Below are 259,752 nucleotides of genomic sequence, written 5' to 3'. Positions count from 1 at the left end.
CACCAGGGACTGTGACCCAACCCCCCCATCCTGCCCCTCAGAACTGTGCCCCAAGCCCCCCAAGCTGCCCCTTAAGGGTGGTGGCACAAACCCACCCTATCCTGCCCCTAGGGACTGTACTTTAAACCCTAACCTGCCCTCTCAGACCTGAACCTACTACAGGCCCCTAATGTCAGAGAAACCAGAGAGCAGCTCCCAGGTCACATTGCCATCTCCCCAGGCTGTGAAGGCCTCAGTGCATTATGGGGCATGAAAGTCGGTGTGCCCAGGGGTTTGCAGTGAGTATGGGATCCAATGGCCACGCATTGTAAGAACAGCTCAGCGAGCTAGGCTCTTGCCTGGTCCCCCTTCAGCTGTCGGAAAAGGTGCAGCTGTCGCAGCCCACCATGCTCTGCATGTGGCCAGTACAGCTTTGGGGGGATGGGATAGCTCAATGGTTTGAGCATTGGCCTACTAAACCCAGGGTTGTGAGTTCAATCCTTGAGGGGGCCACTTAGGGATCTGGGGCAAAATCAGTACTTGGTCCTGCTAGTGAAGGCAGGGGGCTGGACTTGATGACCTTTCAAGGTCCCTTCCAGTTCTAGGAGATAGGATATCTCTATTAATTTAATCAAACCCAGTCTTCTGTTCAGGAGAGCAAACGGCCTGGGCACTGAAGTGGGGGTGTTTTGCCATCGCCTCATCAAAATTAGAATTTTTTAAGGGCCTTTTCCCAACCTTGCCACAACTCAGAACCAATCAAAGAATAATACACAACAACACACACAATGCACCTTGGGCACAACCACAACTGATAGCTGCATCCCCTAAAGTGTATGGAAACAGGGCTAGGATGGAGGTTGCTCCAGTTGCACCAGCAGCCCCTGCTCCAATAACCCTGCATGGCCAGATGCAGTAACACGCCTCAGCGTTGTTACCCATGAGGAGGGAGGGGAGGAAATCCCCATCAATCCAGGAGGCAGGAGAGGTGACTGGGGCAGGGTAAACATGGGCCAAAGCAAGGTCCGGGTGGCCTTTCTAAGCTGGTGTCAGAGGTTAGGGCTGGCCGTGGCCTCTGAGTAGTGCTGGCTTGTCATTGGCTGGCATTAGAATTTTTGGACCTGTTTAATACATTTACAATGCTAGTAGTCCTGAGCGTCAGTGCTAGATGGGGCAGGGAGGAGTGGGGGCTGGGGAGGAGTGGGGGCATGGGGAAGTGCTGGGAGGAGAGGAGTGGAGATATGGGGAAGAGTGGAGGGTGGGGAAGTGCTGGGGGCAGAGTAGGGGGAGGGAAGGTGCTAGAAGGAATGATGAGTGGGAGTGGGAAGTGCTGGTGGGAGGAGTGGGGAGGTGCTGGGGTTAGGAGTGGGGAGGTGTGGAAGGGGTGGGAGGAACGCGGGGTTGGGAGGTGCTGGAAGGGGCCAGGAGGAACGGGGGTGGGGAGGTGCTGGGCGGGATGGGAGGAGAGGGGATGGGAGGTGCTGGGGGGAGGAGCAGGGGGAGGTGCTGGGTGGGGGTAGGAGGAGTGGTGGGTGGGAGGTGCTGGGGGGAAGGAGCGGGAGGAGTGAGAACATCCCCATGGGGTCAGGGTCTCTCGTTGCCGTGTGCTGATTTCGCGCTGCGAGCCGACTCCCTGAGCTCTCCAGAGTGCCGCCAGGGGGACGGGTTCTCAGTGGATGCTGCTAAGGAGGCTCCCAGGCTGGGCAGGTGTCGCAGTTGGTGTGGTGACACACTGGCTGGCCGACTGGAGAGACGGCGGGTGGTTCTCAGACTGGCCGGCACGTGCTATGACTGGGGAGTGTCAATGGCAGGAGGCTGCCGCCCCCTCAGGCCAGTGTTTATCGGAGGGTCACTGAAAAGCCGGGCGGCAGAGGGTGGGAGGAAGGAAGCTTCACCAACCTGGCTGCTGCCACCCCCAGCTTCCCAGGGGACCCACCATGGCAGCAGCAGGCCTTGATTGCCCTGTCCCTGAGAGATCTTCTACCCATGACCTCCACACCTCCAGCTGAGCCCTCTGCAGCCCCTGGGCTGAGAGTCCAGGTCCCAGCTGTCCCCCCACTCTCATGGCTCATTTTTCTCCCCCACCTTATTTCTCCTCCATTCGTCTCTCCTTTCGCCTCTAAGGGGAGTCTGGCTTCCTCCCCAGGACGGCTCCCCCTTGTCCCAGCGCTGGGAGCAGAGGCAGCTTTGGCAACGCTGTAACCAGCCGGGCCATGAGTGCAGCTTGCCGGGCTCGAGGTGGCTGATCAGAGCAGGTGCTGGGCAGGGGGTTCAGCGCAGCTGCCAGCGAGAGCCAGCACCAGGGACTCAACAAGCCGCTTTCCCTCTGGTCTTCCTCCCTCTGGGCATGCTTGTCTTGTTTCGTCTTAGAGGAAATAGGATCGGACACTGACAAGGCAACAGCAACAGCTCCAGCCCATCTCCAGACAGGACAGTCAATCCCAACACAAAGGCCCAGCAAACAGAGGGTGCCCCTAACTGCTTAATGCTGGGTCAGCGAACAGGAGCTTTATCACCATCTCCTCCTGTGCTGGGCTGGACACACGCCTTATCTAGATAGCACAGGCAAGAGGAAGGGAGGAGGAGGGGAGGGGGCTGCAGGCCCTGCGGAACAAGAGGGCAGCATTGCACCGTCTATTCCACGGACCCCCGTGCACAGCCCACTCCTGCTCCTAGCGACCAGCCTGCAGCTCAGCACGGAGACCATTTTAGGCAGAAAGGTACCAGTTAGAGTTGCCAATTTTGGTTGAACGTATTCCTGGAGGTTTCATCACATGACATTAAATATTAATCTTTAATTCCTGGCGACTCCAGGCCAATCCTGGCAACCCTAGTACCAGTGAGTGTCCTTGCAGGTATCTGAGCTCCCCTGCATTCACAAGGAGCATGGCCTACTGGTTAAAGCAGTGGACTGGGAACCAGAGCTGTGATCAAGCCCTGGCTTTACTGTGTCACTGGCCCACTCCGCTGTGGGTCACGCTCTCTGTGGGCTGGTGCTCACTGGCGGATGAGGTGGTCTTAGTTCTCCCTTGTTTGGAAGCCGCTCCGAGATCCTGGAATGGAAGTCGCTCTAGAGTTATGATTCGATATGATTATTTTCAAACCTGCTGGAGCCCTGGACTGGCTCTGAATCATGCTCCCGATTCCCCATAGAAATGGGTTGGGTATCCAATGGAGAACTGCAAACTCAAAGAGATTCTGGGAGCCCCAGTGACATCTAGTGGCTAGTTATGCTAATCACATGTGTGTATGAGGCCATGTCTACACTGCAGCCTATGGTGGCAAAACTTCTGTTGCTCAGGGGTGTGAATATTCCACCCCTCTGAGCAAAGTAAGTTACATGTGCACAGCGCTAGGTGGGCAGGAGAGTTTCTCCCGCCGACATGGCTTATGCTGCTCACCGAGGTGGTTTTATTATGCCAATGGAAGCGCTCTCTCCAGTCACCAGACGCGCTACAGTGCCTCAGCTGTACTGGTACAGATGGGCCGCTGCAGCACTGTACGTGTAGACATGGCCTTAGAAGGAACCCTCTCGTAGGCAGAACCGATGAAGCAGTAGCAGAAATTACCTGCAAGTATTTGTTTGCATTTGAAAGCACATTTTGATTAGACTGTGGTTGTGATAGAAATAGTTTGCATTATTTTTAAGTACTAGGCCCCCCCACCCTGAATTTTTGTATGGAATTGTGAAGTTTTTACACTTAGTTTTATTTAAAAAAAAATTCAAAATCTGCCAGTTTAAAATTTTTTTTTTTTTGCCTGGAATGTCCAAATTTGGTCACCAGAGGGAGTTTGCAAGAAATGAGCAATTTTTAAAATAAACAATTTTTCCTTCAAAACAAAGCAGAAATATATCCATTATTTTCACAAATAATTTAAGAATTAATTGTTGAAGTTTTATGGAAATATTTTGTTAAATTCATATTGTAGAAGATTGGAGCCTGGTCTACCCTAGGGTGACCAGATGACAGAGGTCAAATATTGGGACGTGGGGGGGGGGGGGGGGGAAGGGAGGGGCAGAGCAAAAAAACAAAAACAAAAACAAGCAGGCGGCGGAGCAAAACAAAAAACCAAAAACAACTGCCGGAGCACAGGAAAAACTGAGAAATCACCGGCAGCTCCACGCCCCCAGCTTGCCTCTGCTCCGTCTCCACCTCCCCCCTCGAGGAGGGAGGGGGGCAACACGCAGAGCCCCCCCCCACCAGAGGGACCTGCCAGGGGGCCAGGTGAGTCCCAGGCAGTGCTAGCCTTACCTGGAGCGGCTCCCAGGAAGCATCCAGCAGGCAGGTCCCGTCCCTCTGACTCCTAAGGTCATGTTGGGTCGGGTCGAGGGGGTGAGGGCAGGGGCGGGGGGTGGGGCTTGCTGCCGGCGCCTACAAGCCCCGCCCCTGCAGCACACAGTGGAGACCTACTCGCTGTTTCTGTGCGAGCCTGGGGAGGCCGGCGGGCAGGCAGGCGCTGGGAGTTCAGCTGCGCTGCCCCAGGCCCAGGAAGAAGAGGTGAGCGGTGCCGGCAGCACCGGCTTGTGTCCTCCACCAGATGGTCCCCCGATATCGGGACAAAGTGCGTCCCGACCGATGTAAGGTCGGGATGCGGGACAAGTCCCCTAAAATCGGGACTGTCCCAATAAAATTGGGATGTCTGGTCACCCTAGTCTACCCTTAAAAATTACATCCACTTAGCTACATTGCTCAGGGCTGTGAAAAATTTCACACCCTGAGCACCATTGTCAGGTCGAGCTAACCCCAGCTGGAGACACAGCTAGGGTGATGGATGAATTCTTTCAGTGTAGACATATCCCAGCGTTTCCCTTGTAAACACCCTTTCCAGGCATTCCCACAATGTGTCCCCAGGAGCGAGCTACAAAGCAGGCTTTTAATTGCTTTATGGAAATAACTCCTTTGAACATCATTACTGCAAGGAGGTTAAACACTCCAAGTCCAGCATAGTGGGTTGAACTTGAGGGTAAAAAAAGATTAAAAACATCATGGTTTGTGTCAAATCCAGAAAGCCGAGGTTAAAAATTAAATAAACCCAACATTTTATTTGATGTTTTAAAGTAAACTAGATTAAAAATAAAAGTCAGAATCAAACCCTAACATTGCTCCACTCCTAACACTAGCACTAGCCCTAACCCTGCCCCAAGTCGTCACATTCTTGTGCATTCCAGGGAACACACGGTTATGTTTTGCACCTGGAAGAAACAAGCAAAACTCTAATATTTCCTTCTATATTGTGATTAGTGCCCTGTCAGACCCTAACATCCATGACTGCAATGAAGCTAATGTCATGGACTTAACATATGCAGTGTGTCAGTCCCAGTATCCCAGGATACACATCGTGGGGGAGGTAATAGCTTTTATCAGATCAACTTCTGTCAGTCAGAGAGACAAGCTTTCGAGACACACAGAGCTCTTCTTCTGGTCTGGGAAAGGTACTCCAAGCGTCACAGCTTTCCCCCCAGCTCATCATTAGCGGTCATGGTAGAGCTTACACCTATAACACTGCTCTACAGCCAAAATGCTTCTGAAATAAATGTAAAAACTTAACTATCTTAGAAACAGTAGCCAGTTGTTTTAATTGCCATATTTGAATTCAGCACATCAAAAAACATAATAAATAGCACATTTTATCTCTGAAGCAGACAACTTCTCAAAAACTGTAGACCAGTGTAACCGGACAGATGAAAAACATCACCAGCACGACCAGACCCTTCTGCTTCCTTCCATATTGCAACGAATGCCCTTCGAGCGCTCACATCCCCACATATCCCAGTGGGAGGAATCTTATGTCCTCAACATGCCCTGGCAAAACATGCCTCACTGCTCAGAGTCCCTATTGTGGCCTCTCTCCATCATGCCCTTGGAGATTTTTTCCAAAGTTTTTGCATTTTGTCTTTTAGAACGAAGTTCTGCAAGCACTGAATCCTCTCCCCATACAGCGATCAGATCCAGTACCTCCCTCACGGTCCATGCTGGTGCTCTTTTTCGATTATCAGCCTGCATGGTTACCTGTGCTGATGAGCTATCTGTGGTTACCTGTGCTCTCCACGCTGGGCAAACAGGAAATGAAATTCAAATGTTCGCGGGGCTTTTCCTGTCTACCTGGCCAGTGCATCCGAGTTTAGATTGCTGTCCAGAGCGGTCACAATGATGCACTGTGGGATAGCTCCCGGAGGCCAATACCATCGAATTGCGGCCACACTATCCCTAATTCGAAATGTTAAAATCGATTTTGGCGCTACTCCGCTCGTCGGGGTGGAGTACAGAAATCGATTTAAAGGGCCCTTTACATCGAAATAAATAGCGTCGTTGTGAGGACGGTTACAGGGTAAATTCGAATTAAAGCTGATAAATCCGAATTAAAGTCGTAGTGTAGACCAGGCCTGAGAGTGAGAGACTCAAGGAGATCAGTCTATTTAGCTTAACTAAGAGAAGGTTAAGGGGTGACTTGATTACAGTCTATAAATACCTACATGGGGAACAAATATTTAATAATGGGCTCTTCAGTCTAGCAGAGAAAGGTTTAATGTGATCCAGTGGCTGGTAGTTGAAGCTAGACAAACAGACTAGAAATAACGTGTACATTTTTGGCAGTGAGGGTGTTGGGAGGTGGCTGTGTGCTCTGGGCTGGCAGTACTGCCTAATGGGGATACTCGGGGGCGAAATGCCTAAGTGTGAGAGTCCAAGGGTCCCTTTACATAAGAACGGTCAGACTGGGTCAGACCAAAGGTCCATCTAGCCCCGTATCCTGTCTTCTGATAGTGCCAATGCCAGATGCCCCAGAGGGAATGAACAGAACAATTAATCATCAAGTGATCCATCCCCTGTCAACCATTCCCAGCGTCTGGCAATTTCAGTTCAGGGTAGTGTCATCCGCTGGCGAGAGTCCAAAGGCCGCTTTGCCTAGCAGCAATAGTTTGGGGTGTGTCCCCTGCTGACGAGAGTGGGGAGATAGAACAACCTGGGTCCATCCTATTCCACTGGGTTTTGAAACAGTGCACAAGGCTCAGGTCCTGAGACCCTTAAGTCAGTGGTCCTCAAACTTTTGAGGGTCACCCCGCCATTGCCCCTGTCTGCACGCTCCCAGCCCCCTCTGTAAAGGGGGCCGGGAGTGCGGCTGTGGATACGGGGGGGCATGGACAGGGGTAAGGACGCATAGGCTGGGGCCAGAGCTGGGGGTGGGGGCAGGAGTGTGGAGCCGCACTGAGGGGAGCCAGGGATGCAGCTGGTGATGGGACCAGAGCAGAGCTGGGGGTGGGGAGGGCCTGGGTGGCGCTCCCTCCCTGTCCCCCGAGAGATCTGGCCCAGGCCCCACTGCGCACCCCCAGACGTTACTCTTCGCCCCCATCTCTCCTTGTTGACCAGCGCCGACCCCTCGGTTGGCTGCTGTTCCCTCCTCCCCCGCTCAGTGAAGGACCATCCCCCTCGCCACCTCCAGAAGGAGCAGGGCCTTGTGCTTGGCCAACCTCTAGGGCACATCTACACGTCTAGCCAGGGGTGTGATTTCCATGAGCTATACCCATAGTAGCTAGCACACTGAAAACAGCAGCGTAGCCACAGCACTGTAGTTGCTAGAAGGACCGAGTACATACCCATCTGAAACCCGGGGTTCATACTCCGGCCGCTAGTCCCTCCTACCACTTGCGCCACACTGGCTCCTCTCTATTGTAGCACGCTAGCTCAATCAGAGGCAGTGTGGCGATGTCTCCTTGGGCTTGACATCACACGTCCGGCCGCCCTTCATTTCCTGTCTCTTCGAACAAAGCCAGCCGTGGAGCTACAGAGAAGCGCCATCCCCGCTCTTTGATCTCCACTTACTCCGTGGATACAATGGCACCTTGCCTTTCCAGATGCTCCAGGTATCTGGCACGGGAGCGAATCCTGGAGGACAAGGGCCCTCGCTCCTCTGGAGAGAGAATTGTGCATGAATCTCTCCCCATCTCCCTGGGCTGCTCAGCCACACCTTGCTGATGGTGCCACACCAGGGAAGAATCTATTATTGATGGCCTGAGAATCCATAACATTTAAGGAAACAATAATGAAGGCAAGACAAATAGGTGAGAAGCGGATTTAGTGCTGGAGGAGATGACAGTTTGGAAGGGAGGGAAGGTACTTCATGCATATTTCATAGGCTGGTGCTCAGCAGAGGGACTTTTTGACACAGCAAAAACAACAGATGGCAACAAGTTATGGCAAAGACTCACGGCACCTGGGAGGGAAATTTATGAGGTGAAAATTTCGCCTTCTGCATTTTAGTAAAAATGTCAAGCAGGCCTCACAGGTGATTTCCCTGCAAACGGCTCTGGTGCAGCGTATACTAATGGACTCCCTGTCTGAGCCAGCCACGGGTGCCTTAGCAATGGGCTGTGGGTGGTGAGGGCTTCGCACTGGGGCATGGCCTGAGGGCGAGCACTCTGCTGCCTGAGGCCTTTCCACTGACCCCGCAGTGGGATTTTCAGCCTGCATATTTCTGCCGGACCACATAGAGCGAGGTTTCGGTGCAGGCTGTGCATATTGGCTTGTCCATGCCCCTCAGAGCCAGAGAGCACACAGCCAGCCGAGCATCTGCCCTGATCCAGGCAGAGAAAGCTGGAGGAGGACGACGGGTGTGGTGCTGAAGGAGAGGGCATGTGCGCAACTGGACAGGCGGGGGTGGGGGGAGCCAGAAGCTGCTGTGCTGGGATTTGGGGCAGCTTTTCCCCCTTGCCCCCGAGGCCTGGGCCAGAGGGCTGCTCTGCAGACCAATAACAAACCATAACAGCAAACAATAGCCCCCATCTTCCCCCGTCCTCTGCAGAGTTATGAAGCCTCCCAGACAGTCCCAGTGGGCATCATGCCCACCAGCAATCCGGCACCAAGGGACCCTCAGAGAACGCATCCCCACTTGGCTGCAGGGGCAGCTGGAAGGCAAGCGGGGGTCTGCTGTCTCCATGCACAGCAGCCTGACAGCTGGGGGCCAGCCAGTGCCTGGGGGCACGCCATGTTTCTGCGGTCAGTGGCCATCATGGTGCCCTGTGTCCCATGTGAGGAGGCCGAGTAGCCAACTCCTGGAATGCTCTCCCAGTCCGTGCATTCTGCACCATGCACCGGAGAGCGGCAGGCCAAGGCAGGTGGGCGAGTTGCTGAAGCCAGGTTTTAGCCAGAGGCGGAGGTCTCAGTGCATTGCCAACAGGCCCTGGGGTGGAGGAGCTGGAGGTCTCCCCAGCTGGAGGTCGTACTGCCAGGGGGCCTGTCTCATTCACTCCTAGAAGCATTGGGATGTCTCACGTTGGGCACGTGTCTCTTCCCTCGCTGTTGTGCGGATGTTAAAGCAGCTGGAGGCAGGGCATAAGCTGCCAGTATTCCGGGCCTTTCTCCAGGACAGTCGAACAAACTCCCTGCTTCCCTAAGATTTCGACACTCCGAGGCCAGCTGCCAGCCCCAGTCCTGCCCGGTAAGGCCATTGCCCCTCTTCCAAGAGTCTTTCAGCATCCCATGTTCGCCACATTAACCTCCTCTCCAGCAGCGTTGGGAGGCCTAGGCTGGGCCAGACAGGAGGAATGACCATTGTAGCAGGGGTGGGAGGGTCTCACTCTATGGATACGCTCTGCCGTCCCTCACCCCACTGCTCCTCTCCTCTACCCCCCGGAGTAGTCTCGTGCCCCCAGGGAGGGCCTTCCCCCCTGGTTGGGAAGCACTGTACTAGCCCTTGAATATGCTGGCCCATGATCTGTTGCACTGGGACTCTGTGTAAGTCCAGCTGGCTGCATGCTTTCCCTGAGAATCAATTGCTTGCACTCTGTCTGGCCTGCATACCCAGAGCTTTGCCAGGCATTCCCCAGGGAAGAGCGCTGGATCAGAACGCTAGCAGCAATCTGCTACCCTCCCGCCCCCTCCCCCCAGTCAGTGCACTCATTCAGTACATGACACGAGAAACGCCGTCTTGCCAGATTTCCTGTCCAGAGACTTGTGGTATCAGGAGAGACATATTCATTGATACAGTTACAGCCAGTGCTGCTCATGTGACTAACTGGATAGAAACCCTTAACCCCTCCAAATTCCTAGCAGATAGCGTTCCCCGGACATTAGGGATGCCTCAGCACACTTCTCTTGCCCCTGGCATCTCTTCTGCAGGGCTACTACCCAGGTCCTGATTCCAGGCTACCCTGACAAAAAGACACTTATGCAGCCTGTGAAAACTGGCAATCCAGTGCTAACGCCGTGGTGAAAATGGAGATGCTAGAGATGGAGACAAAATACACCGGAGGGAGAAATGTGCTAGGTATAAACAAATGGAAAACAGCCCAAGGACATGGGAAGCTGAGGAAACCCTGGTTCACATACAATGATGGCATTTAAAATCAACCCACACTCTGCCTGCTGAATCTGCTAGTGACAAACCCTGAACATACTCCGCTTGCTGCTAGAGAAAATCGAGGTGCAGAGTCTCCCTCAGGGCCCATCAGTACAGAGAGGGCCGCCGCCGTGGGCTAGCCAGAGTCCAGCAACCTTCTGGATTTCCACTGAATGACACTTGGAAGGGACACAGGAAAGTTTGTTGCCCAAATGCTGCTGCTAGAGCCGATGTCGTGGTTGCCAGTCATCTACATTTGCAATGTGGTTGGGGTTTCAAGTCCCCAGCTTGCCCAATTGCAGAGGAGTGGGTTAGAACCTGCAGAGCTGAGCAGGAGATGGGCAAAGGTGCTGCCCCTGAGCTCATCTGTAGGGCATGGAGTGTTGTATGTGTTCTTCCTATCCAGGCACAAGGAGCTGGCGTTAGCAGGCACATTATTTTGATTTAAACGTGCCATAACCCCACAACAGGAGCCAGCTGCGAGCTGCAACCAGCCACAGAGCTGCCCTTCCCCCCAGCATGCAGGGTGCCCTTTGGTGTGCCACTCAGAACGGGGAGTGTGGCCAACTAGCCACCAATGCCAGGAGCCTGAGGCCCCAGGGCTTGCATAGATGCTAATGGGCCGGAATGGCTGTTCAAGGACTGTTAATAAAAATAATCACCTGACCGTCCATCAGAAAAGTAGCTTCTCTTTGTGGAACATTCCAGTTTCCTGCCCGGATGATCTCCAGAACTACCCAGAGGAGACCCCAGTGTCACCTGCTCTGGCAGACCCATGCAGATCAACACTGCTGGAACACCACCCAGCAGATCCCGCCCTGGAAGAAGTTGCTGATGATAGTACTGAGTACAGAACAATAACCAGACCTGCAGGAGAATCCATTCCAGGTAAGCTCCTTTGCTGTAAGCTGGGGGAGGAGTGGCCAAGCCAGAGGAACTGCAAGAAGAGCTGACATATCAGAGCTACTGGCAAGGGTTTGGTTTTGAGAAATGCATTTCTTCAGTTTCATATTTGTATCGCGGGAGTGCTGAGAGCTGTTCCCCGATTTCAGGGCACCAGAGTGCTGCACACAGGGAGACAGACTCTGCCATGAAGACTTCTAGACGAGACATACACAGGGTGCGTCACGGGGCGGGACTCACCCCTGCAGCGCCGCCTGCTGGTGGTCTCAGGGAATTAGCGTTTCCAGCCTCCGGAACGCCCTCTGCAGGCCAGTGTCCCACTGCCCGTCCCGTGTCCCTCCCAGGACCCAGTGCCCCTTGTCTTTGGGATGCTGCCCCCTGGCAATACCCCCACAGTCTCAGGGTCTCCCCACCCAGGGGAACCCCCCCCAACTTTTTATCCCCACCTTGCCTCAGTCGTGGGCTACTGCCAGTCACCATCTAGCCCCCGCTCACTGGGGCAGACTGCAGTGTAAAAGCCACTCATCACAGGCAAGGGGGGTTTGGACCTGCTGCTTCTGCCTACCTGTGGGCTGCCCCCTGCAACCCCAGTACCTAATTGGCCTTCAACTAAGCCGCAGCCTGGAGGGTTTCCAGGCCGGAGCTCCCCGGCTCCCTTGGCCTTCCCCCAGCCCTGCTCCACTCCAGGTACCTTCTCTCAGCTCCCTACAGCCCAGTCCCTCCCTCTACAGCTAGAGAGAGTCTGTCTCTGGCTTCTGGCCACAGCCCTCTTATAAGGGCCAGCTGGGCCCTCATTAAGCCAGCCTTGGTCGGATTGGGGCATGGCTTCTGGCTGAGGCTTTCTCCAATCAGCCCCGCTTTTCCTTCCCTGCCACAGCCCTCTCCCCAGGCTGTTTTAAGCCTTTTAAGGCAGGAGCGGGTGACCACCCCGCTACAGGGTAGAAGAAAGGAAGGATTATTTTCCCATCGTACTGGTGGGCAACTGAGCCACACAGAAGTGAAATGACTTGCCTGAGGTCACACAAACAGCCCTGGGCCAGTGTCTTAACCGCTAACCCATCCTTCCGCTCACTGGACATTGCTGTTGATTTTTTTCATTTGCAGATATCAGAGAAGCTGAAGTCTGTCCATAATCTGCCAATCACAGACTCCCACGGATACTGCAAACAACTACCAGCTAGCTATTGAAGTTCTCGGGTGGAAATCTCCCTGGAGACTGTGACTGTCTTGCTAATCTTCACTGCTTTATACTGTTCTAATTCCATGGACTTCAGAGGACTAACTCCTGATTTACTCTAGTGTAGACAAGACCCGTATCTGGCCGTGGGACTGCTCCAAATTCCCCTGCATTTTCTAATGGATTAAAACAGACATTCAGTGATTTACTTTCAGTGCAAGAACTAAAACGGAGTCAGACTCTTCCTGAGACTTGCTGCAGGTCTAATATTGCTGAGCAGCCAACAGGAAATACCTTGGTGAATTCCCATCTCCAGAAAGGTCAAACCTCTGTAAAAAGGAGGTTGCATCTTAAAGGGCATCTGGGAAATATTTCAGAGCAAGGAAGTGAACATCAGATTTTCCCAGGTTGTTTTTATTGCAAGGGGCCCCTGTGGTATTCCATCAATTCTGAGAATCTGTCAGGCGGAGCTCTGAACTGGGGCATCCTGGGTAAAAAGCAGGAGGCCTGTGCTGGCTGTGGGAAAAGGGAAGGTCAGCGAGTGCCTGCAAGAATTCCGAAGCAGTGAGAGCCTAGACAAGAACAAGTGTGAAGGTTTCTACAGGAGCAAGGCTGGGATGATATCTGAGGAATAGATGTAAAAAGTCATTTTCCAGGCTGGTTCCCTGGGCTGGTAGGTTGTTTACAGAGTCTGGATTTCAAAATGCCTGGAAGAGAATCAGTTCTATTTCAGACCCACGCAAATGATTTCAATGCCTCATGCTAAAGACAATTCCCCGGAAAGCAGAGGGAAAAAATCAAAGGAGGAAAAGTCTCAAGTATGGTGCTTAGAGTCCCCAGCACAGGGAATCTCGCAGAGCACCTGAGGGACTGAGACAGAGGAAGCAAACTGCAGGAATCCACCTGAACGCCCCCAGCAGCTGGGCAGGGCTGTCTGAGCCATGGGGGGCAGGGGCAGAGGCTGTTGAAGGCAAGGGGACAAGTGGAATGAAGGAGGGAGGAAGTGATTTGAGCCACAGGGGGAAGTGGGGTGTGTGTGTGTGTGTGAGTTGGGGACAATTCCTAGGTGTGGGGAGAAGTTGGCTCAGCCACAGTAGATGGAGTGTGCAACTTAAGACAGGCTGGCTTCTGCAGCTGGTGATCGCTCTGAGTCAGAGAGTCTGACAGAGCTCTGCTTCACTGGGGGTACATCTACATTTGAGCTGGGAGGTGGGATTGCCAGCTCACGCAGACATACCCGCACGAGAGCTGCAGGAGCTAGCACCTAAAATGGCAGCGTGGCCTTGGTGGCATGGGCTCGGGCTACCTGCCCTGACTACAATCCCTTCCAACCCCTGGATATGTACTCAGGTGCCTCGCCTGAGCAGCCTCCCACGCCGCCCAGAATACACAGCTATTTGTAGGTGCTTCTGGGTCTGTCTGCGCGAGCTGGGAATCCCACCCCCCTGCACAAATGTAGACTGATCAGCTGGGTTTGGCTCTGATTCATCAGCATTGCCTAACGTGAGTCTCTGCAACTGCTCTCAAGTAGCTCTTGCCACAGTCTCTGAAGGGTACAGTTTCCCACACGGAGCACACACTGATAGAGACTAATAAACGGACAGCTCCTCACCCCCTGCTACCACCCAGGCTCCGTGCCACTCCCATTCTTCGTCTCCTGCCCCCACCTCCCTTCCTGTTTCCCCATCATCCAGTTCTGCCTCTCCCTCCTTTGTCTAGCTCCGCTTCCCTTCCTGTTCCCTCTTGCCCAGCTTCTCCTCTCCTCCCATCCCCATGTTGCTCGTTTTAAGAACACGTTCGCTGCAGATGACAAAACGCAAAGAGGATACCATTGTGAGATTTCTAAAGATAGCTACAGCACTCAACCCAAGGTTTAAGAATCTGAAGTGCCTTCCAAAATCTGAGAGGTCCGAGGTGTGGAGCATGCTTTCAGAAGTCTTTAAAGAGCAACACTCCAATGCAGAAACTACAGAACCCGAACCACCAAAAAAGAAAACCAACCTTCTGCTGGTGGCATCTGACTCAGATTATAAAAATGAACATGCGTTGGTCTGCACTACTTTGGATTGCTATCGAGCAGAACCTGTCATCAGCCTGGACGCATGTCCTCTGGAATGGTGGATTAAGTATGAAGAGCCATATGACTCTTTGGTGCATCTGGCATGTAAATATCTTGCGATGCCGGCTGCAACAGTGCCATGTGAACACCTGTTCTCACTTTCAGGTGACATTGTAAACAAGAAGCAGGCAGCATTATCTCCTGCAAATGAAAACAAACTTGTTTGTCTGAGCGATTGGTTGAACAAGAAACAGGACTGAGTGGACTTGTAAGCTCCAAAGTTTTACAGTGTTTTATTTTTGAGTGCAGTTATTTTTTGTACCCAATTCTACATTTTTAAGTTCAACTTTCATGACGAGGAGATTGCATTACAGTACTTGTATTAGGTGAATTGAAAAATACTATTTCTTTTGTTTTTTACAGTGCAAATATTTGTAAAAAAATAAATATAAAGTGAGCATTGTGCACTTTGTATTCTGTGCTGTAATTGAAATCAATATATTTGAAAATCAGTATATATCAATATAGTAGAAAACATCAAAAATATTTAAATAAATGACATTCTATTATTGTTTAACAGTGCGATTAATCACGCAATTAATCACGATTCATTTTTTAATTGCGCGATTAATCGCGATTACTTTTTTTAATAGTTTGACAGCCCTACTAGTGTTAGATTTTCTTCCAGATGAGTGATAAAAATACTGAATAGTGTAAAGCCAAAACCAGATCCCTTTGAAACCCCACTAGAAACACCCCCCATTGGCAGACGATTCCCCATGAACAATTACTTTTTGAGATTTGTCAGGTAGCTGGGTCCTAATCCAGTTTTTAATATGAATGACATTGATTTTGTACTGTGATGTTTTTATTAGAATATCATGTGGGACTTAGTCAAATGCCTTTCAGAAGTCCAAATCTGTTATCTCAACACCTCTTTATCAGGCAAACTTGCGATTTTTTCAAAAAACAATATCAAGTTTTTGGACAAAAAACAAAACCAAAAAACCCATTAACAAAACAACAACAACAACAACACCCCGATCATGTCGATTATTTAATCTGCCATCCTTCTTTTTTACTGCTTGTGTCCAGCATCAGCCTTTCCTTGATTGTCCTTGCGATCAATGTCAAAGAATGCAGCTTATAGGCACCTGGATCACCCCATGTAACCTTTTAAAATATTAGCACAACTCTAGCTTTTCTTACACTCCTCTGGGCCTTCCCCAGTATTCCAAGAGTTGTTCAATATTAACATAAATGGTTCAGAAAGCTTCTCGTCCAATTCTCTTCAAACTCTTGGCTGCAAGTTATCAGTCCTGCAGATTTAAAAATATTTAACTTTTAGCAGTTGCAGAGATTTATTCTTTGCTGTTAGGCCACCCCTAGTATTCGAACACAGAACCCTTGGTACATAAGAAAAGGCTATACCACAAAGCCACTCTTAATCAGTCTTCTTATTTTGTAATCCCGCAGGTTTGAAGAATTCAATGGATTCTTTTGTCAGGACAGATGTCTCCAGATAGCTCAGTGCTCCTTTTTTAAATGGCCATATACACACCCAGAATCCTTTGCCAGTTACTGAGGGAACCTCTTTGATACACTGATATACTGACAAGCACTCCAGGATGTGTTTTGGTCTGAATCTGGTAGAGGAACTGCAAACAGTGAATCCAAAGAAGAAGGAATATAGAGTAAAAAAGCTAGTCTGGTTGTGACCGGCCTGCTGCCTGGCTCCATTTAACAGAGCAGGGGCATGCACTAAAATCCAATGAACTCTGCTGGAGGGGAGAGCTGGAAAGCAAAAGGCAGCTACGAACAGGTCCCAGCGGGGCAGGGAGATGGAAAACCAAATGCTGGATGCCTGGCTACAGAAAAATAGCAAATTCGATGGCCCCAGAATGGCAGCATCCACAAGGTTCTGCTGGAGATGAATGGGCCAATTCATCCCCTTTAGAGCTATTGTTTCAGGCTCTTTGCAGATTCAGGCAGCATCAGTTAAACACATTTCCTGTTCACGAGGTTATCTCAATGACCATAAGGGCTGGGAACAATTCTTTTTACATAACTGGGTAAGAAAGGGAGAAAAGGGAGGGTGCTGGCAACCCTCTCAAAAACTGTTTGTGAGGATATGATCAGGGCCAGCAGGGCTCAAGACAGCAAAACCCAAGCTGCCTGGTGGAGGGAGAGCTACCTCCCTTTCCCCATGATCCTTTTCTTCTGTTGGATTGGAGGGCACTGCTCCCCCATGGACAGCTCCCACCTCAGGCTCTGTGGTGAGACCTGAGGGGAGAGAAAAGCCCCCAGACACTCCTGCTGGTCTCGGTAACAATGCTCCTTTCCCCAAATGAAAAGCCTTTATAGCAACCCTGGCATGGCTGTTTCCATCCCTTCCCTCACTTCATCCAGCATCCAGGGACTCTTGTAAAAAACTAAACAGGGTACAAGTGAGCATAAAAGCCAGCATGCTCAAATCCCAGTCTCCGAGAAGCCGGGCCAGCTCCTCCTTTCTTCCACCATTGCTGTCCCCAGGCGGCCACGCCGTTTGTTTTCAAAGGGAGAAGCTGGCTTCCAGGGGCCCTCTATAGTTCAGTACCAATGAGCTGGATCGGGGCAGTGGTTCTCCAGACGCTGCTTGGGTGTTTAAAGGCCTCTCATTGCATTGAGGAGGAACGTACGCCCTGTTAGAGCTTCCTGCTGGAATAACGGGGAAGGGACCCGTGCGGGCGGCGTGTAACGCTCTGACATGGCAAGTCAGATGGGCGCTGCCAGAGCGGACACGCAGCATTGTATGACTCTGTGCATTGTTATAAATCCTGGGCCAGGCCTGGGGCAGCCAGGAGTCGGTGCAGCGTTAGTCAGTTAGCGATTGCAAGGCAGAGGTCGATTCACTGAAAGCCGGCTTTACCCTTGAGAACTCGGCTATTACGTATTGATCACTGTAGCGTCGGATGCATCTAAAAATATACTCTTAATTACCGAGCCTCAGGAAGACGAGACGGCTCCCCGTGCAACCCCATCGATTCCTCAGCCTGCCGCAGACGCAGTAAAGCCCCTTTTGTTACAGAGCAGCTTTGAGGTCCGGTTCAGAGCCAGCTCCTTTCACAGCAGCTGGACCCCTGCCTTACAGGTTGAAGGGAGTCGATGTAGGGTTTGGCAGGCCATGGCTGGCAGCGGATCTGCAGCACTTTCTCAGGTCGAAGTCTCACTTTCACTTTCTTCCTATTTACCGGAGAGAAAGTAACAGCGAGGAACCCCGCAACATTTTCCCAATGGCAAACAAATGAAAAAGTCAGAGAAAGTACTTTCCTCTCCTTCTCTTTTTAAAATTATCACCCCTTTTTCCACTGGAAGGAAGGGGGGAGTGAAAACCTGTTGTTTTCTCCCCACGTTGTCTCACTTTTTTACTCCTCTCCCCCCAGTGGAAAAATGAAAAGGCCCAAGAAAGGGGGCTTGTCCCTACGAAGACGAAAGGAGTTTGAACTCTGGCCTGTTGTACAGAAGGGCCCTGCTGGCTTTACAATCTAAGGCTCTTTGAATCGTTTCCAAACGAAAACCAATCAGCTCGATATTTTCGTGCCCAACAGAACTTTTTGCAAATCCTTGTAAATGACGCCACGCTCTTTTCATGTGTCCCCAGGTTCGTGGAAAAGACGAGCCGTTTTGCCCAGCTGATGGAGCAGGAGCTGGGGTCAGCCGGGTCACACCGAGCTGGCCAAACCAAAGGGATGTGATGGGCCATTCTTCTTCCATACCCAGAGCCCTTTTCTGTGAAATGCCGCAGGAACTCGTCCTCCTTGATCTCCGCATATGTGCAGCCAGCAATGAGGCCAACCCTCGCGGTTCTGTTGCAACTTTATGATGTGTGTGTGTGTGAGGGGGTATTTCTGGTCTCCTGAAAACATGATGGAAGGTGCCAACTCACAAATTCTCCCTTATAAAATGGTTGCCGGCTCCCGTTCCTGTCAATGGGGCTGAGTTAACAAGACACTGCCTTTCCCCTATAGTCCGCTGGCCGGGGGAAGGGAGGCTGCCCTTAATAAAGTTGACTGCCACCTCCCACTGTTTTCAGTGAGATTGAAGCCAGGCCTAGAGACAATGTGGCTGCCAGTTTATGGGTCAGGGGCTGGGCAGGACACAGGGACTGGGAGGGCAGCAGAGATAGAAGATGAAGGGGAGCAGGCACCGGTAGGAGCAGGAGGAAGATTTAGGGGCTGCTGCGGAATGGGTGCAGGGGGCTGTGGGAACAGGGGGGAAGCTGAGGGGGGCAGGAGCATGTGGGTCAGGGGAAGACTGAGGGGGTGCAGGAGGATGTGGGGGCAGGAAGGTGGCTGTGGGGTGCAGGAGGGAGGCTGTGGGGTGCAGAGGACACTGATGGGGCAGGAGATGGCAGGACGGTTGGCAGCTCCCCCAGCCGGGTGGCAATGGTGGGGAAGGGGAGCCCCCTCCGAGCATCCAGGGGAAGGCCATGTGGCCATGTTGCCAGCTCTCATGAGCTGATAGTGAGTCATGGGACGTTGGCGCCTGCAGGAGGCGCTGTCACAATGCTGCAGGTAGGTCCTCCAATCCCGTGATTGTCAGGGCTGGGTGCATGGGCAAAGCTGTGTGTAATGGACACAGGGCTGAGGGCACAGACCTGCCCTGCCACTGAGCCCTGCCTTCAAGTATGGCCCTGCAGCAGAGAGAGGGTCCGCAGGCAGCGGGAGGCCGGGGAGGGGCGAGCTGGGAAAGGGGTGTTGTTGGGACCAGGAAGAAGAGAAGCCCTGTGTAGGGGGTGGTGCTGTCGGGTGCCAGGGGGAGAATCCCAGGGCAGAAGGAGGCAGGGACATGGTTGCCTTGGGGTCAGGACAGATCCAGGAAGCGGAAGGCAGTTCCCTTGCCTTGGGTGACGGGGTACATGGAGTCTCCATCCAAGCAGCCAAGAAGAGCGTGGGCATGTCCGTGCATATTAAAGGTTGACTTTTCAACCTGACATTCTCACTCACACACTGGCGGAGGCTAGAGGGGAGTTAACAAGTCAAAAGACCGACAAAAGCCTGATTTGATTTCTTTAAAAATCTCATGATATTTTGGGCCAATCTCACGATTGGGGAGGGTCTGACACGTGATTTTTGATCTCTTAAGGTTGGCAAAACTGAGTCTCCATCTCATCACAGGCATGAAGTGTTATCCCCCAGGTGGCTGCCCAAGACGCAGCAGCACCTGCCTGGAAAGCTGCTAGTTGAAAGAAATCCCAGGTAAGTCCGAGGGGATGTTGGTAGGGAGGGGGAGCCCTTAGAATGACTTTCCATCACAGCTATATCACCCTCTGGCGAGGGCTTCTGCCCACAGAGCCTCCTGTCTGCCCACTGGCTTGGGGGTCCTCCCATATTCCTCACCGATGCCGGACACCCAAAAGTTTGCAGCTAGAGAAAGGCTTTACCTGGGTAGCAGACTTAGCCCCACCCTGTTGGACTCAGACCTCGCCATAGTAGTCCAGAGACCACGTAGGTGTTGTAATATCTTTTATTGGACCCACTTTTGTTGGCGAAAGAGACAAGCTTTCTAGCTTCCACAGAGCTCTTCTTTAGGTGTAATCTCCTGGGACCAACATGGCTACAGCCACACAGCAAACAACATCGTAATCGATGCATTCATGACTTCCTGACCTGACTGGTGAGACACGATGCAGCTGGGGATGAAATTGCCAACCTTAAAATGGCTCCAGTCGTTCACAACGCTGCGGCCTGCCTACTTAGCAACCATCGCTGCTGTGCACACAACACATTGGTGCTTTGCTTCCTGCACTGGCTTCCAAGTGAATACGGAGCCAAGTTCAAGCCTCATCTGGTTGTCAAAGCCCTCTGTGAAAACAGCCCAAGCTACCTATGGGATCACTGCACCCTCCATGACCTTGGCCATGGACAGTTGAGTACCACTGGAGCAATGGGATTGTGAGACACAAGGGTGAGGCCTGAGACGGGGGGTGGCAGAGGTCTCCCAGAAGCTTGGCTTGGAACTCACAACCGAGCGCGCATGAACCTCATGTCACATCAGCCTGCTTCAGCTTCCCCTTCCCACAATAACCTCACATTCAGACAAGGAAAGTATGATGGAGGGTAGGACAAATGTTGCCTCGGGTGGGTAAATGCCATAAAGAAACAGCGGCTTGAATGAAAAGTGACTGTGGCTGCTGGAAACCTATGGCAGCCTGAGAGGCTGCTGTGCCTGGCTTTGTTCCTAGCAAGTATTTCCAATAGCAGTGTGCAAGCCATCAATCATCTGACAGATGAGCCTGGCACGGTTTTCTATCTCCATCTGCCTCTGCCCATGCTCCATGTACTCTGTCTCCAGATCTCTTCTATCTGCAGCCCCGAGCTCTCATTTTTCTTCTGCAGTCCGTCGTATTATTATTGCATCCCAAAAACCCCACATTAAAGAAACATGAAGGTTGAAAAGACAAACAGTCAAAAGTTAGGAAATGTCAGAGCTCAGGTTGCCTGTGCAACCTTAATTCAGCTCCTTTGTGCATATGCATTATGGTACAATCTTTGATTACCTGAGCACGTGCTGTTTTTTCCACAGGACCCTGCCTCATTCAATGCACAGGAAGGACATTGCTCACTACGTGGGCAGCTATTCAAGATTTCATTTTATCCTTCACATGCAACGTGTGGCCCTGGACCTTATTTACTGCACATCATCCAGACTCAGCACGGAATATGGAATTGCTAATTGCTCGTGGGCATTTCATGGCATCTGAGCGCTTCACAGACATTAGAACATAGAACATAAGAACGGCCATACTGGGTCCATCTAACCCAGTGTCCTGTCTTCCGACAGTGACCAAGGCCAGATGCTTCAGAGGGAATGAACAGAACAGGGAACCATCAAGTGATCCATCCCCTGTCACCCATTCCCAGCTCCTGGCAAACAGAGGCTAGGGACACCATCCCTGCCCATCCTGGCTAATAGCCATTAACATTCATTAACTTATTTTCTCAACACCCCAGTGAGGGGAGGGGATGCCATTATCCCCATTTTACAGACGGGGAACTGAGACACACAGAAGATTAAGGCCAAAATGGTCAAATGTTTTCTAACTTTGGTTACCCAAATTGAGATGCCTAAAGCCTGATTTTGCATAGTACTTAGCATGTTTATAGCACTTTATATGAAAGCACAGCTCCCATTGACTTCAGTTGCGTGCTCAGTGTCAAGCTGTCCTGCAGTGACTCAAGAGAGTGAGTACCAACCTCAGGGCAGATCATTGAGAACCAGGTCACAAACCCCAAATTTGTTGTGAATTCTATACTTAAATTTCACTGACCAATTATCAAGTGTAAACTCCTCAGGTGATATAACAGCCTTAACATGGAGTCACAGACAGTCCTCCTTGGTTACTCTGATCTGACTTGCCACTCAGGTAAGCCTGCCTGTGTCATGGCTGGTCTATATATCATAAATCATAGCAAAATTCAGGTCACTTCCCCCACATTAATTGCACTTTAGCTCTCACACCAAAAACAACACTTGTAGCCAATCCTATAATAAACTATAGATTTATTAATAGGAAAAGGATATAAGGGAGTTATTTACAAGGTTAAAGCAGGTAAACATACATATAGAAATGAGTTACAATTTTAAGTTTGAAATGGTAATAGAAGCTTCCATAATAATCAAGCTCTATACATCTTTTAGGGCTAACCCAAGCTAAGCACTGGGGATCTTTTGCTTATGCTTAGTAATCTTTCCCCCCCAGAATCCAAGCAGCATAAAGATACAGTTCCTGCTTGTTAGGGCTTTTTATTCCATTCTCCCCTTGTGCTTTGGGCTGCAAACTCAGCTGATGGGAGGAATTCACTTGCAAGACTCATCTTCATGGTAGGGGGAAGAGCAAACAATGAAGTCTTTTGTCCTCTTTAATGTTCCTCTCTAGTCCATCTGGTGTTGATGGGCCTTCCTTGTTGGGCAGGACATAACAGGTAATTTTGGAGATCAGCACTTCACACTAATTAATGTCTCTTTCCTGTCTGGTGAGTTACACAGTTACGGAGGCTTACAATGCAAATGCTCAAATATTACCTTACAATATGGGATACAACTGTTATAAGTGAGATTAATGTGGCAGGATCTCACAAGAATTCAATAAAATCTAAACACTAAACACATTCTTATGATTCTACTACCTATTTGAACAGTACTAACACACAGGTGAGCCAGACTCATCCCAGCCATACATTTGTCAGTGTTCAGCTGAGACACGGGGACCTTGGTCTGGGCTGGCTCCTGGTCTGCCAGGGTCACACTCAGTTCTTTTGCAGACCCCAGATATCTCAAGTTGGGACCCCCAAAACGAGGAACACACAATTAGCGACCACCTGTGACGCAATACATTGGAACTCTGTGGAAGAGGCAAGGATAGAATCCAGTTTTCCAGGGCAACATTCAACTGCTTTAATCAAGACACCATCCTTTCTCCCCATGCAGTTCCCTGCCTCATTCACCACACACATTCCACCTGCTGCAACAAATGAGGCAGGGGTCCTACAAACAACAATGTCCTTCACTATAAAACCCGATTCTTTCCTTTTATTAACTTCTGAGTGCTTGGCTTTTAAATTTTAACTTTATTTTAATAAAGCTTCTTTAAAAATAATTTTCTATATTTTTAAAATGGCAATTGTGATGGGGTGGACTGGGCCCAGAAGTCCCCTGTTGGAGGCATCAGGATCCTGCTACACTCATCCCAGGAAAGGAGCAGTAGAATAGTCCTCCAAACAGCCTAGAGAGGCTGCATGGGATGCAGTCAATCAGGAGGAGGCTGCAAGGGGCTAGCCAATCAGGCTAATATAAAAGGAGCTGCAGTGCAGCACTGAGTTAGTTGCTGTTTGGAGCCTAAGGAGGGAACATGGTGCTCCTCACTGGCCAAGGGAACTGCAGCACCATGGACAGCTCAGTGCTGGCAGGGACTGGGGGAGACAGAAAGAGCTCCTCACTGGCTGCTGGGCCTGAATACAGGACAGCCTCCAGGGTGAAGCATTGTTGAAGGCTGGGGCTGAGGGGAAGTGTCCCAGGGAACTGAAAGCAGTTTGGTTAAAGGGACATGGTGGTGTGTGGCTGCAATGCTTAGGGTTCCTGGGCTGCGACTGGAAGTAGTGGGCTGGCCTGGGTCTTGTCCCCTCCCCACCCCCAATAAGCCACTGGGGAAATGGCCTACAACTGGACAGTGATAAACCCCCACAAAAGGATCGGAACTGTTAAGAGGCCCAGCTGCAGAACTAGGGCCAGAACAGACCAGGGTGGGCGAAGAGTCTCCAGGGAGGTAGCCCTGGGTGTACGCCCCTACCTGGGCCAGAAGTGCTTAAAGACTTTGTTGGACTAATACCCCGGAAGGATCTGTTTGAGTTGTGTTTTGCCTAGACTGTGTGTGACTTGGCCGGAGGTCTGTCACTACAAATTGCCAGAAAGTAGCCATCTAGCTGCACAGACTGAAAGAGGGGCAGACACACACCCGAACAAGACGGCGCTCCGTGAGAGCAATTTTAAACAACAGAAATCCCATTATGTGAACCATTTTGACCCCCACGTGGGATGTCAGCAACGTTAGAACCTTTAGATTTCAGCACAGACCTCTGCCACCTGAGCTAACTCATTTACTGCTAACAGTAGTAGGCTGTTATCCTCTATGTGGAACAGTTGTTAGAGGGGGAACAGACACACATTTTGCTACTGGGTCTCATAGCTATAGACAGCAGAGGAATATTGGGACTCAGGAAGCCTGGGTTTTATTCCTGGTTCTGGAGAGGAGTATTTTTAGTGGTTATAAACTCTTCTGCCCTTGCCCCCACTTTGATTCTATTCTCACTAGCCTCTTGTTCCTGTTTCCCTCTTCTCCATCCCTCAGCTCCTATTATTCCTAGTCTACCCTGCTCCTCACCCCTTTGTATCTGAGCTAGGTGGCTTCCTCCTTGCCCTCCACGCTGCCTGGGGTGGGAAGATTGAGACACAGGAGGGACAGTCTCCTTGCTGTCAGTTCGGGTATCAGGTGTCACAGCAGCCAGGAGAAGTGATTTCAAGGGAAGTCCCTCTCGGCCCCTTCAGCTCCAGGATGAAGCATGCTCAGTGGTTCTGTGGGGATGTGCAGTCCAGTCACACCTAAGAGCTGTGAGGGGATGGAGTGTGCTGAGTGCAGATGGACTCTTTGAGAATAATGCTTCCAGCCTCTAAAAGCTTCCACCAAGCATGTGAATTGAAATGTTTAGAGGCTTATAACTTGGCTAAACTTGTGCCGATTGCCTGGAGACAGCGTATCCCTGGCATCAAAGTCCACGTTCCTGCTCCACAGCATGGAGGTGCTAAAGCTTCTCAGTGAAATAGTTGTAATTTTTTTTTGAACGCGCGTGTGTGTGTGTGTGTGTGTGGGGGGGGAAAGTATTTTTCTCTACTCTTTCTCAGAAACAGCCCAACCTTTTTGTTGAAACTTTAAAAGAAAAAATGCAGCTGGGGCTTATCATAGGAAATTTGGGGCAACCTCAGCTGTAGGTAGTGCTACCTACCCTGCCTATAAATCACCATTTATGTTCATTAGACTCCCCTTTGTCTTAATCTTCTGGGCATCTCCCTCCAGGACCTGTATAATTCCTAAGCAGCAGCCGTACCCCTCTCCCTTCTCCTTCCCTTATGCTTTCACCATTCGGATCTGATCCACTCTGTTCCATTCAAGTTCTAGTGTCTAGTTTTCTTCTCCGTACACCTGCTGTCTCTGCAGCCTCACTGCATACTCCCCACTTTGCCTTCAGTGCTGCCTCCCTCATCAGCTCCTACCGCAGCGTCTGGAATGGCCTGGCTCTTGGCATCTTCCTATTCTTTCGCGGGTTGCTTAGGAGCTGGCACTTCCCTTCTTCTGACCATGAATATGTCACCGGAGCATGGGGTGAGATGGGCCAGCAGTGGGTGTTTTATGTATCTGCGACCATAGGCACCAACTTTTCCCAGCGCCAGTGGGTGCTCACGCCCCCCCCCCGGCCCCGCCCCGAGTCCACCCTTTCCCTGCCTCTGCCCTGCCCCCATCCCAACCCCTTCCACAAAGTCCCCGCCCCAACTCCGTCCCTGCCCTATTGGACCCCTTCCCCAAATCCCCGCCCCAGCCCTGCCTCTTCCTCGAGCACGCCGCATTCCCCCTCCTCCTCCTCCCTCCCAGCGCTTGCTGCACAAATCAGCTGTTTCGTGGTGCAAGCGCTGGGAACCAGGGGGGGAAAGCGGGCACGTGGTGCACCCTGGGAAGGAGGCAGAGAGGAGTTGGGACGGGGGGGCAGGGCGAGGAGCTGCTGGTGGGTGCTAAGCACCCACCAATTTTTCCCCATGGGTGCGCCAGCCCCAGAGTACCCACGGAGTCAGCGCCTACGTCTGGGACTTGCTCCATCAGGCAGAGAAAAAGCCAAGGTCAGAGTCTAGCCTGGCATCCTGTGAATGCTGCTGGTTTGGCATCCAATTTCTTCCTTGTTCACAATGATCTCAATAGCACCGAAGGGCCAATTTCTGCTACCCCTACTCATGCTGAACAGTGGTTTGCTCCACAAATGAGTCCAGCTGGTTAGTACTTGCACAGAGATGGAAAAGCCTGTGGTTTCCCACCAGCGATGTGGGATTTTTAAATATGGCGGGTTGTGCTGGAAAGACAGGTCAGCACACTTCGGTGTATTCAGTGTACAGTCGTACACAACCAGCTTGACAACAAAAGGCAGTGTTGCTCCTAAATCCTCCCCCCCAACCATCTCACCTGAGTGTGGTGGTGCTGGCGATCGAGGCTCGCTGGCCTGACTGGGGCTATCGGCTAAAGCCCAGGAGCCACTTTCATATGGGCCAGTAACCTGCCCAATTTGCAGTGAGGATGCAGGCCAATCACCTGAGTGCGGATAGTTCTTCAATGCTGTGACGCAGTAGGGAGCGGGGTGGATTGACCTGGGAATGTCGTCTAGTTTTACTGGACTGTCTGCATGGGGGATGGGAGAGCAGGGGATGACTTTAGGTGAGGGACGGTACCTGAGCCTGTAACCTGAGCCAGGAAGGGGGGTGGAGCGAGTCGACACCTTTTCACAGGAAACTGGACCAAGGGGGAGGGGGAGAGAAGGAGGGGGAGAGAGCCTGCAGGAGGGGTTTTTGGTTTTAGTTTGGGGCTGGCTGGGAAGAGGCAGGGAACCCCAAGTCTGGGGTCTAAGCTCCCTGCCCCCTAGAGGGACCTGGCTGAGGGGTCCTGGTTATACCTACAAGCCCTGCTTAGGACTGTGTTCCTGTCATCTAATAATTCTTCTGTTTTCCTGGCTGGCTGAGAGTCACGGTGAATCGCAGGAAGTGGGGGGGGGTGCGGGGCCCTGACTCCCCCACACTCCATGACAACTGCCTTCACACAATTCCCTGGGAAAGCATTGTAGAGCAGCTCAGTTTACTGCAGCTTAAGAACCATGGGCCGTGCCCCTAGAAGTCCTGGTTTCATACGCAGGGGCGTGCAGCACCAGTGAGGACACAGTAACGCTAGTGTGGCTTTGCCAAGTGGCTGCCCACACCTGGGCCAGGATAACCAGGGCTCGGACCTTGATACCGATCAGCCATGTTTACTCTGCAATGAAGCCCTCCCCCCCCCCCAAAAAAAGACTTCAGTGTCACAGAGGAGGAGGTTTGTGTTTGAGCACAGTTCTTATTCTGCTGTGATTTAGGTAAGGTGACCAGGCAGCAAGTGTGAAAAATCAGGACAGGGGGTTGGGGGTAATAGGAGCCTATATAAGAAAAAGACCCCCAAATCAGGACTGTCCCTATCAAATTGGGACATCTGGTCACCCTAGATTTAGGCGATGTTCTAGTTTAAATCAATGGAGCTTTGCTTGGGTAACAATCGAGTGAAGCCCCAGCTGATCATAAAGCACCTTCGTTATCATTTAAAACACAAAACAAGTGTTAATCTGCTTCTGAGCTTTAACCTTCCACTGATATATTTAATACCCTCTGAAGCACAGTTGGCAACTTTCACGCAGTAAATAAGCCCCCCGACTTTCACAATAAGCCAAAAATCAAGCGAATCCCATTTCAAAACAAGCCAATCCCTACGAACCCCAACACTCTGTGACTAGATCCCCCCAGCATGCAGTCTGGGAATGGGGTGGGCCCGCTGTGCACCCCTGACTCTCTTCCCTCCCCCCCTTGTCCCTGCTTTCCCCCGCCCCTGCTTGCCGGGAGCCGATCAAAAAAAAGAAGCGACAAGCAAAAAACTAGCCAACGCACAAGTCAATTAAGCCAAAACCAAGCGTTTTTTTCCCACGGGTTTGGCATGTTTGCTTGAAGGCATGGACCATGGGACTGGAAGGGAACTCCTTAGTCATCAAGTCCAGTCCCCTGCTATTGCAGGCAACTCTGACAATGAGTTTTAAAGGAGCCATTTAGAATCTAAATTAGTCAGTTTGTAGCACTGCTGTAACATGGAGATGTGGCAGGCTCCACCCCACAGCTAGGGGTGCAGCTGGCTAACCTCATAAAACTCCATTTTAGCCCCTCCTAACTTTGACTTGGAAAGTTTGGGAGATAAGCCTTAGCGTTGCTCTAGCATAACAAATATTTCCATAAGCTCAAGTTGCCATGTTACACTGTTGCAAGGACCAATGACGTCACCAGCTAGTTTATGCAGCCAAAGTCTGTGGGGGGGAGGGGGTTTCCTTGAGTGACGTAGAAGCATCCTTTGCCGTCTTGGCGTCATTGCACCCTCTTTTGACACTTCTGCCTTGGATGGTGCCTCCTCCTCTTTACCTGTAAAGAGAAACTCTGGGGAGGCATTTCTCCATCCTCCACTGCAAATATGGCATCCAGCTTCTCTTCTCTGCAGGGAATTGACAAGACTGGTATGACGTTCCCCCCTGGAGTTATCCGGACCGGTGATCTGCTAGGCCACTCCAATCCTTGACTGTGGTGGCCAGCCTCACCCTGCTCTGCTGTGAGAACCACCACTCCTGGGCTGTTCACACACAGCCTCTGGCAAGTAAGCTGCTCCTTGGATTGTGCAACCGAATGACACTAGCCAATATCTCCGGCCCCAGACACAACCCTGGGAACCTCCGTCTTGCAGTGTCCAGTTATGCCCACTGGATGCTGCAAGCTTATGAGTTCGTCAATTTAACAAAGAAATTGATATGTACCAGGCTTGTTCTCCCAAGGGGAGCCTCTGACATGCTTCAAGCCAAACGCACTGCTTCAGGTAGAATAAACAAACAGATTTATTAACTACAAAAGATAGATTTTAAGTGATTATAACTCAAAGCACAAGAAGTCAGATTTGGTCAAATGAAATAAAAGCAAAACACATTCTAAGCTGATCTTAACCCTTTCAATGCCCTTACAAACTTAGATGCTTCTCATCACAGGCTGGCTGGTTGCCCTTCAGCCAGGCTCTCCCCTTTGATCAGTGCTTCAGTCGCTTGGTGTGATGTCTGTAAATGGAGGTGGAAGAGAGAGGAAGAGCATGGCAAACGTCTTTCCCTTTTATCATGTTCTTTCTTCCCTCTTGGCTTTGCCCCTCCCCCCCACATTCAGAGTCAGGTGAGCATTACCTCATCGTAGTCCCAAACTGACGAAAGGAAGGGGGGTGACTCCCTTGAATAGAACCTTTTGTTGCTGCCTAGGTCAGCATCCTTTGTTCCTGTGAGGCTGGGCTGGGTTGTCCCATACATGCCCTGATGAGGTGTGAACTGCCTCTCTGCTCCTGGAGAGTTTTGCCTGGGCTCGTTTTAAGCCATGAGGATACATTTTCAGCCTCATAACTATATACATGAAATTATAACCTATAACCTTACTATAACATTACTGTAACAATTACTATCCCATCACTATAACAACAAAATGCTCAGTGCATGAGCCTTCCGAAGACACCCGACATGACAAACTTTGCATTGGATACCACACAATCATTTTAAAAGGCTGAACATGAGGGTGCTGGGTGTTCCCCTGAGGTACAGAGCATCATTCCTTTAGCCTGCATGCACTGCAATGTTCTATGTCCCCTCCACTCTCCAGCCTTGAATCAATGGTGGCAGCTGAATGGAGGAATGAGAACCCCGATATCGAGCGTCCAGATTTTGGTTCCAAGCATCTGCCAGATCACTGTAACCCTGGAGGAAGAAATTCAGTTCACTTCCTGCAGAATCCATGAATGAGGTCGATCGAAACATAAATTCAAGCTATATTATACAGAGCAAATGTAAGAGTAAGTCCAGGCCCAGGCTTTCTGAAGACGATGTGAGGCATGCTTGCAGGAATGAAGGTGCTGAGGAACTTAGGGCTGAATGGACAGGTTGGCACAGCAGAAACATTACACAGGATGCCCTAAAGCCGGGGGAGGGACCCAGGTTTGGTCAACTCTGTGCAGCGCATCAAGGAACTTGCAAAAGCAAACTGAAGATTGCTGTCCTTCACTGTCACCATAGTCCTAGAGTTTAAGGCCAGAAGGGACCAGCGGATCCTCAAATCCTGTACAGCACAGGCCAACACCACCACCCAGCACCCATAAACTAACCCCAACAACCAAAATGAGACCAACGTATTACAGCCCACACGTGACTAGACCCATGTTTTTCAACCTTTTTTCATTTGCAGACACCTAACAGATCTTGAATGGAGGTGTGGACCCCTTTAGAAAACTTAGACATAGTCTGTGGCTCCCATGGGTCTGTGGACCCCAGGCTGGAAACCATTGGACTAGACTGTTCTGTGCCACAAGCGCAGAGCAGGATGAACCAAAGTACACCCCACAATGGCAGGGCAATGATTACGTGAGCGAAACCCAGATAATGCTGGCAAGTGACCTGCACCCCCCACGCTGCAAAGGAAGGTAACCCCCTCAAGGTCACTGCCAATTTGACCCAGTGGGAAATACCTGCCCAAGCCACAGGCAGCGATCAGTTAGACCCTGTGCAAGAACCAGCCAGCCAAGCACCGGAGCATCGGTGCCACCTAAGAGCCCTGGCCCTTCGCATCCTATGTCCCTTCTCCAGCCATGGCAATCCCTGATGCTTCAGAGAAATGAAATAATAATAATAATAAAAAAATCCCAGAATATGTTGGGGAGAGGGGAGTGGGGGAGGATCTCTACCTGACCTCTGCAGATCGCCGGCTGAAACCCGGACGCATGAGCTTTAGGAACATTAGACACACACTGGAAGTGAGCCCCACGTGCTGAGCTGTGCCTCCCCACCACCCTAAGCAACCCCGTCATACAATCCCACTCATACATTTGTCCAGCTCTTGCTTAAACCAAATAAGTTGTTTGCCCCCACAACTCCTATTGGGGGCTGTTTCAGATCCTCACCCCTCTGATGATGAGAAACCTTCTTCTAATTTCCAGCCTGAATTTGTCTCTGGCCAGTTTATCCTCATTTGTTCTTGTGCCAACACTGTCCCTTAGCTTATACCGTGCTTCCCGTTCCCTGGTGTTTGCCCCGATATATTTATAGGGAGCAATCAGGTCACATCTCAGCCTGCTTTTCGTGAGACTAAACGAGCCCAGCTCATCCAGTCGCCTTTCATCAGCTAGAACCTGCATTGCCCGTATCAGTCTAGCAGATCTTCTCTGCCCCTGTTCCAGTTGGAATTCATCTCTCTCGGCGATGGGTGATCAGCATGGCAGATAGTGTTCCAGATGAGGTCTTACCAGTACCTTGTATAGTGGCATTGATACTTCAGTATCTCTGCTGGAAATGTCTCGCCTGATACAGCCTGGATTGCATTAGTCGCATCCCATTGGTGGCTCAGAGTCATCCTGTGATCGATCCGCACTCCCAGATCTCCTCCTCTGTCATTTCCAACTGATGAGCCCCCTGTGTGCAGCAGAAATTCTTGTTATTAGCCCCTCAGTGGATGACCTTGCACTTCGTGCTATTGAATTTCATCCTGTTTCTGTCACTTCAAGGCCATCCATGTCTTCCTGTATAACGTCCCCATCCACGGCGCAGACAAAGCTGCTGAGACTCCTTGAGTCCTTAGTGCGGGGACCATGCGATTCATGTGCCTGCCACTAGATGGCACCGCAGCACTGCACTTTGCTGGGCGCTGGTTTCCCAGGAGCAGGGCCCGGACCTTGGAGGGGATTTGATTGTAGTCACCTCTCAAAGAGGGAGAGGATCTTGCCTGGTGTGAACGGGCCATGCCCCAGCTCCCTCTGCTGCCGGACGGGTTAGACCTCCAGCCAGACGAAACCGGTGTGAAGGGCGGTCCCCAAAGTAAATAAAATCCCTTTCTCCTATTTCCCCATTCCCTGGGCCGAGCTCTCACCCCCTAGCTCTGGGTGAATCTTCCCCCGCTCACCCCTCAGGGTGCAGGGGTATGAACACCTCGCCGCTAGGTGGCAGCTCGCGGCCTCCCGCCGCCATGGACAGCAGCACACGGCCCTTCAGCCTAAAGGGTGTGGCTACACTGCCAAGAAAAACCCGCGACTCAAGCGAGCCTCAGATCCCGGGCAACTGACTTGGGCTCATGGGGCTTGGGCGGTGGGCCTAAAAATAACACTGCAGCACTGAATTCTGATTTTCCCCACTTCCACCCCCATGCAGGCAGGTGGGGCCCAGCAGCACTGAGATTCCCCCCAGGGGAGGCAGGACCACAGGCCACATAGGCTCCCTGACCCCCTCTGTCTGTCTCCTCTCCCCTCTGTTCCTCTCAGTTGCTCTCTCTCCTGCTCCATCTTTCCCTTCTCTGGCAGAGTGCTGTGTTCTGAGACACTCCTTATTCTAGTGTTCTCACACTCCAGGCCCAGCTGTCTCCCTCGCACTCCCCTCTGGAGCCTATGCTGAGCCGTCTTGCCTCGGCCGCTGAATTTCCCACTGCTGCCCCAGAAGCCCCTTTGGAGCCAGGCGCTACTTCCCCTGCAGAGCACAGGATGGCGCCGGACCCTGGAACATCCATCTGCCAGCTCTGCCCCTGCTGCCCAGGGAGCCAAGCGCTGGTCAGCATCACCTAGGCTATTCGGTGAAGGGTCTTTGTCACAAACAATTTTTTTTTATAAAGTGCCCCTCTCAGCCTCCTGGGGTGTCTACGTGCTAGGTCTTGGGCCTGCGGGGCTGAGGCCACCATGCAGGCAAAATTGCAGAGGGCAGCGAAGTATTGATCTGCCACCGCTGTTGGGGTGAGCGTGGACTGCAGGTGGTGAGCGTGGTTTATCCAGGGCAGCAGAACTGGAGCTGCAAATCCGCCTCTGAAACACAGCAGAGGGCCTGGAGAGAGCGAGCTGCGCCAGCCCTGCAGACCAGCATCCCCAGCCATTCCTGGAGACTCCAGCCGGCCACACCGTCCTCACTCCTTCTCGCAGCGGAGCGGGTGTGCGTTCTGTTTTGCACTTAATCAGATCGATCTCTTTGTTTGATATGAAACACACAGTGCACCTAGCCCTGATTTCCCCCCCACAATGTCTGAGCAAAGCTTGAATTTTTGGAGGTGTTTGAACAAAGTAGGTTGATTAGCTTCTGAGCAATAATCAATTAAAAATTGTCGTCCCCGCCCCCCATGCTACGTCTCATGATTTTTTTCAGGTCCCTCTAATTAAAAGCCACAAACCGTGGGCACTAAAAGCCTGCACATAGTGGGAGTGTGCGGGGATCTCTGGGCTCCTGTCACTATTTTAATTCACAAAAGGCAAACATTAATAGCGCTCTTTGTAGTAACTGGGTTTGGGTGTGACTCTTGGCCCATAGTTGTCCACATCGGCTACGTCCATTCTCCAGTGCGGTACATGGGAGCCTTTTAAATGGTTTAGGAGAGGGATTAAACCTGCCATTTTATATAAACACCCAGTGATGTCCGTGCATCCCAATTTGGGGGCTAGCAGGGTGTGTGGACAGGGCTGGTGCAATCATTAGGCAACCTAGGCGGTCGCCTAGGGTGCTACAATTTGGGGGGTGGCGACCGCGGTGGTATTTCGGCGGCGGGACCTTCCGCCGCCTCTGTAGGGGGCGGCATTTCGGGGCGGGACCTGCCACCGCCTAGGGCGGCAGAAAAGGTGGCGGTGCTCTTGTGTGTGGAGAAAGGGTTTAGCTAGCCAAGGGGAAGCTGGGCAGTGTCAGAAGATCTTCAACAAAATAGCAGGTACTTTGCAGAAGATCAGGACCTCTGTGAAGCTGCTCGGTCTATTCAGGAGAGAAGATCATTACCAGTGGTGCAAGTAGAAATCATTTCTTGCCCGTACTGCACTCACGGGAGGGACACAAGGGAGGGCACGTGACCTCCCCATGTGACCCTCCATGTGACTCCTCCCTGCCCCAAGCTAGGGCCCCCATGCTCTCCCCATCCCCTCCCACATCCCCCCTTACCTGTCTAAAATTTTACAACTGCATCTGTTAAACATCTGTTAAATGATGCTTTGGGCCCCTGGTGCCACCTGTACTTCCAGGTGTCATTGAGGCTCCAGCAGCACCCCAAATTGAAAACTTCTTACATGAAAGAAGGACAATCACCCCATTTCCCTTAACACACTATCAGTGCCTCCCTTATGTCCAAACTAAGCTTCTGCCAGCTTGCCTTTCTCTAAGTATTGCTCTCCGCCAGGCACCAGGAAAGCAAAGATGTGGCGCCATCCGGGTTTGATGGAAAAGAGGCAGAGAGCTGTGTGTGCCATGTACATCTTGATAGAACTACGGCCCATATTGCTTTATTATTTTCCTCAGCATGACATGGAGGAGGGACAATCAAAATCAGTCTGGCAGAACATGCCTGAGAACTGTCTCTGGACAGATAAGCGATTGATCAAAATCACATTCTCTGATCTCTTGGGGCCAAATCCTGTTCCCATTGAGCTCAAAAGGCGTTTTGCTATTGAGTTCAATGGGAACAGGCTTTGACATTTGGAGAGGAAAGAACAAAACCACTCAAGCAAGGGCTGTGTTGCTTATACCACAGGTATCAAAGGCTGCTGACTCATGTGAGAAAGTCAGCAGACATCTGCTCTTTTTCCATTGCAAGGGAGAAATCAGCAATCAATGAGGCTGGAACAGTCCCTGTACTATATCCAACTCATAAGTCCATCTGCAAATGATCAAGGAAATATGAAGGCTCCAGATTACCTTAAAGTCCTCAGTCCCTTGGTTAGAATGCCCCCATTAGTGTATGTTCATAGTCCAGAGGCCTTTTAGCTTCTGCCAAGTGCCCAGTAAAGGGAAATCTGTTCTCACTGTGAAAGATGGTGTTTGGAGTCACATGGGCAAGTCACATGTCCATCCCCCCCACCCATATTCTAGTTAGAATGTTCACAAACAGTCCATTCAGTGTAGACAGGAGTCTTCCAGGGTCCATTGTGAGCTAAGTGTTCCTTAAAGGGCCATTCAACTTGACTTGTCCCTTCATGTGCTGGCTGAATACCTTGTGGGCGTTACCACAGGAGCAAACACAGCTCCTATTCATAACTTCAGATACCAGGATGATACATGCATAGAAATAGCATAATCATAAATGTCAGCTATTTCACCTACATAACTATTCCCAAAAGAGATTCTGAAAAATCACACCACGTACCTGAGATCCTATATCTCCATCTCTGGAGATATTAATCTCCATCTCTGGAGATATTTACGAGTAGGTTAGATAAATGTCTATCAGGGATGGTCTAGACAGTATTTGGTCCTGCCATGCGGGCAGGGGACTGGACTCGATGACCTCTCGAGGTCCCTTCCAGTTCTAGAATCTATGAATCTATGAATCTACCCTGTTTCCCCGAAAATAAGACAGTGTCTTATATTAATTTTTGCTCCCAAAGATGCGCTAGGTCTTATTTTCAGGGGATGTCTTATTTTTCAGAAATGAAAAATGCCTTATTATCGGTGGATGCCTTATTATCGGGGAGGTCTTATTATCGGGGGGATGCCTTATATTACAACGAGAGGCAAAACTGTAAGTAGGCCTTATTTTCGGAGGATGTCTTATTTTCGGGGAAACAGGGTATGTGCCAGCACCATGCCCCACTGGAGTTTTATCTGTTATGTAACAATGGAGATGGAGCCAGTGACATGACAAGGTTAATTTTTAGCTGTTCAGGTGTGACTGCACCTTTAGTCATTGAGGGCACACTGGCTGGCACACATGGTCTTTTTTCCTGTCACTCAATGTTCTTCAGAGAATTCCACAGAGAACTGCCCTCTTTCACATGGCTACCAGCTTTTACTTGGTCTGTGGGACTGAGGATACAGGCTGGCCATTATTAAGACGCCCTTCTAAAAATGGCCACCACTTGTTCTCAATGAGACTGAGGTCTCTGGCTGCCGTTAGCAAAGATGGAAGCTGTCTAGAGCTGGTTGGAAAAATTCGGACACAACTTTTTTTTCCCATCAGAATTGGTCAATTTGGTGAAATCAAAATGCTTTCCAGTGATGGTTTGATTTTCTGACTAAGTTCCTCCAGGGCTTCCAGAATCCATGGCTCTGGGCAGCCCCCTCAGCAAACTGCCTGGATTTGGGGAGCCCAGGGCTTCCAGGCTCCACAGGTCTGAGACAGCTCTTCAGGCGGACTGGGGATCCCAGGCCTTGTCAGAAACCCCAGCACTTCCAGGGTCCCCTGCCTCAGGACAATTCACGTGGTGGGCTGTTCCAGAGCCACTGATCCTGAAAACCCAAGCTCCACTGGGTGGGCTGACGAGGAGCCAGGTGGGTTACCTGGCGGGAAACCAGGTGGCTTCCAGGCCTTCCACGGTCTGCAGCTCTGGCACTAGGGTTGCTACCTCTGAGCTACCAAAAAATGCGGACATCCAGGATGATCCTGAGCCCATAAAACTGGACAGCTGGCAGAACCTGTCCGGATTTCTCTGGGATATCTACCTCCAAAAAGGGATGATCCTGGGAAAACCCGTCTGGGGCAGCTCACCAGGCAGCCTGCCCTGCAGCCGGTGCTCCATTGCCTTTCCATATTGGAACAAGATCACATTGTGAAATGTTGAAATCCTCCATGAAACAGCAGGACCTTTCTAATCTCCACCCAGATCTTCTGCGGCCTCTAAGCACCCGTTCCTCTCTGCTTCCTAGCAGCACTGGGAGCTCCCACCTTCCCCGAGGGCAGCTTGGCCTCCCTCCCTTTCAGAACGATGGGGGCTGGCAGCCATTTGAACGAATTTCTCTGAAGAAGATTTTATTCTTTAGCTTCTTCTGAAGGGGAAACTACCAGTTCTCGTGGGAAATGACACTTCATTGTAAACATTTACTTTAAAATGCGACTTCTTCTACCAGAGCTATTGACTATGGAAGCAGGAGGGAGGAGGAAGTTCAGTGTGCGTGTGTGTGTGTAGGTGTGCAGGGGGATTTGGAGGACAGTGGGTGGGAATGGGGTGTATGTTCCAGCTGCTTTGGTGATACCAGTGGTGGCTCCAGGCTCCGGCGCTCCAAGCGCGTGCCTGGGGTGGCAAGCCGCGGGGGGCGCCCTGCCGGTCCCTGCAAGGGCGGAAGTCAGGCAGCCTTCGGCGGCTTGCCTGCAGGAGGTCCACCGGTCCTGCGGATTCGGCGGCAATTTGGTGGCAGGGACGCCGAAGCCGCGGGACCGGCGGACCTCCTGCAGGCATGCCGCCGAAGGCAGCCTCACTGCTGTGCTTGGGGTGGCAAAAAAGCTAGAGCCGCCCCTGGGTGATGCAAAGCTGCTGCAAACCCCACTTAACTCGCCAGTGCCCTCTGGCTTTGCCACGCTGCTCCCCTCCCACCCTGAGCGATACCCAGGAGTCTTCAGCGGGAATCAGGGCAGCGCTGGGGACAGGGCTGTCTGCCCCCAGAGAAGCACGCCCAGCCTGACGGCATCTCAGGAGTGGAGATTGGCAGGACGCTCCACAGATGCCTGCAGTGGGGCAGGACGCAGGGCTCCCTGGTGACACACACTTCTTGGAAACGCTGCAAGCCATCTCCGCGATAAGGGTTTTCACCTCCACAAGGCTCCAGGATGGCTTTTTCTGCTATTAACAGCCCTAGCACTGATCGGCAGATGTTACATTGCAGCTCTCTGGGGACAGTGAATGAAGCAGTCCCCAGCATCCCGGGAGGAGCTCCTGGCCCCATCCATCAGGCACAGGCGTAGCATTTCCCAGGCAATACATTTTCCCAGGGAGGAGGCTTGAAGTCACATTGGGTCTGAAAACCCACCCCAGCCATGACTGGGTCATGCTGCAGCTTAAAACACTCTGCTTGTACTCAGCACAGCTGGGCTTGTGTGAATACCTGTTGTGTTCAGGTGTGAGCCCGGGGCCGGCTCCTCCTGGCTGGCACTGCTGCCCTCTCCCCCGGCTGGCATACCTCGTACGGTGCTGCCCCCAAAGGGCTTGAGAACTAGCTGCAATTTGGCCAGGCCCTTTCCCACCATGCACGGACGGGGCAGAGTACTACCAGCTGGACTATAGCTGCCAAGTTTTGTGCAGTTCCACGGGTCTCACTTGATGCCAAAAACGTAACGATCTGATTTGCATATTTACAACAGGTTTTCACGCCTCTAGACTTTGTCTTTTAAAAATGGTCTGGCTGGGGAAAGGCGCCCGCAGATGAGCCCTGGCGAACAAAGCCCTGTGTGTTTCTATCTGCGGGGCACCACTGGGTGAGTTTCCCCTCTGTGCTCCCTGCCAGCTAGCCTCACCCAAACCTGGGAGGAGCTTTTCTGAGGCAACTCAGGCTCCATGACCCATGGAGGTTCTTCGCCCCACAGCTGCGTCTGCTATTGGGGAAAATATGTATGGCGTTCGTTTGTGATGTGGGAGTTCGAACATACACGGGATGCCCTGCCAGCGGGTACCGGCTCATTGGCCCCATCTCATGGGCAAAGTTGTTGACTCCCTTCATTCTATTGAGCAGCTCTCGAGCATGGGGGGTTTCTTACAGCCCCAGCTTCCCGAGACTAGTCATTAGGGGAGAATATTAGCTTCCCTTTTAAAGGAAAAGGATGTTTTTAGCCCCTGTTGGTTGCAGAAAAAAGCCTGAAAACTGGAAGAAGTGTCCCCTACAGGTGCCCACAACAGAAAACAAAGAAAAAGAAAACAAAAAAGAATGTCCAGGCCCCCACCCCTTTTATTGTTCATTTCCAAGAACTTTTCTGGAAGAGCTTCTCCAACACTGGAAAGTGACAGAGCAGCAAAAGTGTGTGTGTGTGTGTGGGGGGGGGGAACAGGCAGGAGGGGTGGAAAAGTGAAAAAACAACTTCCAAACCCTTCACTTCAATGCATTTAGTGTCAAAGTGGAAAACATCTGAAATTTGGAATTTTTTTTTCAGTGTTCAAAAACGGAAACAACGAAAAATTTTCATTCGACACAAAATGAGAAACTTTCATTTCAAAATCTGCCACTGACATGTAAAGAAACAAATAACTGACAACATCATTTGTGACACAATCTTATCATTTAGCAGGAAAAAAACCTCTGTTAAATGCTCACCCGCTCTACTACACAGCACAGCTCCACTGATCCAAGCAAACAAGGCGGCTGGCCTGGAGCATGTAACTTTTTTTTTTTCTCCAGTGGAAAATAAGGGGTGTTTTCCCACCCAAACAGATTTTCCCACAGAATATTTTTCTATTGGTTGTAAAAATGTTCAGGTTTTGGTAAAAGCAAAATTGGTTTTCAGTAATATTTTGTATCGAAGTTGGCTTTTGAAAACTGATGGGTTTTTTTTTTCAGTTTTTGTTTTATTTTTATTTTTTCATAGAGAAAGCAAAAAATTCACAGGAAATTAAAAAAAGTGAAAATGATTTGAATTTCCCCATTAAAACAATGAGAGACAAGGTGGCTGAGGTCATATCTTTTATTGGCCCAGCTTCTGTTGGGAGAGAGAGAAGCTTTTGCGCTACACAGACAGACAGAGCTCTTCTTCAGGCCTAGGCTCTGTGCAGCTAGAAAGCGTGTCTCTCTCACCAACAGAAGTTATGACCTCCCCCACCTCATCTCTCTCATAACCTGGGACCAACACTGTGATAAATGAAGGATAAATAAATGTAGCTTCCTTTTATGGACACCCAGCCAGCTAGCTATAAAACCCCTATTAGTAGCTGTTCTCTGCTTGCTTTACCTGTAAAGGTTAACAAGGCCACAGGTATAAGAAGAGGAGTGGGCACCTGACCAAAGGAGCCAGTGGGAAGGCTAGAACTTTTTAAAATTGTTCTGTGGTTGTTCTCTAGAGAGAGGGAACAGAGCAAAGTCAGGGCTATGACTATGGTGTAAAAAGCTTTTTGCCAGGTTTGGAAATAATCAGATTATACCTAGAACTACCCAAAAATGTAAGTGGATTAGGAAGTGTCTAGAAAGATGAATTTAGGTTTATTTCTTTTATTTTATGTAAGGCTTGTGGACTCCTCTGTGCTAACCCCAGACGCTTTTGTTTTGCTTGTAACCTTTAAGCTGAACCTCAAGAAAGCTATCTTGATGCTTAATTTTTGTAATTATTGGTTTTGTTTGAAGGACCGTGTGCTGGCAGTTGGAAGCTGTGAGCTTCAAAGGAAGGTTTGAAAGCTAGAAGCCTCTGTTAATTGGCTGAGCCTTAGTCAGTGGGCGGGGCTATCAAGCAGGCCAGGGCTTTATAAAGCAGTGCGCAAGCAACCAGCGGCTGCTAACAGGGAGTTTCACAAGGGGAGCGGGAAGGGGGCAAGGGCCCCTTGCCGTTATTGCTTTAAAACCTATAAACTAAGCTACAGTCAAAACTTCTTGCTTTAAATAACCCCTTCATTAACTAGGAGACCATGCAGGCAGAAGCCCAGCAGCAGAATGGGGGCTATCCAGTTTATTGCGCTGAGTGCAGCATGTATGATTACCTGCCCTGTGGGCAGGTGGCGTATGTGTACATTCGGTGCAAGGAGCTCCTGGCCCTCAGAGACCACGTACGGGCTTTGGAGGCCAGGGTGGCGGAACTGGAGGAGCTAAGGGAGGCAGAGAGGTATGTTGATGAGGCTTTCTGGGACACTGTAGAATTGTCCCACCTCCGGTCAGACAGCCCCTGCACTGTTGAGGAGGATGAAAGGCCCAGGGAAGCAGAGCAGTCTACGGGAGCAGAGGGAAACCTTCCATAGTTGGGACCCTCCTTCCAGATGGTGTTGGGGTTGCCTCTCGCACTGAGGTTACCTCTCCGGGGGAGGGAACTCCAGTTACTAGGAAAAGGCAGGTGTTAGTATTGGGAGATTCGATCATTAGAAACGTAGATAGCTGGGTTTGTGATGACCGGGAGAACCGTATGGTGACTTGCCTGCTTGGTGCGAAGGTTGCAGATCTCTCGAGGCATCTAGACAGACTTATGTGTAGTGCTGGGGAGGAGCTGGTGGTCGTGGTACATGTAGGTACCAATGACATAGGGAAGGGTAGGAGAGACGTCCTGGAGGCCAAATTTAGGCTTCCAGGAAAGAGACTGAAATCCAGGACCTCTATGGTGGCATTCTCAGAAATGCTCCCAGTTCCACGCACAGGGCCAGGTAGGCAGGCAGAGCTTCAGAGTCTCAATGTGTGGACACGATGATGTAGAGAGGAGGGGTTTAGATTCATTAGGAACTGGGGAAACTTTTGGGATTGGGGGGAGCCTATACAGGAGAGATGGGCTCCACCTAAACCAAAGTGGAACCAGACTGCTGGCACTTAAGATTAAAAAGGTTGTAGAGCAGTTTTTAAACTAAGCGATGGGAGAAAGCCGATTGCTTCAGAGGAGCACGTGGATCGGACAGAGACTTCTCTTAGAGGAAAGTCTATTGATAGAGATTCTCTAGGTTATAGTCAGGAGCAGAGGATGGAAGAGGATAATGTAAGGGCCAGATCAGACGAGAAACATTCACATAAAAAATCTGACACATCAGAAAAGGGCAGACAAATAAACAGTGACAAGTTTTTAAAGTGCTTGTACACAAAAGCTAGAAGTCTAAATAATAAGATGGGTGAACTAGAGTTCCTCGTGATAAAGGAGGATATTGATATAATAGGCATCACAGAAACCTGGTGGACTGAGGACAATCAATGGGACACAATCATTCCGGGGTACAAAATATATCGGAAGGACAGAACAGGTTGTGTGGGAGGGAGTGGCACTATATGTGAAAGAAAATGTAGAATCAAATGAAGTAAAAATCTTAAGTGAATCCACATGTTCCATAGAATCTCTATGGATAGTAATTTCATGCTCTAATAAGAATATAACATTAGGGATCTATTATCGACCACTTATTAACTAGGGTTTGTAACCTGTCCTTTAAATCGGCTTCTGTACCCAACGACTGGAAGATAGCTAATGTAATGCCAATATTTAAAAAGGACTCTAGAGGTGATCCCGGCAATTACAGACTGGTAAGTCTAACGTCGGTACTGGGCAAATTAGTCGAAACAATAGTAAAGAATAAAATTGTCAGACACATAGAAGATCATAAATTGTTGGGCAAAAGTCAACATGGTTTCTCTAAAGAGAAATCGTGTCTTACTAATCTATTAGAGTTCTTTGAAGGTGTCAACCAACATGTGGACAAGGGGGATCCAATGGACATAGTGTACTTAGATTTCCAGAAAGCCTTTGACAAGGTCCCTCACCAAAGGCTCTTAAGTAAATTAAGTTGTCATTGGATAAAAGGGAAGGTCCTTTCATGGATTGAGAACTGGTTAAAAGACAGGGAACAAAGGGTAGGAACTAATGGTAAATTCTCAGAATGGAGAGGGGTAACTAGTGGTGTTCCCCAAGGGTCAGTCCTAGGACCAATCCTATTCAACTTATTCATAAATGATCTGGAGAAAGGGGTAAAAAGTGAGGTGGCAAAGTTTGCAGATGATACTAAACTGCTCAAGATAGTTAAGACCAAAGCAGACTGTGAAGAACTTCAAAAAGATCTCACAAAACTAAGTGATTGGGCAACAAAATGGCAAATGAAATTTAATGTGGATAAATGTAAAGTAATGCACATTGGAAAAAATAACCCCAACTATACATACAATATGATGGGGGCTAATTTAGCTCCAACAAATCAGGAAAAAGATCTTGGAGTCATAGTGGATAGTTCTCTGAAGATGTCCACGCAGTGTGCAGAGGCAGTCAAAAAAGCAAACAGGATGTTAGGAATCATTAAAAAGGGGATAGAGAGAATAAGAGGGAGAATATATTATTGCCCTTATATAAATCAATGGTATGCCCACATCTTGAATACTGCGTACAGATGTGGTCTCCTCATCTCAAAAAAGATATACTGGCATTAGAAAAGGTTCAGAGAAGGGCAACTAAAATGATTAGGGGTTTGGAACGGGTCCCATATGAGGAGAGATTAAAGAGTCTAGGACTTTTCAGCTTGGAAAAGAGGAGACTAAGGGGGGATATGATAGAGGTATATAAAATTATGAGTGACGTGGAGAAAGTAGATAAGGAAAAGTTATTTACTTATTCCCGTAATACAAGAACTAGTGGTCACCAAATGAAATTAATAGGCAGCAGGTTTAAAACAAATACAAGGAAGTTCTTCTTCACACAGCGCACAGTCAACTTGTGGAACTCCTTACCTGAGGAGGTTGTGAAGGCTAGGACTATAACAGCGTTTAAAAGAGAACTGGATAAATTCATGGAGGTTAAGTCCATTAATGGCTATTAGCCACGATGGGTAAGGAATGGTGTCCCTAGTCTCTGTTTGTCAGAGGGTGGAGATGGATGGCAGGAGAGAGATCACTTGATCATTGCCTGTTAGGTTCACTCCCTCTGGGGCACCTGGCATTGGCCACTGTTGTAGACAGAATACTGGGCTAGATGGACCTTTGGTCTGACCAAGTATGGCCGTTCTTATGTTCTTATGATGTTCTTATAATTGTTTCTTTTAAGATCTAGCAAAAAGCCTAAGTTTCAGATTTTCTTTTTTTGTTTGTTTTTAATAAAATTTACCTTTTTGAAGAACAGGATTGGGTTTTTGGTGTCCTAAGAGGTTTGTGCACATGTTGTTTAATTAGCTGGTGGCAACAGCTGATTTCCTTTGTTTTCTTTCTCAGCTCTTCCCCCTGAGGGGGGTTGAAAGGGCCTGAGGGTACCCCACAGGGAGGAATTACCAAGTGCTCCTTCCTGGGTCCCAAGGGGCTTTTGCATTTGGGTGGTGGTAGCATCTACCCAGCCAAGGTCAGAGAAGCTGTAACCTGGGGAGTTTAATACCAGCCTGGAGTGGGCAGTATTAATTTTTAGAATCCTTGCAGGCCCCCACCTTCTGCACTAGAAGTGCCAGAGTGGGGAATTAGCCCTGACAAACACTTCTATGGCAACAATGCAAACATGAAAAATAATTGTCGTTTCTCGACCAGCCTGATGGCTTAGATCAGGAACCTTCCGTCCCAAGTATGGGAAGTTATTGCTAATATTTCAGGGGGCCGGACTCAAAGCTGAAGGGGGAGTTGGAGTGCTGCAGACGGAGGTGCTCACCCAGGGGTGAGCTCTCTGGGCACAACTTCAGTTGCACTAGTGGTGAAAGGAGATGGGTCAATGTCCATTTGCAGGAGCTGTAAAGCAGCTAATGGAGCAAGCTGACCCCAGCCCTACCTCTTCCAGAGACAGATAATCCTATGTCCCCTTAGCTAGGGGAGGAACACTTACAAAGCTGGGTACAAGCCATTATCCTGTAGGAAAGTTCCAGACAATATGTCTCCATTAAGACCAATGTGAGTTTTTAAGCATAATAACTGCAGCTCCTCTCTCAATGCACCATATAAGTGTGGTCGCAGGTATCTCAGGATTGTCCCATACGCTGATGAATCACAACCATTGCAGAAGGAGAGCAGCTGAGAAACCCTGGTGAGATTGTGCAGCACTAGCTGGTGGCAGGGCTGTGCCTTAAACAAAACATGCATTCTCCAGGCTCCAGAAGGGCTGCGGTGAGGACTCTGCATCCAGAGCCAGAATAAATCAAAGCTGCTAAGACAGCTCCATCTCCCATGAATGTCACAGAGCTGGAGTTGTTCTATAGAGCCCAGGGGTGTATTTTGCCCCCCCGTGGGCGTGCCGAGCCCAGGAACTCAGGTAGCTGCATCATATCTTCACCCTCTGCTATAAATAATGTTTGATTTTTGGTCTCTCAGATCAGTGGAGCTTACTGGTAGGCAGCACTTGGCAGAGTACCACCACCTTTTCTCCCTGGTACTAAGGTGCTCGGTGCTAACCTACTGTAATTAGGGTGACCAGATGTCCTGATTTGATAGGGACAGTCCTGATTTTTGGGTCTTTTTCTTATATAGGTTCCTATTACTTCCCCACCCACTGTCCTGATTTTTCACATTTGCTGTCTGGTCACCCTAACTGTAATACCTTTCTTCCCAGATTGCAAACTGTTGCTCTGGCTTGTATAGTTAAGGGTGTGCTGGAACTGGTGGCTTCATGGGGAAAAGCTTCCAGTGTGGCTGAAGAGCTGTTATAGACATGCCAATCAATGTCCATGCCTCTGTGATTCCTGGAGGAATCTACTCCTTTGCCATTCTGCCTCCCCATGTGGAGAGGGGGCAGCATCTGTCACTGTCACGCAGCCCCGAGAATGGAGTTGAATGGACACTAGGTTTTGTGTGTCAGACTGATGAAGGCTGGAAGGGCTGGTGGTTGCAGCTGGAGTGAAAAGACCATCACTTTGTCTAGACCTTACACGACTTTAGAGTGTGTGTCATGGGGTGGAAGGGTGTCATGCCTGTGGATACAGTGCTGGAAATTAATTCAACTTATAGTTGCCTATGAATGTCACAGCCCAGGGAAAACACACGGTAAAGCTGGTCCACTCCGTTATTAACCATGGCAAGGAACTTATACCACTGCCTCTTGCTGGGACACACCACCCTTGTGGTGGAGCAGCTACAGATCCTCCTGGGGAAGGACAGTTCCTACATGCTGCTAGGTGCTTCAGTTTGTTTTGCAAATTTTGGCCTGAAAATGTAAATTATGGGAAAAAATATGGAAGAAATTATGGATACAATTTTCAAAAGTAACTAAGTGATTTAGGAACCCAACTCCCATTTTTAGAAGTGATTTCGACACTTAGGACCCAAAAAAGTGTCATTGTAAGTCAGTGACACAGGCTCCTAAATCACTTTTGAAAATGGGTCCTAAGTCCCTTGTGCTTTTGAAAATTTCATCTTGCATCCCTTCTGTAATGGAATGCTAAACTGTATTATACTGGTTTCAGAGTAGCAGCCGTGTTAGTCTGTATCCGCAAAAAGAACAGGAGTCCTTGTGGTACCTTAGAGACTAACACATTTATTTGAGCATAAGCTTTCGTGGGCTGCAGCTCACTTCTTCGGATGCATATAGTGGAAAATACAGTAGGAAGCTATACATATACACACAGAGAACATGAAACAATGGGTGTTACCATGCACACTATAAGGAGACTGATCAGTTAAGGTGAGCTATAATCAGCAGGAGAGAAAAAAAAAACTGTTTGTAGTGGTAATGAAAATGGCCCATTTCCAACAATTGACAAGGAGATGTAAGGTGGTGGTGGTCATACCCCCAAGGCTTCCTCCCTGGAGGCAATGGTTTTGCCCTCTTAGGCCCTTCTGAGTCCTCAGTCCCCTTAGCTTCAACTCTCTCCTCAGGGAGCAGGCCACTCTGCCTGTGGCCGGTGTGGGGGGACCGGGACCTCCTACTACTCCAGGTCCCAGCCCAATGACCCTATGAATAGCAACCACATACCGCTGTGTCCCTTTCAACTGCTCACAATGCTGCTACGATTCCCTGGATCATTTCTGCATGGCCCCTGCACCTTCACCAATGTTTCACTCTTATCGTAGGGCTGAAGTCTTGTACTCTGTCCCAGCAGCAAGCCAGGAGTTCCTTCTTGCTCCCCCGTCCCTACCAACCACTGATCTGTCCACCATTTTGTAGCTCCCTCGTCCAGCCAGGAGCAACATCTTCGCTCCTCTGGCTTCAAGCAGCAACTGACTGTCTCTGGCCCTGCAGCTCCTTTTATATGGCGCTCCTGGGCACTGACTGGCTACTCCCTGCAGCCTCTCTGATTGGCTGCTTCCCCTGCAGCCACTCTAGGCAGCCTGGAGGACTCATCTCCACTGCTTCTTTCTGGGACGGAGTGTGGTAGGATGCTGCACCTGGTACACCCTGTCATACCTACCATTTATAATATCATGCTGTCTTTGACATTCATTACGGATCAGTCTGTTAAGTGTCTCTGAATCGGATTGGTTTTCTAATTACATGACCCAAACAAGTAACAACTTGGCCATCTGTCTGTCCATTAGTTGCATTGACTGGCTGTGGTCAGTTTGGAATCCTTGAGTCTTCTTCTTGTTCTGCGTCTGCCATCTGAAGACTCAAGAAGAAGACTCAAGGATTCCAAACTGACCACAGCCAGTCAATGCAACTAATGGACAGACAGATGGCCAAGTTGTTACATGTTTGGGTCGTGTAATTAGAAAACCAGTACGATTCAGAGCAGTGGAGATGAGTCCTCTAGGCTGCCTAGAGTGGCTGCAGGGGAAGCAGCCAATCAGAGAGGCTGCAGGGAGTAGCCAGTCAGTGCCCAGGAGCGCCATATAAAAGGAGCTGCAGGGCCAGAGACAGTCAGTTGCTGCTTGAAACCAGAGGAGCAAGGATGTTGCTCCTGGCTGGCTGAGGGAGCTACAAAACGGTGGACAGATCAGTGGTTGGTAGGGACGGGGGAGCAAGAAGGAACTCCTGGCTTGCTGCTGGGACAGAGTACAAGACTTCAGCCCTACGATAAGAGTGAAACATTGGTGAAGGTGCAGGGGCCATGCGGAAATGACCCAGGGAATCGTAGCAGCATTGTGAGCAGTTGAAAGGGACACAGCGGTATGTGGTTGCTATTCATAGGGTCATTGGGCTGGGACCTGGAGTAGTAGGAGGTCCCGGTCCCCTCACACCGGCCACAGGCAGCGTGGCCTGCTCCCTGAGGAGAGAGTTGAAGCTAAGGGGACTGAGGACTCAGAAGGGCCCAAGAGGGCAAAACCATTGCCTCGAGGGAGGAAGTCTTGGGGGTATGACCCTTTACCAGCCAGGGCAGTTTAAAGATTGCAGACTAAGACTTTACCGTTGAACTATTTAGCCACATTCTCTCCTCCCCGCTCCCCCCCCGACCGATAACAGGTGAGTGCACTAACCACTGGGACACAAACTCAGGCTCTAGTTTTTGCTCTCTCGCCCAATGATTTTTTACTTATTCATACACACTGGAGCAGCTTCGAAAGGCAGATTGAGAAAGCAGAGCAGGCAGAGAGGGATTTAAACAGGGGCCTCCCGCATCCCAAGGAGTGCTCTGACCACTCAGCTGTTGAGGTGTGTGGGGTTCACATTCTTGACTTTCCGGAGAAAGGGCTGACCTGGCTTTGGTGCCAAACTCCAGGAGAGGGTTCATGGCTGAAGCTCCAAGCCACTCAGCTTGCTGGCTTCTGTGAATCCCTTTCTTAGACACCCCTTCTCTACTGCAGGGGGACCCTGGGTGTTGTGAATTCCGCTGGGCAGCAGGGCCCCTAGGAGTTAGACCTTACAATACCTAAGTCCCCTTTGTGAATCCAGCCCCTGGTGCGAGAGGCCGAGAGCCAAGGCTACTGCTCTGTGACTTCTCCCACTGGTAACATTTAGCTTACAAGGCACTGCTCCCTCTCTCCCTTTTCAGTCCTCAAGGAAGACTGCAGGGTGACCTGGAATACAGCAAGACAGCCTGGTTCTCAGGGACACTCTGCCTGCTTTGCACAGCCTTCTTGTGGAGTCAGCTTAGACTCAGCATGGGGGGGGCTGAGGCAGTCACTGGGTTAGGTGGGATCTGTGTGTGAACAAGCTGGTTATGCATGGGGATTATTAGCTGGGAAGGGAACGTGGAATTGAATGTTGAACATGTCTCTACTGAAGCAATAGGTTGCGGTTCTAAATCTACAACGACTTCCGAATTACATGTAGTTGCGCCGCTGTTGACTGTCTCTTGACTTTCTTCTTGTTGCTAACATACCTGAAGAAACCCTTCTTGTTCCTCTTAACATCTCTTGCTAGCTGCAACTCCAAGTGTGATTTGGCCTTCCTGATTTCACGCCTGCATGCCTGAGCCCCCTTTAAGAGGGTGATTCCTGCTATTTGAATGGTTTGGTCTCAAAGAGACAAGTTCAGAATATCAAAAGCAATTGCTTAAAATCTCTCTTAGGCCAATTTGCTTGCACTTAGAGCATGGATATAGCATTAGTTAAAATCTAAAATATGGTTACCTGCGGTCTCACTAGAGAGTGTAGACTCAGCAAGCCACCTTTCAATTATATAGGGTAAAGAACAGACAGGGAAATGCAATTGTTGAAATAAAATTTTACCACTACTTCTTCTCCTGTTGATCCTGAGATAAGGGGGAGTTCTTTCCACATGGCTGGTCCACGAGTTGATTGCACTGTGGATTCTGCAGCTTATTAGAGGGAGAGGGGGGTTCAGCCAACTCCTTGCTGTCTTAGTCGGGTAACTTGGCCAAGGAGAGAGTCTTTCCCATGTGGGGGCTCAGTAAAGCTCTTTACAGTCCTACACAGTGACCTCGGTTTATACCGTCTTCAGGGCTCACTGGAGGGGGCCACCCTCTGATTCCTGTTGGCCATTGGCCAAATGGCTCTCGGCTTTCAGTTCTCTGCTGCTTCCATTGATGTCCAGTAGATGGCACTAACGTGTAACAAAGTTCTTCGCAGCTCCTGTTAGTCGGAGGGTTTAATTCATTTATGGATTGTGTTTCAGTGTTTGCCCCAACTATTAATTGGGATCCCCCCCCCCTTTAAGCAATTTCTCTTAATATTCAAAGTTATCCCCTGCTTGGATGCTGACACCATTTTTTTCCTTCGTGTGCCATATGTCCTATTGCTTCTGGAGTGCAGCAATCGTTTACAAAGATGACAAACAAAATCTCCTATAGTTTTCTAAATTTAGTAGACACAGTCCATATATTCTTTGATTATATCTAATGCCTTTCATTTCACATCCTTCAGGGCTTATCATAGGATATGAGACATTACATTGGATGAACAAGACAGATTATTCATCTGGAGAGATGCATATCTGATTCTTAAGGCAGAAAAATGCACAGTTTGGGGTGAAGGCTAAGTGGCTTAGATTTCTTGGGGTAACAGGCAGTTTTCCCTATTTGACCTTCATGTTTCTGGATCTCACAGCCAGTTATCTCTAGCTGGTGTAATGCCTATAATTTCAATATTCACCTCTGGCCTTGGTTCAACAGTGTGCTCTTGTTGCCAAGAAGGCTAACGGCATTTTGGGCTGTATAAGTAGGGGCATTGCCAGCAGATCGAGGAACGTGATCGTTCCCCTCTATTCGACATTGGTGAGGCCTCATCTGGAATACTGTGTCCAGTTTTGGTCCCCACACTACAAGAAGGATGTGGAAAAATTGGAAAGAGTCCAGCGGAGAGCAACAAAAATGATTAGGGGTCTGGAGCACATGACTTATGAGGAGAGGCTGAGGGAACTGGGATTGTTTAGTCTCCAGAAGAGAAGAATTAGGGGGGATTTGATAGCAGCCTTCAACTACCTGAAGGGGGGTTCCAAAGAGGATGGAGCTCGGCTGTTCTCTGTTCTGGCAGATGACAGAACAAGGAGCAATGGTCTCAAGTTGCAGTGCGGGAGGTCCAGGTTGGATATCAGGAAAAACTATTTCACTAGGAGGGTGGTGAAACACTGGAATGCGTTACCTAGGGAGGTGGTGGAGTCTCCTTCCTTGGAGGTTTTTAAGGCCCGGCTTGACAAAGCCCTGGCTGGGATGATTTAGCTGGGAATTGGTCCTGCTTTGAGCAGGGGGTTGGACTAGATGACCTCTTGAGGTCCCTTCCAACTCTGATATTCTATGATTCTATGACAATGGGGTGCACTGCACAGAAAAGGATCAGTTACGCTGGCGTGTCACCTGGCAGAGGTTCTCCTTAGCTAGATTCAGAGAAATGGAGGGCTTTTCCTTAAGTAAATTATGGGATCTTTGGTTTGAGAAACTAAAAAGAGTTGGAAGGTTCCTTATCAAGCATAGGAACTTTCCTTTCCTGTGTATTTAAACTTTAGCTTAATTAGTGCTCTCCACGCAAGATTTCCCATCTATTGGGATGGGCCTATTGAGTCTCATTGTCTTTAGTTCTGAGAGGAATCTAAGGATATGTCTAGACAGTGCACAGTAGCAAGCCGTAAAGCCCGGGTCAATAGACATGGGCTGGTGGGGCTCACGCTAATGTTCTAAAACTACCAGTGTAGACAGTGCTTTGTGGCTTGGGCTAGAGCTCAGACTCTGAAGCCTTTCCCCGCTCCTGAGGCTCCATGGTTCAGAGCTCAAGCCATGGGCTGCAGCAGAAGTGTCCTGGATACCCTCAGAGAACCTAGATCCCAGCCCAAAGAATGCTCCAAAGGAGTGGGGACACAGAGGCAGGAAAATGCCTGTAGGGTTTATGGTTTTTGTATGGATCTATATATTTCTTGTGCTATTAAGTAAAGAGCAATAATGGTTTAGAATCCTGTGCAAAGACTGTGTGTGCATGTGCGATGTGTCACACCTACTATATGCCCCTGTAGAGTTAACCTGTGGACCCCAAGCACCCACACCGCCTGAGTGCTGGGAGAGGGTGTGGTTAAGCTATAGGAGAGTCTGAGGGGTCAGTACTGGTCTCTGGTGCTGGACCATTGGACCAGTACATCTCCGCTCTCAGGAGGGGGTGCTAGAGAGAGGATCCACACTCTGAGTGTGCGCCTATGGCCCCCAACTAGGGGAAGAACCTGGACTTGGATCAGGCTTCAGAAGATCCAGTGGTCCGATCCCCTCACAGTCGTCTGGTGAGGCTCCAGGCTCAGCCAGGCCTCTATGACATGAGGATAGTGCAGAAATGTTCTGTTCTACACTGATGCTCCTGAGTGTGCTACAGGCAGAGCTAGCAGGTGCCAGTCTCTAAACTGTGGGGTACGTAACTCCCGGATTTCCTCTGGGCAGGGAGCGGGAAGTCTCCAGCGGATTGTCTCTGCTCCTGGTCTGTGAGGAAAGGCAGGCGCCTACGTGGAGGAAGGGTCAATTACTAACCATGTTGCACTATATGCTGCTGCTTTTCAGCCTTGGATGGCAAATAGGGTTGTCAAGCGTCCTGTTTTTGACCGGAACACCTAGTCGAAAAAGGACCCCGGTGGCTCCAGTCGGCACCGCTGACCAGGCCGATGACATTTCGGTCAGCAATGCACCGGGACTCGGGGCTAAGGCAGGCAGGGAGCCTGCCCTAGCTCTGTGTGGCTCCTGGAAGCGGCCGCTACATTCCTGCAGCCTCTAGACCCATGGGCGGCCAGGGAGGCTCTGCAGGCTGCCCTGGCCCCGAGGGCTGACTCTGCAGCTCCCATTGGCCAGGAACCGTGACCTTTGGGAGTTGCGGGGGCGTCCCCATGGGTGCAAGGACAGCACGCAGGGCTTCCCTGGCCGCCTATGCATCTAGGGGCTGCAGGGACCTGGTGGCTGCTTCCTGATTGCCACGGTGGGGGCATGGCTGGCAAGATTCAGCTCCGTCAGTGCAACAGAGGGGATTTCTCAACCCTGAGCCAGCAGGGGATTTTTCTGCAGCCACGACAGCCTCCTGGGTGGAGACTGGGGGGGTGGGGAGGGACGCAAAGCAGCAGCCCCTCCCTGCAGTGCCCACCTGTTGCTCCTGGCTGCCTTGGTGTTTGCTGGCACCGCCAGCAGGGGATCAGTGCCCTGCACCAGGCAGCCTCCTGGAGGCTCCAAGCAGCGCCTCTGCAGACACATGGGGCCAGTGTGTGTGCTCTGTGGGCTTCGGGCTTCAGCTCTGAGCTTCCGCCTGGGGCAGCAAGGGCTCGGGCTTGGAAAAATTGTCAAAGCGGCCACCAGCAAGGGTTGTCGGCCGCACTCCGAGGCCACCAACAAAAATAGTTCTGAGAGCCCCCGGCCTAGCCCGTGGCTGATGCTGGTGAGGCTGGCCTAGCCCCGCTGCGAAGGACACACACATCAGGCGTGTGACCTCAAAAGGAAGGCACTAAGCTGCTCGGCTTCTGGAGGCGCTTATTACTTAAAGCTGATTTCAACAGCTTTCCCCATAAGTTTTAAGACCCACCACTAATCAGCAGCTGGTTTATGACTGTTGTAAAAGATCAGGAAAAATAACGAAATCTCCTGAAGTTGAGGGGAAGCATTTCCCACCTCCTCCATCCATCCCGTGCAACTCTGACATTTATGAGCCTGGGGAGCCATAAATCCACGCGGGACAGACACTGGCCCAGGGCTCAGCGCTGAAGGGGAAGATTGTCTGGGTCTGTTTCCTGCCCTGGGAGAAACTTTATTGATGCCTAAAGCAGAGGAGCCAGATTTGTAAGGGCGCTGGGAGCTTTTATTCATCTTCAGGTTTGGTAGGATGCTCTTGATGTTTCCACATGGGAGGAGTTTGTTTGGAGTTGGCTTTTCTGCCCCCTCCAACATCAGCCCCCCCTTTGCACTGAACACCAAGGGATTTGCTACTGAGGGGAAGCCAGAGAGCCGCAGCTTCTGCTGTGGTTTCTATTAACCTGCTGCTTTCACACCATGTCACTGCCTTTTGAACAACAGCGAAGCTCATTGTGCTAGCCTGACCGAGACCCCACAGTGCATTCTGAGCCAGCATGGGTAACGCACGGCGGGCCCGGCCCGGGTAACGCACGGCCGGCCTGGACCAGCCCAGCCCAAATAACACACACTTTCCAAAGCTGCTTGGAGCCTCAGGTTTTGCTCTTCTACTGTTTTTCCCCAAATCAAAACCTCATCGTACCCTCTGGACCATCAAACCTGTGTTGTAGTTTCTGGTGGAACACCTCGGGCATACAACACAACCTAAATGACAGGCTGCAGAAACAGTGTCTCCCACTGGGGGTGTGAAATGTGCACACAGGTGAGCTCTGTTTTCTAAGGGCCCTTGCCAGAACCCCACTGACACACCAAGGGTAGAAAAGTATTTGGCGTTAGCCATATCCCCAAAATGATTCTGCTTGTAGGTAGGACATATTTATGTCATTCCTTTGGGTCTATACAGAAGAGAAGGGTTCCGTCTTTTTCTACAATGACCAATGAGTGTATTCGTCTGTTGGCTCGTCTACTCACTTGACGATTCCCAAAGCAATGAATCTATCCAGCTCTTCTTTCAGTTGCTGCTGTAAGTGCCACTTTCCTAGGGGTGTGAATTGGGGGTCAGGTGAGCCCTTCATTCTCTGTCTTGTACTCTGGTAACTGCTTCCCTATCCCCTGGAAGATGTCCTCAAACTCTTCCTCCAATGTTCTGGTCCCCTGCCCCTCCAGTGAGCTCACCCCCTTGACAAGATCCAGAGAATGACACCCTTCTAATACGCTAACGAGGGCTCTTTTCTCTGCTGTTAGTACAAATTGGAGCTTTTCACGTCTGTTATTTAGCCATACATGTAGTCCACACACTCCCTTAGTGGGGATCCGCTCACCATGGTAAGCCCTGAGTTTTACCCTCTTGTGCTCCACTACCTGTGGCTTTTCCCCCACTACTAATAACCATTGTTTTGGTGACATACTGGCTTGTGCACCGGTGTCCAACTTCAAACTAATACAGACCCCATTTGCTTTCAGGGCGACAGTCCGATCATCATCTGCTGCCCCTTGCTCTTGTGGAGAACTCCTCTGAGCGAGGGGTGCTGTTGTCACCCTTGCTGTGCATACTCTGCTGGGGCTTGCAAACTCTTGCACAGAGATGGAACCCATTGCGTTTGGGATATCTTTTCCCATATGCCGGGCATTGGCTTGGCTTGGGCTGGTTGCCGCAGTATGCCGCTCTGTGTGCTCGTTTTGTTGCACTCTGACTTTGAGCTCTGAATGCTTTTCTGCCTCAGGGCTGGTCTTGTCTTATTTTGGAGTCTCTGTCATGCCCACAGTGTCAGAACACTGTCCACCCTCCATAAGTTTCAGTCTGGACGGGGTGACTTCCACTGCTTAGAAAATGCTAATGTTTTCCACATTTACAGACCGTTTCAGCTCGGGTGGGGCTTTTAATGGCCCTTCTTGTCCACTCAGGGTATTTTCTTAGTTCCTCTTTACTCCTGGTACCAGGTGCTATTCTGCGATCGCTCACTGCTTATGGTGCTTGCAAGAGATCTCTTTATTCCTGTGTCTGTTTCCATCGGGCTGGGCATAATGACAAGATGCTCACAGCGTCTTGCGTTGACTCCCTGTCTGGGAAGAACAGCCCTGAAAGGCAAAGTCCCCAATAGAAAATAGACCAGCATGGGCTCCCCATGATGTCCACACCTCAGCCCAGCCTTACCTTTCATTTATCTTGAACTCTCCCATGGACACTTAGCTGGTGTGTGGGGGCACTGTGATGGGGTGTACTCACCCTGCACTGGACAGGAAGGGGTTAATTCTTCCTTGGTGGCTGAGGAAGCCACGCCCCCTGGCCCTACTGGGCATGCTCCAGGTGCAGTGGCTATATAAAGGCAGGCAGCCCAATTCAGTTGGGACTGACTGCTGGAGGGGAAAGACATAGTATACAAGCTCTTGCCAGGGAGCAGCTATCAACCCGCCCCGCGGAAGCCCAAAGCGCTGAGGCCCCAGCTGATGCCCAGGTGCCCGTTGATACCCAGGAGGGAGCAGAGATGTCGGGAACAGCCCCAGCCGAGCAACCTGAAGATGCCCCAACTACTGCCACCAGAACCACGGTAGGAAGCAGCCCATGGGGGCACTAGCAATAGTGCCGGATATAGGCAGCGTGTTGCGGTTGGTTCCCGGCTGATCTCAGTGGCAGAATTGTCTGCCACTAATAGGGCCCTGGGATGGGAACCGGTGGATTAGGGAGGCCCATCGGCCCACGGACGCCTCATGGACTTCAGCCACTAGGCCCGCTGGCCCACGGACGCAGGACAACCTTATCAGTGTAAGTCCATCGGGTGTCCTACCCCAAAGAAACGGGCACTTGAGGGACAGGCTGTACTCACCCCACACTGGACAGGGACCCCCACCCTGTGACAGGGACCCCCACCCTGTCACAGACACAATGTTCTAGTCTGGTCCCTCGTGCCAAACAGGCCCCATCAGCCAGAGGAGATCCAATACCTCACAGAAACGGGTCACCCTGCAAGGTCAGCCTAGAACAGCAATGGGGCTGACATGGCTGGAAACAAATTCCCAGTACGAATATTTCTCTGCTGGTGCTGGAAGGTGTCTAGCTTCAAGCCTGCATTAAAAACCTCCGAGGAGGGGATTAGTGTCAGCAGCACAGGTTCCTGGTGGTGTTGGTGGATAGTGTGGTCTTCGGGCGCTGGAGGGAGCAGGAGAAACTGGGTTGGAGGGGACCTGGGAAGGGCAGCAGGAGTGCAGGGGCCGTGCAAGTGCACAGGAGGGGTGGGTGAACAGGTGCTCACATGGGGCGCTGACGGGTGCCGCAGGACAGACCAGGCCTGGGGGGAAGACGAGTGGCAGTGCTGGCTCAGGAGAGTTGCGCACTCCAAATGCAGGTTCAGGGAGCTCAGGAAATCACAATCCACTATGAACACGTGAGGCTTTGCAGCAGCCTGGTAAGAGGCACCATGTAATTAGCTGATTCCACTGTAAGCTATAAATATGTAATTAGAGTCTCTCCCAACAAATTACTATGATGGGGCTGTGTGATCACTTCCCTGTCACAGCCACCTCTGCCAGAGGAGCGAGTCACATTCTTACAAACCTGCAGCATTTAACGCCCACTTAATATTCTGCTTGCAAAATTTTATGAAATGCCAATTTGAAATGTAATTGTATTCATTTTCCATTGATTGCATATATAATTTTAAATTAACTACCTTGCATCTCACTTCCTCTCCTGCATGTTGACTTAATCTCAACACGAGTCACATTTGCAAACATACAAGAGCGAACAACTGTCGGAGCGTTGCCCTTTGTGTTAGCTGGGTTTGCTGGTGCAGAGTATTCACCCTTTCGGACCAAGAGGCAGGCCAGGCTGTTTCTTAGAAGAATGTAACTTTCCTGAAGCTGCCAGTCAGACCATGACCTTGCCCCTGCATGTGTTTCTTCTCTGCTCATTGTTACCCTATCAGAGTGGCGATAATGACTCCCCTTAAACACACAGGACTCCTCAGCAATGGAGAGACTGCTCTGCAGGGGTCACTCCAGGGGAGCCAGCCGCTGCTGGGAAGGTTCTGCCTGCATCTCTAGTGGAGGGGACGCTCTAGTTTTAGGGACGGAAGCTGCAGCCTAGCAACTGAGGGGTGTCGATCATCATGGGGACATTCTCTGTCTCCGCCGATATCTGTTCTTCAGATTTCACATGTTCTTGGTCTGTCTGAACAGCCCACGCCTGCTTCTCCTCTCAGGGATGCTGCTCTAAGCCGGGGCAATGGGCAGTGTGAAACCCATGCCAGTGAGGGGAGAATGGGGGCCTGGTACCATTGCAGTGCCCCTTCCCCTCAAGGGTTGCTAGGGGCCAGTTTGGCCCCTGGAGCAGGCTAGGGCAGCTCACTTGTGCCCCTGCTGCCAGGCACGGAGAACTGCTGAGGCAGAGCGCCACCCTGGCCATGCCCCATCCTTCTGCTGACACACACCCTGCTACCAGCCTGCCTGGAACACCCGTGTGCCAGGCTGACACACAGCTGGCAGAGCCAGCTCTGCAGCTCCTGCCACTGGCCAGGGCCCTGGGGAGGGGATGCTGTGTGTAGTTTGGCTGGCATGAGGGGGTAGCACCGGGCTGAATTCCCTGAATGTCTAATGGATGCAATCATACCAGCCAGAGGGGCCAGCCCCTCGTTGCTTTTGAATTTGCATATATTCATCCAACTCTGAAATTGCCAAAACTCACCTGGACCCAAATTTGCCACCTGAATTCTGCAAGCTGTAATCATCAGGGCCACACACACTGCCTGCAGATACCACTGGACAAAGAGCCCAGGGTCATGGTAACAATTTGACTGGGCATGACTGTGGCAGGTGCTGTGATGTTGTACCCCTGCTCCTGGTGTGGCCTTACCCAAGGCCTGCAGCCTGGGGGTTTGCCAGGCTGGAGCTCCCCAGCTCCTCTTGCCTTTCCCCAGTCCTGCTCTACTCCCAGTACCCTGATCTCCCAGGCAGCCAGGTCCTCCCCTCTCCAGAGCAAGAGAGACTCCTGGCCTTCCAGCCCTCTTATCAGGACCAGCTGGGCCTTGATTGGGCTGGCCCCAGCTGTGGCTGCTTCCCCAATCCGCCGAGCTTTGCTGCTTTTAATCCCTGTTCTCCAGGAGTGGGGCAGGCACCCCATTACAGGGGCCATGTGAAAAAGGGCACGAACCCAGAGAGTCACTTTCTGCTAGCACTGAACAAGGAAAACAGTGTTATCCCTAAGGCCCCTCCGTCTGACCTCTACCTCCCTGTACAGCTGCTGCCCTGAAGCCTCCCCAGCCCCAGCCTGCTAGCTCCTGCAGATTTGAGAGGGTGCAAATCTCCTCACTCGAGCTCGCCCGACAGGTGGAGTTGCCGTTGTGTGGGAAATGCCAAAATTGTGAAAAACGATTTCATTCCGTTTTGGAACAAAAAGTGTAAAGTTCACAATGTCCCATGGAAGGGAAATCTGGAAAAAAAATCACTTTGAAATAATCAAAATGTCAAAAAACAAAACTGGCCCTGGGAGCTCAAGCTCTGCGGCTCCTGGCTCAGCCGCGGCGTCGAGGTTCCTAGCCCCGTCAGCCCTAGTGGACTGATGAGGAGCTCAGCACATGGACACTGGAGCTGCCAGTTCTGCTGCAGGGAGATTGGAAGCCCGGCGAGACCCTACGAGGTCTAGGCCCCTGGCTCTGTGGCTTGAGCCAGGGTTCTCAGGGCTTCCAGACTCCCTGCTTCAGAGCTAGGAGATGAGCTCCTGGAACTACAGAGTTGGGGGTCCCTGACTGGGGCAGATTGCAGGGTGCAACTGCCCTCGAGCTGCAGATCCCGGTGCCCTGAGGACCCGCCCCAATCTTCCCCTTTCCCTGAGTCCCCCCTTGCTCCGCCTCTTCCTGTCCCTCCCCTCCCCTGAGACCCTGCCCTCCCTCCACCTCTTCCTGTCCCAACTCCGCCCCCTCCCCTGAGGCTTCCTGCCTGCTGGCCACTTGCTGCTCTCCACCCTCCCACAAATGCTTCCTGCCAGCAATCGAATAGCTGATTGGTGGCCTCGCCGAACAGCTCTGGCTGGTGGGTGCTCAACACCCTACCTTTTTTCCGTGGGTGCTTGATCCCTGGAGTACCCATGGAGTCGGTGCCTATGCTGTAGGCCCTATAGTGGGGTTGTCCTGGAGCCAGGGTGCTTGGAAGTCTGAGCTCTCCAGCAGCTGGCAGGAAACGTCACTGGAAATTTATCCAAACCGACACATTTCCAGGAGACACGTTGGCTTTGACAAAGCACCATTTTCAGCTGAAAACCTGTTTAATTGGAATGTGCCCGACCATCTCCGCTCCTTATGCTGGGCAAGCGGATGGCGTGGGAGTTGTGCCAGTGCTTGTCAGGGTCTTGTGAGGCTTCTATTGTGCCAACCTGCCCCATGGCTGAGTGCTCTGCAGAGCTGCCGCAGGAGCTGCGTTAAAGGCCTTGCCACCGGTTGTGATGTCCTGGCTACTCCCTGCCCTACTCAGACTCACTGTGCTGAACTCGGAGATCTTTGCTTTTATGGGAACTGGACCAGCCCTTTGCTGTGTTAGAATGCCGGCTTCTTGCCATTTAATATCACTGAGTATAGATGCAGCTTGTGTTTTCTGAAGCCATAATGTCCTTTCCTATTCCTGCCTTACAATTAATTGGGCTATAAAGCTTTCAAACATATTGTTGATACCAATTCCACTGGTGGTGAAGAAAAATGTTTTTATTGTGCAATTACAATGCCTGTAACAACGCAAGCTGCCTCCTCCCAGCAGATATTGGGACTTCCACGGCAGCACCACTGAAACTCAGAAATGGGACGGAAACCACCATGTCTCCATGCTGCTGAGAAAAGCTGTCTGCTGTCATTTACATCTTAATACAGAATATCCAGGAGGGATACCAACGCTCATGCAAGTGAGGAGCAGAAAGCATTGGTGAGATGCAGCTAAGAGCTGTGCCAACTTCCAACGTATCTCAGTCCTGACCTGCAGCCCCCTGCTACTCCAGCTCTGACCCTTCCATTAGCTTTGTCATGCAACTGAACTCCATTGATAATACTTAGCAGGTTCTTAAGTGTTTTACATCCTGAAAGTACTCTACACACTTTCCCATACACTCGTAGGCCCTGGGAGGCAGGTCCCTGCTCCACGCCAGCCTGCCTCTGAACCCCTGATCCCTGGCTCTGACCACGGGCTTATCTCCTGAGCATGACTCCAGTTCTTTCATCTAATTCTGCTCCGACCAGTAGGTCGCACCACCTACACCTGGGTCTGTGACAGTTTGAGCAGCCCACTAGAAGATAACAAGGACTTTGTCCCACGGCATGGAGCTTCCCTCCAGAACATCCCCAGCAGGAGTTCATCCCATCTCCTCAGAATGCAGCCCTCCAGGCCCAGGTACAATACTAAGCAGCATCTTCTTTCCCCCCTCCTCCCAACTCTCACATCCACTTCTGTGAGCCCAAGCTGTCCTTACCCAGTAAGTGTGATGGGGATTATGCCAAGTTTCATCGGTTCCTTAACCACGTTGTCTCTAGTTCGTGTTGCAGTGCAGCTGCAGTTATACCCTCCTGATTGTACTAATCCCACTTAGGACCATAGACCGCTCATCGGAGTGGCCCTGAAGTGGGTGTCCCTGCTCCAGAAAGGCTCCAGTCCTCTTTTTTTTTTTTTTTTTTTTGAACACTTCAAGAGCTTTGTTTGGGCAATAGAAGGCATCTTTGACCCTAATTGAGAACGTACCACAGAAGCTGCTCTCCATTGCCCAATTGACCTTCAACTGGGAATTAAAGTCCTTTTCATAGAATCCTAGAATCTCAGGGTTGGAAGGGACCTCAGGAGGTCATCTAGTCCAACCCCCTGGTCAAAGCAGGACCAATTCCCAACTAAATCATCCCAGCCAGGGCTTTGTCAAGCCTGACCTTAAAAATCTCTAAGGAAGGAGATTCCACCACCTCCCTAGGGAACCCATTCCAGTGCTTCACCACCCTCTTAGTGAAAAAGTTTTTCCTAATATCCAACCTAAACCTCCCCAACTGCAACTTGAGACCATTGCTCCTTGTTCTGTCAACAGGTACCACTGAAAACCATCTAGATCCATCCTCTTTGGAACCCCCTTTCAGGTAGTTGAAAGCAGCTATCAAATCCCCCCTCATTCTTCTCTTCTGCAGACTAAACAATCTCAGTTCCCTCAGCCTCTTCTCATAAGTCATGTGCTACAGCCCCCTAATCAGTTTTGTTGCCCTCCGCTGGACTCTTTCCAATTTTTCCACATCTTTCTTGTAGTGTGGGGCCCAAAACTGGACACAGTACTCCAGATGAGGCCTCACCAATGTCGAATAGAGGGGAATGATCACGTCCCTCGATCTGCTGGCAATGCCCCTACTTATACAGCCCAAAATGCCGTTTGCATTCTTGGCAACAAGGGCACACTGACTCATATCCAGCTTCTCCTCCACTGTAACCCCTAGGTCTTTTTCTGCAGAACTGCTTCCTAGCCATTCGGTCCCTAGCCTGTAACAGTGCATGGGATTCTTCCATCCTAAGTGCAGGACTCTGCACTTGTCCTTGTTGAACCTCATCAGGTTTCTTTTGGCCCAATCCTCTAATTTGCCTAGGTCCCTCTGTATCCTGTCCCTACCCTCCAGTGTATCTACTACTCCCAGTTTAGTGTCATCTGCAAACTTGCTGAGAGTGCAGTCCACACCATCCTCCAGATAATTAATGAAGATATTGAACGAAACCAGTCCCAGGACCGACCCCTGGGACACTCCACTTGAAACTGGCTGCCAACTAGACATGGAGCCGTTGATCACTACCCATTGAGCCCGACGATCTAGCCAGCTTTCTATCCACCTTATAGTCCATTCATCCAGCCCATACTTCTTTAACTTGCTGGCAAGAATACTGTGGGAGACCATATCAAAAGCTTTGCTAAAGTCAAGGAATAACACATCCACTGCTTTCCCCTCATCCACAGACCGTTATCTCATCATAGAAGGCAATTAGGTTAGTCAGGCATGACTTGCCCTTGGAGAATCCATGCTGACTGTTCCTGATCACTTTCCTCTCCTCTAAGTGCTTCAGAATTGATTCCTTGAGGACTTGCTTCATGATTTTTCCAGGGACTGAGGTGAGGCTGACTGGCCTGTAGTTCCCTGGATCCTCCTCCTTCCCTTTTTTAAAGATGGGCACTACATTAGCCTTTTTCCAGTCATCCGGGACCTCCCCTGATCACCATGAGTTTTCAAAGATAATGGCCAATGGCTCTGCAGTCACATCCGCCAACTCCTTTAGCACCCTCGGCTGCAGCGCATCCGGCCCCATGGACTTGTGCTCATCCAGTTTTTTTAAATAGTCCCGAACCACTTCTTTCTCCACAGAGGGCAGGTCACCTTCTCCCCATACTGTGCTGCCCAGTATTTATACATGCATTTATACCTGATCTGAACCTGAGCTGCGTGCATCAGGGAGTATGTTGAGGAAAATCTGCAGAAGGGGTTCATCCATCACTTAGGTACTCCCTCTGGGAAAGTCATCTTCTCTGTGGCCAAGATGGATGGCTCCCTCAGCCCTTGGGTTGATTATTGAGCCATTAACAATATCACTGTCTGCAATCAATACTCCTTCCTCTCATAAACAGACTCCTGTAAAGACCTGCATGGAACATACAACTTACTTAGAATCTGGCAGGGGAAAGAAAGGAAGACAGTATTTTGAACCAGATATGGCCATTTTGAATATTTGGTCATGCCATTTGGTCTATGCAATGCTCCCACTACTTTCTAACATTATGAATGACGTTTTCAGAGACATCCTTGACTAATTCTTGATCATCTATTGAAATGACATTCTTCTTTTTTTCAGAGACTTAAGAACTCTGATTACCATGCATACACTCAAGTATCAGAGGGGTAGCCGTGTTAGTCTGGATCTGTAAAAAGCAACAGAATCCTGTGGCACCTTGAAGACTAACAGATGTATTGGAGTATGCTTTTGTGGATGCATGCATCTGACGAAGTGGGTATTGGCCCACGAAAGCTTATGCTCCAATACATCTGTTAGTCTTAAAGGTGCCACAGGACTCTCTGTTGCTCCATGCATACACTGTTATTGATTGGCTTTGCCAAAATCAACTTTACACAAAAACTGAGACGTACATTTGAAAAGGGTACTGTGGAGTTTCTGGGCTATGTCATGTCCTCGGTGGGACTTGCCATGGACCTCTGCAAGGTTTCAGCCATCACCAAGTGGAAGACGCCCTTCAGTATGGGTGGGGTGCAGCACCCGGGTTCACAAATATTTATCAGCAATTCATCTAAGGATTCTCTAACTTGGTAGCTCCCATTATGACCCTTCTCGAGAAGGGGGTTAAGTTGACTTGGTTCACTGACGGGCAGCTTTTCACTGCTTAAAAAGGAGTTTATTTCAGCTTCCATTTTGACCAATCTGGACCACAAAGTCTTCTGTAGTCAAGACCGATACTTCAGACTATGCAATAGGTGCAGTCTTCTCACAATTCACCAGCCCTTGCCAGTTGCTTCACACCTTCACCTTTTTTTCTCTTGGAAACTGACTCCCATTGAGAGAAATTATGATGTGTGGGACAAGAAACTCCACCTTCAAGAAATGGAGGCATCCCCTTGAGGAGGTCTGCACCCCTGTCCAAGTCTCGATTGATCACATGAATTTAGAGCATCTACAGACAATGTGACAACTGAATCAGTGTCAGATTTGCTGGGCTCTTTTCCTCTCCCAACTTCACTTCATAGTTACATATCCTCTAGGGACTAAAAACAGGAAGGCGGATGCCTTGTTGCGCTAGGACAGATACCATGGAGTGGAGCAAGATGCTTCATGTTATGACCACTCTCTGTTCCTTGCTTTCAAGGGAGCTGTTTGTGTCCCCAATCTGCCAAACTCTAAGCCACTGATGTTTCCCCAGACTCTGTTTCATTTATAATAAGATCTCCTTTATCATGGAGATTGTCTCTACATTCCCAAAGGCAGCTCCTAGCTTCAGATGCTAAGGTTGTGCCATGACTCACCCATGATCGGACATTGCAGCCAATTTAAAACCTGGACCCTGATTGCTAGGTATTTCCTGTGGCCAGCCCTATGAACTGAGGTTAAAACTATGTCAAGTCATGCGACCTCTGTGCCCATGTGAAGCCAAGCTTGTGGGCCTCCTTCAGTCCCTCTCCACACCTCCATGTCCTTGGTTCAGCCTTACAATGGACTTTATTGTTGAATTACCACATTTCCAAGGGCACTCATTTATCGTATCCAGCATAATGGACTCCTGACCAAGGTGGCCCATTTTATTCCCTGCTGCACTGTTCAGGCTGCCCACGAAACTGCACAAGTCTTCCCGAAGCATGTCTTTAGGTACCATGACATGCAGCCATGCATCAGTTTGGATCGAGGCCTCACCCTTACAGCTGCACCAGACCTGCTTCCTGTCCAGCCCTTGCCCCAGACCCTGCCTGCCTCTAAACTCCTGATTTCTAACTCCTGGTTCTGTCTACAACTATGGCTCTGCCCTTTGGTTTTGTTCTGGCTCCCGGCTCCTACCCTTGACTTGCTTCCTGAACACACCTCTGGTTCTGTTCTGACCACTAGGCCAGACGCCTGCTCTGACCACTAGGTTGCACTACTTACACCGGAAAGTGTGACAGGTTCAGTGAATCACTTAAGTCCCTCAGCAAGTTAGTGGAGGGACCTAGAATCTTATGGCTCATGGGTTCCCAGTGCCATGTGCTGGGACTGCATTCCCTCTGTCATGTCAGTGCTCACCTGCTGCACCCAGTGCCCTTCAGTCCTGGGAGTGTCTTGAGGAGAGAGACTAGAAAAAGTGCTGACTTTTGCATATTGGGCAGCAGGTTGGACATACCCACCTGGGGTCTGTTCTGGGTACAACAGAAAAGCAACCAAGGCAGCTAAAGCACGGCTCCTGTTTTACCCCAACCAGAGACCCTGGCTGATTTGGTTGCTTCCTCTGAATCTGTGTGTTTAACCCCTCAGCACTGGACAGGGCAGGAGTGCAACTGCATTTTGCTCTGTGGAGGGTGAGGAATCCTGCTTCCCTGGTGGGATATGTCAGGCTACAGCCTGTGCTGGGGAATTTCTGTCCTGAGTTCATCTAACTCCGGCCTTTCTAGTCAACAACTACTAAAGAGAAGTATCAGAGGGGTAGCCGTGTTAGTCTGAATCTGTAAAAAGCAACAGAGGGTCCTGTGGCACCTTTAAGACTAACAGAAGTATTGGGAGCATAAGCTTTCTGATGCATCTGAAGAAGTGAGGTTCTTACCCACAAAAGCTTATACTCCCAATACTTCTGTTTGTCTTAAAGGTGCCACAGGACCCTCTGTTGCTTTTTACTAAAGAGAAGGCTCTGGCACCAAGTGGAACAACATCTTCCTAGCGCTCCAGCATGGGCATGCAGTGGGAGAACTTATGAACGTTGGCCGGAGTGGCAGGAATCCATTGGTGCAGTCTCTGCACCCCTGCTACAAGAGTGCAGGCCAAGATATGCCACCCCACAGCTGCTGTTGGCATGTGTCTATATAGATGAACATAGAGTGCCCTCTGCTGGCACATAGGAATATGGAGAATTGTGTTTACTTAGGCTAGCAGGGGCAATAAAGATGAGTTGTGTTATGCACTGCAACATTCCCCGTTCATTCCCTCAGAAGATTGGCTGACTCCAGGAGACTGGCCTTGCGCTTCCAGCCCTTCCCAGGCAAGGTCCCTGTTCACACACAGCTTTTCATTTCCTGGGGCCACGGCAGGGCGTAAGTGCCGACCTAAGTGCTGGTGTAGGAGAATGGCTACCACCTCTTGCAGAGGTGGTTTTATTATGCCAATGGGAGAGCTCTCTTCTGTCGGCATAGAGCGTCTTCAGCAGATGGCATTTCTAGTTTTCCAAGCCTGGGGTTTTCTTGACAGTTTCAATGCCCAGGCTTTTCTTGCCTGGACTTGCCTGGGTACTTGAAGTGGATTTTGTGTAAACAATTGACTTGGGAAGTGTTCCTCACTTCATCACCTTTGTTGGGAGGTGATGCTGTAGTTCAGGGGTTCTCAAACTGAGGGTCGGGACCTCTCAGGGGCTCACGTGGTTATTACATGGGGGTCATGAGCTGTCAGCCTCCACCCCAAACCCCACTTTGCCTCCAGCATTTATAATGGCGTTAAATATATAAAAAAAACCATTTTAATTTATAAGTGGGGGTCGCACTCAGAGGCTTGCATGTGAAAAGGGTCACCGGAACAAAAGTTTGAGAACCACTGCTGTAGTTGCATCACAGTTACCATTACAATTATATATGCATCCATTCATAACCATAACCTGTATACATTTCTCCTCATGTCCATCAAGTTCAGAACATTACAAGCTTTCATAAAAGCCCTTACTTGACATATTTTTTTATACACTAGTTGTATACAACTAGTTGATTCAATTGCTTATTCTTTGGTGTTCAGACCCCCTATCCTTTTGTTGGGGCGTCTGGACCCAGATTGTCACACCTACTTACCCCATCTTGTAACATGGTCAAGGGGCATTTAATGGAACTGAAAGACAGGATGTTTAAAACTGAGAAAAAGAATGACATTATTGCATGACATGGACATGACGTTAGTCTGTGGAACTCATTGCCACAAGATTTCACAGCAGCCAAGGACTCAGTGGAGTCAAACAAGGGCTAGACACTTATATGGATAATAAGAATGTTCTTAGTTACATTACACAGGACTAAACATGTTAAGGAGGGCTACTGGGTGGCGCTATGATCCTCTTTGGTGTGAGGGGTCTGAGAAGGAAGGAGAGGGGCCGTCCAAATGCTGAGTTTGGGTAGTTCTGGATGTGGCTGTACTGTGGCCATTCAGCCTCTTAGACCCACGGTTTGGGGCTACTGGCTGGCACTTCCACCATTCACGGAAGAGGATTCCATTGATAGAGTTGACAATTACATTGTGGAAAAAGCACTAAGTAGTCAGATACCTGTCTTGTGACCACACGGATGAGTACAATTTGCAGAGGGGACAGAAGGGATTGTTTGTATATTCCCCTTTCCCCCCTCCCCTTTTGGAAATGAGGAAAATTTGTTAAGTCTTGAGAGAAAATGATTTTATTTCCCCTTTAATAGCAGATTTTGTTATCCCTGCTTATCCCTAATATGACTGCCGCTTCCACATTATTGCCTGCAAGAAATAGCTTCTCATTTGTAGATTTCTCTCTAGAGAGGCAGGTTGTATCCTTCATGAAGGTGAAAACTAATTAGAGAAGTAATTCAGGAATTGCCTGATGGGTCAGATATCAGAAATAAATACAACAGGTTGTCGCTTTATTATTATTACGGTTTTTGCTCTTTTATCTGGTCATGAACAGAACACATTATGCTCAGGAAAGATTAATTTCATCCCCCCCCAATGACGGTGCACAGTGTATGTTATTAAAAAGAACTAGGCGCTGATGTTTGAATGCTGCACATAAACCTTTCTTCTGTAGCTTTTGAGAATAACTTCAACCTCTTTGAGGGTGAGAGAAGCCTTTGTGTTGTATGTAGGATCCCCGGTAAAGCTGTATCTGTAAAAGTGTGTGTTGTGGGGGGACTGACACAGAAGGGGAAGCTGGTTCTCTCTTCACCAAACCTGCAACTTGTAATTTGTCCGAGACTTGGGTTAGCGACATATACTCAGAGCCAGGGAGTCGGGTGGGCTTGAGAGTCTGAATTTTTGCCCCAACCTCAATGTCCTCATGCTCCGCTGCAGTATAGACAGACCCATGCTAGCCCTTGACACGGGAGTGAATTTCACTCACAGCTCTTAAAATTTGAAGCAAGAAATATGGCCGCTGGGCAGCATTAGCTCTCCCGAGAGAGACCCCGTTCAGCGAGGTACTTAGGCACGTGCCCAACTTTAAGCATGTTAATAGTCCCATTGAAGTCAATGAGATTACTCGCAGGCTGTAAGTTAAGCATTCCCTAGGTAGCTTATCGAATCGGGGCCGGAAGGTATGGGAGAGAAAGTAACATAGACGGGACAGAGTGAAAACGGTGACAGAACTAGCTTGACAATCTGGGCACTGGATGGACCCACTACTGCTGGGAAACCGGGCCTTGGTGGGCGTCAGATTGGGTTGCACTGACCTCTGGCAACACCTTTGCACCCTGTCATGCCAATGGAGGTTATTGGAACTGAAACTGACTTGCATTATGGGAAGTGTGAAGCCAAGAAGGGGAGAAGGAGCTAAAGGGAGCAGGGAGGGACTGGGACAGGTGAAGCTGCAGGAAAGATGGGGGTCTGGCCAGGAAGATGGATGGACAGGAGGTGGGGAGTAGGGCGACAGCTGAGGCCAGAGACAGGGCGAGGGGAGACAGATCAGAGAGAGCACCATCTGGTAAAGATATGGCCCAGGGCGTGACCCAGAGTAAGCAGGGGAGACAGCTCAGGCTGGAGCTGAAAGCAGCAGGGTCAGGCTGGCCGCCTGCATGAGACGGATGGGGAAAGGCAGCAGTGGAGGGGCTGGGGGGGGTGGGCAACATCCCGGCCTGAGGATAGGGGGCTGGGTGGCATGGATTTCAAATGCTGTGAAGAAATGTGAGGGGGGGAAAGACCAGGGAGCTGAAGTGACAGCAAGGCGAGCGGCATCCTGTCACTAATACTATGGGCTCTGTGCAGGGCTGGGGGGAGAAGGATGGGGAGGGTTGGGGGGAAGGGCAATGGCAGAAAGGGATGGTCAGGTGCTGGTGGGGACTGGGTTGAAGGAGTGGAGTATCATGGAGGCCTTGAACCCAGGGAGTTTATCAATGGAGGAGAAATCCTGGAGGGGATCAGGGGGCTTCCGAGGTGGAGCCCAGAGGTGGAGGGCAAAGGGTGGCAGAGCCTGGTGGGACAGGGGTGGGAGTGCTGTGGCCAAAGGTGGGATGGTGAGCTGAAGGGAGGCGGCAGAGGGCAGGAGGGGGTGACGGAGGAGCTGGAGGAGGATGGGAGAAGCTGTAGCGGGAAGGTCATGGAGCTGTGGCTGGTGAGAAGCGTTTGCAGTTAGTGCAATGATAACGACGGTTGCAATATGGGGAGGGGAGCGTGGGGAAAGGGCAGTGGAGCAATCCGGGCAGCTGCTCTTTGGGTAGACCCGAGAAGGGAGGCTGTGGGGCAGGAGCTGTAACCCAGCACAGCGGCAACCAGCGCGTGTGCAGCCTCAGAGAGAGCAGGACAGGGAGCCCCGGCGGGTCCTAGGGCGATGCGCTACTCCATCACTGAGCAGTCGCTCAGCAGGACTTGGCAACAATGGCCCAGGAGGCCCAGCTAGTGTGTGCAGGCTCTTGGGTGGTGTCGCTCGGCCAGGGGGCATTGCAGAGCAGTGGCTGGGGCAGGACAGCAGAACGAGAGGGCACACACTTCACGAATCGGTTCCCGGGACCGAGGACACAGGGAGCACCTCACACTCCGGCTGAGTGGGTGGCCTAATGAACCGAGCAGCAGGCCTGGAGCCCAGCAGAGCAACGGTTGGGGTCAGGCTCCATTGCTCATCGGTCATGGTCACTCACTCACGGAAGCTGTGTCTGACCCTCTGCAAAGGCTGCAGTGTAATACACCCGCTTCCAGCCACAGCTGCCCCCGGGACAGCATCGGCCAGCGGGGGCAGGGCACTGTCAGTGGTGAAATCTAGGGTCTGGAGGCTCCTGGGAGGATTAGGAAGAAGCCCTGGAAGGGAGATAAAACCTGCTTCAGGGCTCAAGCGGATCTCTGACTATTAGAGACCAGGACGAGACCTTAATGGGAGGCCGATTACCCCATGTCTGCTACCGCAGGATCCCTGGGGCTTGCTACCTGGGGGAAAGCCTGCCGGGGCTGGTGCACAGTAGCTGCTCTGCATTAATGCCCCATGCTAAACCAGCCCCTGTTCTGAATTCATCCCCTAGTTCGCTGTGCGCTGCCTTCCCTGTAGAGCCGAGCTGTCTGCAGCATCTGGTGCCTGGAGCCTGGCTCCGACCCAGCCTGATCATTTCTCTGTTAGCCAGAGCTGTATCCCTTCCCAAAGGGCTGGTTCGGTCCCTGACTCCCCTCTCTTCCGGCTGTTTCTGCTGGAGAAGGGATTTGGAGAGCCCGGCTCCCGTGCATGCATCCAGCCCCATGGGCGGCAGCACGTCTTTTCACCATGGGAAGCGAGTTGAGTTTTGACCCCAGAAGCAGGGTCCCATTTCAGCAGCTGGAGCCTTTGCCCTGCCTGATGTTCTGCGAGCTCCCAGTGGGGACAGCATCTCTGCTCGCCCCGAAGAGCCAGGCGGGAGCCCAGATCCCGCTGTCTCTTGGAGGCATGGTTGTCTTCCAGCTGCGTAGCCCAGTAGCACTTGAACCCCAAGTTCTGGCCAGGTCACAAACACAAGAAAAAGAGCTGGTGTCTGGGCCAGGCCCCCGCAGTGTAGGCCTGCCAAGGCGAGTGAGGCAGGTGTATTGTCACCGCTTGTTAGTGCTGCCTTTCCTGGCATTTCTGAACTAGTGACAGTCAAGTGAACAGGAGCAGTGGCCCATCACGCACTGAGCCAATGGAAGGGCAGCAAAAGGCGGGAAGAAACTCAGTGTCCAGATCAAAGTTCCCTCTTCCAGCACCAGAGCCTCTAACTTGCCTGACTGATGTAAGCTCTTGAGGAGGGCCAAGCACCTGCTGCGTGGGCCCACCCATGGCTCAGACGGGAAGCTGCCAGGATCCCCCAGCCACTGTCAGCAGGATACAATTGTTCCAGGTTTAACACACATGGGGCCAGGCTAGACTAGCTGGTAGAGTCGCTCCTCACTGCAGAGCATGATGACTGGACCCTCTATTAACCTGATCTGTGGCTGTGAGAGGTGGCTGGACCCTGCTGTCTGGTATGACATGGTCATTTCGTTTGAGTTGATTTGTTTGTCACAGTACCAGAGCTCTTACCGCTGTGCTCCGGATTCACCAATCCGAAAGCATCATTAACAAGTCTACACGAACTCAGACCTGTGCCCTTCCCTGTGCCGGCAGCTGCGTGTGACTGGCACATGGAATCCTGCATGCATGGCAGCTCCTGGGCCAGAGTTAATTCACAGAGCACAATGCCTTTTTCTATGGAGAGCGAATCGAGTCCCAGCCTCGTTAATTCCAGTGTCAGAGCGTGCAGTGTGGCGGGAGCAGAGCAATATGAATCGTTTGTGCCGCATCTCTTTGTGCTTTTTTATAAAGGCAGGTTTGCAAGCGAGCTAGTAAGGGGTACTTCTCGGAGGCTTTCTCTGGAGCGGGGACACCTATGCGTGGTTGATAGAGAAGAATGCTATCTCTCCCACCCTTTGCATCAGTGGGTGAATGGACGGGGGGCAGTGTGGAAGGGTAAGGTACTGAGCGCTCCAATGCCATGGAGAGGAGTAAACACACCGCAGTATGGTGATGTAATTGTGGCCAAGGCATTCTGGCCCAGGCTGGCGTAGATCACGATGTCCTGGGCGCTGAACATAATTGAGTCTATCAGTTACCTCCATTGCTGCCCTATGGAATTATGACATACGTCCAGCAAGACAACCCCTGAATGACCACCAGGATGTGAACCGATGCTCCACTGGACACTGATTAAAAAGGGCAGGTCAAAAAACAAGAATTCCGTTTCATGAAAAATGTTGAGGATTTTGATGTTTGTTTTTTGTTCTGCTGTGGAATGAAAGCAAAACCTTCCAAACCTGTTTATGAAAAGCAAGAATGAGAAGAGGCAAGCTATAGATTAGCCCATAGCCCCCTGGTTAGAGCATGCAGCTGGTATGTAGGATACACAGCTTCAAGCCCCTGTTCCACCAAATCCCACCAGAGACTTCAACCTGGCTCTCCCATGCCACTGGCGAGGGACAGGACCACTTCGGTCTGGGTGGGGGATTGTCTCTCGCTCTCTGGTTTTGATCACAAATTATAGCCTGGACGTGAGGAACATTTGTGATGAAAAGTTCATGGAATTTTCCCAGAAAAAGCTTTAGATTCAATGAATGGGCATTTCCTGATGGAAAAAATGTTTCACCAAATTCCTAACCAGCACTGCATATCCCTTGGGCATGGGCTCCGGCTCTAGGTCTCTTCTTCCTGTGTTCTAGCAGGTGTCCATTCTGTAGGACCTTCTGTAGAAATAGGAGGGCAATAAATAACAACGGCAGGAAGAACAAGTTGTTGTTGTTTTGGAGATTTCAAGGCCAGAAGGGACTGGTCCAGAGATCTCGCCCGACTTTCTGTGCAGTGCAGCCTAAGAATGCCCCAGCTCAGGTTTCTGCAGCACTAGAGACAGTTGCTCATACCTGAAGTTTGGCTCTGAATCTGCAGGAGCTTCCCACACTTTCCCAAGGGTGGGCCAGATCTGGGTGCACCAGTTCAGATAGAGGCAGGTTCCCATCTACAAACTTTCACTCCTCAGACCAAACCAAATTTCAGCGAAGGCCCTTTCCAACTGGAGAGGGAGACGGTGCCCAGCACCCCTATCCCTCTAGGACTCCCCTAGTCCTTAGCTGCTGTACTGTCATCTCCTGGGTTGTGCAGCAGGCTCCCCCTTGTTCTGATATTTAAATGTAGTAGGGTACTTTGTAAAGCTTCGGGGAGTGTCCAGCTCCTATGAGTCCACAGAGTGATCGTACATGGTTGATCCGCCATGCTGGCCTGTCTGATTCTACGATAGCAGGTTGCTGTGTGAAATGGTGGGTAAATTGATTACAGAACACAAAGCTGGGATACAGTATGAGAACACAGGAACTGCCAGATGATTAATAGATTTCATGGGACCATCGTGATCATCTAGTCTGACCCTCTGTAAAAAAAAAAACAGGCCAGAGAACTGCCCACAATAATTCCTAGAGCAGAGCTTTTAGAATAACATCCAGTCTTGATTTAAACATTGCCAGTGATGGAGAATCCACCACGACTCTTGGTAAATTGTTCCAGTCGTTATTTACTGTCTCTGTTAAAAATGTACACCTTATTTCCAGTCTGAATTTGCCTAGCTTCAACTTCCAGCCATTGGATTGTTAGTCCTTTTGCTGCTGGACTGAAAAGCCCATTACTAAATATTTGTTTTCCATATAGACCTGTATAGACTATAATCACGTCACCCCTTAACCTGCTCTTTCGTTAAATTTAAGCTCTCCAGCTATTTAAGGTAAATAGCTAGACTTAAGTAGCTCAATCACCATAAACCATGTTTTCTAATCCTTTGATCCTTCTTATGGCTCTTCTCCGAACCCTCTCCAATTTATCAACCTCCTTTTTGGATCAGAGCTGGGGTCCATCTAGCCCAGAATCTTGTCTCCTACAGTGGCCAGTACCAGATGCTGCTGAGGAAGGTGTAAGAACCCCACAGTAGCAGATGTGGGGTAAACAACTCCCTGTTCCACATTAGGTGTCACCCTGGTTTCTAGTTAGACAGAGATTGGCTTAATCCCTAAAGCAGGAGGTTTAAAATCCCTGCCAAATTTGTTGTCTGTTGTTGTTGTTATTATTATTATTGTTGTTATCCATATAAATGTCCAATCCCTTTTTGAATGTTGCCAAGTTCTTGGCCTCAATGACTTCCAGTGACAGTGAGTTCCCTTTTCATACAAAGTGTAATTAGACTGTGGATTTCCTTTGGTCAGTTTTAAATTTCCCATCTTTCAATGTCATTCAACGTCCCCTTATTCTAATGTTTGAGATAGGGAGAACAGAAGGTCCTAATCTCCCTGATCTTGACCAATAATAATTTTATAGACACTTATCAAGTTCTCCCTTATCCATCTCTTTTCTAAGGTAACAAACCCAGTCATTTCAGTCTCTCTTCATAAGAGTTTTCCAGCCCTTGACAATTCTTGTTGATCTTCTCTGAATCACCTCTAGTTCTTCGATACTGTTTTTGAGATGCAATTACCAGTTCTGCACACAGGCTGCACCATTGATTTGTGTAAAGACATTATAATATTTTCTGTGTTCCTCACCATCCCTCTCCTTATGCATCCTAACATCTTGCTTGCCTTTTTGACCTCAGCTGCACATTTGGCAGAAGCCTTCATTGAGATGTCCATAATGTCCAATTGGATTATCAGTTGCTAGTTGTTAGCTGATACAGTTAGAACCCTGTGCAATCCAGGAGTAGTTGACATTTTCCCCTCCCATGTGCAGTACCTTGCCTTTATCAACATTAAACTTCATTTGCCAGCGAGTTGCCCATTCACCTGGCTTGTTCATTAATACATGACCAAGTACAGAACCTTGACGCCCTTCTATTCAGCTTTTCACAATATGAAAATTAATGTAACCTTCCTGTGTGTTCCTCCTACTCTGTGCTGGTTTTTGTTCCATGACAAGACATTGCCTTTTGCCCTATGGCTACTTAGCTTGTTTAGTAGGGTTTTCTGCAGGGCCACAATTGCTCTTCGAAGGGATGCTGCAGCATAAGTGATCTCTGTTTACTGTGGGAGAGGGGGATTTGGCCAACTGGGGGCCTGATGAAAGAGACAGAGATTTAATATCAATATTTTCTGAAACTGTTTAGTGAGTGTTTTTGATTCTCCTTGAACACAGACAGTAGAGCTGCCTTTCTCCTTCTGGGGAGATTGGTTTCCTGAAAGGTCATAGAGTCCAGCCCCCTGCCTTCACTAGCAGGACCAAGTACTGATTTTGCCTCAGATCCTTAAGTGGCCCCCTCAAGGATTGAACTCACAACCCTGAGTTTACCAGGCCAATGTTCAAACCACTGAGCTATCCCTCCCCCCTTATGAGATAGGTATATTGCTGGAGAAATTATACATTTGCTGCCTCAGGATGGTGTCATTCAGGAGTTGTTTTCTATATGCATCACCCCCTGAATTTCATGTTAATTTCAGTCCTGTTCCAAACCAGGAACAACCAGCCAGGCGGGAAAGGAACTTAGTGGGGAAGGAAAACATTGGACATCTTCTGAGATGATCTTGAGATGAGAGTGGGAGGCACATGCACCCAGGAGTTCTGGAAGGACCCGTGGAAATGTAGAGAGGATCTAGCCACTGGAGTCGATGGTGGAGAATCTCCAGCCTCTTGCCAACAAAGCTGAGAAGGACACTTGTATTGGGAGATGCGGGATGGGCTGTCCACCCGCAGCTTCTGTGTCGCAGCCTGTGTCACCGTGCATTTCACCCCCATACTGCAGTGCTTCGACGTGTGGGCTCCAGGCTGAAACATTCACATCCTTCAGGAAGGGCTCCGGCAGCGGGAAGGCTGGAGTCAAAATGGACGAGGGCTCCGATGCGTGACCACGAGAGTTGGGCTGAGGAGGGGACCAGAATACGCACAAGGGATGTGAATCATTCTCATGTTACCTGCTCCTGGATCCCTGCCCTGTGGCACCTGTCGCACCATCTGCTCCACTGCTCAGTGCTTTGACTGCTCTTCCTAATCCCCGCTTTATAGCGGCACGTTTCAGTGGTTGCTTGTCTCTCTTGCTGTAAGATGAGCTATTCTTGGGGGCAAGGAGGTCCTCCCCATGCCGTGACTGGAGGACTCGCTCAGGCTGGGCATGATAAGAAGTTAGAACTGTAGCCATTCCCTTCCTCAGCTTTTGGCCTCTGCCCCTTCCCTGACATTTGCCTGGCACTTTCACATCTGTCTTCCAATAGGCAGCCCGTGAACCCTGACCAGAGGAGGGCTCTCTGCTCACCTTCCTGGCTGGGCAATGCTCATGTGCATCCTGTGGGAGCAACCAAGCAGGCTAGAAATGGCCAGGGAGGAACTCTGGGGCTCCTCCCCTGCTGCAAAACGAGGGATGGCCTTTTCACAGGAACTCAATGTTATTCAATGGACTTCACCCTGGAGAACAGGTGGGACTTTAATTTCAAGACAAGGACTCTCTTGTTGGTAGCTATGTTAAACAACAAGTAGCTCAGCGCAGCTATAATTTGCTGGGCCGAATTCAATTTTTATTCTTTGGTCATTTCAATGGATAATTCTGATGTTTATTTTTAAGCCTTTTTAAATTTTTATCAATCTAAATTTTCCACTTGCAGGAAAAGGGGTGGGGTGGGAGGGAGAGGGGATCAGACAGTGGGAGGAATCCAACAATAATTACTTAATGACCGTAGACACTGAGATTCAAAAAGTTAAAGCTTTATGATTGTGAATACATTTGTCAACATCACATATCAAAATATACAAAGAAAATAGCCTTAAATCAAACTCTCATAATTTCTTAAGGAGCATTTTTCTTACGTTGCCTATCTGTACCTTTGTTAGTCTCTAAGGTGCCACAAGTACTCCTGTTCTTCTTTTTATCTGTACCTTTTGATTATTCTCAGTGGAAATATTTCCCCAGCACTTTGTGTGTGTACGGTGAAATCAACATGTATCGACATTTTCCAATAAAAATTGAATCCTGGCAAGCTTAGCTATGACCAAGCCACTGAATTTGTCAGCTATAGTTACTAGAGTACACTGAATTCAAACAGATCTCTGGTACAAAGCTGCCCCTTCCTCATAAGTTCTTGGCCAGTTGTTTCCTGTTAGTATCTTGTTCTGGATTGCACAGCTGCCCTCTGGCTATAGTTGTTAAACAAGAGCTCTCTGGATTGGCAAGGATCTGGAATTACACGAAAAGACGGCCTTCACAAGAAGCGGGATATGCTGAGCACCTCAAGGAGGTGCTGCTTTCCCAGTAATCACTGCCCTTTCCTAGAGATAACAATGCAATTGTTACACCAGGCAGCACTTGAGAGCCATCCCTTTAATGAAATGTCCTGTTAATGTATGTTACATACTGACCAGCCGCCAGCCCCCTGCTCACTCAACGTTTACAGACGGGGGAAAAAGAACAGGGTAAATTAAAATTAATAATTTATGAGTGACAGCAACAATTTACATCGTTCAGGGAAGCAAAGAAAACTGTTCCATAAACATTTTTCTTTTCAATTTCCTACCTGTTACTTGACATTTGATTTTCATCTAGTTTGTTTCATATAGACTCCCCAGTGTGATTTAAAAAGTGTCTCCAACAATTACCCAGCAGCTGAAAAAAAGAAACAGCAACAGGGCAGCTCATTTCTCCAGCTGGAAAGGAATTCAGGGGGTTTTAACTGGTGGAGAAACAATTATGAAGCACCAGAAATTGCTTTTAGGAAGCTCAGCTAATGAAGACCAAGCCATGCTGATCTGATGTGATGTTGCTTTGCCAGCTGCTGGAAGCCAGAGAGGCCACAACACATCTTGGAAGGCAAGTGAGAGAGAATCTAGGTGTAGGATCCACAAAGGGAAAGGAATCCATTGCAGCGAGAATCAGCTGTGTGCAGGAGATTATTCTCCCTGTCCTGAAGGGGTCATTAGATCTTCTAGTCTGACGTCCTGCACAAGACTGCCTCACCTGGAGCACCAGTTTGGGGGGAGGGATAGCTCAGTGGTTTGAGCATTGGCCTGCTAAACCCAGGGTTGTTAGTTCAATCCTTGAGGGGGCCATTTAGGGATCTGGGGCAAAAATCTGTCTGGGGATTGGTCCTGCTTTGAACAGGCAGTTGGACTAGATAACCTCCTGAGGTCCCTTCCACCCTTGATCTTCTATGAAGATATGCCAGATAAATTCTCCCAGTACCTGTAGTGGACCAAACTTAACAGGTGTTCTCTGCACTCCTGTCACTTCTAAATGCTGTTTGGAGTCGGGGTAATGACTCACCTATTTGAAATATGGAAAGGATTGGGGTTGGGAGCACTGTTGGAACATCTTCTCCACATCCCCTGCTCGGGTTGACTCCCTGGGACAGGTGAACAAACTCTCCCATCCCTTCCTGCTAAGACACTGATGCAGACCAGCCAAACAGTTTCCTATTTGATTTTTAAAAGAATCAGAAACTAGAGCTGGCCAGGCAACCGCATTTGAATTCCACGCAAATGTTCATCCTGAATCAGGATAGAAACCAAAAACTCAAATATTTTTGCAGAACTGAACTCCTGTGACATTTGATTTTTAGAAACACTGAAACATGTGTTTTCAAAAAGAATATGCTCCTGTGATGGGGTGTACCAAGCCCTAGGAAACCCCTGCTGGAAGCCTCAGGGTCCTACCGTTCCCCAAGAACTTAACAGTACTGCAGTCAGTCATTTTGTATGTCCAGCTGCTGCCAGGTGAAACCCAAACATCACAGAGCTAGGGAATATCCTAGCCCCTGAGTGGCACGGTTCCATGAAAATAGAAGGAATGTTTGGACAACAACCTTGGTTTTAGGTTTTGTTATGACTAGTAATGCTTTGCTGATAAGGAGAATAATGAATTGTTGTTGGCTGTTGGTAGGAGAATTGTTAGCCTGTTAGAAGCTATTATGAGTTATGTGCTTTGTTTGGAGAAAAATTATAAAAGTTTAGTGAGAGAGTGTGCTCTGGAGCAGTCCGAGGAAGTTTTCTTTGAGCAAGGATCTGACATCTAAGTTCTCCAGCAGCTAGATGGAAGGCAGAGCCCCCCAGAAGCCTGGCCGAGGATTCCTGGAAACCATTTATTAACTTTAGGTAAATTATAAATGGTTTGAAATGCTCTAAACCTATTGCAACAGCGTGTGTGCGCTTAAGATCTAATAAAAAGTAGTTTTAGGTAAAAGCACTCTTGCTTGTATTAATCATTTATCAGATGGATGAGCTGAGGCCCCACTGATTTATTCCTGACACCGCCTGGCAAGAAACAATTAAGTTACTACTGCTTTGGGTTCTGAAAATCCTGGGTAACACTACTACACCCCATCCCAGAAAGGAGCAATGGAAGTGAGTCCTCCAAGAGGCCTAGAGTGGCTGCATCCCACACAGCCTATCAGAGAAGGCTGCAGGGAGCAGCCCATCTGGGTCCAGTAGCTCCATATAAAAGGAGCCATAGTGCAGAGCAGAGCTCAGTTGCTGCCTGGAGACAGAGGAGTGAAGCTGGTGCTCCCGGCTGGCTGAAGGACCTGCAGGACCTCGGACAGCGCAGTTGTTGCAAGGGACTGGGGGAGCAAGAAGGAGCTCCTGGCTGGCTGCTGGGACTCAACCAGGACAAGGCCCTGAGGTAAGGGTGACAAATGTTCTGGGGCCGCAAGGAGGTGTCCCAGGGAAGCACAGCAGCAGGATAGTTTAGTGAAAGGGACACAGTGGCTGGCTTTCTATAGGGTCCCTGGGCTGGGACCCAGAGTAGTGGGCAGGCCCAGGTGAGTGCCCCACAATTAGCCACTGAGGGAGTGGCCTGGACTGTGATACACCCCCAGAAGGGGAACTGAACTGCTTTGTGGCCCAGCTGGAGAGCTGAGGCAGAAAGGCCCAGGGGGCGAAGAGTCTCTGGGCAGAGTCCTAGGGACCCAGCCCAACACCAGGGCTGGGACTGTTTGAAGATCAAGGGACCATCTCAGAGAGAGCCCAGAAGGGACTGAAAGACCATTTGAACCAGTAAATATTTTTATTTATTTATACTCCATTTATAATTGAGCCCAGGGATGGCTGCAGGTAAAAACACTGCCAACAAGGGTACTGGGATGGGGTCAGCCAATCGAACCCAGGGATGGGTCTACAGATCAAAAAGACTGTACTGAAGGCACTGAGATAGGCCCCTTGCTGGATTTGTACCCCAAAAAGGGATTATCTATTTGTGTCTGTTTCACATACAGTCTGTGTGTCACTCGTCCCGAGGGCTGAGTTGCTGCAGGAACTCACCGCAAGGCAGAGAGAGAGTACAGGCACATGCACTCAGACAGAGGCTGCTCACAGGAATGTAAGTTATCCCGAGTTGTGGTCTCTGAGCCTGAAATTGCCCTGTTCTTCTCAGCTGTCTTCATTCCTTATTACACGTTCCTTGTGTCTCCTTTCTGGGCTCCTCATTAGGGACGAGCATTAGCACAGCAGCAGGGCGTCTCCTCCATATCTAGAGTCCTTTGGCCTGTATCATACTGGGGTTTTGGGGGGAGGGAAGGAACTTACCCGGCCTCCCTGCAGTGCAGCAGGATTGGATGGCAAAGCTGGCCTGTGTGAGGTCCAGGTGTTCCTCTCTGCCATCAAGCAGCTAACAATTAGATCATAGAATCTCAGGGTTGGAAGGGACCTCAGGAGGTCATCTAGCCCAACCCCCTGCTCAAAGCAGGACCAATCCCCAGACAGATTTTTGCCCCAGATCCCTAAACGGCCCCCTCCCTCAAGGATTGAACTCACAACCCTGGGTTTAGTAGGCCAATGCTCAAACCACTGAGCTATCCCTCCCCCATTGCCTCAGCAAAGAGCCCTGCTCTGCAGATCTGCCACGCACAGCTCCTCACACCGATGTGAGTGGACACACAGGTCACATGGTACATTTCTCTTCCGTGATTGGATGAGAATCAGGCATGTATATGCTCCAGCCTGCGTTCTGAATGGCAGTTCCATGCAGATTCTCTCAGTGATGCCCTATGGGTTCGTTTCTGTCCCTTCTGGCACCAGCTCTTCCTGTACTTTGCAAAGCAAAGAAATCCCATCCATCCAGAGGAGCCCAGTCCCTTTGGTCCCAGACCGCACATTCTTGGGTTCTGTTCCTTCCTTGTCAGGGAGGGAAGGGACGCTCCTTTCACTCCTTAGCATTTCCAGGAGCCGAGTGTCCCAGGCCCTTCACCTCTCACTAGTGTGCAGACGAGGAGGAGGGAAGCTGTGTACGTGGGTACCTGGATCCCTGCCTCCAACAGAACCCAAAGCAGTTCTGAATCCCTAGGAGGATTCCTGGCAGTCATATGTTGCTGTTACAATTTGATTAGCACCGCAGCAGATGCTCAGGCAGTCTCGCTCCCAGCAGTTGGGACCTGCTACGGAGATTTGATTATTTATTTAGTGCCAAATGTTGTTTTCTTGTTTAGCAAGGGGAAGGAGAAGATGCCCTGTGAATTCAGACAGAGGGAAAAGCAGCGCAAAGCAGTGCTGTTCCCTCTTGGTGCGGATGCCAGGATGGTGGCACTATGGTGTCTAGAAACACACTTGACCCCACAGAAGACCCTGGTCTCCAGTGTTGCTGGGAACAGATTGGGACTAAAGGTGAACACCGGACATTGCCATGGAGAATGCTGACCAGATCTCCTTGCTCCCCAGCAGAGGTGGGAGCACATCCTGTTGTCCATACAGGGTGTGTCTGTGGTGTATTGTCTCCCCAAGGGGGAGGTCTCTCTCAGCAGAGCCCCAGCTCTCTCCTCCCACCACTAGCTCTTTCACATTATTTTGCCTCACAAACTTGCCCTGTTGGCAGGTTGAATCTCACTTTCTGATTTCATATGGCGATCTCTCCTTGCAGCTAGTCTCCTCTGAAAATGGCACCGTGTGCGCCTGATGCCCTGCCCTGCCCTTCCAAAGCAGCACTGAAGAAGCTAGACATGACTGGATGTAAAATCAGTTCCTGCGGGGCCTTACCAGGCCCCTCCCCCAACTCTAGGACTAGCGTAGCCCATTGTTTGTGCCATTACACCCTGCATGACAATGCTCCAGATCGGGTAAATATGGTAATAATGGCACACTGAGTAGGCTGCTGGCTAGCAGCATGCATTGTGAGGAGCTGGTGACATCATCTAAAAGGCTGAACTGGCCAATCAAAACATAGCTTGGGAGGGACAATAATTGTCCCCAGCCAGACTCTAGTTGGAGTGAATGTTGCAGTAAACGTTGTGAGACACTGTCAAACACTCTACTAAACTCAGCATTTGTGGGGCTTGAATCTGACCTCCCCCTGTTGTAAATCAGGAATAGCTGAAGTCAAAGGAGTCACCCCAGGGTGAGAGGAGAACCCAGCCCCCATGAGAAGAGATGGGGTCCTCTGACCAAGAAGGGGAAGAGCCTCTTTGGACTTCAACTTGCCAACCTAGTGAGGAGGGCTTTAAACTAGGTTCAACGGGGACAAGTGACAAAAGCCCACAGGTAAGTACAAAAAAAGATTACTTTAATGGGGTTAAATTTTGGGGGAGGACAAGGAAAATTAACAATAGGGTCAAAGAAGCAAGAAGATGGAAATCAGTGGGGGAATCCAATCAATATATCAGATGTCTGTACATAAATGCAAGGAGTATGGGGAGTAAACAGAAATAACTGGAAGTCTTAGGGTACATCTACACTACAGCGGGGAGTCGATTTAAGATACGCAAATTCAGCTACGTGAATAGTGTAGCTGAAATCGACGTATTGCAGCCGACTTACTCCGTTGTGAGGACGGCGGCAAAATCGACTTCTGCCGCTTTTTGTCGGCGGCGCTTACTACCACCTCCGCTGGTGGAGTTAGAGCGCCGATTCGGGGATCGATTGTCGCGTCCCGTCGGGACGCGATAAATCGATCCCCGAGAGGTCGATTTCTACCCGCCGATTCAGGCGGGTAGTATAGACCAGACCTTAGTATATAAGCAAAGTTATTATTTAATTGGCATCACAGAGACTTGTTGCAATACTGATAGAGAGAGGTATAGCTTCTAATACTGGTAGAGAGGGTTATAGGTTGTTCAGGAAGGACGGGCAGGGGAAAAGGGAAGAAGAGGTCTTGCGTTATACATAAAGGATATATACACTTGTTCTGAGGTCCAGAAGGATGTGAGAGGCAGACCACTTGAGAGTCTTTGGATAAAGATAAAAGGGTTAAAAATAGGGGTGATGTCATAGTGGGGGGGTCTCCAATATACCAACAAATCAAGAAGAGGAGGTGGATGAGGCATGTCTAAAACAACAGAAATATCCAAAACATAGGACCTGGTAGTAATGATGGACTTCAACTACCTAGAGATCTGTTGGGAAAGTACTACGGCAAAACTCAAAATTTCCAGTAAGTTATGGGAATGCATCAGGGATAACTTTTTGTTTCAGAAAGTGGAGGAAATAACTAGAGGGACAGACATTTTAGACGTGATTCTGACCAACAGGTAGGAATTGGAAGCCAATCTGAAGGTGAAAGGCAAATTTGGGTGACAGTGATCATGAAATGATAGATTTCATGAGTCTAAGGAAAGGAAGGAGTGAGAGCAGCGGAATAAGGATAATGGACTTCAAAAAAGCTGAGTTTAACAAACTCAGAGAAATGATAGCTGAGGTCCCAAGGGCAGAAAATCTAAGGGGAAAAGAGTTCAGGAGAGCTTGTCTGAAGGAGACAATATTAAAGGAACAACTGCAAACTATTCCAGTGCAAAGGAAAGATAGGAAGAATATTAAGAGGCCAATATGTTTCCATCAGGAATCCTTTAATGACATGAAAATCAAAATGAATCCTACAAAAAAATGGAAACATGGTCAAATTGATAAGGAGGAGCACAAAAGAACAGCACAATTATGTAGGGACAAAATCAGAAAGAAAGGCTAAAGCACAAAAGGAGTTAAATCTGACCAGGGACATAAAAGGCAATAAGAAGAGGCTCTTTAAACACATTAGGAGCAAAAGAAAGATGAAGGAAAGTTTAGGCCCTCTATTTAGCAGGGAAGGAGAGCTAATAACTGATGACATCTGTCAAGGCTGCTTCCCCACTCTGAACTTTAGGGTACAAATGTGGGGGCCTGCATGAAACTTCTAAGCTTAACTACCAGCTTAGATCTGGTCCGCTGCCACCACTCCCAATGTGCTAATTCCCTTCCCTGGGTAGCCTTGAGAGACTCTTCACCAATTCCCTGGTGACTACAGATCCAAACCCCTTGGCTCTTAAAACAAGGAGAAATTAACTATCCCCCTTCCTTTCTCCCACCAACTCCTGGTGGATCAAGATCCAACCCCCTTGGATCTAAAAACAAGGAAAAATCAATCAGTTCTTAAAAAGAAGGCTTTTAATTAAAGAAAATGGTAAAAATCATCTCTGTAAAATCAGGATGGGAAATAACTTTATAGGGTAATCAAATTCAAAGAGCCCAGAGGACCCCCCTCTAGCCTTGGTTCAAAGATACAGCAAACAGAGGTAAACACCCTAGCAAAAGGTACATTTACAAGTTGAGAAAACAAAGATAAAACTAACACGCCTTGCCTGGCTGTTTACTTACAAGTTTGAAATATGAGAGACTTGTTCAGAAAGATTTGGAGAGCACAGATTGATGTCTGGTCCCTCTTAGTCCCAAGAGCGAACTCCCCCAAAAACAAAGAGCACAAACAAAAAGCCTTCCCCCCTCAACCAAGATTTGAAAGTATCATGTCCCCTTATTGGTCCTTTGGGTCAGGTGTCAGCCAGGTTACCTGAGCTTCTTAACCCTTTACAGGTGAAAGGATTTTGGTGTCTCTGGCCAGGAGGGATTTTATAGTATTGTACACAGGAGGGCTGTTACCCTTCCCTTTATAGTTATGACATGCCCCCCAAATCACAGATAGTGTTGGACAGCTGGTTCCACACTGGCTGTGATTTCTTCCTGGAGCTCTAGGAGAAAACAGAGTTAATAAGACACATGCACCTTTAGACATACTACTGATTATATAAAAACTAACAATATGTTCCACATTCCAAGAACAATTTTTAACCAGTTGATTCTGGGAAACTTCCCCGGGAGAGTGCATCAGCCACTTTGTTAGAAGCTCCTGAAATATGTTGTATTTCAAAATCAAAATCTTTCAGAGCTAAACTCCACCGAAGAAGTTTTTTGTTATTTCCCTTGGTGGTATGAAGCTACTGTAGCGCAGCATGTCTGTTTGTAGTTGGAAACGCCGTCCCCAAACATATGGGCGTAGCTTTTCCAGCGCGTACACAATGGCGTAGCATTCCTTTTTGCTGATTGACCAGTGGCTTTCCCTCTCAGACAGTTTCTTGCTGAGAAACACAACAGGATGGAATTCTTGATCCGGTCCTTCCTGCATTAAAACTGCTCCCACGCCTCGCTCAGACGCATCTGTGGTTACTAGGAACGGTTTGTCAAAGTCTGGGGCCCTTAGCACAGGGTGAGACATGAGTGTCGTCTTAAGCTGGTTAAAGGCCTTTTGACTCTCATCAGTCCACTGAACTGCATTTGGCTGTTTCTTTCTGGTTAGGTCTGTCAGCAGGGCGGCGATTTGGCTGTAGTGTGGTACAAATCGCCTATAATATCCGGCCAAGCCTAAGAAGGATTGGACCTGTTTCTTTGACTTTGGAAGCGGCCACTTTTGGATAGCATCCACTTTGGCCTGTAGGGGATTTATAGTTCCTTGACCCACCTGGTGCCCCAGGTAAGTCACTCTGTTTTGGCCTATTTGACACTTTTTAGCCTTAACAGTTAGTCCTGCCTGCCTGATGCACTCGAAGACTTTTTCCAGGTGCTCCAGGTGTTCTGCCCATGAATCAGAAAAAATGGCCACATCATCGAGGTAGGCAACTACAGATTCTCCCAATCCTGCTAGGAGACCATCCACAAGTCTTTGGAAGGTGGCGGGTGCATTTCGCAGCCCGAAAGGGAGTACATTAAATTCATTCACCCCTGCCTGGGTGACGAAGGCTGACCTTTCTTTGGCGGGTTCATCTAGTGGTACTTGCCAGTACCCCTTGGTTAAGTCTAAGGTAGAGATGAATTGGGCATGTCCCAATTTCTCCAATAGCTCATCTGTGCATGGCACTGGATAGTTGTCAGGACGAGTTACATCATTTAGCTTACGGTAGTCCACGCAAAAGCGTATTTCCCCATCTGGTTTGGGAACTAGAACCACTGGAGATGCCCATCCCCTCTTAGAGGGGCGGATTATACCCATCTGTAGCATGTCCTGGATCTCCCTTTTTATAGCAGTTTGGGCATGAGGACTCCCGGTAGGGTGGGGTTCTAATTGGGTGAGCATTACCTGTGTCAATGGAGTGGTATGCCCGTTCGGTCCGTCCTGGAGTGGCTGAGAACATTGGTGCAAAGCTAGTGCACAGCTCCTTGATCTGCTGCCGCTGCAGACGTCCAAGGGTCACGGAGAGGTTCACCTCTTCCACGCCACCATTACTTTTTCCTTCATAGTAGACACGTTCAGGTCACTCCGCGTCATCTGTTTCCTGGGCTGTAAACTGGGAGACCTTTAATTCTCTGGAATAAAAGGGCTTAAGAGAATTAACACGGTATACCTTAGGCTTTATGTTGGAGGTGGGGGATGCTATGAGATAGTTAACAGCTCCTAAGCGCTCCTGGACCGTGAATGGTCCTTCCCATGACGCTTCCATTTTATGGGCCTGGAGCGCCTTTAAGACCATGACTTGGTCTCCTTCTTTGAAGGACCGTTCTTGGGAATGTTTATCAGGCCTTTTGCTCTTCCTGAGCATCCTTTAGGTTTTCTTTAGCAAGGGCTAAAGAGTGTCGGAGGGTGCTTTGTAGGTTGCTTACAAAGTCTAGAATGTTAGTTCCTGGAGAAGGCATAAACCCCTCCCATTGCTGCTTCACCAACTGTAATGGCCCCTTAACCTCACGGCCATACACAAGTTCAAATGGTGAAAACCCTAAACTGGGATGTGGTACAGCCCTGTAGGCAAAAAGCAACTGCTGCAACACTAGGTCCCAATCATTGGAGTGTTCATTTACGAATTTATGTATCATGGCCCCCAAAATTCCATTAAAACTCTCCACCAGGCCATTGGTTTGATGGTGGTAAGGGGTGGCAACCAAGTGATTCACCCCATGAGCTTCCCACAGGTTTTTCATGGTCCCTGCCAGGAAATTAGTTCCCGAATCTGTAAGGATGTCGGAGGGCCAAGCTACCCTGCAAAAATGTCTGATAATGTCTGGCACACACTTTTAGCCCTGGTGTTGCTTAAGGGTACTGCTTCCAGCCATCGGGTAGCAAAAGCCATGAAAGTCAGTATGTACTGCTTTCCTCTGGGTGTCGTCTTTGGGAAAGGACCCAGAATATCCACAGTTACTCGCTGAAATGGGACCTCAATTATGGGTAGTGGTTGGAGAGGGGCTTTGACCTGGTCTTGGTGCTTTCCCACTCATTGGCACACTTCACAAGACTGGACATAATTAGCAACGTCCTTGCCCATTCCCTCCCAGTGGAAGGACTTCCCCAACCGGTCTTTGGTTCTGTTCACCCCAGAATGGCCACTGGGATGATCATGGGATAAACTCAAGAGCTTTACCTGATACTTAGTGGGAACGACCAACTGTCTTTGAGGATGCCAGTCTTCCTGGTGTCCACCAGAAAGAGTCTCCTTGTATAAAAGTCCTTGTTCTACAACAAACCGGGATCGGTTAGAAGAGCTGAGAGGCGGTGGGGTGCTCCATGCCGCCGCCCAAGCTTTCTGAAGGCTGTCATCTGCTTCCTACTCGGCCTGGAACTGTTCCCTTGATGCTGGAGACCTCCGTTCCTCCTTGGACTGTGGACTTGGGCTTGGTCCCTCTGGAAGTGATGCAGGTGCTGGGGCTGTTTCCGTTGACTGTGAACCACTGTCCGCTGGTGCACTATGTTGTATTTCAGGCTCTGGCTGGGCCTCTTGGGTAGGGTTATCTGCTGCTTCCGCCAGTTCAGGCTCGCTGGTGTCCTCTGGCGTTGGAGTTGTAGACGGGTTTGCAAACGCTGTACTCAGTCCTGGCAATGGTTCTGGCGCTGGTTGTGTTGCCAGTTCCGGTTCTGGGACTGGCTTTGGCTGGGTCTCTGGGATTGGATCTACTACGGCTGTTGCAGTTGTTGGCGGGGGATCCCGTTCCACCACCTTTGTCTGGGTCTCTGGTAACACAGACGGGGCCCTGGTGGACGGCTCAGGAACAGGGATGGGGGTGAAAGCTTGCTTAGCCTGGCTGTGGGTGACTATTCCCACTCTCTTGGCTAGCTTCACATGGTTGGCCAAGTCTTCCCCCAGCAGCATGGGGATGGGATAATTGTCATAGACTGCAAAAGTCCACATTCCTGACCAGTCCTTGTACTGGACATGCAACTTGGCTGTAGGCAAGGTTACAGACTGTGACATGAAGGATTGAATTGTCACTGGAACCTCTGGGTTGATGAGTTTGGGGTCCACTAGGGATTGGTGGATAGTCGACACTTGTGCCCCAGTGTCCCTCCAAGCGATAACCTTCTTTCCGCCCTCTCTCAAGGTTTCCCTTCGCTCCGAGGGTATGAGAGAGGCATCTGGGCCTGGGGATCTTTGGTGTGATTGTGGTGTAATGAACTGTAATCGGTTGGGGTTCTTGGGTCAGTGGGCCTTTATGTCCCAGTTAATTACATTTAAAACATCGCCCTGCTAAGGTATCACCGGGGCGATGTTGGTTGGTGGAGACTGGTGTGGTGGGGTGAGAAGGCATCTGGGGTTTCCCTTGGGTTGTCCCTGGTGGTAAGGTTTTGTTTCGGGTTGCCCCTTCTGATATTCGCTCCAACTGCTACTAGTTTTTTTCTTTTCTGCCACCTCCACCCATTTGGCTCCAATCTCCCCTGCCTCGGTTACAGTTTTGGGCTTCCCATCTAGGATGTACCTTTCTATTTCCTCAGGAACACCCTCTAAAAACTGCTCCATTTGCATTAGGAAGGGCAACTCTTCTGCAGATTTAACATTTGCTCCTGATATCCAGGCATCCCAATTTTTCCCAATGTGGTAGGCATGTCGGGTAAATGACACATCGGGTTTCCACCTTAGGGCTCTGAACCGCTGACGGGCATGCTTGGGTCTTAGCCCCATTCTGATTCTGGCCTTGTTTTTAAAAAGTTCATAACTGTTCATGTGTTCCTTAGGCATTTCAGCCGCCACCTCTGCTAAAGGTCCACTGAACTGCGGCCTCAGCTCTACCATGTACTGGTCTGTAGTGATGCTGGCCCAAGGCAGGCCCTTCCAAAATTTTCTAAGAAGGCCTCAGTATCATCGCCTGCCTTGTAGGTAGGGAATTTTCTGGGATGGGAAGTGGTACCTGGAGAGGGGTTGCTAGGATTGGCTGGTATATCCGGCCTAGCCCGTGCTAATTCCAGTTCATGCTTCCTCTCTTTCTCTCTCCTCCATCTTTTTCTTTTTGCTCCATAGCTCTCTTGTGGGCCTCCTCTTTGGCTTTCTCTTCTCTTTCTCTCTCCTCTATAGCAGCTTCTTTCTCGAGGTTTTTTAATTGGAGCAGTCTCTGATGTTTCGTTTCTTTTCATTTTCTTCTGCTTCTAGTCTGGCCAGTTCTAATTTGTTAACTGCTTCACTGGTAGTCATTTTCCTGCTTTCTTGTGCTGGGTCACACCCCCTCTGCAGTTCACTGAAACTGGGATGCACTCAGCTCAGGGCTGCTTAGTTAAGACTCTCTAACTAGCTATCCCCGAGAGGTAGAAAGGAAAAAAACAATTCAGCTTGTAAATTCCTTTTGCCAGCTGTTTGCTCACTGCTTGAACCCTTCTCTTAACAAAGACCCTTGTTAAAAAAAACTTAACACTTCTGCCTTCAGGCAAGGAGAGATCAGATATGCATCTACCTTCAGCTCTGCTTTCCAAGCAGCTAGAAAGGAGGGGAAAAAAAATCTTACTGGCTTTTGGTTTAAAATGATCCCACCGTGCTGCCACCATGTCAAGGCTGCTTCCCCACTCTGAACTTTAGGGTACAAATGTGGGGGCCTGCATGAAACTTCTAAGCTTAACTACCAGCTTAGATCTGGTCTGCTGCCACCACTCCCAATGTGCTAATTCCCTTCCCTGGGTAGCCTTGAGAGACTCTTCACCAATTCCCTGGTGACTACAGATCCAAACCCCTTGGCTCTTAAAACAAGGAGAAATTAACTATCCCCCTTCCTTTCTCCCACCAACTCCTGGTGGATCAAGATCCAACCCCCTTGGATCTAAAAACAAGGAAAAATCAATCAGGTTCTTAAAAATCAGTTTGATTTAATCAAAATCAGTTTAAGTTTGATTACCCTGTAAAATCAGGATGGGAAATAACTTTACAGGGTAATCAAACTTAAAGAGCCCAGAGGACCCCCCTCTAGCCTTAGGTTCAAAGTTACAGCAAACAGAGGTAAACACCCTAGCAAAAGGTACATTTACAAGTTGAGAAAACAAAGATAAAACTAACACGCCTTGCCTGGCTGTTTACTTACAAGTTTGAAATATGAGAGACTTGTTCAGAAAGATTTGGAGAGCACAGATTGATGTCTGGTCCCTCTTAGTCCCAAGAGCGAACTCCCCCCAAAACAAAGAGCACAAACAAAAAGCCCCTCCCCCGCAAGATTTGAAAGTATCATGTCCCATTATTGGTCCTTTGGGTCAGGTGTCCGCCAGGTTACCTGAGCTTCTTAACCCTTTACAGGTAAAAGGATTTTGGAGTCTCTGGCCAGGAGGGATTTTATAGTATTGTACACAGGAGGGCTGTTACCCTTCCTTTTATAGTTATGACAACATCAAGAAAGCTGAGATACTTAATGCCTATTTTGGTTCAGTCTTCACTAAAAAGCTTAATGATGGCCAGATGCTCAACACAATTAATATTGACAACCAGGGGGGAAGGAATGCATGTCAAAATAGGGAAAGAACAGCTTAAAAGTATTTAGATAAAATTGATGTATTCAAGTCATCAGGCCCTGAGGAAACTCATCCTTGGGTACTTAAGGAACTAGCAGAAGCAATCTTGGAGCGGTTAGCAATTATTTTTGAGAACTCCTAGAGGACGGGAGAGGTCCAAGAAGACCGGAGAAGGGAAAACATGATGAGGCTTTCTTCGGACAATTAACTGAAGTTTCCAGAACACAGGCCCTGGTTCTAATGGGGGATTTCAATCACCCTGATATCTTCTGGAAGAGCAATGCAGCGGTGCACAGACAATCCAGGAAGTTTGGAGAGTGTTGGGGACAACTTCCTGGTGCAACTATGGAGGAACCAACCAGGGGCTGTTCTCCTCTTGACCTGCTGCTTACAAACAGGGAAGATTTGGTAGGGGAAGGAGAAGTGTGTGGCAACCTGGGCAGCAGTGACCATGAGATGGTTGAGTTCAGGATCCTCACAAAAGGAAGAAAGGAGAGTAGCAAAATATGGACCCTGGACTTCAGAAAAGCAGACTTTGACTCCCTTAGGGAACTGATGGGCAGGATCCCCCGGGAGGCTAATATGAGAGGGAAAGGAGTCCAGGAAAGATGTTTGTATTTTAAAGAAGCCTTATTGAGGGCACAGGAACAAAGCATCCCGATTTGCAGAAAGAATAGCAAATATGGCAGGTGACCAGCTTGGCTTAACAGTGAAATCTTCCGTGAGCTTAAACACAAAAAGGAAGTTTACAGGAAGTGGAAACTTGGACAGATGACTAGGGAGGAGTAAAAAATATTGCTCGAGCATGCAGGGGTGTAATCAGGAAGGCCAAAACACAACTAGAGTTGCAGCTAGCAAGGGATGTGAAGGGTAACAAGAAGGGTTTCTACAGGTATGTTAGCAACAAAACAAAAAAAGGTCGGGAAGTGTGGGACCCTTACTGAAAGGGGGAGCAACATAGTGACAGATGTGGAAAAAGGTGAAGTACTCAATGCTTTTTTTTTGTCTCAATCTTCACAGACAAGGTCAGCTCCCACACTGCTTTCCTGGGCAACACAGTATGGGGAGGAGGTGAGCAGTGGTGAAAGAACAGGTTAAGGACTATTTAGAAAAGTTGGACATGCACAAGTCCATGGGTCCAGATCTAATGCATGCAAGGGTGCTGAGGAAATTGACCGATGTGATTACAGAGCCATTGGCCATTATCTTTGAAAACTCGCGGCGATCGGGGGAGGTCCCGGAAGATTGGAAAAAGACAACTATAGTACCCATCTTTAAAAAAGAGAAGAAGGAGAACCCAGGGAACTACAGACTGGTCAGCCTCACCTCAGTCCCTGGATAAATCATGGAGTAGGTCCTCAAGGAAACCATTTTGAAGCACTTGGAGGAGAGGAAGGTGATCAGGAACAGTCAACATGGATTCACCAAGGGCAAGTCATGCCTGACCAACCTGATTGCCTTCTATGATGAGATAGCTGGCTCTGTGGATATGGGGAAAGCAGTGGATGTGATATATCTTGACTTTAGCAAAGCTTTTGATACGGTCTCCCACAGTATTCTTGCCAGCAAGTTAAAGAAGTATGGATTGGATGAATGGACTATAAGGTAGATAGAAAGCTGGCTAGATTGTCAGGCTCAGTGGGTAGTGATCAATGGCTCGATGTCTAATTGGCAGCCGGTATCAAGTGGAGTGCCCCAGGGGTCAGTCCTGGGGCCTGTCCTGTTCAACCTCTTTATTAATGATCTGGATGATGGGATGGATTGCATCCTCAGCAAGTTTGCAGATGACACTAAGCTGGGGGGAGAGGTAGATACGCTGGAGGGTAGGGATAGGGTCCAGAGTGACCTAGACAGATTGGAGGATTGGGCCAAAAGAAACCTGATGAAGTTCAACAAGGACAAGTGCAGAGTCCTGCACGTAGGACAGAAGAATCTCATGGACCGCTACAGGCTGGGGACAGACTGGCTAAGCAGCAGCTCTCCAGAAAAGGACCTGGGGATTACAGTGGACGAGAAGCTGGATATGAGTCAGCAGTGTGCCCTTGTTGTCAAGAAGGCTAACGGCATATTGGGCTGCATTAGTAGGAGCATTGCCAGCAGATCAGGAGAAGTGATTATTCCCCTTTATTTGGCATTGGTGAGGGCACATCTGGAGTATTGCATCCAGTTTTGGGCCCCCCTCTACAGAAGGGATATGGACAAATTGGAGAGAGTCCAGCAACAAATGGAGAGCAACAAAAATGATCAGGGGCTGGGGCACATGACTTACGAGGAGAGGCTGAGGGAACTGGACTTGTTTAGTCTGCAGAAGAGAAGAGTGAGGGGGGATTTGATAGCATCCTTCAACTACCTGAAGTGGGGTTCCAAAGAGGATGGAGCTCGGCTGTTCTCAGTGGTGGCAGATGACAGAACAAGGAGCAATGGTCTCAAGTTGCAGTGGGGGAGGTCTAGGTTGGATATTAGGAAACACTATTTCACTAGGAGGGTGGTGAAGCACTGGAATGGGTTCCCTAGGGAGGTGGTGGAATCTCCATCCTTAGAGGTTTTTAAGGCCTGGCTTGACAAAGCCCTGGCTGGGATGATTTAGTTGGGGTTGGTTCTGCTTTGAGCAGGGGGTTGGACTAGATACCTCTACCTCCTGAGGTCCCTTCCAACCCTAATCTTATGATTCTATGGGCCAGGGACTGGTGAATAGGAGACATGTGTCTACTTAATGTGGTATGTGCTTTGCAAAGCTGCAGAAGCTGTGCTAGAGTCCTGCTCCTCCTCACTTTGTGAACACTGACGAGATTGCAGCCTGAGGCAGTGTCTGTAGGAAAGGTTTGAGTATCCAGGCAAAGGGCACTGAAAAATGGGAATCAGCCATTGGGGATTATAGTATGTTGCCTGATCTATTGATTGTGTATTAATTATATTGATTACTTAAGAATTCCCAAGTAACACTCTGAGGTTTGGTGAGTTCTTGTCCCAAGATCAGGCCCAGTATTAGATTTACTGTTCAGTTGGGAATCTCGACACGCGTGGTTGCAACACTCATATTTAGGAAAAAACCTTCTGAATTTGCAATACTTTTATTAACACAAATCGTAAAGTCACAAACACTCCCTACCCAGCAAGGTAGAGAGAATACAGAAGGTGCATCTGAGCATCCATATACTCACACCACCCCTTGCAAAAGGGCCTGAAGTGTTAGTCATCATTTTCCTCCTCCTCATTCTTACCATCACCATCATCGCCAGTGGTTGCCAGCCTGGCATCTTCCAAGAGCTAGATCTTCCCAGGGACACAGGCCGGGATGCAGCTTTGATAGTGTTATACCGATGCCACTACACCTAATGCATATTCAGGAGGGGGCTCATCCCCTTTTCCTTATTTGTATTTCCTCCCCCTACTGATATTGGGGTGCCCTTCTTCCTTAGGTTACTAGTCTGTTTTTTCCGCAAGCTTTTAGCATATACGTCAATCAGTTACCATGGCATGCTTGTGGTCAGACATCTGCTGATGTTCCTAACTTTAAAATACCCCAAGCTGCTATAAACTAGCATGTTGTGGCAGTGGTGGATTAATGATTTTGCTGACCCTAGGCCCTGAAATAATTGCCGCCCTGCCCCAATTCCACCCCCTCCCTGCCCCTATTGGATCCCTTCCCCAAATCCCCGCCCCGGCCCCAGCTCTTTCCCCCAGTGCACAGTGTTCCCCTCCCTGCCCCATGAAACAGCTGTTTTGCGGCGCAAGCGCTGGGAGGAAGGAGAGAGAAACAGGACGCAGTGACACGCTCGCAGAGGAGGCAGAGGTGAGCTGGAGTAGGGGTGACGGGGCGGGGAGGGGAGCTTCTCCATGGGTGCTCAAATTTGCCGGCCTAGGCCTTGTCGGCCTAGGCAATAATACGCCACTATGTTGTGGTTACCTGTCAGCAGTTTAGTCCCTACAGCTCTCTGCCTTGTGCTGTCTTCTGAGCTAGGGGTTACTCCTTGTTAGTAAAAGTCATGGGACGGGACGTGGGTAATAAACAATAAATCATGGAAGCTGAAGCCCCGCCTCCCAGGGCTGACAGCCTGAGCCCTACTGCCCGGGGCTGAAGTTGTGGAGGTCACGTAAAATCATGGAATCCGTGACCTGCGTAACTGACTCAGCCTTCGTTATCAACCCTTCAACGCCATCCCCTGGGGAGATTTGCATATTCCAGTCCAAACTGGATGCTTTAGGGACTAACAGCCAAAGGAAGGATTTTTAGATAAATAGCCTGGTTTTAAACTGGCTCAGGACCTTCTTCGTGATCCAGCAACTGGACAGGACCCCTGGCCCATGGAGAGTTCCAATCCTAGGAGAGATTTGGAAAGACCGGACCTACTGAGGCCCCATGAGACTGGGCGCTTGTTCCAAGCTGAAGCTGTGATGGACTTGTGACCACAAGGGAACCCCTTGGGTGGGGATTTAAGGACTGCTCCTGCCAGAACCCACATTAGGGTGAACTCGGATAGGGTGAACTCGCAGGTTATTAGCCTGCGACTAGGTTCTTTTATTATTTTTAATATGTTTTCTCTGTAGTGCTTTCACCTTACAAATAAAGTAGGTGCATGATACCTTATAACTGTAGCAATTACGCCTGTGAACCGTCTCTGAAGAGAAAGCGAGCAGGGGTCCTTGGGCAGTTTTCTATGCTGCGAATAACACAGTGAAGGCAGGGAACTGTGCAGCCTGGAAACACCTTGATCAGAAGGGAAAGAGACACCTGAAAGGCAACGGCTGGGGTGCCGGAAGCTGGTGAGTGGGTGCCCTTGCTGGACCAGTGAGGGGAGATACAGGTGCAGGTGCCCTGACCTGTGACAGAGGTAAAGGGAAATATTGTCTTCTGCTTAAATACCACAGACTAAAAAAATTATCAAAATTGTTATCAAAGAAGCAAGTGATTTAAAAGCATGGAAGGCAAGTCATTAACGAACGTCCACAGCAGGTAATAAATCAATGAACTGCACGTCCTCTTGAAGCTAAAGCACAGGAACAATGGGACCGGTGACAGCACAAAACCCAAGCTGCTCACGCAGAAAGTGATGCCAAAGTTTTCCTCTCCTGCCAATAATTGCAGAAGGCACCGCTGAATAGCCTGCCGCACTCCAGGGACCTCATCCAAGCTTGAAAGGGTTTGCAGTGTCATCTCTCTGAGCATAATGGGGAATTACGTGAATAGGTTTGGCTGAGTTTTAAAAGTAATAGCTTTGTTACAAGCAGTTAGGATCAATGGCTACTCATCAGCGCTGGGAGGGTCTCTCGACAGTTGCTAACAAGGAATTGCCGTTTCATTCTCAAGGGGACCCAGGCAATCAACGCAATTATTTCCCTTCTACAATGAATGGAAAAAAAAACAAAAGTAGAAATTAAAACAATCCAGTGTGCCTGTTTGTATGAATTGTGCTCGTTGCCTAATGCTCCCAGACAGTGATGATCTTTGTGGGCTGGGAATGAGCTGTCCTCTCTTGATCTTTTGCATTGAAAGGTCACACACAATGGTGATAGGTGCTCGGCGTGCAAATTCATTACCTGGAGCACAGCTGCACAGGAGGGAGCATGGCGGACTGGAACTGCACGGCTTTGTGTGGCCAGGATTTGCTTCCTGCCTGCAGTGCTGGACAGACACCTTCTCAGAGTGGTGATTAGCTGCAGCCGGCAGGGAGCTGAAGCGGCCCTAAGAATAGCTTGAGTGGAAAATGTCAATAAAGCAACTCTGCTAAGAGATACTATCATTCTTGTTTGGGGCAAAATCCTGCCCTGACTTGCCTGGGTCTGCAGAGGGGAAAGACAGCCAGGAGCTACTTCTCACTCGAGAGCAGGGAAGGGCAGGTTCTCAGCGCTCTCCTGTGTTCTCAGCGCGGGGTTTGGGACCAGATTTTCAAAGGTCAAAGAGCAAGCAAGAATCCTAGAATCTCAGGGTTGGAAGGGACCTCAGGAGGTCATCTAGTCCCACCCCCTGCTCAAAGCAGGACCAATCCCCAATCAAAAATGATTCTTTAGCCCCGTGGTTAGGGTTCTCCCTGGGTTGTGGGAGAGTTCGGATCAAGTCCCTGTTCAAATAAGTGTTTACAAAATTGGATTAGGTCCAGCAGGAGAGATTGCGAGGCCCAGCCCAGAAAACCCCATAGCCTGGTGGTTAGGGCATTGATGAGAGAGGCCTAGGTAGTCTTTGCTCTAAATCAGAAAGCAGGGATGTGAAAACAACTCTCCCATATCCTGATGGGTGCCCCAAGCACTGGGCTATTGAGTATTCTGGAGACACACTTTGCTTCCCCCAGCTGGCTTTTATGCGAATTAAACATGCTCTGCACAGGCAAGATAGTAGTGGGACTGCCTAGGGTGAGAATTTCCCCAGGACTTAAGGGTGAGCCGGGGCTCTAAGCAGCCCATTAATTGTGGAGAGGCATCAGGACTTAGGTGCCTTTGCGCATGCCCATTGGGGGAAACTGAGGCACTTAGAGGACTTTAGGTGCCTCCAAGGTTAGGCACCAGCAGAACAGGGCTTTTGAGAATGTCATTGATGCCTCACTGTTGGACTTAGGAGGCAGCCGAAGTACATTTGTGAAATCGGCCCATTGAACTGAACGGGAGTTTGGTGCCTTGGTGTTTTGAAAATCCCATGACCTGCCTATCTGCATCTTTACATGCCTAAATATCTTTGAAAATCGGGCCCCTAGTGACCATGCCTAGCCAATGCCCCAAGGCGATGCGGCCAGCAGCCTTGAGGGTGTGGCCTGGACCACTGCCCCTCTGTGCAGGCTGCCGAGTGCAACATGAAAACGGGAATACGAACAGTAACATGAACTCAGCTGACAAGCACATTGCTCTGTGAACCTCCTCCCTCTGGGCAGGCAGGGCAGCTCAGGGGCCCTCCCCCGCAGTTCCTAGGGTGAAATCCTGGCCCCACTGGAGTCTTTTGAATGGGACCCAGATTTCCCCCTTAGTGTGCATGGCTATCATAAGGGCAGGAATTGCCCTGACTTTTCTGTTGATTCAATGATGGGGCGATACAGACTAGCGCATGCCAGTAAAGATGGAGATGCCAGGGGTAGGGTAGCACATGATGCACTTTAATGTTTGCAGTTCCTGACCTCTGAGTGATTAAACAGTACAGGCTCATGTAATTACAGACTGTATCATAATGCACACATGTACAGGGGCCCGAGTTAAGGTTGCCAGGGTAACCTTAAATCTGGCATTTCCTACTTTTCAGGGGATTGAATCTGCAACCTTAATAATTTTGACAGGTTTTTTTGGTCTACATAATATAAACTTCTCCAGAATTAAGATTCCAGGAAGATTCCATTCAAGCCCTATTTTTAACCTTACCCCCTAATTGGCTTGGCCTGAAGATTGCTGGTGTACTCTGGAGGCTAATTAGAATTTTCCTGCAAAGTCTGACTAAAACCGGTCAAATTGTTTTTGAGTTCTAGGTCAGAAAAAATTATCCCAATTTGAAATTGCCACTTCTCATGTTTCTTTGTGTCCCCCACACTGAAAAATGGCTTGTTACTAACCGTTCACATTTCCCCCAGAGCTAAATCCCTTTGACAGCCCATGCCTAGGCTGTATTTGCGGAAGAGAGGTGGTAATTACGCACACTTATTAATGATAATTTCGTCTAATTGGTATAGTGTGTGCATGAGAAGCTTCCCACTGGTGGCTGTTGGCAGCTTAGAGAAAATAACACTTATGAAAAGCTCCTAATCTGCTCATTGTCCCCATATTTTTTTAAGGAGATTAAGAAACAAAAATACTGTAAATTTTAAATTAAAATTGCTCCCATGGATGTACATCAAGGACCATTGGAGTTTAAAAAAATGTAAGCAAGGTCTGTAGATGGAGGGTAAGAGGCAAAGTGCTGGTGACTCAGGGTGATAATAGCTGTGCTATTTGTGAGTAGTGGAACAGGCAGGTCTAGGCCCCCCCAAGCTAGGGGCCCACCCTCTCAACCGAGGGGGAAGGAGCCATTTGACCCAGGCTGCGAGTGAGTACTGGGACAACGAATGGAAAAAGAGGGATGGAAGTGAAGGTTAAAGGTTAAAAGTCAGGGATCCAGAGGAGGACTGAGCAGCGTGTCTGAATTGAAAGCTGGTCTGTAGCTGGGTGTTCTGGCTGTAGGCGATGGGTGTTGGTGTTGTGTGACAGTTGGTGTCCCTGTTGGAAAAGGGGTTGATTCGGGGTGTGTGTGTGTGTAAGAGTTTCCAGTCTACCAGTTGTTAAGTTAGAGGTATGCATCTTAGCAGAGATTGCCCATGATCACTGCACCTTTTGACCCCTCTGTGGTCTTGCTCTGCAAACTCCCCCACAGTTGACAGGTCCTGTGCCTTCACCCCTCCCAGGGTGGAATCCTGTGATTCTCCAGCTCCTAGGTCATGTCCAGGCTGCAGCATCTTGGGTACCACCCGGGCTTACTCAGCAGGCCTGGCTGGGTTTGTCTCCTATCAGTTCTTCCTTCAGGAGCTGTGACCCAAATGGTTCCCTTTCCTGTGTACCTGCCACTAATCCCTGGCACTCACCTCTTGTTATCCTATAGCAAACCAACACAACGATCTAACAAACAAATGGACAGATACTAGTCACACATTACAAGCAACTCCCATGTCCTTCACACCAGTTATAAGGGGAGGGGGCCCATGGCCAGACTTTCCATCCATGCTCCCCATTGGGGTAGGCCCACAGCTGGGCCATCCAGCCACATTTACCGTGGGGCTAGGTTCATGTCTGGGCTCTCCAGCCATGCTCCCCATGGGGACAGCCCCAGATGTGGGCCATCCAGTCATGTTCCCCCTGTGGGGACAGGCCATACCCGGGCCCTCTAGTCGCACTCCCTGTGGGGATGGGGCTCAGTCTAGCCGCACTCTGCCGCGCATAAGAGAAAACTGAGGAAAGTCTTCCTGGATAGCAGTCTTCCTATCAGACATGCCTTGTTTTGTTCTGTATTTACCCGTTCATTGTGGCCAATGATAATGCTATGTACACACCTCCAGGGGCCTCCCACACATCTTCCCTTGTAGATTTTACCCTTCTGTATTAGCCTTGGTGTTCCAGGTACATGGTCATTAGACTACACTGCCTGGGCTTGTTTATCATTGTGACAGAGTGCTGGGATTCAGCACTCTGGTCACTGTTAGGGCCTAGGGAGACCTGGTTAAGGAGAGGAGTGCCTGACTACCAGCCCAGATGGGGGCTGCAGAGCTATGAGCCCATTAACTGGATAAAAGAGCACAAGAAGGAAGGGGAAGAAGCAGAAGGGAGAGAAAGGCTAGTAGGGCTGGCAAAAGGAGTTTTCTTTTCCCCCCCCTCCTTTGGAGAAGTGGTAGTAAAACTGGAGGCCATTGTCAATACTGTGACTGCACTAGTATGTAGAAGGTGGCGGAGTGAAGCCCTGTCAATAAACTGCATGGTGACCTCCATGAGAGAAGGTCTCTGAGCAGTCTGTGCAAAGCAAAGAGGAAGGGAGCTGGGGATGCCCCGTCACAATCACCAAAGCCATTCTGCTACCAGAGCACTGCGTTTTCACACAACGCACAATCAATCTGTGGAACTCCTTGCCAGAGGATATTGTGAAGGCCAAAACTATAACAGGGTTCAAAAAGAACTAGATAAATTCATGGAGGATAGGTCCACCAATGGCTATTAGCCAGGATGGGCAGGGATGGTGTCCTTAGCCTCTGTTTGCCAGAAGCTGGGAATGGGCGCCAGGGGATGGATCACTTGATTACCTGTTCTGTTCATTCCCTCTGGGGCACCTGGCATTGGCCACTGTTGGAAGACAGGATACTGGGCTAGATGGACCTTTGGTCTGACCCAGTATGACCGTTCTTATGTTCTGCTTTACTCCTAATGGTTCTGCTCTGGTGTATTGTGTAGGGACTGGTTTGACCCTGAGCAATCTGTGGTGTCAAGTTCCAAATCTTCCCACAGAGATGCTGGAGTGAAACATAATCTCATTTTAGAGCTGGAGATTCTTTTTGCAAAAGGTGCAGACCAGGTTTGCAGTGACACCCAGGGCTGCTTGGGTTTGGATAAAAATACTTTTGGCATTAGGATCTTTGCTTGTTTGCTGCATTTCTGGGTATCTGATAATAGGGGATGTCATTTCTGAGCAGCTAATTAATATGAATTCAATGGTCATGTGGAAATTCCCTATATTCATTTGTGGGATTTGGATTCAGGCTAAAAACAGGTTGGTTCCCAACTGCTAAGCTCAGTGCAGTCACTTCTGCTGTCCTTTGCCAGCTCTCTCCAGGCAGGGATACTGGGGTTTTCTTTTACTATTTTACAGAAAAAGATGGAGCCTTGAAAAATTTATGTGAAGCACTTGGAAGAAAAATACAAACTTCTTTTGTATTTTGATGACATGTGAGCCCTCTATTAGTGTTTGTAAACTCTTTTTGACACTAGCACTTCATGAAAACTTTGATTTCAGTGGTTGAACGAAGCTTGAATCTTTCTCTATCTGCTAGTTCTGTCTCCTTCTCTTACTTAAAAAAACCATTTTGGATTTGTCTTTGCTGGCACCTTTCAAATGTCAGCAGTTACGAGACTAACATGGAATGCAAAGCTTTGTGCAAACTGTCTTTTAAAGAGCTGGGGCACATAAATTTAAAGGTATGATATAATCTAGGAGGAATCCATCAGCCACGGGAGCCCCTTGCATGAAGTGTATTGAGAACTAAACACAATATGAGAAGAAGGAAAATTGCTTTTTCGTTTTTGAATTTTTACTCACTTACCAGCAATATTTACCAGTCGCAGGCAGAATCTATTTTTCATTTCCAGGAGAGATGGAAGAACACTGGGACCACTCATCTTGTCACCAAATGAAACGTTGAGTGCTGCCAGGTCATTCTGATATTAATGATACCCTTGTAATCCATTTCACTGGGGAGGGACGTGCACGGGGAAGTCGGACGCTATTGCGCATTGTAATAGAAGGGAAGTAGCACTTCCGAAATCCCAGGAAATTGCAGCTCCCTCAATCTGTCATTTACTCCTTTATGTTAACATCTCAGGGCTGCAATCAACTTCTGGCCTCGGCATGTTCAGGCGTTATTTGGCATGATGTAATTCGTGAATGGAAATACAGGGGCAAGCAGTGCATTTTCACACGGTCCTTCTTTTAATAAGAAAGGAAAAGCAAAGTGAGCAGCTGCCACAACGTCCCTCGGTCACACGTACTGCGGCCCTCGCCCGTGTCTTTGACGGGCTGGATATAAACAGCCCTGGCAGTCCTGGAACCTAGAGGATCCTCCCAACACCTGCACTGGGAATGAGCAGTGACCAGAGACAGGTGCCACCTGGCTGCAAAAAAGAAGCCCTATAAGATATTTTCTGGACCAACTAATAAACCTTCCCCCACAGCAAAACATCCCTGTAGCGGGGTGGCCACCCACAGCTGCCCTGAAGGGCTTGAAATCAGCCCTGGGAGAGGACTGAGGCTGGGAGAGGGCTGCTGCTAGGAAAAGGAGCAAGCCTTGGCTGATTGGGGAGCCAGCCACAGATGTGGCCACGCCCCAGTCAGGGCCCAGCTGGCCCTTATAAGAGGGCAGTGGCCCAGGAATAAACACTCTCTCTCTAGATGTGGAGAGGGATGGGCCTGGCTGCTAGGAGCTAAGCAGGGTACTAAGACTGGAGCAGGGCTGGGGGAAGGCCAGAGGAGCTGGGGAGATCTGGCATTGACCCCACCCCCCAGGCTGCAGACCTTGGTGAAGGCTAAAGAAAGGTACTGGGTTGCAGGGGGCAGCCCAAGGGTAGGCAGAGGTAGCAGGTCCAACCCCCCCTTGCCTATGATGAGTGGCATTTACACTGCAGTCTGCCCCAGTGAACAAGGGCTAGTTGATGACTGGCAGTGGCCATAGCCTGAGGTGAGGTGGGGATAGAAGGGATTGGGGGTTCCCTGGGGAAGGGAGACCCAGATCTGTGGGTACTGCCAGGGGACAGCACTCTGGCCTGAAAGGGGCACCAGGGTCCAGGAGGGACTTTGGCCCAGCGGCAAGTGGGACACCGGCCTGCAGAGGGCGCTCTGGAGGCTGGAAATGCTAATTCCATGGACAACCAGCAGGAGGCGCCACAGGGGTGAATTCTGCCCTGTTATAATCCCCCCAGTGGCAAAAAGGGAGCCAGCTCTCAGTGCAGAGAAATGGGGGCCAAATAGGGGCAAGGGATTTCCAGCAGGTGCAATTCCCCCTCTGCTTGTAAGCAGGGCCGGCTTTAGGCCAATTCCACCAATTCCCCCGAATCGGGCCCCGTGCCTAAGAGGGCCCTGCAGTGGCAGGGCTGCCGGGGTGGGGGCAAGTGGCCGAGAATCCCTTCTCTGGCTAGAGGCTCCTTTTTAATTTTTACTCAGCCGCCGGCACTCCGAGTCTTCAGTGGCACTTCAGCGGTGGGTCCTTCACTCGCTCCGGGTCTTCAGCAGCACTTCGGCAGCAGGTCCTTCAGTGCCGCCGAAGACCTGGAGCGAGTGAAGGACCCACCACCGAAGACTAGGAGCGCCACCCGGTGAGTACAAGCCCCACGTGGTTTTTTATGTGGTTTTTTTTTTTAGTCATCCCTGCCGGAGCCCCGTTGAAACTGTTCGAATCGGGCCCCGCACTTCCTAAAGCCGGCCCTGCTTGTAAGCCACTCCCACTCAGACTCAGCCCTTCCCGCTGTGAGTAGGAAGGCTTGTCTGGGAGCTGAGCTGGAGAAAGGGGTGAAACACTGCTCTTTTCTCCCCCCCCAACATGGTCATCACCCTGGCCTGCTATCTGAGTGACAGCACTTTGGAGCAAGACAGCCTGATGGAGAAATTAGTCCCGGCAACTTGGTGTCTGATGCTCTCACTTCCATGCTCCAGGGGAGCTGTCCCAGAGTGGAGTCGATTGCTCTCAATGGTGAAGAAAGGCCTACCAGGGAAAAAAGATGCGCTCGCAAATTAGTGCTGTTCCCAAATCTCGCGACGGCATTGTTGCAAGTTGGGGTCTTATCCGCAACGCCTCAGTTTTGCCACCTGTAAAGGGAGCAGTGGGCATCAGGTAGGAGATGCACCCTGTGCCCAAACAAGGGCCCAAGGCTGAGACAGAAAAGGTGTTGCATCCTGCCAGTCCCGCCAGGTGTAGCTTGACATCAGCGAGTGCGCAGCCTGTGATGGACAAGGGCAACTCCACAGGAGGCTGGGGAGGTGCCAGGGCTAGCAGAGGGGACTGAATGCTCTGGTGCGTGTCACAGCTGGCTTGTGTTCCAACACTGTGCATTCCCGAGGGGGCTGCACGTGGTCCCCGCGAGGCACCCACACGAGCACAGAACAGCCCTTGGCTTGTTGGGACAGAGCCACAGAGGGGCAGTAGCACTCACCCAGGGCCTGTTGTGCCCATGAAATATAGAGCATTACCTAGAGGCTGGTAAGACCCATGGAACAGGTACGGAGACGGGGAGATACTGTGGGGAACAAGAGCCCAGAGTAGGGGACATGATGGGTACTTGGGGCATACAGCACCCACTCACCCAGCTCCATGACTAGTCGCCATCTGTTCAGTGGGGCAGTCCCCTCCACAGTCCTCATCCTGATACGCTCACTAGGCCAGTAGTCGCTTCCTTCTTGCTTTCCTAGTTTTGCCTTGGGGCACTGCAGCCCACTGCATGGCTTCGGTTCCCAGTCATTTGGCCTGCGGAGACTCTGCACTCACCACTTCCCTTCTTGGTGTGTTCTGGAGAGAGCAAACATCCAATCTGAGTGCCGGTGTCCCCCACAGCTCCCAAGCTGGAGACCAGGGGGTTGGTTCAGACCCTGCCTAGGCAAGTGCCGATCTGCAAGGCAGCCAAGCGATCTTGGCCAATGATGGAATTAACTGGAATTGGGGCTAGAGTTGTTTGAAAGTCACAGGAGGGGCCGGATGGGAGCTGGCATTGCTGAGGGGCCTGTGCCGAGCAGGGTGCACTGGCTGGGTGCAGTGGGGTGCTCCGCGCTCAAGTATGGCTGGAGTTCCTCCTTCCCCACCAGTGAACCCTAGAGAGCCTGGCTGTGCCATTTGTTTTTAGTTGTGTGGCACAGCGTCTCCTGCTTGTGCGTTTCTCCTTGGTGTCACAAGCTGCCTTGAATTAGGCCCATCCTGGTTTCCTTGGGAGGCCTGGCTCTGATCTCACATAGCTTTTACACCAGTGTCACTCCACTGGCTTCAGGGATTAGTGAAATGGCCTGCGTTACATGGATGCGAGAGGAAAGCGAGGCTCCTGGGCTCTGCTTACTTGGCTCAGTGTGCATGGTGGATCTGGACTGCACTTTCTATCCATGGACTCAGTCGAGTGGGGGCACTAGGCTCTACAAACCAGTTTTGCTCCTGCTAGAATATCTGCAGGAACTGGTGCCATCCAGAGTAGCTGGTCCCCTAGGCCTGCCCCCCAGCCCATGCAGATTCCTGTCTGCACTGTGCACCACTAGAGAGGCTCCAATCCGGTTCCAGGCATGGTGCTGCAGAGACAGCACACCCCATTCTGTGCTGGCCAGCAGGACCCACCGCGCAGGCTCCTTGAGAATGTACATGAGGGGAGGCTCCAGTTCTCTTTCCTTACTAGCTAAATTCCCTATCATTTCAGCTGGCAACAGCATCCTCCTATTGCCCTAAACTGCCTGCAGCACTGCTGTGTGCTATTAAACACTTGCTCAGTTCCACACCAGAGGTGGCTGCATTACTGTGGTGGGGAAAGCAATTCCTGAAGCTACTTTGGACAGAGCCTTGACCATAGCTGCAGAACAATGCTTGCCTGGGCTCTTTGTCCCAGTTGCCCCCTGGGGGCAGCGTACAGCACAGCAGAGCCAGCCTCGGCCCTTGCCCCAGTGCTGTCTATGTCCCATGACATTCTGGTGCTCGTTTGTGTTATTATAAATTGCTGCTGTCAGCAGTTAGAAGTAATGGAGCCGCTAACTGAAGGGGCTTCCCTAAACTCAGCCTTCCTGTATTCACATGGTGAGGTGGTCTGGCCAAAAGCCAGTGAATCATGTTGGCACATCTGTGATGTAGGCAGGGTGAGAATGAGAAACGGAGACAGTGAGGACTCAGTAATGGATCTTGGGGCCTCAAGTTTTGGGTGCCCAACTTGAGACATCTTGATCCACTTTTCAGAGGTGCTGAGCACCCACAGGGGCTGTTGACTACTGCTGGAGTTATGGGTAGGGCCTTACCAAATTCACGGCCGTAAAAAATGCATCATAGACTGTGAAATCTGGTCTCCCCCATGAAATCTGGTCTTTTGTATACTTTTACCTTATACGATACGGTATTATGGGGTAAAAGTATACAAAAGTACACAATGTTTCTCAAACTGGGGGTCTCAACCCAAAAGGGGGTCGCAAGCCTATTGTAGGGGGGTTGCAGTATTACCATGCTAACTTCTGCACTGCCTTCAGAGCTGGGGGGCCGGAGAGCAGCGGCTGCTGGCCAGGCCCCCCAGATCTGAAGGCAGCGCTGCTGCTAGCAGCAGTGCAGAAGTAAGGGTGGCAATCGCCGCCCCCCGCCCCCAGAGAAATGCTGACTAAGGGTTTAACATGTGTATATTCTGAACTTTTAAACTACATATTCCTGCTTTGTTACAACACCAGGAACCGTAAAGTTAAATATCTGAAACTGAAATTCAAGATTCTTACATGACCATGAAATTTACCAAAATGGACCATACATTTGGTAAGGCCCTAGTTATGGGCATCAGCACCTCTGGAAATCACTGAAGTCACTGGGATTAATCACGTGAGTTAGTCAGCGAGCAATGGCTGGAAAGTTATGCCCTCAGCAAGGAACTCCACTTGGTCTATGCACGCCCCTCATGGTGTCTTACTGACATGAATAAAACACACATGCAGGTGCGCACACACAGCCACATGCACAAATACAGATGCACATATGCAAGCAACAGACCCCAGCATACACAACTACTCACAGACACATGCATATAGAAAGACAAGCGTAAACACACACACAGAGTATCGTGCAGTGTTTTGTGAACGAATCTCTCAGATATAAGATATTTTGGAGATAACCCAAAGTCTCCTAATCAAGCAACAGATGCTGCGGGTTTCAGAGGCCATAGTGTGATTCATCTGCTTAGCATTCTCCTAGCAGAGTTATTAGTGTGTATGAAGTGTGTGATTTATTGAATATGTGGGGTCTTAGCTGAGTCAAAACAGGAAATTCTGCCTCTTACAATCACAATTTTTCAAACGTGAATTTCATGTTGGTGGATAGTACCAGTAATTTACTGGCCTTCAACACCAGGTCCTTGTGCCCATAGCAGGGCCAGCAGGGCTGAGAGCTTCCCTGCCATTCTCTGGGAACATCCTCTGGGGACTTCAGAGCTCTGCGAAGCATGCCATGTTTTCCTAAAAGATCTGCTCTAGTTCAAACTGGAATCAACTTAGCGACATATTCTGGCCGATGTTAAACAGGAGGTCAGATTAGATGATCACAGTGGTCCCTGCTGACCTTGGAATCTATGGACTTGTGAACCTGTTCCCCATCCCCTACTAGGGTGATGGCCCAGGATAAGAACTCCGCAGAGTACAGGAGCCTGGGCATTGTATGTCCCCAGTGCCATTGCTTCCTGTGCTGGACGCTGGAAGACAAGGTAAATGCGGTGAATAATGTTATCAAATTCTCATTAACAGGTAAAGCTCAGCAAAGACCTCATCTAATGAGAAACAGCATCACCTGGAAACACAATCGCGGCTGGTGCCGTTTGCTCAGCTCCCCTCCAGGCCACGGTGAGCAGAGACTGCTCTGCTGATGCCCAGCACGGCGCCTCACCGTACTGTGTGGCTCAGACCCTGCCACTGCAGAAAGTAGCCATTCAACAGCCACATTGCTCAGACGAGTAAACCCGCGAGCTGGGACTGTCAGAACCCCATCGTTCACATGCATGCAACGCTAACTGCTTCTGGAAAGTAGGACTTTACTGCATCTGAAAGGCAAGAGTCGTTGGGGGAGCAGGCTGTGCCCTGCCTGATCCCGCCACAGGGCTCGGACAGCGGGGAGAAACCTTCTGCATGGCATGCTCTGTGGAGCACATCATACATTCTGTACTGTGCAGAGTGCCTCCCCCAGGACATGCTGCCCAATGTGCCTCCTACAGCACGTGCTGTGCAGCATATGTCCTACATGCCGTGATGCCTGGAGCGCCTCCGAAGAGTCATGCTTTGTGGTGAGCTTTCTACAAGGTAACGTCGGTGGTGCACTTCCGGAGCAGTGTGTGGCACAATGTACCAGCTGTGTGGATCATCTTTTACACAGGGCGCTGCCAAACCAAGTTATAGCACAAGAAATGGCACTGTACAGAGAATCTGCAAAAGAACTGCAGCCCCCCGAAGAGGGTGTGATATGCAGGGCTATGGGAGGAGTCGGAGCAAAGGTGCTACCTCGCAAAAGAAAGTTAGAGTCTCCAGACAGCTGACAGCTGCTGTGTTTCTCTGCATGCTCCCTGCTGGGAATGACTGGGCCTTTCTTCTGGTGAATGTCTGGCAGGAAATGTACTAACAAATGCAGTTCAGCGTTGTAGTGCATTTTCACTATCAATAGATGTCTACAGCCCCATGTGCTCAGTAAGTGACTAATCAAAACCCTGCAGACTAAACTTAGGGTGCTGTTGGCCAATCACACGTAGAAAGTGCGATTGGCTGGAATTGGCTAGCTCGGCTGCAACTAATACATGGGCAAATCTGAAGTCCTTTGCATGCGGGGCCGAGCATCTGTCCAGTGAGAAAATGCAGAGAGGACACAAAAGTTAAAGTGACCAACGGACTCCGTGATTGGGCGATGTTGGGATAGGTGAGCATGCAAAGAGTGTAGCAACGGTCTAGCAGCATGTGATGGGGGAGGGAGAGCTCAGTGGTTTGAGCATTGACCTGCTAAACCTAGTGTTGTGAGTTCAATCCTTGAGGGGGCCATTTAGGGATCTGGGGTAAAAATCTGTCTGGGGATTGGTCCTGCTCTGAGCAGGGGGTTGGACTAGATGACCTCCTGAGGTCCCTTCTAGCCCTGCTATTCTATGAAATGTGTATAGTGAGTGAAATGTATATGCCAGCTCCAGTTATGTATTATGTCATTCACAGAAAAGTGGAGCAATGCACGTAGTCATTTTGCATACTTGTGCAGGGTTTTGTGCATATTTGGAATTTGCACATTAGTATTTTTGACACCATGTCATGGTGCTATTTTTGGTTCACATGCATCGGTTTTCCATAGACAGTAATTCTGCACCTAAGAAACCATTAAAAGGAACCTAAGGCAGTTAGACACCCAACACCGACTGAATCCCAGAGGGTTTGGGCACCCCATTCTGCTAGGCTGCTTTGAAAATCCCAGCCTCAGAGGGATGTGCACCACTTAGTGATCAGTGCCAGCGTCACCCCCTGGTACAGCAAGGTGTCCCTGGAAGTGCCTTGATCATAGTTCAAGGTGCAACAGCAGAAGGCACACTCACATCTCTACCATGCAATGCAGGACCTTTCATTGGTCTCCACATGATGCAATTCTGGTTTTGCTGCTTCTCTGCCCAGCCTGTTCCTTGGATTTCTTTAGTTCCCTTTCCTAGGATATAAAGAAATAGAGAAATATAGGTGGAGTGTTTGCACTCTGTGTAGCCACTTACTGAGAAGCATACGCAGGTAATCTCAATCAGGCTTCTCCTAACTGAGTGCATTGTAGTAGAAATTGCTCCATTGATTTTCCTACATCCTATGAGCAATAGTTATTTTCACAATGCAAAATGCATATTGTCCTTGTACAACAGCAACACACATTACCTGACAATTCATCAGGTGGCTAAGCATTCCCAGGCAGGATACAGAGCCATTCGGCACTTGCCCATCTGGAAGGGGGAAACAAAGAACACTGCATCCAACTAAACTTGCAGGGAGAATTTAGGAAAACTGTTTAATGACCGGACCTGGAGTTTGATCAGGAACAGTTCTGCTTTTGTTAAATACAAACATATATTGGAACCTTTAATGACCATGCTGTAGGAAGGGGAGATTTTTGGTAGCCCAGAACCCAGTAACATGCCTAGACAACTGTCCACAGCTGGAATACCAACTGTTATGCTCATTGCTGAAAGCAACTAGAAAGACTGTTGCTGACAACTAACAGACCAGGAGGGAGGGGGAAGTGAGTGACCACGAGGAGTAAAGATGACCCTGTGCCCTCCTGCCATGATCGTTTTCCTGAAGCATGCTGTTGTAGAAGATGGAAAGTCTGGGAAGAAATACATCTAGTTAACTGATGAAAAATTCCCTGCCCGACAGACTGCACGACTCTACACTTAACTTCTGCTCAGCAGTTTTTTTGATGAACAAGCTAAGTAACAGTAACAAGTTGGGGATAAAAAGAGGAAGAGTTTAGAGCTCGGTGGACACTTGAATACTTGGGACACCTTAGACACCTCTCAAGTTACCCTGCAGACAGAAGGCTGGCCACTGGATGTCTACAGATACCCACTTGAGACCTCCTCAAGACTTTGGGTAAATATGAATCTGGGGTAAATCCGGAGTGCTCTACTAATCCGTTGACATGTGTAAGTGCTGGACACAACATAAAGTAGAAGCTTTGAGTAAAAGCTCGTTTGCCTGCTTGAATCAACTATATATCGACTGGATGTGATGTGTCCCCATTGATTTATTCCCTGCCACCGCTTCACAAAGAGTAAAGTTACCAAAAGCTTTGGTTCAGCCAAACCCCGGGTAACAATGCATGGTCAGGGCCTTAGTTTTATCTCTTGATTGCGAGTTGGGACCTTCTTTCCACTCAGAATGCTTAAATAAGTGGTGGTTGTAAAGCTAAGCTGGAGAGTAGGGATAGGGTCCAGAGTGACCTAGACAAATTGGAGGATTGGGCCAAGAGAAATCTGATGAGGTTCAACAAGGACAAGTGCAGAGTCCTGCACTTAGGACAGAAGAATCCCATGCACTGCGACAGGCTGGGGACCGACTGGCTAAGCAGCAGTTCTGCAGAAAAGGACCTGGGGATTACAGTGGACGAGAACTTGACATGAGTCAGCGGTTTGCCCTTGTTGCCAAGAAGGCCAATGGCATATTGGGCTGTATTAGTAGGAGCATTGCCAGCAGATCGAGGGAAGTGATTATTCCCCTCTATTCGACACTGGTGAGGGCACATCTGGAGTATTGCATCCAGTTTTGGTCTCCCCGCTACAGAAGGGATGTGGACAAATTGGAGAGAGTCCAGCGGAGGGCAATGAAAATGATTAGGGGGCTGGAGCACATGACTTACGAGGAGAGGCTGAGGGAACTGGAGTTATTTAGTCTGCAGAAGAGAAGAGTGAGGGGGGATTTGATTTGGGGTGGGCTCGGTGCTGGACTACAGCGTGGAGGAGGATCTGACACCAGAGGAGGCGGAGCGTAAGGAAATGGAGTAAGCGTTTGAGTGCTTCTAACTGCTAGTTTGCAGACTGCAGGCAATTAGAAGCAAAGCTTTGGGCAACCTGTGCTGATGGATATAAACAGGGCTGGTGCAAGGAAGTTTTGCGCCCTAGGCAAAACTTCCACCTTGTGCCCCCAACCCTGCGGCAGCTCCCGCCCCTGCCCTGCCCCGCGGCAGCTTCCCCCCCTCCGGGAGCCGTGCAGCAGCTCCCCACCCCAGCTCGCCTCTGCTCTGCCTCCTCCCCGAGCACGCCGCGCCTGCTCTAATTCTCCTCTCCCAGGCTTGTGGCGCCAAACAGCTGATTGGCGCCGCAAGCCTGGGAGGCGGGAGAAGTGGAGCGGCCCCTGCGCTGGGAGACGGAGTCTGAGCCGCATGTGTCAGCGCGCTGCTGGCAGCCCAGCCCAGGAACGCTGTAAAAAAAAAAATTGGGGGCACCGCTTTTTGGTGCCCCCAAAACTACCTGAAGGGGGGTTCCAAAGAAGATGGAGCTTGGCTGTTCTCAGTGGGGGCAGATGGCAGAACAAGGAATAATGGTCTCAAGTTGCAGTGAGGGAGGTCTAGGTTGGATATTAGGAAACACTATTTCACTAGGAGGATGGTGAAGCACTGGAATGGGTTACCTAGGGAAGTGGTGGAATCGCCTTCCTTAAGGTCAGGCTTGACAAAGCCCTGGCTGGGATGATTTAGGTGGGGATTGGTCCTGCTTTGAGCAGAGGGTTGGACTAGATGACCTCCTGAGGTCCCTTCCAACCCTGAGATTCTATGATGCTAAATCTCCATCCCAGTATTTTGCTTCAGCCACCTGCAATGCAGCACAGCTACTTCACATGGACAGTGTGAACGGCACAACTGAGTCACAGCCTTAGCAATGCCATATTTCCCAGATTAGTGGAGGGCAGCCATTTTGGTTGCCATTGCTCCCAGAAGCACTGCCCTGGAAATGTACCCAGGAATGACACCAACAGCCAATTGTGTTTGGGTGATGCTGGGGTGTGATCCCTAGTTTAGCTCTTGCAGTGACCTCAGGGTGTGATTTCAGGGCCCCCCTCCCCAAATCCTCCTGGAAGGAGAATCCTTCGTCGTGCACCAGTTACACAGTAGTTGGGAAAGCTCTCACTCGTAGCAGAGACGGCGCTGTGTGGCTCAGTGAGATAGCTGACTTCTCCCTCCAATCTTTCTCTGATCCACAGCCCTGTGGCCTTGCCCTGCCCCAGCGATCCCATGTGTGGGTCTCGCCCCTTCTCCGGAATTAGATGAGCAGATTTGTTGCCCAGCTTGGGAGATATTTCATTTCAAGAGTCTCCCCATGAACACTATGCTGAAAACAATCAATTCCTCACTATGGAAAAATCTCTAGACAGAGCCACTTCAGAGTCGGCGGAGCACAGCATTATCCTATGCAGTACAGCCAAATGCTGTAGACAAACCAGCAAACGCCATCAGCCCCACGTGTCTGATGCCTCTGTTTCCTGCCATAGGTGTTGACCTCACAACATTGCCTCTAGTGACAGCACCCACTATGGTCCTTTTTGAGCTCTGAATCTCCAAGAGCAGGGTTTCAGGTAGCCCAGCCCAGCTCCTGGGGAACGTGCGAACCCAATCCTGGGCTTCACTACTGGATACGGGCCCCTCTGTTCTCTCCCCCTCATCTCCATTGTCATGTGGCTATTACCTCAGGCCCACATCCGCCATGGTGCTAAACTCCTGCCTGATTGAGCAGGTCAGCCAGTCCATTGACGTCGGTGGGAATTTACTGGTCAGCCTTTCATGTTTTAAAACATCTGTTTTTCTCAGCAATCTGTCCAAGTCAGCACCGTGCAAGGTGTATCTGCAGAGGGGCTGACCCCTTATCTAGCTAAAATACCCTTGATAGCAGGCTGCACATTTGGTATCTCCACCCCTTTGGGTGAATTGTAGATGCACCTGGTCACAGCCCTCTCAAGAAGTAGATGGCCTGTGAGTGTAAATCTCACACAGCATCTATGTTAACCTCCTCTAGATTTCCATGCACTTTCTTTGGTTTTTCTTCATCCATTTTAAGCCCGGGGCTGAATGAGCTCTCCGCTGCCATCTAGTGATGAACTGGGGGGAAAGACTTCAGGAGCAGCCTGTATTTGCATAGACACACCTACTCTGCCTAGGCATTCAGCCTACAGAGCTGCCTTGCCAGAGTGATCAATTTTGCCTGTTTTGGGTTAAAGTTGAATTCAGGGGTAATGAAATGTTATTCTTATTGTCTGAGTGAAGAGCAGCAGAACTGTGCTTAGCCTGCCTTGGTCGGGGGTGGGGGGTGGGTGGGTGTCACAGTAATGTGAAGCTCGCTCACAGAAGAGGGGGTAGAGATGCCACAGCCAAGTGACAGGTTAGGAGAAGGGGTGGTAATGGAGTAGTGGTTCTTACCTGGTGGTGTGGACTGTATTTGATGAAGTCTCAAGGCTACTTGATTTCCCCCCCCCCCCCAGCATTTAAAGTTAGAGTTGCTATGATTTAATTGAGAGTTCTTGTTTCTATTCAGTAGTTAGTGGCATTGAACCTGTCGAGGGTCAGATTTGGGGGCTGAGATAGAGCCGGTGGGGAGGCTGTTCCGGTGAAAGCCAATACGGCGGCTGCAGTTCTACACTGCACTGTGAAATCACTGAGAACTGGGCTAAGGCGTGGAACCTCCGCTCACAGCATCACAGAGTGGGCAGTGAGCACAGAGGCGATGGCAGTGCTGAGTGATGGCCAGCGTGCCAGCAAACAGCAGAGATGCCAGCGGCAGTGGTGCGCAGTGGAAGTAGCAGAGGCATCGCTCAATGTTCCCTCATCTTTCAGGGGTGGGAGATGTGAATGCACTCCTGAATTCTGGGACCTCGCTGATCTCAGACAACCAATTGTGAGTGGGGTGCAGCAGAGGGAAAGGGGAGTGTTATGTTAAGGGGGCATTTGGCCATCGGACTTATACACTGCCAGGTGGGAAACTGAGGCAAAGGACAGTGCCCAATGTACTGTGGGGTGGGGGTTTACTTATGGTTTACCTGCTTTGGAATCATTATTGTGGTTGTGACGTTGCACCCCATAATGCTTTATAGAAATATGCTTATGAATGTAAATATGACATAACTGGAATATGTTTTATGCTAGATATGCCATGTAACATATCTTTGCAAAGGTTATGTTCTACTGCATATATTCATCCTATTCGTATGCATGTATCATTTTTATATCGGAAGTTATGAGCGTTGGCTCTATGCTTGTATTTAAAGTGTTTGCTGTAGAAAGCACCTACGGCAGATTTGAGCAACATAGTGTGAAGGGGTTATTCAAGTAATTGGAAGTACTTGGCAAACAATGGACCTGGATAGATGCCAATTCACATCTGAGCTTTCCTGGGAATGTCCCTGTGGAGAACTAAGTCATGCATCGACATGTGACTTGCTAATGTGACTCCAAGACTCCATCTTCTAGCTGGAATTCTACACAGGGGGAGGGAAGGATTTCCACCCATAAGAGAGAAACTATATAAAGTCCTGGGAGACCCCCTCCATTTTGTCTTCAGCTGGCTCAAGAAGTAGCCTCTCCACCCCTAAAGGATACCTGAAAGAAACTGGAACAAAGGGCAGTAATTACAGGGGTGTGAGTGATTGCTGGACCCAGACTTGAAGGAGGCTAGTCTGTAAAAGAAGCTTACTGGAACATCTCTGAGGGTGAGATTTCATCTGTAATCACTTTAGGAATAGATTTGCATGTTTTATTTTATTTTCCTTAGTAGTTCACTTTGTTCTGTCTGTTATTTCTTGGAACCACTTAAATCCTACTTTTTGTATTTAATAAAATCACTCTTTACTTATTAATTAACCCAGAGTATGTATTAATTCCTGGGGGGGGGGGCAAAGAGCTGTGCATATCTCTCTATCAGTGTTATAGAGGGCAAACAATGTATGACTTTACCCTGTATAAGCTTTATACAGGGTAAAACAGATTTATTTGGGGTTTGGACCCCATTGGGAGTTGGGCATCTGAGTGCTGGAGACAGGAGCACTTCTTAAGCTGTTTTCAGTTAAGCCTGCAGCTTTTGGGGGACGTGGTTCAGACTTGGATCTGGGTTTGCAGCAGGCTAGCGTGTCTGGCTCAAACAAGGCAAGACACTGAAGTCTCAAGCTGGCAGGGAAAACAGGCTCAGAGGTAGTCTAGGCACATCAGGTGGCAGTCCCGGGGGGGTTTCTGTGACCCAACCCATCACAGTGCCATAGTCAAGCAGGATCTGTGCACAGCTGATTGCTTTGAGTTACTGGTAGTGAGTTTTGGGTGTGGTGGCTGGAGAACAGACAAAATGATTACTGGTTTTCTATTTTCTATTTGCTTATTTCGGGTAAGGGAAATAGGGACAGAAAAGCAAGCAAAATAAGTAAGAGTGACGATCAGAAGGAGTTAGCAGGCTAGCGTGTCTGGCTCAAACGAGGCAGGGCACTGAAGTCCCAAGCTGGCAGGGAAAACCGGCTCAGAGGTAGTCTAAGCACATTGGGTGGCAGTCCCAAAGGGGTTTCTGTGATCCAACCAGTCAGAGTGGTGTTTTCTCAACTGAATGCTGGGTCCCCTTTCCCTTTTAATAGAAGGGTTTTTTGTTGCTGTTATACACACCGTGCATGCGCGAGGGGAAGTCGTGTCTCTTAGAGGCGCCCCAGGGTGGTCTTTAGTTAGTTGAGCTGGGGCTTGAGCCAGTTCTGTTTTGCAATGTTAGGAGGAACTCCTAGACATTAAACCCGGCCCAAGCTGCTGCCAACACCACTTAGTAGAAGGGTCACATGTTTGGAATGGGAAACCTGGGTTCCGCCTGTGATTGGCCCTTGGCAGCCCAAGGTCCTGATCTCTCTCAAACTCATTCTGTATCCTCAGCAGGCCCACACAGACTCTGCCCCACCAGGGGAATGTGGTTCTGTCAGGTTCGACCCACAGCAAAGAGTCTCATGCACAGCTGCTGGTGGGTAAAATATTCTCTGCCAGCAGCTGCCTTTCTACCCCCAGGCCTGCCCCCCGCCCCCACTCAGCTCTATTGCACCCTAAGGCCGGACTGCTGGGGTGCATGCTGAGGCAGGATGGGAGGGGATCCCTCAAAGCACAGAGGTGTAAGGACGCCAAATCAGGCTCCTCCCAGCCCCGGCACTCTGTTCTCCCACCACATGCTCCCTCACACCCCAATTCGCTTCCATCCCAGCCTCCTCAGTCTTTTCTCTCCATAGGCAACCCCCCCGGGCCTTTGTTTAGGGCCCAGCTGTGCTCACTTCTCTCTGGACAATTTGTCAATGAAAGCATTTCTCTGTCCCCTCAGAGAGTACAATCCAATGATAGTTTGTTAGCTTTGTTTATGGTGGTAGCCTTGCCAAAACCAGTAAATACAACCACAAATAAGCCTGCATGGAACAGGCTATATATCAAGAGATACCTGGCCAGATCTGCAGCTGGGTGACTTTAACGGAGCTATGCTGATTTACATCTGCTGAGGATCTGGCCCCTCATTTACAATTACAATCTGCAGACGTGTTAAAAAATCAACAGAAACAAAATACTAAACCCAGCTCCAGCTTCAAGCTTTATGTGGCCCATAAATAGGTTAGAAATAAATCACCTGTCCCTCCTGGGCTTCATAACTCAGATCACTCAGACTGCCAGAGAAGTCTGGTACAAAGATAATTATTCATCCCGCCTGCTTAAACATGGTGAGCTTTGAAATACTGTGGCATTATATTCCACACAAAAAAAACTACAGTCAAAGAACGTGGTTAAGGTTGCAAAGTCAAGTGCTCACCCATTAAGAAATGCCAGAATAAAGGTGGCACAAGCGACCTTCCTTCAGCCCCCCCCCCTTGTGTGTATGCTTTGTAATGCAGTTTTTAATTACAGGATCATGTATTTTACTTTCCCCACAGGATGCCTGCTTCTTTCAGTGTCCAGGATGAACGTGGACAAATACTGATTTTTTTTTCCCTCATAATTTTTGGGCGTATTCGTCTAGATTTTGGCTAAGTAGCAGCATTCCCCTGACAATTGACCTACGCTCCATGCCAATTTTTGAGGTCCTGCTTTGAATCTTTGAGGTGCTTCTGCTGTTCAAAAAAAGGGGCCAAAATAGGTAAATTATGACTTATTTCCACATATCTCATTCCCAAAAATGGGTGCACTGCTTTCAAAAGCAAATTCACTTCACGGCAGAGAGCAAGCATGGGAAATGTCAGTCCTATAATGATTAAAGTTAAAAGCCAGTGGAAACAGAAGGTTACAATGAAAAGTATCAGGCAGCCCCAAGCAGGTTTCACTATTGCTTGCCCTGAGCTCTGGGAAGATGCTGAAAGCTATTGGGGTGCAGTATATTCTTTGGTCAGCTGCTTCCGAGGCTTGTCCTCCTTCAAGCCTCAACCTTTGTACTGTATGTGAAGCTGGGCATGTACCATCTCACTGATGATAGGTGAGTTCGAGATCCCTTTTCCAGCTGGACTGAGTGGTTGGTTAGTGGTGGGTCACTGACGGTAGCTATATTTTGGAGGATTTTACATGTACTTATATTTAATGGTGCTCCAACTACAGCCTGAGACAGTGGGAACAGGTCAGCTAGAAACACTCCTGGGCTCTTATAGACTCATAGACTCATAGACTTTAAGGTCAGAAGGGACCATTATGATCATCTGGTCTGACCCCCTGCATGCTGCAGGCCATAAAACCGTCCCTACCCCTTCCCTGGACTCTGCTGTTGAAGTCCCCAATCCTGTTTTAAGTGACCTCAATCAGCAGAGACCCTCCTGCTAGAGATCCCTGCCCCATGCTGCGGAGGAAGGCGAAAAACCTCCAGAGGCTCAGCCAATCTGCCCTGGAGGAAAATTCCTTCCCGACCCCAAATATGGCGATCAGTAAGACCCCAAGCATATAGGCAAGAGTCTCCAGCCTGACCCCTGTCAGCCATTATACTATTTACCTACCATTGCTTGGTTTTCCTTGACTACTATGTTTTATCATTAAACCATTCCCTCCATAAACTTATCTAACTTAATCTTAAAACCAGACAGGTCCGTCGCCCCCACCGTTTCCCTCGGAAGGCCGTTCCAATATTTCACCCCTCTGACGGTCAGAAACCTTCGTCTAATTTCAAGCCTGAACTTCCCCACGGCCAGTTTATATCCATTCGTTCTTGTGTCCACATTAGTACTAAGCTGGAATAATTCTTCTCCCTCCCTTGTATTAATCCCTCTAATATATTTAAAGATAGCAATCATATCCCCCCTCAGCCTTCGCTTTGTCAGACTAAACAACCCAAGCTCCTCTAGTCTCTTTTCATACAACAGGGTTTCCATTCCTCTGATCATCCTAGTGGCCCTTCTCTGCACCCGTTCCAGTTTGAGTTCATCTTTTTTAAACATGGGAGACCAGAACTGCACACAGTACTCCAAATGAGGTCTCACCAGGCTCCTTGTACAACGGAAGCAGGACCTCCTTATCCCTACTAGATATACCTCGCCTAATGCATCCCAAGACAGCATTGGCTTTTTTCACCGCCACGTCGCATTGTCGACTCATAGTCATCCTGCGGTCTACAAGGACCCCTAGGTCCTTCTCCTCTTCCGTTACTTCTAACCAATGCGTCCCCATCTTGTAACTAAAATTGTTATTAGTCATCCCCAAATGCATCACCTTACACTTTTCACTATTAAATTTCATCCTATTTCTGATACTCCAATTCACAAGCTCATTCAAGTCTCCCTGCAGGATATCCCTATCCTCCTCCGAATTTACAACGCCTCCCACCTTCGTATCATCCGCAAACTTTATCAGCCCACTCCTGCAATCGGTTCCGAGGTCAGTTATAAATAGATTAAATAAAATGGGTCCCAAAACCGAACCCTGAGGCACTCCACTAGTAACCTCCCTCCACTAGTAACCTCCCTCCAACCTGACAGTTCACCCTTTAATACTACCCGCTGCATTCTCCCCATTAACCAATTCCTTATCCACCTCTGGATTGGGGAGAATGCAGCGGGTAGTATTAAAGGGTGAACTGTCAGGTTGGAGGGAGGTTACTAGTGCAAGAGCTCGAAGCAAGGCATTTATGGGGAGAGGACTGTTGGTCTGTCATGTCCCTGCTGGTCTATGACTGCGCTTCAGAGGTCCTGCTCCTTAGCCTAGCCGCAGGCACTCCCTGGAAGACTGAGTAGGGCTTGTGTAAATGGCTCTCCAGTCGACTCACAAGCTCTTTAATACTAAGGCCTAATGGGTGAAGTGACAGCTCCAACAGCCAATAGGAAAACTTCAGGGGCTGATGAGGGAATGTGTTTGCCACAGGGTGCTGCATTTATTGAGTAGATGGCCATGGCACTCAGCCACTGTTCCTGGAGCTGATTGGCCAGTTTGGTGGGTTTCATCTCAGGCCTTCTGGGATAAAAGGAAGAAAAAAGTATTGCAGACTTACACGCCAAGCCCAAACCCTGGGAGTTGTGGCTGCCTCCTGGGGGATTAGACCAGCTGGAAGGAGCAGAGCCTGTATTTTCTCTTTCTGGTGGCTGATCGCCATGTATCCTCTCGCTTTTTAGATTTTCCTGATAATGGTCTTCGGCTTCAAAAGCTGTGTGATAAATTGTAGGGTCGCTACACAGACCTTTGCACCAGCTTAAATTACTGTGCAGGTTTGACATTTCCTCCCAAAGTGCCTGATAGCATCAAGGAGCCTTCTTGTTACAGGGGATCACGTCTCTACTCCGACCTTATTTCAGCTCTCGAGTGAAGTACTGGGTCATTTAGTGGCACTGTGATTTCCAGCCTGTCCACTCTGTGTGGAGCTGGGGCAGGTGCCTCTGCTGCTTAGCAAAGCAGCACACCATGACACCTTCGCAGAAAGGAAGCATTGAGTGTCTGTGTTCATCTCTGTCACATCCTTTCAGCTCCGGAGACAAGCAGCATATTGGGATTCAGTGGCTGCAAAGTGTTCCCAGGAGGTGAGAGTCAGCAGCTGCCTAAGGGAGCAGCAGTTTGGAGCATCCTGTCCCCAGTACCATCAATCCAAAAGGATCCTGTGGCCCGGAGAGCAAAAGGTCTGAGGTGATTTCTCCCTTAGGGCAGCCAGCAGCCCCTCCGGCAGCCCAGACAGGTGACTGGCACGTGGCACAGAGCGCAGCGTGTGGCAAGTGAGGTGTCAGAGGAACATTTGTCCATCAGCCGTTCACACCAGCAGGTGGGGAATTAAAGGACACTGCCCATGACTGTGGGGGTGGGCGTTTCACTTACTGTCCGTATAAAAGTAGGGTGATTTATTGTTGTTCCCCCAAGGTAATGCTGGGTTTCTTTTCCCCTTAAGGAGGTGTCTTGTTTTACACAGAGACTCAGTACATGAACGAGGGAAAGTGTTGCTTGTGAAAGGTGCGCAGGGGAGGTATTTAGTTTTCCCCGGGTTTCTGGGAAGGGGCTTAGGCTGGTCTGGTTGTTAATATTAAGAGGATCCCCTAAGTATTTGAGCCTGTCTCCTTTTGCTGCTGACAACACCTGGCAGAAGGGTTATACCAGGAATGAGCCACTTCCCCATGATGCTTCTCAGCTTTGGCTAGCAGGGCTCTAATCACCACATACCTGGGCCGCTCTACCCCATGCAATGGACATTTTCATAGTACTAGAGAGGGCCTCTTTTCCACCACCACCATTACCTGGCATACTGCTCCGCCACACTGCGGGGGTGGGGAGGGTGTCTGGCACCTGAGACCTGAGTAGGGTGACCAGACAGCAAGTGTGAAAAATCAGGATGGGGTGGGGGGTAATAGGAGCCTATATATGAAAAAGACCCCAAAATCAGGACTGTCCCTATAAAATCGGGACACCTGGTCACCCTAGACCTGAGAGCCTGCCCTGACACTGCACTACCAGGAACCGATTGGCTTGCTGGGGGTGTGGGGTGTGGCTTACCATTTGCTTGTGTATTGTGGGGGCGGGCCCATTGCTGCACGCTGGGAGGTGGCTTGCTGCATGGTCCTTCTTTTAACATCTGCCATCTGTGCTTTTTTTTTTCATGCTGCCCCCCTACTCTGGGAATAACCCACTCTTCCAGCCCACCAAGCCTCCTCACTCACCTCCCGTCAAGTCCCATTCTAGATGCTACCTTATCCACTCCCACTCCTTTGGGTACCACACTCCTTTCCCAGGTAGGTGGTCTCATTGCCAGGCCTTTCATTAACTCGCCAGCATCCACCCCTCTCTGGCACTAGCTATTCCTTGGCCTGTCCTTATTGTCAGAATTTGCTTCAAGAGGAACTACAAGCGTCTGAGGAAACATAACCCATTCTCTTCCATTCTTGTTATTCCTGGTAGCAGACACCCCTTCCTCCCTCCTTTTCTCTCCTTTCATTGTTTGTGTTTGTCTCACAGAGACTGAGAGCTCCCCGGCACAGGGACCACATCTTTTTGTTTCTGCGAAGCATGCTGTAGACATATGGCTCTATAGAAGAGCTAGGCTTTATCACCATATCAGTATTCTACTATCAGGAAACCCAGGGCAGGAAGCAGATGGCTCATGGAACAAAGCATGCCAGGCACAGATGATCCCTTTTGTACTACATGTTTTGACAAGATCACAAAATCTACTTTGAGGTTTTGCAGCACCTATACTTCCACAAAATGGAAAACCAGGGGAGAAAAAGATATGACTTGATGGCCACACTGGATAATCAAAGCAGCAGATCTGACAATGATACTTATTGTATATTTGAAAATCTTATACCCGAGTCCCATCATTCCTAACCAATATATTTCATAAGCACTTTCCCCGAGATCACCGGGGAATTTCCTTGTATCCTGTCTATTATTCTATAATATGATGCCTCTTCTAAGGGAATGATGGCCTTCTGATGTCCCAGCATAACACTCCTCACCATCATTCTATCACTCATAGACATGTTGGAACTGACCTCAAGAGATGATTGAGTCCAGCCCCCCGCACTGAGGCAGAACCAGTTACACCTAGACCATCCCTGACAGGTGTGTGTCCAACCTGTTCTTAACAAGCTCCAATGACGGGCATTCCACAACCTCTGTAGGAAGCCAATTCCACAGCTTGACTACCTTTAGAGTTTGTAAAAGAGGCCTGTTGGAATCGGAGTGTTTACTAAATCTCCCTGATCTGTTTCAGTCGGAGGGGGTCCTGGCCAGATTCTTCCAGTTTCCGAAGATCCAACTTATCTAAGAGAGGTTCCGCCAATCGGATTTGGTATGTGGCCTTTAGCCCTACCACAATGACTGATGAGTAGTGCCCTGAAATGGTGAGGAATGGCAGCTAAAATAATGAAAAATGCTAACATGGAAAAAGAGAATCATTTTAAAATACTTTCGAAGAGACTTGTTAAGGAAAATGATGGAGAATCAACAACCTCCATAGGCAATGTATTCCAGTGCTTAACTATACTCACAGTTAGGAAATGTTTCCTAATGTCCAGCCTAAACTGCCCTTGCTGCAATTTAAGCCCATTGCTTCTTGTCCTATCCTCAGAGGTTAAAGAGAATAATTTTTTTTCTTTCCTCCTTGTAACAACCTTTTATGTACTTGAAAACTGTTATCATGTTCCCTCTGTCTTCTCTTCTCCAGACTAAACAAACCCAATGTTTTCAATCTTTCCTCATAGGTCATGTTTTCTAGACCTTGAATCATTTTTGTTGCTCTTCTTTGAACTTTCTCCAATTTGTCCATGTATTTCCTGAACGGTGACACCCAGAACTGGATACAATACTCCAGCTGAGGCCTAATCAGGATGGAGTACAGTGGAAGAATTACTTCTTGTGTCTTCCTTACAACACTCCTGCTAATACATCCCAGAATGATGTTTGCTTTTTTTTCTTTTTTCAACAGTGTTATGCTGTTGACTCATATTTAGCTTGTGATCCACTATCACCCCCAGGTCCCTTTCTGCAGTATTCCTTCCTAGGCAGTCATTTCCCATTTGTATGCGTGCAACAGATTGTTCCTTCCTAAGTGGAATACTTTGTATTTGTCCTTAATGAATTTCATCCTGCAGACCATTTTCTTCAGACCATTTCTCCGGTTTGTCCAGATAATTTTGCATGTTAATCCTATCCTCCAAAGCGCTTGCAACCCCTCCTAGCTTGGTATCGTCTGCAGACTTTACAAGTGTACTCTCTATGCCATTATCTAAATCACTGATGAAGATATTGAATAAAACTGGACCCAGAACTGATCCCTGCAGGACCCCACTCAATATGCCCTTTGAGCTTGACTGTGAATCACTGATAACTACTCTCTGGGAATGATTTTCCAACTAGTTATGCACCCACCTTATAGTAGCTCCATCTAGGTTGTATTTTCCCTAGTTTGTTTATGAGGTCATGCGGGACAGTATCAAAAGCCTTACTAAAGTCAAGATATATCACATCTACCACTTCCCCCTATCCACAAGGCTTGTTACCCTGTCAAAGAAAGCTATCAGGTTGGTTTGACATGATTTGTTCTTGACAAATCCATGCTGATTGTTACTCATCACCTTATTATCTTCTAGGTGTTTGCAAATTGATTGCTTAATTATTTGCTCCATTATCTTTCTGGGTACAGAAGTTAAACTGACTGGTCTGTAAGTCCTCGGGTTCTCCTTATTTCCCTTTTTATAGATGGGCACTAGATTTGCCCTTTTCCAGTCTTCTGGAATCTCTCCCGTCTTCCAGGACTTTTCAAAGATAATCACTAATGGCTCAGATATCTCCTCAGTCAGCTCCTTGAGTATTCTAGGATGCATTTCATCAGGCCCTGGTGATTTGAAGCCATCTAACTTGTCTAAGTAATTTTTGACTTATTCTTTCCCTATTTTAGACTCTGATCCTACCTCATTTTTACTGGCATTCACTATTTTAGACATCCCATCGCCACCAACCTTCTTGGTGAAAACCAAAACAAAGACGTCATTAAGCACCGCTGCCATTTCCACATTTTCTGTTATTGTCTTTCCCCCTCATTGAGTAATGGGCCTACTCTGTCCTTGCTCTTCCTCTTGCTTCTAATCATCTTCCCGTTCCCTTCATTTGGTTGTGTCTTTAGATTGCGAGTGCTTCAGGGCAGGCGTTGTCTCTCTTCTATATTTGTACAGAGCTCAGTACAATAGAGCCCTGATCCTAAATAGAGACTCTGGATGCCACAATAATATTTATTAATAATAGTAACAACCAAGAAGCCTATAGTTTGGGGGGGCATTTTAATAGACCAGAGCACTGAATGAAGGCTAGAATTGCATAATAGGTGTGTGCATTACTGGATATCTAAATCCAATATGTAAAAGGTTAATTATGCGCCATCCAATCCCATGTCAAGTTGACTCCCTCACAACTCCTCTTGCATGTTATGCTGGTAAATTAAACTAACCATGGCTAAAGCTGATCTCTCTCCCAAGCCTGCAGCCTTCTCCCCATTCTCAGTCATGGATTCCAACACCACCATCTCCTTTAGCCCAGATCTCTAGTCATTAATGACGTGGGACCTCTCTGTTACCCCTTGCATTAAGGCTGCATCCAGATCTTACCATTTTTCCTTTATAGCATCTGCAGGTAATAGTGTTGATGTAGTACACTTAGACTTCTGTAAGGCATTTGACTGGGTACCACATGTTATTTTGATGAAAGATGTATAATTAGCATGGCACATATTAAATGGATGAAAAACTGGCAAACTGATAGGTCTCAAAATTTAATTGTAAACAGGGAATCATCATTGAGTGGGTCTGTTACTAGTGGGGTCCCATTGAGGTTAGTTCTTGGCTCTACGCTATTTAACATTTTTATCAATGACCTGGAAGAAAACACACAATCATCACGGATAAAGTTTGCAGATGATACAAAGATAGAGGGAGTGGTAAATAATGAATACAGCACTGTAGTGGGGTGGTCACCTGCTCCTGCCCGGAAGGGCTTAAAACAGCCCTGGCAGAGGGCTGGGGCAAAGGGAAAAGCTACTAGGCTGATTGGGGAAGTAGCCACAGCTGGGCCACGCCCCAATCAGGCCACAGCTGGCCTGCATAAAAAGGCTGTGAGCCAGAGGCCACACAGTCTCTCTCTGCGTTTAGAGAGAGGGGCCTGGCTGCTGGGAAGCTCAAGGTGCCTAGAGTGAGGCAGGGCTGGGGAAAAGCCAGAGGGGCTGGGGAGCTCCAGGCTGGCAACTCCCTAGGCTGCAGGGCCTTGTCCAAGGCCCCAGAGAGGCACTGGGGTCCAGAAAGGGGGCAGCAGGTCCAGACCCAACCTTGCCTATGATGCGTGGCTTATACTGCAGTCTGCCCCAGGGAGCAGGGGCTAATTGGTGACTGGCAGTAGCCTATGACTGAGGCGAGGTGGGGACAGGGGGTGGGGGTTCCCTGATTAGGGGAGACCCTGAGACTGAGAGGTGTACTGCCAGGAGGCTGCACCTCAGACAACAGGGCACCGGGTCTGGGAGGGACATGGGGGCCAAGCAGTGGCAAGGTGGATCACCAGTCTGCAGAGGGCGCTCCAGGATGCTGGAAGAGCTAATTCCTGAGACGACCAGCAGGAGGCGCCGCTGGGGTGAGTCCCGCACTGCTACAAGCATGATCTGAATAGCTTGGTAAACTGGGCATTTTAATAGAGCTAAATGTAAATGTACACATCTGGGAACAGAGTGCAGGCCATGTTTACAGGATGAGGGACTATTCCTGGGAAGCAGTGACTCTGAAAAAGGTTTGGGGGTCATGATGGATAATCAACTGAACATGGTCCCTGTACGACGCTGTGACCAAAAGGGCTAATGCGCTCCTTGGGTGCATAAACATGGGAATCTTGAATAGGAGCAGAGAGGTTATTTTGCCTCTGTATTTGACATTGGTGTGACGGCTCCTGGAATCCTGTGTCCAGTTCCGGTGTGCACAATTCAAGACGGATGTTGATAAATTGGAGGGGGTGCAGCGAAGAGCCATGAGAATGATTAGAAAATGTCTTATTGTGATAAACTCAAGATGCTCAGTCTGTTTGGCTTAACAAAGAGAAGGTTAAGGGATGACTTGATCACCGTCTATAAGTATCTACATGGGGGAAAATATTTGATAATGGGCTTTTTAATCCACTAGACAAAGGTCTAACATGATCTAATGGCTGCAAGTTGAAGCTAGACAAATTCAGACTAGAAATAAGGTGTACATTTTTAACTGTGAGGGTAAAAATGTACACCTCCGGGAGGGTAATTAACCACTGGAACAATTTACAAAGGGTTGTGGTAGATTCTCCATTTCTGGCAATTTTTAAAATCAAGATAGGATGTCTTTCTAAAAGCTTATGCTGTAGTTTAAAAGCAATTATTTGGGGGAATTCTCTGGTCTGTGCTATACAGGAGATCAGACTAAGTGATCACAATGGTCTCTTCTGACATTAGAATATATGAATATTTTCTCTCTGCCCCAATTAGTAGAGCTCTGGTCAAGGCCCTCAGTCCCATGTCTTGACTACTGTAATCTCTCTCCAGCCTTTACCGCTGCAGCCTTGCCACCTCCGGTCGGTTCAGAACACTGCTGTCAAAATCATCTTTCCAGCCCCTGGTTTGATCATGTCACTCCCTCCATCAGTTCCTCTTTATGGCATTTCATGATTTAGCCTCACCCCACCTATCAGATCTGGTACCCTAGTGTGTTCTCAGCCCCAGCCCTGCCAGCATCCCCAGATTTCACTGTCTATTAGTCCACCTCTGCCAGAAGCACATCCTTTCCTCTTCCATGCAGCCTCTTATGTAAGGGAGAACCCCCCTGAGAAAATCCACACTGCCTTCAGATCTCTCTCTAACACTTCCTGCTGTGTGATGTCTGCAGAACTTGGCCAGCCAACAACAACTAAATGGGTGGGCAGTTCCGTTGTGTCCACAGTTAGTCTACGTGAACATGTGTTGGCACTACCGTTATCCGTCCTCCCTCTCCGCTAGCCTCACGTATGCATTTGTTTCACCCACTCTCTGCATCTTGTCATTGTTACAGGCGTGCTCTGTACATGAGAGGTCTGTACAGAAGTGAACAGTTGGTGGATAATGTGGTGATCAAGAATATGTAGCATAGTTCCTGGGGTTTGTAGAAACAATAAAACTCGTTGCACCGTGCAAATGATTTCCTGTGTACAGAACTTTATATGGCACTTTTAGCAATCATGAAACTAGACTGTAAACTTTTAGAGGAGGGGTTGTCTCTTTACTACATCTTTGTCCAGTACCTAGCACAATGACTGAGGGTACTAGGCCTTACTGTAATATAATGCTAATCATTTCTCACTTCACTGCACATAGATAGATTAGGACACTGGGTGTCTGGTGTGTTTTTATAGAGAAAAGGACACGTTGTGATGTTGCATGCACCTGTATCACAGTCTAAAGAGCACTGTGATTGCTGCTATAAGAAGATGCAGGCTTTTATGAGTTTTTCTGCTGTCACCCTTGGAATCTCTGTTCTATATATAATAAAAATGACTATTTTGTTAAGGAAAATCAAAGTGGGTGCTGTACAATTCTCCAGGGCCCGGGTTCGTCCTTGTGATATATTGCTGCAGTGCTTGTTTTTATGTTATCTTGTTTTTCTGATCTGAAGTTCAGATGTTGCTTTTTGAAATGTCTCTTCATCCGCTAGGCATTAAAAACTCCTGCTATGGCAGTAAAGAGCCTGTACCGTGGCACTGGGATACCACTGGGGCTTTGCGTGCAGTTTGCTGCTGCGCTGTGAATTCAGAATCCTGCCATCAGGAGAGCAGACAGCTTGGTACTTGCTGGGAGTGTTGGAAGCACTTGTGCTCCAAAGGCTCCCAGGCGTAGGAGCTGTTGTGAGTCTAATTACTGTGCACTGCAGACGATGTAACCCTGAAGTAATGCAATTGCTAACTGGCTTTGCCCTGCTTGGAGGGCCTGATCCTGATCTCACTTGAAATCTGCCATTGTCTTCAATGGGAGCAGGAGCAGCTCCTTCAATTGTGCCCCGAGCAGGACGGACCTGCTGGCAGGGATGTTGCTATATTATGATCAGCGGAGCTGGAGTCAGAAGGCCCATGTTCTCCAGAGGGGCTGTTATTGCCAGGGGGACAGGGAGTGTGGGGAGTTGGGCTGGAAGCATCCAGCCCCACGGACAGAGCAATGCACAGCATTTAGCAAAGCTCCACTTGTGCAACTCAACCTGCCTTTGGCATCGCGCTTTTCGAACGAAACGCGGTGGCAGTGTCTGAGCTGCGAGTTCTCTGACGGGCAGCGTAAGCCATGGAACTCAGTCTGAAGCTCCCCAGAGCCCTGGATTTTGCAGACACAAACCGATGGACCCCATGGAAGGTGGCGTTTGAGCCGCACGCAGACTTGGCCATGCAGGAGGACGACAACAGCAGGAAAGTAAAACTGTGATTTCACCTTATTGGGGATAATTGTAACTAATCCAGACAATAAGAGATGGTGCTAACTGAAGTACGTGGGGGTGGATGGTAAGCACCACAGACCCCTCGGGGGGGAATATGCCATACAAGCCATGGATGTGATAAAGGTGCAGGGTCAGAATTTCATAGCTGCCCATGCAAGAAGCAAAAGGGGAAGCCCCTAGATTATACCTCTGCATAGACCCAAAGCCACTGAACTGGGCATTGAAAAGATACTATTATCCAGAGCTCGCTGTTGACATCTTGCCAGGACTTTCCAAATGCAGCATCATTATGGTCTGCCATGTGAGGAATAGGTTTTGGCACGTCAGCCTGGATAAAGTGTCCAACAGGCTGACAACCTTGGCAACATCATTCGGTTGGAACAGATGGTTGTGCATGCCAATGGATATAAGCCCAGAACCTGTGGTGTTTCAGGGCAGACTCGCCCAAGAGCTCAAAGAATTGCCTGGTGTGAAAATAACTGCAGATGATCTCCTCGTTGTAGGTGAAGGGTGCAATGATACAGAAGCTGAATGAGACCATGACCGAAAATGACACTTTTTTTTCTACAGTGATGCAGGGACAAGAACATAAAACTAAGTCCAGAAAAATGTGACTGTAATAGCAAGAGGTGACGTATATTGCACAGCAAAGGGACAGAAAACAGTTCCCAACAAAATCGAGGCAGTCAGAGACATGCCAGCTCCAAAGGATGTGGAAGGGGTACACCGCTTCATAGGAATGAGACATGTTCTGTCCACATCTGGCTGCAGTAGTGGAGCCCATACATCCGCTAACAAGACAGGATGCTGAATGGGGACGGGGCAGGTGAGCATTTGACACGCTGAATCAATTATACCAGATGCTCTAGTCCTGAAGGGGACATCTACCAGCCAGAAGAGCTACTGACGCTCCAGTGTGATGGGTTGGAGAACGGATTGGGTGTCGCTCTTGAACAGGAGCAGACAGTCGCTTATGCTGGCAGAGACTGACCACGGGTACGCCCATGTAGAAACAGAGCTTCTGGCTGTGGTATTTGGAGTGGAGCGCTTCCATCTGTACACCTATGGCCACGCAGTAATTGTGCAACCAGCCCACCGCCCCCTAGAGACAGTCATCGCAAAGCCTTTCTTAGTGGTCCAAAGAGATTCCAGCGCATGTCAATGGTGGTTGCCCTTCTTAGGATGGTTGAAGAATCTCTGTTGGTAGCTGCTTGCTTCATACCACAAGGACACCCATCAGGTATCTCCCTGTAGCTTTCTCTTCTGTTCCTCCAGAGATCGATTCCTCAGTAGGTGACTTGCAGAGTATCTGTAATGATTCAGTACTTCTAGTACCTCCTGATTTCCCCTCTTGATCACAAATCACAAGCCCGCTTCTTCAGTTTCTACTCTCTCCAGTTCCCTCATCGCTGATCCTTCCCCCAGTAGTGTTGTAGGCAATGATCTCTGAATCTCGTTGGCCAAACAGCCTTTGTTTTCTCAGATTCTGTGGGAAGGGCTGGATTCTGGAGTCAATTCCATGACCACGGAACCCTGGCATCCTGACTACAGCTGCCACAGCGGTGGTGCGAGGCACAAAGGGATTGTCTGAGAGCCTGTGCGGCCATGGGAGTGTTTGTGTCTTTGTGTGTTGGTGTTGGCGTTTGTGTGTGTGTGGGAGTGTGGCAGGTGCAATGTTCAATGATCAAAGTGGGAAAGAGGAAAGCCTGAGTGAAGAGTAAAAAATGAGTGCCAGGTGCCCTAAGGAAAGTGAAAGGAGCCAGCACCAACTCTGCAGCCACCATCTGAGCGCTGGCCAGGCTGTCTGGGCTCAGGAGGGCTGCCTGCTGCACTGGGGAAGATGCTGGATTCCCCCAAAGGGAAGAGATGCCAGCGAAATCTGCTTGAATCCTGTGGGAATCAATCGTTTGCACACTCTAACCAGGGCATGTTTTCATTAGACTCCCCAGGCTGTGTGATAGGGGAGCCCTGTGCTGCAGAGTTTGTGCAATGACCTGGCTGTGGGCTCAGTGGAGAGGGGTGGAGGGGTGCTGCATTCTCTTCTCCCAGGGGAAATCTAACCGATGGGTGGGCTAGGCCGTAGGCTACCTGGGGCGCAGTGGTATTTTCTTTCCAGGAACTGTTCTGAGAACCCAGCTCAGGACAGTGAATTTGTTGGTACTTTGTGGCACCGGGTTTATCATTTGATTTTTTGCAAAAAGTTTCAGTTGTTGTTTAACATTGATTCTGGTGTTTAGCCCTGAAACCTCAGGATTAGTGTTGAGCGTGTTCTCATGGGCTCAGACAACTCCGCGGGAACACGCTCGGTGCAACTCTGCAGAACTGCCCACCTGGGATTCGTGTTATTACCAAAGTAAAAGAGATCCACCCCCCACAAAATGCCATATAGCCCAGGGGAAGGTGCAGTGAGGTGGGAGCCAGGAATTCTGGTGTTTGTATTTCTGTGCCTGGGTTGGGGCGTGAGGCCTTGGCTCATAAGGAGGGGTGTGACGTGCACAGAAATACAAACACCCCGTCTCTCCTCTTTCACAAAGTTACTTGAGGAAGTGCTGGGAGTGGAATCCAACATGACCGGCCCAAGGCGCATCTTTACAGAATGACTGTGCCAAATGTGTGTACTTTTGATTAGCTTATCGCTAACCACTGTTCTAACCACTCCACCACACTCTCCTCTCAGAGCAATGGGCAGAGCCCAGAATTCCTGATCTCCACCGTTCTTCTGGTGTCTAGCAAATAGTTGTGTAATGCACTGGCAAAGTGTATGTCCTGTCCCCCTTTAGTGGCTGATGCAGAGAGGACACAGCAATCACCCTTGTAGCTCAGGCTTTTGAAGTCTGTGATGGCACTTGGGGGGCAGGGCCTGCTGCAGGCTGGGGGTTGGCTACAGTTGTGTATGGAAGATTTTATTTTTCAAGTTTTCTTTAAAAAAAATCTGCTTTATTTAATTCAGAGTGAGAAAATGTCCTTTAACCCAGGGTTCCTAGGTAACAATCAGTCTAATCTGTCATATGTAATGCAGCGTACATCAAACGCACAGGTGTTCCTCACTTGAGCCACTTGTCCCATCTTTTGATGGCTGGTCTCACACACTGGCGGGTGCGAAGGCGGAGAGTTAACCCCAGGGGAGCTGTGCGTGAATCCAGCACACAGACTTGGCAGGCGTGTGTCTCCCCATGCCCTTGTGTCCCTGAGCCCCTCTTACAGCCCAGACCCTGTCACCCAATGACCCACCTCTAGCTGTGTCTGGGACCCTCTATCACAAGCCTGGTGCCCCAGCTCCGCCCCTAACAGATTCAGGGTTGCTAGTGTCCCTATTCCTTGGTGCTTTGGCTCAAAGGGTGGGCGAGGAAGGAGGCGGGGGAGTGCTTTTGTACAGCTCTTCCGTGCTGGCTGCACACTTACACATAGACACCAGGTCCCATCAACAGTGATGGACCACTCACAGCTCCCTCCTTCCCTGTCGTCTGGCTGAGCTCTCTATCTGCTCTGCAGCCGGGTTCCTAGGGCTGGTCCATCACTTTTATGCCTATTTCCGAGGTGCTGCATCATAACGTTTATAGACTGAGTCTCTCTCTCTCACGCTAATCTGTGCCCAGAATATCAGCCATTGAGACAATGGCGATCTGGGAGCTTTCCATTAAGACACTCTTGGCCATTCTCCTACCGCAGAGCTCCCTGCGTGAGGGCCAGCACTGCACCCAGGGCGAGGAGAGCAGACCAGGAACAGTTAACTGGGTCTTTATTCTGTGCATATCTTTTCTGTAACAGGCCCATTATTTCATAGCAACTTATTCCTTTCATTGAAACCTTCTCATAATTCCCCGCTATAATCAAACTTTTCATAGCCCTAAATCATTTTTATAACCACCTTGTTATACCTTGAAACTCAAAATGAAAAATTTCCCTTATAAATAATTGGGCTGTGCGGTGAATACTAACTGGATCCATGTATTTCATAGCAAAGGGTAATGGGAAAGCTATTGGCAGCTTGTCCTAGTAAAACACAGACAAGCCTGACCCTCTTATATCAATCTGATTTCATGGCTCTCTCCTAGAGTCTCAGTCTCACAAGTGTAGCAGGGAAGCGGTGCTCCGGAAAACCTCCATTACTTGGGGTCCCTGAGATGCTGCAGATCTTCTGGCCTCTCTCTCGAAATGGCCCCCAGGAGCCCTTTCCATTAGTGTGAAGATGCACAGAGCGTTTGTGTGAGTTTCCCTCCCCTGGGGAAGCACATGTGGATAGGCAGCCTTGTGCGAACGTGATCAGCTGGAGAGCACAGCGAGGAGCTGTGGCATCAGTAATGCTGGGTATAAATTCCTTCATGGGCCGTACTCACCCCACATCTCCTGGGATTCCTGACTTTGGACAGAACCAGCCCCTTGCCCCTTTCAGATACACTGTGGCATTGGGATGAGGGGAGCCTAGGCAAGGCTCTGGAGGCTTGATCCATGGGAAGAAAAGGAATCGAAGGGGGCTGGCAGCTCCTAAAAGATGTAATACTGGCAGTTCAACATCATGCAGAGGAAAGATAAAAAGAGCCACCGGAGGCCAATGTGGCTGCACCAGGAGCTTTTTAGGTATCTCAAAACCGAAAGGGATCCATGCAGGAAATGGAAGGAGAGGCATGTCACCAAGGAAGTATACGTGGAAATAGCGTGAGCATGTAGGGACAAAATCAGGAAAGCCAAGGCAAAGAATGAGTTACAGCTGGCAAGGAATGTTAGAGACAACAAGTAGAGGTTCTTCAGATAAGCCAGACCAAAAGGAAAGATCTGGGATGGTGCGGGTCTGCTGCTCAGTGGAGAAGGTGAGCTGGTAACAGAAGATGATAGGAAAGCAGAGCGGCTAGCGAAGTTACCACGGACAATAAAGGGGAAGGGTGACAAAGATGATCAAAGGGATGGAATGCAAGTCATATGAGCAAAGGCTGAAAGACCTGGATATGTTTAGTGTGGAAAAGAGGAGATTACTGCTGACATGATAGTGGTCTTCAAATGCTTGAAAGGCGGCCATAAAAATGATGGTGACAAGTTGTTCTCTCTTGCCACAGAGGACAGGACAAGAGGCAGTGGGTTCAAACTGCAGCACAGCAGATTTAGATTAAACTCAGGAAAAACCTCTTAACTGTAAGAATAGTGGGACAATGGAACAGACGCCTAGGGCGGTTGTGGAAGCTCCTTCACTGGAAGTTTTCAAGAGGAGGCTGGATAGTAGCCACCTGTCTTAGATGGTTTAAATACACCAAATCCTGCCTCTTTCAGGGGGTTAGTCTAGGTCAGTGGCTTTCAACCTTTTTGGGCTCAGGACCCATTTGTAAATGTTTATGGCCTGTTGCTACCTAGTAAAGTCTGGGGGTGGAGGCCCTGGAGTGGTTTTGGTTGGGTCCTGCCCCCCAGAGGGTTTGGGAGCTGCCTGGCACTCACCCCAGTGCAGTGCCTCTGCTGTGGGGCTGGCTGGGCTTGGCTCTCTGCTCTGGGCATTGCAACCTCCAGGTTTTGGCCCCGCCCCCCTGACTGCTCAAATGTGTGTGAGTGGAGTTGTGACCTGGCTCATGGGGTTGCAGAGCCTCCCTGGACTCCTGGCATTATGATGACTGGGCCAAATCTGGGTGGCTCTGGGACCCCAGAGGTTGCAGTGCTTGGAGCAGGGAGGCAAGCCCAGGCAGTCCTGTGGGACAGGTGTGTGGCCACTCTCACATTCCTGGAATATGGGAAATTTTGGTACTTCTGGGAACAGTGTGTTTCTCTCCATCTTCAGGCAGCTGGGTTTTGAGATGCACTCTGTCCCCCTCCAGTCTCTCTTGCTCTAGCTGTCAATCTGTCCATGATCCTTGCTGCAGTGGTGCATTCAGTCTGGATGGAGCATGGTTGTTGCCTCTGTCAGCCTGTTCCTGCTTCCTTCCAGGGAGTTGGGTCAAAGATTCCCCACCTGCTGGACCCACTGCCAGGGGGCTGGATGTTCTCTGACTGCGGACCATCGTTCCTTTTCCGGTCCTCCAAGTATAGCAGGTCGACCAGCTGGGCCTTTGTTGCTCCTGGGTTGACCTGCCTTTCTCTGCACATATCAACCGGCTCTGACTTTTTTAAGCTGTTCAGAACTCATTTTCCTGTCTCTCATTTCACTGTTCCTTTCCTGAAAAGACTATGAGACTTCTCTCAGTGCTTTTCCCATCTACAGTCCTTGCTTTTACTGCTGTTGGCCCTTTACTGGAATTCCCCACTGTTCTAGATCCCACCCATGCTGCCACCATATTATCACACTTTCAAGCTAACTGGACCTCTATCCCCCACTCTGTGGCCCATTCCAGGAATGCCTGGTCAGGTCTCCAGCCATCCCCTGTCTTGGGCGGGGACCCTCATCCCACTCCTTTCTGACAAGAGGTTTTAAAGCTGCATAGCTCCCTGACTTACACTGTGGTATCCCCAGCAAGCCAGTTTGCCTATCCGCCAGTGCCAGGACTTCGCTTTCTTTCTAAGGGCCAGCAGCTACAAGTTACCACACAGCGCTCTCTAAGCAAGTACATTTATTCTTAAGGTAAAAGCATTACAAAGAAAACATAACAAACACACTAAACAGCTTTAAACACACACTAAACATAGCAGGAGTCACCCATCAGTCTTATGGCCAAAGTATTTCCAACCCTTCTACAAGGGTTGGGGACCCCATTGGCCCATTAGCTGGATCAGAAAGAAGGCCCTGAATCAGTTTAAATGCAGCCCTTTTAAACCAAGAGCCATTTCTTTGTCTCCTAGTCCCTGGGAAAAGTCAACTTAAATGAGTATATGCAAACCATTCCAAGGGATGGTACCTCCCTGGAGTGGTTAGTTTCAGTGACTCACCTTAATCACCCCCCCTCCATTTTTAGTTCCTGGATGAACTGCAGGACCTCCTTCCCCCCACAGAGTGCAACACAATCATACCTAAACCATCAAAGTTAATACAGTGCCCCTCCAAGGTACTGCATGGCGTTGCAATATCTGTCACAGAAGTTACTTATGCACTGTAATCAGTCACCTCTCAGACTTTTCTTTTCTTAACTAAACAGATTGGGCTCATTATGTCTCTCACTGCATGGCATTTTCTTTATCCCTCAAATAATTTTTGTGGCTCTTTCCTACACCCTCTCCAATTTTTCAACATTCTTCATTTTCATGAGGGGGCCTACACAAATGCAATTATTTAACAGAGAATATTGTTAAACTGAGTATAAAATAACAGACTGGTCTTAAATTTGAGAGAATGGCCCATCTGTCTGTCATCCAAATAAACAATTATAGACCTGTAAACAAAGCACAGACAGTTCATTTATCTCTTTGCTGCCTAATCAGTCTTGGTTGGCAAGAGACTGGGAACAGTGCAAAGACCGGAGGAATGTACTGGATGAAATAACCATCCGTGCTCAGAGCTTTTGGGTTCTATGTTCCCGTGTTCTAGCTGATTTGTGTCTGGGCAATGGAAGTGTGTGTGTCGGAGAGGGGGAAGTTCAGAAATGTCATGCTCCCTTGGTGATTCCTCTGGTATAATATTCCTGGCAACAAACCACTGAACCATGCTCTGCCCTGGCTCAGACGCAGACTGAAATATGCAGTGTGTTTTATGTTTAAACGCTCTTATTTAGACTCTACTTTTCCATTGCTTGATGTATTATAGGGACTGTATTATATTGTCACAAAATAACTAAACAAAGATGTGATCTCAGTCAGATTTTTTCTGTGTATTAAATAAAACCATTTCAAGCAGCCAGCAAACTTGCCCAACCACCTATCCACGCGGGCGGGCCACAGGCCACTTCCACACACTCTGAGGCCAGACATCATTTTGGACCCTGTCGTGCCGTCCCTACACCTCACTCATGCATACTAGGCCTGGAGCCAGCGGGTGGAGCCACAGCTTCACTCACTCCTACCCTAGCCAATCCCTTGTGCGGGGCTGTGCACATTAACATTTGGATCCAAACGTCACCCAGGTTAACTCTGTGGGTGCTCGATTCCCAGCTCGTGGCTGGACCACAGAATGGTTTATGGCTACTGGCAGTGAGCTGCTGGCACTGGGTCTTTCCGCTCAGGCAGCAGCTGCTACTGGCTTTAGATCCTGAAGTCATAGGTTCAATCCCTGCTGCTGCTGATGTGCAAACGCTACAGGATAGAGTCCTGTCTCCTCAGACACATGGATCGGTCTGTCAAATGCTGAAGTCGGTGGAGTTTGGAGCTGGTTGAAAAGCTCCTAAGTAGGTTTGCTTTCATTCATGGGGTGGTTTTATCTGGGAGAAATCGCTGACAATGGTCACGAATTTCCAGCGTTTCACAGATCCAATACTTCCCCTGGAAATCTGCTGGGGGAACCACGTTGATTCTTATTCATTAGAGTCTTGTTGAAAGTGGTTCGGGCATCCTCCAATCAGGGAGCAGAAACAATGCCATGTAACTAGTGACCAACCACTGTAGCAGTCTGTTAACGTACCATAGGCTGAATCCAGCAATTCCTTATGAAGCGCCAAGCCAGAGCTTTTCCCACAGAATCTACTCCACAGGAAGGGGCGATTCCCATCACACTTGTCCCTGAGAATGAACAGTTCCACCAGCTCTGCAGGGCTTGGGCCATTCTGCGCCCATGCAGAAAGGGAGGGAGGGGCTATCGGAGGGGATTTGGTACTAGGCAGCATTTTAAGTCTCCAGCTCTACCATGATCACAGGGCAACCTGGGGAAAGGAACACTTACACGGGGAGCGCCCCACTGGCTCCAGGCCAATGTACATATCTGGCCAGGATGTTCCAGGTCTCCGCTCCCAAATGAGCTTGTGAAGTGACCCCCAAGGGGAGCTCCAATACAGACTGTGTCTTCAGGACGGCCCAGGGTCTGATGTACAAGGATGATGCACAGGCAGATGCAGCCCACTGCGGACTGGAGCAGAGGAGGCCTCACTGAAGCCATGCCCCACCCATTTGAGGGATGTGCACCAAGGCGCAGTCAGGGCAGAGACTGGGACTGGTATTTGCTTGGGCACCATGCAAAGAGCAGTGCCATTCTCTAGCTGGGGGATGCAGGGGAGGGTCCTGTGTCTGTGTGACTCATTGACCTCTGCTGTCTCCCGGATACCAGGGGCCAGGTTTCACTGAGATCACGCTGGAGAGAGAGTGACCCCACCCCTCTGTCAGAATCATCTTTGTTTTGTATTAGCAAAACCACAAGAGCAGAGAGCAAAGGCCCTGTTTGCAGGAGAGCGGGTGGTGTGAAGGTTTCAGAGTAGTGAGGGGAGCTTAATTCTCCCCTGAAAGGTGCAGTACACAGGAGACCATCACAAGAGATGATCTATTCCGGAGTCAGCCCAGAACAAGCAAGTTGCAGAGATGGTTTTTTCAGGCTGCTCTGAGTCCAGCTTTGAGAGAAGACTGGGTGGGCTGAACAGAGCATTTCAAACGTCCCTGGCAAACCGTAACCCTCCCTAAGCTTTACAAGGTACCAGCTCTCTAGTGCTCAACCCCCTCAATGCCCACCAATCTCTATAGTGCCACATAGTTCAGCAACATGTACTGACACATGACACACACATGCATCTCTTCTCAGTACTTCCAACAAACTCAGACTTAGCCCTTCTTACTGTCTAGAACCAGATATCACGTTCACCCTCTCAGCTCAGGGAAATAAATAGGTGCCCAACTCAGAGAAAACACCCGTTAACCCTAATACAACATCCCTGGGGAGAACAAATCTTAAGAAACTGTACCATCTACAGCACTTGTATGTTCCCAATCCTTCACAGGGAGGGGAATTAGCCTAGGATGAAGGAAAGATAGGAAGAATAGTAAGAGGCCAATATGTTGGGGGGAGGGATAGCTCAGTGGTTTCAGCATTGGTCTGCTAAACCCAGGGTTATGAGTTCAATCCTTGAGGGGGCAATTTGGGGCAAAAATCTGTCTGGAGATTGGTCCTGCTTTGAGCAGGGGATTGGACTAGATGACCTCCTGAGGTCTCTTCCCACCCTGATATTCCATGATTCTGTAGCTCCATCAGGTGCTCTTTAATGACCTGAAAATCAAAAAGAAATCCTACAGAAAGTGGAAACATGGATGAATGGCTAAGGAGAAGTACAAAAGACTACTGCAAGCATGTAGGGATAAAATCAGAAGGGCTAAAGTACAAAATGAGTTACAAGGGACATAAATGGCAAGAAGAAGAGGTTCTTTAAATACATTAAGAGAAAGCTGAAGGAAAGTGTAGGTCCTCTACTCAGAATGGAAGGAGAGCTAATAATAACTGAGGACATCAAGAAAGCTGAGGTGTTTAATGCCTATTTGCTTCAATCTTTACTAAAAATGTTAATGGTGTCCAGATACTCAACACAATTAATATTAACAACAAGGGGGAAAAGCCAAAATAGGGAAAGACCCTGCTAATGAATAGTTAGATAAGTTAGTTGTATACAATTTGGCAGGGCCTCATAAAATTAATTCTAAGGAACTTAAGGAATGCACGGAAGCAATCTGGAACCATTCTTTAAGAACTCCAGCAGATGACTGGAGAAAGGTAAACTCAAAATCTATCTTTAAACAGGGGAACGAAGAGGACCCAGTGAATTATAAAGCAGTCAGCCTAACTTCAGTACCTGGAAAGGTACCAGAACAAATGATTAAACAATGACGTCGAAAGCACCTAGAGGATAATAGGGTTATAAGGAGTAGCCAGCACGGATTTGTCAAGACAAATCATGCCAAACCAACCCAACTTCCTTCTTTGACAGGGTCACTGGCCTCGTGGATGGGGGGAAAGAGTGAACACGATATACCTTGATTTTAGAAGGCTTTTGGCAGAGTCCCACGTGATATTGTCATAAGCAAAATAGGGAAATGTGATCTAGATGAAATTACTATAAGGTGGGTGCACACTTGGTTGAAAGACCAAACTCAAAGAGTAGATATCAATGGTTGGCTGACAAACTGGGGTGGTGTCTCTAGTGGGGGTCTGCAGGGGTGATTCCTGGGTCCTGTACTAGTCGATATTTTCATTAATGACTTGGATAATGGAGTGGAGAATATACTTATAACAATTGCAGATGATACCAGGCTGGGTGCACTGAGGAGGACAGGATTAGAATTCAAAATGACCATGACCAATTAGAGAATTGGCCTGAAATCAGCCAGATGGAAATTCAATAAAATGAGTGCAAAGTTCTTCACTTAGGAAGGAAAAATCAAATGCACAGCTACAAAATGGGAAGTAACAAATGAAAAGGATCTAGAAGTTATAATGGATCACAAATTGAATAAACGCCAACAACATGCTGCAGTTGCAAAAAAGGCTCATATCATTCTGGGATGTATGAACAGGAGTGTTGTGTGCAAGACATAGGAGGTAATTGTTCCATGCTACTCAGCACTGGTGAGGCTACTACAGGAGTTCTTTGTCCAGTTCTGGGTGCCATACTTTGGGAAAGATGGGGTAAATTGGAGAGAATCAAGAGGAGAGCAACACAAATGATAAAAGGTTTAGAAAACCTGATTTATGAGTAGGGCCCTACCAAATTCACGGCCATGAAAAACACATCAGGGACCGTGATATCTGGTCTCCCCTTGTGAAATCTGGTCATTTGTGTGCTTTTACCCTCTACTATACAGATTTCACGGGGGAGACCAGCGTTTCTCAAATTAGGAGTCCTGACCCAAAAGGAAGTTGCAGGGGGGTCAGAAGGTTATTTTGGGGGGGTGGTGGTATTGCCACCGTTACTTTTGATAGTCTTCAGAGCTGGGTGGCCGGAGAGCACCCAACTCTGAAGGCAGCGCCCCACCATCAGCAATGCAGAATTACGGGTGGCAATACTATACTATGCCACCCTTACTTCTGCGCTCCTACCTTCAGAGCTGGCGGCTGGAGAATGGTAGTTGCTGACTGAGGGCCCAGCTCTGCAGGCAGCAGCACAGAAGTAAGATTGGCAATACCGTACCGTGCCATCCTTCTGCACAACTGCTGGCAACGCCTCTGCCTTCAGGGCTGGGCTTCCGACCAGCCGCCACCGCTCTCCAGCCGCTCAGTTCTGAAGGAAGCACCACTGTCAGCAGTAGCTCAGAAGAAAGGGTAGCAGTGCCGCAACCCCCTCCCCCGCAACTTCTCTATGGGTCAGGACCCCTCCAAGTACAACACCCTGAAATTTCAGATTTAAATAGCCGAAAGGATGAAATTGACGACTTTTAAAATCCTATGACTGTGAAATTGACCGAAATGGACGGTGAATTTGGTATGGCGCTACTTAGGAGGAAGGGTTAAATGTGTGAGCTCTCACAGACGGCCTCACCCCACAGACAGAAAGCTCCCGGACATCTTGGGGCACAGGCTGCTCTATTCCCTGGACCCAGCCCCTACGTCCCTGCAGTGTGGCTCTTGGAGTTGGCGGGGGAGGGGACTAAGCCGTGGGAAGTTGCAGGCAAAGTGTGTGCCCTTTCATAGCAGCGCCAATGGCCTCACTCAGTGTCTCTGCTCAGGAACGGGGCAGGGTGGTGGCTGGCAGGGACCTCGTTCATCGAGTCCTGACGTTACATACAAGATTGTGGCTGACAAAGTCTTCTTCATCAGGGTTTCGTTGATGCGCTGTTGAAAGCTTGGCTGGATTTTGCAGTCCCTGGCCACTGACACTGCGGTTCCTCGGTGCTCATTCTGTAGCATATATCTATCGGTAGTTGGTAGGTGAGGCATTGGTATAAGTTAAGGTGGTAATGCAATGAGCCTGCAAGCCTCAAGGCCTGTAAGGCAGTAGCTTAGCTAAACTAATCAAGGCCCAAGGCCTAAAAAGCCTTAACAGGAGTAGCTAACCAGGAGTAACCCTAGATCATAAGACAGCACAAGGCAGAGAGCGGTAGGGACTAAACTGCTGCAACCATGACATACTAGTTGATATGAGCTTGCGATATTTTAAGTCAGCAGATGTCTGACCACAAGAGAGCCATGGTAACTAGTGGATGTATACGCTAATGAACGTGAGGTAAAAGGATTAATAAGCTATGGGAGAAGGGCACCCCAACGTTAGTAGGGGGAGGAACTACAAAGAAGGAAAAGGGGCTGAAACCCCTCCAGAATATGCATTAGGCCGAGTGGTGTTGGTGTAACACATTAGAACAGCTGTATCCCGCGGGGCCTGTGTGCCTGGGGAGATGCCAGGATGATGACTACTGAGATTGGTGAGGGGAGAGATGAACTAACGCTTCGTGTTGTTCTGCAGGGGCTGTGGAGGTCTAGGGACGCTCAGCTCATTCTGGGCCATCTCTAGCTGCCTGGCTGGGTTGGACTGTTGGTGACTTTGCAAACTGGGTTATTAAAACTGTTACAATTACAAAAGGCTTTTTCTTGTGTGTGAGCTGTGTCGTTGCTGTGGACGTCGGGGCTCCCCCCCGAACAGGAATCCTGATAATCCTGGGCTTGATCTCGGGACAAGAACCTACCGCATTTCAGAGTGCTCACCGGGGAAACGAAATCAGTAATAGGTTTCTGAGTGATAGCCGTGTTAGTCTGTATCAGCAAAAAGAACGAGGAATCCTTGTGACACCTTAGAGACTGACAAATTTATTTGAGCATAAGCTTTCGTGGGCTAAAACCCACTTCCACTGCATGCATCTGATGAAGTGGGGTTTAGCCCACGAAAGCTGATGCTCAAATAAATTTGTCAGTCTCTAAGGTGCCACAAGGACTCCTCGTTCTTTTTAAATCAGTAATATAATCCATATACAATCAGTAGATCAGGCAACAGTTCCTCATTCAGCCCCCAGCCCTTTATCCCCCCCACACTGATCCCTCAGGCCTTCAGCTTCTCTACACTGTGTGACTCTCCCCGCCCCTCGGAGCCCCCAGAGAGGTCAGGGAGCCAGCGCCTGTGATGTTGTTCCCCCCCCCCCCCCCCCGGCTCAGAGCAGAGAGAGGAGCCAGTCAGCAAGGGGCACGCAGCTGAGTTGGGACCACCTGCTCTGCTGCGGATACGGCCCAGAGCGGCACCTGTTCCTGGTGGGAGGGGAGGGGAGTCTGTGCCCAACCTGGCCGCATCCTGGAGGCGCCACCAGTCATTCCCTCCCCTATTAGAATCTCCGTGACACTGCTTTTCTAACATCGGCATTAATGAGATGAGAGCCGAGACAGGAATCTGTCCCACGTCTCTCCAGCTCTATCAGTCAGTTATCAGTGATGTGCAGCTCCCGAGAGCCAGCGCTAATGGCTCCTAATGGCACAAGGAAAAGCCCCGGTTGTAATGAACTCTGCAGCAACAAGGATGATTTCCAGCAACATTATCGCTGTCTTCTCATTCAGCCGGCGTTTCTCGCTGTGATTTCTCCTCCCAGTTATTTGTTAGCAGGGTGCTGCTGGGGTATTTGTCATAACTTCACAGATCATGGCTGCAGTTGCTCTTTTCCATAATTACTCCTTGAAGACGTGACCCTTAAATCTGTTTCCTTATGAAATGTTTTACTTCTCCATTAAGCATTATTTAAGGGTGGCTGGCTGCACGGCCAGGTTTGATATTGTAGGGTTGTTCAGAAGCGCGGTGTCAGACAGCATTTATTCATTTACATTTGCTTTGCACTACACTGAAACACAGCTTCCATTGCAAGGTTTGGGGCCATGACCCACAGCCCAGGGCAGAAGAGTGTGTACAGGCCGGGAGGTGCAGGTGCCTGGTAGGACAGCCACGGCTAACATGAAAGGATGGCCTTTTGCTCCTTCTCTCTTTTTTTAAAACCTTGTCATTAAGGCACGGTGACAAGAAAATGTTATCACTCTTCACTGCTTATCGGGTTAATCTTCAAAATACCCAGCTAAAGATTCCGGCTCGTTGGCTGGAGCGCCCGCCTCCTCTGAGTAAGGGGGCCCACATTTCTAAATGCCTGTCCTCTTTTTGGCCCCTCTCCTCTGGACACACTTGTGTGAAAGCTTTTCCAGGAGGAGGCCAATCCATACTTTACTATACCCACAATTGCATAGGAAGAGGGAGGCGGGAGGGTCACGTTTTTCTAATAAAGTGCATCACAGAGCCCAGCTGCTAACGATAAAAAAAATAATTTGTAATTTGTTCTGTTTAAAATCAAGATCTTTTATTGGAACTGGGGAGCAGAAGCAGGTCTGGGGATCTCCAAGCCGTCAGCATTTTGTCATAAGATAAACCTCTTTAATAATTTCCTCTTCAAACTGTGCAATTCCTGGACACAGCACAGGTGCGAGTATTTTCCCCCCGTCCCTGAAACCCTTCCAACAGAGCACCTCCCTCGTAGCAAAAATATGATAGATCTTCACTGGACTCCAATCCCATCTACACTGTGCTTTATAAAAATGTCTTTATGAGCTATACAAATTGAAGCTGTATATCCCTTTCCCCATAGAGAGACCCATTCATCCAGATCAATTTCTTTGTCCAAATCCCTCTGCCATCTTTTCATCTGGGTTATTTTCTTATCAACGGCTCTTTCAGGCAGAGTTAAATAGATCTTAGACAATAACCCTTGTTGTTCCAGCTCGCTCCTGGGTCAAATCCTCAAATGCGGTCAGATTGGCAGCTCATTTTGCCAGCAGCGATGCCAGAGTATAAATCAAAGTAGTGATCCCCACGCTGTGGTCTGTGGTGACCTGAACAGCACCTGCTGATGGTCTGCCAAGAGCATGGGCATATGGAGATCAGTCCTGCCAGGTTCTGAGCACCTTCTGGAAGATATCCAGCCCCACCAATGGCCAAGAACTTGAGTGGGTGCTAAGAGGGCTAGGCACCTTGCAGGACCAGGACCAGGGTGCTGGATCTCCTCCTTCCACCAGACTCCAGACGGCTTCCTGCAGTAAAAGCAGCTGGAAAGAATGAAGGGGACCCAGCCCAGCTGTCTCAACTGTGGATTGATGCTGCAAAGGGGAAAACAGGAACTCCCCTAGGGACCTGACCCACCAGCGAAACCAGAGTTGCCAGCCGTTAATGGGAGAGAACGGTCCTAGGGAGTGAGGAGCCCCATGGCAGGGGGAGAGTGGGGGAGCATGAGCAGGAAGTGGAGAAGGAGACCAGGTGGCAGGGAGGCAGGAGCAATGGGAAACAGGTGCAGAGGAGACGGGAGGGGGAATGAAGTGGACAGCAAGGGAAGAGCAGGAGACTCATCGTTGTCCCACTCAGTTGCGTTTAGGAGAGACACACTCATCAGGATGTCTCCAGGGGGCTGCCACAAACAGGGATGTTCTGCCACCCTGAATGGGTGGGGAGGTGGGGCTAGGAGGGGAGTGGAGGCTGGGAGAAGGGGAGAGCTGGGACTGGCTGATAGGGAAGAGGAAAGGGAGGGGAGGAGGGCTGAGGGGAAGGGGAAGAGGAGACACAGTGGGTACAGGAGATGGGAGGGGACATGTACCTGAGACAAGCTCTATTAACCGTTGTCTCGTTAGCCCTTTGTAGTGCCTTTGCACCGTAGCTGTGACCATCCACTAGACAAGAGCTGCCTCGCTCTAGCTCATCTACACGGCTCCGGGCTGGGATCTGCTTGCACACCCTGGCCCCTCTGGGTCGGGAGGGCCTTGGTGGTAATTTTATTTTCCTGCGTTTTTCCTGCTCCGAGTTGTGAAACAGTCCTGGGAGTCACAGGCACGCCTGTTGCATTTGGGTGACCTCCCCTGCTCATCCATAGTGTCTCTAGGTAGGGTGAGTGTTAAACTGTTGGAGGAAGTGTTTTAACCCTTCTTGCCAGGTTTCTTCTCCCTTCTTGGGGTTGGAACTGGCCAGGGTAGTGCTGTCCTTTGTGTTTCACACACTAGGGCCCACTGGTGTGTAGGGAATAAATGGGGCCGTGGAGGGAGGTGATGGATGGCACATATTGGGGTATTGTAAAAGAGTTGGAATGAAGCAAATGCTGAGATTTATGCTGGGCGATCTACAGAATAAATAAAAGCCGGTGACATGTTCTAATTGGGATGTTGGGAACATCTCTGCAGTTTGGAGACAGAGCCGCAGTTTTCTGTAAATGGCTCATCAAGGCGGTAATGTATTCTAATTATTAATATCAGGGCTCCGGCTGCCGCGGAACGCTTTCTATTTTGTGGCATGTGACATTACGCTGGAAATGTCTGAATAGCAATTTTTCATTTAAATTACAGCGCGTGTGATCAGGTTTGTAGTATGATGGGGTTTATGTAAATAGTCCATAAGTATGTAAATAAGGGGTGACATTGGTGCATTAGGTAATTGCAGAGGAACCGGGGCTGGTGGTTTGGCTCAGATGGCTGTGTCAGGAAAGCACAATGGCTCAGCTCTCCCACCCAGCTACTGAGCAGCTGTGAACTTCCTCCCAAAGAGCCCCTGCTTCCCTCTGACACACCCACATTCCTGTGCTTCTGGGAGCTTGTCCTCCCTACATCCTGCTCAGAGCCGTCTGCAATACACAGCCCAACGCACTCACTAGCACCCAGAACCTCACTGCTGCATTGCTGTGGGCACTGGGAAATCCGCTGCCTGCTTTCACCTTCCTTCCGCTTACTGCTCCCAGGACAGGAATCGTCCTGGTGGGGTCTGTCCTCCATCCCCTTTTCACCCACACTGTCCTTCAGGTGTTGGAGGTTGGCATCTCCATGCCATATGCCCCTCTCTTCTTCTAACCTGCCCCAAACTCTTCTTCAGCCTCTGGTCTCCCATGATTTCCTCATAGGCTGGGCTGCAGGGTGACCAGATAGCAGGTTTGAAAAATCAGGACGGGGTCGGGGGTAATAGGCAACTATATAAGACAAAGTCCTGAATATCAGGACTGTCCCTTTAAAATTGGGATATCTGGTCACCCTCGCTACCAGCTGCCAAGCCCCACGGTCCTTACAAATGGCCTTTCAGATAGCAGCATGCTCTGTTTCCATGCCAGGGTCACCAGTCATAGAATCATAGACTATCAGAGTTGGAAGGGACCTCAAGAGGTCATCTAGTCCAACCCCCTGCTCAAAGCAGGACCAATTCCCAGCTAAATCATCCCAGCCAGGGCTTTGTCAAGCCAGGCCTTAAAAACCTCCAAGGAAGGAGACTCCACCACCTCCCTAGGTAACACATTCCAGTGTTTCACCACCCTCCTAGTGAAATAGTTTTTCCTGATATCCAACCTGGACCTCCCATAGAAACTCACAACCCTGGGTTTAGCAGTCCAATGCTCAAACCACTGAGCTATCCCTCCCCTCCTGGCCTCTCCAGCTTCCCTCCACAAGAAGACAAAGCAAAGCCCAACATTTTTCATCAGTGCAAATCAGCAGGACAATGGCTTGCCATGCACTAGTGATTTCCCGGATCACCTAGTTTGTGCAGGTGAATATTTTGTCATTGTTTATTATTTACCCCCAGTAAGGTTAGCCTGTTTCTTGCTCTGTCTCTTAACCAAACCGCACACCAATTTTCTTTTCATTTTTTACACTTTCACACACTTTTCTGGTCACCGGAGGCCCATCTGGGGCCCAGGGCACAAGGCCACATGATCAAATCCCAATCCCAGTGTCTAACAGGCAGGGCTCTCCCCTGCCCCGCATGATCAACCTCTCTGCCACCCCCATCAGGAAAATCCAGGAGAGCAACTGGGCTAGAAGGCCAAAACTTCAGGTTCTTGTAAATGTTTCAGGGAGCAAATCAAAGCGTCATCAATCCCCGCCTGGGAACTTGCAGCTGCCAGTGCCTTGTGGCTAAAGCAGGCTCCACTCTTCCCACCAAATAGCATTGTTATAAATGGAGTTACTGTCCCCACCGTTATTCTGGGGGAACCACACATATACCCCCTTTTCCTTTGGCTTACGAAACTGTACCCTGATATCAGAGGCCCTGGCAAAAGAAGGTTTAATTACACTCTCAGCAGGTATAGAATGGTTGTTGAATGTGCTTTTGGGAGATTCAAATCCTGTTGAAGATGTCTACAGACCCGTTTGGATGCCAGTGTCATCAATGCTGTCTGCATCACTGTGGCTTCCTGTGCTCTTCACACAGTGTGTGAAGCCAGAGGTCTGGTTCTATTCAATATCTTCATTAATGATTTGGAAAATGGTGTACAGAGTGCACTTATTAAGTTTGCAGACAACACCAAGCTGAGAGGAGTTACAAGTGCTTTGGAGGACAAGATTAGAATTCAAAATGATCTGGACAAACTGGAGAAATGGCCTGAAATAAATAGGATGAAATTCAATAAGGACAAATGTAAAGTACTGTATTGAGGAAGGAATAATCAATTTCACAAATACAAAATGGGAAATGACAGTCTAGGACGGAAAAGAATCTGCGGGTTATAGTGGATCACAAACTAAATATAAATCAATAATGTAATATTATTGCAAAACAAGGGATGGAGTCTTGTGTTCAGTTCTGGGCACCACACTTTGGGAAGGATGCAGACAAATTAGGGAAAATCTCGAGAAGAGCAACAAAAATGATTCAAGGTCTAGAAAACACGACCTATCAGGAAAAATTGAAAACCTTGTGTTTGTTTAGTCTGGAGAAGAGAAAACTGAGGGGAGACATGATAATAGCCTTCAAGTACGTAAAGGGTTGTTATAAAGAGGCAGATGATAAATTGTTCTTCTTAACCGATGAGGACAGGAAAAGAAGTAATGTATTTAAATTGCAGCACGGGAGATTCAGGTTAGATATTAAGAAAAACTTCCTAACTGCTAGGGTAGTTAAGCACTGGAACAAATTATCTAAAGAGGTTGTAGAAACTCCATCACTGGAGGTTTTTAAGAGCAGGTCAGACAAACACCTGCAGGGGCGGCTCTATGGTTTTTGCCGCCCCAAGCACGGCAGTCTGGCGGCTTTCGGTGGCAAGCCTGCGGGTGGTCTGCTGGTACCGCGCCTTCAGCGTCCCCGCCGCCGAATTACCTCCTAAGCCGCGGGACCGGCGGACCTCCCGCAGGCACACCGCCAAAGGCAGCCTGCCTGCTGCCCTCACAGCGACTGGCATGCCGCCCCCCGCGGCTTGCCACCCCAGGCACGCGCTTGCTGCGCTGGGCCCTGGACCCGCCCCTGAACACCTGTCAGGGAAGGTCTAGATAATACTAAGTCCTGCCTCAGTGCAGGAGACTGGACTAGATGACCTATTGAGATCCCTTCCGGCCCTACATTTCTATGATTCAGCTGTGGGGGAGGTGGGTAGGGGACACCAGGACATGCAATCTGCCATTAGCGGATACATGCTGCTATCCGGGGCTTGTCATAACTTTTGCGTTGGTTCACAGAATGGAAATCCCTTCCACTCCAGAAACTGACCAGGCTCCGGGGCAGCTTCTTCCTCCTCCATTTCTGCTGCCCGTTCCACAGCCGGCATCAAAAAACTCCTCTGTGTATGGCCCCCGGATGTGCTGGAGCTGCTCCTGCGGCAAAACCTCTTCTGAGACCAGTGTCACTTCGCTGGACTCATTTGGCACCTGCGGCTGGAGTCTGGGGTCAGCAGGTCACCAGGTCATTGTGCACCACCGTGGACGCCATGCTCAGTGCAGAGTCCAGCATCCAGTCAAATTCACCATAAAATGGGCACGTTGTCAACGGATTGCTCAGGGTGCAGTTCTGGTGCCTGGTTTTCCAGTACTCCGTCTTGAGCCACTTAAACTGCTCCTTGCATGGGTCCAGTACATTTCCTACGCTGCCCGTTTCTTTGCTCTTTGATGGTATGCATGGTCATTCCTGGGCCTCTACTACAATCCACTGCTTTGCTGGCCTCGCACCAGAGATTCACCAACAGCAGGCACTATAGCGGCAGAGCCGTGGCACTGTCACTATGCTGGCATAACGCTGTCGCGTAGATGCAGCCTAAACTGACGGAAGAATTTGTCGCTGATTGTAGGAACGCCGCCTTCCCAAATGATGGTAGATAGGTTGAGGGAGGCATTCTGCCATCGACCTAGCTGTGGCTACACTGTGGGATAGGTCAGCATAGGGGAGGGAGGAGGGTTATCTCAGTGGTTTGAGCATTGGCCCACTAAACCCAGGGTTATGAGTTCAATCTTTGAGGGGGCCATTTAGGGATCTGGGGCAAAAATCTGCCTGGGGACTGGCCCTGCTTTGAGCAGGGGGTTGGACTAGATGACCTCCTGAGGTCCCTTCTAACCCTGAGATTCTATGATAGCTACATCAGCTGGGGAGGTGGATTTTTCACACCCTTGACCAACATAGTTATGGCAACCTAAATTTTAAGTCTATACCAGGCCTAAGACAATACACCAGGCAACTGACTGGGCAAAGCAATGCCTCACACAAGCAACGAGGCCAGGACAATGGTAGGCAGGTTATTCTACTCTATTTGTCAGACTAGAGGATCACAATGGTCACCTCGGGCCTTGGAATCTATGAATCACTTCTAGTTTTTGCTTTTTTTTTAATCCGTTACAGTTGACATGTGAAAAGTGGGCAGGGAGATACCACCCAGATCTTACTCTATCAATACACATTATAGACTAGTTTCTATAGTCCTTTTTATATACAGCCCCCCCAGCCTGTCCATTGTCCATGGTCCCAGTCCTGGAAGGTGCCATGGAAGAAGGCGAGGGGGGAGGGGACTTTATGGACTGGTCAGGGAATGCTCCATGTGCAAAGGCAGCAGGGGGGAGGGTTGTGGCTGAGGTTGTTCCTTTGGCTCATTCTTGGCCATTTGTCACGGCCGATGGGGAAGCACCTGGCCCCGAAGACACTTTCTCATGGGAGTAAATGCACTTGTGTGAGCAGTTCCATTAGGCTCACTGCAGTTACTCGTGTGAGTAAAGTTCTTTGTGTGCACAAGGGTCTTCAAGGTCAGGCCTGAAATGGCAGCAGGGTGGTAAATGACTGCGTTCAGGGTCAGGGCTAGATTGGGCAGAGGGGCACAGGCCTGCACTGGGGGTGCTGTGGAGCTGCAGGACAGGGGGAGCACCTGAAGGCAGTCTGCATCAGAGACACAGGGCATCCTGGGAGCATCCTGCTGCATGGGTGAGAACCAAAAACCATGCCGCCGCTTTAAGGGACATACTCCCTGCCACATGGCCAGCCTGTTACATGGGCTGTGGGGCCATGTCTCCATGGATTTCCCAGTCCTTCTCGCACTGTGGGGATCCTCTCACAATCAGCCCTGCCTCAGGGGCAAAGACTGCAGCGCTGGCTGGTTCTATGCAGCTTACACAACGCTGAAGGACGCTTCTTATTCCCTCACCCCACACTGGGCAACCATGCAGTGAGGGAGGAGACCCAATCCTGCCTAAGCACAAAATAATGCCAAACAATTCCCTTCCTGAGTGCGGAGTGCATTGCTAGAGAGCGCTAGTGGTCACTGCCTGATGCGGCTGATTGCTCCTAAAAAATGAAATCCTTAATCGGAAGTACCTGTAAGTTGTCTCTGGGCGCAGATTATCTCTGTGCATGGGCTTGCCCAACAGCTGCAGCAACCCCCACTGTGTGAGTTATCACCTCTTACCCACCGAGTGCTGGGCTCTGCCTCATGCCACCATGTGGCGAGTTGGTTTGTAGTGGCTGGTGTTAGATGCTGACTGGTGATTTGCACACGCCGTGATCTAGTAGATTCAGAGATTCCAAGGCCAGAAGGGACCACTGTGATCATCTAGGCTGACCTGTGTAACACAGCCAAGAGAACTGCCCCCCAAAATATTCCAAGAGCAGAGCTTTTAGAAAAACATCCAGCCTTGATTTAAAAGTTGTCAGGGACGGAGAATCTGCCACGGCCCATAGCAAACTGTTCCAATGGCTAATTAGTCTCACTGTTTGAAATGTAGGCCTTATTTCCACTCTGAATTTGTCTAGCTTCAGTTCTGGCTGGCGGGAGGACATGCAGAGGAGATCTGAATGCACACAATGCTGGTGTAAAACCTCACCTGAATAACCAAAGAAGGGGCCACATAAAAAGTCAGTGGCTGGAAAAGCCAGAAAATGTACCCTAAGAGGAACAGGAGTGAGGTGGGACCAGAGGCCAAGCTTAAAGCTTTAGGATGGCTCAGTTAAAATGTGATTCCTCTGAGTGGGTAATATCCGAGAGCTCCAAGCCAGCAGGAGCATTTCAGAGCCCTTAGGACTGATGGGGACTCGAGTCAAGCTGTTGCCATACACACGCTGCCCATCACAAGAGATAGCAGGAAAAAGGGGCACGATGTCTTCGCTTTTGCAGACTCACATCCAGCTCATGTCCCGAGGCCCAGGGCAGGATTGTTCCTATAGGGCATTCTCTAGAGTTTGATCCAACCTACTTTTAAAAGTCCACAGCAACGCGGCTGCCACCCCACCCCCTACTCCAGAGAGACTGCCACCGGCTTCACACTTCTCACTGATGGAAGACTTTATTGATATTCTTTATAAATTCTCCTTTTCTTAATTTCATCCTTGTGATGGGGTCTACTAGGCCCTTTGAGGCTCTCTGCTGGATGCCTCAGGGTCCTACCACACCCTGGAGAGAAAGGAGCAGTAGAGAAGTCCTCCAGGCTGCCTACGGTGGCTGTGGGGGAAGCAGCCAATCAGAGAGGCCGCAAGGAGCATCCAATCAGGACCCAGCAGGGCCATATAAAAGGAGGTGCAGTACTAAAGACAGTCAGTTGCTGCCTGGAGCCAGAGGAATGAGGATGGTATTCCTGGCTGGCTGAAGGGACTGCAGTATCTCAGACAGAGCAGTTGTTGGCAGGGATTGGGGGAGCAGAGAAGAAGCTCTTGTCTGGCTGCTGGGATTGAGCCCAAGACTTCAGCCCTACGGTAAGGGTGAAGCATTCATGAAGGTGTTGGGGTTGTGCAGAAGTGGCCCAGGGAACGGTAGCATCAATGTTATGAGTAGTAAACGGATGCAGCAGGTGGCTGCTATTGGTAGGGTCCCTGGGCTGGGACTCTGAGGTGTGGGCAGGCCTAGTTTTCCCCCTCCCCTATTAGCCATTGGGGAAGTGATCTGAATACTGAACTGGGATATACCCCTGGAAGGGGAACTGAACTGTTCAGTGGCCCAGCTGGAAAGCTGGGCCCAGAAAGGCAAAGAGTCTCCAGGGATGAAGCCCTGGGGGCATGGTCTCATATCAGGGTCACGACTATCCCAGGAGGGGCTGAGGGACTAAGAACTTGAGCCCAGAGAGGGCTGCAGGCTGACACCAACCAAGGGGTACTGGGATAGGCCCCTGTTGGACTTGTTCCCCCGAAGTGGATTGTTTGCATTGTTTCACATACAGACTGTGAGAGACTTAGCCAGGGGGCTGAGTCGCTGAAGACCTACCACAAGCAGAGAGGGCAGGCACATGCACTCAGCCAGGGGGCGCTCACGACTGGAGGGTGCCACCCCATTATAATCCCATTGTTCCCTGTGTATCCCACTCGCTAAGTATCCCTTCTCTCTCCATGGTGTAAATGCCCCACAGGCGTTGTTAGCATCACTAAGCCAGACAGATTTAGCTTGAGAGGACGGACAAGAAAACCAACCATCAAACAAACCGCAGTGCTTGGAGCTCACCGTGCCGCATTGTGCCAGTAGGAGAATGGGGGGATAGCTCAGTGGTTTGAGCATTGGCCTGCTAAACCTAGAGGTGTGAGTTCAATCCTTGAGGGGGCCATTTAGGGATCTGGGGCAAAAATCTGTCTGGGGATTGGGCCTGCTTTGAGCAGGGGGTTGGACTAGATGACCTCCTGAGGTCCCTTCCAACCCTGATATTCTATGAGAGGGGGCTGAGTGAGGGTTTCATCCTGACACCTACCATGATCAGTGTCTGAGTTGAAACATGAGGTTTGATTAGCTTGATCGCCCCACACCTGCCTTTAGCGGCTGAGGTGCTCTCCCCTGCAGCAGGTTGGAAACACGATGGTCTGCGAATGCAGGTGTCCTCAGCCTTTCTGCTGCTGAACTGGTCCCTGAGTTGTTTCTGACCTGGTGAGCAGCTGTGATCCTTAGTTCATATGCAGCGGGGCACATTCAAGGAGGCGGGAAACTGTCAGAAGCTCCTAGAGATGGGGGAATTTCACTGGAGGCTTCCGTCCCCCTCCCTGCTCAGAGCGGGAAACCACCCCGGTGTGGTTGTGGGGGAGACGTGTTTTGGAAACAGGCTTTTCTTTCTCCGAAGTCCTTCAGGCGGTTGAGACAATTAAAACAGGAGCTGTGAACAGCGCATGTTTGCACCAGGGAGAGCTGAGCATGGTACTGCTTTCTTGTGAAAATAATTGTGACAGGAAATCACCTGCTCTGGACTAATCTCCCTGGCAGAGCTGGGGTCAGTGCCGGGGTGGGCAGAGAAGCATTGTGAGAGCAGTTCTAGCCAGAACATTAACAGCAGAGCAGTCCATCACAAGGGCTCAGCTGGGCTCCAGGCTGTGCCTACAGCTTTCTCTGTGACGAGTGGGAGAGAGTGCCCCAGAGGCTGTTTATTCCAAAATGGATCCATATAGAACCATCACTGAGAAGTGGGGCAGAACCACGCCTCCTGCAGGACCCTTGATAAAGGAGCAAGCATGTATTGTCAGTGTGGTGCTAGTTAGAACTGCTCGTTGGGGTGGCCACTAGCAGGCATAGAGCAAATGAAGATAATTTTGCATTCACCCCCTACCAGTGTCCTGGGTCTTTGCAATCTCTCCACGGGTTCAATAAAGACCCAACTCTCATGGGGAAAGGGGGAAGGTGAAACAGACAAACAAGCCGTCCAGAATAGCCAAAAAGCTGCACAGAGCCAGCAACAAAACGGGCAGACAAGAGCCTAAAAACAGAGGCCCCAGAGAGGACTGCTAAGGGGAGTCCAGGCTGCAACATGGCGTGAGGAAGAGACGTAAGGCACTTTGAAGCTAAGGCTAAATGCACAGCAACACCAGTTTGCTTCCTTAAAGGGCCACACCACCTTACTCCACAAAGAGAGAACAAAAGGGGAAAAAATGTCTGTGCTTCGGGGAATCTATCATCTGGTAGCTGAGAAGGATCTGGGAGTCATGGCGGATCACGACCTCAACGTGGGTCAACAATGCGCTACTGTTGCAAATAAAAGCAAATGCAATTTTGGGTTACATTAACAGAGGTATAGCATGCAAGTCATGGGAGGTGATAGTTCAACTATACTCCGTGCTGGCTAGGCCTCAGCTGGAGGAGTGTGTCCAACTTTGGTGACCAATCTCTAGAAAGGATATAGAGAAACTAGAAAGGATCCCGAGTGACAATGATGATCAAAGGGATGGAATGCAAGCCATACGAGCAAAGGTTGAAGGAACGGGGTCTGTTTAGTTTGGGAAACAGGAGATTAAGGGGGGACGTTATAGTAGTCTACAAATACTTGAAGGGCTGCCATAATAAAAGATGGAGAAAAGTTGTTTTCTCTTGCCACGGAGGGCAGGACAAGAGGCCCTGGTTTCAAACCACAGCATAGCAGATTTAGATTGACTCTCAGGGAAAAACTTCCTAACTCTAAGAGCAGTGGGACAATGGAACAGATGCCTCAGGCGGTTGTGGAAGCTCCTTCACTCGAGGTTTTCAAAAGGAGGCTGGAGCCGTCTGTCTGGGATGGCTTAGACACGACAAACCCTGCATCTTGGCAGGGGGTTAGACTAGATGACACTTGTGGTCCCATCTAACGCTAAGGTTCTATGATTCATGCTCTAGTGAGGGCTGCAGCATGTTGCCAATGGCTTTTGCTCATCTAGGGTTGGAACCTCATTGGCCTGTCCCATGTAGCAAAGATGAAGAAGCCACACAAAGGTGTTGGAGATGGTCCATTCAAACCAAGAATGTCCCAGTTTGGCCAAACTATCTTTCTATTGTTCTCGTTAACAAATGGATTTACATACAGAGTCATACGCAAGTGTTGGGCTCCCGTTTGTCAAGGAAATGCCAAGCAATGCCCTTGGCTTTGGGAGTGACTGTCGAGCTACACTGCGGTGAACAAGAGCCTTTCTCTAATTTTAGAAATCACATGATATGAACAGATTATCCTGACGGAGAAAGGATGCTCCAGTGGAAATTGTAGCAGAGTCATTTAACTGTGTGATGTCCACAGTTCAGTGCGGGAGGAGGAGTTGGTGGGGCAATGGACCCTTCGCCTCTACAGCCCTTTGTTCAACCTGATCTTGGTCACAAAAGAAGGGGAACTAACTGGTCTCACCCCATTAGAGTCACTAGTAAGTGCAGTGTATTTATAGGAAGTCATGCAGGTCAGGACAGAGGTCATGGGGCAGGTGTTTAAGACTGGGCATCAGAGGGTGCTCCGGGGCAGGGCTGAGGTGCACTGGCAGAGCTGTGCAGAGTGTGGTATGTCACCTGTTGTGCGTGGCCACTATTTTCAGTCCATCACTCAGGAGCGCACAAGGCTCCCTGGTAACATTCTATAAAAAAAGAAACAAAACAGATTATTTAGATTTGCATAATTCCTTCAAAGAGGATCAAAATATGCCCAGCGACCAGGGATGTGCAGAATGGATCTGTCAGCCAGCAGGTAGCGTCACCATGGCCCCCTCTGGCTTGAGAGGTGCCAGAAACCCAGCCCCTGGCCAGCCTTGAGACCCAGGATTCCAGCCGAGTTCGCATTCGGCACAAGTTCAGCCCTTTCCAGACGTCAGCACAGGCTCAGGATGGAGCTGTGCCACCATCAAAAGGCTTCTTTCAAACTGAGAGGGTAAGAATAGAGCAGCATAACATAGCTCTTCTTTGCCCAAGTTTTCCAATCACGCTCACAACCATTTAGAGATGTAATGGAGCCAAGGCAGGGAATTCCAGTCTATCAGCACAACCTTAAAAGAGAGAATATTTGATGAGGCTGAATTCTGTGAAGAGAGAACAAGGGCTGTTACCATAGCAGATATTTCAGCACAGATGCTGCAAAAGAAAGACGTCAAGCTTTGTAAAGAGCCTTTGTATTCTTTCCAGCCTCTCCAGTTTCATTGAACTGAAAATGAAGCTTAAAAAAAAAAAAAAAGATGAGGAGGAAGAAGACAGAAAGAGAGAGCAACTTTTTTTCCTTCTTGCTGAAAGCGGGTTGCTGGGCTTTTAGCTTTGCTTGGAGCTCAGATGCCAACTCAAGGCTCTTTGTGGGCTCTCCAGATTTCAGTACAGAATGTTTTCTGTACCAGACCCCAGTAAGCTATTTTCTTTCCCCAGATGTATCCTCCGTGCAAGCAGGAAGGGAAGGTTCTGTTCTCAGCCCTCTGGAAACAGCGGGAAGTGACTCCGGACAAACAATACGTTGAGTCATTGCGCACTCACTCTGAGTGAGGGCCCCAGAGCCAGGTGGGCCTCCTTCCAGCTGACCACTGCATTCTACAGGCTGGCTCCCTCCAGCTGTTAATTATTATGATTGATTCCTGACTCCGGAATCTCTGTTGTGGTAGTGGCTCTCTTAGGAGCTCAGGAATCTCCTGCATTGAGAATTTTTCCTAATTTGCCCCAGATGTTTCATTTCCCAATGTCAAGATCTTCCTCTCTGTTTTAGCAGCACATGAGAAGGAGGCATTCCCATCCCTCATTTATATTGCTATCTTTACATCAACATCAGACGCCTGTGGCGGAAAAGCAAGGCAACGCCATCCAGGTGTTGAAATCCGCACTGTTCGCTGCCCCCTCCCCCCCTCTCGAACCCTCCAAATGAGCTGCTGAGAACCTGGATCATCTGACTCATCCTAGTGGGTTTCTGCATGTGCCCCTTGGAGTCCCCCTGTCTCGCCATTCATCACCCAGACTCCTCTACTGTCTTTAGGGAGTGACAAATCTCTCCTGTGACAGCAAGGACAAGCTTTTTCCCGTTTGGTGCTGCACTAAGAAATACTCCAGATTGTGACACATGCCTTTGGACCATCTTGCTCCGATAGGACTGCGCAGTGACTCTCTGTTTAGCCGATAGTTCTCTGCACCCCACCCTCACCGTCATCAAACCTGCCCCACAAAAGTAGGCCCAGAATGTGCCCTGAGTTTGGCCTGGCAAGTAGTCAATGCTTGCTGCACCTGAAAGTCTCTGTGCCCACCCATGGTGGTGGGCATGTCCAGGGAAGGTGTCGGAAAGGGGACACTACTTACAGCTGCTTGAATAGTCAATTGATTTGCAAATAATTTGGGGAATCAAAGCACTAAGTTGGGCTCACTACAATTTGTGGAGGTCACTTATCGATGGATATTCAGGCAGCCGGAGATGGGTCTGTGGCAATGCTGGTGCGTCCTGCAGGTTCCAGACATTTGTCTTTTCGCCCCAAATGTTACACTGGAGATGCATTGGCCGCTGTTTTCTAGGCATTAGGCTCCTTTTGAGATGTTTCAGTCAAGCATGCAAGAAGCAGTAACAATGACTTGGGGGTCCAGTCATGCCACACCAGTAATGCTCAGCAGAGAGCCGATATGATCAACATGCTGTAACATAGGGGCTGACAATGACTCGGACCCAAGCTGTGTAAACTCTTTATAGATAATGGTTCTGTTGTCAGGAACCAGGGTGGCGCACGAATGACTCGAACTCTCACCTATTTTGTCCCTACAGAGAATATCCTGCTTCTCCGGAGTCAGCCGGGTAAGCCCATTCTCTGCCTTGCCTGTGTCTTGCCTCACCTCACCTTGTTCTCAGCCTACATGGATCTTCAGAGAGAGGTGGAGCCCAGGCCAGACTGAACACCCCCAGTGAGCCATATCTGAATCCATCACCTTTCCCTTCAACTTTTCTATATCAAAAATAATAGGTACATAAATTCCATTGTCCTGAAGACATGCAGGATGCAGATATGAATTGACAGGCAGGTAACCTCCTGGCTCACCAGCTCATCAGAAAAAGAGAAAAATAGATATCTTCTAGGCAACGAGAAAGAACAAAGTTACCAAAATCATTAGGAGCTTTGAAGTATATCCTTCCTCCTTTACATTACTGCAGCTCATCTCTGTGGAGCTTTGTTCCCAAAGCTACGTGTCAAGCACCTGGCCAAAAACAACAATAATGATGGACGGATGGCTATGACTCCATTTTTACCCTGTGCTGACCCCTATTTTCAGTTCCTGCCAACTTTTACAAAAACCTCCTTTGGAGCTGAAATTTCTTATGCTCAGTTTTCACCTAAGGAGATTTTTGGGAAAGTTTTACCAGAATCTGTCCAGCAATTTTTGGCTTATGCAACAATGAACCAACTGGCTTTTTCTGTTTTTCACAGTAGATTGTGACCTTCTGCTATGTCACATAACTCAAATCTTGCTCTGTTTCCAGACTTTAAACCTACACTTAGTCTTCAAACAGGATAAGAACCTTTGACAAGTTGGGAGAAAGTCATGTCATAAATAACAAAGTTATGACCTTTTGAAAATATTGCACTAAGCATGCTCAGCTGTGCACCAGTCTCCATAACACTTCTTTATCATTTTTATTGCAGTTCTCTTCATGGGTTAGAAGTTTAACAATAGGGCCATCAGGATGAAGGAATTGTCAGACAGCTACATTTAACCAGAAATTATAACAGCTCTTCCTAAAAGAGGTTTCTTGGGTGGAATGGTGAGAGGTTTGACGGGCTGATCGCTTATTACTGAGTCCTCCTCAGGAAGATTGATGGAGAGTAACCAATGATTTCAGTCAGATTCTTGTCACATTTGAACCTACTCGGTTACCATTGTGACTACTCAGGCTACATCAACACTACAGCCGGGATAGACGTTCTAAGATCAATCCACCGGCGGTTGATTTAGTGGGTCTAGTGAAGACCAGCCAAATTGACAGCAGATCGCTCTCCAGTTGACCCCTGTACTCTACCCCCGATGAGCAGAGTAAGGTAAGTAGACAGGAGAGTTTCTACCGTTGACTCCCCTCCCCCCCCAGCGGTAACTCGACCGAAGGTACGTTGAATCCAGCTACGTTGTTAACTTAACTGGACTTGCGTAGCATAGGTTGACTTATTGCAGTAGTGTAGACATAGCCTCAGACTCAAACACTCTTGCGCTTTCGTTATGTAATGTAGTTACACAACAGATACATACTTAGACTCCGACTTATCTTATTAGTGTAGACAAGGCCTAAATCTAAGTTACTCTAGTTAAGTTATGTAACTTAAGTCGATGTAGCTTAGATTCACTTAGCGCAGTGTAGACACAGCTGTATGTCAACGGGAGACCCTCTCCTGTCAACATAGCTTCCACCTCTTGTTGAGGCGTACTGAAGGCAATGGGAGAGCGCTTTCCCATCAACTTCACCAGGCCTGCTAAACTGATGATTCTGCATCAATTGCAGCGGTGCTGATTTAACCCGCAGTGAAGACAAGCCCTTGGATACACTGTTACACACACAAAACAATAGTAAAGGAATGTTAAGGTTGCAAAGTGAAACACTCAGAAGTTAGGAAAAGCTAGAATTAAGTTTTCCTGTGAAAGGTTTTTTCTTTTCTTCTCGTAGGATCCTGCCTCATTCACTTCACAGACTAGGCCTGCTCTGGGAATGTTGGGCATTTCCCAACTTTTGACTGCTTGACATTGCAACCTTAAGCTTGTTGTAATGTCGCTTTTATGCTGTAATTTTCTAGGTTATTAAAAAAGGAAACTGGAAAAAACCCCAAAACAGAAATTTTATCATGTGGAACCATACCATGGGTAATCAGCATTGTTGAAACCTTTAGATCCACTGCACAGACCTGTCACTTGAGCTAATGGAGTAACTGATTAGCAGTAGTAGGTTGTCATCCTCTGTGGAGCAACACTAGAGGGAGATTCAGCACATGTTTTTCAGTGGGTTTCACAGATAATTGCAGACAGCAGAGCAATGGTGAGACTCAGGCATCTGGAGTTCCCTTCCAGGCTCTGAGGGAAGTGTGCTCCAGTGAGCACAGACCCTTCTGCCCTTGTTCTCCCCGTCCACAGCCTAATTCTTTCAACCCTGTGCCCTCCAGCCCCTCCTCATCCCAGTACCAGTTTCTCTCCACCACCTCATCTTGTCCCATTCCCAGTTTCCCACCCATGCAAGCTCCCCATCCCCATGGGCTTGTAATCCTGGTCCCCTGTCTCCCTGTTCTAGACTTCCCTCTCACCACCCATTGCCCCTGCCCCCCGCATTACCGTCAGGCAGCTTTCTCCTTCTCAGCCGCATTCGGGCACCAGCCGAAGCACTGAGAGCATGGGGGAGACAGGCTCCATGTTCACAGCTCTGGTGCCCGGAGCAGCAGTTGCAGGGCAAGTCTTGCTCAGCTGCTGCAACCCTGGGCTGGAACATGCTGTCACTCTGGGGATGGCCCAGGGATTTCCCTACACTCCCCTCCCCCTCCCCCCAGTTTTGTGAACTAATTACGTGCAGTGTTGCCAATTGAGTGACTGTTTGGAAATTTGAATTGAAATTGAAACATTAATACACACTTTAAAAGCATATACAGTGTATGATCAAATACATGTATCTGAAAAAGTATCATAGATTTGAAAAGTATGAACACAGACTAGCTTCCTGATACAGCTGTTGTTTTTATGACAATGTCGGTGCATTCATTCCAGTGACGTTGGCCAACCGAATCATTTCAAATGATGATTTGTAAGCGAAGTCAAAATGAGCTCCCTGACAGCTAGTGATGCGCTGGGGCTGGGGGGAAAGGCTTCAGCACCAGACTGTATTTACATTCACACCTAATCTACCTAGGTATCCAGCAAACAGCTGTGCTGCCCAAGTGATAGATTTTGGCTGGGGTTGGGTTACAAATCACTTGACTGCGGGGGGCGGGGGGATGAAATGTTGTTGTTCTTATTGTGTGAGTAAAGGGCAGTAGAACTGTTCTTAGCCTGTGCTGATTGAGGGCATCAAGAGAGCGGGTGGGGACAGGTGTTTTGCTTGATGGTCTGCCTCAGTCACAAGTGCTATTTGACCTGCCCCTCTCCACTGTTTAAAGACAGAGCTGATTAGGCTCCAGAGAGAGTCTTTAGTTTTGTTAAGTGACCACTACAGCTGAACTCACTGATAATCAGGTCTAAGTGCTTAGACCTGCTGTGGGACAGTGTTCCTGTGGAAGAGACAGCCCAGTCCACACTAGCAGTGAGGTCCCCACACTGAGAGCTCAGCTGAAATCACTGAGAGCTGAGTGGAACCCCCAGAGACCAACTCGCAGAGGTCACAGTGGCAGGTGGCAGCAGAAGGTGACAGCACAGGGCCATTGGCAACAGAGCGATGGAGTGAACGGTGGCACAACGAACAGCAGTGGCCAGAGTGAACAGTGAGCAGCTGGAGGAACGAGCAAGGTGCCTTCTTGCCCCCCACCTGGGAGGTGAACTCATGTGAAAGCACCTCTGAACTCTGCGTCTCCACTGACCAAGGACAATATCAGTGAGTGTTAATGAGGCTGTTAAGAATGCTGGAGACACAACACAGTTCATGTGAACAAACATGGCTGTGGCATCCTACTTTCTATTTAAGCAAGACATACCACACACTACAAGAGATACCACACAGGCCAATGTTAAGTGCATTGTCACTTGTTCATCCTGAAGTCGAACACTGGTTCCAAACAAGACCAGCAAATGCTCTCTTTTTGCAAGAAACTGACTGACTAGAAGCGTGTGGTGCAACAATGAAAGACTCAACAGTTGAAAAAGTGAAGAACTCTCTCACCACATTCAAAAAATTTGCATACATGGCTGATGAATGCACCAATGCAAATGGGAATCAAGTATTAAGTCATTGTGTACGTTATCTTGATGTCAGTGATAGCCTAGTGGATGCATTTCTAGATGTTCAAGTTATAGAAGACACATCGGCTGCATCTGTGACAACCCACATCTTAGAGTTAAATGCTTATCAATTGGACCCCAAAGAGATGGCTGCTTGTGCATTTGATGGAGCTGCAAACTTCTCTGGAAGATATGGTGGAGTACAAGCTTTGTTCAGAGAAAAGTGTAACCCTAATTTCTCCTATACACGCTGCAGAGGCCATCTACTCCAACTAGCGCTAGTATAAAACCCACTGCGAATTTGCATGTACTTGTCTACTTAGAAATTTTATTATGTGCAATATTTACTACAGTAGCCACTTTTTCTTCTTGAGAGGATTATTTATGGCATATTATATTTTTATGCAGTTTGCTTTAGTAGTATATCTATTTACAAGAATAGCATTTTAAATTCTCTTCTTTTCACCATGATGCACAGTCACAAAGGGCACAGGACAAACTCCATCTTTTCCCACTGGCAGTTACAGTGATGTAACCAGTTTTCAATTATGATAGAACAAACTTTGTCAGCTTGGGGACAACAAAAGTAACAATAGAGTAGAATGCAGGCCTGGGGTGGGGAAGGGAGGGAGAGACAAAGGAAAAGAGCAAAGCACGGAGCAGGATGAGTAATATAAGAAAGTAGCAGTTGTTAATTCTCTATTCTTCTCCCCGCCCCCCTTCCCAGGTGCGAAATGAAAGCTCAGACCTGGGGATAGGGTGACCAGATGTCCCGATTTGATAGGGACAGTCCCGATTTTTGGGTCTTTATCTTATATAGGCTCCTATTACCCCTGTCCCGATTTTTCACACTTGCTGTCTGGTCACCTACCTGGGGCTGATGGATTTCTGTCACTTTGGCTGAAGTAATGTACAAAGACGTGCCAGTTGCCTGAGAACTTTGCCCGAAGTTGCCTGAGACAGTTCTATGCTGAAAAGCAATGATGTAGAAATAGCATCTTCACTCAAGAGATCTGTTCACTGGGGCCTTTCCATTGACTTCCATGGGCTCTGGATCAGGCCCTATGGGTAGGAGAGACAGATTTTTTACTTTAGTGACAAACAAAATGTTACTACCTTTTCCGCCTGTTAATCCTGCAGAAACAGCCCACTGAAATATACCCGAGAAAATCTAAGGGCCAGGAGTCTGGAGCATGTATGCAAATACACCTAATTTGCATGTGTGAATATGCATTTTCTTATTTACATAAATACTCTATGCTATATATATATCCATGCTTAGCGGTGCACACCTCCCTGCTCCCAAACCAGAAGCTGTGGGCTAACATCAGTTAAGCTCATCACTGGGCGTGGGGCTGCCCTGGTCACAGCCCTGTTCCAACAACCAGGATGGGGGTAGTGCGGAAAAGTCCATGCCACTGCTACACCCCCAAGGATCTCTGAGTAGGGTATACTCAAGGGTCTGATTAAACTAGTTTTATGGCTTCTTTGCCGTACCAGAGTAGCAGATCACAGGGTCTGACCCTATTCATCTGCAGTCGCCTCTCCGGCCCAGCATGTGGGATCTCCTGAGCAGAAGGAGGTTTGTGGTGTGTATTACATGGGTGCAAGAAATAAACCCCTGCAACGTGCTCCTCACGGTACAAAGTGCAGAGACGTGGCTCTTACGCAGGGCTGCACAGTCTTGGCCAAGAGCTGGTAAAAATGTCCTTTCCCCATCTCCACCTCTGGACTGTAAGAGTGAATTCTGGGGCACTGGCCAGTTTGCCTCATTGCCCAATGCCCTGAGTGCCGAATGGCAGCTACCTCGAAACCCAAGGTAGCCAAGGCCTTGCGCTCTGTGTAGAGAAGGGTAATGCAGTCCCTCCTGTACTGGCTGCAGTATATGAATATTCATTAGTGAGTTCTTCGCTGAATAGCGATCGTGTGTTTATGATGATGAAGTGAGACATGCAGATACATTTGTTAAACTGCTTCCACCGTAATGCCAGCAGGGCACAGGCCACAGTGAACGTTGCAGGCTGTTGTAAGGGAGATGGTAATTAAGCACTAATATGCAACTGGGGCTGTCAAAAGATTGAGACGGAAGCAAGGGCAGGCAGGTGCTGAGTGGAGAGGAGTCTGTGCAAAGGAGCGGGAATGGCTAATTTAGTGGTTTGGGCAGAACTGTTGATGATTGGGCAGACTAGTCAGTGTGTTTGTGTAATTAATGTCTTCAGTCCCCCCTCCTTTCCCGTGAAACCTCTGTGAAGAGGTAAAGGCTCGGTGGCTGGTGAAACTCCAGCAAGAGAGAAGGTGATTAGCATCTCACGGAGGAGACAGGAGTCCAGTCCTGATCTCAGAAAAACCAAGAGAGGCGAGGGCTGTGGATACGCATGCGGAGAAGGGCAGCCCTGCTCAAGCTCCATTACAAATACCGGTATGGGCCTGTGCAGACAGCCGGCAATGGGGGAAGCTCAGATTCCCCAGATCTGAATACAAAGATCATGGCGCAGGCCCATGTCTGCCGAGGAGGAGAGACAGTGGCAGGGTCTCAGCTCTAGAGGAATGAGAAGGGCGTTCTGGGGCTTTTGGTGTAGTTTCGCTGGTTTTGTCACGGTCTCTGTAAGAACAAGCATGCTCCCTTGGGTTTATTTGTCCCAGGTTTGAAATTCAATACAAAAAAATCCAAGGCCAAAATGTTCAAACTCGGGTGACTAATTTCAGGCTCCCCAACTGACAGTTTGGCTCCTAAATCATTGATTGAGGGGTAACATTTTTCAATGCATCTAAGTAGCTTCCATTTTCCAAAGAACATGGGCACTTAAGTCACTTAAACATGAGACTTAAGGCTCCTAAAATCATTTAGGTGCTTTTGAAAAGTTATTTTTACCCTCAGTGCCTGACATTAGCCAGCCATGGGGGGGGGGGGGGAGGGATCAGACAGTTGGGAGGTGAGACAAGTCTCTAATGAACGAAGACCTTGAGATTCAAAAAGTGAAAGCTTTAAACCATTCACACACACACTGTCAACATCCCACGCCAAAATATACAAAGTAAACTTACTTAAATCAATCTCTGTCATGAATGGGATGTGAGCGGTCTGACCTAGTGGTTAAAGCAGGGTCAGCTTACTAGGAGCTCAGAGTCTGAGAGAGGCCAGAAGGCAACCCGAGAATCAGGTAGGGTCAGGTTATTAGAAAAGCAGAAGCACGGAACAGCATCCCGGGGAGCAGGCGCAGGCAGTACAAGGCACACAAGTCAGAGCCAGTTGCATGGACAACTTCCTGTTCCTGTACTGTGTTTAAACAGGAGTTGTGGACCAATCAGGGCCTCCAGCATTTAGCCAATCAGCTTCTGATAAGAGTTAGCAGACCCCTGGGTGGCCGATTGGAATCTATTAGCTTCAAAGAGCCCTGGGCACCCCAGGACTAGAGATCCATGCTCCCCGAGAAACAAGTTCTCAAGCAGTGCTTTACTTTCTTTGCCGGTCTGTACATTTCAGTGATTAGAGATGGAAACGCTTTTCCATTGGCTTGTGTGTATAAGGTGAAACCGACATTTACTGACATTTACCAATAAAAATCGAACCCTTCCAATCCTAAACATGACTAACCAGGGAATTCATTATGCAAACTGCATCACATTCCTTAGTTCTCCTTCCTAGGCCATTTCAGTCATGCCTACACTACAAGCCAAGGTGGCAGTTCCCAGCTTATGTACGCATACTCATGCCAGCTCCATGAGCACTTGCGTGAGGGTAAGTACTAGTGTAGCTGCCGTTAGTACAGGCTGGAGCAGCAGCAGCTTGACTTAGCCTTGGTCTACACTACAGGGTTAAGTCGAATTCAGCTGCGTTGGGTAGATTTTATAAGCAATGAGTCTACCCAAGCAACCCCATTCCATCAACCTAAAGAGCTCTTAAAATCAACTTCTGTACTACTCCCCGGTGAGGGGAGTAGCGCTAAAATCTGGGGTAGTGTGGAAGCAAATCGATGGTATTGGCCTCCGGGAGCTATCCCAGAGTGCTCCATTGTGACCGCTCTGGACAGTACTTTGAACTCTGATGCACTAGCCAGGTACACAGGTAAAGCCCTGGGAACTTTGGAATTTCATTTCCTGTTTGGTCAGCATGGCGAACTCAGCAGCACAGGTGACCATGCAGTCCCCCCAGAATCGTAGAGCGTAGAATGTTTCTCCGCTCCTCCTATCATCTCCGTCCCTGAGGTTATCGCAGATTAGAAGGCAAAAAAAAAAACCACTCGCGATGACATGTTTTCCAAGCTCATGCAGTCCTCCCACACTAATAGGGCACAGCTTAATGCATGGAGGCATTCAGTGGCAGAGGCCAGGAAAGAATTAAGTGAGCACAAAGAGTGGACGCAGGATGCGATGCTGAGGCTAATGGGGGAGCAAACGGACATGATGAAGCATCTGTTGGGGGAGCAAACGGACACGATGAAGCGTCTGTTGGAGTTGCAGGAAAGCCAACAAGAGCACAGACCCCCGCTGCATCCACTGTACAACCGCCTACCCTCCTCCCCATGTTCCATAGCCTCCTCACCCAGACACCCAAGAATGTGGGGGGAGGCTCTGGGCACCCAGCCACTCCACTCCAGAGGATGGCCCAAGCAACAGAAGACTCTCATTCAAACAGTTTGACTTTTAGTGTGGCTACAATAAGCAATGTGGCCTTGTCCTTCCCTCCTCCTTCACCCCACCCGGGCTACCTTGTCTGTTATCTCATTTTTTTTAATTAATAAAGAAAGAATGCATGGTTTCAAAACAATAGTTACTTTATTTCAAAGTGGGGAGGGTGGTTGGCTTACAGGGAACTAAAATCAACAAAGTGGGTGGGTTTGCATCAAGGAGAAACTCACACAACTGTCACACGGAAGCCTGGCTAGTCATGAAACTGGTTTTCAAAACCTCTCTGATGCGCAGCGCGCCTTGCTGTGCTCTTCTAATCTCCCTGGTGTCTGGGTGCTCAAAACTGGACACCAGGCGATTTGTCTCAACCTCCCACCCCGCCATAAACATCTCCCCCTTACTCTCACAGCTATTATGGAGCACACAGCAAGCAGCAATAACAATGGGAATGTTGGTTGCGCTGAGGTCTGTCCAACAGTGCCAGCGAGCTTTTAAATGTCCAAAGGCACATTCTACCACCATTCTGCACTTGCTCATGCTTGCCGTGGTATGGCGTCTGCACGGGTAACCCAGGAAAAAAGTTGTGAAACGATTGTCTGCTGTTGCTTTCACGGAGGGCGGGGCAACAGACGACATGTACCCAAAACCACCTGTGACAATATTTTTGCCCCATCAGGCATTGGGAGCTTAACCCAGAATTCCAATGGGCGGCAGAGACTGCAGGAACTGTGGGATAGCTACCCACAGTGCACCGCTCCTTATGTTGATGCTACCCACGGTAGTGAGGACGCACTCCGCCGACTTAATGCGCTTAGTGTGGACATACGCAATCGACTATATAAAATTGATTTCTAAAAATCGACTTCAATAAAATCGACCTAATTTCTTAGTGTAGACATACCCTTAGTTTTGTGAACTATGTACTGAGGGATGCAGGCGGGTTTCTGGTGGCTACCCCACTGTTCCTGGGTGCGCAGGCTGGGACTCAGCCCTATCTTGTAGTATAGACGTAGCCTGAGCGGATCCTGCCACTTCAGTGTTGGTTGACACATCTGTGGATGTTTGTCCTTTCATGTGATAGATGTGAATAATTGTTCTCTTCCCCCCTCCATTCCACAGTACTTTTCCTATAATGCTCACCACATGCATTCTTGCATCACCTCCTCCTTCACCGCTTCTTCCCCCACCCCCCAGCATCTTCATTTCCCTTCTCGACTGGTCCCACCAACTCTATTGTCTTCACTCATCCTCTCAACCCTACTCCCCACCTTCACCAATGCCCACCCAACCTCTGCAATGTTTTGGTACTATGTAATGTTGGCTGCTTACGTGGGTAAAGGGTAGGTGGCAGCTAGATCTAATAAAATGATTCGGAGTCACAGAAGGTCTCGAGAGACATTCCAGCAGAACAGACTTTATTGTTGATAAATTCAGCTTCAAGAATGTCATCATTTCAGCTGGCACTTTTTCAAGTCCTATCTCTAAGATCCAAGACGTTTGGATAAACAAAACTGGCATGACCATCTGCAATTGCACCATCTGTAATTTCCAATCATGTTACTCTCCTTTTCCCCCTCTATATAAATGGAAACTTCTCAAAGGGACCATTAACAAAGAGTCAAAGGCCAATATTCTCATGCCTTGTGCTTGAAGTTAGGTACCTAAATCCACATGACCTGAGAAAACAATCTGTGTAAGGTGTCAGCATCCGGCATCTTTTTCTGGTCTGGGTTTAATAACAATATCATATTTCTACAGGTGCAACACTATTCCTTGCAGCATTGGTTCTGCAGTAACAAGAGGTTTTCCTAGCTGCCACGGTCGGGTGATGGTCAGGTTCCACTGTCCATTTCCTCCCATGGGCATACTGATGGAAGTGCTCACTGGCAAAGTCTACCCCAGACACTTCCCCTTCATCTGTGCATAGCTGAGTTCTGGAGCTGTTTGAGAGGGTGATGGATAAAGCATGGTCTTCCCTGCCTGCAGTCGCACAGGACAGGTCTCTGTTTGGAGGCATGCCCCTGCCCTGCTATCTGTGTATTCATAGCTCAGTGTGCTGCGGTGTATGCGCTGCTGCAGGCAGAATCCCAAACATCTGGTAGGTGTGATATAAACATGGCAGCTAAATCACTAGCCCAGGTATGTTTCCTAGTGCAACATGGTTTTCGGTGGCCTCACTTATAGATTAATACATAGTCCAAGACAAGGGCCTATTAGATCACTTAATCTGACCTGTATAGCACAGGCTATGGACTTTCATCCAGTTACCTCTGTACTGAGCCTGTGTTTGGCTAAAGCATCTTCCAGAAAGGTGTCCACTGCTGTCTACAGCAGGGGTCGGCAACCTTTCAGAAGTGGGGTGCTGAGTCTTCATTTATTTACTCTGATTTAAGGTTTCGTGTGCCAGTCATACATTTTAACGTTTTTAGAAGGTTTCTTTCTATAAGTCTATAATATATAACTAAACTATTGTTGTAGGTAAAACTAAATAAAGTTTTTAAAATGTTTAAGAAGCTTCATTTTAAATTAAAATGCAGATCACCCCAGACCGGTGGCCAGGACCCTGGGCGTGTGAGTGCCACTGAAAATTAGCTCGCGTGCCGCCTTTGGCACGCGTGCCATAGGTTGCCTATCCCTGGTATACAGAGATAAAATCCCCTCCCTGCTCCTGCTTCCCCATTTATACATCCGAGGATCGCATTAGTCCTTTTTGCCACAGCATCACACTGGGCGCTCATGTTCCGTTGCTTGTTCACTATGACCCCGAAATCTTTTTTCTTTTGGAGTCAGCGCTGTCCAGGATCCAGGCCCCCAGTCTGTAAGTGTGGCTGGCATTCTTGGTTCCTACGTGTATAACTTTGCATTTGGCCGTATTAAAATGCATTTGTTTGAATGGGCCCAACCTACCAAATGATCCAGTTGGCTCTGTCTGACTCCCTGTCCTCGTCATTGTTTACCACTTGGCCAATCTTTGTGCCATCCACCGATTTTATCGGCAGTGATTTTATATTTACTAATGAAAATGACGAACATCTAGCCCGGTCCCAGTCCCTGCAGAGCCTCATTAGAAACCCTCCCATTCAATTCTGATTCCCTGTTGAAAACGACCAGTACTTCTTGAGATCTGTCATTTAGCTAGTTCTTAATCTATTTAATGTGTCCTCTTTTGATATTGAACAGTAGTAATATTTTAATCAGAATGTCAGGCGGTACTAAATCAAATGCCTTACAAAAGTCTAAATCTGTTACATCAACACAGTTACCTTTATCCATCAAACTTGTAATCTCATCAAAGAATGAAATCAGCTTTGTTTGACAAGAGATTTTTTCCATAAAGTCATGTTGGCTTTCATTAATTATATTCCTATCCTTTAGTTAATTTTCAACTGTATCCCTCATAAGCGTTGCCATTATACATTGCTCGGGACTGATCAGTGTTGGGTTTGATACCATTATTTAAGAAAAAAAGGACCCTAATATTTTACTTTCATTGCTCTGGTGATGCATTTAACTTGGCTCTGTTTTCCCTGGATCTCTGCATTGTGGGACAGAGACTGGCATCATGTTCTTCCTTGGTAGCTCCAGTCTGACCCAAGCAAGCCTGGCATAGGCATCATCCTCTCATGACATACTTAATGGGTAGGGTGACCAGACAGCAAATGTGAAAAATCGGGACAGGGGATGGGGGGGTAATAGGAGCCTATATAAGAAAAAGACCCAAAAATCAGGACTGTCCCTATAAAATCGGGACATCTGGTCACGCTATTAATGGGCTGAATGAATACCAAAAGGGAAGCGGCTGGATCTGTCTTTCCCTGGTGGGGTATTACACGAGGTTAGCACTGAACTATGTTCGGTCAGTTTTATCCAACAGTAACTGGATAGGGTATCCAAGACACCGTTTACTTGTCTCATTGTCAACTGTAGGCATTCTCATTCCAGATTGCCTCCCAGGTCCCATGGGTCCAGCCCCCATCTCAGCTCTGCTGTATGGGGTTTCTCTACTCCACAGTGGAAGTTACACCCACTCCCTAGGATGATCAGCCTGGACAGTTACCTCAAGTTTTCCAATCTTAAAATCTCTGAGACTGATCAGTCTCATGGTGAAGCAAGGATTTTTTTTTTTTTTTTTTTTTTTTTAGGATCTATCGTGGTATCCATTGTAATATTATATTTCCTAGGCAGCTGCCTGGCCTGTGTAACCTCTTTGAATTGCAGTTGTCGTTGTCTTTTCCATCATTCTTGGCAGCATCCTAATGTCTCCCCTTTCTATTTTCCTGGCATCGTCCCCCAAGAGTGCTCAGGAAAGTGCACTGTAATTTGAAGCAAGGCCTGCTGGCGGCTAGTGAGTAATTCAAGAGGACTGTCTGCATCACGGCTCACCACCTAGAATAACACTGTGAACAGTCTTGGCAGGTTCTAGTCTTTAAATATTTCATGTTGTATGGGGAAAGCCCTGAATGTAAATTTCATGAGGGATCTTTTGGTCACCTTTGGCTGTGCTGAGAGCTTCCATTCACCCTCTAGACACAAGGTCCATGAATATTCATTCACATTCCTTCAGGGATCTTTTCGTTTGTAACGTTGCCAAGAATTACAAATGGGGAATGCAGGAGAAGCCGGGTCAGCTGAGAGGCTAGTGGGAAGTTCAAAGGGAGAAGGGGGAGTGTTCTGAGATGTGAAGACACCTGGGGGCATAAGGTGTTCATGGTTGAAGGGTGTGATACATCCAGGGGATGGTGGGGGGATGGGGTGCCTAGGTCTGCTCTAGGCAGTCTCCGTTGCACAGCTGTGGTGTAGCTTTTCCCCTTATAGAACCGGCCGGCCCTGTGCTGGTGCTGACTGCAGGAGGCCAGTTCGATTTTACAGCAACGTGTCAGATCTGGACATTTTTCTTTCGATATTGGCGCTAATTACCCCGCCACCCCCAAAAGCTAAACAAAAAACCCCTCCCCTCAACTGTAGATCATTTTTGGTGAAAATAGGTGTGTTTGAACAGAGCTGGCACTAGGCATAAGCAGACTAAGCGATTACTTGGGGGGGGGGGGCATATTCACTATTTATTATAAGAACTTGCCTGTTTCAGTACGGGGGGGGCATTAAAATATTCCTGCATAGGGCCCCCAATGGGCTAGAACTGACTCTGGAGCTGAATTTCCATTTTGGGATCGAAATGTGAGCTGAGCAGAAAGCAGGCCACTGGTCTGGCTGTGGAAAACCCAGGTTCAAGACTCTGCTATAAGGCCGGCATGTCTACTGGGGCAGAGTTAAGGCTGTGGTGCAGTTTTCATGGTGTGTGCGCTCTGTTCTAGCAGTGGTGGGTGTCTCTAGGTGGGGGCGGCAGAGGGTATTGTGAGCAGGCTTCCCTTTCCATTTCCTTGCTTTGTAGGATTTCTGTTAGGTATGTTATGCACAGAGCAACTTCTACGGACACACAGTGCACTGGTTGTGTGTGAATTATCTGAACATGTTGTGGAGGATAACAAAAATGATTAAGGGGCTGGAGCACATGACTTATGAGGAGAGGCTGAGGGAACTGGGATTGTTTAGTCTGCAGAAGAGAAGAATGAGAGGGGATTTGATAGCTGCTTTCAACTACCTGAAAGGGGGTTCAAAGAGGATGGATCTATACTGTTTTCAGTGGTACCAGATGACCAAACAAGGAGTAATGGTCTCAAGTTGCAGTGGGGGAGGTTGGGTTGGATATTAGGAAAAACTTTTTCACTAGGAGGGTAGTGAAGCACTGGAATGGGTTACCTAGGGAGGTGGTGGAATCTCCTTTCTTAGAGGTTTTTAAGGCCTGGCTTGACAAAGCCCTAGCTGGGATGATTTAGTTGGGGTTGGTCCTGCTTTGAGCAGGGGGTTGGACTAGATACCTCCTGAGGTCCTTTCCAACCCTGAGATTCTATGAACATTCAGTGAAGTACTTTGAGGCATTCCGATCCCAAATTCATATGCGACCCAGGGATTTGTGTGCTAAGAGGCTAACTCACTAGTCGTTATTCATCATTTGTTAGTTGTTGTTCTCCTGTTTTAAACGTCCCAGATATCCAATCAGGGAGGCAGGGAGTTCCATGTGATTTAAATGACCATTCATATGGTTTTCAGGTTAAAAAAATGGTTTTTCAGGTTTTCTGTTTTGTGGTGGAAAACTGGAAATTCTCAAGGAATTCCCACTTCCTACCAACCCATCTTGTCAAAATCCCAATTTTCCATCCCAGAGAGGACTGATCCGAAATGTTCTGTCAAAACGAACACATCCCAGCGTTATGCCTGTCCTAGCAGGGCTGCCAGCTGAGGTACAGAATGAACAGAGCAACCTTCACTGATACACCACATAGAAGGTGTGTGTGTGACTTCTTAAAACAGTGCAATGCCCACTAGCCTCAGAGCAGTCACCATTGTCACCCTTCTCATGTGGGTTCAGTAATTAGTCCAACACTGCCCCTACCCACCCTGGCACCTAGGCACTATCGTTTATCAGGTACTTGTGTGCGAAGCACGTCTCACGGACCAGTCAGGCAGCACTTGGACAGATAGATGAACATAAAAGGGAAGCAAAGGGGTTTATTATGCTCCTGACCCAGTGGGTGTCTGGAAACTCTTCAGCTGCCAGCATCTGCCAGCGTTTGGGAGAGCTGGTGCTGCAGCTGGAGATCCAGCCAGTGCTGGCGTGGGGCTTGGCTCAGATTAACACCTGCGGGTTCTGGCTGGTGCCGGTGTGCCTGTCTGTGACAAGTCTTTAGGGCTGTTGGGTCTCCTCTCCCTCAGGTGCTGGCTGGCTCACAGCAAGGTTCTCACCAAGTATGCTATTTCCTCAAAACTGATACACTTAATTTGGAGTTACAGGGGGCAGGTGCGGTTGGATTACCTGAGTGGGGTTGCAGAGGGGATCTCATTCAGTGGATTTACAGGGGGCAGGTGCGGTTGGATTCCCTGAGTGGGGTTGCAGAGGGGATCTCATGCAGGGGAGTTACTGGGGGTCAGGTGCGGTTGGATTCCCTGAGTGGGGTTGCAGAGGGGATCTCATGCAGTGGAGTTGCACTGAGGATCTCTCACAGCCTCTGGGCCGTGGGTGCTGCCTCTTCAAGGTGCATCTCTCCAGGGGAAGGTCATCTCAGCACAAGACCAGCTTGGGGAAGATCTTCCCGGCTCCTCTCAACACAGCTGTCAAGCACCTGCAGTGTCTGGAGGTGAGTGCTGTGAGGGGAGGGGTCATTGGGGGTGACCAGGAGCCATTAAAACAAGGATCACTTTGGCTGGCTACCAGGGGAGACTCGGTGACAGCATGATGTGCTGGACTGGGGATGAGTCTCGACACTTTCCTAGGCTCAACCCAGAGCTTTATGGGCTAGACAAGCCCTCTCCTGACACCTCTCTGTGATTCAGCTGGGCCTGGAGCCAATGCCTGGCAGGGCCTTCTGCCCATGCCTACTCACCTGCTTGGGGCAAAAGACAACACGCAGGGAAACTGGGCGGGTGATTGTGGTCCCACTGGGAATTAGAAGGGGAGCAATCCCCCTAAAAAGCCTGAAACTTGTGATAACTGCTGGGTCGGATGAGCCCACACGCCCCCCACATGCAGTGGAGGTCACACTGAGCTGCCTTGTAGGGTGTGAGTTGAAGATGAGCGCATCAGATGAAACAAGGGGGAAGGTGGCGGAGATTACATTCTCACTCCAGGTTAGGGTTGATTTATTATCCCCAGGAATCTTCAGCCCAGCAAAACTTTCACCTTCCCTGCAACAAGTGCTCTCCGCTTTACAGCTTTTATAAATCACTGTGGGGCGCAGGAACGTAAGAATAGAAAATGTTAGCATAAAATAAAGACTCATTAACCAGCACGACAAAAGAATCCCTATTCATAAGAGAAAGCGCCAGCGTAAAAAGAGCAGCGATAACAGCAATGCAGGGAAACAAATCAAATGCTAGAGCCTCCAAAAATCTTACTGGAGTACAACATATGTTGGAGAGGGAGCAAACATTGCAGCCTGTGGATGAAATGTGCCCGTGGGCCTGGGCTGGGGGGGCTGAACCTGCAGGACAGAGGAGTGATGAAAAGGGACCCAGAGAGCTAGGAATGGAGGCAGAAAATAACTAGATGAGGTTGAGCCTGGAAAGATACCTCTGGGGGGGAAGTATTCCATGGGATGGAGACAGCTGTGAAGCAAACAGACAGCTGGACACGGTAGCAGACCACATCCCAGATACAGGAGGAGCTGAGGTCACTCGGTGCTCAGGGTCTCATGGAACTGGGTGCAGAGGGCTTGATCCTGCAAGGTGCTGAGGGCCTTCAGCTCCCACAGAACCCAAAGAGACCGGGGCTGCACATCACATCACGGAATGGAGCCCTTTGTTAACATGCACAGAGATAGCACGTTCCATAGTAGGGAGTGAGGGTCCATCTACACTGCAAAAACCCCTCATGGCAGCAAGGCTCCGAGCCCAGGTCTGCAGACTCTGGCTAATGGGGCTCACGCTACGGCACTAAAATAGCCATGTGGACCTTCCTGCTAGCGCTGGAGCTCAAGCTGTGGGACCCAACTCCCTCGTCAGGTTTCAGAGCATAAGCTCCAACCTGAGAGGGAAGACCTCCATTTCTATTTATAGTGCTGTACTGCAAGCCCTGAAAGCCTGAGTCTGTGTACCTGGGCTCTGAGACTAGCTGCTGTGGGTGGGTTTTTTTTTTTTTTTTTTGCACTGTGGACATACTGTGCAAGGTTTTTGACAAGATGGATTGGAAGAAAGTGGCTGCTTTCCTTGAATTTCTAAAAGCAGCAAAGAGTCCTGTGGCACCTTATAGACTAACAGACGTATAGGAGCAGGAGCTTTCGTGGGTGAATACCCACTTCTTCGGATGCATGTCAGAAAACAGAAAACCCGAAAAAACATTTTTTAGCTGAAAACTATATGAATCCTCATTCAAATCACATGGAATTTTCTGCCTCCCTGATTAGATATCTGAGGCTTTTAAAACAGGAGAATAACAACTAATAAACGATGAATAGTGATTAGTGAGTTGACCTCCTAGCATACAAATCTCCTGGGCCTCATGTGAATTTGGGATTGGAATGCCTCAAATTCCTTCACTGAATGTTCAGATAATTAATGCACAAACCCACTGCACTGTGTGTCCCTAAAGGTTGCTCTGTACATAACACACCTAACAGAAACCCTACAAGGCCTCAGCTGGAGAACTGTGTCTAGATCTGGGCACCACACTTCAGGAAAGATGTGGATGAATTGGAGAAAGTCCAGAGGAGAGCAACAAAATGACTAAAGGTCTAGAAAACTTAACCTATGAGGAAAGATTGAAGAAACTGGGTTGTTTGGTCTGGAGACTGAGAAGACTGAGGGGGGACATGATAATAGTCTTCAAGTAAGTAAAAGGTTGTTATAAAGAGGACGGTGATAAATTGTTCTCCTTAGCCACTGAGGACAGGACAAGAAATAATGGGCTTAAATTACAGCAAGGGAGGTTTAGGTGGGACATTAGGAAAAAGCTTCCTAAATGCCAGGGTAGTTAAGCACTACCTGATTACCTAGGGAAGTTGTGGAATCTCCGTCACTGGAAGTTTTTAAGAACAGGTTAGACAAAAATCTGTCAGGGACAGTCTAGATCACTGGTTCTCAACCTTTTTTCATTGGCTGATCCCTAAAATATTTCAAATGGAGGCGTGGGCCCCTTTAGAAATCTGTTGACTATATGTATAGTTGAAGTCTGTTCAGTCAGTTTTCAATCTGTCTTTCGTGGACCCCTAAGACCAGTGGTCACCAACCAGGCGATCGCGAGCTCTGGCGGTGTACTGTGGCAGCTGCTAACGCAGACTCCCAATTCCAGCCCCACACCGCTCCCAGAAGCGGCTAGCACGGCCCCAGGGGCAGCGGGGGTGTGTGTGTCTCCCTCTGCGTGCTGCTCCTGCCTGCAAACACCGCCCCTGCAACTCTCATTGGCCAGGAGAGCTGCAGGGTGGTGCTTGCAGCGAGGGGCAGCACGTGGAGCCAGCAGCCCCCACCCCCTCTCAGGGGGCCGCAGCGGCACGTTGGCCCCTTCTGGGAGTGGTGTGGGGCCGAGCTAGGCAGGGAGCCTGCTTTAGCCTCACTATACCCACCACCAACTGGGAGACGCCAGAGATAAATGCTGCTCGGCGGGAGGCCGCACCCCATCCCTGAGCCCCCTCCCAGAGCTAGCACCCCAAACCTCCTGCACCCCAAACCCACTCCTGCACTCCAAGCCCCACCACTGACCCCCTCCCAGAGCCAGCACCCCAAACCTCCTCCTGCACCCCAACCCCCTGCCCCAGGCTCAGCCCAGAGCCCCCTCCCACACTGCAAACCTTTCAGCCCCAGCCCAGAGCCCGCACCCCCTCCCGAACCCCAACCCCCTGCCCCAACCCAGTGAAAGTGAGTGAGGGTGGGGGAGAATGAGTGATGGAGTGAGCGGGGTGGGGCTTTGGGGAAGGGGCAGGGTAGATCCTGGGTTGCCCTTAGATTCAAAAAGTGATCTTGGGCTTAAAAAGGTTGGAGACCACTGCCTTAGACATAGTAGAGATTTTCTCCCTGGATTTACTACCTGGGTATCCAGGATTAGCTATAACTCCAGTAAGACTCCATCATTTCATTTTCCCTGAATGAATGGCGAGCAGATGCCCTCAGAAGGGAGAAAGGGCTATATTTTGTGTCTAGCTCCTCAAAGGACACTGCTGCATCATTTCACTCTTGCCTGGGTTAATTTTGAGCCAGTTGCTCTTCACCCTGGTGTCGATCTCTTGCAGGCACCTAGGCACTGCCTACAGCCCTGGCCCTGGCTATGGGAAGGAGATGGAGACTTGGGGGCAGCAGTGTGTTATTGTTGGCAGTGGCTCCATCTGGCGGAAGGTAAATCCAGGTCCACACACAGGCCCAGGCTTATCACTGTGATTAGCACAGCTTCTGGAGCCTGCCAGCTGGTGCACTGAATGCCAGGCTGGGGCTCGCGAGTTACACCACTATGGTGGCCTTTAAGGGACATGCCATTAGCTCAATGTGCCATCTCTCCAGGGGTCTCATGGAGACACCAAAGAGGAGGGGAGACTGTACTGATCCCAGCGGAAGGCTGCTCTGGGGGCCTGGGGAGATAAGAGCTGATGCCACCCATCCGCTCTGGGTCCTGTCGGAGAGGGATGGTGGAAGCCAGCAGGGTCCTTCAGCAGGTGAACAGCAGCTGGGGGGGTGGGTGTCAGCGGGAGAGGCAGGAACGGAGCTCTCTGGGAGAGGGGTCAGGCCAGGCCCCGTCACATGATCGCGACTGATTTTCCATTGTTTTGCAAATGAATATTTGTGCTTGTCCGGCCGAAGCACGTCTGCCCCTGTGCCCAGGGGAATGGCATCACTAGGGAGCGGAGGACAAAGTGACGCAGGAGCTGAGTCCCTTGTTGCTCACCCTGATCCAGCCTAGTCTGGATGCTCCACGGCAAGGGCAGGGGCGGGAGCGGGGTTCCCTCTGAGGGGTGATGGCAGTGGTGCCATCGATGCAGGTGGCACTTCACAGATCCATATAGCACAGGCCCTTCCCTGAGCAGACACTCACCATCCTGCTGCGTGAAGTGTGCTGGCTCGGCCATGAGGCCGACCGTTCACGGGTGCCTGGGTTAAGTCTTTTAGGATGTCAAGACGATACACCCCATACCAAGAGTGGCAAGGCAGCAGCTTCTTCCCTGGCGTCTTTGCTATCATGCATGATGCTATCAGTTCCTCACTAGGGCCAGAGACTGCCTCCCTTCCTTGGGCCCTAAGGTACTACCTGGGGTGTGCTGGTTCCCTAAAGTACTGGTCCATGTGTGTGCTGGGGCCAGGATCAGACCCCAAGGAGGCCATAAAGGTATCTGCTGCCTGAAAAATGCAGTACTTAAAATGGCATCATTGTGAGCTACCTTGCAACCCTGTGTGGCCAGCTGTCCATCGGCAGCACTTAGCGTTCTCAAGCCAGTCTCACGGGGCTGGTACCATTTGTACACACCAGTCCCGTCTCCAAATGCAAGCACTGAGCCAGGGCTGTATTTAAGGCCACAGTGCCAACTATTTCACTGCTCATCAGTTTAGCAGAAGCATCTAGCTAACCTGCTTAGCCCATAATCCCAACCAGCTTTCGGGTGCCAAGAGTCCCAGCTGCCCCCGCCCCAGCTGCCAAAGCCCTTCTCCTTCCTGGGCCTCTGGACAGAATTCTACAACCCATCAAACCTTCCCCATGTAATTCACTTTGCACAGCCGCTGCACGTAATTCCAAATACAAGGGATGCTGCAATGGTTGTGATTCATTTTCCTATTTCATCAAAAAAAAACTTCCAATGTTGAATGTATCCAAAGCTGCTGCCTCTCCATTCTGCTGTAGCCCAGAGCCAGGGACCTTGGCCAGAATTGAGGCTGATTCTACAGCAGGGTATAGGAACTTGATTAAATTTTGCTAGTTACCAAGGGCTGAAACTTCTGGTGGTCTCTCAATTTCATGCCGGTTCTCCCCCTACCTCCCTGTGTATCTCTCCCCCAGACCAATTAAGGATTTTCCAGGGAAAGCTTGAACCTTGATCATTGCAATTAGTGGCTATAAATGCAGCATCAGCCTGTGTGACTGCCCCCTGGGATTTTAGAGAGCAGGCTCTTTGGTTTGAATTATGTGCACAGAGCTTCTCCTCATGCTTCACTCTGCCATTCCCAGTAGAGTGCTTCTGCCTACATGAATCAAATTGCATTAAACTCTTGTCATTCACTCTACTCCCTACTTTAGCGCTGGAGTTTAATCATGCCAGATAACGTTTCTATTCCTCGCAGCCTGGCCTTACTTCACTGACACTCCCAGGCTGAACAATTATTCTCCTCTCTGTGCCTCCTCTTTCTGCAGATAAGGGAAGGATTTGGTGTTACAGCTGCTAAGATTTATACAGCCTCACTTCTGATCTAGCTTTTTCGATCCCAGATCCAGACAAAGGGCCTGATAACAATATACAGCATTGTGGATGCTTTTGTTTATCGTGTTCCTAACACGTTTCTATCATTGGTTTTCCCTGGGGTTGGATTGTATTTGCCATTTAAAACTCACAATTCTCCGCACCAGATATAGCTGTAGTCACGGCTGTGTCTTTCTATATTTAGAATTCATACAGAAAACCGCATGCCATTTCATGCAACGGGCATCTCACAGTTGCAAAGTCATACACTCAGAAATTAGTAAATGACAAATATAAATTGTCCAGGTCATCTCTGCTCTGCCTCCATGAGCACATGTGTTACCATGTACTGTTTAATCTATATAACAGGATTCCAGGAATGTCATTCTGTGTGTCACTCTGAAACGCAGAATGTCTGCTGAGTCAGCGTGAAGCAACGAAAGCAGCTACTGGCAGGGTTGAGAGCTCTCTTTGTTCAGAATCTTCACTGGGATTCGTGGGCTGTTACTGTCCAATTTGTAAGTTTCCAGTCATTTTTGGCTCCTTTACTCACATGGCTTTATGAATTACATGCACACAACAGCGTGGGCTTTCAGGTAGTGACACTATAATTGACATGGTGGGTGCCAGCCAGGAGGCACTGTTACACGAGTCCCTAGAGTGGGACAAATGTTCATTCTAGGGAGATGTGCTGTTGTTGGTTTTGGGTCATGCAGGGCTCTGTGCAGAGGCAACTTCTGGAGAAGGTGCAGTGCTGTGAGCAGGAGAGTTTGCTCTCTGCCTTGGTCTCTGACCAGAGTCATTTCTGGAGGCAGAGTTACTCCCTAGGAGCTGGGCGTCTGGGCTGAGGTCCCTGGCAGAAGGCATTGCCTTGTATGTTACTTGAGCACCATTGTTCCAGTACTGTAGCTAAAACCAGTTATTCTAAGACTATACCCGGACTCTGGTTTCTCCTGCAACGTCCCAGAAATCTGCTACTGTTCAGCAGGGGGCAACTTTCTTCTTTATTTGTACTAGGGCAGTGTCTTGGGCCCTAGTCCCATTGTGCTAGGCACTGTACAAACATGTAACAGAGACAGTCTTGCTCTGCAGAGCTTACAACCTAAAGGCCATGACTGCATGGTAGTTTATTGCATGACCCCTGCCTCATTCGGTGCACAGCATGGACAATGAATGAGGCATGGCTGTGCTGTGAATTGGTCTGAGGTACAGAACACATCTGCCTCATTCACAGTAGAAGCTGGATGGTATGGTGGTGAATGAGGCAGGGATCCGCTGATGGAAAATGAACAGTCAAGGAGTTAGGGCTGGGACACAGGAGATCAGAGTTCCTGTATCTGCTACATATGTCCAATGTGATCTGGAGCAAATCACTTAGTGTTAGATCCACAGAGGGACTCAAGTTTGGCAACGCTGAGCAACACCATATCTAACTACTAGATTCCCTGCTACCTGGTGGAATTATATCATCTGTTTCTTCCCCAGATACAAAACAGAAATATTTATTGAACACTTTTGTCTTTCCTGCATTATTATTCATAATTCTATAATTTCCATCTAGTAATGGACCAGTACCATTGTCAGGATTCTTTTTGTTCCTAATATAGTTTAAAAACTGCTTCTTATTGTCATTAACTCTGCAGGTCATAGATGTCACCTTGTATCCCTTGGCTTCCCTTATCATTTTTCTACAATTCCTAACTTCTGATTTTATATTCATTACTATCAACTTTCCCTTTCCCTTTCTTCCATTTGTTGTCTTTTTTTTTACAGAGGTCTTCACCTCCCCTCTAAACCAGGTTGTTTTTTAACCAGGAACAATCTTCCTCAATTGTAGGATTGTGGCTTTTGGGGCCTTTAGCAAGGTGCTCTGTGATCATTTCCTCTTTATCAGTTAGGACAAAGTCTATTATAGATTTCCCCTGTGTAGGTTGCCACACTTTTGGAGTTAGGAAATTGTCATCTTAATGTTCAGAAAATCCAGTGATGTTTTAGTACTTGCAGCATGCGACTTCCAGCATATGTTGCTCAAACTGAAATCTCCCATGGGCACACCTTTCCCCCCCTGTACATTACAGATAGGTGCATAAAGAGATGGTCATCCTGTTCCCTAGTGTGATTTGGTGGCCTGTAGCAGCCACCAACTAATACCCCATCTTGTGCTTTATCTGTTAGGACATTGATCCATGAGTATTCAAGATCATTTTCTTCCGAGTTATCAGAATGTTATGTAGCGTATGTTAGCTGCTCATTTAGTGAGCCCCATCCATCCTGTGCACTGAATGAGGCAGAGGTCCTGTAGAAAAAATAGCACGTGATCATGCAACCGAAGACAGTATCATAATGCATACACTCAAGAGGCTGAATTAAGGTTACACAGGCAACCTTAATACAATATTCATTGATTCCAAGGCCAGAAGGGACCACTGTGATCACCTAGTCTGACCTCTGTATAGCACAGGCCACAGAACTTCCCTGAAATTTCTTTTTGAACTATAGCATGTCTTTTTTTTTTTTTTTTTAAATCCAGCATTTCCGAAGGAGGCAGAGGATTATTCCTTTTACCAGGCTACAGGGCTCCCTGCCCAGTTTGGATATGGCCCTGCTGTGCTTCAAGTAGATTACTCAGGCCCTGGTTACTTCCTGAGCTCTGTGTGACTGAAGCTCTGCACCCACGTGGAGCCATGGAGTTAGTTTTGCAGGCCAGTGCACCGCTGCTGTCCCTACACGCACACATTATGAGCTCAGCAAACATCAATGACTGCACATGCTCCAGGCGTGAGTCTCAAACATGGACAAATTGCAAAGGATAAATACAAAACCACAAGCCCGTAGGGACAGAATCAGAAAGCTAAAGCACAAAATTAGTTACACCTAGCAAGGGATATAAAAGGCAATAAGAAGAGTTTCTATAAAAAACAGTAGGAACAGGAGACGATCAAGGAAAGTGTTGGTCTTCTGCTAAGCGGAGAAGGAAAACTCATAACAGATGACATCAAGCTTATTTTGCTTCAGTCTTCACTAAAAAATCTTTGCTAATTTTGACCTGATACGTAACCCAATTAATATTAACAATAAGGGGGAAGAAAGGCAAACAAAAATAGGGAAAGAACAGGTTAATGAACATTTAGAGAAGTTGGATGTCTTCAAGTCATCAGGGCCTGATGAAATTCATCTTCAGGAACTAGCTGAAGTAATTGCAGAACCATTAGTGATTATTTTTGAGAACTCATGAAGGAGGGGTGATATCCCAGAGGACTAGAGAAGGACGTGATCATTCCCCTCTATTCGACATTGGTGAGGCCTCATCTGGAGTATTGTGTCCAGTTTTGGGTCCCACACTACAAGAAGGATGTGGAAAAATTTGAAAGAGTCCAGCGGAGGGCAACAAAAATGATTAGGGGTCTGGAGCACATGACTTATGAGGAGAGGCTGAGGGAGCTGGGATTGTTTAGTCTGCAGAAGAGAAGAATGAGGAGGAATTTGATAGCTGCTTTCAACTACTTGAAAGGGGGTTCCAAAGAGGATGGAGCTCGGCTGTTCTCAGTGGTAGCAATGTCAGAACAAGGAGTAATGGTCTCAAGTTGCAGTGGGGGAGGTTTAGGATGGATATTAGGAAACACTATTTTACTAAGAGGGTGGTGAAGCACTGGAATGGGTTACCTAGGAAGTTGGTGGAATCTCCATCCTTAGAGGTTTTCAAGGCCCAGCTTAACAAAGCCCTGGCTGGGATGATTTAGTTGGGGGTTGGTCCTGCTTTGAGCAGGGGGTTGGACTAGATGACCTCCTGGGTCCCTTCCAGCCCTGAGATTCTATGATTCTCTGAAAAGGAGAACAAAGAGGACACAGGGAATTATAGACCAAACTGTGGAAAGATACTGGAACAATCAGTTAGCCCCTAGAGGATAGGTAATGAGCAATAGCAATATGGATTTATCAACAACAAATTATGCCAAACCAACCCAATTTCCATCAGTGACTGGGTTACTGTCCTAGTGTTTGGGGAGGAAGAAGTAAATGTGATTTATCTTGGATTTAGTAAGGCTTTTGACACAGTCCCAAGTGACATTCTCATAAGCATGCTAAGGAACTGATGTCTAGATGAAATTACTATAAGATGGGTGCAAACCGGTAGAAAGGCCATACTCAAAGTGTATAAATGGTTCACTGTCAAACTGGGATGGGGGAATCTATTGGGATCCCACAGAGGTCAGTCCTGAGTCTGGTACTATTCAATATTTTTATTGATGGCTTGGACAATGGAGTGGAGAATATGCTTGTAAAATTTGCAAATGACTCCAAGCTGGATGGGGTTGCAAGCACTTTGGAGGACAGGTTTAGAATTTTAAATGACCTTGATAAATTGGAGAATTGTTCTGAAATCAGGTAGGTGAAAATCAATAAAGACGAGTGCAAAGTACTTAACTTAGGATGGAAAAATCAAATGCACGGCCACAAAATGGGGAACAACTGGCTAGGCGGTCGTACTGCTGAAAAGGATCTGGGGGTTATAGTGGATCACAAATTGAATGAGTAAGTGATGTGATGTGGTTGTGAAAAAGGCTAATATCACTGCTGGATGTAGTAACAGGAGTGTCTTATGTAAGACATGGGAGATAATCGTCCTGCTCTGCTTGGCACTTATGAGGCCTCAGCTGGAGTATTATCTCCAATTCTGGGTGCCAGACTTAATGAAAGATGTGGAGAAACTGGAGGAAGCCTGGAGGAGAGCAACAAAAATTATTAGTGTTTAGAAAACTTGTCCTTTGTGGTTAACTGGCTAAGCGGCAGTTCTGCAGAAAAGGACCTGGAAATTACAGTGGACGAGAAGCTGGATATGAGTCAGCAGTGTGCCCTTGTTGCCAAGAAACCTAACGGCATATTGGGCTACATTAGTAGGAGCATTGCCAGCAGATCGAGGGAAGTGATTATTCCCCTCTATTCGACACTGGTGAGGCCACACCTGGAGTACTGTGTCCAGTTTTGGACCTCCCACTACAGAAAGGATGTGGGCAAATTGCAGAGTCCAGCGGAGGGCAATGAAAATGATTAGGGGGCTGGGACACATGATTTATGAGGAGAAGCTGAGGGAACTGGGCTTGTTTAGTCCGCAGAAGAGAAGAATGAGGGGGGATTTGATAGCTGCTTTCAACTACCAGAAGGGGGGTTCCAAAGAGGATGGATCTAGACTGTTCTCAGTGGTGGCAGATGACAGAACAAGGAGTAATGGTCTCAAGTTGCAATGGGGGAGGTCTAGGTTGGATATTAGGAAACACTATTGTTAGAGGGCTTATTCCTTCACCCTCTCATTTCCCTAGTCCTTCTCACATGAACAGAGAGCAACAATACCTGAAGTCCGAAGGTGCAAACAATTGGATGTTTTATTGGGGTGGACTTCCAGCAAGCTTAAATCCAAGTTCCTTTTTCCTTACTTTCAAATCCCAACTTATTTCCTGTTTGCCCCTAATTTATATAGTAGTAATCTTAGCTATACCTTAACCAATCATTCTACTGATTAGCTAACCAATTATATCCCACCACCTTAATTAGTTTACACCCAGCAAAATTAATTATACAGCAGACAAAAACAATCACAGAACCAGACCGAGACCATGCAAATAAACAATAACCAAGTGGGAACTATACAGTAATGACAAAACAATACAGAAGTGAGGATTTCACATGACATCTATAAAGACATAAGGGTTTCCAAGCTATGTCTATTGCTAAGTGAGTTCTTACCAAACAGAAAACGATCAAACTAAATTTCCTTTTACATCTTCTAGGCTCTTCCCTTTCTCTGGAGGTGATAGACCGGATCACCTTTCTAATAGCCCCCGATGGCCTTATTTCAATGTGACTAGTTTGAAATGTGAGAATGTGACCATTCACTTCCCAGATTATGGCTGCCTCTGCCACTTAGCCAAAGGCCTTAGCTTAAGAACCGGGCCTCAGACTGTCACAGTAAAAAAAAGGCTCTTACACCGGCAGACAGTGATTTTCATTCTTTCTTTTATACTTCTATAACTAGCTAAATAACAAACATATACCTACATTCTCAAAGTATAGGCCTTTACAGACAGGCCTGAATATCTATATCCTAACAACTATTTCACTAGGAGGGTGGTGAAGCAGTGGAATGGGTTACCTCAGGAGGTGGTGGAATCTCCTTCCTTAGAGGTTTTTAAGGCCCGGCTTGACAAAGCCCTGGCTGGGATGATTTAGTTGGGGATTGGTCCTGCTTTGAGCAGGGGGTTGGACTAGATGACCTCCTGAGGTCTCGTCCAACCCTAAGCTTCTATGATTCTATGAAAAACTGGGCATGTTTAGTTTTGAGAAAAGAACACTGAGGGGGCTTTAAATATATTAAGGGCTGCTCAAAAAAGAGTACTGTGGTCAATTGTTCTCCACATCCTCTGAAATTAGGACAAGACATAATTGGCTTAATCTGCAGCAAAGAAAATGTTAGGAAAAGCTTTGTAACTATAAAGATAGTTAAACTCTGGAATAGGCTTCCCAGGGAGATTGTGGAATCCCTGTCATTGGAGGATTTTAAGACCAGGTTAGACAAACACCTGTCAGGGATGGTCTAGGTTTACGTGGTCCTGTCTCAGTGCAGGAAGCTGGGCTAGATGACCTCTCGAGGTCCCTTCCAGCCTTGACTTTCTATGATTCTGTGAAGAATGTCGTAAGATTGGAGCGAACTTTGCCATGACAATTCAGCAAACTAACTGCAAGAGCACATCGGCCTTCCTCACCAGACATCTTGGCTGCAAAGCTGGTCCAAAAAGATCACAAACAATTTTTTTTTTACTAGAGAAGTTGTCCTTTTTCACTCCCTCACGACCAGCTAAACCATTTTTTGCTAAAAACAACCCACTTTCAAGCTGAGATCAAGAATCAAAAGTTTCATCCCCAAACAGGAACATTTCAGAAAGGTTCAAGTGGCTGAGATCAGTGGATTGGGATGAACTCTGCAGTGCAGTCGTAACTGTGAAGAGCAGTCTGCTGGGAACACAGGGTGCAAAGCAGCAGAATCGTCCGGTTATATGAAGCAGCCACAAATCAACAAGATTAAATTTTAAAAGAACATTTGATGCTGTAGGTCCCTTGTGGAGGGAGGAGGCATCATCGCAGAGAGAGCGCAAGACCTGGGTATATTGCTTCTTGGGATAAGGTTGTTGCCCCTGCTAAAGAAACACACTTTTTTATACAGTTGAATTAGGGTTTATTTTGTGGCTGTTTTTACACAAGAATGAACGTTTGGATGGTTTCTGAGCTATGGAAATCCACACTAGCTAATGGGGCAGGTGGTAACCTTCCCTCCTGAAGTCTCCATGAAGTGCTGTCGTTCAATATAAAAGACAATGTGACATAAAATCAAGAAGAGGTTCTATAACTGCATTAGATGTAAGAGAAAGCTGAAGGAAAATGCAGGTCTCTTACTAGTCGGGGAAGGAGGGCAAATAGCAGATGACTGGAAGATTGAAGTGTTTAATTCCTTTTTGCTTCAGTGTTCGTTATGCTTAACACAATTATATTAAGACCCAGGGGGAAGGATCTTGGGCTAGAATAGGGAAAGAACAGGTTATTTAGACAAGTTAGATGTACTTAAGTCGGCAGAGCCTGATGGATTCACCCTAGAGTACTTGAGGAACTAGCCAAAGTAATCTCTGAACCATTAGTGATTATCTCAGAGAAGTCATCTGTGGCAGATTGACAATATCCTGTAATATTCTGGACAAACCTTAGGTAAACTTTACCCAATTAAGTGAAACCTTACAGAATTAGGGTTAACACCTTTTGGGGTCCATTGTATTAAAATACAATCGTGTAGGCGTTGTGGTGGCATTTCTTTGGTATCTGCTTTAGAATTCTCCCCCCAACCCCCGGAGAGGTGCCCATATACCAGGTCAAACTGGATTCTGTGGGGACCAACAGGCATAGGCAGGATTTTTGAAAAAAAAAAAGCAAATATTATTCTCAGGTGTATTAACAGTACTGTCAATATAAGTCATGGGAGGTAATTCTTCTGCTCCGCTTAGCATTGGTGTGGCCTCTGCTGGAGTATGGTGTACAGTTTTGAGCAGCACATTTTAAGAAAGATGTGGCCCAATTAGCGAGAGTCCAGAGGAGAGCAACAAAAATGATGAGAGGATTAGAAAACATGACCTAAGAGGAAAAGTTGAATGAATCAGGCAGGTTTCCTCTTGAGAAGAGAAGGGTGAGGGGGACCTGAAAACTATCTTCAAATACATAAAAGATTGTTACAACAAGGCCGGTGATCAGTTGCTCTCTGTGTCCACCACAGGTAGGAAAAGAAGGAATCTGCTTAGTTTGCAGCGTGGGAGATTTAGGTTAGATGTTAGGAAACAGGTAACCTACAGAGGCTGTCAAGTGTCGGAGAATAACAGTTCTCACTCTTTTGGTTGGGTACAGCAAAGTCAGATACTTTATTCTCTCAAGCAGCTGCGTAAAGAGAGAGAGTGCACTAGGACACAGGGTCTCCCCCTCCTAGGCAGGTCTCTCAACAGGTAAACAATTACAGCAAGCATTTATACCTGTATCAGAGGGGTAGCCGTGTTAGTCTGGATCTGTAAAAGCAGCAAATAGTCCTGTGGCACCTTATAGATTAACAGATGTATTGGAGCATGAGCTTTCATGGATGAATATTCACGTGGCCATTACATGCATCTGACGAAGTGGGTATTCACCCACGAAAGCTCATGCTCCAATACGTCTGTTAGTCTATAACAGGGGTCGGCAACCTTTCAGAAGCGGTGTGCCGAGTCTTCATTTATTCACTTTAATTTAAGGTTTCGCGTGCCAGTAATACATGTTAACATTTTTTAGAAGGTCTCTCTCTATAAGTCTATATTATATAACTAAACAATTGTTGTATGTAAAGTAAACAAGGTTTTCAAAATGTTTAAGAAGCTTCATTTAAAATTAAATTAAAATGCTGATCTTACGCCACCAGCCTGCTCAGCCCACTGCCAGCCTGTGGTTCTGTTCACCTAGGCCGGCAGTGGGCTGAGCGGGGCCTGTGGCCGGGACGCCAGCTGGCAAGGGGCCAGCAGCCAGGATTCCAGACCTGGGGGGGGGGGGTTCAGGAGTCAGGGCAGAGGGCTGGGTGTGTGTGTGTGGGGGGTACAGGGCAGAAGGCTGGGGGTGTGTGGGGGTTCAGGGGTGAGGGCAGAGGGATGGGGGCTGTGAGGGTGCAGGGCAGAAGGCTGGGTGTGTTGGGGGGGTCAGGGATCAGGGCAGAGGGCTGGGGGTGTGTGGGGGGTGCAGGGCAGAAGGCTGGGTGTGTGGGGGGCTCAGGAATGAGGACAGAGGGCAGTGAAGGTGTGGGGGGGTTCAGGGGTCTGGGCAGAGGGCTGGGGTGTGGTGGGGTATAGGACAGAAAGCTGGGTGTGGGCGGGGTTCAGGGGTCAGGGCAGAGGGCTGGGGGCGTGGGGGGTACAGGGCAGAAGGCTGAGTGTGTGTGGGGGGGTTCAGGGGTCAGGGCAGAGGGCTGGGGTGCTCAGCTCGTGGGGGTGCTCCCAGCCCCCTGCCATGAGCCGCTCATGGCAGGGGGCTGGAAGGGATATGCCCTGTTCCACCCCCTTCCCCAAGGCCCCGTCCCTACCTCTTCTCTGCCTCCTCTACAGAGCAGCGAGCACGCTGCCGCTCGGCTCTGCTCCACTCCCCCTCGCCCTTGCAAGGGCCATCAGCTGATCAGTGCAGGGAGAGGGAGGGGGAGGAGGAGGGGCAAGAAAGCACCACGCTGGGGGAAGAAGCGAGGGAGGGGGGAAGCTTGGCTGCCGCAGGACCAAGCTTCTGCCTCCTGCCCCCGCAAGGGCGAGCGGTGGGTGGGGGGGCTGAGTGGGGCTAGGGGACGGGACCGAGGTAGGCAGCTGCGTGCCTGTCAAAATTGTCTTGCGTGCTGTAGGTTGCTGACCCCTGGTCTATAAGGGGCCACCGGACTCTTTGCTGATTTTACAGAGGCTGTGGAACCCCTGTCACTGGAGGTGTTTAAGAACAGGTTGGACAAACATCTCTTAGGGATGGTGCAGGTTTATTGGGTCCTGCATCTGCACAGGGCAGATGCACCAGATGAGATCCCTTCCACCCCACATGACTATGATTGTATGTTTGCATATCCCTGTCATTCTGTACTTCTACTTTCCTGTACACAGACTAACATTACCAGAGTCTGTCCTATCTCGGGGACTCTCTTTCTGTCCCACCGTCCCCACGAACATGATACAGTTCTGCGGTGATCTGGAAGCCTACTTTCGTCATCTCCGACTCAAGGAATATTTTCAACGCACCACTGAACAGTGCACTGACCCACAGGAACCCTCCTACCAACACTACAAGAAGAAGAACTCTGCGTGGACTCCTCCTGATGGTCGAAATGACAGACTGGACCTCTACATAGAGTGTTTCCGCAGACGTGCACAGGCTGAAATTGTGGACAAACAACATCACTTGTCCCATAACCTCAGCCGTACAGAACGCAATGCCATCCACAGCCTCAGAAACAACTCTGACATTATCATCAAAGGGGCTGACAAAGGAGGTGCTGTAGTCATAATGAACAGGTCAGATTATGAACAGGAGGCTGCCAGGCAACTCTCCAAGACCACATTCTACAGGCCACTATCCTCTGATCCCACTGAGGAATACCAAAAGAAACTACACCATCTGCTCAAGAAACTCCCAGCTACAGTACGGGAACAAATCTACATGGACACACACCCAGAACCCCGACCAGGGGTATTCTATCTGTTACCCAAGATCCATAAACCCGGAAACCCTGGACGCCCCATCATCTCAGGCATTGGCACTCTGACAGCAGGATTATCTGGCTATTTGGACTCTCTCCTCAGGCCCTATGCTACCAGCACTCCCAGCTATCTTCGAGACACCACCGACTTCCTGAGGAAACTACAGTGCATTGATGTCCTTCCTGAAAACACCATCCTGGCCACCATGGATGTAGAAGCACTTTATACCAATATTCCACATGAGGATGGACTACAAGCTGTCAGGAACAGTATCCCTGATGAGGCCACAGCAAGCCTGGTGGCTGAGCTTTGTGACTTTGTCCTCACCCACAACCACTTCAGATTTGGGGACAGCTTATACCTTCAAGTTAGTGGCACTGCTATGGGTACCCGCATGGCCCCACAGTATGCCAACATTTTTATGGCTGACTTAGAACAACGCTTCCTCAGCTCTCGTCCCCTAGTGCCCCTCCTCTACTTGCGCTACATTGATGACATCTTCATCATATGGACCCACGGAAAGGAGGCCCTTGAAGAATTCCACCTGGACTTCAACAATTTCCACCCCACCATCAACCTCAGCCTGGACCAGTCCACACAAGAGATCCACTTCCTGGACACTACAGTACAAATAAGTGATGGTCACATAAACACCACCCTATACCGGATGCCCAAATAAATCTGTTAGTCTTTAAGGTGCCACCAGACTCCTTGTTATTACCAGAGAAGCGTACAAGGAATCAAGTGCACTGTGACTGTGACACTGTTGTAGCTGATTCGAGATGGCTCCTTTGCTGTTCAGTAAGATGGCAGCTCTCTCTGCTCTGTAGATGCTGAGTATGACTGGTGAATCACACGGAGTCTGGACGGCATGGAGTTGTGCCTTGGCAGCGAGGTTTGATTTTGGATGCATCCACCAATAGGCAGGGTTATAGGAGCACATTCATCTGCCATTGTTCCCCTGATGCATCTGCACCATGGGAGGGAGCCAGTGCTGGAGGAAATAGGGACTGACATCCAGATTTATTAGTGCTGGCAGTTTATTACTATTGCCACTATTTGGAATTATAGACTGTGACTCACCTGTGCATATATTTTACCTGCTTTTAACCTCTCAATAACTCTCTTTTCCTTTTCTTAGCTTATAAACCTTTAATTTGTTTACTATAGAATTGGCTACCAGTGTTGTCTTTGGTATGAGATCTAGAATGCAACTCGACCTGAGTGAGTGACTCATCTCTTGTGACTGGGAATATCCTGGAATATTTGTGATTTTTGGTCCAGTTTTGACTGGGTGGCAAGATAAACTGAAGAGTCTAAGGGAACGGTGTGTGGCTACATGGTGAGACTGTTATAGTGATCCAGGAATTCACATGTGTTATTGGCTTGGTGAAATCTAATTATTGAACGTACCACCAGCTTGGGGTGTCTGCCCCAAGGTAGACACTCCATGGTCATGAGCTACTCCAAACTGCGTGACAGTAGCATTCCCACGTTGGCCTCAACCAGAGTCTTATTTCGAACCTAAGAATTCTTTTCTCTGTCCTTTCTGTTTTTGTAACACAAGGTGGGTGAGGTAATATCTTTTATTGGACCAACTTTTGTTGGTGAGCGAGACAAGCTTTTGAGCCACACAGAGCTGTGTGTGTGTGTGTGTGTGTGTGTGAGGAAAAAATATAATTTATTCTTCCTTACATCTTGAGGAGGCTTTATCTGGATGAAGATTCATAATTTTAGGACTAGAAGGGACCATTATTATCTGGCCTCCTGTATAACATGGACCAGAGAAAACTCCCCAGAATAATTCCTGGAGCAGAACTTTCAGAAAAAGGAGCTTGATTTAAAAATTGTCAGTGATGGAAAATCCACCACGACCCTTGGGACATTGTTCCACTAGTTAATTACTCTCATTGTTCAAAAATGTACACCTTATTTCCAGTCTGAATTTGTCTAGCTTCATCTTCCAGCCATTGGATCATGTTCAATCTTTCTCTGCTAGACTGAAGATCCTATTATTAAATATTTGTTCCCCATGTAGGTACTCATAGATTGTCATCAAGTCACCCAGTAACCTTCTCTTTGTTAAATAAACAGATTGAGCTCCTTGTGTCTGTCACTAGAAGGCAGGTTTTCTAATCTTTTAATCATTCCCATGGCTCTTCTCTGAACCCTCTCCAATTTATCAACATCCTTTGGACACCAGAACTGGACACTATTCCCGCAGCGGTCACGGCAGTGCCAAATACAGAGGTAAAATAACATCTCTGCTCCTGCTTAAGTTTCCCCCGTTGATGCATGGCAGGACTGCATAAGCCTTTTTGTCCATAGCATCGCACTGGGAGCTCATGTTCAGTTGATTTTTCATCATGACCCCAACGTCTCTTTCAGAATCACTGCTTCCTAGGATAGAGTCCCCCATTCTGTAAGTAAGGCCTTCCTGCTTGTTCCCAGATGAATACGTTTACAGCTCGCCATATCAAAATGCCTATTGTTTGCTTGCACCCAGTTTGCCAAGTGATCCAGATCGCTCTGAATCAGTGACCTGCGAGAGAGGAACATTTAGCAGCCAGAGCGTGCTGCAAGCAGCCAGCAGGAGTGGGGTTTGCTCCAGAGGCATTCCACAATGTTGGACATGGGAAACAGGAACTGTTATTAGAGCTAATTGGCTCCAAGCTGCATGTAGTGGAGGGCTAGTATGCCCCTCAGCTCCTGTTAAGGCTCCTTCGCCTGTGTTAATTTGGTCTCCCTGTATTCTTCGTCTCAGCCAATGAAGTTACACTCAGCAAACCCTTGCACATCAGTTGCCAAAGCGGTTCTCTCCTAATGTCGGCAGAGCTGCTCCTAACGGCACAGTCCCCTTAATTGGCAGCCAGGGCTTTGCTTTCAAATTGAAAAAAAAAAATGAGCCTCAAATACAGTATAAAAAGCCTATCGCAGACACATGGCTGCAGCCAAGCCTGTCAAACTGCAGGCTACAGCCCCGTCTAATGGCCTCGCAAGGAGAGTAAGCAGCTCCAGGGGTCCTGGGCTCGCCATGCAGGGGGCTTTGTATCTATCTCTGGGCTGGCTGGGGTTGAGACCAGTCTCCAGCTGACACTGCCCCCAGTGGTCAAACCTTTGAATACCACTCCAGAATCCTGGGCCTCAGGCATCTCTCAAAGGCCACCAGGCGTGTTTATCACAGCTGACACAGCACGCGGGAGAGACAGGCCGAGAAGGGAGGAGAAGTTGCCCTGACTGAACGGGGAGCTGAAAGAAACAGAAATTCCATTTCATCAACTGCCTGCTTGGCTCTGTGTCGCTGCCTGAGGAAGCAAAGGCTCCAACTGCTTAGCCAGGAGGGCAGGAGAGGAACCGCACACGATGTCTGGAGCCATCCCTGGTCAGAGCAGAACGGAGGAATATGTGGGGAGTGATGGAGTGACCCAATGTGTTCCATCCATTCCTGGCAGCCGGGGCACAGGGCAGCGTTGGCTGCAATGGAGAGGCAGCCGTAGTACTGGATGCAACGTCTCAACCTCTTCCTTGTTGGCTCATCCAGTTTCTGGGCCTGTACCTGAAAACGATTCCTAAGCTTCCGCGGACATGGCATGTGGCTGCCTGTTTGTTAGGGGCCACTTCTAGCTCCCATCATGCCTCTGATCTGTGAATTGTGCTGGCTTCCATGGTGTTTACTGGTGTAGTTTGCCGTGAATGCACCAACTTATAAAGTCTTCTCTAGGCTGGATACCAGTTACCCAGAGACCTGTCTCTCCCTCAGTGCCTCTCGGGGGACAAGTGGAGGAGCTCCGGCTCTGCATTTAAATGGGAAAGGGCTGGAGGCAGGAAGTTCTCCAGCAGGGCGGGGAAGGGGGTTGGAGGCAGGAACTTTTCAGGAATGGGGCCCGAGGCAGGAAGTTCTCCAGGGGACTCTCCACTGTAGAATGCATTTCCCTTGCTGGTTTTCCAAGGACGGGAATGAATGGCCCTGTATGCAGGCCACCTGGCAAGGCCTGTGTGTTCTCCCACGTTTCTCTGGCTAAGCGGGGTAGGAGTGAGGGAGCGTTTGGCTATTGGCCCTGGCCGCTGTTTGTGTGAAGAGTGGAGGGAGCCCAGAGCTCCGACTGGGCAGGTTTTAAGGACCTGAAATAGTAACAAACACTCCAATGTGTGGGAGCTGCAGAGCCTTCTCCCCACTGAGACCAGCCAGGAGACGGCTCGTCCCGTAGGGTCGTTGTGTGCGAAGCCACAGGGTGATTTGGGGCACGTGTGTGCTGGAGCTGGCTACAGACCCGCGCTAGCTCTGATTGAGCAGCACGCTAAAACTAGAAGCGCCGCCGTGGCGATGCGAGCAGCGGGCGGGGCTGGCTGCCCCAAGGACGTGCCTAAGGTTTCAGATGGGATCACGCTTGGGCAGCAAGTTTCTCCTGTTGTCGCACCACTGTGGCTACACTTCTATTTCTAGAGTGCTCACTCGATCAGGGAGACCGTAAGTATGTTTCCTTGAGCTGCAAATTACTCCTCCGCCTCCGGTGCAGACCTACCCTCAGTGCGAGCCCGCGGCACTGGCACAGAATGGGTTTGGCTTTGGATTCGAGGCTTGGCTGGTTGGTTAACTGGCAGATCAGAAAGCGGAAGCTGCGTTCCATCGCCCCATGTAGTGCAGCTCTCCCTGCCTCTCCTCCATAGATGCTGTTTCTCAGGCTCTCAGGTCTCAGCTGTTTCAAGCGTCCATTGGCTTGGAAATTCTCAAGCAGGCTGTGAGCCCAGATCCCACTCTGCCTCCCCACAATGAGTCACGCTGAGCTAGGCCGCCATTCGTGTCCGTATTGTTTTCCGTATTACCCCCAGAGCGGTATTTTCACTCCTGACCGATATTGAGTACGTCAAGCCCCTCATTAAATCCACCTGGGAGAACAAAACTGAGACAAACACCAAGAGCCAGCCTTGGCTACAGCATTGCTCTGTTAAACTGGCGGCAAGCAGAGCTCTGCCCCTTGCAAAGTCGCTCAGGCATGCACTGCCCAAGAGATGCTGATGCTCTCAATGGCTTTGTGGTCATGCCTCGCTTCTGCTGGAGCAGAACTTGAGTCTCCTTCAACGGAGCAGTTTCTCGGCCCATTCCCAAAGGCCTGTTGCAGAGAGGGTGCCTGGCCATTCATCATTCTGCCTGATAAAGAGCGCGGACGGGGCAAGCCATTAGCCCTTTAGACTCCATGTCCTTTAGTGTCAAGAACCCCCCTATTTGCCCAGCTTTATCCCTTCCCTTTGTATTCTGGGGCTCCTGCAGGAATGCAGGATTACATACATTTTAAGGCTACAAGGGACAATGATGATCACCTCATCTGACCTCCTGAAGCACCCAGGCCACGAGAATCTCACCTAGCAATTCCAGCATCAAGCCCATATCCTGTGACCGAGCTAGAGAGGCTCTTTTTGAAAGATATCCAATCTCAATGTAAAGACTGCAAGTGATGGAGACTCACCAGTTCCTGGGTAACCTGCTCGAATGGTTAATTACTCTCACTGTTAAAAAGGTGTGACTTAATTCCAGACTGACTTCTCCTGACTTCTACTTCCAGCCATTAGATCTTGTTCTGCCTTTGTCTGCTAGATTAAAGCACCTTCGACTATCAGAAACCTTCTCACTGGGTGGGGATTTATCAACCGTCACCTCTTAACCTTCTCTTTGTTAAGCTAAATAGATTGAACTTCTTTAGTCTCTGTTTTCTAGACTTCTGAGATCATACTTAGCTCTTTTCTGAACCCTTTTCAATCTTTCAACATCCTTTTGAAAGTGTGGACATTGCAACTGGACACAGTATCCAGTAGTGGTCTCACTAGTGCAGAGTACTAGTTAATCTACTCAGTAAACACCTGCTCATACATCCAAAATTGCATTAGCCCTCTTAGCTACAGGATGGCACTGGAAGTTCAGTGTCAGTTGGTTATCACTGTCCCTACAAAATGCTTTTCAGAATCACTGGTTTCCAGGATCTAGTCCCCCATCCTGGATGGGTGACCTCATATTTAGCTTCCTTAAAATATGTTTTGGCTTCGAATGATTGGATTTTTATCGGTAGATGTTGATAAACATTGATTTCACCAAACACACACAAACCGACAAAAATAAAAAAACCCATCGGTAATAATAGCAATTTATTGATAGGCAAAGTAAGAAAAATGCTGCTTAAGAACTTCTTAGAGTTTAATGTAAGGCTATTTACTTTGTATATTTTGACATACGATGTTGCCAATTTGTGCTTTAATGGTTAAAGAGCTTTAACTTTTTCAATCTCAGCGTCTGCTGTCATTGTCTGCCCCTCCATTTTCTGAACCACCCCGATCATTTCCCACAACTGAAAATTTAAATCAATAGAAATAAACATTAAAACCCACAGTTTTGTGCAACTGTGAAAATTTAAATTCATAAACATAATAAAAAAGCTTTAAAATAAACATCATCTGTCAAAATTATAAAAAAAAAAAAATCAAATTCTGCCAAGTCTAAATATTTTGTCTGATTGTGCCATACATACTGTGTCATCCAGATCACTGTGCATCAGTGACTATCCTCATTTTATTTACCACTCTGTCAATCTTTGGTTTAGATGCAAACGTTTACAAGCAATGATTCTGTATTTATGTCCAGGTCTTTGATAAAGACATCGAATAGCATTGGGCTGAGAACAGATCCCTGCAGGACCCCACCAGAAACACCTCCATTGGCTGATGATTCCCCATTAACCATTATATTTTGAGGCTTGTCACCTAGTTTTTAATCCATTTCTCTCCCCTGGGTACTCCCACTAGGATGCCACACCATCAGGGGCTCATTCACCTGCACATCCACTAATGTCATATATGCCATCATGTGCCAGCAATGCCCCTCTGCCATGTACATTGGCCAAACCGGACAGTCCCTCCGCAAAAGAATAAATGGACACAAATCGGACATCAGGAATGGTAACATACACAAGCCAGTAAGTGAACACTTCAATCTTCCTGGTCATTCTATCACAGATTTAAAAGTCACTGTCATTGAACAAAAAAACTTCAGAAACAGACTTCAAAGAGAAACAGCAGAACTAAAATTCATTTGCAAATTCAACACCATTAATCTGGGCTTGAATAGGGATTGGGAGTGGCTGGCTCACTACAGAAGCAGCTTTTCCTCTCCTGGAATTGACACCTCCTCATCTATTATTGGGAGTGGACTACATCCACCCTGATTGAATTGGCCTTGTCAACACTGGTTCGCCACTTGTGAAGTAACTCCCTGCTCTCCATGTGTCTGTATATAATGCCTGCATCTGTAGCTTTCACTCTATGCATCCGAAGAAGTGAGGTTTTTACTCACGAAAGCTTATGCCCAAATAAATCTGTTAGTCTTTAAGGTGCCACCAGACTCTTTGTTGTTTTTGTAGATACAGACTAACACGGCTACCCCCTGATACTCTGTAGATGATGCTCCTTCCCCATCTCAGCTAATCTCTGTGATCTTGGTGACCACAGAGCCCGGCGCTGGGAAGGCCCTGTTAGACCATTCAGTCTGTCTCCTGGGGCTGATGTGGGGTTCTTCCCTACCACATGTTTCCTAGGGCTCTGACCTGCCTGGTTTTCAATGTCTCAAGAAAGGTCACTTCCCCCATTTCCCATTGGGGAGCTGCCCGCAATCTGCAAGGGAGGAGGCTTCCTGTTCCCAAGAGGCTGGGGCAAGGAGACAAGATGGCTGCTGCCTCTGAAGGAGGTGCAGCTGCAGGTGCCTCTAGGGGTCTGGCAGCTCTTCCTCCCACTGGATGCAGGAACTGCCAGACTGGGCTCCATTCCCAGGGCTGGTGTCCCAGCTCAGACCCTGGGCAGGCCCGGCTGCTCCATACGATGGGGCAGCATTTCCCAAAATGGCCCATTCTGGAATCACCTGCCATAGGGAGATTCTTCCTCTCTCCAGCTATAGAGGTTTCCCCCAGCAGTAGGGTCCACCCCCACCTAATTCTGTAACACGAGCTCTGAGACAGACAAGCCAGTGACTGACCCTGAGATCACTCGCTGGTCCACAGGACCCCAGCCACGGTTCATATTCAATTCTCTAGTCAAACTGAATGAAAATACTGGGGGGATGATTGTGACACGGATGGGAAAACCCATCTCTAGCTCAGCAGGGTAGTCAGTGGGGAGGGTAAATCCCGAGTCTGGGAATTTTCCTTTGATGGCATCTATTTTGAAGCATGTAACTGGATCAGAACACAGCTGGTCTCACTAGCCTCCCATTACTCCCAAAGAGGCCCCTCTGAACTCTTCTGTGATAAGGGAGGGCCAGTTATATTCAGTGTTTCCACGTAAGTAGCCTCCCGGGTTCCAAAGGGCCTGGGTTACTTAGGTGGGTTTCCATGAAGGAAGAGCATTTTTCAGTCTAGCTCCCATAATCTGCCCTGTATTTCCGACATGGAACGCAGGAGATGGGGTTGTCCATGTTCTGCCACAGTAGATAAACTATAAATATGAAGTGTCTATAGACTAGCGAGGGCCACAATCTGAAAGCCCTGAGCTCACACTGGGGAGATAAACAAGTAATCTAAATTTGAACTAAAGAAATGTCCCTTATCTCTATAATGGGCTGAACCAAAGTCCTGGATCCAAACATCCGCAAACGCTGAGCCTTGGGCCCATCTCTGCCATAAACAAATGCAAGGAGTATGGGAAATAAGCCAGAAGAATTAACGATGTTGCTGAAAGATGGAGTGGGCAGAACAGAACTCTGGTGGGATGAGTCTCGTCACCAGGATGTCCACACGCTGAAGATAGTTACAGGCTGTGTAGGAAGAAGAGGCAGAAAGGGAAGGTGAGCTGAGCAGATGCACCATATGGGTGTCAGAATGCTAGTGACGTACATTGTGACAGCGAAGCGTGGGGAGCATAAACTCTGGATAAATAAGGAATGACAATCATATAGGGAGGAAACCACCCTGGGTTTCTGCTGGACATCATGCAGACTTGTGGAAAGGGAGAAGAGAAGTCTCCTATGTTGGGACATTTCCTCTCTCGCACGCACTCTCTCAAGGCCTCCTTTACTATTGTCCAGGCTGATTCCCCACTCTGGCACTTCGAGTGCAGAAGGTGGGAGCCGGCTAGGATTCTAAAAATTAATACTGGCCACTCCAGGCTTGTATTAAACTCCCTTGGTTACAGCTTTTCTCTGACCTAGGGTGGGTAGATGCTGCCACCACCCAAGTGCAAAACCCCTTTGAGAACCCAGGAAGGCGCACTTGGGAATTCCTTCTTGTAGGGCACCCTCAAGCCCTTTCATGCACCCTCTGGGGAAGAGCTGAGAAAGAAAACAAAGGAAATGAGCTGTTGCCACCAGCTAATTAAACAATATGTGCACAAACCTCTTAGGACACAAAAATTCAATCCTTTCCAGGTAAAGTAAGTAGAGAACAGCTACTAAGAGGGATTTTATAGCTAACTGGCTGGCTGGGTGTCCATAAAAGGGAGCTCTCCCCTCCCCCCTTCATTTATCACAACTATAGTAACTGATTGCCTTACAAACTCTAATGGATTTATCCATACACTCCTGCATGGCAGGACAGTGCTGTTATCCCCTTTACAGATGGGAACTGTTGCATTAAAAAGAACAGTGACTCGTGCATCATCAGAGGTTCCGAAAAGCTACAAAGATGACAATATCATGGCCCAGAAACTGAGGACTTCCCCTCAAGAAAGAGGTCACCCAGGAGCCACCATACAGGGAAAAGCTAATGTTCGGATACTGAGGCAACTCAGTTTCAGCCTGCAGATGTCATTTCAGCCACTTGAATTCCACGAGCAAGGAGCAGGTTCATGGTACGCAGCGGTGCGAGGGTGCTCGTGCAGATCCAGAAGGCAGATCAGAAATGATGTGAACATGGTACAATGAAAGGGAGTAGTACACATCACCAGGACAGAGGGAGATGGGATGCTTTGAAGATGGGTAGAAGCGCGGTAGGCCAAACTCAGCCCTGGCACAGCTTCATGGAAGTCAGTGGATTTATACCAGGCCCAAAGGCAAAGCAGACTATAAACGCTCGGAGAAATAGGAACACAAGGCAAGAGAGTGAGGTAACCTAAGACAGAACAGTGCGAAAAGTCCTGGAAATTGAAAAGGGAGGAAAGGACTAAACTAGATGGTACATCCTCAGGTGAGGACTGTAGGGAAGGGATGAAGGTTGCCAAACCATAAAATACCTCCAGAAGGCACCCACCTCCAACCAAATAATAAACCCCAGAAAGAGTTAATACATAGAGGGGAATAAGCAGGGTTTTCACAAACATGTTGAGGGAAAAATACTAGGAAAAAAAGTAGGTTTTTTTTACAGACTGCGGGGCTGATGAAATTAATGATGACGCTAATGAGCTGAAATAGTGGCTGGTCTTTGAAATCTCTCCTTAACAAGAAAAACAAAGAAAATAAGTTTGGACAATTAGGAATTAATGCCAACCTTGCAAAAGCAGCTCTTTAGAACGGGCAGGTCTCGGGCGCCTGGGAAAGTGAGAGTAGTCAGAACTGAGTGGGTTTGCGGGGGAATTAATAGACGAACTAACTGACCCACCTGCAATTAATTTTGAAAAAAAACAAAAACACCACATTATTTCTGGGGAAAATTTATTCTTGACAAAAATTGACCTTGTAGTCTACAGGTGTAGGTAGGTGGTAGGTGAGGCATTGGTATAAGTTCAGGCAGTAACGCAATGACCCTGCAAACCTCAAGGCCTGTAAGATAATAGCTTACCTGCACTAATCGAAGCACATTGCCCAAAAAGCCTTCCCCTAAGTCGCTAACCAGGAGTAACCCTAGATCAGAAGACAGCACAAGGCAGAGAGCTGTAGGGACTAAACTGCTGACTGGTAACCATAAGATGCTACTTTATACCAGCTTGGGGTATTTTTATGGTTAGGAACATCAGCAGATGTCTGATCACAAACATGCCATGGTAACTGACTGATGCATATGCTAATAAGCTTGATATAAACAGACTAGTAACCTAGGGGAGAAAGGCACCCCAATATTAGTAGAGGGAGGAACTACAAATAAAGAAAAGGCCTGAAGCCCCTCCAGAATATGTATGAGGTGGACTGGTGTCAGGATAACACATTATAACAGCTGTGTCCTGGCCTGTGTGCTTTGGAGTTGTAGCTCTTGGGAGAGGCCAGGATGAAAACCATTGGTGATGGAGATGAGGAAGATGGGGATGAGGAGGAAGATTATGACTAACACTTCCCATCATTCTGTAAGGGATGGTGTGGGTATATGGGATGCTCAGATGCCCCTTCTGTTTTCTCTCTCTCCACCTTGCTGGGCTGGAGTGTTGGTGACGTTGCCAACCACATGAATAAAGCTGTTACAAACACCGGCGCTTTTGCCTAAGTGTGAATGTTGCAGCCATGCACAATTTAGGGTTCCCAACTGAACAGTAATTCTCATAATACTGGGCTTGAGCTTGGGACATGAAGCTATCCAACCTCAGCGTGTTAACTGGGAATTCTGTATGTAATCAATATAATTAATACCCAATCCATAAATCAGGCAACAACCTGAATAATGAAACCCCATTACCTTGGAGGTGACCCCTGTCACATGACCTGGAATGGGCTGTGGGATCTAAACACAGGGCAGGGGCAGACAGCTCTGGCGCATGTTGTAGGGTAGGTTCTAACGGCAGGGCCCAGAGATCAGAGCTAGAAAGGGTCTGGTCTCGTGTGACATGTTCACTGTTTGTTACACCTTCCCATCGCACCATCAGTGTGCACAGTGGGAGGTGCATGAAGCGTCTCAGCAAGGCTTCGTGCAAGGAAGGTGCTGAGTGCACTCAAGCTAGTGGGCCTAGCTGTGGCTACACACACAAGTTACACCAGGATAGTTAAAGTGGTATAATGCCCCTGTAGCAGGGTGGTTACCCTGCTCCTGCCCTGAAGGGCTTAAAACAGCCCTGGGGGAAGGTTGTGGCTGGGAGCTGCTAAGCTGGGCTGACTGGGGAAGCGGCTGCAGCTGGGCCACGCCCCAATCAGGCCCCAGCTGGCCTATATAAAAAGGCTGTGAGCCAGTGGCCCAGACAGTCTCTCTCTGTACTCAGAGGGAGAAGGACCTGGCTGCAGACAGCTAGACACAGGGTACCTGAGTGGAGCAGGGCTGGGGAAGGGCCAGAGGAGCTGGGAGCTCCTGCCTAGGAAAGCCCCAGGCTGCAGGCCTGGTAAGGCCTATTAGGTACTGGATTGCAGGGGGGCAGCCCATGGGTAGGCAGAGGCAGCAGGTGTGAACCCCTTTGCCTGTGATGAGTGGCTGATACTGCAGTCTGCCCTAGGGAATGGGGCTAGATGGAGACTGGGCAGTAGCCAAAACTGAGGCAATGTGGGGATAGTGGGTTGTGGGTTCCCCAGGGAGGGGAGACCCAGATTGGGGTACTGCCAGGGGGGCAGCACCCCAGTTAAAGGGGCACGGGGGTCCAGGGAGAGAGATGGGGCCAGAGGACAGGCAGATCACTGGCCTGCAAAGGGCGCTCCTGGCTGGGGAAAAAAGCTAATTCCCAGAAGTCACCAGCAGGAGGTGCTCCAGGGGTGAGTCTGCACGTTTACAGCCCCTAATGTAGATGCAGTTATATTGGGTTATTACCACATAGGAAAGGGAAAACTATACCAGTATAAGACACTTTTATACCAGTATAACTATCGGTAGAAAAATTATACCACTAACCGACCAACCAGTACAAAATCGGAGTGTAGAGCATGTCTAAGGAGCATAGGCCTGGGTCCACAGAGGGTCTTAGGCATTGCAATGTGGAGTGTCATGGCACCTAGAAAATCACAGGAACACACTGTGATCCACAAAGCCTGAGCAAGGTGCCTCGGCTCCCTGTAGCATGAATGTGGGGAGACAGACACCTTAGACTGTGATCCACAAAAGACAGTGCTGTAGGTGGGGTGCCAACTAAGCTAGCCAATGGGAGATGTTGACCAGAGAGGTGTGTGCTAAAACTAGAAAGGGAAGGGTAACAGCCCTCCTGTATACAATACTATAAAATCCCTCCTGGCCAGAGACACCAAAATCCTTTTACCTGTAAAGCGTTAAGAAGCTCAGGTAACCTGGCTGACACCTGATCCAAAGGACCAATAAGGGGACAAGATATTTTCAAATCTTGGGGGGTGGGTGGGAGGCTTTTGTTTGTGCTCTTTGTTTTGGGGGTTGTTTGCTCTTGGGACTAAGAGGGACCAGACGTCAATCCATGCTCTCCAAATCTTCTGAACAAGTCTCATATTTCAAACTTATAAAAGGCAAGGCGTGTTAGGTTTATCTTTGTTTTCTCAACTTGTAAATGTACCTTTTGCTAGAGGGTTTACCTCTGTTTGCTGTAACTTTGAACCTAAGGCTAGAGGGGGTTCCTCTGGGCTCTTTGAATTTGATTACCCTGTAAAGTTATTTTCCATCCTGATTTTACAGAGATGATTTTTACCTTTCTTTCTTTAATTAAAAGCCTTCTTTTTAAGAACCTGATTGATTTTTTTCCCCTTGTTTTAAGATCCAAGGGGATTGGTTGTGGACTCACCAGGAATTGGTGGGGGGGGAAGGGAAGGAGGGGGAATGATTAATTCCTCCTTGTTTTAAGATCCAAGGGGTTCACCAGGGAATTGGTGGAGTCTCTCAAGGCTACCCAGGGAAGGGAGTTAGCACTTGGGAGTGTTGGCAGCAAAACCAGATCTAAGCTGGTAGTTAAGCTTAGAAGTTTTCTTGCAGGGGCCACATCTGTACCCTAAAGTTCAGAGCGGGGAAGGAACCTTGACATAAGCCCTCTTCCTCTCACAGAGATAGGTGCTTAAGTCCAGGCTACAGGAAGCATCTACCTCTGCTTGGTGATCCAACAATGGGAACCCCTCTCCTAGAAGGTGGTGGTCTTGGTGCCTAAGATGTTTCTTTCAGCGATGAGTTAGGTGCCTGCCTCACTCCCCACAAAACAGCCTGAGGAAGTGGTGATGCCCACCTTCTGACTTTTAGCCCAGCGGTTAGAGCGTTCACTTCTGATGCCGGAGACGAGGGTTCAATTTTCCCCTCTCAGGCTGACTAAGGGGGAGAAGAGATTCAAACGGGGGTGTCCCACCTCTTAGGAGAGTGCTCTAACCACTGAACTATGGGACAGTGTGATAGGGGGCTGCCTCCGTCTCTCTTGTTGAAGCTGTTCCACTGCGGATCAATAATTTAAGGAGATTTGGAGCAGGGAGCCTGGACCCTGGGTCTCCCGTGTAGGTGTCCTAATCACTGGACTACAGAGTCATTCTCTCTCTCTCTCCCTGACCCAGTGGGGATAGCACCTATGTAACCTTTGTGACTCTGGACCACACTGGCTAAAGGAACAGCAGATACAACACAGCACATCAAGTACTGTGTCCAGTTTTGGGCCCCACACTACAAGAAGGATGTGGAAAAATTGGGAAGAGTCCAGGGGAGGGCAACAAAAATGATTAGGTGGCTGAAGCACATGACTTATGAGGAGAGGCTGAGGGAACTGGAGAAGAGAAGAGTGAGGGGGGATTTGATAGTTGCTTTTGAGTACCTGAAGGGGAGTTCCAAAGGGGATGGAGCTCGGCTGTTTTCAGTGGTGGCAGATGACAGAACAAGGAGCAATGGTCTCAAGTTGCAGTGGAGGAGGTCTAGGTTGGATATTAGGAAACACTATTTCACTAGGAGGGTGGTGAAGCACTGGAATGGGTTACCTAGGGAGGTGGTGGAATCTCCTTCCTTAGAGGTTTTTAAGGTCAGGCTTGACAAAGCCCTGTCTAGGATGCTTTAGTTGGGGTTGGGCCTGCTTTGAGCAGGGTGTTGGACTAGATGACCTCCTGAGGTCCCTTCCAACCCTGATATTCTATGATTTGATGATTCTATGATCGCTAGAGAAAACAAAGCCATGATGAAAAATGTAAAAGCAGCTAGAAATGAAGGCAGAAAATGAAATGAGTTTCATGTCAGAATAATGCAAGTTAATACACGGGGGAAAGTGAATTGAAACACAAATATCTCTGGGGAGAAGGGTAACATTGCTCAAGACAGTGGAGGTGATAAGGAACAAGAGAATGAGACAAGTGTTGGAAGCAGAGCCTCTAAAAGGTGAATTATCAGTGCAGACAGGATTAAAGAAAACATGTCAACATAAGCACACTTTACATTGTAGCTGAGAACCAAAGGAATGTCTGAGATATTGAAACAATTCATTACCGTCTTTCTTAGCCAAGGTAGAAAGCATCGCTCTGACGAGAACTGCCGATGGCTGAAGGTTTAGACTCAACATGAAGTTTTCAAAAAAAAAAGAGAAATTTGATGTGAAGTCCAGACGGCTAGGGCAAATATTGCCAAGGCTTTTGAGTGTAGTGCCATACCCCAGATAACCAGGCTCTGGGGCACAACCACTGTCCTGTTCATCTAATAGACTCTTGAAAATTCACACGTGAAGTGAGCCTGGTCTGATGATTAACCAAGGGAAGGAAGGTAGCAATGGAGCACAAAAAGGTGCCACACCCTTCGCTTCCTTGCTTTGAGCTGAGAACGGTTTGGGCAGACTGGGTGACTGTGGACACCCAGCCCTCCAGGATGGCACCAGGACCTGCTGGGAAACAGAGATACTCTGCTAGTGTCTGATCCCTCAGTCCGAGTGAAGACTGCAGCCTTGGTAACAACTGGAACGGAGCTGAATAGTCCACCTATTTCTTAAGATCCTAGGAAAACGAGAACTGACAACTGAGCTGGAGAATTCGCATCTAGCGTCATTTTAACTCAACAAGTATCAGAGTTCTTGTTGTGGACACATGGGATCTGGTCTGTGTCCCCAGCCTATGACCAGTCCCTTGGGAATGACCCCTTTAGTGTGCCAGGCCCCCAAGGACCCACCCGGGTCCATAGTGACAGGCCCTCGGCCTCCAGGACTCTGAGACTGGGCATTTGGTATGAGTGATCCCTGTTTCTTTCCGTGGCCCCCTGCAGTAAATCCATGTTATGCCATAGTCTATCCTGGCCAAGCCAGTGCCATCAGCCAATCTGTGATGGACTCCATCCCTGGCTCTGTCTTCCTGCTCCCTATGTCTGCCCAGGTCAGAGCTCCTGAGTCCTTCCAAAGGGTAGCCTTGTTCCTCGTCCCTTCACAGGCCCTGCCTGCCAGGGTTTCCTGTTGCTAGGTGCTGATTGTTTCCTCACTTGTGTGTGTGTGTGTGTGTGTGTGTGTGTGTGTGTGTCATTGTCTTTCTGGATCCTCTGTTGACCTGGGCTGGTTTCAGCCAGTTCCTTAAGGACCCAGTCATTCCATCCAGATAGTTAGGTGACACACACTGTGACCTGCACTGTTCCAGGAGCAGTGTTAATCCTTTTGCACCCAGTGGGTAGCCATACAACGCTCAGCGATGAACTGAGGTACGCCTGGGATTCATAAAAATATTACAGAAATTCCCACTTCGTCACACTTGTGTACAGGCAAGAGCCGGGCTGAAAGCTAAGGAGACCGTGCGTCTGCTGTAGCAAGTGCGCGTGACAGCCCCTGCCTCTGAATTGACTTGTGAATGAATCACAGGTTTCCCATGAGGCACGTACAGAATGAGAACTATTCCTCAGCAATTGTTAAGAGAGCTGAGACCTAGAAAATTATTGCATGCAAGGTGGTAAAAAGCTTGCTAGCTGTGTAAATGGGAAACTGTAGCCTACCCACCCAGTAAGAGGGGCATGATTTTCCAGGTAATGCCTCCTGCAAACCCTTCCTTCTGTGAGTAATCCTCTTTCATGCCAGTAGCACCACTGATGTCAAGTAAGTCCCACTATCCACAAGGCCTGCTCCCCTGCACAAGGGATTGCAGGATGTGGGAGAAGGGTGGAGTTAGTGGGTGGGGAGTGCATCCCACGCTGGGACCGATCCCTGTTGATATATTACTAATAACTCAGGGTACCTCTGAACAGAAGCACGGGTCGCAGCTCAGGCCGGTCGCCCGAGGACGTACCCAGAGGGCCAGGCTGGATTGCACTCAGGTGGCTAGCCCCAGTCTCTGGCTGTGATGCTGCAGGTACACTGCTGCTGTGTAGACATGCTTCTAGTGAAACTGGAACTTGCAGGCCCATCACACTGACAGCTATCCCAAAATGCAGGGAGGGTTTGTGCCTGAGACTCAGAAGGAGGTAGTTGGGTTGCAGCATATTCCTGATAGCCCAGAGTCAGAATATTAAAACCGGTTTCCCTACTGCATTGCTTGGAGTGGAGTTTCGCCGGGGCTGGATTTGCCCAATGTCCTAAAGTGATGCCGTGGGGCAGAAAAAGTGCCCAAGCTTAAATGGTGCTGAATTCATTAACAGGAGCACATTTCCTGGTGCACTGGCAGACCTAGCATTTCTAAGCCCAGTGTGGTGTGAAGCAGCGGGAAACAAGGATAAAAGGCTGCTGACACATTTCACGAAGGGCTGTGTTATTGAAGTCCAAGGATACCGCACTATCATCGGATAATCCCCGCCGAAGCGCTCATTTGGAGTCCAGCCTCCAGTTTTGTCACCCTCTGTGAAAAAATATAACAAAGCCGGAAAGTGTCGCGTATAAGGCAGCGTAACTCTTACCTATTACCTTACAATATGGGCTACAGCTGTTATAAGTGAGATTAATGCCTGCAGCAACTCACAAGCATTTAATAAAGTCTAAACACTAAGCACATTATTATAATTCTCATACCTATTTTAAGAAGACTAACATACAGGTGAGCCAACTGGATTCCAGTGATGTGGTCAAATGAGGCATGCGGACCTTGGCATAAGCTGGTGCCTGGTTTGCCAGCATCACAGAGGAACCCCCAGTTCTTTAGTTTTTCAAGTTTCTGGGTCAGGCAGCTGTAGCCCAATGGGTGGTTATACCCCCACATATACATAGCACCCTTTGGATTGGATTGTATGGTACTTTCTGGGCCATATACATGTTCTTCCAAGTAATTATTTTTGGCCTCCCCTCTAGAGCCCCACTGGGATTCCACAGGTCCCGCAGGACCCGCTGCGAGAGCAGGTGAAATGTACATACATTTGTCGCAGGTGGGATTGGTGGACAAAAACAAACCAACCAACCCCAGACTGCGGTAATTTGCAATATAACACGAACGCTATTTATACCAGTTTGTCATCACTAGAATTTCAGCAATGGAAAGCAAGCTTTTCTCTCTTTTTTTAAAAAACAATGGTTTTAATACTTATGTTTAAGTGAGGGATAGACAGAGATTTGATGTCTACTATAAGAGGAGTTAAAGTATTTTTACATGGTTTAAGCAAGACTGTTTTATTCTTTTCGTGGTAAAACTGTGTCGGAATTCTGTTTATTTATAGATAACATATTAACCGACTGTTTTTGTTTTGTTTTTCTGGTGGCGGGGGGAATCTGTCTCTCCTGCGGGATCTAAGGTTTTTGTGGGTGGATGCGGGATAAAAATGCAAGACGCAATGCAGGCGTGGGAGTGGGAGTTGCAGGGTGGAAGGGGAGCAGGATTAAAGAAATAGTCCCGGGCAGGGCTCTACCTCACTCCACAGACACAGGAGGGGCTGCCCCTCTCACCTCAGCCCACAAGCGGACTGTATACCCACTGTTTAGCTGTATGAAGGGAAATATTTCTAGGTGATATTTGGTTGTATGGCTTTGGAGATGAGCACTGGTTGCCATGTAGTAATGTGGCTGTTTATTTCTTTGTGGCTTTTTACCGGGCTGCCCTGGAAGATCGTCATCTGCTCCCAGTCACATGCCAGCACCCTGGCCCTGCCCTCCTTCCTGCTGTGCGGAACACACAGAGCTGGCAACACCCAGCACAGGGTGTTTCATGTCCCTAGGATACCAGTATATTGGGCAGAGTCAGCCCCCAGATTCTGCTGAGTTCAAGTCCCCTGTACCAGAAGACAACACATGGCCCATGCCCCGCTTCAGGGGTCACGCAGGCCTTGAGTGGTGCAGAGCCCTTATGATGCCACTAGCCAAGGGGAATTCCATCCACGCTGCAGGTGTCACTTCTCACGACAGCATGAAAATGCAGACACCCCAACTGTGCACGTGTGCTGAATCCCAGAGACGAAAGAGAGAGGAATTCAGGAGCCCCAGTAACTCCATCCAAAAATAGTGGCTGAGCTGAGTTGTTAGTCTCTGGGCCTCTCTCTTCCTCTGTCCAGATCACGTGATATCAGTCCCAACATTTATTAGGCCTTAGGGCCCTGATTCAGCAAAGCAGGGTGACTGGACTGCATTGAGTGTTTGTGAAATGACTGCGGGTGCAGAGAGCCCCAGAGGCTGCTGGGATGTGTAATGGTCCAGTACCAAAGCTACGCTGCCGATAAGCACTGATGAGGAGTTGTTCACCGCTGTTTGGCACAAGGAGCCACTGGCACCAAGGGTGCACACTGATGTTTACTATCGTAGCAGAGGTCAGAAGCTAGGCATGCCTGGATTTGGGAGACCTCCAGGGAACAGCCAGGCAAGGCAGCGAGTGCTGATGGGGAGTCCATGTACCTCTGGTGTTTCTGCCCTGAGCACTTGTGCTCATGGAGGTTCCGTGCGCCTTGCACCAGGGAAACAATGTGCATAGGACAGGTGGGTGGTTTTAATGCAGGTGCATGATCCAAAAGGCCTGCATGAGCTGGGGATTGTGCTGTGGGCTCCCAGATTCAGCTTCATCCACCCAGCCAGGCATACAGGAATGCTGGTTTCACTTGGCCAAGAACAGGAGAGAGCCCTGACCAGCCAGGTCACCCAGGGCTTGGCCCTGACACACCAGGTGGCCCCCTATTTGCATTTTACTTATGCTTTTCTCTGGTCTAGTTTTAAAAGTGAGCATCCTGTCACCCCGCGAGCCCTCCGCCGCTTCCCTTCAGGCAGAAGGAGGTTCTGCAAGGATGCAGTGCTGCACACGTCACCCCTAGAGGGTCTGTGGGCAGTTCTCTGTGTGTCACGGGGACATTGTCACCCAATCCCTGGAGGTCAATTATTTGGAATCTGCCAGGTCTATAACAGCGGAGGGCCCCAGCAGGGAATCTGGAATGGTAGATGTAATGAATAAATGCCATCAGCAGATGGCAGTGTTGCACAAAGCTGAGTGACAGTACATCGCACAATGGAAGGGGATGGTGTGAAAGAGTGGAATTTCCTGTCCACAAAGAAGCCACAATCTAGCTGACTAATCAGACGAAGGGAAGGCTGTTCCCATGGATTGCACCTGAGCTCCAGAATGACAGCAAGGACTCAAATCCGGCCCTCCTTTGCAAACTTGCAGAGCCGGGATCTGCCTTTGCCTTTCCAGGTACTCAAGCGTCGACAAGCTCACTGCCAAGGAGATGCTAGCTAAGCCGACAAGTGCATCACCTGCGTCTTCAGGTGTAGGGATTTGCTCCAGGATGAAATGTGACCGGCTCTCCCACAAGCACTGTGCTCGTTCTCGACTCAGAGCATGTCACACAGGAGCACAGGACTTGCCAGACTGGCTCAGACCCCAGGTCCATCTAGTACAGTAGCCTGCCAGCACCATATGCTTTGGAGGAGGGTACAAGAAACTCTGCAGTAGATGTAGAAGAATCTGCCCCCGGGAACGCCTCTTCCTGGTCTTTCATAGAGGTTGGCTTAAGCCAGGAAGCAGAAGGTTTAATGATAATACCTGTCTCTTACCTAGCACTTGCCAGCCTCCAGTGGATCTCGGTGCCCTTCACAAGCAGGTCAGTATCGCTGCCCCGCTTTACAGAGATCTCTCTCACCGTTCGTTAGCGGTAACAATTCTAAGTGGGTGCTTATGTTATCCCGTGAAGTGTCCAATCCCACTGTGGTCGCACACTCCAGTGGTCCACCTCCAGTTAAGGTGGACCACAAAATTCACTGCTCTAGTGTTGTGGGTAGCGTTGGGCTGGGCTACACGAGGAGCCAGAGAGGTTGGTGGCTGCTCTGCCACTACTCAGACACCGAACTTGGAAACGTGGCATCTCTGGGAAAGACTTTCCGGAAAGGCTTTGCTTGGGTGAATATGAAGACAATTTGAGTGTCAGCATCTGGAGAGAGCTGGCGTCTTTCCTGGGAGTTTGTACGGCTCAGGGCATGTTGCCGGATCCAACCATTTATACAACAGAAGCAAGCGGGAAGTTGGTAACGATCTGCTGAAGCTGCCTGAATGTTACCGCCCCAAAAGCTATCGTTAACGGAAACCCAGTTACTCCTCTGGACGGGATTCCTGGCATTCGGGATTTTCTTCACCAAAAGGGAAAGCCTTCTGCATACTCATGCCAATATTGAGGCTGCTGGAATCAGGGGCGATGGAAGCTCTCTAAAGGGGGGGGAGGGCACCAGCACCCGAACCATGGCTCCATCCCCCATGCCACCCCTTCCCCCGCGCCCTCAATCTGCCCCTTCCCCCCGAGATCCTGCCGTCACACTGCCCCTTCCCTCCAAGGCCCTGCCTTCGTGCTGCCCCTTCTCACTGAGACCCCACCCTCACCCCGCCCCTTCCCGCTGAGCCCCGCCCCCATCCTGCCCTTTCCCTTCAAGCCCCCACCTCCGCATCGCCTCTTCCCCCGAGCCCCTGCCCCTGCGCTGCCCCTTCTCCCTGAGCCCCCACCTTCACACTGCCTCTTCCCCCTCAGACCCTGCTCGCTCCTCTCCCCCCCTCCTCCCCTGTTGCTCGCCCTTACGGCCGGTAAAAAGGGATGGGGCCGTGGCCGGGGGGGACCCTCCCATTCCAGCGCCCCTGGTTGGAATTTTTCCAAATGTGGATTTTTTTATAAAAGTCATCACCAACATTTTGAATTTGTGGGGAAAAAGCAAAAAACAAAACAAACAGAAAAACCCACTAAGCATTTCACAATTTCCTGCTCCATTTTTGGAGATCTAGCAACATCTTTGCTGAAAGGTTGATGCTGGATTTGTTTGTGCGGCTAATTTGGAATCCCAGTAATTTCCCTCTCTCCCTTTGTCAAAGCCTCAGGAACAAGATCAAGGAACAAAAACCAATAAAGAGCAGCTCCAGCCAGTTCCCTCATGAATAATGAAGAGTGAACAGTTGAAGTGAATAGTTCCCAAAAGAGCTGCATTGCTTGGTATGCTGAGCACAATCAAACAACTTGCATTTGAATGCAGCAAGGCCAGACATCAAGGAACAAAGGGTGGAGGTCACCCTGCCAGGATGATCCCTGAAAGCAGGGATTGTGACAAGGAGTTCAAGTGGAAATCAAATGACTCTGAGCTCCCAGTGCTGTGCTGTGGCTAAAAAGGTGAACGTGGCCAGGGGTGTAGAACTAGCAGACTGTCGGCTCTAAATGTTGTCCAGGGGCTCAGTCACCAACTGTTACCAAAATTAAGCCACACTTGAAAAGCAAAGCCAACTCCATAACAGCTCAGGGGGACTGAGTGCCTGGACACCTCCGGTGGATGAAAGAACTTGGACCTTGACTGTAGTGTGCCAGGAGCAGGCCAAACCACCCCCTTTGCCATGCCTACGTCACTGCCTTCAGGAAAGGTGCAGTTCACGCTGTATGCCCTGCAAAAAGCTGCATTCATGCAGCCCTGAGACTGAACGTGTGCCCTCCCCCTTGCAGTTTGGAAATACAACATCAAAGGTTCTTGGCCCAGTCTGAATTCAGGCACAGAATGCTGGGTGCTATAGATTAAGCGGCTTGTTAAGTATAACCTTAGTCATTAGAACTATGACCCGTGCACGGGGTGGACGAGTTCCTGTTACTATGGAAACCCTAGCTTTTGATGGTTACATGCTCAGCCGTAATGTGGTTTTAGCCTCCTTGCTCCTGTTATTGCATTTAACTTCCCTGGTTTTCTTTTAAGAGAGAAAAGAGGAGCAGATGCCCAACTGACCCCCACTCACGCTTAACGTACTAATGCCCCCTTCTCCTGCTACGCTCCCCCAATCCCTGCTCTACTCCCCTGCTGCTCTTTAAGGGTTTGCCTACATTATCGCTTAAGTCAATGTAACTTATGTTTCAGTGGCACTCACACTGCCCGGGTCCTGGCCACCGGTCCAGGGAGCTCTGCATTTTAATTTAATTTTAAATGAAGCTTCTTAAACATTTTAAAAACCTTATTTACTTTACTTTACTTTACTTATATACTTTAGTGATATATTACAGACTTATAGAAAGAGACCTTCTAAAAACGTTAAAATGTATTACTGGCACACAAAACCTTAAATTAGAGTGAATAAATGAAGACTCGGCACCCCACTCCTGAAAGGTTGCTGACCCCTTAACCAGACAAGACAAAGAGCAGACACGGAGACAGAATGAAGCCTTCCCCCTGCTCCAGCTCATCACTAGCTGTCTGGATGGCTCATTCAAACCTTGCTTAGACCTTTTTTTGCAACAGCATCACATTGCTGACTCATGTCGAGGCTGTGATCCACCACAACTCCCAGATCCTTCTCAGCAGTGTTGCTGTCAAGCCAGTTATTCCCCATTCTGTATCTGTTCATTTGTTTTTTCTTCCCTAAGTGTAGCACATGACATTTGTCTTTGCTGAATTTTATTTTGTTGTTGCCTATAGCCCAGTTCTCCAATTTGTCAAGATCCTTCTGAATTTTAGCTAGTTCCACCAAGCCCACATTTCTCCAGGTTACTTAGCATAACGTCAACTGGGACTGTGTCAAAAGCCTTGCTGAAGTCCAGGTATATTATGTCCACCACATTTCCCCTATCCACCAAACCAATTACCCCATCAAAGAGGGAAATCAAGCTGGTTTGGCATGATTTGTTCTAGGTAAAACCAAGTCGACACCCAGGAAGCTACTAGAGCAATGTATAAAACAATCAGTTTTGAAACACCTGGAGGATGAAGGGGTGATCACTAGCAATCAGCATGGCCTTACCAAGAACAAATCATGCCAACAGAACTCAGCATGTTGGTTTGGTGCCTCTTGGTCTTCCTGTGAGATGCAAATTGCACTTGAATTATGAGTATCCAACAATCATGTTTTTGCAGGCCAAAGGTATGCAAATCCAGATGTGAAATAGGGTTGTCCTTTGGACAAGTTGCCAATATAGACCTGTCCATGGTGGGCTGGTCCATGCCTCAGTTCAGAAATCATTGAGACTGGAGAGTTAAGTCCTGCAGGTTTTCAGATCAAGGGCGTCTGGCTGGCATAGCCTTTTCTAGCACAATGATACATTCTTAGCAGCAAGCTAATAAATCAATCAGCAACAATTAGCATATTTCAAGGACCCAACCACCAGAACTCAGTGACATTTTGGAGGGGTGGGGGTGGAATCTCATCTGAGCAAAATGGGGAAAGGTCACAAGGAAAAGAACATCAGAGAGAGTTAAATCTAGAGTTAATGCCACACACAATGGCCTGGACAGAGCACATACCTCCCTGGAGGGCAGAGAGAGGGAGATACTGGAGAGATTGCGTGCCCACATGCTCTCAGACAGTCAGACAGATGTTTATACAAAGCATCCAATTAAGGTTCCATTTATAACTAGTTTCCAAAGGGTTACTAGATACCGTAGAACCTCAGAGTTACGAACGCCGCAGGAACAGAGGTTGTTCGTAACTCTGAAATGCTCGTAACTCTGAACAAAACGTTAGGGTGGGTCTTTCAAAAATTTGCAACTGAACATTGACTTAATACAGCTTTGAAACTTTACTCTGCGGAAGAAAAATGCTGCTTTTAAACATCCTAGTGGGTTTTAGCCCACGAAAGCTTATGCCCAAATAAATTTGTTAGCCTCTTAGGTGCCACAAATACTCCTGTTCTTTTTGCTGATACAGACTAACACAGCTACCACTCTGAAACCAAGCACAAAAACAGTTTCCTTACCTTGTCAAAGTTTTTTTTTTTTTAAACTTTCCCACACGACAAGATTTCGGGGCACAGCTAATCTTCCTCTCCACTAAGGGATTTCACCCTTGATGTGCTTTGCCCTAGGACCAGTGCACATGTCTGTAGTAAAAAAAAAATACCACTCAGTCTTTGTTGTGGTCTTTGACCTCCAGGTTCAAGGAGCATTCGGGTTTGATGGCGGTCAAAGAGGGACATTGCGCCCCGTGGCTTGAAATCCTGGCAGAGGAGATTCAGGAAGCATATGGATGTGGCAGCATCTCACACGGCTGGGTGCCTGTATTTGCAAATGCCAAAGCTTCACACCGAGGCCTATGCGATTCAGAGCCAAAAAGCAGTTAAAGAGCAACATATGTTTTTTTTATATCAGAATAAGGAAAACTAGAGCTGTCAAGCAATGGAAAAAATGAATCCCGAGTCGTCGCAGTTTTAATCGCACTGTTCAACAGTAGTCGAATACCATTTATTTCAATATTTTGGGAAGTTTTTTGACATTTTCAAATATATTGATTTCAATTACAGCACAGAGTACCAAGGGTATAGTGCTCACTTTAAATTATTATTTTTGATTACAAATAGTGGCACTGTAAAAAAAGATAAAGGAAATAGTCTTTTCAGTTCACCTCATGCAAATATGGTAGTGCAATCGCTTTATCATGAAAGTTGAACTTACCAATGGAAAATTATTAATTTTTTTTACATAACTGCATTCAAAAATAGAACAATGTAAAACTTAGAGCCTACAAGTCCACTCAGCCCTACTTCTTGTTCCTCCTTTCGAGGAGTCTTGGCTTACTGGAAGGGTAAGAGTTTTTATCTCGGAAAGGCAGTATTCTGGAGCTGGAGAGGTGTAAACTCTGCCGGATGAAGGGTGAATTCTTGATGCTGCTCCTGTTGGGATGGGTTTCTGAGGTTGTCGGGCTCGACTCCTGTCCGAAGAGGAAGAGAGTTTCAGCTTAGAAATCTGCATTCAGTGTTCAGGGAAGATGGAGGGGGCAGAGGGGGTGTGTGAGGGTCAGTCCCCAGAGTGAAGGGCTGGCTGGGGGCAATGGGGCATGGCACAGGGAGGGCAGGGAGAGGATCAGGCCCCCGCAGTGAGGGGCCGGCCAGGGGCATGAGGGTGGGAGTTGGACGCCGCAGTGAGGGGCCGGCCAGGGGCATGGGGGTGGGAGTTGGACCCCACAGTGAGGGGTCAGCCAGGGGCCATGGGGCATGGGGGGGGTTGGACCCCACAGTGAGGGGTCGGCCAGGGCAATGGGGCATGGGGGGGGGTTGGACCCCACAGTGAGGGGTCAGCCAGGGGCCATGGGGCATGGGGGGGGTTGGACCCCACAGTCAGGGGTCAGCCAGGGGCCATGGGGCATGGGGGGGGTTGGACCCCACAGTCAGGGGTCAGCCGGGGCAATGGGGCATGGCGAGGTCAGGATTCCTACCTCTCCTCCAGAGTTGGGATGGGAGCCACTTCCTCTTCTCTTTTGCCCTCCGGAGGCAGCTTGGGTTACTGCGCCTCACCGGACATTCAGGTCCCTCTGCAGCCAATGCCTCCCTCCTGCCCAGAGCTAAGCAATTAACGCCATTAAAAAAAATTAACTCATTAATTTTGTTTTCAGTTAATCGCAGGCATTAACTGTGATTAATTGACAGCCCTAAAACCAAAAAAGAACACTGATGTCTCAAGGGCGAATCAGGGAGCGAGAGATTGGGAGCGCACAGAGTTACTCCGGAATATTCTGCATCCGAAGTGAACACACGAGTGGCAGCTCGCTGTAGCAGGCAGAGAGACCCCTGTACAATGAAAGACGCAGGACAGAGCACAAACCAATGCCGTCCCCCTGCACGCACCGCTGTGTGCGCTTTTCCTTTCCACTGAAACAAGGAGAAGTTTGGCAGCGCTGGTTGGAAAATGGGGAAATGTTTGTGTGCGGGGGAGGGATCCCGGTAGAAAATTTTGACTTTTTATCCAAATGCCCAAAACATCCAGACTAAAAGCTTTTGGTCTTCTGCAAACAGACAACTGAAAATGTCACCCAAGATCTGCAAAAACCCAGGAAGGCCATTGGGTCCCTGGGCTGCTTCTGGTTCCTCACCCAAGTCCTGAGATCAGCGCTCTTGAGTGACACTGTCAGTTGACACTGTCAGTGACATTGTCACTTCCTCAGCCCAGTAAAACGTGGGACCATTTACTAGTTACGCTTTCAGTAGCCTCCATATCTGGACTTTTCTCTTTTCCCCTTGTAACAACGGCTACGTAGGATCCCTCATTATCAATCCTCTTTCTCAGGTAGGTACCTCACCATTCCCAACACCTTCCTGACCCATGTTCTCCCCAATTTCTTCCTCCCTGAAGTGATTTGGAGCCAAACATTGTGGCCTAGTCACAAAGCCCTCAGGATAGTTTATCAGTCTTTTCCTCTGTTGATTTTCATCCAGTTATTTTGCTGTGCCTGGTCTCGGGGAACCCAGTCCAGCTTCTAGTGGACACATTAGCACTAGTTCAGGCAGGGCTTTTGGCCTGGAAGGTGGTGGGAGAGACAGTTTTCCTGCTGATCTCCTCCGGGGAGTGGAGAAGCTTCTTCCCACGTGTACTGGGCCTTTCTTCCCACATGTGGTAAATTCTCCAATTGCAGAGCATTGCTCTTGATGGACTCAGACACTCCAGTTGCCCCCTTAGCTCCACCAGGAGGAGGGAGTGCCTTGGTATGGACAGGCCCGGCACCTTCTCTCTGTGTTCAAGGCTCCTTATTCAAAACCAAGAATTTCAAAGAGCAACAGAATGACCAGCAGTGGGAGCTTGGCCAAACTGGTGCCAAATGCAGAGAGATTTCCTCCTCTTGCTTGGCTCCTTATGTGGAGCTTGAATCCTTCAGCGAGGGGGTTGGTTTTGGTGCATAGGGCCTGTTAACCACCTCTATAAAGTCTCATTCCCCCACCCCGCTGGGAAACATCAGCCGTGAAGCTCTGCAAAAGGTTTCACAAGAGGGCTGTTCCCTTCTCTCTCTCCTGTGGGTGCGTCTGTCTCCCTCACCTTCAGCTTCTTCACTTCCCCTGTGCTCTTTCCTTTCCCAGTCCCATCCTGGATTCCTGAACACTGGTTGGTTTCTCCCAGCACAGAGAGCCAGCAGACACTCTCCCATGAAATCACTTTCTTTGTACATTAAGGGAAGATCAAAGCGAGAGGGTCTGTGTGAGTGAGCACCCGAGGCCCGTTCCTCCACTCCCTGCTGAAATCACTTGTGCCAGGGAGCAGGGATGTCTCCCCCACCCCCGCACTGCAAGGTGACAGGAGTCTGCAGGTAGGATGGACTCACTGTTGGAGAGCTGGGTGGGTGATTTGCACTGCTCATCTCGTGTTCTCTGATGGGGAGGTTAGTTCCAGGGTCGGCTGTTCAGTCAGGCAGTTCACGATAATCCACAGGCCACAGAGTCCACTTAGAAATGATTGCATTTCAGGATGAAGAGCCTTGGAAACATGCTGAGGCTGTTATAGGTCTATTATCCCCAAGTAAAGTGGATTGTAACATAGCCCAAGTACCAGTAAAACAACCAGAACCAGCATAGTGGGAATAATCCACCCTGGCTAAGTGGGGTTTGTCAGGAACCGGCATTCAAATGTCACACGAGGCTATTTACAAACCTCATGACCTCAACGGCCAGTAGGACGAGCCCAGAATTGCCATGGGACCCAATGTCCTGAGCATCAAAAGGGTCATTCCTTTCCACTCGGTGGGCATTTGGGTTCTCCTGAAAATGGGTGTGATTGGTGTGCACGAAGTCTGCAAGACCTGTCTCCAAGGGCAGAAAAGAGCAGCTGGTTCCCATGCACCAAGGCACCGGAGAGGGGTTCCCTCTGGCTCCTAGCCACACAGGTAGCTGTAAGATGGAACAAGACAAAGATTTCAGCAGGAAACAATAGTCTGCAGCCTATTGGTGTAAAGAGCATTCTGGGCTAGCTAATCCACCAAGAGCCATGGTTGTGGTGGGACAAACTGCCAGCAGGTGGGGAATAGATGATGCAATCTCAGCTCAGATGAGGTGTAATGGAGAGGAGAGGAGAGGGGAGGAGAGAGGGAGGGAATTGGGAACCAGCACTTCCTGAGGAGTGGGTGGTGCTGGCTGGACAGGGGCATGGCCAAGGCTGGCAGGCAGTTAGCTCAGGGTGGGATTACACTGCTCCTCTTCTGTCAAGCACAACCTCTGGGGGGCAGTAGCTTTTCCTCAGAGAATTCTGGCCTGGGGCATACCTGGGGCAGGGAGGGTTTTCAGAACCCAAAGCAGTGGTAACTTCACTATTTCTCTGCAGGCAGTGTCAGGAATAAGCCAAGGGGGACACAGCTCCTCCGCCTGATAAATGATTGGTACAAACAAGAGTGCTTTTACCTAAAACAACATTTTTAATTAGGCGCTGTAACCATTGGGCTACAGAGCAATTCACCTGCCTTCTCCGGTCCAATTAATATTTAATTAGTCAATTAAAGTGGCACTATGATATGATAGCGGTCTATAAAATCATGATTGGTGTGGAGAAAATGAATAAGGAAGTGTTATTTACTCCTTCTCATAACAGAAGAGCTAGGGGCCACCAAATGAAATGAATAGGCAGCAGGTTTAAAACAAACAAAAGGAAGTATTTTTTCACACAACACACAGTCAAGTCAGTCTGTGGAACTCCTTGCCAAAGGATGTTGTGAAGGCCAAGACTATAACAGGGTTCAAAGAAGAACTAGATAAGTTCATGGAGGATAGGTCCATCAATGGCTATTAGCCAGGATGGTATCCCTAGCCTCTGTTGCCAGAAGCTGGTAATGGGTGACAGGGGATGGATCACTTGATGATTACCTGTTCTGTTCATTTCTTCTTGGGCACCTGGTGTTGGCCACTGTCGGAAGACAAGATACTGGGCTAGATGGATTTTTTGTCTGATCCAGTATGGCCGTTCTTATGTTCTTACAATTGGACTAGGAGAAATGGAGAGAACCCGTCATCAGACTATCCCATAGCTAGTGGGTAGGACATTCACCTGAGAGGTAGCCGACCCCTTGTCCAATCCCTTCTACCCCTCAGGCAGAGGGAGACTTGAACTGGGCGGGGGGGTCTCCCACCACCCAGGTGAGCACCCTGACTGCTGGGCTAATGGTTATGAAGGGAGCTGCTCCTCCCCCAGCCACTCCACATGGAGCCAACCCAGCACCTATCTCATTCTCACTCAGAATGGCGTGGGTGCCTATGCTGTCTGATTCCAGTTCCCATTCCTGGGTCACTAAACAATGCTAGGGACCTCCCTGCATCCTGGATTTGGGCCCTTTGGTCAGCATCTCTCACTGGCTAGCTTAGGTGGCTCTCTGCCTAGCGTCCGGGCTTCTGTGGATCGCAGCCTACAGTGCCCATCTCTCCCCATGCATTGTATAGGGCGCCTAGCTCCGCTTGGTGGAGCACAATGTTGGACCTGTGAATTTCTAAAAAGTTCGCTTCCGTTGATGCTCAGCATTACAATGCCTAAGCCCCTTTGTGGATTTGGGCCTCAGATGCGCCGGCAACTGGATCCAGAGAAAGAGACAGATTGATGATTATTTCTTTCTCAAATCAATTATTAACAACGAAGAGCCAGAGACTGGGCTCATTTCCTAGCTGCTCTCAATGGACAATGTTCCCAGCTGAGGTTCCACCAGTTTAGAGCCTGGAGAGGTGTTTGCTTCTCCCTTCATTGGCTTGGCACATCCTGAGCCCATGCTGGCCAACGTGTCCCGCCTTAGGATGCCCGTCTGAGAGATGGGGCAATGGAAATGGCCTTTCTCAGGAATGGAGAGACATTAACCTACTGGGCCAGACAATGGACCAGTGGCTAAAGTGTCTTAAATGGGCTGGGGAGCATTTACGGGCTGGAACATGTGTGGAAAGTCGCCTTCCTTTCTGGCGGGAGAAGAGGCGGCTCCTTTGCTGGGGCAGGGAAGCACCGCCCCCTGCCCCCCCCACACACACACAGAGCTGACACTGTCTGTAAAAATGGCTTCTCCTGAAGGTTAACTGTCCTCTGAACAGATGTTCGCTGCAACCACTAATGCTGATTCTGGGCTTCCGGATGGTGGCTCATTTGAACTACATGTGTTGCCACTTTGCTTAATAATAAAATGAGTAGTGAAGCAATCACACTCGAGACAATTAAGACAGGAGTGTCTTGTTTGCAGCCATCCAGGGCCTGTTTATGGTGTGTATAGTTTGGAGAGATGCCACCCGTTATGTCTGGATTAATGTGTTGCTAATTAGACATGTAGTAAACTGGCCAAAAATTATTCCTATAGCAGGTGCTCAGAGATTCAAGCGCATTGCATGGACATTTAGTCTATTCCCTTCATTGTTTCACAGGGCCGCTGGCGTTCAGGAGCTGTTCCATCCATCGACAAGCTATTCCCCTCTAAGCAAAATGTTAATTAGATTTTCTGGTGCTCGGATTGTTGACTAAAGGAGCAATTTGATCTTCAGCTATAACACTGGTTATTGCCCAATGCTGATGATGCGCCAGTAAAACACACGCGCTGTCATGTGACCTTCCATCTCACATGGCTTCATGTGCTGTGATGGTCCAGTTCAGACAATAATCAGACACATTTCAGCCACCTGTTACTGTTTTAAAAATATACATCATCGACTGACCTTTCACCACAAATGACTGTTCCCCACATCAGAACTACTAATTGTGGGTAACATGCTACAGTTCCCGAGGCAATTGCACTTCTGATCCCTCCTTGAGGGCGACCCACTTAAATCTCAGGCCATCATCTTTCTCGGGGCAGGATCCCACAACTCTCCTTCTACGGTGGGGATTTAGGCTGCAGTTCCTCCCATGATTCACGGTGACAATTTTAGCAAGTCCAGCTTTATTTCAGCTCCTGCCATCCTGTTCTGTGAGGGGCAATGACTGGGCTAACCAGTGACCAGCCAGCCTGCATATGGCAAGGCATTATTTATTCAGAACAAATGCATTACAGAGAAGCTATACCTGAATAAGCAGGTTAGGTGCGTGTCTTGCCTTTCCACTTCATTGAATCTCAGGGTTGGAAGGGACCTCACGAGGTCATCTAGTCCAACCCCCTGCTCAAAGCAGGACCAATCCCCGGACAGATTTTTGCCCCAGATCCCTAAATGGCCCCCTCAAGGATTGAACTCATAATCCAGGGTTTAGCAGGCCAATGCTCAAACCACTGAACTGTCCCTCCCCCCCCTTTGCAATGCCTTGCAGATTTCCAAGTACTTCAGGTCCTCTTGCAGGGCCTGGCCCTCTGGTGACAGTCTCCTGTCAATCAGTCCTTTGGTCGAGTGACCATGAACCCTCCTGCTGTGCCAGGCTGGTCTATAGAGGTCTCAGTTCTTTGTCTGCCAGGCATCTCCAGCTGGGTCACACTGGCCCATGCAGTTTCCCCCTGGGACTGATAACTGGCTAAGGATTTGCATTTATCATCCCCATTCCTGTGATTTTAGTTCCTATTGGAAACTCCTGTTACTCCCCTGGGAACTAGAATACACCCCCTCACCCAGACAGACACCTGTAACATTTCTACAGCTGCTACAATACTCCTTAGTTATTTCATGCAGCTGCAATATCTGTCACAACAGCGATGTTTATTTTTACACAGGCTAATGACCAGTGGTCATTACTCTAGCTTCTACATTTGAGCTAGTGTTATGCGGCACTGAGATGCTCTATTTAAACATCTAGGTTTGACGAAATAAAAACCTCTGAAAATAGAGGAACGGGTGAGTAATCAATCAACAAGCACCAAACAAGCAATTTACTCTTATTCAGGTTGCTTCTTTATGCTTCAACACAAACGGTCGCGCTGCGAGGCAATCCAGCTTTGAGAGAGGTATTTAGGGGACCTCTTAGAGATAAACAATAACGGTGCTTGAGCAATCACCGCAGGCCTTTTACACTCTGGTTATTACAAGGTTGCTCATTAGCCCCCTTAAGCAACTGTATGTTTTGCTGAATGCAGAGAGCTGAACAAATAATGGAAAGGAATGCCCAGGGATACATGTTGCAGTTAGACAGGGGATTTTTGTTCATCACTCTTTTACATACACTCGCTGCAAACAGCCAACACCGACTAGTGAATCACCTGATTCGGGAATGTATTCCTGAGCCCAAGATCCAATTAATTTATTAGAGCATAAGCTTTCGTGGACTACAGCCCACTTCTTCGGATGCATATATGATATATGCATCCGAAGAAGTGGGCTGTAGTCCACGAAAGCTTATGCTCTAATAAATTTGTTAGTCTCTAAGGTGCCACAAGTACTCCTGTTCTTCTTTTTGCGGATACAGACTAACACGGCTGTTACTCTGAAACAAGATCCAATTGTGACTCATGACTATTCAGGGGCTCCTGCTAGTCACGGTGAGAGTGGACAAGCACCAGGGGGTGGTGAAAATGGTCTGACATTTACAGGCAGTTTAACATGGATGGTTATCCCCCCACAGGACCACACGGCACATGGTTGGCTTGTCTGTTGTCTGTGCAGCTCCTGCTTAAGGAGTTTCAGTCACCCAAGTGAAGAAAAGAAACAATAATATAGGAGTCATTTAACCAGCCTCACAAGATGGACAGCAAGTAGCTAAATGAGCAGGTTGCCCACAATTTAAAGCTTGGCCATTGTCTAGATTATGCAGCAAATACTTAAGAATAAGAAATAAATTTGGAGAAATCAGGCTCGATTTACAAACAGAAAGAGGGACTGAATTCCAAATGAATATTATTTTCCATATGTCAACCAGCAATATTTGTAAAAGCACATTTTTAGCTCTAATATTCACCAAAGTGAATCCAAACTGTACATTTAACTGTTAAATTGGCAGTTTGCATTGTAATTGCAAGACATTCAATAGCAATATAGAGCTGGAAATTCATTTGGTAAGACACATAGCTGATAAATAACGTACGCACCACAAAATAAAGGACATAATGCTAACTGAAATGGCTGGAAGATGAGGCTAGAAAATTCAAACTGGAAAAGGATGATTAACCAATAGAACAATTTACCTAGGGCTGTGGTAGATTTTATGTTGCTTGAGGACGTCAAACGAAGGTTGAAAATCTCTTTCTAAAAGATTTGCTCTGCGTCATCCAGAAATTATGGGCTTGTTGCAGGAATCACGGGATGAAATTCTACAGTCTGCCCTAGGCAGGAGATAAGATCAGATGATTCATGGGCCAGAAGGGACTATTAGATCTCCCAGTCTGGCCTCTTGTATATGGCAAGCCATAGAATTCCACTCAGTATCCCCTGTGTTGGGCCCTATAACTTGTGCCTGGCTAAAGCATCTTCCAGAAAGGCATCCAGCCTTGATATGAAGACACCAAGAGATGGTTGTTGTTAAGTTGTTGTTCCCTAGGACTCCCACGCCCCTTTCAGAGACCTCCAGCATCCACTCATAGGGATGGTTGGCCTGCCTTATACCTACATGCATGACCTTGACCTTGGTTGTCTGAAAACACACTATTTATTATTATTACCTATTATTATGACCAGAGTACCTAGACGCCCCAGCCATGGCCCAGGGCCCCTTTGTTTTACACTGTACAGACGCAGAACAGAAGGACAGTCCCTGCTCCAACGAGCTCACTCTCGAAGTATGAGACCAGAGGTGGGAGCACAAGGGAACAACGAGACTGTATTGGTCAGCATGACATGCAGTGGTCTTAGCACACCGGCAGCATAACCATAGTCAAGTTTGATTTGGCATCATGGCAAAGCAGAGTGTTAAGGAGGGATGTGAAGCAGGCGAAGGAAGGAGCATTCAGGATGTTTATGGGGAGCTGCTCCCAAGTCTCAGGGGCAGCAGGGGAGAAAGCACAGATGAAAATGTAAGTGGGTTGGCATGATGAGCTGCTCGCAGGAGGGAGGCATTATGTCAGTGGTGAATGAGCGACCCTAGGCAGGGTGGGTCTGGGCCGTGAAGGGCCTTGAGTGTGAAGACACGTGGCTTACGTTTGAAGAAATCGAGAAGTGGGACACCCTGCCTGATTCGAATCCCCTTTGCTTGGGTAATGGCAGGCCACTGTCATGAATGGGCAAGGTAATGATCCCCAGCAGGTATTGACCACTGCACATGATTCCAACGAGCAATGCCGGGGGGACAAAGGGCAGCAGGAACCTCAGGGGGGTGGGTCCTTCCCTGCCCTTTGTGCCTTACAAATCCCCCCATCAGTCATAAGAAATTACTAAGATATTTCCAACAATATTAAGCAGTTCTGACTAATCACTGTCAGTAGCTCATTATGGCACCTTATAGCAATAATTCAGAATTACTAATTACCAACCAAACTGGAGTCATGCCTGGCAATCCCCTGTAATCGCTCATCATTATTTATCACTAGGCATTATTTTACTTTCATTCAGTAGCTAAAAATGATGATTTTTCCCTCTTGGGTTATGCTGAAAGAGAAGGATTTCACTGGTTCCACGTGGGGTAGGCTGAAGGGGCCCATCGAGAGACTCCGGGTGAAGGAGGGGTAAGAAGAGCAGGGAGCGAACAGGGGGGTAGCATTTGGGATGGAGATGGAAGGACAGGGTTTTGGACACATTCTAGAGAAAGACTTGGCAGGATTTAACAACAGCAGCAGATGAGGTGGATGGAGAGTCGATAACAACGTCCAGAGAGGTTCCTCACTACAGACCGAGATTAGCCTCCAGCTCTCTAATTAGTCACTAATCCTACAGTGGGTGAACATGCACTTGTGGGGGTGTGTATATGTGTGCAGGGCTGCATGTGTGTGCATGCCTATGTATGTGCACCTGTACACGTGTGCGTTTGCACACTGAGTGTGTGTGGATACGCATGCACACCTGCATGTACTTGTAACCCTTCTGCCAGGTAGTGTCAGCAGAAACAAAGGCTGGTTCAATATCTGGCTAGACTTCCCAACCAGAAATCTGGGGGAAATGAACACCACTCCTGTCCTGTGCCCCTCTCATAGGCAATACCTCCCCCTTCATGCACACTGAGTTCTTAGGGGGAGGTATTGCCTATGAGAGGTGCACAGGACAGCTCTGAGGGATTTTACTAGGTAGTGTAGTGGGGAACCTCACTGCTACTGCCCCTTCTGTATTGTCTTTCACCACACAACTATCCCCGTACCACATCTCAGGTTCAGCGCCCTAGAACAGCTTATCAGTGGCTTCAACTGTGGTGGTCACTGGAAAGAAACAAGGACTCTCAATTGCGTCTACTCAGTTTGGTCTTTAAACACTGGTGAGTGAGTCAAATGGCATCCATCCGAGGGAGGAGTGATGTTGACAAAAAAAATTGATGGTCATGCTAAACATGAGCTCCCAGTGTGACACTCTGGCCAAAACAGCTAATGCGACCCTGGGATGCATAACCAGAAGACTCTTAAGCAGGAGTAGAGAGGTTATTTTACCTCTGTATTTGGAACTGGTGCGATCGCTGCTGGAATACTGGGTCCAGTCTGGTGCCCACAATCCAATAAGGATGTTGATAAACTGGAGAGGTTTCAGAGGAGAGCCACAAGAATGATTAAACTTAGAATGATAGACTCAAGGAACTCAATCTATTTAGTTTACCGGAAAGAAGACTAAGAGGTGATTGATTACAGTCTGTAAGTATCTACATGGGCAAGAAATATATAACAGTGGTCTCTTCAGGCTAGCCAAGAAAGGTCTAACATGATCCAATGGCAGAAAGTGGAAAGGAGACAAACTCAGACTGGAAATAAGGGATAGATTTTTAACAGTGAGAGTAATTAACCCCTGGGACAATTTACCAATGATCATGATGGTTTCTCCAGCACTAGACATTTTTAAATCAAGATTGGATAGTTTCTAAAAGCTCTGCTCTAGGAATTACTGTGAGGCAGTTCTCTGGCCTATGTTATACAGATAGCCAGACTAGATGATCACAATGGTCCCTTCTAGCCTTGGAATCTATGAAAATCCTTTAAACAATGTTCTCAATACCAGGTAAGAACATCTGTGCCCACACCCCTCTGTCCTTCACTTGGCTGTGGCTCAGACCCAACACTTAGTAAGTGATCTTTAAGTTATGGTAACCCTTCAATTGGACATGTTAAGTACAGTTCTGCTGCCCTTTAGTCACACAATAAGGTTAACAACATTACCCCTGTATAGAAAACTAGAGTCAATGTTAACCCCCAAAATAACAAAGATTGATTACCTTGACAAAGCTGGCGTGTCTATGCAAATCAGGTCTACTCATGACACCTTTTCCTCTAGTTTGTCAATAGATGGCAGGGGAGAGCTTATTCAGACCACTGGCTGACGTGTGTGTGTGTGTGTGTGTGTGTGTGTGTGTGTGTGAGAGAGAGAGAGGAGAGAGTGTGAGTATGTGTGCGTGTGTGTGTGTGTGTGTGTGAGAGAGTGTGAGTATGTATGCGTGTGTGTCCGCGTGCGCACACATTGCGTGGGGATCAATCCTCTGTTTCTTCAGCAAATGGCTAAATGAATTGCAGCAGAGCAGGCCTATATCGTCTCTAAGTGTTGCCTAGAAGCAAGCTCTCTTTGGTGAGGACAGGACAGAGGACAGCTGTCACAGAAAGGAACTGCAGGAGAGGAGTCTTGTCCTTCCTGTCTAAATGATGTGTGGGAGTTGCTAGGAGATAACGTCCACCTGACATGTTCATGATCTGGAGAACATCCCTGCTGCCTAACTCAATGACTGTGACATACCAGGGCACAATCCAGACTAGTGGGAGGCTCTGTCACCCCCGCCTGGCAGTCTTGGGTGCCTTATCCTGCCTTGCTGAAGTCGCTCCCACCTGGGCTGCTCACAAACAGTCTTCCAGTGTGCAAGCCACACCCTGGGTATCTCTGTGTAACTGAAGCCTGCCAGCAACATAGTGGCTCTCACCAGCCTTGGTTTTAATGCAGGGTGACCCCAACACCTCCCAGTCCTGGATCTTCCCCCAGAAATGTATGTCCTGGACTGCTCAGCCCTCTCCTGGACAGTAGCAATATATTAAGTCCATTTTTCTTTTAAGGGAATAATGTACCAGTTCATTACCTTAAATAGTTATCCAGACACTTCAATTTAAAGCCATTGGATTAGATAAAACAGTAAAAACAAGTTTATTAACTACAAAGAGAGAGATTTTAAGTAAGTACAAGTCATGAGGCATAAAAGTCAGAAACGGTTACAAGAAAAATAAAGAAAACATTTACTAGTATCTACTTAAGAAACTATCTTAGTGGCAAAGCCAACTTTCTCACCACATGTTAGCCAGCAGCTAACTGACCAAACTCGGGTCTGGACCCCTCCCCCAGAGTCCAAGGGCTGCTTCCTTTTGTCTTCTCAGGTGCAGAGAGGTGAACAAGGAGAATGAGAGGGGTGCCTTCGAGTCTTTGTCCCTCCTTTTTATAGTTTCAGACCCCCTCTTGAAGAACGTTTCCAGCTTAGAAGCAGGAGACCAAGACTCTATATGGAAGGATTTTCCCTGTTGGTTTACTTTTTTCACCTGTTTGAACTTCCTTTGTTTTCCCTTCCTGCTTGGTGACTCTATTTACTGCTTAAATGAAAATTAAAGCATGCACACTTTGCTTAGGACAGAGCCATTTACCAACTTCCGCTTGGCCAGGGCTGTGGGGTTTGGGACACACGTTAAAAACATCAAACAGGGAAATCTTATAACTTCACATACAAAGTTGCCACACATATTTTATCGGGACAATACTGACCATCAAATTATAAGTTTTCAAATGATCCCTTACAAGGCATACCTTGTACAGAGGTTGTTACAATAGTGTGTAGGAAGACACCCCGGTATTCACACCCATCACAATGACCAGCCATGCTAGGGCCAGGGATCCTGACTGTGCTGATGGCCTGTAGGTGGGTTTGTTTAGCCAGGGGAAGCAGGCTTTCTGGACTTTGAATAATTGTTGGAGCTCCTAGGTAGGGGTGCTGGGCTTCCAGAAGTGCTGTCTCTCAAATAAAATATAAATCTGAGATGCTGACCTCTTGTGGTCTGTAGCGGGGCAGCACCCCATGTAAAAGGGCATCGGGGTCCAGGGAGGGACACGAGGGCCAGAGGACAGGCGGATCACCGGCCTGCAGAGGGCGCTCTGGAGCTGGAACGAGCTAATTCCCGGAAGTCACCAGCAGGAGGCGCCGCAGGGGTGAGTCTGCTCCTCTACATGGTCATTAAAAAACTCACCTGCTATTTTGCAATATCAGGGCTGTTAGCCACAATATTATCATCCAGATTCCAGTGAGGAAAACCGTATTCGACCTTCATCTTCCTAGCAGTTTTGCTAGAGGAATCTCTCTTTACCTCAGAGTTTGTAATGTTCTGCAGTGCAAGACGAAGTGATTCTGTTGTGAGCATAAACTATTGCTATTCAGGGGCGGTGCTACCATTAAGGCGAACTAGGCGGTTGCCTAGGGCGCCAAGATTTGGGGGCGCCAAAAAGCGGTGCCCCCAATTTTTTTTTTTTTACAGAGTTCCTCCCCAAGTGCGCAGATGCCGCTCCACTTCTCCCGCCTCCCAGGCTTGCAGCACCAATCTGCTGTTTGGCGCCACAAGCCTGGGAGGAGAATTAAAGCGGGGGCGGCGTGCTTGGGGAGGAGGCGGAGCAGAGGTGAGCTGGGATGGGGAGCTGCCGCACGGCTCCCCGGAGGAGGGGAACTGCAGCGGGGGGGGGGCACCTCAGGGTGGGGGGGGGAGCTGCCACGGGGGGGGCACCTCAGGGTGGGGGGGGGGCGGGGAGCTGCCGCAGGGCTGGGGGTGGGGGCGCAAGGTGGAAATTTCGCCTAGGGCACGAAACTTCCTTGCACCGGCCCTGTTGCTATTTACGTTACAATAACATCCAAAATGTGTGAGGGGCTGTACAAACACACATGAAGGGACAGTTCCAGCCCTGAAAGACCTTATGTTCTAAAAAGACAGTCTATCTACCGATCGATGGCTCCTTCTGTAAGACAGGTGCTAAAGAAATGTAGCATTTCTAGTACAGTCTGCAAACACTGTGCATTGGAGGTAGGGTTATATTTGGGTTCTGCTGCTTGTCCCTCTCAGTCCCTCAAGGCTGGGCCAAAGGCCTTACCAGACACCACACAGTGGAGAAGAGGGAGCAAAGGACAGAAAGGATAAGTGAGATGTGACCTTGTGACCCCAGGCTCAGGCTAACCCATCCAGCAACGTGACAGACAATCAATGGGCCTGATTAATTAACTCCTAATGAGTTAATCTGAGCATCAAGGCACAGAGAAGGCCTCCTGGTAAAAGCAGCCCCTGGCCATCTCACAGGCACAGGGAGGAAATTGATTCCCCACCAGCGCCATTTGTCACAGGGACGCAGAGTTTCCCTGAGCAGTGGCGCTGGATGGCTGGAATGTCACCATGTCATTGAGCGGGGATTCACCCAGCCGGGATTGGAACACGGCTGTCTCTGGCTCTCCCTGCCCAGAGCAGCAGCAGAATCACAGCCCGGCCGTCAGGAGAGGGCAGGTGTTATGAGAGGGAGAGAAGTTGCTGGAGTGTTTTCAACAGGGAGGGAGCTGAATGGCTGGATTCTCCTCTCCTCACATGGGGTGAATCCGCGGCAGATGAATCCCATCCGCCAGGCTCCAGCTCTCATGGCCCTAGAAGTACCTTCTGCGAGGTGCTCGTGTTACCCCGCTCTGGGAACTGCCACATGCCTCTCTCTGCACTGCTGTCTGGAAAGCCCCAAACGCTGCACTGCTGAGCTCTGGGGTCTGAGACCCCGGGAGGGGGCTCCAAGAAGACTTCCTGGCCTATTGGAGCCAAACCCCATGGTTCAATTTGGTTTGAAGATCCAGAAGCTGCTTCTAGCTGTTCATGATCCATTCAGATGCTTTTGCACTCAGCTGACAATCCACCAGGTAGGCAACATTCAGAGGAAATGCCCTGAGAGGGGATTCCCACGTCTTCTTTGGGGCACCAGGCAGGCAGGACACTCAGGGTGCAGGGAAGCTCCTCTTCTCCAGACCCTGGTAACAGATTTACCATCCTGTGCAGCGTGTGCCAGGTTACCTGGGCCTGCCAGGAGTCCCTGCCTGTCCTCCAGACCTCCCACTTGCAGTGGTTCCTCTTCCGTGAGCAGAGCTGCGTGTGGTTCAGTGTCAGTGCATGGCTGGTGCGTGCAGCATGTTCGTGTCTGACAGGTTGTACACTCAGCTCATTACATCCCCATTCAGCTTTACTCATGAGCACTGGGCACTATAGGCCCTGGAGTCAGGGCTCTTAGGAATTTCTAACCCCTTTAATATCATTCAACTGTCTCCTGCCCAAGCCTAAAATGGCCATTTTGATGAAGGATGGTCTGAAGGCTGAGGGGCACCATCCATCTTCAGCTCTCACAATCTAAATGAGCTCCATGGGCCAATTTCATCTGTACCCCCTTCTCCAGACTTGGAGCCCAGCTCCCCAGAACCTGGGTTCAGCTCCCCCATGGTTGGAGGAAACAGAACTCCTCACTGAACTTGGAAGTCAGATCCTTTGTATCCTGACCTGAGCATGCCCAGCAGCCCCGATGTGGTGCCTGCCCACCATGGTGCCACTCACAGCCTGAGCATTGTAAGAGCCACTGGCCTACACAGAGCTGGGCCCCACCCCTGTACCAATGGCCCTTCTGGACCCCTGGGACTTCTGTCCACAAGCCAGAACCTCTCTGATCCTTTCCTGCACCTCTACGTCAGCCAGGTCCGGGAGCATCCGCAGGAAGGTCACCATCTTCCTTCCCCAAGTACTGGCATCAGTAGTGTGCAGGCAGAGGCATGTGCTCAGGCCTTCCCTACAGAGGAATTGGAGGAGGAATCTCCGCAGCAACCTTTAGCCTCTTCTTCTTCATCGCTTGATGAGGCACTAGTGGCTGAATCTACCTCTCCCCCTCCTGATGATTCCAGAGCGCATCACAACTTGTTGAGGAGGGTGGCTGCCGCTCTAGGTGTCCAGCCAGAAGAGATACAAGAAAGGTCACACAGGCTTGCGGACAGTTTACCCTCACAGACCCCTCTAGGGTAGCTCTCCTGGAGCCTGTCATGTCTTTACAGCAGACCCCTTCTTCGCTGCCTCCCACCGCCAAAAGGGTGGAGATGAGATATCATGGCCCTTCACAGAGATTTGAACACTTTGACAACCACCGTCCTCCAGGCTCCCTGATGGTCACAGCCACCAGTGAAAAGGAGAGGCAAGGACACCAGGCCTCTGCGCTGAAGGGAAAGGAAACAAAAAACCTAGATCTGTTTGTCTGGAAACTTTATTCCACTGTGGGTTTACAACTCAGGGTCACCACCCAGCATGTTGTTCAGAGGGAAGGGATTTTATTCCCCTTAGTTCCTAATCCCAAAGGCAAAGGGGGCTCAGGGCTATTTTAGATCTAAGACAGTTAAACAAGAAGCTAAAGAAAACAAAATTCCAGATGGTGGCTGTAATGTCTATTATGCCTTCCTTAAATCCCAGGGGCTGGCATGCTGCTCTAGATTTAAAAGCTGCTTATTTTCACGTGGCAATTCATCAGAGCCAATGAAAATTTCTCAGGTTCATGGCCAACGGATCCCACCACCAATTCGCAGTGCTGCCTTTCAGACTATCAGCATCCCTGTGTGTTTTCACGAAATGCATGGCTGTAGTAGCAGCATTCCTGTGAAAGTCAGGAGTTCGCGTATTTCTCTACCTGGCCAGCTGACTAATAAGAGGCCGGTCCGGGTTTCAGGTAGTCACCAGAGTAGCCACTATTTGATCCACTTTCAACATGCTGGGGCTACTAATCAATAGAGAGAAATCCATCCAATCTCCCGTGCAAAGAGCAGATCTGTACTCTACAAAAGCCAGGGCTTTCCTGCCACAGCAGAGGTTCCAGGTGATGCGGCTTATTGCTCTAGATCAGAAGGCCCACCCTGTCACCACGGTTCGGAACTGCTTCAAACTTCTAGGACACATGGCACCTACGTGATGCAGTATGTCCGACTCCCCTTCAGAAATCTACAGGGTCAGCGAGCCTTGGCGTACTCACTGGACTGTCAACATATAGACAGGTGGTTCAAGTACCCATTTGGGTCTTATCCTCCCTGGTTGCCTATGTCTCAAGCCTCACCGCAGTCCTGATAGCACTGGGGAATTGTTGCTCCCCCAAGCAGAACAAAACGGTGGAGCAACACACGTTTTTCACTAGAGACCAATGCTAGAAACCTGACGGGGGGGGGGGGGGGTTACATCCTGATATTACAGCTTTACACACACTGCCTGTTATATTCAATTTTGGGAACTTGACAGACTCCCTAATTTGGGACAAGATAGTCTGCGGTCAGGAGCGCCGCCAGTTTTTTTGCTGTCCTAGGTGGCGGAAAGTCCCGCCCCTGAAATGCCGCCCCCGACAGAGGCAGCAGAAGGTCCCGCCCCCGAAATACTGACAACGACCAGGGCAGCCGAAGATGCAGTCACCGCCCCACAAATGTTAGCACCCTAGGCGACCGCCTACGTCGCCTAATGGGTTGCACCGGTCCTGTCTGCGGCACATGGGATCACCACCTGCAGGAGTGACGGCTCTGGGAAGGCGAGCTCACATTAAATGATGCTTAGACATGAGGTGTGCAGCAGAAGCCTCAAGAGAAAGGATGAGAGATGTAGGAGGCACAACAACCCCTGAAGCTTTTTTGATGCTCTTCTCTATACTTTTCCCAAATCGAATATATCTTTTTTTGAGATGGGGCAACCAGAATTTGAGGTATGGTCATACGATGGATTTCTAGAGTAGCATTTGTGATATTTTCTCTTATTATCTATCCCTTCCTTAATGGTGACCCCAATTTCCATTGGAGCATTTCAAGGAATTTGCATGCAGATGGGAGTTTGACCACCAGACCTCATCCCCAACGTACCCACAGAGTACTGGTAAGGTGGAATCACCTGTGAAAACAGCTAAGACACTATTACACAAGGCTGTTTCTCGTTAGCATTTTTGGCACCCAGGAATGCCCCATCATAGAGAGAACCCTCCAGCACAGGCACTGATGGGAGGAAGGATCAAAGCCCTGCTACTAATGAGAAGAGACCTGTGACTATGTAACCAGCCGACTCTGCAGTAAAGACAAGCCTCCAACTCAGCTATGCGCTAGGAACATCTGGCGGAAGAGACACGGGGTGGGGGTTGGGTGTCAATTCTTTGTTTGTAATGTTTATATTAAAAAGTTTGTAAACTAGGGAAGATGTATCCTGATCAATGGAACTGGAGTCAGTGGGCCCCTGTTCCCAGGAGGGACTGTTATTTATGGGACCCCAGGACAGCAGAGTATGTGGAAAACTGGGCTTGAAGAAACAGACATATGGACAGAGCAGTGCACAGGGTTTAACACATTTCTGTTTGTTCAACTTAACCTGCATCCAGCTTCTCTCTTTGCTAACGAAATAGTGGAGAGGATTTTGCTTGGTTCTGTTTGCCGTGAATGCCCTATTCTCCAAGGTAATCGAATTGAAATGCAATCCCCAGCAGGAACGCTGCGTTGATGGAAGGAGCTTGCCCCAGCCACTTCTAATCAAATACACTATTGTTTGCAGCAGGAAGGCGGTGAGGGGGCATACTAGCCTGGGGGTAAAGGAGAAGGTACAAAATTCTCTGAACATTGTGTGTGAAATCAGGAAAGGGGCTTGGAACATCCCCTGCTTGACCTGTGCACTGAGCTGCAGAACTCTCTGCTGTCACACACTGTACTGTGTAGGTCTGGTTGTAAAATAGTTTTTTTTTTTTTTTCCTGCAGGAATATTTTGTTCTCACTGAAAAATTGAAAACTGAAATATTTCAATTCTGAAATGCTGCCATGGTGCCTCATGTTATCATTCTCCTCTCTAAGCCAGTCTTCCAGGTTGGACCGTATCTCCCATGATGCACCACAGCCTCGCCTCATAGTGAGGGAAAGCAGCTGCATCTTGGGAGTCCCTTCTGTGGTGCCTCATAGAAGATGTAGTATGACTAAGGAGCCTGTCTCTTAGAGGAGAATGGGGACATGAGGTAACTGAACTATAATTCCCATGATGCACTGTGGCAGGCTATCCAAATCTAAATATTTTGGTTTTTAGGCTTTTGGTTTCTTTGATGGAAAAACAGAAAGTTTCCACGGAGAGCAGAGACTTTCTGAAAAAAAGAATCATTGAGCTGCAAACCCAATTTCTGTTTAAAAACAGTTTTCATGAAAAATTCCCAACCAGCCCGAATGCTGTAGTTTGCGGGAGGAGGTTGCTCATAGGGGAACTATGTTTCACTTTTGTAAGTGCTCTAGGAATTATTTTGGGGACGTTCTCTGTCTGTGTGACACAGGAGGTCAGACTAGATGATCACGACAGTCCTTTCTGGCCTTGGAATCTACGAATAAGTGTGACATTTCAAAATGCGAACGCTGACACTCATCTTTCCTGGGGCGGCGTTCTTGGAGCTGAAAAAGCAACCAACACCACTGTCCCAGGCAGCTACGCTCCCACTGCACGCAATGTTAAAGTGCTTGCTCAGTACGCCAGGAGCAGCAATAGGGGACGTTTACTCAACGAGTGCTCGTGTCTGGAGCTTCTAGCCAGCTGGTCCAATATACCTCAAACCACAGCTTGATAAGAAAGACATCCCGGCTGGGGAAATTGTTTTCTGAGCAGTCGAGGGACCAATAGTGTCATCAACATACAATAAACAAACCAGCCTCCAAACCACAAACCCTGCAAAGGAAACCAAGAAGCCATGCGCTTTACTCAGAGAGACCAGCCCAGTGACAGGAGCATGGGAATCTTAGCCTGGAGTTAACACAGAACCTTTCCTGGCTCCACCTGGCTCAGTGCTAACCACAGCACACTGGCCCGGATCCAGCAAAACAATTAAGCATGTGCGTAGTTGCCCTGAGCATGTCAAGTGAGGTCCTCCTGGTACCACGGAATCACAGCACAATACAGGCTTGTCTGCAGGGAGGGAATTCATGCCCGTTTACTACATTGCTTTGGTTAACCAGCGCAAGCACCTAATGCAGCCCTGCTGCACTGATGAGAAGTGGGGCTTGAGACAGTGCAAATCACCTCATTGTGGTAACATCTTCATTTCATCTATGCCAGGGTAAACCTCACCTTGCAGTAGTGCAGCATCTGGGGGGAAACCAGACAGGTGCGGAGGAGCCCCAGACATCCCTTGGGGGAGGATGTATTAAAGGGGATACTCTACATCCTAATAAAGAGGAGAGGATGGATGTTGATAAAGTACTGGTAAAAACTGAAGTGGAACGGTCAAATGAAAAAAGAGTCCCATTCAATTACATCAGAGGAAGGCAAACAACTAAATATTGACACATTTTGTAATTTATCTAGAAATGCTAGTAGTCTAAATACTAAGATGGGTGAAGTTGAGTGCCTCGTATTAAATGAGGATATTGATATAATAGGCATCATGAAACTTGGTGGAACAATGATCATCAACGGGAAACAATAATACCATGATAGAAAATATACAGGAATTACAGAGGTCACACTAGTGTGGGAATGGAACTACACCTCTACCTCGATATAACGCTGTCCTCGGGAGCCAAAAAATCTTACCGCGTTAGAGGTGAAACCGCATTATAGCGAACTTGCTTTGATCCACCGACGTGCACAGCCCCGCCCACCCAGAGCACTGCTTTACTGTGTTGTATCCAAATTTGTGTTATATCGAGGAAGAGGTGTATATGTGAAAGAAAGCATAGAGTCTGGTACAGTAAAAATCTTAAATGAATCAAACTGTACCATAGAATCTCTATGAATAGAAATTCCATGCTTTAATAATAAGAATATAGCAGTAGGAATATACTACAGACCACCTGACGAGGTGATTGTAAAACAAGAAGGTTAGAAAGGCTACAGAAACAGAAACACCAATAATAATGGGGGATTTCAACTATTCCCAAGTTGACTGGGTACATGTCACCTCAGGATAGGATACAGAGATAAAAATTTCTAGACATCATTAATGACTGCTTTTTGGAGCATCTTATCCTGGAACCCACAAGGGAAGAGGCAATTCTAGATTTAGTCCAAAGTAGAGCACAGGATCTGGTCCAAGAGGTGAATATAGCTGAACTGCCCGGTAATAATGACCATAATATAATTAAATTTAACATCCTTGGGTCAGGGAGGGAATACCAAAGAACCCACCGGAATACCATTTCACTTCAGAAAGGGGAACTACACAAAATTGAGGCAGCCAGTTAAATGGAAATTAAAAGGAACAGTCACAAGGGTGAAATGCCTTCAAGCTACATTGAAACTAATTAAAAACACCACAACAGAGGCTGAAACTAAATGTATATCCCAAATAAATAAATTTTAAAATAATTAAGAGGCCCAATAAAATGCCACCATGTCTAAACAGCAGAGTAAAAGAGGTAGTGAGAGGCAAAAAAGCATCCTTTAAGAATTGGAATATTGCTGTGGAAAATAGAAATGAACATAAACTCTACCAAGTGAAGTGTAAAAGTATAATTAGGCAGTCCAAAATAGAATTTGAAGAGCAACTAGCAAAAGACTCACAAACTAACAGCAAAATTTTTGTTATTTACGTGAGAAGCACGAAGCCTGCTGAACAACCAGTGGGTCCACTAGCTGACAAAGGTGCTCAAGGGGCAGTCAAGGAAGACAAGGCTATTGTGGAGAAGCTAAATGAATTTTTTGCATCGGTCTTCGCTGCAGAAAATGTGAGGGAGATTCCCATACTGGAGCCATTCTTTTTAGGTGAAAAATCTGAGGAACTGTCCCAGATTGAGGTGTCAATAGAAGAGCGTTTGGAACAAATTGATAAATTAAACAGTAATAAATCACCAGGACCCGGTGGTATTCACCTAAGAGTTGTAAAGGTACTCAAATATGAAATTGCAGAACTACTAACTGTGGTATGTAGCCCAGTGGTTCTCAAAGCCGGTCTGCTGCTTGTTCTAGGAAAGCCCCTGGCGGGCCGGGCCGCTTTGTTTACCTGCCGCGTCCGCAGGTTCGGCCGATCGCGGCTCCCACTGTAACAACCAATTAAAAAAAAAAAAGGTCCAGAGGCGATCCTGGCAATTTCAGGCCAGCAAGCCTAAATTTAGTACCAGGCAAATTGGTTGAAATTATAGTAATGAACAGAATGATCAGACACATAGATGAACAGTACATGTTTGGGAAGAGTCAGCGTGGATTTGTAAAGGGAAATCATGGCTCATCAATCTGTTAGAATTCTTTGAGGGTTGTCAGTAACCATGTGGACAAGGGTGATCGGGTGGATATCGTGTACTTGGACTTTCTGAAAGTCTTTGACAGGGTCCCTCACCAAAGGCTCTTTAAGCAAAGTAAGTTGTCATGATACAAGAGGCAAGGTCTTCTCATGAATCAGTAACTGGTTAAAGACAGGAAACAAAGGGTAGAAATAAATGGTCGGTTTTCACAATGGAGAGAAGTGAATAGCAGTGTCAATGCTGTTCAACATATACATAAATGTTCTGGAGGAGGGGGTAAACACTGAGGTGGCAAATTTTGCAGATAATACAAAATTATTAAAGATAGTTAAGTCCAAATCAGACTACGAAATGTTAGAAAGGGATCTCGCAAAGCTGGGTGACTGGGCAACAAAATGGCAGATGAAATTCAATGTTGATGAGTGCAAAGTAATGCACACTGGAAAAAACAATCCCAAGTATATATGCAAATGATGAGTTCTAGACCTGAAGAAGAGGGCTGTGTAAGCTTGAAAGCTTGTCTCTATTACCAACAGAAGTTGGTCCAATAAAAGATATTACCTCATCTACCTTGAGTTCTAAATTAGCTGTTAGCTCTCAGGAAAGAGATCTTGGAGTCATTGTGGACAATTCTCTGATTACATCTGCTCAATGTGCAGGGGCAATCAAAAAAGCGAACTGAATGTTAGGATCCATTAGGAAAGGGTTCGATAGTAAGATAAGAAATAGGATAAAGCCACTATTTAAATCCATGGTACGGCCACATTTTCAATACTGTGTTCAGTTCTGGTCACCCCATCTCAAAAAAGATACAGGAGAACTGGAAAAGGTACAGAGAAGGGAAACAAAAATTATTAGGATTATGGAATAGCTTCCATATGAGGAGAGATTAAAAAGACTGGGACTGTTCAACTTAGAAAAGAGATGACTAAGGGAGGCTAGAGGTCTAAAATCATGAGTGGTGTGGAGAAAGAGAATAGCATGTTCTATTTACCTTTACCGCTTCATATAACACAAGAACCGGGGCTCACCCAATGAAATTAATAGGCAGCAGGTTTAAAGCTAACATAAGGCAGTACTTCACACAACGCATAGTCAACTTGTGGAACTCATTGCCAGGGGATGTTGTGAAGGGCAAAAGTATAACTGGATTAAAAAAAGAATTAGATAAGTACATGGAGGATAGATCCATCAATGGGTGTTAGCCAAGATGATAAGGGATGCAACCCCATGCTCAAGTGTCCCTAAACCTCTGACTGCCAGAAGTTGGGAGTGACCAACAGGTGATGGATCACTTGGTAATTGCCCTGTTCTGGTCATTCCCTCTGATGCATCTGGCCTGGCCACCGTCCAAAAACAGGCTACTGGGCTAGAGAGACCATTGGTCTGACCCAGTATCGCCATTCTTATGCACTATTTAAGCATCTCCAGTGTAAACCTCCCCTTGCACCAGTGCAGCATCTGCACTAGGAGTTTGCATTGGTGTAACTATATCCATGCAGTTACACCAGGTGAGGTTCCTTAAGCCCTGCCTCTCATGCACCAAAGAGTTCTGACTCCCTTCCAAAATCTCTCTGTGCTTCTGTGAACAACTGGGGCCTGTCCTATCCTCACTAGAGAGACCTCATTTCTAGGCAGTACTTGGAGAACACATGAGTGCCCTCTGCTGCAGCTTATTTAGCTAAAGATCCACCACACATAATCCCCTCACAAAACACATATGCACACACATACACAACCAGGCACACACATACATGCACACTAGGTAATAGCAAATCAATAAGGAGGTAGAGGTTACTGTGAAGCTGTATATATCAGTGGTTCTCAATCAGGAGTGTACCCAGGGGGTACGCAGCGGTCTTCCAGGGGGCACATCAACTCATTTAGATATTTGTCTAGTTTTACAACAGGCTACAGAAAAAGCACTTGCAAAGTCAGTACGAACTAAAATTTTATACAGACAATGACTGGTTTATACTGCTTTATATACTATATTATGCAGTATTGTAACGTGCGTAAATGCACTGTATTAGACATGCATTTAATGTCATTTACTGATGCATGCATGCACATTAATGAGGTTGAAGTTGTCACGGTGTGTATGCAGTTGTGAGGCAAAAAATGGCTAGATGTTTAAAATGCGGAGCTGGAAGCAGCGGTAGTGGCGATGGCAAAAATGATAAGAAATTGAAAATGACTGGAAAAAAAACCCCCATCAGTTCTGCAAGAAATATTGCTTTTGGATTCCCATCTACAAAGAGCGATCCACCTCAAGCGTTGTGTTTTCTTTGCGGAGAAACTCTATCAAATAACAGTACGAAGCCAGCACGTTTGCGACGACATTGGACGGCAAAACACCCTGTGCGTGTGGGTTAGCCAGTCGAATGTTTTCAGAGAAAGCTTGGAGTTCCAGATTTGCCAGCTTTAAATGAAAACAAGCTTTTATTAGCACTATACCATCTGCAAGTAGTGTAAGTATCTTTTCAGTGAGGTGAAACTTGGGGTACACAAGTCAAATCCGACTCCCGAAAAGGGTTCGGTAGTCTGGAAAGGTTGAGAGCCACTGGTATAGATGTCAAGTATCAGAGGGGTAGCCGTGTTAGTCTGGATCTGTAAAAAGCGACAAAGAGTCCTGTGGCACCTTATAGACTAACAGACGTATTGGAGCATAAGCTTTCATGGGTGAATACCCAGACGAAGTGGGTATTCACCCATGAAAGCTTATGTTCCAATACGTCTGTTTGTCTATAATACAATGCTTCCTTTGATCACAGGCCTTTATAGCTCTGTTCATCAGCAACACTAGCCATCATGACACTTTGCGACAAAGTCTTCATCAGTAAAACCACGTGGAAGCATGGGGGGAGGGATAGCTCAGTGGTTTGAGCATTGGCCTGAGAGGGGCATTTAGGGATCTGGGGCAAGAATCTATCTGGGGATTGGTCCTGCTTTGAGCAGGGGGTTGGACTAGATGACCTCTTGAGGTCCCTTCCAACCCTAATATGCTATGAAGCGTGCACAGATACACGCACCACAAAACCTGACATGATTGGATAGCCGCATGGAGCATTGCCACGGAACGGCGTTAGGGGCTAGCAAGCAGGGCAATTGCTTGGGGTCCCAGCAGAAGGGCTTGGCCTTTGGCGCCTTCTTCCCCTTCAATGTTACCTGGAAAAACCAGGACAAATGACGTCCCAACAGTACGTTGATTGGGATGCGGGACAAAGCCCCTAATATTGGGATGATCCCAATAGTATCAGGCTGTCTGAACCAAGATGTAGTCAGTTCAGCTAAGTGAAATGGTTCCCATCTGCTCTGCATGTTACAGACTGACATATCTGTAGCCAGATCCTCCCATGATGCATGTGTGCAGTGCATGTGCTGGAACAAAGCCCTGAATATAGAGCACACGGGACATCCTGGGGATCCATACTTAGGGTCTCTCAGTGCCCTCCAGAACAAGGCAACTCCATTTGCGAGGCTAAAGGTGTTTTTTCTAGCCCTCAATCACAGCCTGGGCTCTGGTTTATGTCTTATGTTCCTAAAGCTCATGCTTCAGGGTTTCAGCTGGCCACTGCCAGGGGTCAGGAAGGTATATCCCCCCCTGCCAATGTATTCTGGGAGCATTTTTATCTCCTTCCTCTGAAGCATCAAGGATGGCCACAGCTGGAGATGGGACACTGAGTGGGGAGGGCCAGGGCTCTGAGGTGGTGCTGAACGTGCTTTCTCTCAGATGCTTGGCTGTCTGGTCCTTGCTCACGTGCTCAAGGTCTAACACTCGCCATCTGTGGGATCGGGTATGAATTCCCCCCCCCCGGTAAGATTGGCAGTGACCTTTGTGGGGGGCGGTTGCCTTCCTCTGCAGTGTAGCGTGCAGGTCATTTGCCAGGATGATCCTGGTATCTCTCATTTAACCATCTCCTTGCCACTGCAGGTGCCTCGGGCACTGGCGCACCTTGGTCCCGCCTGTGGCGCATAATGGGCTTGAGGGCTGTAATACTTTGGTCACATTTCGGTTGTGGGGTTTAGTGTGCAGGTGCTGGATGGTGTTGGTGGAGGTCGGACTGGATGATCAGATGGTCCCTTCTGGCCTGAAATTGTGACTCTAACAAAAGAAAGTTGTGTTCATTCTGCTTCTGGCATCATAACTGGCATCATGATGTCACCACCGTACCGCACCATACTTCCATGGGCAGAGCATAGCTGGCATTGGTGCGGCTGAGTTAACAGGAGCAGCCTTTGCTTATGGGCTCGCCGGGGCTCCTTCTCAATCAGCCAAATCCTGCCTGTGGCAATAAACGCAGCAGATTTGGCTCAGAGGCATGCTGGGGCAGGAATGGGGGTGCAGAGATGCCACTTCGATGCACGCACATCATGGCTACGGCCTTGATCACACTTTACATGTGTTCCCCACTTTTGCCACATGACGGCTGTCATCTTGGATTTATACGGTGTGAGCCGTGAGGGCCTGGGGCCGCTGTTTGTGTTAGTTACGTGGAGCTGCTCCTGCCCCCTAGAGTCCATTGTAAGCACCAGCAGCAGAGCATCACTCTGTACAGTGCAAGCTGGCCTCCCCGGTACCTTCAGTTACCTCCCTACAAGCAGCGTGCACAGAATGGCAGGGACTTGGCAATCCCCCCTGACTCTGAGCAAGGTGCAGAGAGAGAGGGGGGATGCAACGCTGCTGCTTTCCAGGGAGTTGGACTGCCCCCCCCCGCCTAATACCCTGGTGATGGGCACCACAGCTAGCTAGAACAGTCACAGGGAGCTTTCTGCGGGAAGTTGCATTGTGCAGTCTGCACCATGTTACACTGTGGTATTACTAACCCATAAATCTGCAGCACTCAGCTTATTGCGACGCCTTGACAGCGAGGAGACGGGGAGTTGTTAGGGTGACAGATGGACTGACGAGTCTATTCCCAAAGAAAAAGCTTTGTTAAGCTAGAGTTAAGGCTGTAACTATAGAAGCCCTACACAACAGGCCTGCGATTAGAACCCTGTAGCTCAAGAATTGCACACCGCTCCTGGCAAGGAATTCAGGATAATGGTCACACAGCCAGCATTGCTGCATGGGGGCGGGGCCAGGGGGTCAGGCACGAATCTAGAGCCATGGTAACATGGGTTCAGTTCTCTGCACTTCCACGGCTGCCCTGGGGAACTTTGGGAAGTCACTTAGCACCAGGTTTTCAGGAGTAGTCAGCCCCCGAAAGCTGCCGAGAGACCACGAGTGGCGTTACAACAGCACCCAAGCACGAACTTCAAACAGGCTAACTCACCTAGGTGCTGTCGTACGTCCCACTGGGTGCCTAGCTGAATCTTTAGGTGCCTACCACCCTTTGTAAATCTTCTGTGGAAGTAGAGCAAGAACTGATAGGGATTTGAAGGGGATTTCAATGCAAACAGTCCCCTCTGTGAGCAAGAGTCGGGCTAGCTGTAACCCTAATAACGCAAGATTTGTAGAAGCGAGGATTGTGTGAGGTGAGTGGGAAAGAACTGTGTGAGAAGTTGTTGCGACCTTGAGTTAGATAAGTATGGAATGTAGACTATAGTTTAAATTGGTGAGAAAAATAAGATATCAGGATGACCTGTGTATAAACAAAATGCAGCTGTGCTCATTATTGTTTGTAACAAAAGGTATAAATGCTTGCTGTAATTGTTTACCTGGAGAGAGACCTGCCTAGGAGGGGGAAACCCTGTGTCCTAGTGCACTCTCTCCCTCTATGCAATTGCTTGAGAATAAAGTATCTGACTTTGCTGCACCCAACCAGAGAGTGAGAACTCTGTTTTCTCCAACACTGCCTTCAATTCCCATCTGTACAATGGGGATAAAAGTGCTATCCTACCTCCTAGGGGGTGGGGAGAATACATTAAAGATGGTGAGGTGCTCAGATACAACAGTAAGGGGGAGTGTGGCGGGGCGACGACTCACTGGCGCAGCTCCTCCTGCTGGCTGTCTCGGGAATTAGCTCTTTCCAGCCTGGAGCGCCCTCTGCAGGCCAGTATCTCACCTGCCGCTGGCCCCCGTGTCCCTCCCGGACCCCGATGCCCTTTTACGCTGGGGTTCTGCCCCCAGCAGTAACCCACAATCTGGGTCTCCCAAGCCACGGGAACCCCCAACCCTCTATTCCCGCTTTGCCTCAGTGGCTTCTGCCAGTCACTATCCTGGGTACCTGATGTTGTTAAGTATGTTGCTGAAGAATGTTGTCCAGTCTGCCAAGTTGTTACGGCTGCTGTGTGCTTCTGTTCTTGGAGCTCCAGTGTTATTAGCACCAGCAGATAGCAGACCCTACTAATTCAGCAGACCTCAATGTGATTTATAAAGAGAGACTGCAGGAATGATTCAGGGACAAAGGCACTCAGCCAGGGTTATTGTCCTCAAGGCACAGTATTAGCATCCCATAGGAGCTACAGGGACACTAACACACCAGTGCCCAGTGGTAAGGAACGACTCAGTCAGCAGCGGGAATTTCTGCTGTTCCCTCAGCTGCACAAAGGGTTAAAGCGAAGCACCCTGATGTTTATAGACTGAGACAAACAACTCCCATACCACCTTACATGTTTCGTGACATCTGCTTCTTACCTGCCCTTGCTCCAGATGTCTTGGCAAATCCCTATTCATCCCTTCTGCAAACCCTCGTATCTGGTGTAAGCTGCACTGGGTCTTGGTCCAGCCAGCCAGAAGTGGAATCCATGCACATCCTTCTCCATCACTCACCTCCCTTCCTTCATTCTGGCTCAGGCTTTAGGCCCATCAATGCCCCCTACTATTTGGGGCTCCCTTTTCAGCACTCACTTCACCTGTCCCCTCCCCCCTCAGAGCCAGGCCCCAAGGCTCTCTCTCTATAGACATTTCCAGGGGCCAGGGTCTCATGTCCTTCTGACTGCTGTCCCTGGCGTGTGGCTGGCTGTGTGCGTGCAGAGAGTTGACTCACCGGGCTCTGATGCTCTCAGGGGTACCAGGTGCTGGCTGCAACCCCACCCTGACTCCAAACTCATTCTAATACAAGGAGGGTGGTACTTGCACTTAACATGTTTGACACTGGATTTGGGGAATAAAAATCAGACAAGGGCAATGCAGATTTAATACACAAAGCCTGGCAGAGTCCAATGGCTGCAGCCTTTTGGAGGGAGGGGTGGTGATGGGATCTAGGGAAGGCCCGCTGCCTGCTCCAGAAGTGACTGGCAGGTGATGGTCATGGTGCTGCATCCCTACACCCCTCCCCAATGGTACAACTCACAGCTGCATTGCATGCCAACCCCTACCAACCCACTGCCTGCACATCCCAGCACACAATGCAGCTGTTCTCACCACAGACCTGAAATCAACCCAAGTCAGTAGGAAATCCTGCCTTCTGCACAGATATCCCGCTGCAGAGTGTGGTTCACTCCTCACTCATTCCCAGGTGTTTCCCACTGGCAATGAGTTCATAGAATCTCAGGGTTGGAAGGGACCTCAGGAGGTCATCTAGTCCAACCCCCTGCTCAAAGCAGGACCAATTCCCAGACAGATTTTTGCCCCAGATCCCTCAATGGCCCTCTCAAGGATTGAACTCACAACCCTGGGTTTAGCAGGCCAATGCTCAAACCACTGAGCTATCTCTCCCCCCCACCCTTAGTTGAACCTACTCACATTCACTTCTTTCCCCATTCTCCAGAGCTTCGCATTCTGTGCAATAAGGGTACTGGTCACTAGCTAAATGTCAAGTATCCCCCTGTGAAAATGTTCAGTGTCTTCCTACCACACACACACAGAATACGCTTCAGTGAAGAAAGCATCCACACCGTCAAAAATAAACCAAAGAGGAGAGAACTCTGCCACCCCAGAGTCTGTGTCCCCTGCCTCTCCAGCCCCCTGGGATCTCATTCTGTGCTAGCATCTGAAAGCCCATACCATCACATGGGCGTGGCGGGTGACCCACCTTCTGTGCAGTCTCCCTCAAACAACCAATGAAATTGTTGCATGTAAATTAATTGTCAAGTAAGTGTGGTGACTGGCTGAGTTACCTCACAATGGCCTAGGACTCTTGGCATGGCATAGATACATGCCTTACTGCAGCTGTACATCACACGGGTGTAATTCGTGAAGACAAAATGCCTGAGAACTTAAAAACTGAATGGTAACAGACCATGAATCCCACTGAAGACTGAACCTGGTGATATTCTGAAGCAAAAGAGCTCTTGACACTGCCTGTAGCTGCTTCCATCTCCTCACACTGACTCAACAGACATTCCAGGCTTCAGGGTGACATTCCTGGAATCTTATTATATCTATGAACATGCACAGCTCAAGGACTGCAGGGCAGTATCAGCATGGGGTTAGCACTGAATCATAGAATCATAGAATATCAGAGTTGGAAGGGACCTCAAGAGGTCATCTAGTCCAACCCCCTGCTCAAAGCAGGACCAATTCCCAGCTAAATCATCCCAGCCAGGGCTTTGTCAAGCCGGGCCTTAAAAACCTCCAAGGAAGGAGACTCCACCACCTCCCTAGGTAACGCATTCCAGTGTTTCACCACCCTCCTAGTGAAATAGTTTTTCCTGATATCCAACCTGGACCTCCCCCACTGCAACTTGAGACCATTGCTCCTTGTTCTGTCATCTGCCACCACTGAGAACAGCCGAGCTCTATCCTCTTTGGAACCCCCCTTCAGGTAGTTGAAGGCTGCTATCAAATCCCCCCTCATTCTTCTCTTCTGGAGACTAAACAATCCCAGTTCTCTCAGCCTCTCCTCATAAGTCATGTGCTCCAGACCCCTAATCATTTTTGTTGCCCTCCGCTGGACTCTTTCCAATTTTTCCACATCCTTCTTGTAGTGTGGGGACCAAAACTGGACACAGTATTCCAGATGAGGCCTCACCAATGTCGAATAAAGGCCTCACCAATGTCGAATAATATGCTTACTACTTGGTATGTCCCAGAGCCCTAATGGGAGCTTTCAAGGTTAAGAGAACTGTCCACTGATCCGGAGTGGCAGTCTGGGGAGATAGCTGAAAACCCAACATCGAGCAGATGGCATCTGTGGTAGTGGGCATGCGTGACCTTAGGCTTTCCAGCCCCGCAATCCATATGGTCCCATGCCCCCCCCAGCAGAGGGAAGGGCTCTGGCTGCTTGGAAGTTCCCCAGAAGGACCATTCTCCTCAATAACAGGCTGGCTAGAGTAGTCAGGAGAGGGGAAACTAATAGCAGAAGGGGAAGGTAAAAAGAGGGAAGATATGAGCATCTGCTAGCACAAAATCGTCATGCTGAGAACAAAATTAATCTAGTAACCAAAGGACATGGAGAAGAAATTCTCAAAATTGCCTATACACCACTGGGTGACAAACGAGAGGAACTAGAATGGCTCATTTATGAACATAAATTTGATCTAGTTGGTATGATTGAAACCTGGCGGGATGATTCGCACAACTGGAGAGTTGAAATCCATGGTTATAACCGATTTAGGAAGGATTGAGTGGGCAAAAGCAGAGGGAGGTGGCATTCTACGTCAAAAATGTTTGCGTCACTGATAACTCAGAAGAAAAATGATCTTGAATGCTTACAGATCAATATCTTAACATAGAAAGTAGAAGATGGGGTATAGTTGGCGGCTGCTACAGACCACCAAAATATTCTAGGGAACAGGATGACTGCTTCCTTACCCACCTATCTACAATTTGTAGTGGGGGGGAAACTGCATGATCATGGGTTCTTCAAGAGTAACATATGTTGGAAGTCTCAGGCTGCCAGTACTAAAACATGGTTTGAATTTCTAAACATTATCATTATTTCCTAACACAAAAAGTGTTGCAGACAATGCAGAGGACAATGTCTAATATAGAATTCCCAACAGTTGAAGAAGAACTGACCACAGAACTAAAAATTAATGGTACCTCAGTATTCATGACTTGGCTGCATTTATAGGTGCCAGCAGAATAAAGTCCGGACCAGTAATATATATACTTGGTGCTTTAATAGGCTTAATTTCACAAAGCCTATGCTTTGGGAAGAAGAATGTACTCAGACAAAAGTGAATAATAATTGAGAATCATTAAAGAACACCTTACCAGATGCCCAAAAAGTCACAATCCCACAAATGAGGAAGAAGGCCCTGCTGGTTAAAAAAAAGTGACCTGGTTTAGAGGGAAAGAGAAGGCAACTATTATATGGGCATAGATATAGATATAAAATTACAAATGGAAGAAAGGGAAAGTTGATAGTAATGAATATAAATCAGAAATGGTATGACAGGCAAAGTTAAGGACAATAAGGAGGAGTTTTTAAAATATACTAGGAACAAAAGAATCCTGACAAGGCTATTGGTCCATTACTACATGGAAATGGTAGAATTATCAATAATAATGCAGAAAAGGCGGAGAAGTGTTCAATCAATATTTCTGATCTGTATTTGTCTCATCACTCTTTCCATTCCCCTAGTATCTCTGGAGGATGTTAGACAAAAGCTACTAAGGTAAGACATTTTCAAAGCAGCAGAGTGAGATAACTTGCATCCAAGAGTTTTAAAAGAGCTGGCTAAGGAGCTCGCGGGATCATCAATGTTGATTTTCAATAAGTCTTGGAGCACTGAGGAAGTTCCAGAAGACAGCTAATGTTGTGCCAATTTTTTAAAAGGATAAATAGGATGACCTGTGTAATTATGGGTCTGTCAGCCTGACATTGATCCAGGGCAAGCTAATGAGTGGCTAATACAAGACTCAGTTAATGAAGAATGTAAGGAGGGTAATGTAATGAATGTAAATCAACATGGGTTTATGGAAAATAGATCCTGTCAAACTAACTTAATATCTTTTTTTGATGAGATTACAAATTTGGTTGATAAAAGTAATTGTATTGATGAAACATACTTAGACTTCTGTACGACATTTGACCGGTTACTGCATGACATTTTGATTAAAAACCTAGAACTATATAAAACGAATGCAGCACACATTAAATGGATTAAAATTGGCTAACGGATAGGTCTCAAAATGTAATTGTAAGCAGAGAATCATCACTGAGTGGATGTGTTTCCAGTAGGGTCCCGCAGGGATCGGTCCTTGGCCCTACGCTAGTTAACATTTTTAATGACCTGGAAGAAAACAATATCATCACTGATTTACAGATGACAGAAAAACTGAGGGAGTGGTAAATAATCCACAGGACAGATCACTGGTTCAGAGTGATCTGGATTGCTTGGTAAACTGGGTGCAAGCAAACAATATGTGTTTTAATACAGCTAAATGTATATGTATACATATAGGAACAAAGAATGTAGGCCACACATACAGGATGTGGGAACTCTATCCTGGGAAGCAGTGACACTAAAAGAGAACTGGGGGCCACAGTGGATAATCCGCTGAACATGAGCTCCCAGTGTGATGCTGTGGCCAAAAAAAGCTAATGCGATCCTGGGGTGCATAAACAGTGAAATCTCGAGTAGGCGCAGAGAGGTTATTTTATCTCTGTATTTGGCACTGGTGCAACCAGTGCTGGAATGGCGTCCAGTTCTAGTGCCCACAGTTCAAGAAGGATGTTGATAAATTGGTCAGGGTTTAGAGAAGAACCACGAGAATGATTAAACGTTAAAAAACCTGCCTTCTAGCGATCGACTCAAAGAGCTCAATCTACTTAGCTTAATAAAGAGACGGTTAAGACATGACTTGCTCACAGTCTATCAGTATCTACGTGGGGAACAAAGATCTAATTATAGACTCTTCAGTCCAGCAGAGAAAGGTCTATCATGATGCAATGGCTGGAAGTTGAAGCTAGACAATCTCAGACTGGAACTAGGGTGTGAAATGTTGACAGTGAGATTGTAACCACTGGAACAATTTACCGAGGGACGTGATGGATTCTCCATCCCTGACGATGTTTAAATCAGGATTGGCCGTTTCTCTAAAAGCTCCGCTCTAGGAATTCTGTTGGGGCAGTTCTCTGGCCTGCGCTGATCACCAGCCTAGATGATCACAATGGTCCATTCCGGCCTTAGAATCTGTGCAGGGTTGGCAGCATCGGCATAGTTCCTGCTCTTGCACTCCACGTGGCTCCCAGGCACATCTCAGACACACTTTCTCTGTTCAGAAAAGGCTTTTCCCGGTCGCCTTTTCAGACTCCCAGACAACTGGCTTGACGTATTCTCCCTGTCAGTGCAAAGACAACACAGTCTGGCAAAACAGCTGCCTGAGCTTCCCAGGTTACTGTGTTTTACATTTTAAAATGCAGCTTGCCTGGGGTTTGATTCCTCGCTCAGGTCAGGAGGGGCAGGAAATGTTTCCATTTCCAAACCATTTCCGCTAGAGACACTTGTCTCCTAGTAACACACGTTAGCCACCCACAGGTCACCAAGCCATCAGTGTCTGAATCTCCGTGCAAAGGCTCTCAGGGGACTGCAGTGACTAAACTGGCACTTGGGCCTCATGGGACTTTAGGTCTCATGTTTGCTCTTGGCAAAGGATGGATTTCATTCTGTCTGGCAGTAGAGAGGGAAGGGGGAGGTTCTGAGGGCACTTAACTCCGGGGTTACAATGAATCGAGGAGCACTGAAAACAGACTGACAAACGTGCACCGGAGAAACTCTGCCAGCAACAGGAGTCTGCAAGCAGGGAGTTTATTCATAGATTTGAAGGCCAGAAGCAACCATTCTGATCATCCTGTGACTCCTCCAGAGGGATTCCTGCATCAAGCCCATAATGCCTGCCTGGTTGAAGCCTGGTGTTTAGAAAGAGCTCCAATCCTGATTTTTTTTTTTTAAAAATCTGTTTATTGAGGAAGTATTAATTGGTTTACAAATCATCGCCATGTAAATATCGGCAACATTACATTTTTTTTTGTTTCCTAATTGGCCAGACATAATTTCTATTGAAGTTAGTTCCCATATAAAACAACTTTTGAAATTTGGGAAACATAATGCTTAACCAGTCCTGATTTAAAGACTCCAAGTGCTGGAGAATGCATCACATCCCTAGGTAAGTTGGTCCAATTATTAATTATCCGGGTTATTAAAAATGTGCACCTAATTTTTTCTGGTTTCAGAGTAGCGACCGTGTTAGTCTCTCCGCAAAAGAATTAATGGACACAAATCTGACATCAGGAATCATAATACTCAAAAACCAGTGGGAGAACACTTTAACCTGTCTGGTCATTCAGTGACAGACCTGCGGGTGGCTATATTACAACAGAAAAACTTCAAAAACAGACTCCAACGAGAGACTGCTGAGCTGGAATTGATATGCAAACTAGACACAATCAACTCCGGTTTGAATAAGGACTGGGAATGGCTGAGCCATTACAAACATTGAATCTATCTCCCCTTGTAAGTATTCTCACACTTCTTATCAACCTGTCTGTACTGGGCTAGCTTGATTATCACCTCAAAAGTTTTTTTTCTCTTACTTAAGTGGCCTCTCAGACTTGGTAAGACAACTCCCACCTGTTCATGCTCTCTGTATGTGTGTATATATATCTCCTCAATATATGTTCCATTCTATATGCATCCGAAGAAGTGGGCTGTAGCCCACGAAAGCTTATGCTCTAATAAATTTGTTAGTCTCTAAGGTGCCACAAGTACTCCTGTTTTTTTTTGCTATTTTTTTCTGAATTTCTCGAGCTTCAACTTCCAACCATTGAATCTTGTTATGCCATTTTTGGTTAGATTAAAGAGCCATCCACTATCAGTAATCTCTTCCCTATGTAGGTACTTGTAGCTCACGGTCAAATCTTCTCTTGGACAAATTGAATAGATTGAGCTTCTTTAGTCTCTCACTGTAAAGCAGGTCTTCCAGTCCTCAAATCATCCTTGGTGCTCTTTTCTGAACCTCTTCCAGTTTTTCCAATATCCTTTTTGAAGCGTGGACACCAGAACTGGAGCCAATATCCAGTAATGGTCTCATTAATGCCATATACAGAGGTAATGCTGCCTCTCTACTCCTACTTGGTATTCCCTTGTTTATACATCCAAGAATTGCACAAGTCTCCTTAGCCACAGCATTGCATTGGGATCTCAGGTCCTGCTGGTTCCTACCAGGACCCCTAGGTCCCTTTCAGAGTCACTGCTTTCTAGGGTACAGGGCCCAATCTAGTAATGTGACCTACAGTTTTGGTTCCTAGATATATGACCCTGCTTTTAAGCACATGTTGTTCAAATGAACCCCGTATATCAAGTGTTCAGAACACTGTATTTCCCTCCAGACCATTGATAAAAGATATTGAATGGCCCTGGGCTGAGCACAGGACCCTGGGAGACCCCACGAGGAACATGCATCCCTACTGGATGAGGCTTTCCCACTTCCGTTTTCGGATCTGTCACTTAGCAGAGCAGAGCACTTTGGATGGGCCACCTCAAGGCGATGCCTGATAATCCCAGATGCTCTTCCCGTTGATGACCAACTTTCAGAGAATGCATGGGACACAGCAGCCACACCAGCAGGCCGCCTTAAATTCAGCTGATACAAGGTGTGGCCGGCCAGCATACCCATGAAGACTGGGGGGCCACCTGACCTCAGATGTCAGAATCAGTCAGGGCCTCTGGTCCCTGCACACATGAAGCTATTGGGGGAACTCTTCATCCACAGCAACTTCAGTCAGGGCTGGAAATTACTCATCCAGAGTGAATGGCTCAGCTGAAGTCCGGGCAGCCCTGCATGGTTCCTGTGCTCTCACTGAGTTCCCATGAGGTGACCTTTCATAGCAGAATGAGCCAGACTGGGCCTTTCTGGTGGGTCAGTTTCTCTGTTGTCCCAACCCATCTGAAACAGCTTTGCTGGAAGAAATCTCCAGCCAGTAGGACAGGTTCATATCTCAGCTCGAGATGGGAACACTACAGAAAGTTCAGTAGAAACCTGAAGGGCTGGCTGCTTGTATGATAGAATCATAGAATATCTGGGTTGGAAGGGACCTCAGGAGGTCATCTAGTCCAACCCCCTGCTCGAAACAGGACCAATTCCCAACTAAATCATCCCAGCCAGGGCTTTGTCAAGCCGGGCCTTAAAAACCTCCAAGGAAGGAGATTCTACCACCTCCCTAGGTAAACCCATTCTAGTGCTTCACCACCCTCCTAGTGAAATAGTGTTTCCTAATATCCAACCTAGACCTCCCTCACTGCAACTTGAGACCATTGCTCCTTGTTCTGTCAGAAGCTTTTACCAACCTCTCAAGGGCTTGTTCTTTGTGCCCTGACCTCTGGTGGCTCAATTACTCCCTCTCACCTCCAGTTCATTCAGACCTCAGGAGTTCTTCTCTGGGTCACACATGCCCCATAATGCTTTACTCTTCCTCTCCCTTTACTTCAGACAGCTCAGGAACACACTAGCTCTGAAGAGAGCAGCTGGTCTAGTAGGGACTGTCAAGGCTGCTGAATGTCTGAGATGGTTCTGCCACGGTGGAATAGGTGTCCAGTATATTGGAATAAGTAGTATCCCTTTCAATAGTGTGTGAGTCCTTCAGTGGTGCTCACTGTGTCCTATGTTGCAGAAGCGGCTAGAATCCTGCCAGAGTAGCTGTGAGTATGTAGCTAGGCCTGGCTTGTTGTACATGCTCAGTGAACACGGTTATCTGGACCCCGGTGGGCCTGTGTGGCTCTTTCATGCGTACGTTGTGGAAAGAGCAAAAGCCACCACAAATGGTGACAAGGGAAGGACTCTAGTCCAGAAGAACAGTGAACCAGAGAGTGACGGCAGATGCCTAGTGAAACTGAAAGAACAGCCACTCGGACTGCAAACTAACTGCTTATTCAGAGAAAAATAAATAAAAGGGGGTTAAATATGTCTGACTGCTTGGGGAATAGCTCGGTAGAGAACTGGCCCACCCTGTACGGAGGGACTGGAACAGCCTGGAATAACAATGGGACGTCTGATGAGAAAAAGGTGATGGCTTTATTGAGTGTAATGGGAGCTAATGCCTGTAACTGTCTATGCAGCGTAACGGCTCCTGTTAAACCCACAGACACAATATGTGCTGAGTTTGTGGAAATTCCAGCCAACCCCTGATCTCCAAAGCTGCTGGGGATTGCAGAGCCGCTCCGCTTTTATAGACAGACTCCAGAAAACAAAAAGACAGTTCCTGAATCTGTGGCTGGATGAATTAGATGAACCAAGCACTGCTAGTTTGGAGAGAGTTTAAATGATGCATTAAGGGACCGGCTAACGGGAGGGGGATGCAAAACAAAGCAACCGAGAAACGGTTGTTGACTCAGGCTGATTTGACCCCAAAGTGTGCACTAGAAATTGCTGTATCAATGGACACAGCCCTTACCGCTGCCAGGGAGCTGCAACACCAACATGTGATCTGGGCAAGTAATAAACTGGGGAGTCCAACAGAAAGCACAGACTGGAGGACATTCGATGACTGTGGGCTTTCGTTGGGCAAAACCGTCTCATAATGCAAGTGATTGCTGGTTCAAGGACAAATCTTGCAGAAACAACAACAAATTGAGGCACTGTCACAGGGTCCACTCATTGGTAGGGGCGCCTCCTCCTGGCCACTTCGGGGATTAGCTCCTTCCAGATGCTGCGCCCATCTCTGGCAGTCTCTCGTCCTGTGGCCCCTCTCGCTTCAAGAGCTGCTGCTTCCTCTTCGTGATTTGGCCCTCCGGCCAGGTCACTATGGTCCTCCCCTTGCAGGGCAAACTGTCCCCAGCTGTCCGCTCTCCGGTGCCTGATCTGTGCCGCTTCCCCAGTGGCTGGTAAGGGAACCCAGGCCTGCCCTCTACTGAGGTGCCCAGCTCAGGGACCCTCTGATCAGCAGACAAGGTCTGCACTATCCTCTTCCTTGCTACTTTTCCCCTGAGCCTTTCCTACCTTTCTGGTTCCCCCTGGGTTTGCCAGACGAAACTCCTCTCTCCCCCACCCGGAATAAGTGTAGATTACTCTGTAGTCGCAAACACACCTCCCTTCAGTGAGTGCAGACCACTTCCCTGCAGCCCCCAGGTGCTCTCAGCTCCTGAGCTATATACCCCCCCCCCATTTCCTGTCCAGCTGAGCCTGGTCTAATTAATCCCTGCTCCCTGGCTTCTTCTCCAGGTGCAGCCTGGGCAGTTAATTGGCCGACCTGGCCACCTTAACCCCTTCAGGTCTTGTGGGGGGGTGCACTCCCCACCACAGGCACACAGAGAAAATGGGCAGGTCAGCGCAAAGGTACCACCAACACCTCACAGGGGACTACCAGTAGATTTCAGATTCATCATCTTGCAGACGTGGAGTCCAGTCAGAACATTCCAGTGTCTCTACAACGGTTTAGTTTAGAAGACAATACATGCAGTGTTATTTGCATTTCTTTACAAGTGGAAGAAGTAGGACTGAAAACAGAGCTTGATACAGAGTTCTTCTGTGTCTGTAATTTCATAGCAGGATGATCAGAGAGTTGAAGAGATGAAGTTGTAGCAAACCTCAGTGCCGGTCAAACATATACAGAGGAAATCCTCACTCCCCTGGAAATTATTCCGGTGTAAACAGCATCTGCTAAACCTCGGTGTTGTGAGGCGAGGGAGTTCTGCATTATTTGGTAGAGAGGGGCTTGGAGAGATTCACCTGGACTAGCAAAGCATACAATGCCTGCAGGTTTTTTAAAAAAACAAGTGTTGAACTCTGGCCCCAAACAAAAATCCGCTGAACTTTTGAACGAGGCAGCGGACACCTTTCAGTCTGGTATCGGAGCCTCGAACTACATGAAAGCCAGAACTGTGCTTGAATGTGGTAAAGCTCATCTATTGCCTTTTGCTTTGGGTCCAAAGGCAGGGGCAAAATGTCGGCACTTCCTAGACTCTGGAATTCTATCAAGGTTAAGCGGAATGAACAGAGGACCCGTCAGCAGAAGTAAGGAAAAAGACTGGAATGATCTGTATTTGTGCTGATTTCAAGGTTACCACTGATACCACCCAGTGCTGCAGGCAGATCGGTTTCCTTTACCTGGGATTGAGGATATATTTGCCTTATTCCCTGTGGGATGCTTTACTCCCAGATTGACCTGACCTGAGCCTATCTGCAAATGAGATCGAAAACAGTACCTCGCGGTTAATGCACATATTGTATGCGTACCCTGCAGCTAGGAGGTGTGATTTCCAGCTGGGGCAGCCCTAATTGAGTTAGGGGACTAAAAATAGCCATCTGGCCCTGGCGGCATGGACAGTGTCTCAGGCCATCTGAGATCCTAGGTGCGTACCACTTGTGCCGTCCCAGTCTGTTATAGTTAGCATGTGTATGTCTGTCGGAGCTGGGAATTACACCCCCACCGCCAGTGTAGACATACTCATATGGACTCATTCCAATATAACGGGATGGTGTTTTGACAGCGAGGGATAGACCAAGTTATACAGTGCATTCCTGGCTCTCAGCATTACTTGGACGATATGCTGGTCATGAAAGCTGGTACTGACTGTGGTCTAGAGCAAACAAGGAGAAATGTGAATTTTTCCAAGACCCAGTTACGTACTGCGGCCTTTCCATTGACAAGATGGGTGCATAAAGTACTAGACACAAAAGCTGGTTCTTCAGCACGAGTGCAGCAGGATGTTTTAGACCAGCCATACCTATTGAAAATGCCAAGCCACTCTACAGCTGCTGACAATGCCTGGTGGTAGTGCCAGCGTGTCTCCTGGCCCTGCTGCTACAAGTGACCTCGACGCTATGACAGGAAGAACAGAAGCTAGCCCAGATGCTGCTGGAATGCCTTTGAGATGTTACCTCCTGGACTGAATGTGTAGCACGTTATAATATAATATATATAGAGAGAGATATACCTGTCTCATAGAACTGGAAGGGACCCTGAAAGGTCATTGAGTTGAGTTGAGTCCAGTCCCCTGCCTTCACTAGCAGGACCAAATACTGATTTTGCCCCAGATCCCTAAGCGGCTCCTTCAAGAATTGAACTCACAACCCTGGGTTTAGCAGACCAATGCTCAAACCACTGAGCTATCCCTCACCCCCCAATAGGTTGTGTATTCAGTGACTGTGGATCTGACAGTAAGACAGATGGCACTTTTCTAGGCCCTTGTACTCTAAGGTGGTGGAGTATGTAGTGTACAGGAATAGGGTGATAGATCTTTACACAACTCGTGAGCCCTCGAGTGGGCTCACACTGTCCTCTGTTTTCGAAGCTGCCAGAGCCCAGCCACAGCTGCTGTGTGGATGGAGCTGGGCCTGGCATGTTGGGTGCAGTTAGTGAACACAGTTAGTGTTCTCACCATGCCCATGGTACATGGTCAAGCTGCAACGTTTTCTCCATTCAGGACCATGCTGCTGCTGCCGCCATTGCTAAAGCCGGTACTCCTGTGTTTGCCTGGAACGGGGAGACCGCTGAGGAATACTTGCAGTGCATCGAGCAGACCCTCTATTTCACGGATGGGCAGCCATTGAACATGATTTTAGATGATGGTGGGGACCTCACCAACCTGGTTCATACCAAACACCCACAGCTCCTGAAAGGAATTAAAGGCATCTCGGAGGAGACGACTACCGGGGTTCACAACCTGTATAAGATGAAAGCTAATGGGAGCCTGAAAGTGCCAGCCATCAACGTCAATGATTCTGTCACCAAGAGTAAACTCGATAACCTTTATGGTTGCCGAGCGTCCCTTATCGATGGCATTAAACATGGCACAGATGTCATGATTGCTGGGAAAGTGGCTGTCGTGGCAGGCTACGGTGATGTTGGCAAAGGTTGTGCTCAATCCTTGAGAAACTTTGGAGCCAGGATCATCATCGCGGAAATGGATCCAATCCTGATCTAGTTGATCCAGTCCTTTTCTAGGAGAACAGTCACTAGTCTACCAGCTCCGGGTGTGACCATGGAAACAGCAAACCCAGCCTCAGCAGAGACACCCCGGCCGTGAGAGTCACCAGCCCCCTTCCTTGGAGCCAGCCAAGAGGGACGCTGTGGCTCAGAGGCAGGTTCTCAAGCACATCTGACATGTGGCCACAGCACTTCTGCAGAGTGCAGCTCTCCAGGACCAGCCGCTCCAGGGTCGCTGCTGTGAATTTCTAGCCCCACTCTGCAGATCCTACTTTGCAGAGCCCGGCTGCTTCAGTTCAGTGCTGCAGGGCCCATCCATTGTGATTCCAGCCATCTGGCTCCGATGCTACCCGCCTGGCCTGGCTTGAGTCCATCCATCTGGAGCCTGTATCACTGGGCCCACCTGGGTCAGCGACACCCATGCAGGTCACACTTCTCCCAGCTCCCCCAGCTCCGAATAGCTCAAGTGCCTGTAAGAGCCATGAAAGCCGAGGCGTAAGAGGAGCGACGCTGGGTTAACAAGGCAGAGAAAGCTGGGATGAAAGGACCCTCCCCGAGTGCCCACTGCCCACAGTCTGCCCAGCTCTGAGCACACAAAATCAGACCCTTTGGTTCTGCTGTTCCTGGGTCAGCCCTGTCTGCTCCTCTCCTCACGCCCTGGGACATTCAAGGAGTGTCTCTAAACACAACGCTTTGCTGCTGCTGCGAGTGTACGAGACCTGCTGCAGAGCTGAAAGAACCAGGCCTGCTGGAGCCCTTCCTCTGTCAGCCACAGGGCACTGATCACCCGGCCCCAGCTCTGCGAGTCAGCACGGTCCCCCAGACTCCTTTAGGCCTTTGACGCACCCAGGCACTGCCCCAGATATGGCCAGCAGAGAGCAGCCCTTGAAAGCCCGAAATGGGCTCTGTTATTCTGAGCACAGAGAAATGTGATGGACTGTTTCCCTGTATGAAACCCTGAGGCACCAAAATGGGAAACAGATGGGAGCCTCCGAATCTGGGCAGTGTTTAACAATAATACCGGCCAGTAGCATTGTCATAATAACGCAGTAATAATCCTGTCAGTGTCTGTGGGTAACATGAGTACTTCCAGCAAGCTGCACGCCTTGTTTCTTACATAGGCCAAGCTGGACACCCAGCTGGGCCCCTTGCTTCACTCCAGGCCCCCGACCAGCTCTTTTGGTCACTCAAGATACAGCGGTGGTGGGTGAGGGGCCAGCAGGTTGAGTGGAGAGCTCGGCTTCACGTGGCTAAGTATCAGTGTGCTTTTGCTGTTTGTTGTTGCAATGCCGAGGGCACCAGTCACACGGCAGAGCCCTATTGTGCTTGGTGCTGTCCCAACACAGAACAAAAAGACCAGCCTTACCCCCAAGGAGCTTACCATCTCCGTAATACCATTGCTGCCTATGGTGCATGAGCAACCTTAAACGTGGCACTTTCCTCACTTTTGAGCACTCATTTTGCAACCTTAATGTTCTTTTAATGTCGTTTTAGTCATGGAGTTGCATAGAGGTTCTTACCCCACCCTCGTCACTGCAGCACCTGAGCACCTTCCAGTGGTGCATTTTGTCATGGGTGCATCTCTCTCACTCATCTTCTCGCTGGGGTAGAATTGGGTGCACAGAGGAGTGATTTGTGTTCATAGATTCCAAGGCCAGAAGGGACCATTGTGATCATCTAGGCTGGCCTCCTGCATGACACAGGCCAGAGACCTGCCCCCCAAATAATTCCTAGAGCAGAGCTTTACCCAGCAGCTCTCCGGGCATATCACAACACCGATGAATGCAGAATCCTGTGGCCATGATGGTCAGTCTCATTCCTGCAGCCCTCGCAGTCAGTCCTGGGGTCTTGTGGAGGGTCCCCTGTATTTGGCCATTCATGGTCTCCTTCCCCGCCTCCCGCTGCCCCACAAACGGCCTCTCGCTGGTTCTGATAAATGACAGCATATCCCATTGCGTGGAAACAGCGAGGGGATCAGAGTCCGGCTCAGCTTTATTGAACAGCTTAATTAATGATCCAGAAGCGCTGTACAAACCAGACCATTAATTGAATAAGCTGATGACATTAAGCTGGCAGGCGCTGCGAACACCAGGAAGCCGGAGAATCAAAGCACGGGGCTGAGAAGTGTTAGAAAGACGGGCACGAAATAATGGAATGAGCTTCAGCCTGGGAAATGCAGCCATTGGACCTTGGGAAAATCCACTACGTCCCCCGGGCAGTGCAAGCCTGTGCTTCTGGTCTTCACACCGGCATCAGACACAGCACTAGAGACTACACTACAGGGCCCAACCCTGCTCCCGCGAGGATGGGATCAAACCCAGATCTTCCACCTCAGCTCCCTCTGATCCTGTGAACACTATTAATTATTCGGTGCTAATTAATTATTAGTTTTAATTAGGGAGAGGGTGGGAAAATGACTTTTCTTGTGTATTGCGACACTGCAGCAAAGCAGGGCTGCTGAGAAGCAGATATAGGGCATGCCCCACAACCACTGTGCCGCCAGCTGGGGGATAGATCTACAACGCTCCAGCACGGACTGTCCATGTGAACCCTGCTGCTGTGTACCAACAGTACAGCAGGGAACTTTCAGTGTGCAGCACGTTAGAGCGTGTCAATTTACACTCCAGCTTGCAGTGCCGTAAGTCT

The 259,752-nt window shown here is 48.8% G+C and overlaps 1 protein-coding gene across 1 annotated transcript; it reads left to right on the top strand.

Moving 5' to 3' along the window:
* The first annotated feature begins 127,406 nt into the window (after positions 1-127,406).
* Positions 127,407-257,104, top strand: LOC128824800 (adenosylhomocysteinase B-like). Its single transcript, XM_054006712.1, has 2 exons — positions 127,407-127,532; positions 256,550-257,104. The coding sequence occupies exons 1-2, from the start codon at positions 127,407-127,409 to the stop codon at positions 257,102-257,104; spliced, it is 681 nt and encodes a 226-aa protein (XP_053862687.1).
* Positions 257,105-259,752: the final 2,648 nt, after the last annotated feature.

Source organism: Malaclemys terrapin, chromosome 16, assembly GCF_027887155.1.
Source record: "Malaclemys terrapin pileata isolate rMalTer1 chromosome 16, rMalTer1.hap1, whole genome shotgun sequence".
Lineage (NCBI taxonomy): Eukaryota > Metazoa > Chordata > Testudines > Emydidae > Malaclemys > Malaclemys terrapin.
Note: the sequence above shows the minus strand (reverse complement) of the source record. Positions and strands in the feature narration are given on the sequence as shown.

What these genes read in the sequence shown, in the direction of transcription:
- LOC128824800 (XM_054006712.1), top strand. Translation starts at nt 127,407, where the DNA reads ATGGAACTCAGTCTGAAGCTCCCCAGAGCCCTGGATTTTGCAGACACA. An exon ending in AGGACGACAACAGCAGGAAA is followed by an intron (nt 127,533 to 256,549) that starts GTAAAACTGTGA and finishes GAACACAGTTAG; the next exon opens with TGTTCTCACCATGCCCATGG.